The sequence below is a fragment of the Bombyx mori genome, chromosome 20 (genome assembly GCF_030269925.1).
Source record: "Bombyx mori chromosome 20, ASM3026992v2".
Taxonomy (NCBI): domain Eukaryota; kingdom Metazoa; phylum Arthropoda; class Insecta; order Lepidoptera; family Bombycidae; genus Bombyx; species Bombyx mori.
The window spans coordinates 603,872-859,753 of record NC_085126.1 but is presented as its reverse complement, the minus strand read 5'-3'; the positions used below and the strand labels follow the sequence as shown (position 1 = coordinate 859,753).

Genomic DNA, 255,882 nt, shown 5'->3' with positions numbered 1-255,882 from the left:
AATAAAAGCAAAACCTTAACTGTCCCCTTCACACTCATAAGCTAGACCGCGCGAGAGAGAGAGATGGGTAGACTGAGAAAAACACACTTTTCATTCCTAAGTTTTCTCGCTTACATTTTCATCGTCCTTATTTATGTGCGAAAAAAAATTGAAAGTCGCGGCGCGGCTGCGTCCTCCTTCGAGCTTTACTAAATAAATTCTTATTAAACTTTCGCCAAAGTATAGCTTTCAGGAGACGCCAGCTAAAAATAAATCTGGTAAAACAAGATTGGCTAGTTAAGATTGAGACGAGTCAACGGAATTGAAATGGTGTATTTTGGATTGAATACGCCTGTCAATTACATATCTATACTAATATATAAATCTACAGTGATTTTTACGGATGTTTTTTTTTTTTTTTTTTTATTGCCTTTGTAGGCAGACGAGCATACGGCCCACCTGATGGTAAGTGGTCACCGTCGCTCATGGACGTCAGCAATGCCAGGGGCAGAGCTAAGCCGCTGCCTAAAATGTTCCGTTATAACTACTGAACCGTGCATCCGATTGACTTGAAACTTGGTATCCATGTAGAAAATACATGTACTTAATGGATAGGCTAATATTAATATGAGTGTTGGACTCCCTGCACCAGTTGCGGGGGCGTTAATGATGAGAATCTTTGTGGTGGTGAAAAATAATTATGTAAATTTTAAATGCCCAGCGAAGCGGACGGGTACAGCTAGTAATATATAAATCTACAGTGGTTTTTACAGATGTTCCGTTATAACTACTGAACCGTGCATCCGATTGACTTGAAACTCGGTATCCATGTAGAAAATACATGTACTTAATGGATAGGCTAATATTTATATATGTGTGTTGGACTCCCTAATAATAATGACAATAAATAATAATGTTTATTTTAAATGCCCAGCGAAGCGGGTGAGTACGGCTAGTTACTACTAAAGTAGTGATTTTTTTAATATCTGAGATCACTGAGTGAGCTCACGGTTGCTTAGTTAATTCCATAGACATTGCAACATAAATATCGTCATCTACCTCCAGAGATAATGTCGAAGTTTCAATATAATTATTGGTGTACCACTTTCTAGAATATTGTAACTGTTAGTAGCTGTAATCTACATGACCCCTTTTTTACTGCTGATATGTGTGGACGAGCTCACAGCCCACCTAGTGTTAAGTGGTTACTGGAGCCCATAGAGATCTATAACGTAAATGCGCCACCCACCTTGAGATAAGTTCTAAGGTCTCAGTATAGTTACAACGGCTGCCCCACTCTTCAAACCGAAACGCATTACTGCTTCACGGCAGAAATAGGTGGGGTGGTGGTACCTACCCGTGCGGACTCACAAGAGGTCCTACCACCAGTGAAAATGGGCCCCTTTGATTATTTTTTTCGATAATACCTATATAATTTTAAGGAATGAGTACAGAGGATCTCAAAAGCTAATTATATGATGATTCCTATTAAATTAAAATATCTATATAAATTCTCGAAATTCAAGCTTCGAGATTCGAGAAACGAACAAAAAATTCCTTTGTGTAACAGAAGCTACGCGTCGTCAGAAGTTAAACAGATTTTTTTTGGTATCTCGTAACATCAGACGCGCCCTAGGCTGTCTGTATTTTTGTAGTGTAAAATAATTTCAGTGGGTTCACTTCTATTTTTTTATCTCTTAACTAACGATTAATTAACGTTGAAATGAGGTTTCCAGTCTTCGAAGACGACAATAATAGCGGCTTGTATATCCACGTATAGGGTTGGATTGTACTGGAATGTAATCTATACTGATTAATATTATAAAGCTGAAGAGTTTGTTTGTTTAAACGCGCTAATCTCAGGAATTACTGGCCCGATTAGAAAAATTCTTTCAGTGTTAGATAGCCCATTTATTGAGAAAGGCTATAGGCTATATAACATCACGCTAAGATCAATACAAGCGGAGCAAAAATAAAGAATGTTTCAAAATCGGGGTTTTTCCCTTTTGAGAGCTTCCGCTGCGTGCGCTGCAGAAACGGTTAAAGTTTCGCTAAAATAATGTATGACAGAATTGTTCCCCTTTGAAAGATCTAAAAAAAAGTCCGCAACAGCATATGTCTATATGTTGAGGTTGGCTCAATATAACGTTTTTATGCTAACCAAATTTGTTCTAAAATAAAGCATTATTTGTGAACTACTCCACGCGGACGAAGTCGCGGGCAAAAGCTAGTATTATTATAGGATGATGTAAATCACGGTGACCTCTAAGCATCGCTCTACCAGTATTAGGGATGCTTATATTTTTAAGAACTCTTCTTTACTTGAACTTGTAACTTAACTTACTAACACTGAAAGTTTATGACACTGTGTACATTAAAAAATTGTAACCACGCCTCGTGATTTCGTCGTAAAATTTATTGTACTTTCAATTGTACTTTCTGTACAAAGTTAAATTACGTTACTGGTTAAATTATGTTTGTTTTAATATCTATATATTAATACGTGAAGCAAAAACTTTGTATCCCTTTTTACGAAAATTGCGCGGACGGAGGAGTATGAAATTTCCCACACTTATAGAGAATATAGAGAAGTGCACGAGAAGTACAGTGCACAATGCTAATATTTTTTTTCAAATAATGCATAAAAGATACATTAAATCAGTAAAGAAAACATTACACACACTACATACTATGTATTTGATGCACACACGTATGCATACTATTTGTTGTCAAACTTTTGTTCTTGACGTCTGTTGTCAAATTGAGAATAGATTAAATATTGTTTGTCTTTGTTAATATTTTTTATAGTGTAGTCTTGGCGAAATTTGTATAAAATACAATCATAATAGTGTACAAACTTACAAATCCAATTAGTTATAGTCGAATTCGACTACTGCGGGACCTCTAGTTACATTAATAACGTTGATAGTATGTTCAAGTGCTAACACTTTATGTTATGTAAAATATTATTTTCATATACCCACTACGCAGCCGTATTTTATAGTATTACTATGAAAAAGAACTGTTACAGGTGGTACAGTTACTGGTGGTAGGACCTCTTGTGAGTCCGCACGGGTAGGTACCACCACCCTGCCTATTTCTGCCGTGAAGCAGTAATGCGTTTCGGTTTGAAGGGTCGGGCAGACGTTGTAACTCTACTGAGACCTTAGAACTTATATCTCAATGTGGGCGACGCATTTATGTTCATACAGTCAAACCTGGATAAGCGAGAGTTCAAGGGAGCACAATCTCATTCTCGCTTATAGAGGTTTCTCACTAACCCGAGTTTCTCGCTAATGCACTCTCTGAATTTCATTTCGCGATTTCCCGGATTCAAACGCATTCACTATTTTAAGTTTATCACTTAATGACAGTACTTTAATTTTCCGTTTTGATATGATGCAGAACAGAACTTTCCTTCGCAATTGATTAACGATAAACTGAGTAAGGCCGACAAACAGGACGATACACAGGCATACGTGTCCAGTCGAAAAGAATGCTATAAAATAACAACGTTATTTAGTTCCACGAAATCGAATAGGTTCAATATTGACGAGAAAAAAATACAAAAACAATGGTAGGAAGTTCCACGAAAGTTAAGAATGAGTCATAAAATAGCAGATGTTAAATTTGTAATTTGTTTTGTCATTTGTTCCTTCTAAATAATATAAATAAATAAAGCTCGACTGTCGCTTATAGAGGTACAGATAAGTAGCACTCTCACTTACGGAGGTCCATGAGGGAAAAACGACTCTCTCTTACACAGGTTTCTGTTTCTCGCTAATAGAGGTTTTGGGAGCTTAAAATGACGGGTCCTGGCTATTACTCTCACTTATAGAGTTTTCTCACTTATCCAGTTCTCGCTTATCCAGGTTTGACTGTATTACACTAGCGACCCGCCCTCGCTTCGCTTCGGAAACATTAAAACACACATGAAACCAAAAAAATAAAATTAAAAAAAATTTAAAAAAAAGTAGCCTATCTTCATCAGGGACAATGTCGGCTTCTAATGGAAAAAGAATTTTTCAAATCGGTCCAGTAGTTTCGGAGCCTATTCGAAACAAACAAACAAACAAATATTTCCTCTTTATAATATTAGTATAGACAACTTTGTAACTTTTCGGTATTTTGATTATTATTGTACGATACCACCCCATAATCGAGGAGGCTTCCTCGTAGAACCCGTCGCTTGCGACAAAAAGCTCGGTGAGTAAATTGACCCACAGACACAGCCCACTGAGTTTCTCGCCAGATCTTCGCAGTGGGCCGCGTTTCTGATCCAGTGGTAGATTCTGCGAAACACTGCTCTTGTTAAGTTTGAGCCCCGAAAACTCACCTACGCGTTAGGTTGAAGCTGAAATAGCCTCTCAAGGCTCTCAGCATAGGTATAAGAAAAAGAAAAAAGAGGTGGTTATTCGTGAGTTTGCATTAGGTGCTTTATATCTTTAAAAAGCTAATATTTTTTCCATCTCAATATTATACGTAATACGTACGTGTTGGGCATGTCTCCTCAGAATTCCGTGGACCGCGCACCGTACCAACATTTCGATCCTGAAAGAGCTCAACATCAAGGAGAGACTATCGTCAACAGTCCAAATACGAATCCTCAAGTTCTTCGGGCACATCACTCGTAATGAGGACTCCATTGAGCGGTTGGTGGTGCAAGGGAAAGTCGAGGGCAAAAGATTTCGCGGACGATCTCTAACACGATGGACCGACCTCATAAAATCTGTGACTCACTCTAAATAATTGCTCTCACTCTGCAAAACATCGTGCCACATGGCGTCGCATCGCGAGAGCATCGGTACCGCAGGATCCGACTGATGCATGACCACGACCACTCTGTCAAGAGTGTACGAATAGGAAGAAGAACTAAATATTCCCTCCTTAATTTCCGAGACGTTCGGTGTACCTGCCCTGTACTGCAGCCGCTTGCTTTGACAACGTGCATTCTACAATAAATAAGCAACAATAGTTCGCCGTCAGAGGAAATCGTTTTAATTTCGGATATCATCAAGAAGCACTTACGTTCGTTTTGTTGTTATTCATCTAAGCGATATTCGATTACGTTGATTGATGCGCAGCCACCGTACCGTGTGTAGTGCCTACAACGTTATGGAAACGGATTCAGGAATAGCATGCGGGTACCGGCTTGGCAATACCCCCTAGTAGTCCACGAGTGACCACGCATCCTGAGGCGGGCTGTATTTTCAACTGTCTACAACGGCAATACTTATAAAATAACCTAAGATAATCGTAACATTTTGGCGCGTACTGCTGTAGCGTAGGTTTGGTGTGGTTGAGCTCGATGTGGTTTAGTCGGTAGTTGGTTTTGCGAAGCGAGTGTCTTATGCGTCTTTTCAAAGCGAGGGATTGGGGGAGGTGGAGAAACTTGGCCCTCCTCCTTCCTCTCTGGAGGTGTCGAAGTCTGACATAGCCCGGTCCGTTACACCCCGCGACCGGGTATCCGTAAATGGATAACCCAAGCTCAACATTTTTTTACATGAATTTTTGGAGTTTACTCCTTTAGAATCGATTTACATATATAGGCCCGGGGTATGAAAATTATGGGGACCAAAATCGTACTAGCATGTCACACGAAATGCGTTATGCGCCTGATTGGCTCCTGATTGCGTGATGCGTGCGCGCGCCAATCAAAATCGTACTAGCATGTCACACGAAATGCGTTATGCGCCTGATTGGCTCCTGATTGCGTGATGCGTGCGCGCGCCAATCAGGAGCCAACGCGCGGCCGCGTTATCGCAGGTGACGCCGGGCTGCTGCGCCGGCAGTCCGCCACAAAGCCTCGTACTGATCGCGCGTTTCTCTCATTATTGTATTTTCATATATTTGTTAGTCGTTTGTTTTGTGTCTCGTTAATTTGTTAATAATCTGTAGTGTATCGTGTTGTCGTAATATAGAACTATTTCTCGTATTGTTTCGTTTAATTTTTTATATCCAGTAAACTCCAGTCGTGCGTCGGAGCGGACACACACACTTTTTTTTTTTTTTTTTCTTTTTTTATTGCTTAGACGGGTGGACGAGCTCGCAGCCTACCTAGTGTTAAGTGGCTACCGGAACCCATAGACATCTACAACGTAAATGCGCCACCCACCTTGAGATATAAGTTCTAAGATCTCAGTATAGTTACAACGGCTGCCCCATCCTTCACACACTCACAAGAGGTCCTACCATCAGTAATTACGCAAATTATAATTTTGCGGGTTTGATTTTTATTACACGATTTTATTCCTTCACCGTGGAAGTCAATCGTGAGAATTTTTATAGATACATATTTCATTAGAAAAATTGGTATCCGTCGGCGGGATTGGAACACCGGTGCATCGCTCAATACGAATGCACCGGACGTCTTATTCTTTAGGCCACGACGCGGTCAAGGAAAACTAATCATTCGTTCCTTGACCAAGACTAACTTATTAGAACAAACTCCTCAAAACCATTTGGATCTAAGCTAAACTAGTTTTGAAATTTAAATTTCAGTATAGTTCTAATGTTGAGAATTAGGAGGTGTACCCCCAAGCCGCCTTAGTCCGTTCCCTTTCCGCAGAAGGCCACTGACGCCGCATCAGCGTAAATATCGAAAGCTTTTTTATTTTATTTTCTATTAAAACGGACCATATTTTCACGCGGATGTTAAACGGTTTTGTGACAAATATGATTGAAAAAAAATGTGGTTGTTTTTTAGGGAGATTCTTTTGAAATCACAGAAAAATAACCTTTTATTCTTTACCGGTATAGATGAGCGGGGAGCTACCCAGATTTTGGGAAGACAAAGTCATGACAGATTAACGCTGAAGAACACAAATGCCCTGTCACTTGTCATGCTGGTATCAGAGGGAGAATTTTATGGGACATGAGGAAATTGCTAAGAGCTGACGATGTTAAAACAGTTGCCACAGCAACATAGAGGGACTGAGGATGTTAACCCGTGTCTTCTGATGAAAAACTACACACACAATTTTTTTATTGCCCTTCTAGGCAGACGACCCACCTGCTGGTGAGTGGTTACTGTCGCCCATGGACGTCAGCAGCCGAGGCCGAGTCAAGCCGCTGCCTACCTCTGAGTACTCTCCACAAGCCTTGTTTGAAGAATGAACACGGAAAATGAATGGAATGTTTGGAATGAGCTCCGTTCTACGGGAAACACCGTGGAGGGGAGCTCATTCCAAAGTTGGATGGTACGAAGCAAAAAAGATATCTGGAAACGCACTGTGGATGAGCGCAGTGGCTCCAGGTAGTATGGATGAACTCTACTCCGGTGGCGGGCGGTGCGATGTCGTGGCCTAAAGAATGAAACGTCCGGTGCATTCGTGTTGAGCGATACACCGGTGTTCGAATCCCGCAGGCGGGTACCAATGAAATACGTACTTAACAGTTAAGCAGTAATGCGTTTCGGATTGAAGGGTGGGACAGCCGCTGTAAATATACTGAGACCTTAGAGCTCATATGATAAGGTGGGTGGCGACATTTACGTCAAAGATTTCTATGATCTCTAGTAACCACTTAACAACAGGAGGGCTATGAGCTTGTCCCCATCTAAGCAATAAAAACAAACAAGAAAAAATCTCCTGTATTCTCTGGTACAGCCTATTTGCATTCTTCATAGCACTCATATCACAACCTTCTGACGATAGTAAGCCAGCAGGCTCGATTCCCATCAGTCTCAGACTGGAGTCGACCTTGACATACCACCGCTTTGGACTCCGACCTCACGGTACACTTCTTTCCACATCGTCGGCATCACAGTCGACGTATTCTTTCAAATTGAAAGTAAAACATTTCGATCTTTGATTTTTTTCGAACTACACAAGGATCCTATTGAGTCATCTGTTATAAACGTCAGTGTCATTCACTAATAGGCCGATGTGGTGATAAATAATAATTAAATATTTGAGATAGAGCTTTTATAAATTAAGCTGTAAATGCGCTAGTGCCACAAGCAAAGCCAGTAAAAAATATTATCTTAGCTCGAGAGACTTCTCAAAGAATACATGTGAGAGCTTTTGAAACAGGACACAGCATTGCGTATTTCACGGATCTAGGTCAAACTTTTTAAACCTAATAGGAATCCTGTTTGTCTAAATTCACGCCAGTCCAGAATGGGATAGATAGTGATTATAAAAATATATTTATATTTCACAATCACGTCTCAAGATACACCGGCATTCACCGTTGACATATTTATGAACCCCTGTAACCACTTAATATTGGGTGGCCGTGTTTTCATTCTGCCTATCTGGTGCTATAAAAAATAAGTTTTTTGTGAACAGAATTTTATATTGCTTCTTATAATATTGCTTCTTAAATACTTTAATTAATCTATATAGTATATAAATAAGCGAAGATAAAACATTTAAGTACAGTTTTCGATTCATAAATTCGATTTATCGATTCTCTTCTTCTTTGTTTCATAAGTAATTGGGAATTTTAGTGCTATCGATTATAAATCTAAAAATTAAATAAAAAAATCTGTTTCTTATTTTATTTCTAAATACAAAATATATTTCATTCACTCCTCTATTTGTTGACTAAGGTGAAAATGAAACTTAAATATTTTAACTATTGCCTTCCTTTTTCTTTTTGTTTAGTACCTTGCCGAGTTTCGGTATTATAAATAAAATAAAAATAACAATTACTTATTCGGACAAAATTTAAACAAATTATACCGTTTTCTCGTCTGTGTGTCAAGCGATTTTCTTTTTTCTTGTTGTTGTTTGGTAGTTACAGTGCTATTAATACATTTGGTTCTTCTAAACCTTTGGCTATCCCAATTTTGTCATTAGCCGAACCACTATCGCACCTTATAGTCGAACGTGGGTCTTACTGTTGTGACCACTACACCTCCAGTATCGTGGTAGAAATACCCAGAGCACTTATCCCCGTGACATTTTTGCATGGCGTCAATTGTTAAAAGAGCACCGGCTTGTCTCAAGTGCAACCACATTGTCTCATGACCTTAATTGAATATGCAATTTCGAAAAGGGCACATCTCTGAAAACGTAAAATGTTCAGGAAATGAAAAAAACTGATTATTTTCTAAAGCAGTGTAAAATTTAAAGTATTAACTTTTGAGATATATTTTAGTGTTAATTAGCAATTGAAAATTACTGTTTTTTTTTATTTATTGCCTAGATGTGTGGACGAGCTCACAGCCCACCTGGTGTTAAGTGGTTACTGGAACCCATAGACATCTACAACGTAAATGCGCCACACACCTTGAGGTATAAGTTCTAAGGTCTCAGTATAGTTACAACGGCTGCCCCACCCTTCAAACCGAAACGCATTACTGCTTCACGGCAGAAATAGGCAGGGCGGTGGTACCTACCCGAGCGGACTCACAAGAGGTCCTACCACCAGTAATTACGCAAATTATAATTTTGCGGGTTTGATTTTTATTACACGATGTTATTCCTTCACCGTGGAAGTCAATCGTGAACAATTGTTAAGTACGTATTTTATTAGAATTATTATAAAATGGGTTTAGGTAAGCCTCAAAACTACATGTATATGAAAAAACGTATTTGACAAAATATGCGACATGTGCCCTTTTCGAAATTGCATATTCAATTGGATTAGAATCATCCCTTATTCTTCAAACAGAAGCGAGTGATTGCTTGACAACAGAAGCTGACAGTGTAATACCATCAATCGATTGGCAAACGAGCGCCATTATTAAAACATAAATAAATGCTTCCCGTAAACAAGCTTTTATAGATTCATTCTCAAGGAAAATGTAGAGATAAGCTTTAAAGTTCTATACAAAATCTTCGATGAATTAAAAACCAATACAAGAGAAACAAAGCACTAATCCGCTTAGATGGAATCTATCTGCCGTCAAAAACTCCAAAATCCGGACGGCTAATTAAACCGGTTGCGATTGGAGGCGGACGAACCGGGTATCCGGGCGTTACACACCGCAGTAGCAAACGCGAACCGGTCAGGGGCGGACGCGTCGCCCCAGCGACCTCTAAAAACCTCCTTCCATTTTCAAAATCTAAATTAGATTATATTTTTTTTTTTTATAATTCAAACGATTCTACCAATCTATTTCTTTAATAAATTGTTTTTGGTTTTTTTTTAAATTCAATAAATGAATCTACAGGTGTCCACGCTCGGAAGAATTGTGCGTTACAAAATAATGGAATAGCTTCTTGTGAAAAATAAATCAACTTTAAAGATGTAATATATTTTTATTCTAAACAAAACAGATAGGATTTATTTAATTAATGATTTTGTACCAAATGTGGTTAGGTGACAACAAAAATAATGGAATTTTCTTTTGAAACGTAAAACATGTGCATAATTCAATGAAATTACAATATATAAAAAACAAAAATGCCAAAAAAATAAAAGAAAACGTAAGTAAATAAACGTCTTTAAAAAATAAAATAAATTATAATCAGATTTCTGACGTTCCAAATATATATTGTATCTGTTGTGAGCATTTTTTAACAACTTCTAAGATTTAGATAATAAACACGTGAAGTTTGGATAAACAGTATGCTCATCTTGTCTTTTTTTTATTGCTTAGACGGGTGGACGAGCTCACGTGCCACCTGATGTTAAGTAGTTACCGGAGCCCATAGACATCTACAATGTAAATGCCGCCACCCACCTTGAGATATCAGTTCTAAGGTCTCAGTATAGTTACAACGGCTGCCCCCATCCTTCAAACTGAAACGCATTACTGCTTCATGGCAGAAATAGGCAGGGTGGTGGTGGGAACTCATAAGAGGTCTACCACCAGTAATAGATTGTACTAATAGATTGATTGTAATATTGTCGTAAGACTTCACATATAAAGTTACATTTAAACTAATCTATATATCTACAATATCATCATGCAATTAAATAATTATTAAGTAATAACGTACATAATGAATCTACTGGTGGTAGGACCTCTTGTGAGTCCGCGCGGGTAGGTACCACCACCCTTTCTGCCGTGAAGCAGTAATGCGTTTCGGTTTGAAGGGTGGGGCAGCCGTTGTAACTATACTGAGATCTTAGAACTTATATCTCAAGGTGGGTGGCGCATTTACGTTGTAGATGTCTATGGGCTCCAGTAACCACAGGTGAGCTCATTGTCGTCTTTATATTTAAAGCGTTCTCTTCTAACCATCAATCAGATGGACAAGAATCATCTAAGAAAGAAGAGAAGAAACATTTATATAAAATTTTATATAGAAGAAAAAAAAAAATTATCAAAAACAATAAAAATAATCGTAAAACAAGTATTTCTTATAGAAAAATAGATAAATAATATACCTGTCGTCGAGTAAATTAACCCTCAGACACAACACACTGAGTTTCTCGCCGGATCTTCTCAGGGGGTCGCGTTTCCGATCCGGTGGTAGATTCTGGGAAGCACGGCTCTTGCTAGGGTTCGTGTTAGCAACGTCATCAGGTTTGAGCCCCGTGAGCTCACCTACTAGTTAAGGCTACGCTGATAGGCTCAAGGCTTTCAGCTTAGGCAGGAAAAAAAATGTAGTTTAGCTTCGCTTTTATGTTCAATCGTCCGTATTAGCATTCACTTCTATAATAAAGATTCACAATCGTTGTTATCTCTAAAGTTAAATTTTATCCTGTGTTATATACGACACGACAGCGACTCAGACCACGACCACAGACATTGATTGTGAATGAGAATCGACCCGAGTGTTAGAGACCAATGTTTCTAGTTTTACTAATTTATACTATATTCTAAGTATGTACACACGTAATTAGCCTTCATTCCCGCAAAGAACCAAAGGGAAACGGGGGTGACTGAAAATCAGCGCTGTTCGATTTATCAACCTTGAACAGCAATAGCTGAGCCACCTCCTTTTGCCTTTTTCTCTTTTTTTTCTTTTCTTTTATTTGTATTTCTTTTTATTTTTTGTGATGTGAAAGGCAATAAATGATTTTTATTATTATTATTATTATAATGAAAAACGTACCCAACAAATGTTCACGATTGACTTCCACGGTGAAGAAATAACATCTGTACTAATATATAACTCTACAGTGGTTTTTACGGATGTTTCGTTATAACTACTGAACATGCATCCGATTGACTTGAAACTTGGTATCCATGTAGAAAATACATGTACTTAATGGATAGGCTAATATTTATATGAGTGTTGGACTCCCTACACCAGCTGCCGGGGCGTTAATGATGAGAATCTTTGTGGGGGTGAGAAATAATAATGATAGTTATAAATGGCCAGCGAAGCGGACGGGTACAGGTACTAGTCGTGTAATAAAAATCAAATCCGCAAATCGTTGCTTCAAATATATGTTCAGATCATGCGTTACAGTTTGATGAATAAGACAGCAGTTTTGTCAATATAAATGTCACTTCTAACACATTGCTCTAGGTATGTGGCGTCGTTCAACTTATGATATCTATAGACCCCTGCTTATCGACATTTTTTTTTATTTTATTGCTTAGATGGGTGGACGAGTTCCCAGCCCACATAGTGTTAATTGATTACTGGAACCCATAGACATCTACAACGTAAATGCGCTACCCACCTTAAGATATAACTTCTACGGTCTCAGTATAGTTACAACGGCTGCCCCGCCCTTCAAGCCGAAACGCATTACTGCTTCACGGCGGAAATAGGCAGGGTTGTGGTACCTACCCGCGCGGACTCACAAGAGGTCCTATCACCAGTAAATTAACAACTTATCTAATGAAATATTACGTGCTAGTATAAGTGAACTACGCTAAAATATACGAAACTGTTTACTTCTGACGTAGAATAACAGCTTGTAATGTTATTTAAAACATAGTCTTGTCTGGAGCATTCTGTTTCAGTCCAATTCGGTTTGCGAATAGCTTCATTTTGCATTCAACAAACGATAGAGACGGTCCGTGTTGATTTAATTTAAATGAAATTATGAATTTGAAGAATTCTAGTTCCAGACATTAGTTTATTCGGGAATGGGTATACTTTTTTTTTTTAATTTAACTTTTTTTTTATTGCTTTTGTAGGCAGACGAGCATACGGCCCACCTGATGGTGAGTGGTTACCGTCGCCCATGGACCTCAGCAATGTCAGGGGCAGAGCCAAGCCGCTGCCTACCGCTTCATACTCTCCACAAGCCTCGTTTGAAAAAGGACATGTCATAGCGCTCGGGAAACACCGTGAAGCTGAAATAGCCTCTCAAGGCTATCAGCATAGGTAGGGAAAAAAAAAAAAAGAACTCGATGACCTATGTATGCAATAATTTTCTTCTATATTTCTAAGGCAGTCTGCAAACAAATATCAGTCAACTCTTTTCGTCCTTATTTATTCCAATGCAATTGAGCTATCAATCATTGTTTCTCAAGGTAGGAATCCACATTGTAATCCATTGGTATTAAACTTAAACTATACAGATCCAAATACTTACGTAACACGTGCATTGATGCGTAAAGTTTAGAATAAAACCATGAATACATTACAGGAGTTCGTAGTAGTTCCATAAAAGCACATAGTAAAGCTCGGGGAAGCTTTGTCAAAGTTAACGGTTTGCGTTGAATTTATGTGCGACATAATTTTCGAACTTCAAACGTCGTGCGTGGTCCAAGTCATGGGATATATGCGACAACAGAATGTAAAGGCAGCGTTTAAGTTTAAAATAAAAATGAATCTATTTCATTTATAGGAAGAGAATTCATAAAATTCATATGTATTCAACACTACTAAATTTGATCTAAACAAAAAAAAACTTAATTAAAACGACATAAGCTTGCCTCGATAGGCGTCCTTAGGGTATCGCCAACTCTCACCGCCCTCTTTGACGGATTCTAGCCACAGACGGAGATCGTTGGGTGAGAAAGAGTAAGGGAAGTAATTTGGTGCATAGAGCCGTAAATAGATGCTTAGGCCCGCGGTACGCTCCCTAAATCTGCGGAACGTCAAGACCCACATACGCCGCGCGTCCCCTAAATGCCGAATCCTCATTCACTGTCCGCGTCGAACCCATCGCTTGCGACGAAGGGCTCGACGCGCGAATTAACCCACAGACACAGCCCACTGAGTTTCTCGCCGGATCTTCTCAGTGGGTCGCGTTTCCGATCCGGTGGTAAATTCTGCGAAGCACTGCTCTTGCTAGGGTCAGTGTTAGCAACTCTCCGGTTGAGCCCCGTGGGCTCACCTACACGTGAAGGAGAAGCTGAAATAGCCTCTCCCAAGGTTATCAGCATAAGTAGGAAAAAGAATCCGGGGGATCAGACAAGACATGTTTCTCGAGACTGACTTTTCGGGATAGACAGAACTATATTTAATACAAATATTTGAAGACTATAATAATATTCTCCATGTCGACTGTTGGTCTAAACCTCCGCGCCGACTCTAGGTGACTGGGAGAAGTACAGGAGAATGATAATTCTGCATTTCGATTATACATAATTAATATCTACATTTCTTGGACCACACACCGTCACAACAAAGTCGCCGGTAAGCTCTACCGGTATTCAGGTAAGAGGCACTAAAGCCTACATTTAAACTGAAATTGTAAAATTTATTACACGTTCAATTCTAAACAAAACGCTTACGTTCATTCAGAAAAATTACGACTCTATTCCGATTGAACAATTAGAGAAATAATACAATTTAAAAAACTTTGTCAAAACAATACAAACAGAAAACGTCATCAGTGTAGTTGAAGACAATTAAACTTGCATTATTATTAATAACTAGTGGCCCAGCAGTAGTCGAAATTTGACTATAATGAATTGAAATTCTATGTTTGAACATCATTATGATTCTATTGTCAACTATAATCACAAATTCCGCCAAGACAACACTATAGAGAAAATAATATTAAAGACAAACAATATTGATCTATTCTCAATTTGACCACAAATTTTAAGCAATAACAAAAAATTGTCAATAAACAAGAGTATAAATGCGTGTGTGCGTGTGAAATACATGGTAGCGTGTGTAGTGTTTTTTTTATTTTATTTAATGTATTTTTTGTGCATAATTTAAAATAAAATAGCATTCTGCACTCCTTCTCTATATTCTCTAAAAGTTTGGGAAATTTCATACTCCTACGTCCGCGCAATTTTCGTAAGCAGTGGTACAAAGTTTTTGCTTCACGTATTAATAAATAGATTCTATCATCCAAAAGAGGATGCGTAAGGTCTTTTTCACGACCGAAACATGCAGTATGGACTTATGGTATCAATATTTTATTCGATTACAGCGAAACACAAACATAACTAAAACAATAAATCACTAGTCCAATTTAACGAAATATTAATACTTTAGAGTGGAAATATCGACTTGTTTGTTGGGAACTTTGAAACTAGAACAAGTTCTCGCGCTTCGTGAGACTTCCGCATTTCTAAATATATTTGGCAGTATAGTTAACTAAGTATTTTAATACGAAAGTACATTGTAACCACGCTACAAATGGAGGCAGCCAAATTTCTGCCTATTTTTGCCGGGAATCAGTACGTTTTAGCGTTAAGGGTGGGATGAACAGACGTCATCAAATGCAATACTATGATATCGTCATAACTTCTTAAAGGGGATGATGTACGTTGTGATATCTCCGATAAATCTATCTCTATGAGCCTAAATGCTAATTATAGCTACTGTTGCTTTAATCCTATTTTATGTTTTTCTTGTTTCTTTACAAAATTATTTCTGTGAAAATTAAGAATCTTATAATGCTAAGGCTCTCTACCAACATATGGGCCGGCTCATAACAAAACATAATAGCTTAGACGTTCACACGCACTTGTGGAAAATCTCATACAAATTAGTAGCCTGTATTAACGATAAACATTTGTGTAAAGTTGTCTCAACATTAAGATCGGAAGGCGTGACTGCTTCAGGGCTTAATTAGCTGAGATAATGGCATCCGCACGTGCTGACTCACGACACTTCCAATAATTGAGAAAAGACATGAAAATAATATAATATATGTCAGTCTCTGGTACCCATTACACAGGGAATCCTAGCTTGGGGCCGGTTATTTATTTAAATTATATAATATGCACGACTCGTGAATTCCGAAGAAAATATTGAAAATAAAATGTATTTGGATCGTCAGAAAATATTGCAAATAAAACATTTTTGTTTTTTTTTTTGCGAGTAAAGGCTCAGCCAGGGGTAGTGGGATTTGCTAACAACTGCCAACTAACTGAAAATAAAAAAAAAATAAAAAAAAACATGAACACTTTTTCAATTTTCGTGAATCGCTTAAATTATATTATCTTTTCGTTACAACAAAAAAAACATTCTGAAAGTCGTTTTAAATAGAACATGAAAATTTTACAATTACATATTTTACAATCAATTTACAATAATCAATCAATGTACCTTATAAATTGAAACTTCTATAAAAATACTAAAATTTTTTATTCCAACAGTACCAAACTAAAAAGTCAATTTAATACGAAACAAATTCAGTGCTGTGAATATTATTGTCGGTGCCTAAACATTTTGTGTCCATTTAAAAGTAGACGGATGATATAGTATTTAGTGTTGTGGTCGTTAGATTGTTTTTGAAATGAACACAGTACAGAGCACGGGGGGTCACGGAGGATCAATCAAGAAGGACCACAAACATGAAGTAAGTTTTTGATATTAGCAACTTTTCATTTTGGCTTAATAACATGTATCTATACTAATATTATAAAGAGGAAAGATTTGTTTTTTTGTTTGTATTGAATTGGCTCCGAAACTACGATTAAAAAAATTCTTTCACTGTTGGAAAGCGGTAGGCAGCGGCTTGGCTCTGCCCCTGGCAATGCTGAAGTCCATGGACAACGGTAACCACTCACCATCAGGTGGGCCGTATGCTCGTCTGCCTACAAGGGCAATTAAAAAAAAAAAGCTACGCTATCTCCGGGTGACATAGGCTATATCTATATATATAAAAATGAAACCCGTTTTCCGTTGTCACGACATAACATGAAAACGGCTTGACCGATTTGGCTAATTTTAGTCTTGAATTATTTGTGGAAGTCCAGAGAAGGTTTAAAAGGTATAAAAATATGAAAATTCTCGGAATTAAATAAAAATAACAATTTTGTTTTCCCTTTGACGTGTCCCCCGTCGGACGGATTCCTTTTGTTTGTTTTAAGTTTATTCTATATAAAAGTTTAGGTCTTTTATTTATCGATTGAGGCACTACGAAGTCTGCGGGTCAGTCAGCTAGTATATTATATTTTCAAAAAAATTTGGGAACCTTACTGAAACTCCAATAATGTGTAAACCCAATGTGTAAAAAAATTACCTAAAATATTCTTTACATCGCGTGCGCTACTACCCAAGCGAAGCCGGGGCGGGCCGCTAGTCTATTATATATTGCTTTAAAAATACCGAATTATAGGAATTCTTATTAAAAATCAGGATACAGTCTGTCGGGTCTGTCACTGGTGGTAGGACCTCTTGTGAATCCGCACGGGTAGGCACCACCACCCTGCCTATTTTCAGCCGTGAAGCAGTAATGCGTTTCGATTCAAGGAGTGGGGCAGCCGTTGTAACTATACTGAGACCTTCAAACTCATATGTCAAGGTGGGTGACAAATTTACGTTCTAGATGTCTAGTTGTTCGATGTAGATGTTCCAGTAACCACCACTTAACGCCAGGTGGGCTCTGAGCTCGTTCATCCACAATCATAGTTTGCTTAGAGTACAGCCAGCTCCGAGTTAATGGACAAACAGGACAGACAGTTTCTCTCGCCGGATTTTATACCTGTATCGCGATTCCGATCCGGTGGTAGATGGTCAGCGAAGTGCTGCTCTTGCTAGAGCAAATATTAGCGAATTCTCTTAGACTAAGCCCCGTGAGCCACCTACACATCCAGTGAAGCTAAAATACCAAGTCTACCGCCAATAAGTAGAGGAATAAAAAAATAGATTCCAATATCATAAATCTCCATAACCCTAAAAATATATTAACCTTACGAAACCTCTTTAGGTACCTACTAGCTTACAATAATATCTTTCACATGGAAGCCCGCTCTCCTAATTATCAGTAATGAAAATTAGCCGATAATTATGGGTCTAGGGACGCAGGCTTGTGTGCGCCAGCTGTTCTCGTTGAGAGGAGAGAGAGAGTCGATAAAAACAAATGTTTAATAATTATATTTTATTATATACGTGTCATAAAATTACACGAAATATTAATTTAAGAAAATAATATTTCAATCTTTTCGACAAAATATATTTCGAGAGGCAAAAGGTTATTTAGTATAAGCGAAATTTTGCAACTTTACAGGGGAGCTTTACATACTAATTACATTACATTACATTACATTACTAAATATCAGTACGACTTATCGTGTACGACACAACGATAAACGAAAATGAACATATTTTCAAACCTAAATAATTCATTGTATACTTAAACTTATCTGTGAGAAGGTATCTGTGTTTAATGGTATTGAGTGGCGTGGATCAATTACCTGCTTGGCCTGATATAGGTGTTTTATATTCGATATAACTCTTCGCATACTATTAGCGCAGCACACGGAATGATAATCTAGAGCAGGGGCTCCCAAACTAATCTTGTCTATCTCCTACTTTGAGAATAAATTATTTTTAGTGCCATTTTCACCTACTTAAATAACACTATAGCGAGAACTGAGTCGGTGACTAAGAGTCCTCCTAGATGAAATTATAAATCGCCTCCCAAGCCTCTACACAACGCCCCCGTTTGTTTTCTGGGTCTCTTACCGCCCCCCTTTAGGCCCGCAGCGTCCACAAAGGGGCATTATCGCTCACTTTGGGAAAGGTTGATCTTCAACGTCTAATTACAAAAAACTTACTTTTGTAAAACATTTGTGAGTTGCGATCATTTTGATGCTCGAAGATTTCAAACGGGTCTTCCATCAAAGCAATTGTGCTCTCCATCAAGTCTAAGAATAGCAACGGCTTTGGCCCCACCATGTCTGTGGACTCCGACATAAACTCAAGTGGACTAAAAGCTCGCGCGTCTACAAAGCACAAAAAGCTTAATCGATATACTATTCCACATCCCTAAGCCATATAAATAGTTTTATTGCATGTTAATGTTATAAATCTCCGACATCTTAGCTATTCCAAGTAAATCACTAATTAGCAAACCTTACAATTTCATTGCAATTTAATCTATGCAGGTAAATTTTGTTAATAAGGTCTCTCGTTAATTTTGTAACCTATAATATTAAGTTATAAATATGAAATAGTAAATTTGTATATAACCAACGCTCGTGCTATTAACAGTGTCAAAAGATTGCAATGAAGTATTATGATATATTTTTCCTGCCTCTGCTGATAGCCTTGAGAGGCAATTTCAGCGTAACCTTTACTAGTAGGTGAGCTCACGGGGCTCAAACCTGACGACGAACATAGCTAACACGAACCCTAGCAAGAGCCGTGCTTCGCAGAATCTACCATCGGATCGGAAAAGCGATAATAATAATAAAACAATTCTCACCGATTGAAGTCTTCATTGTTTTCGATTTTGAATCAACAGAACACTCATTACTTAATAAGACAGCTTATATACAAAAATGTCAGTGCCACAGTTTAAGCATAACACAGCAGGTAAACAAAATTTAAAAAAACAATCATAAATACAACAGTATCCAAGTGTGGGCTTTCATATTTTATAGGTAGTCTATTTGGTAGAGACTTACATAGTCTTCACAATAAATAAAAAAACAATGAATTTCGGGGGTCTTTTTCCTACCTAAGCTGATAGCCTTGAGAAGCTTTTTTAGCGTAACGTTAACTAGTAGGTAAGCTCACGGGGCTCAAAGCGGAGTGATGCTAACACTAACTCTAGCAAAAGCAGTGCTTCGCAGAATCTACCACCGGATCGGAAACGCGACCCACTGAGAAGATCCGGCGAGAAAATCAGTGGGCTGTGTCTGTGGGTTAATTTACTCGCCAAGCCCTTCGTTGCAAGCGACGGGTTCGACGAGAACGATGACCGGTGCTTGAGGTACATAAAAGCACCGTTAGTGGATCGGGAGGATCCGAAATGACGTGTTTTGGGCGATGTCGACTGCTTTCCATTCTGTCCGCAGGATCGGGAATGTAGTTACCGGCGGCCACGATGAGAGGGTTCTCGTGTCGTGCCGCTTTATCGAAATGGCGCATTAATGCCGACTGCAGATACTTACTGATGGACTCTAGGTCCAGGTCTTCATGCAAGCATATGAATTATTTAAAAACACTTTTACTGCAATTTAGTGTCGCGTTTATTATTTATGAACTTTTTTCAGTTGTTTAAATGGGCGGACGAGCGGATTAACCCAGAGACACAGCCCACTGAGTTTCTCGCCGGATCTTCTCAGTGGGTCGCGTTTCCGATCCGGTGGTAAATTCTGCGAAGCACTGCTCTTGCTAGGGTTAGTCTTGGCAACACTCCGGTTTGAGCCCCGTGAGCTCACCTACACACGTTAGGGCGAAGCTGAAATAGTCTCTCAAGATTATCAGCAAAGGTAGGAAAAAGAAAATTTTAATTGAAACCTTACGCTAAAAATACGGTTCGATTTAAAATGATACCACTGTCCACATCCCGTATGTATTAACGCTATGAATACTTAATATAATGTCAAACATACATTGATTTCGTTGTAATTAGAAACTACAGTATCGTCTTCAATTTACGTATATCACATTGTATATCATATTGTCAGATTTATTTTCAACCTACAAGGGGCAAATGCTTAAATAGACAAAAAATACGGGAATTTAGTTTTTTTACCCGGGACAAATAAAAAACAAAATTATATAGTGACATTATTTATTTATTTTTAACATATTTTTATATGTTTTAACATATTTATAAAAACCAATACAATTATAATCTTACGGTTCGAATACGGGACAGAGTCAGTCCCGCCGAGACATTTTAAACTAAGCCTATAAAATACGGGACGTCCCGGGAAATACGGGACGTCTGGCAACCCTAAATTCACATGTTACTCCCGCATGCCCCGTCGTAGGCAAATGTGGCTCTCGCACATTTCAGTCTGAAAAATAAAACATTACACCGACTTGAATACACAAAAATATAATATAGTTTGTTAAATTATACTGCGAAAGATTTTTTTTTTAAGAGATTTTATGACCTGGTAACTGAGACCTTTAAGTCATGTCTTATTTTAATGTATATTCTTAATTTTATGAAAAATGATATTATGGAGTGAAATGAAATGAAAATGATTAATTTGAGACCTTAATCAACTGGGATGAAATTAAATGAGATGATATGAGATGAAATCTAATCTCAGTAAAATGGTGGTCATTTACTAAAAAAAATTCAGTGGACTTTTTGGAGGATCCCGAGAAGTTACGTCCAGCGGCTTTGTTTCATTTTCCACATTTGTGCACTTTCACAGATATTATACAGTTAATAAACCACCATTATTACACATTTAAACCCGAAGAAACACTAAATAGACAAAATAAAACAAATCACACAACTTCACTCCTCGCGTTCCCGCCAAAAAGTCACTGCGAAAGACACGAATGAATACCATAGATAACATAAAACAAATATTATAAGTTGAACTCGTAAATTAATTGAAAGCACTGGAATCTCAGAATATTATGCCTCTAAAAATAAGATTGACAGGTTTTTTTTTTCGTAGAACGCAAACTTTTCATTGGTGCTTTAAGCAGACCGCAAAATTATAATAGAATACAGTAGTCACTTCTTAGCCATTCAAAGTATTTTACAAACATTTAAAATGTTTTTAGAGCAGGTTCAAACTAATCTCCAAATTCAGACATAGCGGCATGTAATATATTCAGTCATAGTTTGCTTGAGAAATAGGCACGAATCCTGTAAGCCTGCGAATTTTAATTACAGTGCTATATCACTATAGTTTTGCCGAAGCGAGAAACCACTACTCGCACTTTGTTGTAATTAATCCAGTGTGAACGCCTGATGCTAAATTGCAGGCAATCAGCTTAGTTCTTAATTGATCAAATTACGTTGCTCCAGTTTTCTATAAAGGGCCTTGGTTTGAACAAGCATACGAGAAACTTTTATAACAAAAAATGCAAAATAATTATCATTTCTTAGATTAATTAAAACAAAATGGATACTAACAACAAATGAATCTAATGAGTAGTTACAGAGGATTTTTATTAAATCGAAATAAAGTGAAAATTACGATCAATGTATCCAGAGTAGATAATAATGAAAAATACGGTGTATCCCGAGCGTTATGACATGTCCTTCTTCAAACGAGGTTTGTGGAGAGTGCTTAACGGTAGGCAGCGGCTTGGCTTTACGCCTGGCATTGTTGAAGTCCGTTGGGCGTTCGAAGTTGGGCGACGGTAACCACTCACCATAAGGTGCGCCGTATGCCTGTCTACCTACAAGGGCAATAAAGAAAAAAAATCTACCAGCGGATCGGAATCGCGACCCACTGAGAAGATCCGGCGAGAGACTCAATGGGCTGTGTCTATGGGTTAATTCGCTGGTCGGATTTTTTAATTGACAAGATCGACCAGGTCGGTGTCTGGTGCTTGAAGAGCCTAAAACCAAGTTAGTGATGGAGTGGTAGATCCTTGGTGAGGAAGTTGTTGATAGCTACGTTAAGAGAATGCATTAAATATACTAGATGATGACCGAGATTTGCTCGTTTTTTTTTTTTTGATAATGCCATCTTTTTGTGTCTTTAAAGCAGTCAGTTGCTCTCAATTAAGAAAAATAGTATTAATATTCGCCAATAGATGTCGGGAACAGTCATAAAGTTGATTATCGATAAAGTAGATTTTTTTTTTTTTATTATTGAAAGTTTACTGGTGGCCCGAAGGCCTTTCCAGTTTCACCAGGACAGGTGGGTGAGCAAAGGCTCAGCCAAGAGGGGCGGGATTTGCTAACAACTGCCCGAGCGCCTCCGAAGGAGACCTAACAACTCAAGAGCAATTGTTTCGCGAACGAATCTACTACCGGATCGGAATCGCGACCCGCTGAGAAGATCCGGCGAGAAACTCAGCGGGCTGATGCATGGGTTAGGTTGCACGTCGACCTCTTTGTCGAGTTCGACGAGTACGGTTACCGGGGTCCCTAAGCCTGCCCCTAGTATTAGAGCTGAAGGCATCTAATGCAAAGGTTATTGGATCTGATGGATCTGTAAGGACGTGTCTAGGGCGTCGACGGTGACTGGCTCCTGCATGATCAGGATTCGGGGAGTAGTCAGCGGCGGCAACGATAAGGCGATTGTCATGACGCATAGCCTTATCGAAGTATCGTTCCGACGCTGACTTCATATATTTCCGAATTGATTCGAGGCCCAGGTCGTCGTGTAGGTCAACGTTCCTCACGAACCACGGAGCCCCGACAGCTAACCTGCAAAAGCGGGATTGTAGGGATTGGAGGGTGTCTATGTGTGTGCGGGCCGCGTGAGCGAACACCACACTCGCGTAAGTCATGACGGGCCTTATGCAAGTTGTGTAAAGTGTCACCTTGTTCCGAAGGGACATTTTGCTCCGCTTACAGATCATGGGGTAGAGTCTACCGAGAATAAACGCGGCATGGTCACGGACTGATTTTATATGCGGGCGGAATGTCATCGATGCATCCAGGGTAACGCCCAGGTACTTGACCTTCCTAGCCCAGGGTATGGGTTGTCTAAAGAGAGCAATCGGGGGTGTGAGATTCCTCCTCCTAATCCGGGAGGAAATCCGTGTGGAGCTTCCCCTCTGAAATAGCACCGCAGTACTTTTCGCTGGATTGATGTCTATGCGCCATTTTCGGAACCACTGTCCTAGGGCTAGGGCTGCGCTCTGAAGCTTCTTCGCGATTAGGGACTTATTTCTACTAGAATAGTAAACAGTCGTGTCGTCGGCAGTTGATTATTGAAAACACGAAAGAAACAACATTTTCTGAAAATAAATCGTAGCGAAATCCCCTGTATACTAAATTTTATGAAAATCATTGGAGCCATTTCCGAGATTCAGAATATATATATATATATATATATATATATATACAAGAATTGCTCGTTTAAAGGTATAAGATTTATGAACACTGGATAAGTTAAAGCGTGTTAAAATAGTAAAGTCTAACTTACTGGCACCTGTTGCTGTAAGTCCTACCGTTGGTACCACAAACAGGCCTATAATCGGCAGTGCAAATACAGGTACTTTCAGCCCCCAAAGTGCAGCAGGCGACGAGGAGGAAAAGTAGAACTGAAATATATACAACTGACAATAAAATACTGCACTCAGATATTACATACATGCAAAGTCTCTAAACTAAGATTTTCTACTATTTATGCGTACCGCCAGCCCACATCGAGACCAGCGCCCCTAGCGGCAAACGTAGGCAAACGTTCCAACTCCACAACATAACGACACACACATCGATACTAAGCATTTTTAATTCGTTTCTAATTTAAATCAAAATTTATTTCAACTCAAATATCATCATTATGACGTTATCGAATGTCAAAGCATCTATCGACCCTATCACTCGATCTAAATACAAATAATTATGAACACCGAACAATTGCAGTTGTAAAATTATAAATATCCAACAAAAATTATTGCCGTCACGATTTATCGGAACCGACGCACCGACAACCTGGCGTGGCACAATAACAGAACGACCTACATCATCGCTTACAGGGCTTAGACTAAAACGTCGTCGTCGTGGCCCAAAGGATAAGACGTCCGGTGCATGCGTATGTACCGATGCACCGGTGTTCGAATCCCGCAGGCGAGTACCAATTTTTCTGATGAAATACGTACTTAACAAATGTTCACGATTGACTTCCATGGTGAAGGAATAACATCGTGTAATAAAAATCAAACCCGCAAAATTATAATTTGTGTAATTACTGGTGGTAGGACCTTTTGTGAGTCCGCACGGGTAGGTACCACCGCCCTGCCTATTTCTGTCGTGAAGCAGTAATGCGTTTCGGTTTGAAGGGTGGGGCAGCCGTTGTAACTATACTGAGACCTCAAAACTTATATCTCAAGGTGGGTGGCGCATTTACGTTGTAGATGTCTATGGGCTCCAGTAACCACTTAACACCAGGTGGGCTGTGAGTTCGTCCACCCATCTAAGCAATAAAAAAAATAAAAAAACTATTCTCACCGATTGAAGTCTTCATTGTTTTCGATTTTGAATCAACTGAACACTCATTACTTAATAAGACAGCTGCTGCTTATATACAAAAATGTCAGTGCCACAGTTTAAACTTAACACAGCAGGTAAAGAAAATAAAACAAAATTAATCATATATACGACAGTATCCAAGTGTGGGCTTTCATATTTTATAGGTAGTCTATTTGGTCGGGACTTACATAGTCTTCACAATAAATAAAAAAACAATGAATTTCGGGTTTTTTTTTCCTACCTAAGCTGATAGCCTTGAGAGGCTTTTTCAGCGTAACCTTAACTAGTAGGTGAGCTCACGGGGCTCAAAGCGGAGTGATGCTAACACTAACCCTAGCAAAAGCAGTGCTTCGCAGAATCTACCACCGGATCGGAAACGCGACCCACTGAGAAGATCCGGCGAGAAACTCAGTGGGCTGTGTCTCTATGGGTTAATTGACTCGTCGAGCCCTCCATCGGAAGCGACGGGTTCGACGAGGACGGTGACCGATGCTTGTGGTGCCTAAAAGCACCGTTAATGGATCGGGAGGATCCGTAATGACGTGTTTTGGGCGACGTCGACTGTTTACCATTCGGTCTACAGGATCGGGTATGAAGGTATGAAAAAAACAAAAGATTTTTTTGTCATTTTAAATGGCTCCAAAATCTTTTTTTTCCCACCAGAGTGGCTATGAACCGCAGTCCGATGGATGGCGCCACCATCAACGCACGCAAAAACTTAAATAAAACGTCTTAGTAATGTACGAGTACTGTTTTATTAATGCACTATGATTTTGAGGAAAATTATTGATCTAGTGAATTGCAATGTAGAATTACCCAAATATGTCGTTCCACTGGTTAGGTATATCTTGTATTTTTCAAAATGGCCGCCTATATATAGTTCGGATGACCGCATCTCTGCTACGTCGTTGTTTGCTACGTAATACCTATATAATAACATTACACGTGGAGTTTTAAATTTGAATCTTAATTATTAAATTCAGTGTTAATTTGAATTGTTTACTTTTTTTCCTACCTATTCTCTGGTAGCCTAAGAGGCTATTCCAGCTACGCGCGGACGGGTAGGTGGGCTCGCGGGCTCAACCTGAAAGAATTTGCTAACACTAGCCCTAGCAAGAGCAGCGCTTCGCAGAATCTACCACGGGATCGGAAACGCGACCCACCGACAAGATCCAGCGAGAAACTCAGTGGGCTGTGTCTGTGGGTTAATTCGCTCGTCGAGCCCTTCGTCGCAAGCGATGGGTTCGACGCGGACAGTGAGCGGTGCTTGTGGTACCTGAAAGCACCGTTATTGGATCGGGAGGATCCATAATGACGTGTTTTGGGCGACGTCGACTATTTACCATTCGGTCTACAAGATCGGGATGTATGTATGGCTCCGGCTCCGCTCGAGTCTTTAACAAAAATTTCAACGATATTTGACGTTGTTTTATTTTTTAAAATAAAAGAACACTTATTGAGGCATAATTACAATAGTTAGACATATGCTGTTTCGACACTTTTTGTAATTAATAATGTGTTCTACAAAGTCGTGGTACATTATTTTATTCTATCATCAATAGTTTTCGCAGGGCACACGATTTAAAGAATATTTTAAGAATTTTTTTTACACCTTGGGTTACATTATTGGAGTTTTAGCAAAGATCCCTAATTTTTTTCAAAACAGATTGAAGAACCTATGTCACTCGGGAATAGTGTAGCTTCCAAACAGTGAAAGATTTTTTTCAAATCGGTTCAGTAGTTTCGGAGTCTATTCAATAGAAACAAATCTTTCCTCTTTATAATATTAGTATAGATAAGTGTGGAAAATTTCATTCTCCTTCGTCCGCGTAATTTTCCGTAAAACGGGTACAAAGTTTTTGCTCCACCTATTAGTATATAGATACACACACAACTACATACGTTATTTCTATATATGAATAATATTAATTATGCTTTAATTCATGTCCTTACAATTATATAGGTCATTATTTTATATGCACATTTGCCTTGGGGAACGATTAAATTGTTTTAAGTATTATTAAATTAATAAGAGGTTGTTTATTCATTCATTTTATTAAAAAAATAAATATTATTATATATATATGAACCTTACGAAACCTCTTTAGGTACCTACTAGCTTACAATAATACATTCTACATGGAAGCCCGCTCTCCTAATTATCAGTAATGAAAATTAGTCGATAATTATGGGTCTAGGGACGCAGGCTTGTGTGCGCCAGCTGTTCTCGTTGAGAGGAGAGAGAGTCGAAAAAAACAAATGTTTCATAAATATATTTTATTATATACGTACGTGTCTTAAAATTACACGAAATATTAATTTGAGAAAATAACATTTCAATCTTTTCAAAAAATATATTTGGAGAGCGAAAGGTTATTTAGTATAAGCGAAATTTTTCAACTTTACAGGGGAACTTTACAGGAAGCCATTTAAAGATTAACTAAAATTTGAAAAAAATATCTTAACAAAAAAAATCGGTTGTCTGTAAAAGTCGGCTTACTGACGATAGTTGAACGTGACAACGTTATAAGAAAATACTGATGGAATGGTTTAATTTTTCAATTATCGCAATTATCGTTGCTATAACCAATTGACACCACATTCACTTTTCACTCAACTTCATACTTGACGAAAACATGTAAATGTATTATTGTATAGCAGCTGTCCACGCGGATGCATCGCTCACTCAAGTAGGAGAGAGACAGATGTCGGGCGCTGCCGAAAATAATACGCATAAAAAATACGGGAGTTTAGATTTTTACCCGGGACAAATAAAAACAAAATTATATAGTGACATTCTTTATTTATTTATTTTTTTATATTTCTCCGAGGAGCAAGTTAGTTTTAACATATTTATAAAAACCAAAACAATTGTAATCGAACAGTTCGAATACGGAACAGAGTCAGTCCCGCCGAGACATTTTAAACTAAGCCTAAAATACGGGACGTCCCGGGAAATACGAGACGTCTGGCAACCCTAAATTCGGATGCCACCGCAGCACGGCCCGTCGTAGGCAAATATGGCTTTCGCACATTTCAGTCTGAAAAATAAAACATTACACCGACTTGAATACATAAAAATATAATTTAGTTTGTTAAATACTGCGAAAGGCACGAACGAATACCATAGATAATATAAAACAAATATTACAACGTGAACTCGTAAATTAATTGAAAGCACTGGAATCTCAGAATATAATGCCTCTAAAAATAAGATTGACAGTTTTTTTTTTTTCGTAGAACGCAAACTTTTCATTGGTGCCTTAAGCAGACCGCAAAATTATAATAGAATACAGTAGTCACTTCTTAGCCATTCAAAGTATTTTACAAACATTTAAAATGTTTTTAGAGCAGGTTCAAACTAATCTCCAAATTCAGACATAGCGGCATGTAATATATTCAGTCATAGTTTGCTTGAGAAATAGGCACGAATCCTGTAAGCCTGCGAATTTTAATGACAGTGCTATATCACTATAGTTTTGCCGAAGCGAGAAACCACTACTCGCACTTTGTTGTAATTAATCAAGTGTGAACGCCTGATGCTAAATTGCAGGCAATCAGCCTGGTTCTTAATTGATCAAATTACGTTGCTCCAGTTTTCTATAAAGGGGCTTGGTTTGAACAAGCATACGAGAAACTTTTATAACATAAAATGCAAAATAATTATCATTTCTTAGATTAATTAAAACAAAATGGATACCAACAATAAATGAATCTAATGAGTAGTTACAGAGGATTTTTATTAAATTGAGATAAAGTGAAAATTACGATCAATGTATCCAGAGTAGATAATAATGAAAATATACGGTGTTTCCCGAGCGTTATGACATGTCCTTCTTCAAACGAGGTTTGTGGAGAGTGCTTAACGGTAGGCAGCGGCTTGGCTCTACGCCTGGCATTGTTGAAGTCCATGGGCGACGGTAACCACTCACCATCAGGTGAGCCGTATGGCCGTCTGCCTACAAGGGCAATAAAGAAAAAATATCTACCAGCGGATCGGAATCGCGACCCACTGAGAAGATCCGGCGAGAAACTCAGTGGGCTGTGTCTATGGGTTAATTCGTTGGTGGCATTCTTTAATTGACAAATTCGACCAGATCGGTGTCTGGTGCTTAAAGAGCCTAAAACCAAGATAGTGATGGAGTGGTAGATCCTTGGCGAGGAAGTTGTTGATAGCTACGTTAAGAGAATGCATTAAATATACTAGATGATGACCGAGCTTTGCTGGTTTTTTTTTTTTTGATAACGCCATCTTTTTGTGTCTTTAAAGCAGTTAGTTGCTCTCAATTAAGAAAAATAGTATTAATATTCGCCAATAGATGTCGGGAACAGTCATAAAGTTGATTATCGATAAAGTTGATTATTGAAAACACGAATAAAACAACATTTTCTGAAAATAAATCGTAGCGAAATCCCCTGTATACTAAATTTTATGAAAATCGTTGGAGCCGCTTCCGAGACTCAGATTATATATATATACAAGAATTGCTCGTTTAAAGGTATAAGATTTATGAACACAGGATAAGTTAAAGCGTGTTAAAATAGTAAAGTCTAACTTACTGGCACCTGTTGCTGTAAGTCCTACCGTTGGTACCACAAACAGGCCTATAATCGGCAGTGCAAATACAGGCACTTTCAACCCCCAAAGTGCAGCAGGCGACGAGGAGGAAAAGTAGAACTGAAATATATACAACTGACAATAAAATACTGCACTCAGATATTACATATAACTATACATGTAAAGTCTCGAAACTAAGATTTTCTACTATTTATGCAATATACAGAGAGTGCAATCTTAAGTCTTAAGCATGCTGTCAAATACTACACGCGGCGAGGAACACCTGTTTATGCCTGCTTTCTTGATCTGTCCAAGGCGTTTGATTTGGTTTCCTATAACCTTTTGTGGAAAAAGTTGGAAAATATTAAACTACCCACGGAAATAAATAACATTCTAAAGTTTTGGTATGGGAACCAGATCAACAATGTGCGATGGGCTGGGGCTTTGTCTCTTCCGTATAGGTTGGAGTGCGGGGTGAGACAAGGCGGGTTGAGTTCGCCTACGCTCTTCAACCTGTATATGAACGAGCTGATCGGCGAGCTCAGTAGGACCAGGATTGGTTGTTTCATAGACGGGGTGTGCGTAAACAACATCAGCTACGCAGACGATATGGTGCTGCTGAGCGCGTCTATCTGTGGCCTAAGGCAACTTGTTTCTTTGTGTGAGGGATACGCCAAACCACACGGTTTGGTGTACAACTGTAAAAAGTCGGAGATCATGGTCTTTGAGACCAGGGGTGGGACGCATGATAAAATACCTCCCGTAGTACTCAACGGAACGCCATTGACAAGAGTTTATAAATTTAAATATCTCGGCCATGTGTTGACCCCTGATCTCAAAGATGATGAAGATATTGAACGAGAGCGGAGAGCGTTGTCGGTTAGAGCAAACATGATAGCTCGCAGGTTTGCACGGTGTTCACTTAAAGTCAAGGTCACCCTCTTTAGGGCCTACTGTACTAACTTTTACACGTGCAGCTTGTGGGCTGGATACACTCAAAGATCGTACAATGCTCTCCGTGTTCAATACAATAACGCGTTTAGGATGCTGGTGGTGCTGCCCCGCTTTTGTAGCGCATCAGGGATGTTTGCAGACGCGTACATAGATTGTTTTTACGCTACCATGCGTAAGAGGTGTGCATCTCTGGTAAACAGAGTGAGGGCCAGCTCCAACAGCATCCTGAGCATGATCGCAAGCAGGCTGGACTGTATATACATGGGTCGCTGTGGTGCCATCTCCCATGGGATGTTACCACAGTAATTCATTGTGATGTAAATATAACTACTAACATAGGTATTATTAACAATTTATATGAGTCATGGATACTTGAAATAAAAACATTATTATTATTGAAGTGAAACTTCCTTATCGGCGTTGGAAAAAAATTTACCGTCACATTTTTCGGTTACGCGTCACATTTTTCCGTTACGCGCCATCTTTTTTGTATTCATGTCTATGATAATAAAATCCTTTTGTTTAAACTTTATCTAATTTAACTTTTTTGTATTCATGTCTATGATAATAAAATCCTTTTGTTTAAACTTTATCTAATTTAACTTTATTTAACCAATTTCTAGAAAGTTGCATGTAGATCATTTTTCGAAAAATAAGGCCATAAAGAAGTTTCACTTCTTACGTGTGTACACTAGTACACGCACACATTTTTTATTATTATGCGTACCGCCAGCCCACATCGAGACCAGCGCCTCTAGCGGCAAACGTTCCAACTGCATACAAATTTGAGTTAACTTTTACGCTGTCGAGGACGTCAACTCAGATTTGTATGGAATTGGAATGTTTGCCTACGTTTGCCGCTAGGGGCGCTGTTCCAACTCCATACAAATTTGAGTTAACGTCTTCGACAGCGGCGGTGTCATTGGGTCTTCGTGTCCCCTTGCGGAGGCACGGATCGGGCCTCGGGGCAATCCCCTCTGCCCGGGCTTGGACCCCCTGCCTGACGAAGCAGGGGTGATGAGGTTATGACAGCGTAAAAGTTTTCGGATTCAGGGAGGGCCGCTCGACCATTGACGCGGTGATGCGCGTGCGCGCCCTCTCTGATGAGGCTGTCAGCCGGGGCGGGGTTGCACTGGCGGTGTCCCTGGACATCGCCAATGCGTTCAACACCCTGCCCTGGTCGGTGATCGCGGGGGCGCTGCAGTATCACGGCGTCCCTGCGTATCTCCGTCGGCTGATCGGGTCCTACCTCGAGGATAGGTCGGTCGTGTGCACCGGGCACGGTGGGACGGTGCTCCGCTTCCCCGTCCAGCGCGGTGTTCCACAGGGGTCGGTCCTTGGCCCTCTCTTGTGGAACATCGGCTACGACTGGGTCTTGCGTGGCACCCTAAGCACTCCTCTCCCGGGTCTGAGCGTAGTTTGCTACGCGGACGACACTTTGGTCGTGGCCCGGGGGAGGGACTTGCGAGAGTCTGCCCGTCTTTCCTGCGCGGGGGTGTCCTTCGTCATCGGCAGGATCCGACGGTTGGGTCTGGAGGTGGCGCTTGATAAATCCCAGGCCCTGTTGTTTCACGGGGCCCGGAGAGCGCCGCCTCAGGGGGCCCACCTCGTGATCGGAGGCGTTCGCGTCGAGATCGAGGCAACCGGGTTGCGGTACCTCGGTCTCGTACTGGACGGTCGTTGGAGCTTCCGCGCTCACTTTGAAAGATTAGGTCCCCGACTGATGGCGGCTGCCGGCTCGCTGAGTCGGCTGTTGCCGAACGTCGGGGGGCCTGACGTGGTAGTGCGTCGCCTCTACACGGGGGTGGTGCGGTCGATGGCACTGTACGGGGCTCCCGTGTGGTGCCACGCCCTGACCCGTGACAACGTTGCGGCGTTGCGACGTCCGCAGCGCGCGATTGCGGTCAGGGCGGTTCGTGGATACCGCACCGTCTCGTTTGAGGCGGCGTGCGTGCTAGCTGGGACGCCTCCCTGGGACCTAGAAGCGGAGGCGCTCGCTGCGGATTACGCGTGGCGATGCGATCTCCGCTCCAGGGGGGAGCCGCGTCCCGGCGCGGCGGAAGTTCGAGCGCGGAAACTTCAATCTCGGCGTGCCGTGCTCGAGGCGTGGTCTCGCCGCCTGGCGGACCCCACCTACGGGCGACGGACTGTCGAGGCGATCCGCCCGGTCCTCTCGGACTGGGTGAATCGCGACCGAGGACGTCTCACCTTCCGAGCGACGCAGGTGCTCACGGGACACGGCTGTTTCGGTCGCTACCTGCACCTCGTCGCCCGGAGGGAGCCGACGCCGAAGTGTCACCACTGCAGTGGCTGCAACGAGGACACGGCGGAGCACACGCTCGCGTACTGCACCGCTTTCGCGGAGCAGCGCCGCGTCCTCGTTGCAAAAATAGGACCGGACTTGTCGCTTCCGACCGTCGTGGCTACGATGCTCGGCAGCGACGAGTCCTGGCAGGCGATGCTCGACTTCTGCGAGTCCACCATCTCGCAGAAGGAGGCGGCGGAACGGGAGAGGGAGAGCTCTTCTTCCCTCTCGGCGCCGTGCCGCCGCCGTCGAGCCGGGGTTCGGAGGAGGGCGTTTGTCCAGCTCCAGCCCCTATGAGGAGGCAGTCTCCTCCCGGTGATGGTCACGGGGCGACCTAAGGGGGTTGAGGCTGCGCCGCACGCTACCGTCACTCTAGCGCGCTGGCACCAGGAGGACGGGACGGCGCGTCGGCGGCTGCGGACTGCGATGCGGTCCGCATTTTCGTCGTCGCTGTCGTCGCCGAACATACTGTTGAAGAGCAACCCGGTCGGCGGTGTATCGCGTTCCGACCCGGCAGGCTGGTTCTGGCCCAGCGGGGTATCCCGGAACACCAGCGGCACCGCCCGGGCGGCCTGGTAGGGCCGCCGTACCGCGGAGACCGACGTCGTTGGTCGTCGACTATCGCCTCGACGACCCGTCGGTCGGGCGTCCTCGGGGTGGCGCCGCGTGTCTGGTTGTAGTGTTGACCGCGGGAACCCCCCTACTCTGAACGGGTTCTGACCCCGGACGGAGATCGGACGTCGGGTGTAAGAGTGCAGGGGAGTCGTTTAGTGGGTGGGCCCTAAAATCCTTGGGCCCGCGATCTGCTCTCAACACCTGCAGATCGTTGAGTCTCACATACCCCGCGCGCCCCCTAGGCGCGGGGACCTCGTAGGAGGTTCGGCCCCCGGCCCGAAAAAAAAAAAAAAAAAAAAAAAAAAAAAAAAAAAAAAAAAAAAAAAAAAAAAAAAAAAAAAAAAAAAAAAAAGCGTAAAAGTTAACTCAAATTTGTATGCAGTTGGAACAGCGCCCCTAGCGGCAAACGTAGGCAAACGTTCCAACTCCACAACAGAACGACGCACACATCGACACTAAGCATTTTTAATTCACTTTTAATTTAAATCAAAATTTATTTCAACTCAAATATCATCAAGATGACCTTATCGAATGACAAAGCATCTATCGACCCTATCAAAATTATAAATATCCAACAAAAATTGTCGTCACGATTTATCGGAACCGACGCACCGACAGCCTGGGGTGGCACAATAACAGAACGACCTTTATCATCGCTTACAAGACTTAGACTAAAACGTCGTCGTCGTGGCCCATAGGATAAGACGTCCGATGCATGCGTATGTACCGATGCACCGATGTTCGAATCCCGCAGGCGAGTACCAATTTTTCTAATGAAATACGTACTTAACAAATGTTCACGATTGACTTCCATGGTGAAGGAATAACATCGTGTAATAAAAATCAAACCCGCAAAATTATAATTTGCGTTATTACTGGCAGACGCGCGTTGTGCGGTACCGTAGGTTTCCTGGAGTCGGAGTGGTGGAGCTCGATGGGGTTTAATCGGTAGTCGGTTTTGCGGGGCGGGTCCTGCGCAGTAGACGCCGCGCAGCGCCTCGCGCGCCTTTCTCAAGGCGTAGTCTACCGGTAGGAATTGGAAGGAGAGGAGGACTTTGGTCTTCCTCTTCTCCCTCTTCTTCTCTGGAGGCGCCGGAGTCCGACATAACCCGGTCTATTACCCCTCTCGACCGGGTATCCGTAAATGGATTCCCCAGCGTTAAAAAAAAAAGGACCTTTTGTGAGCCCGCACGGGGTGGTACCTACCCTGCCTATTTCTGCCGTGAAGCCGTAATGCGTTTCGGTTTGAAGGGTGGGACAGCCGTTGTAACTATACTGAGACTTTAGAACTTATATCTCAAGGTGGGTGGCGCATTTACGTTGTAGATGTCTATGGGCTCCAGTAACCACTTAACACCAGGTGAGCTGTGAGTTCGTCCACCCATCTAAGCAATAAAAAAATAATAATAATAAAACAATTCTCACCGATTGAAGTCTTCATTGTTTTCGATTTTGAATGAACTGAACACTCATTACTTAATAAGACAGCTTATATACAAAAATGTCAGTGCCACAGTTTAAGCATAACACAGCAGGTAAAGAAAATAAAAAAAATCAAATATAAATACAACAGTATCCAAGTGTGGGCTTTTATATTTTACAGGTAGTCTATTTGGTAGAGATTTACATAGTCTTCACAATAAATAAAAAAACAATGAATTTCGGGTTTTTTTTCCTACCTAAGCTGATAGCCTTGACAGGCTTTTTCAGCGTAACCTTAACTAGTAGGTAAGCTCACGGGGCTCATAGCGGAGTGATGCTAACACTGACCCTAGCAAGAGCAGTGCTTCGCAGAATCTACCACCGGATCGGAAACGCGACCCACTGAGAAGATCCGGCGAGAAACTCAGTGGGCTGTGTCTCTATGGGTTAATACACTCGTCGAGCCCTCCATCGCAAGCGACGGGTTCGACGAGGACGGTGACCGGTGCTTGTGGTGCCTAAAAGCACCGTTAATGGATTGGGAGGATCCGTAATGACGTGTTTTGGGCGACGTCGACTGTTTACCATTCGGTCTACAGGATCGGGTATGAAGGTATGAAAAAAACAAAAGATTTTTTTGTCATTTTAAATGGCTCCAAAATCTTTTTTTTCCCACCAGAGTGGCTATGAACCGCAGTCCGATGGATGGCGCCACCATCTACGCACGCAAAAACTTAAATAAAACGTCTTAGTAATGTACGAGTACTGTTTTATTAATGCACTATGATTTTGAGGAAAATTATTGATCTAGTGAATTGCAATGTAGAATTACCCAAATATGTCGTTCCACTGGTTATATCTCGTATTTTTCAAAATGGCCGCCTAAAGTTTGGATGACCGCATCTCTGCTACGTCGTTGTTTGCTACGTAATACCTATATAGTGACACTACACGTGGAGTTTTAAATTTGAATCTTAATTATTAAATTCAGTGTTAATTTGAATTGTTTACTTTTTTTCCTACCTATTCTCTGGTAGCCTAAGGGGCTATTCCAGCTACGCGCGGACGGGTAGGTAAGCTCACGGGCTCAACCTGAGTGAATTTGCTAACACTAGCCCTAGCAAGAGCAGTGCTTCGCAGAGTCTATCATCGGATCGGAATCGCGACCCACCGACAAGATCCACCGAGAAACTCAGTGGGCTGTGTCTGTGGGTTAATTCGCTCGTCGAGCCCTTCGTTGGAAGCGATGGGTTCGACGCGGACAGTGAGCGGTGCTTGTGGTACCTGAAAGCACCGTTAATGGATCGGGAGGATCCGTAATGACGTGTTTTGGGCGACGTCGACTATTTACCATTCGGTCTACAAGATTGGGTATGTATGTACGGCTCCGCTCGGGTCTTTAACAAAAATTTCAACGATATTTGACGTTATTTTATTTTTTTAAATAAAAGAACACTTATTGCGGCATAATTACAATAGTTAGACATATGCTGTTTCGACACTTTTGGTAATTAATAATGTGTTCTAAAAAGTCGTGCTACATTATTTTATTCTATCATCAATCGTTTTCGCAGGGCACGCGATGTAAAGAATATTTTAAGAATTTTTTTTACACCTTGGGTTACATTATTGGAGTTTTCAGCAAAGATCCCTAATTTTTTTCAAAAAAGATTGAAGAGCCTATGTCACTCGGGAATAGTGTAGCTTCCAAACAGTGAAAGATTTTTTTCAAATCGGTTCAGTAGTTTCGGAGTCTATTCAATACAAACAAACAAACAAATCTTTTCTCTTTATAATATTAGTATAGATAAGTGTGGAAAATTTCATTCTCCTTCGTCCGCGTAATTTTTCGTAAAACGGGTACAAAGTTTTTGCTCCACGTATTAGTATATAGATACACACACAACTACATACGTTATTTCTATATATGAATAATATTAATTATGCTTTAATTCGTGTCCTTAGAATTATAAGTCATTATTTTATATGCACATTTGCCTTGGGGAACGATTAAATTGTTTTAAGTGTTATTAAATTAATAAGAGGTTGTTTATTCATACATTTTATTTAAAAAAATATATATTATTATATATATATGAACCTTACCAAACCTCTTTAGGTACCTACTAGCTTACAATAATATATTTTACAAGGAATACCGCTCTCCTAATTATCAGTAATGAAAATTAGCCGATAATTATGGGTCTAGGGACGCAGGCTTGTGTGCGCCAGCTGTTCTCGTTGAGAGGAGAGAGAGTCGATAAAAACAAATGTTTAATAAATATATTTTATTATATACGTACGTGTCTTAAAATTACACGAAATATTAATTTGAGAAAATAAAATTTCAATCTTTTCAAAAAATATATTTCGGGAGGCGAAAGGTAAAGTAGTATAAGCGAAATTTTGCAACTTTACAGAGGAACTTTACAGGAAGCCATTTAAAGATTAACTAAAATTTGAAAAAAATATCTTAACAAAAACAATCGGTTATCTGTAAAGTCGGTTTACTGACGATAGTTGAACGTGACAACGTCATAAGAAAATACTGATGGAATGGTTTCATTTTTCAATTATAGCAATTATCGTTGCTATAAACAATTGACACCACATTCACTTTTCACTGAACTTCATACTTGACGAAAGCATGTAAATGTATTATTGTATAGCAGCTGTCCACGCGGATGCATCGCTCACTCAAGTAGGAGAGAGACAGATGTCGAACGCTGCCGAACGCGGAGGCCGATTGTGCCTCTTTGTCGCTCGGTGCGCGCTCCGCTTGCACTTCAAGATTTAAATGGAACGCCTCAGAGCTAGGTAACGCCGCATGAGTCATGTTTTTTCATGCGTGCAGCCGGCTCCATCGAATTATAAGACGTTGTCACGTCAAAAACTTCTTCAGCTGTTTTAATGGAGTAAACTTATTGAAGTTCAATTAAAATCATCGAGCTGTTGAAACTAATACTAAATAAAACACATCTTTAATTACAAAGATAAATGTCGCGTATTAAGCGAAATGTCGCTTAAACCGAAAAATAGCTTTTCACCCGTCGATTTGTTTGAGCGACAGAGTCGTGGCGGGCTGTACAAAAACCTGGAGCTTTCATTTCCTTCCGCGCTTGCAAAAATGAAGTCACATATAAATACATTCACGCGATGCCTTATAATTAATGGTAATTTCTAAAAATAATTACTTTATTTTTAAATGTAATAACGACTTATCGTGCACGGCCCAACGATAAAGGAAAATGAACGTATTTTCACACTTAAATACTTATTTGTGTAATTAAACATATCTGTGAGAAGGTATCTTTTTTTTTTATTGCTTAGATAGGTGAACGAGCTCACAGCCCACCAAGGTCTCAATATAGTACAACGGCTGCCCTGCCCCTCAAACCGAAACGCATTACTGCTTCACGGCAGATATAGGCAGGATTGTGGTACCTACCCGTGCGGACTCGCAAGATACCCTACCACTAGTATCTGCTGTGCTTAGCAGTATTAGGTGGCGTGGATCAGTTACCTTGGTGGAGCGATATAGGGGCTTTATATTCGATTTAACTCTTCGCTTTGGCACTATTAGTTCTGTACGCGGGATTGTAATCTAGAGTTTCAACGTATATCTACAAAAAACTTATTTTTGTATATGTAAATGTGAGTATTCTGATGTGAAGACTTCGAACGAGCCCTCCTCCAACGCAATTGTGCTTTCAATCAAGTCTAAGAGTGGCATTTGCTTTGTCGCCGCCACGTCTGGACTCCGGTAGGCGATAAACTCAAGTGGACAACAAGTTTAATCGATATAGTATTCCACATCCCTAAACCATATAAATAGTTTTATTGCATGTTAATGTTATAAATCTCCGACATCTTAGCTATTCCAAGTAAATCAATAATTAGTAAACCTTACAATTTCATTGCAATTTAATCTTTGCAGGTAAATTTAGTTAATAAGGCCTCTCGTTAATTTTGTAATCTATAATATTAAGTTATAAATGTGTAATAGTAAATTTGTATATAAGCAACGCTCGTGCCATTGACAGTGTCAAAAGATTGCAATCAAGTCTTATGTAACGCGCGGGCGACACATATGAGTTATTTAAAATCACTTTTACTGCAATTTAGTGTCGCGTTTATTATTTATGAACTTTTTTCAGTTGCTTAAATGGGTGGACGAGCTCAGAGTCCACCTGGTGTTAAGCGGCTACCAGAGCCCATAGACATCTACGACTGCTTCACGACAGAAATAGGCGGGGTGGTGACACCACATTCACTTTTCACTAAACTTCATATTTGACGAAAACATGTAAATGTATTATTGTATAGCAGCTGTCCACGCGGATGCATCGCTCACTCAAGTAGGAGAGAGACAGATGTCGAGCGCTGCCGAAAATAATACGCATAAAAAATACGGGAGTTTAATTTTTTACCCGGGACAAATAAAAACAAAATTATATAGTGACATTCTTTATTTATTTATTTTTTTATATTTCTCCGAGGAGCAAGTTAGTTTTAACATATTTATAAAAACCAAAACAATTGTAATCGAACAGTTCGAATACGGAACAGAGTCAGTCCCGCCGAGACATTTTAAACTAAGCCTAAAATACGGGACGTCCCGGGAAATACGAGACGTCTGGCAGCCCTAAATTCGGATGCCACCGCAGCACGGCCCGTCGTAGGCAAATATGGCTTTCGCACATTTCAGTCTGAAAAATAAAACATTACACCGACTTGAATACATAAAAATATAATTTAGTTTATTAAATACTGCGAAAGGCACGAATGAATACCATACCTAGATAATATAAAACAAATATTATAAGGTGAACTCGTAAATTAATTGAAAGCACTGGAATCTCAGAATATTATGCCTCTAAAAATAAGATTGACAGGTTTTTTTTTTCGTAGAACGCAAACATTTGATTGGTGCCTTAAGCAGACCGCAAAATTATAATAGAATACAGTAGTCGCTTCTTAGCCATTCAAAGTATTTTACAAACATTTAAAATGTTTTTAGAGCAGGTTCAAACTAATCTCCAAATTCAGACATAGCGGTATGTAATATATTCAGTCATAGTTTGCTTGAGAAATAGGCACGAATCCTGTAAGCCTGCGAATTTTAATTACAGTGCTATATCACTATAGTTTTGCCGAAGCGAGAAACCACTACTCGCACTTTGTTGTAATTAATCAAGTGTGAACGCCTGATGCTAAATTGCAGGCAATCAGTTTGGTTCTTAATTGATCAAATTACGTTGCTCCAGTTTTCTATAAAGGGGCTTGGTTTGAACAAGCATACGAGAAACTTTTATAACATAACATTTTTTATTTATTTTTTTATTGCTTAGATGGGTGGACGAGCTCACAGCCCACCTGATGTTAAGTGGTTACTGGAGCCCATAGACATCTACAACGTAGACGCGCCACCCACCTTGAGATACAAGTTCTAAAGTCTCAGTATAGTTACAACGGCTGCCCCACCCTTCAAACCGAAACGCATTACTGCTTCACGGCAGAAATAAGCAGGGCGGTGGTACCTATCCGCGCGGACTCACAAGTGGTCCAACCACCAGTAACGAAACGCATTACTGCTTCACGGCAGAAATAAGCAGGGCGGTGGTACCTATCCGCGCGGACTCACAAGTGGTCCAACCACCAGTAACGAAACGCATTACTGCTTCACGGCAGAAATAAGCAGGGCGGTGGTACCTATCCGCGCGGACTCACAAGTGGTCCTACCACCAGTAACGAAAAGCATTACTGCTTCACGGCAGAAATAAGCAGGGCGATGGTACCTATCCGCACGGACTCACAAGTGGTCCTACCACCAGTAACGAAACGCATTACTGCTTCACGGCAGAAATAAGCAGGGCGGTGGTACCTATCCGCGCGGACTCACAAGTGGTCCTACCACCAGATGCAAAATGCAAAATAATTATCATTTCTTAGATTAATTAAAAGAAAATTGATACCAACAACAAATGAATCTAATGAGTAGTTACAGAGGATTTTTATTAAATTGAGATAAAGTGAAAATTACGATCAATGTATCCAGAGTAGATAATAATGAGAAATACGGTGTTTCCCGAGCGTTATGACATGTCCTTCTTCAAACGAGGTTTGTGGAGAGTGCTTAACGGTAGGCAGCGGCTTGGCTCTACCCCTGGCATTGTTGAAGTCTATGGGCGACGGTAACCACTCACCATCAGGTGCGCCGTATGCCTGTCTACCTACAAGGGCAATAAAGAAAAAAAATCTACCAGCGGATCGGAATCGCGACCCACTGAGAAGATCCGGCGAGAGACTCAATGGGCTGTGTCTATGGGTTAATTCGCTGGTCGGATTTTTTAATTGACAAGATCGACCAGGTCGGTGTCTGGTGCTTGAAGAGCCTAAAACCAAGATAGTGTTGGAGTGGTAGATCTTTGGTGAGGAAGTTGTTGATAGCTACGTTAAGAGAATGCATTAAATATACTAGATGATGACCGAGCTTTGCTCGTTTTTTTTTTTTTGATAACGCCATCTTGTTTCTTTAAAGCAGTTTGTTACTCTCAATTAAGAACAATAGTATTAATATTCGCCAATAGATGTCGGGAAAAGTCATAAAGTTGATTATTGAAAACACGAATAAAACAACATTTTCTGAAAATAAATCGTAGCGAAATCCCCTGTAGGTATACTAAATTTTATGAAAATCGTTGGAGCCGTTCCCGAGATTCAGATTATATATATATATATACAAGAATTGCTCGTTTAAAGGTATAAGATTTATGAACACAGGATAAGTTAAATCGTGTTAAAATAGTAAAGTCTTACTTACTGGCACCTGTTGCCGTAAGTAACACCGTTAGTACCACAAACAGGCTTATATTCGGTGGTGCAAATACAGGTACTTTCAGCCCCCAAAGTGCAGCAAGCGACGAGGAGGAAAATTAGAACTGAAATATATACAACTGACAATAAAATACTGCACGATTACTGCCGTCACGATTTATCGGGACCGATGCACCGACAACTTGGCGTGGCACAATAACAGAACGACCTATATCATCGCTTACAGGGCTTAGACTAAAACGTCGTCGTCGTGCCCCAAAGGATAAGACGTCCGGTGCATTCGTGTTGAAGCGATGCACCGGTGTTCGAATCCCGCAGGCGATTACCAATTTTTCTAATGAAATACGTACTTGACAAATGTTCACGATTGACTTCCACGGTGAAGGAATAACATTTTGTAATAAAAATCAAACCCGCAAAATTATAATTTGCGTAATTACTGGTGGTATGACCTCTTGTGAGTCCGCACGGGTAGGTACCACCGCCCTGCCTATTTCTGCCGTGAAGCAGTAATGCGTTTCGGTTTGAAGGGCGGAGCAGCCGTTGTAACTAAACTGAGACCTTAGAACTTATATCTCAAGGTGGGTGGCGCATTTACGTTATAGATGTCTATGGGCTCCAGTAACCACTTAACACCAGGTGGGCTGTGAGTTCGTCCACCCATCTAAGCAATAAAATAATAATAATAAAAAAACAATTCTCACCGATTGAAGTCTTCATTGTTTTCGATTTTGAATGAACTGAACACTCATTACTTAATAAGACAGCTGCTGCTTATATACAAAAATGTCAGTGCCACAGTTTAAGCATACCACAGCAGGTAAAAAAAATAAAAAAAATTAAACATAAATACGACAGTATCCAAGTGTGGGCTTTCGTATTTTATAGGTAGTCTATTTGGTAGAGACTTACATAGTCTTCACAATAAATAAAAAAACAATGAATTTCACAAACACAAAAATGATATCTTGCAGTTACCTAACAGACATTTGCAAAAATATTGCATATTTCCGCCGTGAAGCAGTAATGCGTTTCGGTTTGAAGGGTCGGGCAGCCGTCGGAACTATACTGAGACCTTAGAACCCATATCTCAAGGTGGGTGATGGCATTTACGTTGTATATGTCTATGGGCTCTTGTAACCACTTAACACCAGGTAGGCTGTGAGCTCGTCCAATGACCTAAGCAATAAATAAAAAAATCGGTTATCTGTAAAGTCGATTTACTGACGATAGTTGAACGTGACAACGTCATAAGAAAATACTGATGGAATGGTTTAATTTTTCAATTATCGCAATTATCGTTGCTATATACAATTGACACCACATTCACTTTTCACTGAACTTCATACTTGACGAAAACATGTAAATGTATTATTGTATAGCAGCTGTCCACGCGGATGCATCGCTCACTCAAGTAGGAGAGAGACAGATGTCGAACGCTGCCGAACGCGGAGGCCGATTGTGCCTCTTTGTCGCTCGGTGCGCGCTCTCGCTTGCACTTCAAGCCTTAAATGGAACGCCTCAGAGTGGGGTAACGCCGCATGAGTCATGTTTTTTCGTGCGTGCAGCCGGCTCCATCGAATTATAAGACGTTGTCACGTCAATAAAATAAAACTTAATTGGTTTTTTTTTTTTTTTTTTTTTTATGATTGAAGGATTACTGGTGGCCCGGAGGCCTTTCCAGTTTCACCAGGACAGGTGGGCGAGCAAAGGCTCAGCCAGGAGGGGTGGGATTTGCTAACAGCTACCCGAGCGCCTCCGAAGGAGACCTAACAGCTCAAGAGCAGCTGCTTCGCGAATGAATCTACTACCGGATCGGAATCGCGACCCGCTGAGAAGATCCGGCGAGAAACTCAGCGAGCTTATTCATGGGTTAGGTTGCACGGCGAACTCTTTGTCGAGTTCGACGAGTACGGTTACCGAGGTCCCTAAGCCTGCTCCTAGAGCTGAAGGCGTCTAGTGCGAAGGTTATTGGATCTGATGGATCCGTAAGGACGTGTCTAGGGCGTCGACGGTGACTGGCTCCTGCATGATCAGGATTCGGGGAGTAGTCAGCGGCGGCTACGATAAGGCGATTATCATGACGCATAGCCTTATCGAAGTACCGTTCCGACGCTGACTTCATGTATTTCTGTATAGATTCGAGGCCCAGGTCGTCGTGTAGGTCAACGTTCCTCACGAACCACGGAGCTCCGACGGCTAACCTGCAAAAGCGGGATTGTAGAGATTGAAGGGTGTCTATGTGCGTGCGGGCCGCGTGAGCGAACACCACACTCGCGTAAGTCATGACGGGCCTTATGCAAGTTTTGTAAAGTGTCACCTTGTTCCGAAGGGACATTTTACTCCGCTTACAAATCATGGGGTAGAGTCTACCGAGAATAAACGCGGCACGGTCACGGACTGATTTTATATGCGGACGGAATGTCATCGATGCATCCAGGGTAACGCCCAGGTACTTGACCTTCCTGGCCCAGGGTATGGATTGACTAAAGAGAGTAATCGGGGGTGTGAGATTCCTCCTCCTAATACGGGAGGAAATCCGTGTGGAGCTTCCCCTCTGAAAGAGCACCGCAGTACTTTTCGCTGGGTTGATGTCTATGCGCCATTTTCGGAACCACTGTCCTAGGGCTAGGGCTGCGCTCTGAAGCTTCTTCGCGATTAGGGACTTGTTTCTACTGGAATAGTAAACAGTCGTGTCGTCGGCGAATAAAGCTAAATGGGTCGGCGGCGACCGGGGAATATCGTTAACGAATAAGCTAAATAGGAGGGGTGAGAGGACAGAGCCTTGCGGGACTCCAGCTGTGAGAGGTCGTGGGGAGGAGCGGGTTCCCTCGACTCGATATCGAAAAGAGCGGTTCGACAAGAAGTCCCGTATGATGAGCACGAGACTATCCGGCACACCCATGTTGAATAGTTTGAAAATCAAACCGTTGTGCCAGACTTTGTCGAACGCTTTTGCGACGTCGAAGAAGAGAGCTCCCGTGTATAACGGTTTTGGTCGATTAAGCCCCACAAGAATGTGCTCCGTGAGGCGGTGCACCTGTTGAACGCATGAGTGATTTGTACGGAATCCGAATTGTTCATCGATGAGAATGCCCTTGGATGAGACGAAGTCTCTGAGGCGTTTGTAGAGCAGACGCTCATACAGTTTGCCTAGAGACATGAGGAGGCTAATCGGGCGGTAGCTCGTCGGATGATTTTTTGGTTTACCGGGTTTATGTATGCCGATAACGTCCGCTTCTTTCCACACCGCGGGAAAGATACAGTTCGCCATAGCGGCATTGAAAATAGATGCCAACATCACGATGAGTTGGACGGGTAGAAGTTTAATAACGCGGTTGGATATACCGTCGGAACCGGGAGCCTTGCGAGGACGTAGGTCTTCGATCAAGTCTTTAACTTCCATCGGGGTGACGGGTGGTAACACATCAGAGGGTGGCAAGGAGGCTCTGCGTTCTACCTCACTGTCTACTAATTCTACATGCACAGGGTCCACGGATTGAGTGCTGGGCGTGCACTGGGTTTGCAATGTATCGGCCAGCAGCTCTGCTTTTTCGTCATCATCGAACGCCGTGAGTCGGCCTGAGGGGCCTACGAGGGGGGGCATAGTTACTACCGTATCCGATTTGAGAGTACGAGCTAAGCGGTAGTAAGACCTTTGGGAGGGCGCGAGTCCTTCTAAGAAATCAGACCATCTGTCATCTCGGGCTTCGGCGATGCGAGACTTTACGTCGCGTTGTAGGGCACGCATTCGAATACGATTTTCCGCGGTAGGATACCTGTCGTAGGCGCGTATCGAGGCGTTCTTAGCTCTAAGGAGTTCCCTAATATCGTCGGACAATTTGAAGCGGTGAAGGAAGTCCTCCGCTACAACTTGTTTCGATGACCTATCTAATGTCGAGGTGATGTGTGACGTTAAGATGTCTATGGCTTCAGCGGTATCCTGGGGAGACGGGGTAGAGTCCGGGCTAAGCGGTAGCGATGGTGGATCAGATTCAGCCAGGCTGATGCCCAGCGTGTGCCAATCCACCACAGTCCTCGTGACGGGAACGGAATCGGGAGCGCGACCGAGCTTCATAACGACGGGACGGTGGTCTGAATCTAACTCTGAAACTACTTCGATCGAGTGTAAGCGCAGAGTTACGTTTTTTAATAACGCTATGTCGAGTATATCCGGGCGATGCGCGATATTTAGCGGGTAGTGAGTCGGGATTAGCGGAGCGACGATATCGAAGGCGAGATTATCGACTAACGCGTCAAGCCGCCTGCCATTCGGGGTTGTGGTGTGTGAGTTCCACCTAATGTGTTTACAATTTAGGTCGCCCGCCAGAATGACAGAGCTCCCCATGCCGAGCAGCGCCTCGATATCACTGCTTAGAACGATCTTATCCGGTGGAAGATAAACGGACGCGATAACGATCGGCGCGTGTCCCGTCAGTGAGATTCGGCACACTGATGCTTCGATATTAGCGAGCGCGGGAGGATCGAGTGGGACGCAATGCAGGGCTCTTCTATAGTAAATGACGGTACCACCACCACGAGCAGAGAGCCTGTCGTTCCTGACCATGTTATAGTTCGCGATTTTAGGGTCACGGCGCGCGGGCTTAAGTAGGGTCTCCTGCACTAAAAAGATATCAATTTGATGGTCACGCAAAAAGTCAGAAACCTGATCACGCTGATTTGCGAGACCGTAAGCGTTAAAAAATCCTATCGTTACGGATAGGGGCTTTATTCTACTTATATACGCCATTGATTACCGGCGGAATGAGGGGAGGACGTACGTATTTAATGACGCGTATACGTCGGCGTATTCTTGCACAACGGCGATAAAGTGTTGTGCAGTGGAGGCAGAGCGAATGGCGTCGCCCAAAGCGTTAACGCGCTCAAAGTTGATCGACTGAAAGAAGTCGATCGCTAAAGCGAGATTGTCGGACGCGGTCGGAGGGCAAGTCGCGGGAGAGGGACGAGTCGCGGGGGCGGGACGAATCGCGGAGGAGGGAGTTGTAGCCGTGTTCATGTACGGCAGCGGTTTCGCCCAGGCCGAGACACTGGGCACCGGCGCCGGAACGAACGCTGGCTTAGCCTGCGACACAGAGGGTGCCGAGGCTTTGATGTCTGGGCCGGAAGCTCGGAGGCGGTTTTGGCGGGCGACGCGGCGATTTATTTTCGGGGCTTGGGGGCATCCGCGGTAATTTGCGGGGTGACCCTGTGTTCGACACAGGACGCAGCTAGGCGGTTCTGTCGCGGTTTTTTGATCGCGAGTGCATAGGGCCGTGGCGTGATCGCCTAAGCACTTGACGCATCGGGGGCGCGCGTGACAGTTACGGGAAGAATGCCCGTATAATTGGCAGTTATGGCACTGGCTAGGTGTGCCTTTCTTGTGTGGGGTTTCGACTGCGATTCCGGAAAGGCTACAGACCGTTCGGATGTTGAATATTTGCTTACCCTCGGGGGTAGGCTGGAGGGCGACGAGAACCATATTATATGGCTCCCTTCCGCGGCCTGTGTGCATGCGGTGTACGGAGTTAACCGGTAGGCCTTGTTCGAGAAGGTCGGCCTTGACGAGCTCGGCATCCAACTCTTTAGGGATGCCACGTATAACGGCACGGAGTTCGCGCTCCTCCTGGAGCGTATATGTATGGAAACTTATACGCTCCTTACGGAGGTAAGAAGAGAGGGCCCTATGGTCGTCGGATGTTCGAACCTTAATTTGAATGCCGTTCGCGAGGTTACGGGCATTCGTAAAATTGATATTTTTGGCCTTAAGGGCCAGGGAAACTCGTTCCCAAGCTGCCTTCTCTTGAAGGATTACCGGGGGAGGGGTCTGGGCTTTATTTTGTGCCACCGGACGCGGCGACGGAGTGGCACGGGCTGGAGGCGCAACGGGAGTCTGAGGGCGGGGGCGCGACGCGTTCGCGGCTTTGCTAATTTTAGCGGCCGCGGGAGCTCGAGACTCCGCGGCACGCTTCTTACCCTTTTGCACCAGGGTGAATCCATCCGTCGATGAGGCGGGAGCGAGGTCGACCTCCATCTCCGAGTCAGAGTCGGAGGACGAGGAGGCGGGCGCAGGTGACCTACGAGTAGGTGTTTTGGACGGCGCGACGGAGGCCGCGGATGATCGCGCTGCTGGAACGGTGACCACGGCGGACGACGCAGCAGTTTTACTCGCCAGTATAGGCGACGCGGGAACGGCAGGCACGACGGAGGCTGCGGTGCTCGATGCAGAAGCTTTGCACGCAGGTACAGGCGACGCAGGAGCAGCGAGCTCGGTGGAGTCCACGAGAGGGCTCGCAGTGTGATCGGCCTTGAAGGCCTGAAACTCGGAAGTGAGCTTTGGGTAGCGAAGCCGGAGAAATTCCGCAAATACAGCGTCCATGATGTCTACGTGCCCAGGTGGGGCTACCCTGGGTCTTAGAAAACACTCGCCTTGCGGCGAGGCCCCAACTTCTCGGACCTGAGCGGTTCTATTGAACACAGGTGGCGATGCGGCACGATTACTGTAGGACAAAGAAAAATCACAACAAAACGGAAATAACAAAAAGAAACAAAACAATTAAACACTTCCAGGAAGACAGTTTGTCGGCAGATGTACCACGAACACAGAAATAACAAAAGGAAACAAAACAAATAAAAACTTCCAGGAAGAGCACTTAGTCGGCAGATGTACCACGAACACAGGCCGCGCGAACAATGGCCGGGCTAACAAAAGCCGGGCGAACAAAGGCCGGGCGATCGAGTGGTCGATGAGCACGTCCGCGCGTGACGGGTGCCTCTATCGGAATGACTTAATTGGTTTGGAAGGATCAAGATTGATCCAGGAACCCATGGACTAATCTTAAAGTTGATAGTAAATATATTTGCTGGTATAAAACTTACGCTAAATTATAACTACTATTTTATTTACTACCTATACACGTGCCAGGCATAGGGAAACTTTTTTTTCCTACCTAAGCTGATAGCCTTGAGAGGCTATTGTAGCGTAACCTTAACTAGGAGGTGAGCTCACGGGGCTCAAACCGGAGTGATACTAACACTGACCCTAGCAAGAGCAGTGCTTCGCAGAATCTACCACCGGATCGGAAACGCGACCCACCGACAAGATCCGGCGAGAAACTCAGTGGGCTGTGTCTGTGGGTTAATTCGCTCGTCGAGCCCTTCGTCGCAAGCGATGGGTTCGACGCGGACAGTGAGCGGTACTTGTGGTACCTGAAAGCACCGTTATTGGATCGGGAGGATCCGTAATGACGTGTTTTGGGCGACGTCGACTATTTACCATTCGGTCTACAAGATCGGGTATGTAGTTTCCAGCGGCCACGACAAGAGGGTTCTCATGTCGTGTCGCCTTTTCAAAGTGGCGCAATTATGCCAACTGTAGATACTTACTTACTTACTGATTAAGTCAAGCCTCAGGTCATTATGGAAATAGAAAATGCCCTACCACCTTCATCTACTTATTCTAACTAGTAGTCGCCCGGTAGTTGAAATTCGACTATAATTAATTGTAAATTGAAGTTTGAACATTATTATAGGTCTATTGTCAAAGGCTATCATAGACCTCTCCAATAACAAATTCCGCCAAGGCTACACTCTAGATAAATAATATTGAAGACAAGCAATGTTAATTTATTCTCAATTTGACCACAGATCTTAGCAATAAACAAAACAGTATTATGCGTGTGTGTGTGTCAAATATAGGTACACGGTAGTGTGTGTGTAATGTTTTTTCTATTAATTTAATGTATTTATTATGCATAATTAAAAATAAATATTAGCATTCTGCACTCCTTCTCTATATAAACGACTAGCAGCCCGCTCCGGCTCCGCTCGGGTCTTTAACAAAAATTTCAACGATATTTGACGTTGTTTTATTTTTTAAAATAAAAGAACACTTATTGCGGCATAATTACAATAGTTAGACATATGCTGTTTCGACACTTTTTGTAATTAATAATGTGTTCTATAAAGTCGTGGTACATTATTTTATTCTATCATCAATAGTTTTCGCAGGGCACGCGACGTAAAGAATATTTTAAGAATTTTTTTTACACCTTGGGTTACATTATTGGAGTTTTTGTAAAGATCCCTAATTTTTTTCAAAAAAGATTATAGCCTATGTCACTTGGGAATAGTGTAGCTTTCAAATTCAAATCGGTTCAGTAGTTTCGGAGCCTATTCAATACAAACAAACAAACAAATCTTTCCTCTTTATAATAATATTATTATAGTATATAAGTAGATAAGTGTGGAAAATTTCATTCTCCTTCGTCCGCGTAATTTTCCGTAAAACGGGTACAAAGTTTTTGCTCTACGTATTAGTGTATAGATACACACACAACTACATACCTTATTTCTATATATATAATATTAATTATGCTTTAATTCGTGTCCTTACAATTATATAGGTCATAATTTTATATGCACATCTGCCTTGGAGAACGATTAAATTATTTTAAGTGTTAATAAATTAATAAGAGGTTGTTTATTGACTCAAATACAGAGTAAACAAAGAGGAGGACAATGCAATGTCAAAAATATTTGTTATCGCTTTATTATTTATTGATACGATGCGCGATTGTTTAGATAAAGACATGTCCTGTAAAGACCGTAACGCCATTACGAATAGATGACAAAGCACCGTGCTTATCATCCGCCGCGCCGGGTTGTTTTTTTTTTTTTTTTTTATTGCCTTTGTAGGCAGACGGGCATACGGCCCACCTGATGGTGAGTGGTTACCGTCGCCCATGGACTTCAGCAATGCCAGGGGCAGAGCCAAGCCGCTGCCTACCGCTTAATACTCTCCACAAGCCTCGTTTGAAGAAGGACATGTCATAGCGCTCGGGAAACACCGTGGAGCTCATTCCATAGCCGGATGGTACGTGGCAAAAAAGATCTCTGGAAACGCACTGTGGATGACCGCAGTGGCTCCAGGCTTGTGTGGAGCGTGGTTATTTTGACACCTTGTTTATTATTTTTATGTTTATTACAGCCCTCTGGTGTAGTGGTAAGTGACATGGTCACTACACAAGGGGGTCGCGGGTTCGAATCCCGCCAAGGGAAGATATTTGTATGATAAATATAAATGTCTTTTCCTGAGTTATGGATGTATACTAAATATATGTATGTGTATAATAAAAATCTTACATTTATATCCGTTATCTGGTACCTGTAACACAAGTTCTTTACGAACTTATCACGGGACCAGTTAACGTGGCGTGATTGTTAGTAAATATTTATTTATTATTATTTATTATTAAATGTTTAATCTAAAATGAAAAACAAGCAAGCGTTTATAATGGAGGCTTATAAGGGAGGCCATTTTTTACTGGCGGTAGGACCTCGTTTGAGTCCGCGCGGGTAGGTACCACCGCCTTGCCTATTTCTGCCGTGAAGCAGTAACGCGTTTCGGTTTGAAGGGTGGGGCGGCCGCTGTAACTATACTTGAGATCTTAGAACTTATATCTCAAGGTGGGTGGCGCATTTACGTCGTAGATGTCAATGGGCTCCGGTAACCACTTAACACCAGGTGGGCTGTGAGCTCGTCCACCCATCTAAGCAATCAGAGTTCGATGTTCGCGAAGCAGCTGCTCTTGAGCTGTCAGGATTCCTTCAAATGCGCTCGGGCAGCTATTAGCAGACCCCATCCCTCCTGGCTGAGCACGTGCACGCCCACCAGTCCTGGTGAAACTAGAAAGCCTGTAATGCTACCTCCCTAAAATAAAATAAAAGAGCTCAAGAATCAGACAACAGACTCCGGACATTCAACATCTAAATATGTCGTAGTAATTCTAGTAGTCAGTAGTATAATCTATTTAAATAAAAATGAATTGCTTTTCGTTAGTCTCGCTAAAACTCGAGAACGGCTGGACCGATTTGGCTAATTTTGGTCTTAAATTATTTGTCGAAGTCCAGAGAAGGTTTAAAAGGTAGATAAATATGGAAATTCTCGGGTTTAATAAAGCTTAGGTCTTTTATTTATGAAAGTCTGCCGGGTCAGCTAGTTTATTAATATAATAATCAATAATAAAATATTTAGTAAGCAAAATCTCGTAAATATGATAATAAATTCGGTATATATATAATAGTTTTTTTTTTTTAAACACGAACACCCTCACCGCATAACAGTGTTGTTTTATATATAAAGCAGTGACAAACAGATTGGTGAAAAATGGCTTCGCTTTGACGGGCTTGTGCAGGAGAGAACCAACATCGGTGGCTAATTCGAAGGTAAAAATTGCCTCAGAAGGTAAAATTTTAATGATTTTTTTTTATTGCCCTTGTAGACAGACGAGCATACGGCCCACCAAATGGTGAGTGGTTACCGTCACTCGTGGACGTCAGCAATGCCAGGGGCAGAGCCAAGCCGCTGCCTACCGCTTAATACTCTCCACAAGCCTCGTTTGAAGAAGGACATGTCATAGCGCTCGGGAAACACCGTGGAGGGGAGCTCATTTCAAAACCGGATGGTACGTGGCAGAAAAGATCTCTGGAAACGCACTGTCGATGAACGCAGTGGCTCCAGGCAGTATGGATGACCTCTACTCCGGTTTCTTAAGACATGAACTTAGGTTTGCATGGGTCGCGAGCTTCAAATCAGAACGCATAATCTTTTAACATCGGAAATAGGCAGTGGTTGGATCAGCATCTTCTTTTGTATCACCTCCGTTGAGTATCTTTAGTTTTACGTTGCCTAAAATACAAACTCGTAACTCAACGTTAATTGCATTAAATACATTTTTAGATATCATTAAAGATTCCATTGGCTATCCGTGTAAAAAATCACTACCAAAGTTCACAGAACGAAGTGAACAGTTTGGTTACTTTTTACATAAAAGCATCGATGCGCGTCTCGTCGGCCGACAGAGCTTATGCTTACTTGGCATAATGCCCGGAATCATTTACATGTTTAGCCACTTAGCTGTTAAATTGACCGTACTAAAAGGCACAACTGTTTGGGTAAGACTTTTTTGTGTCTTTCATTAGCTTAAACAGGCATAAATTGTTGTAAGCAGGTTGCTTGATGCTTTTTTATCGCACTGAATGAGTAGTATGAGTCATGAGTTATATGGTGTTATGTGAAGATAGGCGGCATTTCCTGAGAGTTTTATAAAGGTTCTTTCTGAAAGAAGGTTTGAGGACAGACGTAATGATAAGCTTGGCTGTGCTCCTGGTGATACTGATTTGCAATCAACTGTGAATACCATCAAATGGGCTGTATGCTCATCTGCATGTGGAAGTCAATTAGATTATTTTGGGACTGTCCCACATTTCACAACGGAATGTGGTGACCTAGCGAGACAAATAGGCAGGGTGCAGCGTGCGCTCACAATACCGTGGTAGTGGCACATTACAGAAACATTGACAATATTCTAACTACCCATCAAACACGAACGATCGTGGCCTATAATTTTCTCACCTTTTTGTTTTGGAACTAAGTTCCTTATGGGACGATGCGGAGGGGTATTAACCGGGAAAAACGTCCGTAACGCTTGATTTTTATTATTTATGTATATTATATATTTATATATAATGGCTATACAGTGTCTAATGTATAGTCTACGTGATGACGGTTATTATTATTATTCATATAAGTAGTTGTTTCTTTGTATATTATTATTATATATTTTTTATAAATCTTAAAATAAGTTAAGATTGCGGTTTCAGGAATACCACAGTAAGTAACGGCTTATCCCAGTCCTTCAACTCTTCTAAGTTCATAGGGTAGTGTTTTGACCCTGCTCGGATTAGTATGGCCGTCATTTTAAATATTAAGTGTATTATTATCTATGGCCGTCGTCTTAAAATTAAATATTAAGTGACTTTTTGGCAGGAACGCGAGGAATGAAGTTGTGTGATTTGTTTTATTTTGTCTATTTAGTGTTTCCTAAGCTTAAATTAAATGTGTAATAACGGTGGTTTATTAACTGTTTAATATCTGTGAGAGTGCACAATTGTGGGAAAATGAAACAAAGCCGCTGGACGTAACTTGTCGGGATCCTCCAAAAAGTCCACTGAAATTTTTTTGTAAATAACCACCATTTTACTGAGATTATATTTCATCCCATATCATCTCATCTCATCTCATTTCATTTAATTTCATCACAGTTGATTAATGTCTCAAATTAATCATCTCCATTTCAATTCATTTCACTCCATATTATCATTTTCCATAAAAATAAGTATATAAATTAAAAAAAGACATGACTTAAAGGTCTTAGTTACCAGGTCATAAAATCCCTTTAAAAGAAATGAACAACCTTATACATCTGAGAATTTGACGTATAGTCTAACTGAAGCGTATTGTCAGCTTTTGTACGTTCGTTAAGCACTTAACCTCAGCGATGTGGGAAGCTCCGCTGGGAACAAAGCTCTAATTGTAAAGACTAGTGGTCCCGCCGTAGTCGAAATTCGACTATAATTAAATTCAAATATAAGTTTCAACATTATTATGGTTCTAGTTACAGATTTGACCAAAACCACACCATAGACAAATAATATTAAAGATAAGCAATATTACCTAACCTATTCTCAATTTGACCACAGACTTTAAGCAATAACAAAAGTTTGACAATAAACGAAGAGTATATAACTATATGCGTGTTTGTCAAATACCCCATGTATTTGTGTATTTTTTTTGTGGATTTAATGTATTAATAATGCATAATTTTAAAAAAATATTAGCATTGTGCACTCCTTCTCTATATTATCTATAAGTGTGTGAAATTTCATACTCCTCCGTCCGCCTATTTTTCGTAAAAAGGGATACAAAGTTTTTGCTTCACGTATTAATATATAGATTAATAACCACAATTCTATGTATATGTTCCTCTGCTATACAGCAAACGGAATAAATACATTTAGTGACTACATTTATTAATGTTTCGGGCCGTTAATTGTATTTTGTGTTAGCTTCAATAAAACTTTGTATAGAAAAAATGTATTTTAGTTCTCTTCTCTTTTTTATCCTACCTATGCTGATAAACTTGAGAGGATGTTTCAACTTCGCCTTAATGTGTAGGTGAGCTCAAGGGGCTCAAAAAAGAATTGTTGCTAAAACTGGCCCTAGCAAGAGCAGTGCTTCGCAGAATCTACCACCGGATCGGAAAAGCGACCCACTGAGAAGATCCGGCGAGAAACCCAGTGGGCTTAATTCACTTCAAGCACAATACAATACATGATAAGTACAACTACAATTTTTTGTGAAACTACCACGACTAGTGTTGCCACATGTTAATTTGTTGTCACACTAGAAACAGTTATATATAAAAAGTTATGTTTACGATTTCTTTAAACAATTAACACGGAACAGATGAAATGTAATATTTCTTATAAAATGGATAGAAGACCGTGTGCCAGTAGCTATCACACAGAACATAAGATGTTTGTCAGAAGATATCGAAGATCTCGTCAACGACATATTTCAAGATATGTTTGCATATAAACAAGCTCCGAACATTGGGGTTCATCCAATCCAGTAACTCTTCCGATTCACTCACGTTATACAGCTCTAGCAAAACAGTCCAGGTCATCGCAACGTAATAAAAAAAGTTAAAAAAATTCGGATTTAAGACGTGTTTACAGGAAAACGTCTGTCGGGTCCGCCCGCTGGTATTATAAGACTATATTTTAAATAAACTGTTCACCACTGTTTCCCATTCGTCAAATTTGTAATTTATGAATAGTTAAAGGCATCGCATTTTCCCGAATAAAGATTTGCTTGTGTCTATCTATGCTCTATAAAATAAGAATAGACCTAGGAATTGTTCTGAGGAATTGTTCGAGATGATACCGGCATCTCGTTTTTACCGTCGCACCGCCCGCCACCGGAATAGAGTTCATCCATACTACCTGGAGCCACTGCGGTCATCCACAGTGCGTTTCCAGAGATCTTTTTTGCCACGTACCATCCGGCTATGGAATGAGCTCCCCTCCACGGTGTTTCCCGTGCGCTATGACATGTCCTTCTTCAAGCGAGGCTTGTGGAGAGTATTAAGCAGTAGGCAGCGGCTTGGCTCTGCCCCTGGCATTGCTGAAGTCCATGGGCGACGGTAACCACTCACCATCAGGTGGGCCGTATGCTCGAAAGCCTACAAGGGCAATAAAAAAAAAAAAACAATTAATTTGCAAAATACGAACAAACAAATACATTACATTGTATTATTATTATAGCGGATATGCCCAGCGTTGGCCGGATCATGTCATTTTACCATGACGAAAAGTATCCTATGTGTTAACCGAAGCTATGAGCTAGCGCGAAATTTCATGTACATCCGGCCGGACATTTTGCGCGAATAAATAACAAACACACATTCATATTCATAATATTGGTCTATATTTGTATTTAAAGGGCTATTATTCTGTTTCAGGTAAGTTTGGATTATTAGGGCGGCTCGACAATTTCAGCAAGGGGTAAGTAACATAATAAGTTTCTGCAGAAAAACTTTGCCCGGTCGTATTTGTGACAGTATTTCATCTGTTTCAACCGACGCATTTACCGGTAAGTATATTATTATGGTGTGTAAGAAATCCTACAAAACCTTGCATTAATCTAGCGAATTTTTCAAGGTAATTTTGCTTTGTGCTAGCAAATATACACAGAAGTGTTTAGTGCGGAGCACATCTCTCCCATCACCCTCCCCCTCGGGACGCCGGATGTCAGTATGCCTAACGACGCGGTTAATAAAGCAATGGTTCTTCACTATTACTATGAAGCAATGATGCGTTGGAGTTCCGGTTCCGGTTGCTTAATGGTCAACACGTATCGAGTGATTGTCTTATAAAATAATTACAAAACAGTGCAATTAAGTGACATACGAGTACAAACAAGTGTTTATTTCACCTGAACATTCACAAGAAGTTCAAATATATAGAAGTAGTAGCGCGAAATCAGTTTCTTCGTCGTCAAATTTGATCGAAGTGTGCACAACTAAACAAGGAAGATCATCAACAAGTAAATTAGATCAGCCATATTTATTACAATAGTGCCAACCTATACACCGAATCATAGACTAAGAAGAATAGCCGAATGACAGCGAAATATTCAATAGTGTGGCAAGCATCAAAATTATAAATTCTATCATTTGCTGTTACCATTTGCACAAACCCAAATTACCCTAGAAAATGGATAAAAATATGGAAATATTATGGTCAAAATTAGAAGATAAGCTAAATCAACAAACTCTAATAATAACTAATACAGTCACAATAAATGTTACGGAGGTGTTAAATGAAAAATTGGAATCGCTTACTGAAGAAAATAAAAACCTCAAATTAAAAATTTCTGAATTAGAACAAAAGCTACAGTATTTGGATAAAGATAAACGAAAGAATAATTTAGTCTTTTTCGGTGTCGAAGAAAATGGAAAAAGAGAAATAGATCTTGTAGAATACATAAAGAAGATTATCGTAGAAGCAGGCACCCCTCTGGACTGTCAAGAAGTAAGTAATATTTATAGAATCGGTGCGTCATCCACTAAAAGCCGCCCGATAATAGTGACCTTTACGACTACATGGAAAAAGAATCTTATACTAAAAAACAAACCTAACCTTCCACAAGGCATCTACGTGAAAGAAGATTATTCAAAAAGCGTCCTTGAAACGAGGAAACAACTACAACCGAAAGTAGAAGAAGAGCGTAAAAAGGGAAACATCGCATATTTGAAGCACGACAAATTGGTAGTAAAGAAACCATACGAGGTCGGCCGAGAAAAAAGGAAAAGAGATCAGTCTGGTTCACCAAATTGGTCATCACAAAAGAAGTCGAACACAAACAAAATTCCAGGAAGAAACCCGCCTAATACCGGTTCAAAAGAAATAATCAAACCTAACATTTTAAATTATATAGCACGAGGAAGGTCATCTTCTTTATCTGAGATCCCAAAAAACCAGGAACTAACATAGGCACCCGGAACCAAACAAAAAGAAAAATAAGCTCCTTATATAAATCAACATTGAAGATAAACCCCCCAAGCCGGCTAGTCACCGTGGGGGAAGATGACTACTACCCTCCAAATAATCTGCCCAACTCAACACAAAAACTATTCAAAGAATCCCGCCATCGGACGCTAGTCCTTACACACCTTACACATCGTTACATATAATACACTTTCACTACGATCAGAAGAAAAATTGACAGAACTTGTGTTCGCATTAGATAATATAAACTGGTCTATCGTTGGTTTAAGTGAAGTGAGACGTATAGGAGAAAACATAGAAGACTTCGGTGAATTTACTTTTTACCACAACGGTTACACACCGGGCCAATACGGTGTAGGTTTCTTAGTGAAAAAAGAATTAAAAGAATGTATAGATGAATTCATAGGCATATCAGAGCGAATCATTTTATTAAATTTAAAGTTACCACCTTTAGACGAGATGTGGTCCATAGTGCAAATCTACTCCCCGACAGAGCAAGCGACCAGCACAGAAATCGACTCTTTCTATTTGCAGCTAACAGAAACAATAAAAACTTATTCATGCAGCAACCTCATAGTGATGGGAGACTTTAATGCGCGAACAGGATACAGAGTAGAGGGTGAAGATATAGTGCTGGGGCCATACAGTACAGGAAAAAGGACACGAAACGGCGAGAAATTGATTCATTTAGCATACGAGAATAATCTGAAAATATTGAACAGCTATTATAAAAATCGACCAAGGAATAGGTGGACGTGGACATCTCCAGACGGTCGTTACAAAAATGAGATAGATTACATTCTCTCGAATCGAAGTACAGCTTTTCAAGATTGTCGAGTTATAAATAATTTAAACTTTAACAGTAACCATAGACCTGTCAGAGCCAAGCTAAAACTAAACACCTCTAAGAAAAGACCTTTTAAAGCAAATCTAACAAACAAAACCACAAGCCTGAATGTCAGTGGACTTAAAGAAAAGCTAATAAACTTCATAGAAAACACAAAAGACCTACACATACAAGACACATACAACAAACTGCAAGAAATTATAAATGAAAAGGCCCCAGGAAAAGCTTCGGATACTAGAAAGAATAAAATATCATGGTTATCAGATAAAACAAAGCAGCTACTAGAAGATCGAGCTAACCTTTTCTCAACATCTAATAAAACTGTTATGTTTGTAATAAATGTTAGTGTGTCACTGGCCGTCTTGAGTATCACTTGTCCCCATACACGCTAACACAACATTGGCGACGAGGTACCCACACCAAAAAATAATAATAATGTCTTTCGGAAATTTAAGTAATTTCGATCATAACACGCAAACTTGGAAGACTTGGAGATGCAGACTCACACAGTGGTTCATCGCGAACGATATTAACGTGGTGAAAGATCCAGCAGGAGTCAAAAGACGGGCCATATTGCTTAGCACACTCAGCGAATCTACCTACAAACTGGCAGCTGATCTCGTGCTGCCTAAAGAAGTTCAAGAAGTATCATACGAAGATATAGTTAGTGCCTTGGACAACCATTTCACTCCAAAGTCAGTGGGATTTGGCGAGCGTCATCATTTTTATGCCGCCACACAACTACCCCAGGAGACACCATCACAGTGGGCTGCGAGGTTACGAGGTCTCACTTCTCAGTGTAACTTCAGCAATGTAGAAGAAACATTAAGAGATCGATTCATTATGGGTATGTTGCCGGGCGTGGAGAAAGAAAAAATGTACGTGCAGGAGCTGGCCGGGCTGACCTTCGCCAGGGCTGTGGAGCTGACCGAGAGCTTGCGCAGCGCCCGCGCGGCTGCTGCTGCAAGCGCTGCTGCCGAGACTGTCGTTACAGAGCTGTACAAAATAGGCAAACGTTCTCCGACTAGTGTACCTCAATGTGCAAAAGTAAAGTGTTCCGTGTGTGGTTATTCGAATCACAAAGCCGCGGAGTGTCGTTTTGCGAGTTACACTTGTAGGAAGTGCAACAAAAAAGGACATTTGCGTAGAATGTGCAAAAGAATCAATTATGTTGTAACGGAGGAGAACGATGAAGGTGACGGTGACGACGGTAAAATTTGTAACATTCGATCTTTGCGAGGTGAACCATTAATCGAAGCCGTGTGTGTCAATGGTATCAGAATGAACTTTGAGATTGATAGTGGGTCAGCTGTTACCGTTATGTCCGTAGATACATATAACGAACATTTTAAAAACATTCCCTTATTTAGCACAAATAAGAAGTTATTAAGTTACTCGGGTGACGTGTTAGGTTGCGCCGGTCGCGCTCAGGTGTTAGTGGAGTGGCGGGGTCGCACGCGCCAGCTCGACGTGTACGTGGTGCGCGATGGCGGACCGCCTTTACTGGGCCGCGACTTCATCGCACAATTTGAACTGCAGCTAGCGCCCGTATATAAATGTGCCACTACCCGTGACACGTTGAAATTAATACAGGAACAATATCCCGCCGTGTTCTCGGACAAGCTAGGTAAATTCAACAAATATAAAGTTAATTTGAAATTAAAAGAAAATGCTCATCCTATATTTTTTAAACCACGGCCGGTCGCATTTGCTCTGCGTGAAAAAGTAGAAAAAGAGATAAACCGTTTAGTGGGACTGGGAGTACTCCGACCAGTCGAGCATTCCGACTGCGCGTCACCAATAGTTCCGGTACTGAAACGTGACGGTTCGGTCCGTATCTGCGCGGACTACTCTGTCACTATAAACAAGCAGTTAGTTGTGGAACAGTATCCGTTGCCTACCGTAAACGAGTTGTTTTCTAAACTATACGGGGGCCAGAAGTTTACTAAATTAGATTTGTCTATGGCCTACGGACAGTTTTGTCTGGATGAAGAATCCCAAAAGTTAACTTGTATCAATACGCATAAAGGGATCTTCGCGTATACGCGTTTGGTGTTCGGGTTAGCTAGTGGGCCATCAATTTTCCAGCGAGCCATGGATACAGTGCTAGCGGGCCTGGACGGCACGCTGTGTTTATTGGACGATGTGCTCATAACGGGTCGCAATGACTCTGAACATCTTGAGAGACTGCATCAGGTCCTACAACGGTTGCAAGACGCAGGATTTGTTCTACAAAAGTCTAAATGTCAGTTCTTTCAAGATGAGATTAATTATTTAGGGTCTACCATTAATAAAGAGGGGCTAAGGAAATCACCCGATAAAGTGGAAGCAATATTAAAGGCCTCGGCGCCTACGAATGTTAGTCAACTACGATCTTTCTTAGGCTTAGTAAATTATTATAGGAATTTCGTACCGAATGCATCTTGTATTCTCGGACCATTATACGAACTTTTAAAAAAAGAAACAAAGTGGCGTTGGTCTAAGTTACATGATAAGGCGTTTAATGAAATAAAGAAAAGGTTAGCATCCGATAATGTATTGGCCCATTTTAATCCTAATGCAAATATAATTCTCACTGTAGACGCGTCGCCCAATGGATTAGGTGCTATTCTATCACAGGTGAGTTCCGATGGTCAGGAAAAACCTATCTCTTTCGCTTCGCGCACGCTCAACGACGCCGAGAAAAGGTACTCACAAATCCAAAAAGAAGCAACCGCGATTATATTTGGTGTTCGTCGATTTCATCAATATTTGTACGGTAGGTCAAATCCATTTATACTAAGGACGGACCACAAACCGCTGCTCTCGATATTTGGCCCACAACGAGGCATCCCAGAAGTCTCGGCAAACAGACTTCAAAGATATGCAATTTTTCTTAGTGGTTATAATTATGTAATCGAGTACGTGAAGAGTGCAGATAATAGTGCGGACTATCTGTCTCGTGCGAGTCTACCGGGCGGCGCGGGCGCGTGCGGTGGTCGAGGTGGGGGGACCAGGCGCGGAGCGGGAGCGGTCGATGTCGATGCATTCGACAGCGCCTCTTATGTTTGCTTCGTAGTGCAAGGCGCACTCCCGATATCGGTGACTGAATTACGCAACGCAACCAGCAATGATAGCATATTACGTGAAGTCATCAAACATATTCAAAACGGATGGCCTAAAAAAATTATTAACGCAGAAGTTAAGCCTTACTACTTATGTAGATTGCAACTGTCCGTTGAAAATGGTTGCGTTATGAGGGGTCATAAAGTGGTGATACCAGGGAGTTTGCGTCACCGTATTTTAACAGAGTTGCATACCTCACACATGGGCATAGTTAAAACAAAGGCTGAAGCTCGATCTCGATGTTGGTTTCCAGGCTTAGACGACGCCCTAGAAAATATGATTAGCTCATGTGAGGTGTGTATGCAGCTACGACCGACTCCGCCGCGCACTCCGGTGTGCCCGTGGGAATACCCCCCACAACCCTTTTACCGTGTACACTTAGACTTTCTAGGTCCGCTGAATGGTCGGATCTACCTCGTCCTAGTAGACGCGTACTCCAAGTGGCTTGAGGTGTACGAGATGGCTTCCACAACTACTAGTGCGGTCATTGAAAGAATGTATGAGTACATGTCCAGATACGGATTGCCTCATACGGTAGTTACGGATAACGGTACTAATTTTTGTTCTCAGGAGTTTCTTAATTTTTGTGCACTAAACGGTATATCTCATATTACTTCGCCGGCATACCATCCGGCAAGCAACGGACAAGCCGAAGCTTATGTGAAAATAGTAAAAAGGGGTATCAAAACTTGTTTGTTGAGTAGTACAAATGCTAGGGAAAACAAACTGCGACTATACAAATACGTTTTCGATTATAGAAACTCAGTTCACTCAACAACAGGAATGTCTCCGGCACAGTTAGTGTTTGGTCGCAAATTACGTTCACGTTTAGATTTAATGAACCCGCGTTCGCCACCGTCGCCTTCATCTGCTTCGTTGACTGATTATGTTTTATCTAAACAGTGTACGCAAAGTAAAACAAAAGGAGGGAAAGTCAGAAATTTTGAGCTAGGCCAAGTAATTATGTACAAGAAATATCTTGTTAATAATAAATATACGTGGTGTAAAGGTGTGATATTAAAGAGAATTGGTAAAAACGTATACATTGTAAAAGACTTTAAATCTTCAATACAACTCAAGAGGCACTCTGAACAGCTGTTTTCGTGCAAAACCAAATGTGGTGCCAGTCAAACCTGGGCGGATGACTTGAGCGGTTCTATTGCTCCAACTGTTGCTAGTCCGGCAACGGGGATGATGTCGTCGCCTTGTGATGATAGTAGCGGCATCGGACCTCACACACACGACGAAGAGAGTGCAACTGAGGAGAGAGAAGAGGAGAGCGGCCGCACTGGAATCTCTAGTGCATGTGACAACCAGCCGAATCGGGAGTCACCGGAACCGAGCCACGTAACTGTCACGCGAGGAGTGCGTCGACCCGCGCAGTCTGAAGACTCTGAAGAAGGGGATCTGTTCTTCGAGGCAGAGGAGGCGAGCTTGGAGCCCCAAAATATTAGGGAGCCCAGGTTTCCTAAACGTAACCGTCCTAGGGTTAATTATAGACAGTTTCATTAAATGTGTGGCTTGTAATTTTGTTTGTCTTAATAGTGTTAATGTGTCTTAATAGTTAATGTGTCTTGAACTGATAAGGGAGGAAATGTTATGTTTGTAATAAATGTTAGTGTGTCACTGGCCGTCTTGAGTATCACTTGTCCCCATACACGCTAACACAACAAAAACAAAAGATATAAGAAAGAAAATAACAGTAATTAGTAAACAAATAAACATCAATATGAGGAAAGAAAGACAAAAATTTAGGTTAGAAAAACTAGAAAAATGTATCCAGAAAACAGGCGGAGTAAGGAAAGCATTAAAAGAACTATCAGGAAAGCGAGACTGGATACCCAACATGAAAGACAGAAACGATAGAAACACGACCAGAAGATCAGAAATAATTACAACAGCAACAGACTTCTTTAAAAAATTATACTCAAGCCAAATCACTACACCAAAAATAGATTTATCTGGACAGGAAGAAGTACCACTAATAATGATGGCAGAGGTACAAAAAGCGATATCAACACAAAAGAAAGATAAAGCTTCTGGTTCTGATGGCATCACTAACGAATTCCTTATGGAAAACAAAGACACCATGGCACCGATATTAGTACACATATTCAATGAAATCCTAAAGAGCGAGCATATTCCGCATCAGTGGAGTACGTCGACAATAATATTACTACACAAGAAAGGGAACAAAAATGACATCAACAACTACAGGCCAATCAGCCTGATGTCTAATATTTATAAAGTTTTTGCTAAAGTGATCCTAGGTCGAATAAGTAAAAAGCTCGATGAAAACCAGCCTAGAGAACAAGCGGGATTCCGGAGTGGGTATTCAACATTAGACCACATACACGTAGTCAAGCAACTTTTCGAGAAAGGCAAGGAATTTAATATGAGCTTTTACTGCTGTTTCGTGGATTATTGCAAAGCTTTTGATTCGCTTGAACATCAAATGATTTGGCAAGCTCTTAAGATCCAGGGAATTGAAAATAAATATATCAGAATCATAAGCAATGTATACAACAGTAGCACAGCTAAAATAAAAACAGAAAGAGAAGGTGAAGAAATAAAAATTCAAAGAGGAGTTCGCCAAGGAGATCCTTTGTCACCGAAGTTGTTTACTGCGGTTCTGGAGAACGTTTTTCGTCAACTAAACTGGGAAACAAGAGGGCTATCAATAGATGGAGACAACTTAACCCATTTAAGATTTGCAGATGATATATTAATCTTTTCACCAACAAAAAATGAACTTCAAGCAATGCTTGGAGAATTAGTCGAGGAAAGTCGGAAGGTAGGACTGATTATGAACACTCAGAAGACTAAAGCTATGACTAACGATATAAAATACCCCATAACTATTAACAGCAACACTATTGAATATGTTGATGAATACGTTTACTTAGGCCAAATAATATCGCCGTCAGACCTCACTTCAAAAGAAATAGAAAGACGAATAGCCAATGCATGGAAAAGGTACTGGAATCTAAAAGAAGTGATGAAAAACAATGAAACAAGCATGACCATTAAAAGGAAACTCTTCAACACCTGCATCCTCCCTGTCCTTACATACGGATGTCAAACATGGGCCCTAACAAAGGCACATGCTCGAAAATTAGAAGTTTGTCAAAACGCTATAGAGAGGAGCATGACGGGGAAACGACTATCAGACAAAATAAGAACATCAACAATTAAAAAACAAACTCAATTAAAGGATGTCTCAGTTACAATAAGGAAACTTAAATGGAAGTGGACGGGGCATACTATAAGAGGACAGGAGAAATGGTGTAAAACTATAATGTACTGGTATCCGAGAGACAGAAAAAGAAACCGAGGTAGACCATTTAGGAGATGGGTGGACGACATTAAGGCAGTTGCGGGAAGCACATGGATCAGAACAGCTGAAAATAGAAGCTTATGGAGGCAGTTGGAGGAGGCCTATGTCTATAATAGACAAACAGACAATAACTAATAATAACATAGGTAAAAAAAAAAAAAAAGCTTCCAAAATTTTTTTTTAACTAATATTAATACCACTACTTAAAACATAGTAAAAAAAAAAAAAAAAAATTATTGTATATGTAAAAAAAAAAAAAAATGTAATTGTCTGAATAAAGGCTTTATTATTATTATTATTATTATTATAATGATGCGTTGATAAATCCCAATTTAATAGGTATACCCATTCTAATATAATTGAAGCTATGATTTCACGGACTGTATAGCTGTATGGCTGAGTCACAGATGCTCATCTGTGTGCTTAGTTCGAGTTTTTCTACTTTTCGATCGCGTAAAAGATAACTCAAATCTGTGTGGAGTTGGAAAGCTTATCTTCGTTTCCGCTAGGGGCGCTGTTCCCAAAAGTTTAAAAGCTCGCACTAAGCACACTGCTTCCAAATTATGATACCCTCTACTATGGGACTCCGGAGAGTGATATTTTTATATATAAACATAAATTGATACATCGCGCAAATATCTTCCAGCAGTCAGAGGCGCTAATGCATCACTTAGTCAACAGCACTAAATATAATAAGCAATACAAAACGTTTTCGCACTGAAAGTAAGGCAAGGCGCATTGTGTTCGATGGAATATAATTTCTATTAAATACATATTTTACCACGAATTCACGAACCGGGCATTGAAAGAATAACATCGTGTAATAAAAATCGAACCCGCAAAAAATATAGTTTGCGTAATTTTTTTTGTTTGTTGCTTACATGGTTGGACGAGCTCACAGCCCACCTGGTGTTAAGTGGTTACTAGAGCCCATAGACATCTACAACGTAAATGCGCCACCCACCTTGAGATATAAGTTCTAAGGTCTCAGTATAACTAGTCAGGTCAACTAGTATTGTCACACAGTAAAAACTTTTCTTTTAGAATGCTGGCCACAAAAAAATTTACTGAATTCGAATTTCGAATTGTTCGTGAAAATAAAAATGTATACTTTTTAGTATTTTACTCATTTTTAAATATGGAGTGGACGCTTAAAGAAGACCGTGTTGCAGTTATTGCGTTGCATCGTTGCGGTTACGCGCCAATTCAAATTTTTAACATACTGAAAAGTTTGAATATAACCAAAAGATTCGTTTATCGTACCATCAAACAATACAATGAAGACTCTAGTGTAGATGACAGGTCAAGAAGTGGTCGCCCTCGGTCTGTTAGGACTCCAGCAGTGATAAAAGCTGTGAAGGCGCGAATTCAAAGAAATCCCAAACGTAAGCAGAAACTGTTAGCCCTTCAGATGGGGTTAAGCAGAACCACGATGAAAAGGGTGTTAAATGAAGACTTAGGGCTTCGGGCATATCGAAGAAAAACAGGACATCGTTTGAATGCTCGTCTAATGGACCTGAGACTGAAGAGATGCCGCGCTTTGTTGAAGCGGTACGCGGGAAAAAATATCGGGAAATTCTTTTTTCGGATGAAAAATTTTTTACCGTAGAAGAGAGCTACAACAAACAAAATGATAAAGTGTACGCACACAGTAGTGAAGAAGCGAGCAACCGTATTCCGCGTGTCCAACGAGGTCATTTTCCATCCTCGCTCATGGTATGGTTGGGAGTGTCTTATTGGGGCTTAACAGAGGTACATTTTTGTGCGAAAGGTGTAAAAACGAATGCAGTTGTGTATCAAAATACAGTACTGACGAACCTTGTGGAACCTGTTTCTCATACCATGTTCAATAACAGGCACTGGGTATTCCAACAAGATTCGGCGCCAGCTCATAGAGCGAAGAGCACACAAGACTGGCTGGCGGCGCGTGAAATCGACTTCATCCGTCACGAAGACTGGACCTCCTCCAGTCCAGATTTGAATCCGTTAGATTACAAGATATGGCAACACTTGGAGGAAAAGGCGTGCTTAAAGCCTCATCCCAATTTGGAGTCACTCAAGACATCCTTGATTAAGGCAGCCGCCGATATTGACATGGACCTCGGTCGTGCTGCGATAGACGACTGGCCGCGCAGATTGAAGGCCTGTATTCAAAATCACGGAGGTCATTTTGAATAAACTTTAGTGTCATAAGAATCTATGTTTTGTTAAGTTCATTTTGGTATATGAATGCTTACATAATGAATAAACTTGTTTCAATTATTTTACATTAAACATGTGACAGAATTTATGACCTGACTAGGTAGTTACAACGGCTACCCCACCCTTCAAACCGAAACGCATTACGCTTCATGCCAGAAATAAGCAGGGCGGTGGTACCTACCCGTGCGGACTCACAAGAGGTCCTACCACCAGTGATTACGCAAATTAAAATTTTGCGGGTTTGATTTTTTTTAGACGATGTCATTCCTTCACCGTGGATGTCAATCGTGAACATTTGTTAAGTACGTATTTCATTAGAAAAATTGGTACCCGCCTGCGGGATTCGAACACCGGTGCATCGCAACAAAGAATACACCGGACGTCTTATCCTTTAGGCCACGACGACTTTAAATTATAGGATGTAGAATACCTTGGGAGCACGGGTAGGTACTATTCTATTTTATTGATTGGGTAGCCGTTATACCAATCCAACGACTTCTCGATTCTTAAATAGATTGACGAGCTCACGGCCTAAACGTAAAGGCCGCCACTCACTTTGAGGCAAGAGTTCTAAGGTCTCAGCTGTAACAGTACAACGGCTGCCCCACTCTTCAAAGTTCAAACCGAATCGTGGACCGTATCTTAAAAAGGGTGCTTTCACGTTTGTGCTGCTTATATGGTAAGCTCAAGAGCCTACTTAACACCAGGTGAGTCGTGCAGTCGTTTAAAAATCTCGTGTCGTAAAACAATTAACAGATTTACAAATCTGTATTCTACGATGTTTTTATTTTCAATATTTTTTCGTTAATATAAAATGCAAAGAACTTTCGCCGGAAACGGATATCCAATGTCGGAGCGACGTTTCTAGAACGGAAGGGAACGCGATCTGAAATGTATTCTACTTTATATAAATTTTAAAATAATGTTTATGATTTTAAATTGTGTTTTACATTGGTTTTTTTTTTGGTGAGAACGTTCAATGGATTTATAGTCTGTTTCATTTCAAAAACGATCTAACGACTACAACACTAAATACTATATCATCCGTCTACTTTTAAATGGACACAAAATGTTTAGGCACCGACAATAATATTTACAGCACTGAGTTTGTTTCGTATTAAATTGACTTTTTAGTTTGGTACTGTTGGAATAAATTTTTTTGTATTTTTACAGAAGTTTCAATTTAAAAGGTTGATTCATTGATTGTTGTATACATATTGTAAAATAATTTAAAAAATTTAATGTTCTATTTTTGTTTTTGGAAGACTTTTTACCGGTGGTAGGAACTCTTGTGAATCCGCGCTGGTAGGTACTACCGCCCTGCCTATTTCTGCCGTGAAGCAGTATTGCGTTTCGGTTTGAAGGCTTGCCGTTGTAACTATACTGAGACCTTGATCACTAAAAAATTTATAAAAAAGTGTGTTTGTATGTGTACAGTTCAAACAGAAATATTATTGGCAACTTCAACCTACCCTCGAATCGTTAAAAAAATTCAACCAAACCATTAAATACATCGTATAAACCTACATGAAATTAATTCAAAGGTCCATGTTAAAATACGGACGTTACTGTAAATTCCTTCGCTAATACATCATTCTTTATCAGTCCATCGCGGTGTTTTTGTAAGTCTCCATGTCGGAGCCGCCTTGAATACACGTTCCATGGTGAACCGCCATAATTCTTCAGGCTTATCTGAGCTGACGGCGTGTTACAGAAATACTGCACTACCCTACATCCATTTAAAATAATTCAACAAGGCCATTTCGGTCGAAACATGAAGCTAAATAAAATTAATTTCGACTATAATATAATCTTAATGAATATCAAAGTATGTTAATTATTGCAGTATTTTTCTGATAATATAAAATTTTTTCGGAGTATGAAATTTCCCACACTTATGGAGAATCTAGCGATGGAGTGCAGAATGTAATTTTTTTTTAAATTATGCATCAATAATACATTAAATCAATAAAAAACATACACACTACTATGTATTTGACACACACGATTATTGTCAAACTTTTGTTGCTCTGTTATCTATATATTAATACGTGAAGCAAAAACTTTGTATCCCTTTTTACGAAAATTGCGCGGACGGAGGAGTATGAAATTTTCTACACTTATAGAGAATATAGAGAAGAAGTGCACAATGCTAATATTTTTTTTAAATAATGCATAAAAGATACATTAAATCAATAAAGAAAATATTACACACACTACATACCATGTATTTGACGCACACACGCATGCATACTATTTATTGTCAAACTTTTGTTCTTGACATCTGTTGTCAAATTGAGAATAGATTAAATATTGTTTGTCTTTGTTAATATTTTTTATAGTGTAGTCTTGGCGAAATCTGTGATTATAGAAGTATAAAATACAATCATAATAGTGTGTAACTTACAATTCCAATTAATTATAGTCGAATTTCGACTACTGCGGGACCTCTAGTATTATTAAAAGGGCCTGATGAATCTAAAACAGTGCACGCGTTCAGGACCTCCGTGTGGCAGTCCCAGGTGCGTATGTGCAATTACTCATTTGTTGAATCGTAGACGTACATTGGGGACCTAGAATACCTTGCTGGGCAAGTTCCGTATCTATCCCCGACCGGGGATTAATTGTTTTGTTCAGACCCAGTATGTGTGTCGCGAAGATAATCGACTGAAACAGAACTTACTGAGTCGGGAACCAACGTCCCACATACAGAGAGAGAGAGAGAGAGAGGGAGGGAGAGAGCGAAAGAGCTGGTTTAGGAAACCCAGGGTGTAAGATAAAAACATGATGAATGATCGTGGATTTAAATACACTAACTCTTCATTGAAACAGCCCAATGGAATGAACAACAGCCAAGGGAGTGACAATATAAATGTATAACAAAGGGTGCCCTTATCGCTTAGAGCGATCTCTCTAGGGCAATGTGGACGGAAACAAATTAGCGATAAATAAAAAATTCACGACCTGCTTTAATACAAGACCCACTCGCCCGGAAGTCGCAAAACATAAATAAAAGTTATCGTTAAGTAAATTACAAGGAATTGTTCCAGAGCCTCGGGATGTATGAGGAGAATTCTTTGAGAACGTTTTTCATTAATTAAGATAATTAATTAATTTACACAGATAAAACAGATAGGCAAAAATAAATGTATCGGAATAACGTCTAATGAAACTCACTTTTGTATCGCAGTCGACAAGGTTCAGTTTGGTTTGATTTTTTCGCCCAGCAGCTAATCTTGGACCTTTGTACTTAGTTTTTGCTTTCCGGTCCAAATGCTTTTGTCTCAAGAAACCTAGCTTGATGGTCTTGTATGGGGTACGTTGATTTTGCAACACGCCAGCATTTTCATATTTAATTTCATTAACAACCTATTTTAGTCAACTGTTGGAGATGATAAGCCTCTTCAAGGCATGCCAGCCGTCGCACTTACAATCGGTGGGCAAAAAAGTAGTGGAATTACCTCGTAACATTGCAACGTGAGCAGACAACCAAGGGGGGGACTGCCGACCTAGTCAAAACTGGTGAGAAGTGGGTGTGAAAGGCATGAGACCGAAAAGAATGGAGTGCATATGAAGAGACCTATACTCGGAATTGAGTAGACACAGGTTGAAGAAGAGAAGGTATGCCACGCGACCTAGTTCTGGGCCATTCGTCTCTAAACGCCGTCTGCTATTATGCGTATATCGTCACTCTACCTAGTTACTGGGCATTCTACATTTACCAATTCGTGGTCTCCATTCCAGAACATTTAATTTTCATCAAAACCATGTCATCAGGTAATCATTATTGCATATTTTTAGCTTTATAAAGAATCCACTTCAAATGTATCCGATAGGGATGCTTTTTTATAATTGAGGGGTTACTGACGACCCGGAGGTCTTTTCAGTTTCACAAGGACAGGAGGGCGAGTAAGGGCTCAGCCCTAAGGGCCAGAGTAAGGGCGGGATTTTCTAACAGCTACTCGAGCGCCTCCAAGGGAGACCTAATAACTCAAGAGTAGCTGCTTCGCGAATGAATCTACTACCGGATCGGAATCACGACCCGCTAAGTAGATCCGGCGAGAAATGGGTTGATGTTTAAGTTAGGTTGCACGTCGAACTCTTTGCCGAGTTCGACGGGTACGGCTACCGGGGTCTCTACTCCTACTGTTAGAACGGAAGACGTCTAATGCAAAGGTTATTGGATCTGATGGATCCGTAAGGACGTGTCTAGGGCGATGTATGCATGATGATGATTCGGGGAGTAGTCAGCGGCGACAGCGAAAAGGCGATTATCTTGACGCATTGCCTTATCGAAGTAACGTTTGACGCGGACTTCATGTATTTTCGAATCTATTCGAGATTATAGGGATGTGGCGCGTATATGTATATACCCACAGCATGTTTCCGGTTAGAAAAATGCGGTGCGATGCGCAGGCCGTAGGGTTATGTTGGGTGCACGTGAAAATGGGAGAAGGAAGCCCGAATCAGAGAATACAGTACTCGTAACAAAAATATTCGTGCGTGCCCTGTCATTGGGTAAATATCTATTAAGGATGTATCCTCCCGCCACCGGAAGGTACGACCGATGTTAGATGGGAATGAAAATGAGGCACGCGAAATGGGAAAGCTCATAACCTTAAAAGTCCTCGGTGTTCCTGGACCTTGAACTTATATGAGGGGGTCTTAGAATCGGCTGCCATCCCAATACTTAAGCCCGGCTATAACTATATTAATAGCAACAAAATTCGCTGTAACTTAAGGCTTCAGAATGCACTCTCCCAATTAAGTACTTATGGTAGCTCCGGTCATCGTTCTCAACGAACCCGTCGCTTGCAACGAAGGCCTCGACGAGTAAATTAACCCACAGACACAGTCCACTGAGTTTCTCGCCGGATCTTCTCAGTGGGTCACGTTTCCAATCCGTTGGTAGATTCTGCGAAGCACGGCTCTTGCTAGGGTTCGTGTTAGCAACATCGTCAGGTTTAAGCCCCGTGAGCTCACCTACTAGTTAAGATTACGCTGATATGGTCTCTCTAAAAATCAGTATGGGGAGGAAAAAAATATGGTGGCTAAGAAATCTTACATGAATCAAATATAATTTCGGCACCCCGAATATGAATAAGGAGGTCGCAGTAACGTATCTCGTGAATATCCGGAGAGGCTTTTATCACATACGATCCTCCGACCTTCGCAAAATCACGAGGATTCATAATGAAAATTCTAACAAAAGCAACGGAATTTTCATCTGTTACACACTGTAATATTACCAGCGTTCGCATGAGGGTAAAGCCCATGTTTTAACATAATAATAACATTACTTTTCATGGAATGCTTCGGTGCTGTAAGCGCTCACGGTGATATTTTTATACATAATAACATACGAGCTCTATATTGACTATTGCCGAAACAAACAGGGAATTGTGGACGAATGAATCCAGGATTACTACACGGTATCTAGGCAGGATGGTCGGACCAATCTACGACACTCGTATTTAAGACAATTACTTTTTTTTAATGTAGATGATAAGTGGTTAAGGAAGCACATACATTTCTTGATGGAAATACCCCATCCATCCTGGGCATTTGGGGTCGAAATCTAGGTAATTCATATTACGATCTGCTGCCAGGAACTTTCAGTTAGCGACTGCAATATGCTGATGTACTGATACTACATAGGATATACAATAAAATAAGGAATTTATTGACAGTAGTCCATTGTGACGGATGCAGTGATGCAATAACAGTAACTACAGGAAGCCGAGTGGTGAGACAATGTCTCGATATAGATTATTACTAATTTTAATTTGATCCTCCAGCTCATAAGCATTTCGAAAATGATCTCTTTAGGCGCACGGTTGAGAATATAGCGGTTCCGGGTAGAGATGAACTTTGCTTCGGTGGTAACGGTATCACGGTAACAATTGTTTGGTGTTTGATACAGAGGATATTTGAATTGGTAATTTTGCCACTCTAGTCAAATTAAGAATACGAGGTCGTTGAGACCCCCGTATCAATGACAGAACGAACGCGAGGAGAATGTGAAAGGCGATATCTCGAAGAAAAAGATTTAATTTATGTACCATTCAAAGTAGAATTCTAATTTAATATAATCTTTAGAACAATAATTCAAAATGGAATCTCCGACCAATAATTCACAGCACTTGAAGTTAATCTGTACTATGCTTAAGGGTAATCTTAATTTATTGGCCAGTAATTCTAGCTAGTGGCTTTACAGTTCATTGAAATAAAATAGAAAATTGTTGGATCTCGTATTCATATGATTGATACAACTATTTAAATACACAAAATGAGTCGACTATTATCAAAGGCGGCAATCTGACTTTTGGACAATGATTGGTAAATCAGAAAAACGAATTATTGACTTTGTATTCCATTGGCAGTCACAAAACTCTTCGGAACGACATCTTAGATAAATAACAGGTTAACTATTAACCTTTATTTAATGCAGGTTTTGAACCGTATTCTTTGAAGGAGACGATTATATTCAAATAAATCTGTATTGACATATCAATAAAAATTTTTTGTCCAAATGTACAGATTGCCGCCTTTGATAATAGACGACTCAAATATAACCTTTTTTTATTGGTGATGGGTGGGATGGTGGATGGGTGAACGTGCTTACGGCCCACCTAGTGTTAAGTGGTTACAACGTAAATATGCCACCCACCTGTACCAGGTAAGAGGTATAGTATCCGCTATATCAGTCTTTTGGGATTTGATTAAGCAAGGTTTGGATTCCTTGGAAGGCTACGATTTTTTTCTAACTAAACCGATACTTAAGACTTGTTCAAGTTTTGTTTTTTCAAATGCGCACTATGGTACTTACTTTCTATTAATGTTTGGACCAGTATGCCTATACAGAAAAAATGTGATTCTGCGCGGGTTCAATGAGGTCATCATGTTTTAGCCGCATACAACCCATCTCTTATAAAGCAGCTGTTATTATTATTTATTGCTTAGATAGGTGGATGAGCTCATAGCCCACCTGGTGATAAGTGGTTACTGGAGCCGTAAGACATATATAACGTAAATGCGCCACCCACCTTGAAATATAAGTTCTAAGGTCTTAAGTATAGTTACAACGGCTGCCTCACCCTTCAAGCCGTAACGCATTACTGCTTCACGGCAGAGATAGGTAGGGTGGTGGTACCTTCCCCTGCGGACTCACTAGAGGTCCTACCACCAGTAATAACGCAAATTATAGATTTGCGAGTTTGATTTTTATTACACGATGTTATTCCTTCATCATGGAAGTCAATCGTGAACATTTGTTGAGTACGTATTTCATATAGAAAAATTGGTACCCGCCGTCGGGATTCGAACACCGGTGCATCGCTCAACACGAATGCACCGGACGTCTTATCCCTTAGCCCACGACGACTTCAAACTGCTTACAGCAGATGGGCTGTATGTTCCTCTACCCAAGCTAGTAAAAGGTGAAGTAAGAGATGCGCGTAGTACGACATCATCATTCCGATAGAGGCACCCGTCACGTGCGGACGTGCTCATCGACCACTCGATCGCCCGGTCTTTGTTCGCCCGGCTTTTGTTAGCCCGGCCATTGTTCGCGCGGCCTGTGTTCGTGGTACATCTGCCGACTAAGTGCTCTTCCTGGAAGTTTTTATTTGTTTTGTTTCCTTTTGTTGTTTCTGTGTTCGTGGTACATCTGCCGACAAACTGTTTTCCTGGAAGTGTTTAATTGTTCTGTTTCTTTTTGTTAATTCCGTTTTGTTGTGTTTTTTCTTTGTCCTGTAGTAATCGTGCCGCATCGCCACCTGTGTTCAATAGAACCGCTCAGGTCCGAGAAGTTGGGGCCTCGCCGCAAGGCGAGTGTTTTCAAGACCCGGGGCCGCCCCACCTGGGCACTCAGCGATCATGGACGCTGTATTCGCGGAATTCCTCCGACTTCGCCACCCACAGCTCGCCTCAGAGTTTCTGGCCTTCAAGGCCGATCACACCGCGAGCCCTCTCGTGGACTCCGCCGAGCTCGCTGCTCCTGCGTCGCCTGTACCTGCGTGCAAAGCTTCTGCATCGAGCACCGCAGCCTCCGTCGTGCCTGCCGTTCCCGCGTCGCCTATACTGGCGAGTAAAACTGCTGCGTCGTCCGCCGTGACCACCGTTCCAGCAGCGCGATCATCCGCAGCCTCCGTCGTGCCCTCCAAAACACCTGCTCGTAGGTCACCTGCGCCCGCCTCCTCGTCCTCCGACTCTGACTCGGAGATGGAGGTCGACCTCGCTCTCGCCTCATCGACGGATGGATTCACCCTGGTACAAAAGGGTAAGAAGCGTGCCGCGGAGTCTCGAGCTCCCGCGGCCGCTAAAATTAGCAAAGCCGCGAACGCGTCGCGCCCCCGCCCTCAGACTCCCGTTGCGCCTCCAGCCCGTGCCACTCCGTCGCCGCGTCCGGTGGCACAAAATAAAACCCAGACCCCTCCCCCGGTAATCCTCCAAGAGAAGGCAGCCTGGGATCGAGTTTCCCTGGCCCTTAAGGCCAAAAATATCAACTTCACGAATGCCCGTAACCTCGCGAACGGCATTCAAATTAAGGTTCGAACACCCGACGACCATAGGGCCCTCTCTTCTTACCTCCGTAAGGAGCGTATAAGTTTCCACACGTATACGCTCCAGGAGGAGCGCGAACTCCGTGCCGTCATACGTGGCATCCCTAAAGAGTTGGATGCCGAGCTAGTCAAGGCCGACCTTCTCGAACAAGGCCTACCGGTTAACTCCGTACACCGCATGCACACAGGTCGCGGAAGGGAGCCATATAACATGGTTCTCGTCGCCCTCCAGCCTACCCCCGAGGGTAAGCAAATATTCAACATCCGAACGGTCTGTAGCCTTTCCGGAATCGCCGTCGAAACCCCACACAAGAAAGGCACACCTAGCCAGTGCCATAACTGCCAATTATATGGGCATTCTTCCCGTAACTGTCACGCGCGCCCCCGATGCGTCAAGTGTTTAGGAGATCACGCCACGGCCCTCTGCACTCGCGATCAAAAAACCGCGACGGAACCGCCTAGCTGCGTCCTGTGTCGTACACAGGGTCACCCCGCAAATTACCGCGGATGCCCCCGAGCCCCGAAAATAAATCGCCGCGTCGCCCGCCAAAACCGCCTCCGAGCTTCCGGCCCAGACATCAAGGCCTCGGCACCCTCTGTTTCGCAGGCTAAGCCAGCGTTCGTTCCGGCGCCGGTGCCCAGTGTCTCGGCTTGGGCGAAACCGCTGCCGTACACGAACACGGTTACAACTCCCTCTTCCGCGACTCGTCCCTCTCCCGCGACTCGTCCCTCTCCCGCGACTTGCCCTCCGACCGCGTCCGACAATCTCGCTTTAGCGATCGACTTCTTTCAGTCGATCAACTTTGAGCGCGTTAACGCTTTGGGCGACGCCATTCGCGCTGCCTCCACTGCACAACACTTTATCGCCGTTGTGCAAGAATACGCCGACGTATACGCGTCATTAAATACGTACGTCCTCCCCTCACTCCGCCGGTAATCAATGGCGTATATAAGTAGAATAAAGCCCCTATCCGTAACGATAGGATTTTTTAACGCTTACGGTCTCGCAAATCAACGTGATCAGGTTTCTGACTTTTTGCGTGACCATCAAATTGATATCTTTTTAGTGCAGGAGACCCTACTTAAGCCCGCGCGCCGTGACCCTAAAATCGCGAACTATAACATGGTCAGGAACGACAGGCTCTCTGCTCGTGGTGGCGGTACCGTCATTTACTATAGAAGAGCCCTGCATTGCGTCCCGCTCGATCCTCCCGCGCTCGCTAATATCGAAGCATCAGTGTGCCGAATCTCACTGACGGGACACGCGCCGATCGTTATCACGTCCGTTTATCTTCCACCGGATAAGATCGTTCTAAGCAGTGATATCGAGGCGCTGCTCGGCATGGGGAGCTCTGTCATTCTGGCGGGCGACCTAAATTGTAAACACATCAGGTGGAACTCACACACCACAACTCCGAATGGCAGGCGGCTTGACGCGTTAGTCGATGATCTCGCCTTCGATATCGTCGCTCTGCTAACACCGACTCACTACCCGCTAAATATCGCGCATCGCCCGGATATACTCGACATAGCGTTATTAAAAAACGTAACTCTGAGCTTACACTCGATCGAAGTAGTTTCAGAGTTAGATTCAGACCACCGTCCCGTCGTTATGAAGCTCGGTCGCGCTCCCGACTCCGTTCCCGTCACGAGGACTGTGGTGGATTGGCACACGCTGGGCATCAGCCTGGCTGAATCTGATCCACCATCGCTCCCGTTTAACCCGGACTCTACCCCGTCTCCTCAGGATACCGCTGAAGCCATAGACATCTTAACGTCACACATCACCTCAACATTAGATAGATCATCGAAACAAGTTGTAGCGGAGGACTTCCTTCACCGCTTCAAATTGTCCGATGATATTAGGGAACTCCTTAGAGCTAAGAATGCCTCAATACGCGCCTACGACAGGTATCCTACCGCGGAAAATCGTATTCGAATGCGTGCCCTACAACGCGACGTAAAGTCTCGCATCGCCGAAGTCCGAGATGCCAGATGGTCTGATTTCTTAGAAGGACTCGCGCCATCCCAAAGGTCTTACTACCGCTTAGCTCGTACTCTCAAATCGGATACGGTAGTAACTATGCCCCCCCTCGTAGGCCCCTCAGGCCGACTCGCGGCGTTTGATGATGACGAAAAAGCAGAGTTGCTGGCCGATACATTGCAAACTCAGTGCACGCCCAGCACTCAATCCGTGGACCCTGTTCATGTAGAATTAATAGACAGTGAGGTAGAACGCAGAGTCTCCTTGCCACCCTCGGATGCGTTACCACCCGTCACCCCGATGGAAGTTAAAGACTTGATCAAAGACCTACGTCCTCGCAAGGCTCCCGGTTCCGACGGTATATCCAACCGCGTTATTAAACTTCTACCCGTCCAACTCATCGTGATGTTGGCATCTATTTTCAATGCCGCTATGGCGAACTGTATCTTTCCCGCGGTGTGGAAAGAAGCGGACGTTATCGGCATACATAAACCCGGTAAACCAAAAAATCATCCGACGAGCTACCGCCCGATTAGCCTCCTCATGTCTCTAGGCAAACTGTATGAGCGTCTGCTCTACAAACGCCTCAGAGACTTCGTCTCATCCAAGGGCATTCTCATCGATGAACAATTCGGATTCCGTACAAATCACTCATGCGTTCAACAGGTGCACCGCCTCACGGAGCACATTCTTGTGGGGCTTAATCGACCAAAACCGTTATACACGGGAGCTCTCTTCTTCGACGTCGCAAAAGCGTTCGACAAAGTCTGGCACAACGGTTTGATTTTCAAACTATTCAACATGGGCGTGCTGGATAGTCTCGTGCTCATCATACGGGACTTCTTGTCGAACCGCTCTTTTCGATATCGAGTCGAGGGAACCCGCTCCTCCCCACGACCTCTCACAGCTGGAGTCCCGCAAGGCTCTGTCCTTTCACCCCTCCTATTTAGCTTATTCGTTAACGATATTTCCCGGTCGCCGCCGACCCATTTAGCTTTATTCGCCGACGACACGACTGTTTACTATTCCAGTAGAAACAAGTCCCTAATCGCGAAGAAGCTTCAGAGCGCAGCCCTAGCCCTAGGACAGTGGTTCCGAAAATGGCACATAGACATCAACCCAGCGAAAAGTACTGCGGTGCTATTTCAGAGGGGAAGCTCCACACGGATTTCTTCCCGTATTAGGAGGAGGAATCTCACACCCCCGATTACTCTCTTTAGTCAATCCATACCCTGGGCCAGGAAGGTCAAGTACCTGGGCGTTACCCTGGATGCATCGATGACATTCCGCCCGCATATAAAATCAGTCCGTGACCGTGCCGCGTTTATTCTCGGTAGACTCTACCCCATAATCTGTAAGCGGAGTAAAATGTCCCTTCGGAACAAGGTGACACTTTACAAAACTTGCATAAGGCCCGTCATGACTTACGCGAGTGTGGTGTTCGCTCACGCGGCCCGCACACACATAGACACCCTTCAATCTCTACAATCCCGCTTTTGCAGGTTAGCCGTCGGAGCTCCGTGGTTCGTGAGGAACGTTGACCTACACGACGACCTGGGCCTCGAATCTATACAGAAATACATGAAGTCAGCGTCGGAACGATACTTTGATAAGGCTATGCGTCATGATAATCGCCTTATCGTAGCCGCCGCTGACTACTCCCCGAATCCTGATCATGCAGGAGTCAGTCACCGTCGACGCCCTAGACACGTCCTTACGGATCCATCAGATCCAATAACCTTTGCACTAGACGCCTTCAGCTCTAGGAGCAGGCTTAGGGACCTCGGTAACCGTACTCGTCGAACTCGACAAAGAGTTCGCCGTGCAACCTAACCCATGAATCAGCTCGCTGAGTTTCTCGCCGGATCTCTTGAGTTGTTAGGTCTCCTTCGGAGGCGCTCGGGCAGCTGTTAGCAAATCCCACCCCTCCTGGCTGAGCCTTTTCTCGCCCACCTGTCCTGGTGAAACTGGAAAGGCCTCCGGGCCACCAGTAATCCTTCAATCATAAAAAAAAAAAAAAAAAAAAGTACGACATCAAGTCGTCGTGGCCTAACGGATAAGCCGTCCGGTGCATTCGTATGTAGCGATGCACCGATGTTCGAATCCCGCAGGCGGGTGCCAATTTTTCTAATGAAATACGTACTTACTAAATGTTCACGATTGACTTCCACGGTGAAGGAATAACATCGTGTAATAAAAATCAAACCCGCAAAATTATAATTTGCGTAATTACTGGTGGTAGGACCTCTTGTGAGTCCGCGCGGGTAGGTACCACCGCCCCGCCCATTTCTGCCGTGAAGCAGTAATGCGTTTTGGTTTGAAGGGCGGGGCAGCCGCTGTAACTATACTGAGACCTTAGAACTTATATCTCTAGGTGTGTGGCGCATTTACGTTGTAGATGTCTATGGGCTCCAGTAACCACTTAACAACAGGTGGGATGTGAGCTCGTCCACAAATCTAAGCAAAAAAAAAGGTGTCGGTTTCGGACGCATCACATCAATCCAAGCTGGTAAGTTCCATTTCAACCGTAAATCACCTCGACACTCGACACTCGGGCTTCAGACGCGATCGCATCTTAATGACGCTACCCGGATATCCTCGGAGTCATCTACGAACACGTCAAGAACTGTAGCTATACAGCTAGATCAGCAGATACAGCTACACACTCGATCGTAAGAATGTTTTTCGTCAAATATTAGTTTACTAAAACGACTGTTTGCTTCCAAGTAAAGAACAGTTTTAAGGAGCATTACTAACATTAAATGAAGACTTTACTGTCTTTATCTTATCTGTTGTAGTAGGGGGATAACTTGTTGGCACAAAACGTTGAGAGTTTTCCGTGTAGGGCCACAAGAGAGCACTTATGAGCGGGGCTTAAAAACGGATGCGACGCGCTTTTGGATTAGGACACTAAAGACATGGAATTAGTAATATGATGGTATAATGAAAAAAGTATGTTATAAAACGTATTTCTTAAGATATCGTTATTAAGAAAATGGGGTCTAAGTGACAACTGTCGCGGCAGAAATGTAGCGTGATTGTAATAGCCCTTACCCATGCGGTAGAACCTCTTGTGAGAGTAAATACCCCCACCCTGCTGTGAAGCAATAATGCGTTTCGGTTTGAAGGGCAGGGCAGCCGTTGTAACTTATATCTCAAGGTGGGTGGCGCATTTACGTCGTAGATGTCTATGGGCTCCAGTAGTCACTTAACACCAGGTGAGCTGTGGATCGTCCACCCATCTAAGCAATAAAAAAAAAATCGGACTCACAAGAGTCACAAGACGAATTACTATACATGTCTATACACCAACACGCAATACACCCAAAATATGCTTTTTTTGATAGTCGATCACTGTCACCATAGCTTTTATTTATTTATTTATTTAAAAAAGTACTGCCACATGACAAACATTTAACATTGAAAATAACTTAAACTATTTAATTTACGGCCTAATGCATGTGACATTAATGGTGTCCATAACATTGGCAATTCATCGGCTCGAAGATGGAATACAAAAATAATAATAAAAGAATACCTAATCAAAACATACCTTGAAATTCAAATTCAACAAATAAACTTAGCTTAAACTAATAGATTTTAAGAAGACAATGTTGATCATAAGAAAACAATGTTGATTGATTTTATCATTAAACGCAATAAAACAATACTTCTGAAATCGAAGACGTCGGATTAACTCGCTGTTCTCAGGGCCAAAGCTAAGCTCTCTTGCGGAGGCGTGGAAAATGAATACGGTTACCATGACAACCAAAGTCTTGCCGTACGTAAAACACGAAAACTGATAATAGCGTATGTTTTAGACGAAATTAGATTTAAGTGTCTTTGAAACTTAGGAAGATCGATATCTCAATAGTTGCGAGGAAAAAGGGTGACAATCTCGAAAGACTTCTCATAACCGGCAAAGTGGAAGGAAAAAGGCCTAGGGGGTGTAGTCCCATGCGCAAAGTGCTCAGTAAAGGTCACGACCCTCAGAACTGAGGAATACGACGCACGGAGGAGGACTACGATTGTAACTAATGTTGATTATTTTTTTAAGATGTTTTATTAAATCGATTTTTTTTATTGCTTAGTTGGGTGGACGAACTGACAGCCCACCTATTGTTTAGTGGTTAATGGAGCCCATAGACGTCTACAACGTAAATGTGCCACCCACCTTGAGATATAAGTTCTAAGGTCTCAGTATAGTTATAACGGCCGTCCTACCCTTCAAATCGAAACGCATTACTGCTTCACGGCTGAAATAAGCAGGGCGGTGGTACCTACCCGTGCGGACTCACAAGAGATCCTGCCACTAGTAAACGAAAATTCCTTTCTACGATTTCAAAATCGATTATATAATTAATGACGATGCTTGCAGCTGAAAGTAAGTATTGTACTTTTTGACGAAGCTTGTTGCTGATAACTCTACTTCTGTAATCTGACGAAGCATGTTGCGGATAATAACATGTACTTTTAGGTTAAGAATATTGTGTTCTTTTTTTTTATTAATTTAGAGAGTGGCTTTATAGTTTAGTGTCATCAATGACACGGGCACAAATAAACAGATAATTCCTCTGCTTTCCAGTAACCACCGTTCACCGTAGAATCATCATATAAAACTCAACAAATACTTCATCCTTTAACATCTGTTTACGTAAGATATATTTCACTCCAGGGAGAGCTTGTTAACGATAAAAGTAGACGAGAACGTAAAAACTTTTATTTGCAAATAGCCTCTACTTCCGCCCCAATATCCAGAGAGCTTCCTCTGTGACCGCGGAGAGCTTTTAAGGCCATACCGGAAATTATCACGGACTTTTGACTGAAGTTAAGTGTGTCAAGTGTTCTTCTTGTATTGCTTTCTTACCGCTGCTGGGTGAATTTTATTTTTAACTATGTGACACAGGCCGGCAGATTTCGTAGTGCCTCAATCGATAAATCAAAAGACCTTTTTGTATAAAATAAACTTAAAACAAACAAAAGGAATTCGTCTGACGGGGGACATCAAAGGGAAAACAAAATTGTTATTTTTATTTATTTCCGAGCATCTACCTTTTAAGCCTTCTCTGTACTTCCACAAATAATTCAAGACCAAAATTAGCCAAATCGGTCCAGCCGTTCTCGAGTTTTAGCGAGACTAACGAACAGCAATTCAGATTTCTTGTTATATTTTGAGAGTTTCGGTGATGATCTAAAGTTAGCTGAGGGTTCAGATTGTATAGAGCTAGCCATAGTCAGTAGGATGTGAATACACTGAATTTTTTGCACAACGATCAAACCAGCGAGTACCTATGATTGCTTCTTGGTAAAAATGAATAGGATAGTATTCGCCTAGTGATCGAAGTCCGACCATAATCAGTGACACTTAAGACTTAGATTAGCTTTATATATTACATTTTGACTTTTATACAAACTTTTATTAGCTTGGTATGCATGTTTGTATGTATGTAAAGTAATAATTGAACAGCATTTCCATTGACTTCAAGACGCCCGATGAAATTGAAAATTTGCACACGCAATGAGGACCGATACGATAATTTTTCAACTGCTCTTTATTATCTCGAAAAGAGGTTATAATATGTTATACAGGTGACATGAATGGTATTTTGAATATTGAAACATTAGAAGCATTAAAACATTTTTGATTATTGAAATATAACAAAAACATAAAAACTGGTGAATATAAATCTTTATATGTTGTTTCTCTTTATAGAGCAACTCAGTTTTTGCTATAGCTTTACTGGGCTAAACTTTATTTTAATGTCAATAAAATAGTACATATTGTTAGGCACTGGGGTTCGGTATAAATAAATGTTCCACCAAAGTACAACTTAAAACTGTATTTGCACTTAGATCACTTAAAACACTCAACAAACACTTGAAAATTCTCAATTCGCTTTTTCCGCTTCGCTTCAGGTGATCCGTTTGCTGTTTCGCTTCGAGTAGTTCCGATTACTGACTGACTGCGTGCCATCTCTGCAACAGTTTTATAGTCGATACCACATCCCTCGAATTATCGAGAATATTCCACACATCTCTGGTATTGTGTTTCCGCTATCTGACAATAGATGGCGTTGTACTTCTTGAGGGATCTAGGTGCTACTATAACCTTCGATATTCGTTCGACTATTCGGCGATAGATGGCGTTACTCTTAGTGGCGCAACAATATCTTCATTGCCTTTCGACACAATGAACTTATGGTGGGTAGTCGTGCAAAGAGATTGCGCCGCACGAAACGGTGACAGCTCCTAGACGTCTTCACTCTTCCTAAGTCAGGCACCGAATATGTCGTGAGCGTTGATATCTCGACTCTGTTGAAGCACACCAACCGAACTGACCCGGTGTTTGACTAGTAGTTGCGGGTCACATTCACTAGATGGCGCGCTTTCGCTTCATTTCTCATGTCCGGATGTGACATGCATATATTGCTTTATTACATAGCAGGTACATTCTTCAGACCAGACGACTTGGCGTACTGCATGTGTCGTCCGCCCTCCGTGGTTAAAATAGAAAAAAAACCTTCACCCTTATTCCGAACCCCTCGCATGATTCAACTCTGAAAGTAAAATATCGTCGCCCCGGAATCCCATAGATCACAAAACGACACATCCATATGAAAATTTACATATTTCCAATAATTTCCGACCATACAATGTCGCGCTGAACTTCTAAAGCGTATTCTGAATAAAACTGTGACCCATTTAAATTTGAAGAGTGAAGACAAATGCCTCTCATTTAAATATTTAAATATGTTTCAAGATCTATTAAATTTATTCTGGAAGTGAGTGTTTGTTCTCCATGCATTTCCTTAAATGTGTTTTAGCAGTTTTTTTATTACGACAAATCTGATAGGATATGACTATTATTAGAGATATGGTCATCATGTTTATGTGCTACTAGAAATCATGCATTCGAAGTCGTCGTAGCCTAAGGGATAAGACGTCCGGTGCATTCGTGTTGAGCGATGCACCGCTGTTCGAATCCCGCTGGCGGGTACCAATTTTTCTAATGAAATACGTACTCAACAAATGTTCACGTTTGACTTCCACGGTGAAGGAATAACATCGTGTAATAAAAACGAAACCCGCAAAATTATAATTTGCGTAATTACTGGTGGTAGGACCTCTTGTGAGTCCGCACGGGTAGGAACCACCGCCCTGCCTATTTCTGCCGTGAAGCAGTAATGCGTTTCGGTTTGAAGGGTGGGGCTGCCGTTGTTGCTATACTTAAGACATTAGAACTTATATCTCAAGGTGGGTAGTGCATTTACGTCGCAGATGTCTATGGGCTCCAGTAACCACTTAACACCAGGTGGGCTTTGAGCTCGTCCACCCAAGTAGCAATAAAAAAAACCACAATAATTACACAAGTAAACTGAAACTTCGACCTCACATCTCAAGGTCAGCAAGGCCCCGGTGACCTCTTATTACCGGTTGGGTCGTAAGCCCGTTCACATATCAACACAATATACTACGCCATTTTAAACAGTTTAAAATGACAAAGCTTTTAAAATTATCCTAGTGAATTGCACAACCTGTTAGGCAGCGGATTGGCTTTAGGCAGTGGCTTGGCTCTGCCCCTGGTGTTGTCCATGGGCGACGGTGACCACTCACCATCAGGTAGGCCATATGCACGTCTGCTTACAAGGGCAATAAAAAAAAAAACAAAAAAATATGTACAATCAAACACAGCATTCCTTGAGCCGTATATAAATTGATTAATAAATCAAACGAACTCAAATTGTAACTAATTTATATTGTCTATTCTATTATATCAGTCCATAGACGTCAACTGCTGGTCATAGGCCTCCCCCAAGCCTCGCCACAAAGACCAATTCTGAGCTTCTTGCATCCAGCGGATCCCCGCGAACCTCAATGGGTCTTCGGTCCATTTTTTTTTATTGCCTACCTGTGTGGACGAGCTCACAGCCCACCTGGTGTTAAGTGGTTACTGGAGCCCATAGACATCTACAACGTAAATGCGCCACACACCTTGAGATATACATAGTTCTAAGGTCTCAGTATAGTCACAACGGCTGCCCCACCCTTCAAACCGAAACGCATTACTGCTTCACAGCAGAAATAGGCGGGGCGGTGGTACGTACCCGTGCGGACTCACAAGAGGTCCACCAGTAATTACGCAAATTATAATTTTGCGGGTTTGATTTTGTGGGAGGCATATCCACGCTACGTCTCCCTAATTCATAATAAAGGCCCAATATTGAAATGGGGCACACTCTTTTGTATCCATCAGGACTAAACTAAAAACACATTAGAATCAGCAACGGAAATAAGGAAACATCCGATGCCGAATGTTAAAATTTACAGGCTTCATAAAAATCGAGTACAGTCGCGCCGCCAAGTAAGTATCACGATAAACATAAGTTGTAAAATCCCGAAGGACTTGTAAATCTACTAAGGAACCGCATTGCGGTCGTGTTCTTTTGCTCGGTTATATAACACTTTTGTTCTTGTATGTACTTTTTGTCGCTGTTTTCGTGCGAAACACCTTTAAATTTTATTTCCTTGATTTACTGGTTGCATATAACAGCAGCCAGTGAGCCTGGCTACAACATCATACTGCTGGTAGGACCTCTTGTGAGTCCGCACCAGGTACCACCACCATGCCTATTTCTGCCGTGAAGCAGTAATGTGTTTCGGTTTGAAGGGTGGGGCAGCCGTTGTAACTATACTGAGACCTTAGAACTCTTATCTCAAGGTGGGTGGCGGCATTTACGTTGTACTTAATACCAGGTCGGCCTTGAGGTCGTCTACCCAACTAAGCAAAATAAATAAAAACATCGCAATAGGTAAACTACTTAATATGAACCGAATGTCACTGTCACTGGTGAGAACATTCAGCCTGTCAGTTGTCAAACATATAAAACGTCAATGTAAATACATGTTGCTTGTCTATGGTCGTTACTATTACGTAAGTGGCAACGTCGATTAAGTCAATTAAGGAGAGCTTTTTGCTGGAATAGTGAGAATCGAAATTGTCTGATTTTTTTTTTTGGACTGGGTAGGTTTCTAGAGCACGTATCTCGCTCCACAAGATTTTATATGAAAATATATCTTCTACGCAAAATTACCCATTAAGAAAAAAATTCCTTTGAGGACGCAAATTTAAAAGTCCTTTAAGTTTTAACTTGACTAACATAACCGTAGTTATAGTCTTTAGGCGTGGCGTTTATGGACTGATTAAAAAATATCAAAACTTTTATTAGCGTATTTAGAACTAGCACCGAAAAGAAAAAAATGTTACCAGAAAAAAGTTTCACCTTGAAATACATTAAACAGCTAATCTTATCAATTACAATAAATATGTCTGGATTTCTCGACAACTGAGAGTAATGTTCGCCGAATCCCAAAAATGTTTTTAAGCGATCGGAATATTTAAAAAAAAAGTTAGATTTGAATGGTACCTTTCTGTACTTTAATGGAGAATAAACCTGTTTTTTTTTTTTAAATAAAAGCTTTCACCGCCTTTTATCAACCATTACAGACGAAGAAGTCCTTGAATGTCTCAACAAAATTGCTTGATAAGATCGTGGTTATATATATACATGATACATGTTTTAGATCATGTTTTATTAGGTAACATGCAACAGTATATGTTATTATTTCCTTATCACAAATTTATGAAGAGGAAATCGATGGACTGAACCATTTTACGAAATTACGTGGCGACTTTGTATAAAATGATTTGGCGAAAGCTTTCAAACAAAATTAATCACAAATGAATTTTTTATTGCCCTTTTAGGCAGACTAGCATACGGCCCACCTGATGGTGAGTGGTTACCGTCGCCCGTTGATTTCAGCAAAGCCAGGGGCAGAGCCAAGCCGCTGCCTAGTCTATTTAAAAAAAACATTCTCAATTCCTTAATTAACTAAAAATTTCAGACTTCGACACATTATCTAAAGGTATATTGTATTTAGTAACATTTTGTCTCGTGTAATATCGTAAGCTGGCTGTTTCTAGGGCAGTATTAGTCATTCGTTGTTTAATGTTCGTTAATTAGGAAATTCGCTAGAGGGCTTAAATTCTAGAGTTACCTCTTGTTTCTTTATTGATTTTTGGTGTTCTGAGCCATTACCCCTTATCGAAATGGCACGAAACTTGGTAGAGAGTTTAAGCTCTAGAGTTATCTCTTGTTTCTGTATTGATTTTTGGTGTTCTGAGCCATTACCCTTAACGAACTGTGCCTTGATCCAGCTTAAGACACGAGTTCAAAGCCTGAATAACCCAACACCAGCAATTATTACGGACAAGAACCTTGCTCCTTCATCGTGAAAATTTGTTAACGCATGCAAAGAGATTTGTGGAATTGACATACAAAAATTACCTTCGGCATTAAGTATCCTAATATTTAATAAATAAACCTATTGGAATAATCCGAAAATATTTTATAACAAAATTGAATGATATTGAAAAAATCACGCCGGAAGTTATTTCGTCGGAAATTCTTTTGAGAAAACTTTTATGCGCTTTCAGCTTCAGCTTTTATATAAACAACATACAAAACTTTGCTTTACCCACTAACAATATTTCACGATCGACTCTAACAATATTACGATGATAATACAAAATTTGATTGATGTATAATAGTTATTGTTGTAGACGCTTGCACTTTAGTGATGACTACAACTGTAGACACGTCACGACACAACATAGACCCGTCAATGTGCCCGTCAAACTTTCCGAACCTGAGCAAGTTTTAGCATGCGACAGAAGATGACTTTATAACAATTCCTATTTATTTCTCTAGTTAATACTGTCTGACACGGATCCTCAATAATAGTACACCGCAATACAATATACATGCCTGCAGTGTATTTTTTAGAACTACTGGTGATCGAACGTCTTGTGTGTCCGCACGGGTAGGTACCACCACCCTGCTTATTTCGGCCGTGAAGCAGTAATGCGTTTCGGTTAGAAGGATATCTGAATTATATTTGAATTGTAGATATCTATAGGCTTCAGTTTAACACTAGTTGGGTCGTGAGTCCGTCCAACCATATCTATATCTATACTAATATTATCTATACTTCTATACTAATATTATAAAGAGGAAAGATTTGTTTGTTTATTTGTTTCGAATAGGCTCCGAAACTACTGGACCGATTTGAAAAATTCTTTTTCCATTAGAAGCCGACATTGTCCCTGATGAACATAGGCTACCTTTTTTTTTTTTTTTTTTTTTGTTGTTTTGGTTTCATGTGTGTTTTAATGTTTCCGAAGCGAAGCGAGGGCGGGTCGCTAGTAAGCAATAAAATAAGAAAAATAGTTTAAAAAAAATAATTTTAGTTAGATTTTCTATAAAAGCGTATTTTGTTAGTTTTTTTAAACTATTTTTCATTTTTTAGTTGAATTTCAATTTTATCAATATATTTTTTTAATACTAAATTGTCATCGGTTCTTAATAAGTATACCAAATTTCTAGTTAATCCGACGTTTTGAAGGGGTCAAAATCATGCTCAAAGATTCCGTTACTAACATACATACGTCTGAAGCTAATAAAAGCGTATTAAAAATAAAAAGAATTTTCTTGGATATACGGTTATCTCAAAGAGATCACTTTTGGCGATAAGACCTCCTGTTGTGCAGATCGCACTTACCTGTTGACTTATTTTCAATGTTAATTATATTTCTCTCTCGCTAACTCACCTAGCTAATTTCTGCTCTGAAACCTTAATTAAAATTGGCAGATCGCCTTGTTGTTCGTGCAGGCTCAGACCATTATATTTACATATGTCTGCAGGAAGGCGTGTGTCTTAGTTCAAACGGATAATCCTATTTCTCAAAGATAGCCACAATAAAAAATCTCACATCTCATTTTTATTCTACCTATTCGTTAGTAGCCTGAGAGGCTATATCATGGTTTGATTCTTGTAACCTTAATAGAACCACCCTAGTGACTGTTTTCAGACTTCGTTCCGGGCGCATCCCACTCAATAAACTTGCTCATTTAATGGGGAAGGCTCCTGATCCCAAATGTTCAGTTTGTGATCAATAGAAGATGCTTTTCACATTATGATGGAGTGGGCGCGGAGTGATGATTTGAGACAACAATTCTTTGCAAAATATACAGATTTTCGACAAGTTGGAGGTGTAAATTGCGTAAAAAAGTATCGGACGGGTAGGTGAGCTCACGGGCTCAACCTGAGAGAATTTGTTTAATAGTCCAATGCTTCATATAATTCGTATAAGAGCAGTACTTGGTATAATCTAACACTGTATTGGGACTAGGAGCAGGCTGAGGAACCCCGGTAACCGTACTCGTCGAACTCGACAAAGAGGTCGACGTGCAACCTAACCCATGCATCAGCCCGCTGAGTTTCTCGCCGGATCTTCTCAGTGGGTCGCGATTCCGATCCGGTAGTAGATTCATTGGCGAAGCAATTGCTCTTGAGTTGTTAGGTCTCCTTCGGAGGCGCTCAGGCAGTTGTTAGCAAATCCCACCCCTCCTGGCTGAGCCTTTGCTCGCTCACCTGTCCTGATAAAGCTGGAAAGGCCTCCGGGCCACCAGTAATCTTACAATCATAAAAAAAAAAAACTGTATTGGAATCGCAATGCGCTGAAAGATCCGCCAAGAAACTCAGTGGGTTTTGTTTATAGATTAGTTCGCTTGTCGAACTCTTGAAGGAGAACTGACCGGTGCTTGAGGAGCTTAAAAGCATCGAGAGTGGATCCGAGGGGCCCGACAAGACATATTTGGGGCGACGGCGACGTTGCATCACCCCGTCGCCTGAGTCAGATAAGTCACATTACAAACACGAAAATTGCTATTCACTTTCAAACTCCGCAAACCGGATATTAAATTGCTAGAAAAGTTGTATCTTCGCATCGAGCAATCCTATTTATTACCGAGCACGCTCCTAATAGAGCCACTGTTTGTTTTAATGGTTTGCATCGAGAATGTTCCCGAAGTGACATCTGTGACCGTTTTAAGGGCATAATTCTCGGGTTGTCGTCGCAATGCGGCAGCTAAATTTGTTAAAAACTGTATTAGATAAATTCGGATTTCGCTATGAATATGATTTTGAAGAAGACCGCAGTGGAGTATGTGAACTAAAGATTATATTATGTATTTATTTCGGGTACAATTTCATATATTTTTATAAACAACACAGTTATAGAATTTTGATTAAGAAAAGTCTTAATTTAATGTATTTTATAATAAATCAATATGAAAACTCATTTTTGTTTTTGTAAATGAGCAAGGAACCTCATGTCTCAATGTGTTTTTTTTTATTGCCCGTGTAGGGAGACGAGCATAGGGCCTACCTGATGGTGAACGGTTACCGTCGCCCAGGGACCTCTACAACGTAAATGCCGCCACCCACCTTGAGACATGAGTTGTAAGGTCTCATTTTTAAGAGTACAGTTTATATAAGAATAAAAGGTACATTTAAGAATCACAGCATGATTGACCTCAATTCACATGACTTCTTAAAATCACATTTCATTCACACAGTTCTCTACGATTACATAGTAACACCTTTTTTTTTTTTATTGCTTAGATGTGTGAACGAGCTCACAGCCCACCTGGTGTTAAGTGGTTACTGAAGCCCATAGACATCCACAACTTAAATGCGCCACCCACCTTGAGATACAAGTTCTAAGGTCTCAAGTATAGTTACAGCGGCTGCCCTACCCTTCAGACCGAAACGCATTACTGCTTCACGGCAGAAATAGGTAAGGCGGTGGTACGTACCCGCGCGGACTCAAGAGGTCCTACCACCAGTGATTACGCAAATTAAAATTTTGCGGGTTTCATTTTTATTACACGATGTTACTCCTTCACCGTGGAAGTCAATCGTGAACATTTAGAACCTAATAGATACATATATTATGTAGAAAAAGATGATTTAAAAAGCAATTGATAACAAACAACATAGTATCGTCGTAATTGAAGCACGTACTAAAAAGATATATCAACAACATTCAACAATCATAACCACGAAAAAAAAACATAAAAATATACCCTTGTCCAATATATACAAAATATCCTTTTCTAGCTCACAAATATTCTGACTACCGATTTTCAATTCAACAGATATCCCATTCCGAGCCATTACCGTAATCCTTCTGAGCAGTAATATTCTATGTTACCCGGTTCCATTACATTCCGGGGGCTAACCTTTTTATTGTGTCTTCCTCAAGGGACGGAAACGGATTATTTTCAAGTGGAATTTATTATTTGTTAGAGAAATTTAAGTTGGAGAAATTCCTTGATGTTTTCTTTTTTAATAATAAAAACCGGTTAATGTTTTCCGCAATCGATATCCAGTTTGTTCAATCTTATATGTCAAAGTATGTCTTTGCATTACAATAGCAATCCGCATAGCTTACCGCACAGAAATACAAGTCAGTCTTTATCTCTTTAAACTTACGCCTAGATATGAGTTCGCAATTTGAGCATCGGGTTAAGACATTAACCGTAAACTATTTTTGTGGTTTCTATTTTTATATCGGGTTTTAAGCTTCTATCGCGGGCCTTGAGCGCGGCGACTGAATCAAGAAATTCCGTAACGAAAATAACCTGACACCCCCACTACGCCTACTATGTAGCTCGCGTTCAACACATTCACACGTTGCGCTGGTGTAGTGTTTGTGAATAAGCGCACGGCGTGACGTCGCACTGCATGAGCATCATGAAAACTCTGCCCATCTCTCTCTCACGCGATCTAGCTTATGAGTGTGAAGGGGACAGTTAATGTTTTGCTTTTGATAATGTTTATAAATATAGCATGGTCTTATTTTAATTATTGTTTTAATATTAAATTATTATTGTCTTATTGTAATTGCATAAGTTGATAAAAAATGCTATGCAATAGCTTTACCGCGGCAGTCCCCGAGTGCCACACGTCTTTTTTTATTATCATTGTACATTATATCGGAAGTTTCCTATACTTTACAGTTTCCGTGGTCATTTAAGACTAAGGTGCTATTCGTCGACATTTGAATATATTGCTAACTATCATTTATTTTTATAGAAATAAATTGCATATCAAATTATCTTAATTACTACCAGTACTCGCGAAAAGTGAAGATAAAATTATATGTATTTTGTTTTTGGCAACTGGTTTGCGTACCATTTTATTTTTCTGTTTTAAGATATTTAAAAAATAAGTAGTGGTAGGACTTCTTGTGAGTCCGCGCGGGTAGGTTCTACCGCTCTGCCTATTTCTGCCGTGAAGCAGTAACGCGTTTCGATTTGGAAGGTGGGGCAGCCGTTGTAACTATACTTGAGACCTTAGAACTTATGTCTCAAGGTGGGTGGCGCATTTACGTTATAGATGTCTATGGGATCCAGTAACCACTTAACGCCAGGTGGGCTGTGAGCTCGTCCACACATTTAAGCAATAAAAAAATTAAAAAAAGAATACCTCCGGGTCTCAGGCTGACTTGGCAAATGACCGAGAGCAAATTTACAAAAAAATAATACGTCAATTTTCTGAAAACTAATCATAGTTCACCCTCGCGTCATTCCGTACGGTCGGATTAAAGCAAACAGATAGATAGAATAGTAATCGAAAAAGTTTAATGGGATCCTCCTCGTTGTACTGATTTGGTTAGCACGAGATCGTACTGGTAATGTACTAGTAATGTACAATAGATGAAGGTACTCCAGACACCTTATTATCATTATTACTTTGCTGTCTTTTTTATAACGCTTTTATTAGCTTCAGACGTATGTATGTAACGGAATCTTTGAACATGATTTTGACCCCCTTCAAAACGTCAGATTAATTAGAAATTTGGTATACTTATTAAGGACCGATGGCAATTCAATATTAAGAAAAATATATTAAAAAAATTTAAATTCAACTAAAAAATGAAAAATAATAATAATAATAGTTTAAAAAAACTAACAAAATACGCTTTTATATCCAATTAAAATAAAATAAAAATTGAATAAAAAATAGTCTAAGAAAAAATGATTTTATTGTAAAAAAGCGTGGGGTGTTTATCAGGATATTATCAAAATAACCCTTCTACTCATATCTGTTCATAAAATATTTATAACTACTGATACCATGCACCCAACGCTTTTTTTACAATAAAATTAATTTTTATTGCTTAGATAGATAGATGAGCTTACGGTCCACTTGGTGTTAAGTGTTTACTGGAGCCAATTAGCATCGACAACGTAAATACTGCCGCCCCTGACATGACATGAGTTCTAAAGTCAGTTTTTACAGTATAACGGCTGCCCCACCCTTCAAACCGAAACGCATTACTGCTTCACGACAGAAATAGGCAGGATGGTGGTACCTATCCATGCAGACTCACAAAACTCCCTACCACCAGTTTGATGGGTGGAAAGTTTAATTTGTCCCGAATGGACAAAAGGCAATTACAGCCATGCTGGAACTCTGATGTCGCCGATCATTAGACGCCAGAGATCTGTCCAGTTCGTGTGAGACTAGACTCAGAGGCCCAAACATTTATATTTATATTTATTGTATAGCTTCGCATCACTGTGGCCAGTCAGCAGTAACTGCAAACTACAATATGCCTTATCACCAGTAGATAAGAGCTAGAGTATTATTTGATTCAGCCAATCAGTGAAGGAATAACATCGTGTAATAAAAATGAAACCCGAAAAATTATAATTTGCGTAATTACTGGTGGTAGGACCTCTTGTGAGTCCGCACGGGCAGGTACCATCGCTCTGCCTATTTCGGCTGTGAAGCAGTAATGGGTTTCGGTTTGAAGGGTGGGGCAGCCGTTGTAACTATAATTGAGACCTTAGAACTTATATCTCAAGGTGGGTGGCGCATTTACGTTGTAGATGTCTATGGGCTCCAGTAGCCACTTAACACCAGGTGGGCTGTGAGCTCGTCCACCCATCAAAGCAATAAAAAAAATCAAAATTACAAACAACTAAAATTACTATTTATTATTTTTTATATTCCATTCTATTCAGTACATTACTTCTGCTTTGGTTGGATAACAAAAACAGTTTTCATATACATTACGGCGCTGTGGATGTGGCCAAGCGTGGAACTCATCTGAAACTTATACGCTCTAAGTCTCTGTTCTGTCATATAATAAAAACGGGTTGAGCAACAAAACAAGCGGAAAATAAACGACCTTAGAGAAAACAGTTTTTTTTTTTTGGAATGAAGTTCCTTATGGTTCGATGCGGAGGGGTGCCCTAACCGGGAAAAAACGTCCGTAACGTAAGATTTTTATTATTTTATGTATAGTCTTAGTATGATGGCTATACACTATACAGTGTCTAATGTATAGTCTACGTGATGACGGTCATTATTCTTATTCATATAAATAGCATCATCTCTAGTATTGTGTTTCCGCTATCTGACAATAGATGGCGTTGTACGTTTGACTATTCGGCGATAGATGGCGTTACTCTCACCCGCGTAACAATATTGTTGTAAATGTATGCTCCGATTATGTTAAATAGCTTCACTACGAGTATATCCTCTAATACGTTGAAAGGGAAGTGGTCAAAGATTGTCACTCTGTAGCTTTGCGTAATCTCGCATACACTAAGCTAGGGTGAAAAGGTTTGCACCTGATTGACTATTGCAAAATAACTTTTAGCTAAAGTTATAAATCCTCTATTTTAGTTATTCGATTATTTAGAGGAAGATTATTATTTCATCATTTCAATGCATTATATACAAATCAGAGACAACCCTAAATGTACTGTGAATATTAAATGCTTCGACACAAAGTAACGAAACCCGACAGCTAACAGGGACACATTCAAGAATGGCCTGGGTCGCTTTTGCATTGAATTATTTATCAACTCACGATCCACGGCCTTCATCTCCAGACATAATGTATCAAAGAAGTTAGCGTCCAACCAAAGATGCTGTATTAAGTGTGCACCATGAATAACGCCGGTCACCAATGTTTAGTCCCTATAAGATTCAAAGATTTCTGTTTCAGAAAGTGTTGGGAGGCCTCAACAGAGCGGTACTTCGTTTCTTGATAAATGCTTGCTTTACATAACGTAGGGGTGGACTCGCGTTGTAATACTAGTATAACACTATGCTCATCTTAGGGTTGCCAAATACCATTTAAAAATTAAATAAGCTAAGCCTTTATTGGTGTTTTACTTAATAATAACTAGCTTAATATTAACTTAAATTTAAATCCAACTTATAATTAAGTATTCCGTTCGACGCTTGACACTTGAAGACAGCTTGTCTCTCCTCCAGTAAAAATCTCCAAATTTTCTATTTTTGGCCACTCGACTCCAATATGGCCCACATTGCTATACTCCATATTTCATCTTCCCAACGTTTGGGCTGTCTTTTTTTATGTCTACAACCATCCCGTGGGTACCCTCTGTAATTATTTGAGACCACTTTTCGTATTTCTCTCTTAAGATATGCCCTGTCCATCTCCACTTCAGTGTTCTACTTATTTGAGACCATTTACCAAATACAATTTAGGTACTTTCGATTAATTAACACAGAGAAAACGGTTCGGTCTGTCGTTAATCCCAATCGCACGAATCGTTTGCAAGCTCTGTGTCTACAGAGGAACTTCATTCTCTGTGTGCTTTGCACTGTTTGTTTAATGAAAAGTGCTCTGAGGGATTATTCGATTATCTTAATTTTCGATGCATCACTTGCCTTGGGAATAGAGTGGAACGTTCTTGCTATGTGCCAATCCAATAGAATCAATCCTGCTTCAGAAACTCCACCGTGGTCCTGACACTCCTGATGTCCGTTACTATCGGTGCACGCTCACCATTAAGGTGGACCGTATAACATTAATATCAATAAAAACGGAAAAATAAATCTGCCTATCTTATAAGCTACAAAATTGACGTCGCCTGTTACAAGCTTCATTTAAAAAAAATACGTGTGGCACTCGGGGACTGCCGCGGTAATGCTATTACGTAGTATTTTTTTATCAACGCAATTATAATTAGACAAAAACAATTTAATATTGAAACAATAATAAAATAAGACCACGTTATATTTGTAAACATTAACAAAAGCAAAACATTAGCTGTCCCCTTCACACTCATAAGCTAGACCGCGCGAGAGAGAGATGGGCAGAATTTTCATGATGCGCATGCAGTGCGATGTCACGCCGCGCCCTTATTCACAAAGACTACACAAGCGTAACGTGTGAATGGATTAAACGCGAGCTACATGGGAGGCGGAGTGGGGGGTGTTAGGTTTTATTTTCGTTACGGAATTTCTTGATTCTGTCGCCGCGTTTAAAGCCCACAATAAAAACTATGCAATAGCTTAAAAATTACTAACATGGTTTTTTTTATTGTAAATCCGAAACGCTCCTTTACTGGCCTAATATTTTACAGCTATGCTATTAACAATAGATCGTCACTGGCACTAGGATGAAGAGCACGAGTACCGTGCGATGGCTAGTAAGATTATTTAGCGGACCCTCGGGTTTCGGTCAAAATACATTTTCTAGCATTATGTTGTTATCAGGTTTTCTCCTAAGATTTCTTTTTATTCATAGGAATTTATGATTTTTTTTCCTTCGACGACTTAACCTATGTTATGTCGCTGCCTCTGCACTTAGACATCGTGATAATAATATGTAGACACATGAGGCCTATGTTTCGATGGTATTGTATATACAGCGGCTGTCCCACCCTTCAGACCGAAATTACCACTGCTTTGTATAAGCAGGATGGTTGTACACATGACTGCTCTGAGGAATTGTTTCAGATGATCCCGTCATCGTATTTTTACTACCACACCGCCTTACCGCAGGTAAATTGTCTAATGTTTAATTAATCCTTGGGTTTCATTGATTCTATCAAGATTAACTCAACAAAGACACGTGACGTTTTTTTTTTACTTTATTTAAAAGAATTAAGTGCATAATAACGCAACATTCAAAAAAAAACTGTACGTGGAAATAGTAACACTTCTTATCGCGCGGACTCAGTAGGTACCACCACACTGCCTATTTCAGCCGTGAAGCAGTAATGCGTTTCGGTTTGAAGGATGGGGCAGCCGTTGTAACTATACTGAGACCTTAGAACTTATATCTCAAGGTGGGTGGTGCATTTACGGTTGTTGATATCTATGGGCTCCAGTAACCACTTAACACCAGGTGGGCTGTGAACTCGTCCACCCATCAAAACAATAAAAATAATAAAAAGTAATAACAACTTTTTGCACGAAATAACGAGATAAAGATGGCACAAACTTCAGTAATTTCAAATTACGTAACATAATGTTTTATGTTCTGACTCGATGAAAATAGTCGGTAAATTTTCAAACACAATTTCCTCAGCCAATTTATTTCAAGTTAAACGTGAAATATGAAACGTAAACTTTGTTAAGATTTTGATGAAGTGTAGTGTAAAGCCCGATAATAATTAAAATACATTACTCAACAGCTGAAATTATATTATTACCTACCTATAATCCTACCTACAAATAATCTTGGAAAAGTTCTGAACAGCGCCATCTACAGCACTTATTAGGAAACTAAAAAATATTGCCATCTACCGGAGTATTTAGTAACTGCATTTCAGAACTCAAACAAGTTTGTTGCTTTAACCGTCCATCGTTTTTTCAGTATACGCTAGATGGCGCTAAATAAAAAACGCTTCAAAATATTTATGGCGGTATTGGTTAAAACACGATTCAATCACCGCATAGAGACGTGCAGCTTTACGCAGTCCGTTTTAAAGTCAAATACAGATAGTGATCCTACTTTTTAAATTTTTTTATAGTTATATTTGAATTCAAATCCAGGCAGTAATCAATATTTTAACGATTTAGCAATCTGATGCTTTTTGTTTGTCAGTCAACGTTTAAAAAACTTCAAATGACCACAAGATGCCGCTGTTAAGAGGTAACTAGAGTTCCAAAGTGAATTTTGCCCTTAGAAATCCATGCTAAAGATTCAATTACACTCGAATCAATTCGGAAATACATGAAGTCAGCGTCGGAACGATACTTCGATAAGGCTATGCGTCATGATAATCGCCTTATCGTTGCCGCGCTGACTACTCCCCGAATCCTGATCATGCAGGAGCCAGTCACCGTCGACGCCCTAAACACGTCCTTACGGATCCATCAGATCCAATAACCTTTGCATTAGATGCCTTCAGCTCTAATACTAGGAGCAGGCTTAGGGACCCTGGTAACCGTACTCGTCGAACTCGACAAAGAGGTCGACGTGCAGCCTAACCCATGCAACAGCCCGGTGAGTTTCTCGCCGGATCTTCTCAGCGGGTCGCGATTCCGATCCGGTAGTAGATTCATTCGCGAAGCAATTGCTCTTGAGTTGTTAGGTCTCCTTCGGAGGCGCTCGGGCAGTTGTTAGCAAATCCCGCCCCTCTTGGCTGAGCCTTTGCTCGCCCACCTGTCCTGGTGAAACTGGAAAGGCCTTCGGGCCACCAGTAAACTTTCAATCATAAAAAATTCAATTGCATTCTAATCACTTAGCTATCCTTCGAACCGATACGCATAATTTCTTCACTGTCACTGATGATTAATTCCACATCAGCACAGTAAAAATTCCCTACCACATCACGATTTCATTTCAAAATCGATTATGAGCATCGGAATAATAATTTTAAGAACTTTAACTTAAGTTTTAATCGAAGTAGCCTAGAGTTCGTGCAACTTCATTTTTCCGTGAGTGCCGTAAAGGGTGAATCTTTGAGTATTATAGTCATGAGTTCCAGCTTAAAGAGCACGGGTCAGCCGCTTCTCAATACGTTTGAGATTTCATGTCTCAAGGTGGGTGATGACATTTACATTATACGTAACTATACCTGAGACCTTAGAACTTGTATCTCAAGGTGGGTGGCGCATTTACGTTGTGGATGTCTATGGGCTCCAGTAACCACTTAACACCAGGTATCGTCCACCCAACTAAGCAATAAAAAAAAAACGTGGGTTTCAATAAATACTCACCACCACGTGAGTCGATGACCCCGCCCATCCATTGTTATTACATTGCTCCGTACACATAGCATTATACATTGCTCCTTAAAATAGGTACTAAAATTTCAAATTGTGACTTTCTTCAGTGCTATCGTCATTTATTCGTTTTCTATAACAGTTTTGGTGTATCTATAGACGGTTTTTATTGGAAAGACACAGACACTGATAAGGCCTTCCTCGAGATATCACCATGACTTGCAAGCCGCAACCTTGCTTCCGGAGACGCGGTGTGACGTTTACAAAAATTACTGTAATCTTGAACGCAATTTACTACACATACATATGTCTTCCTTCTTGAGTCATTCCATTACTGAGTACTGTGAGTGAGACTCTCTTTAGTACGATTGCTCTCCATCAGCTGCGATCTTTGGCCTCGTGAAGGGCGTCGTGGAACTTCATGTCCAGAAAACATCGATTTGGATTATGACCCTCCTTTCGAGCAATATATCCAAAGAACTCCGATACTCTACGAATGCATATTGTGGAGAGTCTAGTTTTAACATTAAGCTCCTTTAGTATTGACACATCGTTGCGAAAAGCAGTCCGTGGAATCTGCAGCAATTTCCTCCAGCACATTTCGAAGGAGTTAATGCTTATGCTATACACATATAAACTTTGAAGAACCTATACGATGGCAAACTCTACTCTGAATGAACCTAAATTTTAACCACAAAATGGTGATCCGATTAAGTCGTAATTCTGTTAGCCGGGATCAAGGGCACCCGGGCTCTTATCCGAGTGGGTCTAAAACAAAAGTAATTAATATAATGCGTCCTTAGGGCCGTGTCGTGACGAGGAACGATGCGTGTCATTTCTTTTTGCCCAATTAAATCCCTAATCACTTTACAGCGGGCACGGCGGAGAGCTGCCCATGTTTCATTTAAATTTACCTCGGCGTGCTTAGTGCGAGTTTTTTAACATTCTCGATAGCGTAAAAGTTAACTCAAATTTGTATGGAGTTGGAACAGCGCCCCAGCGGCAAACGCAGGCAAACATTCCAACTCCATACAAATCTGAGTTAGCTTTTACGCTGTTGGGAACGTTAAAAAAAACTCGCACTATGCACACGGGCTTTATCCTAACGCGTATTTGTATTAAGTTGTGAACACACATTATCGCCTCTATTTTCTAGGTATAAAGCATTTCGGTTTAGCGTCTGAAGGACAAAACATTCGACTTACAATTGACATTATGACCTCATGTTGCAATGTGAGTAGCATGTTTTTTTTCAGTGATAGTATTAAATGTGGCGGATGACATAAGATAACTTTTGTATGAAAAAAATATTACATTTCCTACGAAACTACACTGACATTATTCCTTGACCACGCGGGCGACGACGCGGGTTACAGTTAGTAATAATACTAACAAATAATCTCATCTTTTGTTTTGTTCTGTTGATACTGGTAAGGATATTAGAGGGCAGTTATACAATTGTTGTATTGTCTCATAGGTCCTTGATGCGTGTACTAATTTTCAAATTAATTAGACGTCTTGAAGAAGGTGAAAATGACATTCAAAGATTCCGTTACAAACAAACAAACGTACATACCAAACTAATAAAAGTGTATTAAAAATAGATACGTCTTTTAGTCGTAAAATAAGAAAGGGGCTTAGAGCACTCTATTATAGAGAAGCATTACAAAGACCCGGATTTAACAACACACATTTCAGTAGAAAGTTTTATGTCTACACTCTAGTCAAGTTGCGGGCCACGCGGAGTACGTTTTAAAAAATAGAAATTATATTTTATGAACGTTTATTCCGTACCAAATCTGACTTAAGACTAACTTATTACTAATCTTAATCTAACGGGAAGGGCATCGGACCACCGGTCCAGCGGATGCCGTCGTCTGCGAATTCCACAATTCAGCAGTTGAGTTCGCCGAAGATCTGCCTTTGCAGACATGCGTCAGCAGAGGTGCCCGACTTAACTCCTCCCTCCTTAAGAACGGAGTTCTCTGTTTCAGGAGAACTACGTACTGAAATTTTACAGAATTTCAGACGGTACTTATATACTAAGGCACATAACATGAAAGTTATTAAAATTACATAAATGCAAAGAGTCCAAACGCTAACACTTTTCACATGGATAATTGCCTTTTCACTGTTTTCACAACCACTAACACTTTTCTTGAGGGCGAATGAGAGCATCTTCAGGTCTGTAAGATCGACGTCTTCCAGGTGCACTGGTTCTGCAGTTTTTATTTTACTCGTTGAATCAAGTAGGGGTAAATTGAGCATCGGTGATTTTGTGTATTCTATATTTTCCACATTGGTTTGGCGTATTTTCAGAGTTATATTTCGGACCTTAATTTCACAGGGGTCATCAAGGGTGAGTATATAGGTGCCTTGGATTTTCTGTCGGGATATTTCTTCAGGACAGGTTTTGGTGAGTAATGTCTCATCTCTAGCGTATAAAATCCATTGGTTTTGTTGTAGAATCTGAATTTTGATGTCTTCTATAATTACTGGAATTTGAATGCATGATTTCACGTTTTCTACGTACATCATTAGATCAGTTATGCAGGGGTCTTGTATGAATTGTAGCATCTCATCGTTGATGCAGATGAAGCTGGCCTCGTCGATTTCCTGGCATGGCTGGGCAAGCAGTCTGATCTTCAACCCTTTCGCTAAGAGGTAGGGATATTTTGGAAGGATAATTACTGTAGGATTTTGAGATACGGGCAATGGTATTAGTTTATAATAGATATAGGTTTCCTTTTCGATCAAAGGTATTTCCAAAACGTAGGTAATTTGGCTCTTCTTAAAATAAGCCTTAAGTGTTATCGTTTGCTCTATCTTAACTAAATTTTCTAAACTAGGGGTATGAACTAATTTATCTTTCTTATGAATATTTTCAAGTAAACTTAACAATTTGTTTGAATCAATAATGGATTGATGTAATATTCCTAATCTACTAAGTGCAAAACTAGTTTCTATTTCATTTAGCTTAACATGAATCGTCTGAAGGTTATGGTATATTTTATTGTATGCGGATATAATTTGAACTTCAAAGTGTTCAATACGTAAATTTTCAGTATAATTTTGCCACAATGTTGCAATTTCTTTATTCAATCTAATGAGGTTTCTATTTAAGGTAATGGTTGAATTGGATACAATTGCACCATTTCAGAGATTAACGTTAATTTTTTATCATTAGCGTCTTGATCTGATTTTATTTCACTAATTAATTTATCGTATTTTATGGCATCATCGTGATCCAGATTTCCTGTAATGATTTTAATTAATGATCCAATTGGGTTAATCAGTCCGCGTTTGATTTTAAAGGTAGGAGTGATTTGTTCGAATTTGCTTACTGTTAGATTTTGCATATATTCTACTTGTTCTCTTACATCTATAAAATTATAAGTAAAGTTCTTAATAAACTTAATACTAACTAAACTATTTAGTTCCCTGAAACATTGAATGTTAAGATCTAAGTCTTCCCTAATAGGTTTAAAGTCCAATACTCTTGCTATTATCCACTTGTCTTTGCTCAAAACAGCAGTGCCTTCCCTGACGGGTAAAACTCCGGGATTGTTATTTAATACCTGAAGTTGAAGGGCGTGGACTTGCGTCGTCATGATCGTCATCAGGAGGACGCGGAGGTGCCTGTGAAGGGCGTTTAATGTTTTTTAATGGAACTTTTGTACTACGTTCTTTTATTTGAACGGGAACTGTGTTTCTGACTATGTCATCTGTTACTATAGCTTTTTGGTAACGCGGCTTATCTTTGCTAATTCTTTTATTTGTGTTTTTGGAAAATATGGTGTCTCCTGGTTTAATATTAAATTCTGTTTCTCCTGCTCTTTTTTCGTTTCGTTTTTCCTTCATTTTTATTGTTTGTTCCGAAATATGTTTGTATAAAAATTTAGTTCTTTTTGCGTGTTCTTTTATTAATTGTTGTATATATTGCTTATTAAAGTCGGCATCAAAAGTATTTCTAGAGTCTGTGTGTCCTAGGAATATCTCGAATGGGGTGTAGCCAGTACTGGAGTGAATTGACTGATTATAGGCCATAATAGCATAGGTCATTATGGATGCTGCATCCGTGTATTTTTGTTCGTATTTAGCCAATCTATATATTTCTAGTATTGTGGAATGGAACCTTTCTATGAGTCCCATGGAGTTCGGGTTGTTAGGTGTACTGATGTGTAAATCTATTTTGTAAAATGATAAGAGTTCTTTTAGAAGTGCATTATTAAATTCCGTACCGGGATCCGAGCTAATTTTTTGGGGTATCCCATAAAATGAAAAGTATTTTATTAGGGCTCGTACTACTTCAGGAGTAGATCGGTTTGTAATTTCTAGTGCTTGTCCCAGTTTGCTGAAGGCGTCAATAATAGTAAGATAGTAATGTCCTTCGATAGTAAATAAGTCGATAAAAAGTTCTTCTAATGGTTTAGTCTGTGTCTGTGTTAATTGTAGTGTAGGTCTGAGGGGTTTCCTGTCGTATTTCATACGTTTACATACTTCACAAGAGTTTATGACACTTGAAACGGTTTGTTCCATTTTATGCCAAAAGTATGTGCGTTTAATATGTGTAAGTGTTTCTCTTATACCTCGGTGACATGTTTTACCTGTATGATATTTTTCAACGATTTCTTTTTGTTCTAATTCATTTTCAATAAAAACTACTCTTTTAGTGCATTCGAAAAATTGTACCATTTCCTTTTTGAATAAAAAGATTACTGCTTCTGTAAATTGTCTCCTATGTTGGTCATCTTCGAAATAAATGAAGTATTTAGTATTGTTCTTTATGTATTCCTTAAGAAACTGTTTAACGAGGTCAGGTCGATTAACTGGTAGGTGGACTTCTAAAATTCTTTGTTTTTCTCTAGACAAATTTTTAACTGAGAGTTTGTCGATAAGCCATGTATACACTAGAATTTGATTTGGTTTTGTGTCTATGGCTTCTTGTAAGATAGGAATACCTTTCGATTCTGTATCTTGTGCGGAATGAGCAGTTTCTGTGTTACTAGGTGAACCTTCGGATGCGGTCAGGGTGGAACTAGAGTATGGTATTGAGTAAGGTGAGCGACAATGGGCTGTTAAAGTTCTCTCAGAGTCTGTGTCGGAAATAGACATAGTTTCTAAATTTTCCTCGGGTTCTCTACGCAAATTTTCTATTTCTTTAATAATTTCTTTTACATGTTTATTTCTATTTATATCTTTGTCAACGTTTACTTTCAATGAGCTATTATCTTTGTCTAAGGCATTTATTTTAATACGCGATAAGGCGTCTGCGTTATTATTCAGTTTTCCACTTTTATGAATGATGTTAAAATCGTATTCTGATAGTCTAAGTCTCCAACGGGTCAGTCTACTGTTTGTCTCTTTAAGGGTATTAAGCCAAGTGAGGGGTTTATGATCAGTCACAATTGTAAATTTTCTACCATAAAGATAGGGTCGAAAATGTTTGACTGCCCAAACGATTGCAAGCAATTCTTTTTCAGTTACACTATACCGTGTTTCAGCATCATTTAAAGTTCGGCTGGCATACGCCACAGGTTTGTCATTTCCTACTGTTCCTTGTGATAATATTGCACCGAGAGCGAATTCTGAAGCGTCTGTTGTTAATATATATGGTCTTTCAGGGTCTGGATATTGTAAGATAGGGGCATTTACTAATAACTCTTTACATTTTTGGAAGGCGGCTATATATTTTTCGTCGTCTATTGGCATTGAACGTTTCTTTTTTAATCTAGCGGTCATAGGTTGTGTAATCTTTGCAAAGTCTTTTATGAAACGTCGATAATAACCAATTAGTCCTAAGAAACTTTTTATTTCGGTAGTAGTACGGGGTAGGGGGTAGTTTAAAACGGCTTTAATCTTATCATTATTAGGCTTAAGGCCATTGCTCGTGATTGTATGTCCTAAGTATAGAACTTCTTTCCTCAAAAATTCTGACTTGTCTAATTGTACCTTAAGGTTGGTTTTTCGAAGTCTGTCAAAAATGGTCCTTAATTTGTCTAAATGTTCTTGAAGGCTAGACGAATAGACGATAATATCATCTAAATATACTAGGCAGTGTATTCCTTGTAGTCCTCGCAGCACATTATCGATGGTTCTTTGAAAAGTAGCCGGAGCTGTCTTAAGTCCGAAGGGCATACGAGTAAACTCATAATGTCCTGCATTTGTGCTAAATGCGGTTTTTTGTCTGTCCTTTTCAGCGACTTCAATTTGATGGTAACCACTAGCTAAATCTAGGGTAGAGAAGTAACAGCTGCGTCCTAATTTGTCAAATAAGTCTGTAATATTTGGTAATGGGTATTTGTCATCGATGGTAATTTCATTAAGTTTACGGTAATCTATTACAAGTCTATATTTCTTTTCATTACTAGCGTCCATTTTTTTTGGTACTAGGTGCACGGGTGCACTCCAGGGTGAGTGAGAGTGAGTTACTATATTATTTTCTAACATTTTCTCAACTTGTCTATTTATTTCGTCGTTAATCACTTGGGGCTGTCTATATGGTCGTATAAAAATAGGGTCTTCGTTACGAGTGCGAATGTGGTGTTTAACATCGTTGGTAAAAGTCAAGGGTAGTTTTTCAGAATAAAATATATCTTTATATTCTGAGCAGAGTTTACGAATGTATGTTTTCTCCTCTTCATTCATGTGATCTAATCGTAATTTATTATTTAAATTTTCGGTTAATATACTGTCTACGTCTATGTTTGTCATGTCAATGTCAGTTATATTGTTAATTTCACATGTGTCACTATTGTATTCAGTTACGGTTACTGGTGTAAGGAAATTTAAAGTTACTTCGCGGTCTTTAATGTTTTGTATGACCGTCGTCGCGAAACCGTTTTCGCATCTTACTATTGCACTAGGCATTCTAACTCCATCACAAAATATTTTATAATTCATTATTGCTTGTCCGTTCCGTAGGTTTGTAGGTAACCTAACTCTTTGTTCACAACGCGGGGCTATTTTAATTGAACAACCGGGATTATATATTATAGGTATTTTAGTAGTATTTGTATGTAGTAATAAATTTTTCATATCAATTTTTGTATCTAGCTGTTTTAGTAGATCACTTCCTATTAGTCCGTCGTAACGTCCGTCTACGTCATATATATAAAATTTATGCATCTCGTCACTATTAAATGTTGGAAATAACGGTATATATATTACTTCGTCGTGCTTACTAGTTGCGTGTGTGCTAATTACTTCAAAGGGTTCATAGTACTTAAAATTTTCGAAATATTTAGTAACCAGCTTAGGGCTAATAAATGAGCGTGAACTTCCGGTATCTATCATAAATTTACCATTGATTTCGGGGATGTTAATATATGGTAATTTTAATGCGTTACAATTTAAGTTTATTATCTCGGGGGTTGGTTGTTGGTAATTATGTGAAAATTTTCTACTACGGGGTCGTATTCTTCGGTTTGATCAGTTTTTATTGCTTCAAACTCTTCCATTACTTCTGTATTACTATAATCATCGTATGAAGGGTTCTGAATTTCAGAATGGTTATAATTATTATCGTCATCGTTTAAGTTGTATAATTCGTTCATGCGTATTCCTAGTGGCTTAGCGGTACGCATACTAACATCAGTCGATCCGTTCCTAGGTTGTAACACCTGTGGGGGACGATATCCGAATTGTTGGGGTTTATAACCGAATTGAGGGTTATTCTGATTTAACTGGGGTCTGTAACCGAATTGAGGTTGATTTAAGTTTGGTTTGTAACCAAATTGATTTTGGTTCAAAGGTGGTCGATATCCAAAATGAGTTTGATTTTGAGGTCGATATCCGAATTGTTGCGTTTGTGGTAATTTTATTTGTTTGCTAGCGGGAATTCCAAATTTAAATTTATTTTGCTGTTGAGGTTGATTTGACATGGTTGCGACATTCTGTGGAATACCAAATTTATACTGAGGTTGTGTGTTACTAATGAAATGAGGTTTTATTACATTTTTATCTGAAAATTGAAAATTGTTGAACGGTTGAGGTCTAGGAGCCGTACACTGGGTATTTTGTTGTTTTAACATTTTATTGCGTGAACTATATTGGAACATAAAGTTAACTTCTTCTAATACTATACTTAGTGCTTTTTCTAACGAATCACATCCTTTTAATCTAACTATACGAAGAAGGTCCTCCGGTAGATTATATAAGAACACATTCATAGACATGTTGTCATATATTATAACTTTACTTTTACGAAGGCTATCATCCTGTATTAAATTTACTTTTGCAATCAAAGTACTTTTAATATGCTGTATTCTATTACAGAAATCAAGATACGATTCTCCGTTATTAATTTTTAAAGTTTCTAATTCTATTGCAATACATTCTTCCGAACGTGGATCTCCGAAATGTTGTTCTAGGGCTGTTTTTAATGAGTCCCATGTATCTAAGTCTTGTCTTTCACTAATAAGAGCTGCGGCTTTCCCACACAATCGGGATGTCACAACATGAAATATATATAAGTCCTGTTCTCTACTATCATCTACACGACACAATCGAATTACATATTCGCATTTTCTAATAAATAAATTTAATAACTTTTCGTCACCGTCGAATTTGGGGATGACGTTAGCAATTTCACGTGGTATCTGAGATATGTTGAACATGTTAATTTATTTTAATAATTAATTTGTTTAAATAAAATTGAAATAATTTTAATAAGTATGTCGTATAAAATTTTGTAATTCTTATAACTAAAAGTAAATTTCAATATTCTTTAATTTTATGTATTATATGTACTTTTATTAATTTTACACTTAATTTCTAGCTAAAAGAAAACTAAAAACACTTTTCGAATTTTGGAAATAGCGCTCTGTCTTCTAGAAAAACGTATAACTATTATACTAAGGAATGGAATGGAATGAAAATAGCGATTAGGGTCTACTCACAGACTGTCCATATCCTCGGGGTGAATCTCAAGCAGATGGTGGTGTCTTCCGGAGCTGTTGTGGTCGTGGTGTCTTGACGAATTTATTTTGTTCGAATTTCCGTTAAACGCGTAAAAACGTACGTCGCGATTACTTCAAGATTGAGTTCGCGATCGCGGAAATCCTACCGGCTGCGCCAGTCAAGTTGCGGGCCACGCGGAGTACGTTTTAAAAAATAGAAATTATATTTTATGAACGTTTATTCCGTACCAAATCTGACTTAAGACTAACTTATTACTAATCTTAATCTAACGGGAAGGGCATCGGACCACCGGTCCAGCGGATGCCGTCGTCTGCGAATTCCACAATTCAGCAGTTGAGTTCGCCGAAGATCTGCCTTTGCAGACATGCGTCAGCAGAGGTGCCCGACTTAACTCTCTATATTTTTAATGATGTTGATAAAAACACAAAAAGATACGGTGCAGTATCCTTTGAGCCAGTACCTCTGTGAACGATCGCATTAGATTTCATCCACTGCATCATGGTAGAAACAATTAACTTGTAAACATCGGAATACTAAGTTCCACTAGAATATGTAAATTCATGCATTATAGTTTTGTATTGTTTGAAAGAAAAACAATTTATAAATTATTGATGCTATCGGAAAAACAGTATATAATATATTCATTTTGATTAACCTTGTAATCATCATTTAATGTCACTTCCCATGATTTATTTAATGACAAATTCTGTAATTATTATAATTACATTTAAAATAATTAATTATTAAATAAATTAAAAGTTTGTATGGCTCCTAGACTATGTTCTCATAAGGCCCTATGAGGACTACCTTCGCTCAGATTCGCACTAAAGTAAATATGAAATCCAGTCCTGAGTGCGTCCCCGGATGAGGACTTTTCCTTTCGTTTCTACTAATTAGTATATGAGAAGCTTGGTCACGCACAGTGTGTTTTTATGGGGGGTAGGACGCCGTGAGTCCACACGGGTAGGTACCCCATCATGCCTATTTCTGCCGTGATGCAGTAATGCGTTTCGGTTTGAAGGGTGGGGCAGTCGTTGTAATAACCTTACAACTTATATCTCAAGGTGGACGGCGGCATTTACGTTATAGATGTCTATGGGTCCCGGTATTCACTTAACACCAGGTGGGCAGCGAGACCGTCCACCCATCTAAGCATTAAAAAAAATTTAAAAAGCCTCAATACACTTTGTTGTTATTTTTATTGCATACCTACACGGATGTTCGAGTTTCGTACCAAGTATCGATTATTTTTGATACTCATAAGCGGTCATAAAGTCGATTACACCCTGGTTCAGCACCTAGACGATGCCCCAAACGAAAACTTACGACTAAAAAAAGTAATGGTCACTGTTCTGTGGTCTAATGCCGGTATAATTCATCACAGCTTCTTACCAAATGGCGCCAGTATTACTGCGGATGTCAGTCACAACGATAAAGAAACTCGAGAATTTCCGGTCAACTTGGTTTAATAGCTCATCCTAGCTTCTCCAACACGACAACGCTAGACTTCATACTGCACAACAGACCAAACTTCAAAAGCTCGCGGTTGGAAGTTTGTGTCATTCACCGCACTGACCAGACCTTGCGCCGACATATCTCTATTTTTTCCAATGTTTAGGCAACTTCTTCAACTTCAATTCGATACCCGAGAGTACAAAATGCCTTTGAAGTGTTTGTTGGCTCCCGTACACTTGACTTCTTCAAGAAGGGCGTTGAAAAGTTACCAATGCGCTAGCAGAATTACATCGATACCATGTTTATATTTTGATTAATCTATATCTATATATATATAAAAATGAATTGCTGTTCGTTAGTCTCGCTAAAACTCGAGAACGGCTGGACCGATTTGGCTAATTTTGGTCTTGAATGATTTGTGGAAATTCAGAGAAGGTTTAAAAGGTAAATAAACATGAAAATGCTTGGAATTAAATAAAAATAACAATTTTGTTTTTCCTTTGATGTGTCGCCCGTCGGACGGATTCCTTTTGTTTGTTTTTAGGTTATTTTATACAAAAGTTTAGGTCTTTTATTTACCGATTGAGGCACTACGATGTCTGCTGGGTCAGCTAGTAGAAATAAAAAAAAAATGTATAAAGCATTGACCTTAGCTGTCTGTATATAATACAATTTCGTAAAGTCAATCAGCCCACTGAGTTTCTCGCAGGATCTTCTCAGTGGGTCGCGATTCCGATCCGGAGGTAGATTTAGCGAAGCACTGCTTTTGCCCATGAGCTCACCTACCCCCGTCCGGGCGTAGCTGGAATAGCCTCTTGGGATTAAGTATAGTAGATATAGTAGGTAGTAGTAGCCATTAGATAAGAGAAAAAAGTAAATCAGTACGAATATCTATCTTTAAATAAATGCAAAGCGGTTAAGTAATACATTCTCGTCTGTTTGTAAGCAGGTTGCCTTGTTTCGGCATTTATTTTTTAATGATATTTTTTTTTTAAAGTAATTTTATGATCTGGTAGCTAAGACCTTTAAGTCATGTCTTATTTTAATTTGTTTTCTTATTTTTATGAAAAATGATAATATGGAGTAAAATGAAATGAAAATGATTAATTTGATACGTTAATCAACTGGGATGAAATTAAATGAAATGAGATGATATGGAATGAAATATAATCTTAGTAAAATGGTGGTCATTTACAAAGATTTTTTCAGTGGACTTTTTGGAGGATCCCGAGAAGCTGCGTCCAGCGACTTTGTTTCATTTTCCCACATTTGTGCACTTTCACAGATATTAAACAGTTAATAAACCACCGTTAACCATTTAAACCTGAAGAAACACTAAATAGATAAAATAAAACAAATCACACAACTTCACTCCTCGCGTTCCCGCCAAAAAGTCTTTTTTATTGAATGTATATCAATGTTGCCTGTGTTGTGTTTATAAAAATCTTCAACTATCTTATAAATATGGTATATGAAAAACCGAGTAGAATGAAATGTTGAGCTAATTGAAATTGTAATCTATTAAAACTGAATTAAATAATACACAACACACTAATAAAACATAATTATATAACGTCTTAATAAAATAGTAGGAATTCACTGAGACTTCTGTAGAGTTTTTTTTTAAGAACCCGAGAAGAAGTATTTGCGACTTTGTTTTCCCACACTCGTGCACTTTGACAGATGCTAAACGTTATTAAGCCGCAATTAATACACGTTTGAACTCAAAGAAACAATAAAATTAACAAAATGAAATAATTCACACAGCTTTGCGCGCCTTAGAGGCTATTGACCTCCTACGTTGTTACCAGTAACAATTTTTTTTTTTTTTTATCAATTTAAATTATAAGACAAACCTCTACAACATCGGGTCTGTAGTATACGTCATGGTGTTATATTAAAACAGGGACTTTTTGGCGGGAACGCGAGAAGTGAAGTTGTGTGATTTGTTTTATTTTGTCTATTTAGTGTTTCTTCAGATTTAAATGTGTAATATTGGTGGTTTATTAGCTGTTTAATATCTGTGAAAGTGCACAAATGTGGGAAAATGAAACAAAGCCACTGGACGTAACTTCTCAGGATCCTCCAAAAAGTCCACTGAAAAAATCTCAGTAAATGACCATCATTTTACTGAGATTTTATTTTAATCCGATATCATCTCATTTCATTTAATTTCGTCCCAGTTGATTAATGTCTCAAATTAATCATCTTCATTTCATTTCACTCCATATTATCATTTTTCATAAAAATAAGAATATAAATTAAAATAAAACATGACTTAAAGGTCTTAGTTGCCAGGTCATAAAATCCCTTAAAAAATTTACTAAAACAGAAGTGCGCGGCCGTTTACAATTCTCGTTATTGTTTCCCGCGAATACGCCATAACACATTTTTAAAGTTATTGTTCACCGCATAATCTGTTACGATAATGTGTTTACATTGCATCGATTCCCGTACATTAGTCGAATATAAACGAATTGTTTAATCTGTGCTACGCGATGTTTTGTTGACGTCTGAACAATGAGAAGAAACAGCGGTTTTTATTCCCTTCCCAAATTCAAAGCAAAAAAGTTTTTAAGCTTTGAGCACGGCGAGATAATCAAGAAATTCCGTAACGAAAATAAAACCTAACACCCCCACTCCGCTTACCATGTAGCTCGCGTTCAACAAATTCACAAGTTGCGTTTGTGTAGTGTTTGCAAATAAACGCGCGGCGTGACGTCGCACTGCATACGCATCATGAAAAGTCTGCCCATCTCTCTCTCGCGCGGTCTAGCTTATGAGTGTGAAGAGGACAGTTAATGTTTTGCTATTTTTAATGTTTATTAACATAGCGTGGTCTAATTAAAGTTAAATTATTATTGTCTAATTATAATTGCGTAAGTTGATAAATAATGCAATGTAATAGCTTTACCGGGGCAGTCCCCGAGTGCCACACGTGTTTTTTTACACATTTTTTTTGTGTTTTTGACCAGTGGTATGAACAATGCCTAAGATATCAGTGGTGGTTAAGTAGTTATTGAAATCCGTAAATGTTAATGCTGCAATCACTTTAAGAGATGAGCTCGAAGTCTTAGCTGTACCGGCTGGCGGTACCTAACCCCGCAGCCCTGAACGGTTCCAATAATCATTGCTTAGCAGTAATCTAGTTTCGGCACATTGCTAATAATAATACTAAATAGTTTTATTTAAGCAGATAACGTTGAAATAAATGTGAAAGTTATACTGAAACGTGACAAAACACTGTTTGTTTAAACACTGCTCTTGCTAATAGTCATGACATTAATAATATATTGTTTCACGCTGGGTGTTCGGGATAAATAAAAATTCTACCGAATTACAACTTAATAATGTATTTATCACTCAGAACACTTAAAGCACTGTAAAATTCTCAATTCGCTTCTTCCGCTTCGCTTCAGGTGATCCGTTCGCAGCTTCGCTTCGAATAGTTCCGATAACTGACTGACTGCGTGCCATCTCTGGAACGCTTTTATAATCGATACCACATCCCTAGAATTATCGATAATATTCCACAAAAGTCGAGTATTGTGTGTTTCCGCTATGTGACAATAGATGGCGTTGTACTTCTCGAGCGTTCTACATGCTACTAGATCCTTCGATATTCGTTCGGCTATTCGGCAATAGATGGCGTTACTCTTACCGGCGTAACAATATAATGACATGTTATTAGTAAAAATGATGCGATGTTAGCCATCGAAAAATTCTGAGTAACAATAATACAAAGACGATTATCCGTCCGAAAATATCAACGAAAAATCAGCTTCACATTTACAGTACTAAATTTTCCAACTCTGTTTTTCGTGTACCTCCCATTTTTTTCGTCGTGAAAAATTGGCATTTGATTGATGCGAAAGTTCTCATTCTGAGAAAAGCGGAAAACTCTCGTGTGGTTAGAAGACGTCACTCAAACAAAAGCTCGCGCAAAGCTTTCGGAATTTTAGACATGTTAGCGGTGCTGCGCGAGTTGCTTACAAGCTTTGTGTTTACAGTGAACTTTGAAATAAAAATATTAAATTTTGACATGTTATTGTTGATATTTTTGGATGACATTAATTAAATCAATATTAAAATCATAGATTTTTAAAACATTTTGAAGCTATTACGAATGTAACATTTATATTTTATTTTACTTTTCGATATTAAATAAAGTCAAATCAAAATAATTTAACATAAAATCAACTTGAGAATGAGGCGCTCGCTCCTGGCCTTTTCATTTTTCATTATTATTATTATTATTTTTAATTGTGCTGCCCACCTGATGCTGAGTGGTTACCGTCGCCCATGGACTTCAGCAATGCCAGGAACAGAGCCAAGCCGATGCCTACCGTTAAATACTCTCCACAAGCCTCGTTTGAAGGACATATCATAGCGATCGGGAAACAGCGTAGAGGGGAGCTCATTCCAAAGCAAATACGTGGTAAAAAAGATCTCTGAAGATGCACTGTGGATGCTAGTAGTATTATCATCGTCACATATTAAAGTATTACTAGTGCTGATACTAAACCAGTACATGTAGCAGTACACTTAAGGCTAAGAATGTACACAACACTATTGGAGCCATTCAGTTTCAATCCAATTTGTTGCTCGGAAATACTGAAGTAAAGAATACCACCAGGTACTTTGATGTCACTAAGGCTGTATCACTAACAAGAGATATCAAATAAAAATGCTAATACTGTTATGTCAAGATAGTATCGAGAAAAGATCAATAAGACAAATGTTAGTTATTATTATTCCAAATTTACTTTATCACCTTCAAAGCGTGCTACTTCGGAAACGATACTCTTACGCCCACGAATAATCCAATCATCAAGACATTTTTTAACGCTCTTTCCGGAATTGAGTTTCCTTCTCGCCGCCAATTCTCCTTTATAGCTTCTGCCGAATGAAAACGGGTGCTACGAAGTGGTAATTTGAGTTTAGGAAAAGAAAAGAGTCGGTTGGAGAAATATCTAGTGAATAAGACGGTTGCTCGTTGGTATTCTTTGAGTTTTTAGTCAAAAAATTATTAACTTTTTTTTTCTCCTACCTATGCTGATAGCCTTGAGAGGCTATTTCAGCTTCACCCTAACGTTTGTAGGTGAGCTCACGGGGCTCAACCGGAGAGTTGCTAACACTGACCTTAGCAAGAGCAGTGCTTCGCAGAATCTACCACCGGATAGGAAACGCGACCCACTGAGAAGATCCGGCGAGAAACTCAGTGGGCTGTGTCTATGGGTTAGTTCGCTCGTCGAGCCCTTCGTCGCAAGCGACGGGTTCGATGAAGACGGTGACCGGTGCTTGTGGTGCCTAAAAGCACCGTTAATGGATCAGGTGGATCTGTAATGACGTGCTTTGGGCGACGTCGACGGTTTACCATTCGGTCTACTGGATCGGGTATGTAGTTTATTATTAACAATGGTGGTTTTGTTCGAAGGTGCATTATCGTGATGCAAAATCTAAGAATTTTCTTTCCACAAATCAAGCCTTGTTTTTTTTGTTTTATTGCTTAGATGGGTGGACGATCTCACAGCCCACCTGGTGTTAAGTGGTTACTGGAGCATATAGACATCTACGACGTAAATGCCCCACCCATCTTGAGATATAAGTTCTAAGGTCTCAGTATAGTTACAATTATATACCTTCGATTATTTTTTGCAATATGAAATTCGCAATACACTCTAAGATAATAATATGATGTATACCCCATACCAAACAGCAAAGTATTTAATCTAAATAGCATGAGCAACTCCAACTCCACGTCAAAATGAATAGCAGTTGTGCCAATCTAACAATAACAAAAAAAAATAACAAAAAAAGCGTTTGGAACCATAAACAAACTTTCCGTTCCATATTAATAAAAATAACTAAATGTATTTCTGAGTAACAAAACATTGTTTAGTAAAACTTGAATATGAAAATTGTATTAAATTTCTTTTAGAAAATAACTCAAAATATCTGAAAGTTGGATACAAAAAGCATTATTCACAGATTAAAGCCCAAGTCACGTCTTGCGATAAGTTACGCGTGGCTTTTAAAAAACCTTTAAATTCAAATATCTTCTCACCCAAGACAATACGTACGCTTTCCATGATTTACGGGTAAAATCGTACAAATCTAATTATTATAGGCATCTTAAGCACGTATATGGATGGAACGATTTTTTTAAACTAGAGATGCCGCAGTAGTCGAAATTCGACTATAATTAATTGGAATTGTAAGTTTGTACACTATTATAATTGTATTTTATACTTCTATAATCACAAATTTCGCCATGACTACACTATAAAAAATATTAACAAAGACAAAAAATATTTAATCTATTCTCAATTTGACAACAGACGTCAAGTACAAAAGTTTGACAATAAATAGTATGCATGCGTGTGTGCGTCAAATACATGGTATGTAGGGTGTGTAATGTTTTCTTTATTACTGCATCTTTTATGCATTATTTAAAAAAAAAATTAGCATTGTGCACTTCTTCTCTATATTCTCTATAAGTGTGGAAAATTTCATACTCCTCCGTCCGCGCAATTTTCGTAAAAAGGGATACAAAGTTTTTGCTTCACGTATTAGTATATAGATGTATGAGTTTTCTCTCAGTTCTGCTGGTATTAAAGGTTTTCCAGAGCCCATTGACGTCAAATATAAAAAAAACCACACGAGTCATGAGTTCTTATCGGTATAGTACAACGGCTACTCCATCTCTCAAACCGAAACTAATTACTGTTTCGCGGCAGAAGTTAGCAGGGATGTTGTACCTACCCATATTCCTAAATCACAATGTGTAAGATCGAGTATCTAACTCGCTAATTTTAAAATTTACGACGAGACTAATCTACTATTGAGAGAGCGAACCCTTATCATCTCGGGGTTTCCGTAAAACTCGACAGGCCAAAACTAATTCACTGACCAGTGGCACTTTTTGACTATTCCCCATCCCCCATACCCAACCTGGTAGGAACTGAAGTACCACAGGAGTACTTGTTTCTCAATGAAGGACAGGATCACGAATCCGGTGTAATCTAACCTATAGCATCTACCCGTTGAGTTTCTCGCCAGGTCTGGCCAGTGAGTCGCGATTCCGATCGCGATGCTAGATGCAGTCGCGAAGCAGGTGCTCTTGATCTATAAAGCCCCTTCAGAGATGCTCGGGTAGTTGTTGTCAAACCTCTCCATCCAACTAAGCCAGCTGACCTAGTGTACTAGGAAAATAGCCCCGTCCATCCTAAAAAAAAACTACATGGATGCAGGTGCGTTTCTTTTTTATTGCTTAAATGGGTGGACGAGCTGACAGCCCACCTGGTGTTAAGTGGTTACTGGAGCCCATAGACATCTACAACAGAAAGCTGAGCTAACACCTGCGCTAACGCGTTTGTATCGCCTCACTTGTTGCACTAACAGGGTTACGTCTTCATGGAAGACCGCCCACGTCCACCATATCCCCAAGAAGGGTGACCGGTCGGACCCGTCGAGCTATAGGCCTGTCGCGATAACTTCCTTGCTTTCCAAGGTGATGGAGCGAATAATAAATACACAATTTCTGAAGTATCTTGAAGATCGCCAGCTGATCAGTGACCGACAGTACGGTTTCCGTCACGGTCGCTCAGCCGGCGATCTTCTTGTATACCTTACTCACAGGTGGGCTGAAGCCTTGGAGAGCAAGGGCGAAGCTCTTGCTGTGAGCCTTGATACCGCGAAGGCCTTCGACAGGGTCTGGCATAGGGCACTTCTATCGAAGCTACCATCTTACGGAATCCCCGAGGGTCTCTGCAAGTGGATCGCTAGCTTTTTGGATGGGCGGAGCATCACGGTCGTTGTAGACGGTGACTGTTCTGATACCATGACCATTAACGCTGGCGTTCCACAAGGTTCGATGCTCTCCCCCACGCTTTTCATCCTGTATATCAATGACATGCTGTCTATTGATGGCATGCATTGCTATGCGGGTGACAGCACGGGGAATGTGCAATATATAGGCCATGAGAGTCTCTCTCGGAGCGTGGTGCAAGAGAGACGATCAAAACTTGTGTCTGAAGTGGAGAACTCTCCAGGTGATAGAATAATCAGAGTGACCAACCACTCGACTAAACATTGCACACGACCGTCACAACAAAGGGTAGTAAGTAAAACCTCTATTTGTCAAACCAGAACTCTAGTCCGTGATCTGTTTTTTCACCGGCTAGATTTTTATTGGCAAACTAGATCATTATAATATAATTCCCTATTGGTTGTCTGTGACAGCGGCCAGGCTTGGCTCCCCGGCGGCAGTATGGCGCCCACCTCGGCAGGCGACGAACGCGCGCGCTAAAACTAAACACAAAATAATACGTAAATAATAATATTATTATTAAAATAAAATTTTCGAATGATACAAAATAAGTCATTGAGTGTTGTTGTAAAAATGATAAAAACATGAGAAAACAGTGAATTCGTATTGATTTTTAGTTGTGGTAAACAGGAATAATCAATTTTTTTCCCTATTTTAATATTAATGTGGAGAGAAAATGTGTTGGGTTCATTGACATTTGTTTTCGGATTGAAGTGTCTTAAGGAATATACTATTTTAAATTTTTTGTTAATTCTTTCGTATTCAAAGTTCATTGTAAAAAGCTATATATTTATTTTGTTGTCAGTGCTAACTACGATATAGTTCGTCGAATAAATATTACTTACTAAGATTATAATGGTATTCTAAAGTTATAATTAAATACGTAAAATACCTGTATACCTGTGTAACTAACTATAAACGCTTTATCTTCGAGAATGTATTCCGATTTAAAAATTAACATATTTTAAAGCAAAATTATCATGTAAAATACAGAAAACTTATTTCTAAGTATTCATAGCCTTAAAATTTAATGGTGTTTCAAAATTCGGCTATAGTTTCTCTTTTTTTTTTATTATTGTAAATCAGATACTCATTTTTTTTTTATTATTGTAAATCAGATACTCATTTTTTTTTTATTATTGTAAATCAGATACTCATTTTTTTTTTATTATTGTAAATCAGATACTCATTTTTTTATTATTATTGTAAATCAGATACTCATTTTTTTTTTATTATTGTAAATCAGATACTCATAAACTGTCAGTTAAAAATGAAACGGGCTATTCTCTAGATAGTCTTAATGGACTAATGAACAAAGTTCAAATTCGTTCGTCTCTAGGCAGATTTACGGATCATCTGATGTTGAGGGATTACTTAAAGGTAGATAACACCACCCTGCCTATTTCTGCCGTGAAGCAGTAATGCGTTTCGGTCTGAAGGGTAGGGCAGCCGTTGTAACTATACTGAGATCTAAGAACTTATATCTCAAGGTAGGTGGCGGCATTTACGTTGCAGATGTCTATGGGCTCCGGTAACCACTTAGCATCAAGTCAGTAAACAATAAATAAAAATAAATCCAAGCTCTCAGATCTTACCGCCATAAATATAAACTAGGAGATTTAGATCTAAAAAGCGATGATACCACCACACCAGCACATTTCCTGATGAAGCAGTACAAGGGTCTGAAAAAGTCTCAACTAAAACTTGTTTCCTTTTGATTCACATTCGGATGGAGCTTTTTCATTTAAATTATAATACCGCCCTGCCTATTTCTGCCGTGAAGCAGTAATGCGTTTCGGTTTGAAGGGTGGGGCAGCCGTCGTAACTTTACTGAGATATTAGAACTTATATCAATTGTAATCCAGTAACCACTTAACATCAGGTGGGCTGTGAGCTCGTCGACCCATCTAAGCAATAAAAAAAAAAATAGTGAATTTTTTAACTACATCTAAAATCATAATTAAATGCAAGATCATTTGCGAAGCTTTCATATCGCTTTTTTTTAAGCTGCATCTCTGGGGGACCATCCATCTTGATGAATACGAAGACCGCCATCGCTTTGCATCTTTGTTTAGCAATTTCATTGAAGGCTACAACAGAACCACGTAAAAAGCTCAAGCAACGCCGATTAAAATAATAAATTACCATTCAGAGCTTATCAAGTGGATGACCCGAAAGGGAGTCCCTCCGTTTTGCAATAAAAGCTTCGATCAAAAGCTTTTTATACGGTCTCGCGGTGCCCATTCAATTTACAAGCTTTCACAGATTGCTTTCGAATAAATAAATAAATAAATGGATAATCTAAAACAATTAGTACAGGTTTAAGTTTTCGATTCGTTTTTAACGTAAATTATACATATCGACGCTTGAAAAGCAAACATGACTAAGCGACAATAACTGCTTTGTACATAAATGATAGGCAATAACCATATTCGATGCGCAAAAAATATATATTTCTAGGTCTATTGAAATCATTTCAATCCTACAGCTACTAGCTAGATTCTACTACAGCTAGATTCGTTAAAAAATTTTTTTTTCAGGTCCTTATTTCAACTTTAATTTAGTCTACTGTAAAATTCACGTATTGTCGCTTAGTCACGTTTGCCTTTCAAGCGTCGATATACATATACATATCATAATACATTGTTAATGTGGGTTCGTATATGTAAATTCGTTCACTTCTGAAACAGTCTAAAATACTCCAAGCAAATCGGAATCGTTAATACTACATCTATGAGGATGATCTAATGGCGTAAATAGTCAGACAAGTCCAAAGTTCATCTGAGGTAAAGTGGTTATAAGAGTCCATTAATACAATGCAGTGATGGCTACTACCCAAATTGTTTCCCGGTTGAAATAGATAAGTCGATGAAACTAGCCCACTGAGTTTCTCGCCGAATACTCTCAGTGGGTCGTGTTTCCGATCCGGTGGTAGATTCTGCGGAGCACTGCTTTCGCTAAGGACAGTGTTAGCAACACCTCCGGTTTGAGCCCCGTGAGCTCACCTACACGTCAGGGAGAAGCTGAAATAGTCTCTCAAGGCTATCAGCATAGGTAGGACGAAAAAAAGATGAAACTAACATGTGCAACAACACACAAAGACGAGTACTATTATATTTTTAATCGACTTCAAAAAAGGAGGAAGTTCTCAATTCGACTGTTTTTTATGTTTGTTACCTCATAACTTTTGACTGGGTGAATCGATTTTGATGATTCTTTTTTTATTAGAAAGCTGACGCTTTCTGTTTGGTCCCATTTCAATTTAGTCCAGTTCTGATAACGGCATCCATGAGAAAACCATATAAGTCTTAAATTTGCATTAAGCACGTGCGCGACAAATAGATGAATAACTCAATAACTCAATATCACGCCAACCGATTTCGATGATTATTGTTTTTAGTGTATATTCATTTGTTTTGAAATAATATATTTTTTGTCTATTTGAAGTCGGTTTTTGTTAAAGCATGTATATTTACAAACACGAGTACTATTATATTTTATTACACCGAGCTCACGGACGGACGGACGATGTTAAGAGGTCACCGGAGCCTATAGACGCCACAACGTGAATGAGGTCTAAGTCTCAATTGTATAACGCGTGTCTCTATCAAATCAAAACGAATCGCTCGTTGCTAGCTAAAATAGACGCGCTAAAATTAAATTTACCATTGCAGTTGTTGCAACTTGTTGTTATGACCACGAAATCTGTGAAAACTATATTATCGTTAGGGATAATATAGTGACAACATAATATGCGATATTAAATCGTAAAGCTGTTTTAATTGTCACTACAATTATGGTGACCATTATTTTTGTATCAAAAAACAGGATAATGAGCAAAAAAGACGAGGTCGGTTATTACATTACAAAACAATGACCATGTCCATTTCACAGCCCACCTGGTGTTAAATGGTTACTGGAGCCCATAGACATCTACAACATAAATGCCGCCACCCACCATGAGATATGAGTTCTAAGGTCTCAGTATAGTTACAACGGCTGCCCCGCCCTTCAAACCGAAACACATTACTGCTTCACGGCAGAAATAGGCTGGACGGTGGTACCTACCCGTGCGGACTCATAAGAGGTCCTACCAGTAAAAAATCTTCTCAGTAGTTCGCGATTCCGATCCGGTAGTAGCCAAGCACTACTACTCTTTATAGGGCTTTTTTTCTCAAGAGAAAATCACCGGATCCCCACCCGCGCGGCAGTTGGGGTAAGTGGGAGTTGAACCTCACTAAAAACTCCTCCCACTCACAGCCGGCGCCCTATCCCAGACCGGGCTGGAGCCCAGTCGGAACTATTAAGACGACGGGACAGGGTTAACTTTCTTGATAGGGCTAGTGTTAGTAATTCTCTCAAGTTGAGCCCGTGAGCTCTACTACCGGTCCGCGTGAAGTTGGAATAGCCCGTTAGACTACCATTAGGTAGGAGAAAAAAACTCCGATAGACAATTCATTAATTTTCCGCGTCCTCATCCACTCAGCCAGCTCAAAAAAACCTCAATTGAAATACCGACTCTTTCAAACTACACAGCCGGATTGCTTCGTAGCAAGAACGGATAGGGCAGCGTTACGATTCTTGACAGAGTAATTAATCTTGTAATTTAAAACATCGTTTTGTTTACTGAAATGCGCCAAAAGAAAACACTCTCCATCCGTCCGTTAATGTTTCATAAAAATGAGTTAATAGTCAAAAACTCTAAAGATTTATCGATAGACGTTCAAATATTATGTTCTTCAATCGCATATCTTCACGGCTACTTGTTCTGTAGGATGGTAGGTGGAATTACTAACAAAATTTGTGACGATGCGTGTTGTTGTAACTTGTATGTTCCATGGGGAATGCTCTGAGGAATTGTTTGAGATGATTCATCATCTCGTTTTCATCATCGGAGCAGAGTTCATCCATAGTGCGTATCCAGAGATCTTTTTTGCCACGTACCATCCTGCTTTGAAATGAGTTCCCCTCCACGGTGCTTCCCGAGCACTATGACATGTCCTTCTTCAAACGAGGCTTGTGAAGAGTACTTAACGGTAGGCAGCGACTTGGCTCTGTCCCTGGCACTGCTGAAGTCTATGAGCGACGGTAACCACTCACCATCACGTATACCGTATGCTCGTATGCCTGCAAAGGGTAATAAAAAAATATATGCAGGGTTGCAGGCAAGAGAGAAACATAGTTCCACAATTCACGAATTTACTGCCACTAAGCAGTCGTCCTTTACAGCTTTCATCTCCGATTAAGACCTGTAAGCTCACATAGCAAAAAGCGCGTAGCTGGCATAGCGTCTCGAAGCTACCACCGATAGGAAATAAAAAGTTGAAACTCGGATCCCACTCCAGACACCTGCCTTACGAGAGAGAATTACGTTGTGATGGGTAACCGTTTTATAGAAGATGGACCGTGAACTCTTCCGCCTACAAACCAGAGACTAGTATAAGGAATTCCATACACCCAAAGATTAGTATGTACACGCAAAACGACTTCAAACACCCGCTCGGACCGGTAGCAACGTTAATACATCTTCATCAGCTAAACTGTTCATTAATATCTCGCACTCGTTTTCTATACATTACATATATATTATGTACTAGCTGACCCGGCAGACTTCGTAGTGACTCAATCGATAAACAAAAGACCTAAACTTTTGTATAAAATAAACTTAAAACAAACAAAAGGAATACGTCGGACGGGGGACACATCAAAGGAAAAACAAAATTGTTATTTTTATTTAATTCCGAGCATTTTCATATTTATTTACCTTTTAAACCTTCTCTGGACTTTCACAAGACCAAAATTGGCCAAATCGGTCCAGCCGCTCTCGAGTTTTAGCGAGACTAACGAACAGCAATTCATTTTTATATATATAGATAGATAGATGTACGTCAATGAGTATCGCTTGAAATAAAATAACACTGGATTCGCCATTTCACGCTCATTTGCCTTCCGAGATTTCGTATTCCGAAGCACAATTAACAGCACTGAACTATGCGTTATACCGGAGCACGAAATAAATTAAAATTGAAAACAACAAAACTTTAGTTTGATGGTTTTAGTTCGAAGAAGAATATACAATAAAAAATATTACTTTATAGTCGCAGATCGTGAATAATTATAGGAGCCAGTGGGCGTATGGTGATTGTTTGACAGACATCAATTGTTACCCACACAACAAACACACACACACTGGTCTATGCAATAAATAGCCTCAGCACTCTGTATAATGTTTAACAGATACTTCATATTAATACGTAAATCAAATCTATCGTTAGTTTTTATACAGAACTAGAGATTCTCCGGCACGATCTGGTATATTTTTAGGTTTGAAATTAAGGAGAATTAACATTCAACCCCAATATCTTCAACAATAGCACTGACAATGACCTAGGTTTGCATTACAGTAGTCTTTTTTTCCTACCTACGCTGATAACCTTGAGAGGCTATATCAGCTTCGCCCTAACATATAGGCGAGCTCACGGGGCTCAAACCTGACGACGTTGCTAACACGAAGCCTAGCAAGAGCCGTGCTTCGCAGAATCTACCACTGGTTCGGAGCGCGACCCACTGAGAAGATCCTGCGAGAAACTCAGTGGGCTGTGTCTGTGGGTTAATTTACTCGTGGAGCCCTTCGTCGCAAGCGACGGGCTTGACGAGAACGGCGACCAGTGCTTGAGTTACCTAAAAGCACCGTTAATGGATCGGGAGGATCCGAAATGACGTGGGGAACAGTAGTCATTATTGCTTGTAATAAGTGGACTAAAAATTCACCCGTCACTGCGAGCCAAATAATTATTCTGTGACTACCTCGAGTTTTAAAGATGGACCAGGTCCGAATCCAGCATAAACTGGCATTTTCATGGAAATATATTCTTCATTTGCCGAGGATAACAAAATTCTCTCTCTGCTATTCAATAATAGCATGATGCATATCCTTTTGTCAATCATAAATGTAACATATAATTGTATTATTTAACTTATTTCTGTTCTTATTACAAACCAAAGTTACCAAACATTCCTGCTATTACAAAAACTCAATTCTTAATTAATATGAATAATCCAAAAACAAAAGAATAAAGTGAATCCTATAAAACAAATGTGAATCAAAATGGCGTCGTCGAAGGAGTGCGCCAAAGTGACATCTTCAATTGACAGTTTAAAATTATCGAGCAAAAATACGTCAAAGAGTTCGTCGAAGCATGCGTCCTCCGAATCGGTCCTGTCGAAAAAGGACAAGGAATGCCTCCAGATGCAGGAGTGCAAGAAGAAGCTTCTGGCAATGGAGCCTCAGATTATCGTGAGGGATGACAATGTGGTGTTGAGATCTCCTCCGCAGAAGAAGATCGTGATGCCGCCGACCATTAACGCTGAGGTGAGGCTTTATCTAAGAATGTTTTACTGGTGGTAGGACCTCTTGTGAGTCCGCACAACCACCCTGCCTATTTCTGCCCTGAAACAATGCGTTTCGGTTTGAAGGGTGGGGCAGCAGTTGTAACTATACTAAGACCTTAAAACTCATATCTTGAGATATGGGTGGCGGCATTTACGTTGTAGATGTCTATGGGCTCCGGTAACCACTTAACACCAGGTGAGCTGTGAGCTGGTCCACCCATCTAAGCAATAAATAAAAAGTGGTGAAATCCATTGAAACCCATGCACGAGCGCTTCTAAACTATTCCTCATACACTATTTCTATTTTTACATTAATTTACAATTAATTTTAATTATTGTACTATACAAGGATTTGTTCCAAAAAATTCATTAATTTCATTAACAAGGAGGCAACAGAGGTATAGGTACTCAAATCGAACGGTGATCCCGCATGTAATTCGTATTATTCTTTAGTATTAGTACATAATAATATTAGTAGGCTGAGGTTCGAGATAAATAAATGTTCCACAAAAGTACAACTAAAAACTGTGTTCAACACTTAGAACACTTAAAGCACTCAACAAACACTTTAAAACTCTCAGTTCGCTTCAGGTGATCCGTTCGCTGTTTCGCTTCGAGTAGTTCCGATTACTAACTAACTGCGTGCCATCTGTGCAATGCTTTTATAATCGAAACGAAATTCCTAGAATCTTCAAGAATATTCCACAAAAGCCGAGTACTGTGTTTCCGCTATCCGACAATAGATGGCGCTGTACTTCTCGAGCGTTCTAGGTGCTACTAGATCCTTCGATATTCGTTCGGCTATTCGGCGATAGATGGCGTTATTCTTACCGGCGTAACAGTATCCATGTATCCAAGCCGTAGAAAGCACTAATCGCGCGTTGACAAGCAAAAATTCTAACATTATGAAAATTATAAAAACAAAACTTTTTACTATAATTATATTATTTTATTAACCATCCATCATCATCAGCTCTTTTCGCAAATTTTTTAAAACTGATTAAATATCATATAAGTATATTCCATATAAGTGACAAATAGTATGTCAAAATTATCTGAAGTTTGTTTTCTAGCAAAACACTAAAGAAAGCTTACTCCCGTAAAAAAAGCTGCATTCATTTATTGTACAAGCTATGAACAATAACTGTGTCTTTTTTGTTTTTATGATAAACATCGTTCATATTTTTTTATTCGTTAAGATTTGAAAAATCGAGGACGTAAGTAACCAACCAAACTGGAACGTATGAACGAACTCACAATATGCCCTACGAGTAAACATCCTCAGACACGTGACGTTTCTCGTGCAAAGGAACCCCTTCGCACGTGACGCACACATCAAGCACCCTTCGCACAATTCGCTAAAACGTGACCGTACAACTAACTTTCGCTATTGAAAGGGAATTTAAGAAATCGGTACAACTTTCGGACGACTTTGATTGAATTTTTTTTTTCCTTTCCCATTCGCTGGTTTAGGGAGCTCACGGGCGCAACCTGAGAGAATTTGCTAAAACTAGCTAAACTAGAGTAGTGCTTCGCAGAATCTAGCACCGGATCGGAATCGCGACCCACTGAGAAGATCCGGCGAAACTCAGTGCGCAATTGAATTTGTACCGTATAAGAAATGGGCGCGATCCATACACACATTTTTAAGGCTTTATAGCTGTTTCTTGATGGTAAATAGTCACCGTTCGTCATGGACTTTAGCGATGCAAGGGGCAAAACGAAACCCCCCTTTAAAAGTTCGGAATGACCTGAGAGGGCAACGCCGCGCGACACGCTACGAAGTTCTACGGAGCTGTAGTTCTACGAAACTGCTATGGAAGAGCGATCGGTTGGCGGTGTAACGCATTTCGATTCTGCAGGCTCATACTAGTCCAGCTGGATATTCCAGGACGACAGCAGCACTGCCTGGGGCGGCATAATGGGCAGCTGCACTGAGACGTTTGAAAGAAGTCGACGTGGCCCAAAGAATAAGACGTCCGGTGCATTCGTATCTAGCGAGACCTTAGAACTTATAACTCAAGGCGGGTGGCGCATTTACATTGTGGATGTCTATGGGCTCCAGTAACCACTTAACACCAGTTGGGCTGTGGGCTCGTCCAACCATCTAAGCAATAAAAAAGAAAAAAAAAATCTTAATTATTACCACTACTCACAAAAGTGAAGAAAAAATTATACGTAATTTATTTTTCTATTTTAGGAGATTAAAAAAAAAGGTTCTCGACTTGGAGCATACATTTTGTATTATCGGTCGGTACCACCGAATATTAGGTGAGAAGTCTGTGAAAGAACCCCCAGTAATGAAAACTGAATGTACAACTTCTAGAAGATAAATTACATTCCCAGTCCCTTCAAATTTCTCAGCGCGATTCAATAATCAGATTTGTTGTAGCTCAGATATTCTGAGCGAAGAATGTATTTTCGCGAAGTGATTTATGAGCTGGAAAGCTTTTGAAAGTTCCGAAAGTCGCGCACTAAAGCTCTGTGCGACTGTAAAGTTTGCATCGACAGAAACGTTAATACATACTTATAATTTATACGTGCTTTATGAAGCTTGGGAATATTTGAAGATTGTATTGTATTTTGTTACTTTATTAGCGTAGATAAGATGTCCTCGCCCTAAGTGGTCCCCGAAACTCCAGTAAAATGCAATATTTCAACAGCGGCTGCAGCTCATCACAAGTATTTACTCAGCCGAGTGAAGCGAAATTAAAGCTTTTTTTTTTAATTTGTCAGCCCCCTTGAGTAATATGTATAGCAAATAAAATCTTCTTCTTCTTTTTTCACTCTTATCTTATTACGTAGGGTCAACGCATCATGTCCTCTTATGCCGCATATGGTTTCAGTATAGGTCCTATGACAGGCCACCTGTCTGACATCAACTCTCTTTGGATTATATCTCCAGTAGAATATCCATTGCAACGTCCCATAGGAAGAGTTTTTTTCTGTTTATTTTACTTCATTCAAAGCCATATAAATAAAGTGCAGCGGATAAAAATATTACATTTTATTCGCTTATAAATAAAACAAATTGGTTAAAAAAATAAACAGTGTCTTAATTCAGACCGAAGACAAAGCAATTGAACTGAGTATAGCCCATGTTTCCTCACGGCTGTATATTCGAATAGGAATCCGGTCCTGGAATGAACTTCTCTCCACGGGTTTCCCAAGTGCTATGACGCATCTTTCTTCGACCGAAGTACATAGTCGTAGGACAGCAGACAGCTGCCCAAGAATCAAGAGCTTAATTGCACAACTTACCACTCCGTATTTTCTACATGCGCGAAATAAACAAAGCGCTCGTGTTTTTTATTTAAAACATAACCTATTTAGGCTATTTAAAATAACTAGTGGTCCCGCGGTAGTCGAAATTCGACTATAATTAATTGAAATTATAAGTTCAAAGACTATTTATAATACTTCTATAAACACAATTTCCCCAAGACTACACTATAGAAAAGTATTAATAAAGACAAACAATATTTAATCTATTCTCAATTTGACCACAGACGTCAAGAACAAAAGTTTGACAATAAATAAATACTATGTATGAGTGTGTGCGTCAAATACATAGTAGTGTGTGTAATGTTCTCTTTATTGATTTAATGTATCTTTTATGCATTATTTAAAAAAAATATTAGCACTGTGCACTTCTTCTCTATATTCTCTATAAGTGTGGAAAATTTCATACTCCTCCGTCCGCGCAATTTTCGTAAAAAAGGGATACAAAGTTTTTGCTTCACGTATTAATATATAGATGTTTTCCTTCAAGAGCTCTTTTTATCTGAAAGCAAAGAAACTCCATGGTGAACTCTGAATCTCTGATCTAGAGTCACCTTCTCTGCTTAGCGATAATTTGGTCGTTTACTCATATATCTACTACACAATACCTTTAATTGAACATCCGATTATTACTGTCACAGCGGACACCGCTGGAACAATTTCCTATAATTATTTATTCATATTGCTCCATAAGAAATCGATAAAGGCCATTATGCTGTCTCGATTTGTCACGAGTTTAAATAAAGATAATTTGAGTTAAGTTTCTAGCAACTAAAATGGCCACCCCAAAGACCATTTTGCAACAAAAGTTATCGTTTTTTTTCCAGCATTATAACTTCTAATTTTTAAATGTTTTTTTCGATTTTAAAATTCTGAAACTTGAAATGGTCGGTCGCGTCTAATGAGGCGTTAGATAAAGAACAGTCAAGCACATTTCTCCTAAGGAAATACGTGTCTGTTACAAACGAATTCCACGATGAAGAACTAATATGGTGTTTTGTAATTTGTGTAATGTTTTAGATCAGCGGATCCTACACTGACATAAAAGAAGAATTATAATAAAAAAAAAGATAAATTTAATAAAGTTGCATAATTTTCGGTACTGGTACAATGGGCCTTGTATAGTACAAACTGGTACCGCCATCATGCCTATGGAAACCGCAAAAGAATCATGCGTTACGCTGAATTCAGTAAGACAGTTGTCTCTTTTTGGAGTGAATACTGCAATTTTAGAAATTCTCTCAGGTTGAGCCCGTAAGTTCACCTAGCAGTGCGCGCGTTTTTTTTTTTTTTTATTGCTTAGGTGGGTAGACGAGCTCACAGCCAACCTGGTGTTAAGTGGTTACTGGAGCCCATAGACATCTACCACGTAAATGCGCCACTCACCTTGAGATATAAGTTCTAAGGTCTCAGTATAATTACAATGGCTGCCCCACTCTTCAAACCGAAACGCATTACTGCTTCACGGCAGAAATAGGTAGGGTAGTGGTACCCACCCGCGCGGACTCACAAGAGGTCCTACCACCAATAAAAAATGATTACCAGAAAACAGTAGGTTTAGTAGGAAAGGTAGGTTAGGTAGGAAAAGAGATTACCAGTAAACAGTAGGTTCGTGAACTTATCTGTTGATCTTAGCTAATAAATAGACAGTTAAATTCACTTTACCAGTGGAACAAATAAAAAGATAAGACCCAAATCGCTTATCGATTTTGCCGTCGGTGCCGCGAAAAATATAGCCATTACCTTTAGGTATCTCACGGGTAATTTAAGTTTTCGCACCCAATTCTCCGATTCCTAAGGCTCGGTCACACTGTCAACTAAGAACTGAAAACTTTATTTTAATTATTATACGTGCGTCTCAAAGAAGGGGTCACAGGTATAAGAGTAAGCATAAGTATAAGCAATAAAAAAAAAAGAAAAAAAGAGTGGATGTATGCGTTCACAAGTGACCAGTGATACTGTTCATGATCGTCGCAACGCCACCATTGACAGCTGTAATAGTGGGGGGGGCAGCCATTGGACACATTCCTGATCCTGCGGACAGAATGGAAAGCAGTCGACGTCGCCCAAAACACATCATCTCGGATCCTCCCGATCCACTAACGGTGCTTTTAGGTACTTCAAGCACTGGTCACCGTTCTCGTCGAGCCCGTCGCTTGCGACGAAGGGCTTGACGAGTAAATTAACTCTCAGACACAGCCCACTGAGTTTCTCGCCGGATCTTCTCAGTGGGTCGCGTTTCCGATCCGGTGGTAGATTCTGCGAAGCACGGCTCTTGCTAGGGTTCGTGTTAGCAGCGTCCTCAGGTTTGAGCCCCGTGAGCTCACCTACTAGCCACGGTTATGCTGAAATAGCTTCTCAAGGCTATCAGCTTTGGTAGGAAAAAAAAAAGCGTTGAACATTAATAAATACATATATCAACACATCCTCTTAATTCAATAAAAACGATAATTTATAGTGAAAAGCATTGTATTTAATGCAAGTTGCTCCGATTTATAATAGAAGCCAAGTGAAGCTTAGTGCAAGGTCGAGAAAGGTCGTCTTACCAGGCTCTTATTCCACTGGAGGAATGTCAATGCGAACTCCAGGCTTGCTGACCGTAATGATCATAGTGACATCGACGCTCAACCACATGACCATGCTTCACTTGGTCTTTCCAGTTTTCTATCTTATTAAGTATTTATAACTTAACTTAACATCGGATGATAGAAAAGTCTTAGAACCGATTTTTTGATCGGTAGTCAAATACTGAACCACTGAGGAGCCACTGCGGTCACCCACAGTGCGTTTCCAGAGATCTTTTTTGCCGCGTACCATCCGGCTATGGAATGAGCTCCCTTCCACGGTGCTTCCTAAGCGCTATGACATGTCCTTCTTCATACGAGGCTTGTGGAGATTATTAAGGGGTGGGCAGCGGCTTTGCTCTGTCCCTAGCATTGCTGAAGTCCATGGGGAACGGTAGCTACTGACCATCAGGTGGGCCGTATGTTCGTCTGCCTACAAGGGCAATAAAAAAAAAAATCCTCACATTCCGGATGGACTTACCAAACATACTTGGATCTTCCGAAATGATTCGCCCAATCCCTGAAAATCGCTTTACCGAGGACAGCAGCGCATCGCTGTAGCTGCGACAGCTTCCGAAGACAATGGATAACTTAGAAATCGACCGTCCAACTTTGTAATCTGATTTTGCACTCAGATATCTACCGTGAGTTACTTCCTTTGTCGAACTCGGCTGTTAAATGAGCTGATTCATCAGATTAATTGTGCTATTTTCTTCATTTTCCAAACGAAACCCGCAATGATGTGATTGCGGTTGCCTAAGTTTTATAAAGCCATTTATCTCCTTCGTTCCGCTTTGTATGTCTCGTGTTTCTTTGCAGCGGTATTGTCACCGTTTGCAAATTGCCATTACTGTGTTTTGTTAACATCGAATGACAATTGACAATTCTACTGTACATCTGAGTAAGCGGCTACCGTAACTCATCCGCAATGGCAAGTTTTTTATTTATTTATTTTTTAATGCTAAGATGGGTGGACGAGGTCACAGCCCACCTTTAAGCGGTTACTGGAGCCCATAGACATCTACAACGTAAATGCGCCACCCACATTGAGATATAAGTTCTAAGGTCTCAAGTATAGTTACAACGGCTACCCCGCCCTTCAAACCGAAACGCATTACTGCTTTACGGCAGAAATAGGTGGGGTGGTGGTACCTACCCGCGCGGACTCACAAGTGGTCCTACCACCAGTAAGTGCACAATCAGGTCGTTTTCTGAAGAGTTTTGTAATAATTACTGTCATTCTATCGTTCTTACTGAAAACGTAGCTGTCCAAGGTCCCATTACACCGGACCCCTTAGTAATTACGTCAATTTGAACCCAAGCTCAGACGTATCACTCGACGCGAGTGCACCGGGCGCCTTGTCCATTTGATAATCCAATGGATTACGGTGCCTTCTAACCTCTTTTTCCACTGTTCGCCTTATCACCCCACCATTAAATTAAGCATAAAAATATTCGATACAAATCCTCAAAACTTTTTTGTATATTTTTTTGTAAAAAGTGGCGTGACCGTCCGTGTTTCCTTGTACAGATCTCATTACCGTTAGTGGAGAATTCGTTCCGAGTTTGCGGATGTCTTTAGGTCGCGCTATTGTCAAAAGTTTTGAATGGAACCTCCCCTTTGGGCATTTATTGCGGTGCAAAATTTTTTTCGTATATTTTGTTAAATATTACTCATCGAAAGCTAATTTAAGCACATACTACAAGTTGTCATACGAGACAGACCCTGTGTCTGACTATCATCATCATCATCATTTCAGCCTATCGCCGTCCACTGCTGAACATAGGCCTCTCCAATAGATTTCCAGTGCGACCGGTTCATTGCCACCTGCATCCAACGAGACCCAGCGCTTGATGTATGATTATGTGGTGTCATAAACTAGCCTAAAATAGTACCATGTTGTAAAACTACTTACAGGAAAAATCTGTCGCGGATTATCTCCCAATTAAATTAATCTTAAGCAAGCAATGAATGAAATGTAATCAAATCTTAGCTGTATATATTTTTTTTATTTTTGTTGTTAATGCACTGTCGATTGCACCTATCTATATAATTGAGATGACATCTGCCATGAACTTTTGTCAATTTGTCAATGTTTTGTATTGATTATCACTTTGTTGGTGCAACTTAATAAATAATAAATAAATAAAACGTATAAAGGATTGACGAAAGTTGGGCTGCAGCGTTTACTACCGCCAAACTGCTTTAATTGGATTCTGGATTTGACTTCCACGCTGAAGGAATAACATCGTGTAATAAAAATGAAACCCGCAAAAAAATAATTTGCGTAATTACTGGTGGTAGGACCTCTTGTGGGTCCGCGCGGGTAGGTACCACCACCTTGCCTATTTCTGCCGTGAAGCAGTAATGCGTTTCGGTTTGAAGAGTGGGGCAGCCGTTGTAACTATACTTGAGACCTTACAACTTATATCTCAAGGTGGGTGGCGCATTTACATTGTAGATGTCTATAGGCTCCAGTAAACACTTAACACCAGGTGGGCTGTGAGCTCGTCCACCTAGCTAAGCAATAAAAAATAAATTGGAAAAGCAAGTTTGTGGTACCTACCCTTATGGTCTCACAATACGCCTCATCACCTTGCAAACGAACGAATTTAACAGATATCACTTTATTACTCATAACGATCACGAACTACGATATATATTGAGCGTCTTATATCTTGTTCTTATTCCTTCGGTTACGAACACATTTCTGTTCCGTTCACTTCATAATACAAATTTTGGTTATTCCGGCCGAGATCCCCCCCCCCCGGCGCCGGCCCGGGAAATGCTTTTGTTAGCCGTTTCCCCCTTTCGTAAGCCTCGTCACCCCTTCCACCGGATACAAAATTCGCGTGTGTACGGGAGATTCGAAGAAATGGCGATTTCTGAATTATATTATACTAGCTGTACCTGCCCACTTCGCTGGGCATTTAAAATTAACATTATTACATATTAAGCTGTAAGTATTATATTATTTTTATATTATCATTAGCGCCCCCACAACGATTCTCATCATTAACGCAACTGGTGTAGCTAGTCTAAAACTCATATAAATATTAGCCTATCCATTAAGCACATGTATTTTCTACATGGATACCGAGTTTCAAGTCAATCGGATGCATAGTTCTGTAGTTATAACGGAATGTCCGTAAAAACCACTGTAGATTTATATGTACATTAGTATAGATTATCGTGCTCGATACTTGATTATACATATAGTAACTGTGTTTCTCTAACTTCGTTTATGAGAATTGAATGATCTTGAAAAAAAACTAGACCTTGTATAGAATATACATTAAAGACATTCTCTTTTTGCGTAGTAATCATTGAAAGATTATCGAAAGTAGCTGACTCGAACAGACATTTTACTATTCAAATTTCAATTGTACTTATTTCAATTCTCATTGTTTTCCGGAAGCTTTGCAAATTTTCTTATTTCCTCAAAACCCGTAAATGCCGTCAACCTCCTTAAGACATGAGGTGGATCTGTTAAGTGTATCATAGAACGACTGCCCTACCCTTGAAACCGTACGCGTGACGAACTTGCAGCTAACATACGATCATGCAGGAGCCAGTCACCGTCGTCGCCCTCGACACGTTTTTACGGATCCAATAACCCTTGCATTAGACGCCTTCCGCTCTAACACTAGGAGCAGGCTTAGGAACCTTGGTAACCGTACTCGTAGAACTCGACAAAGAGGTCGACGTGCAACCCAACCATGCATCAGCCCGCTGAGTTTCCCGGATCTTTCAGCGGGTCGCGATTGCGATCCGATAGTAGATTCATTCGCGAAACAGCTACTCTTGAGTTGTTAGGTCTCCCTTGGAGGCGCTCGGGCAGCTGTTAGCAAATCCCGCCCTTTCTGACTGAGCCCTTGCTCGCCCACCTGTCCTTGTGAAACTGGAAAGGCCTCAGGGCCACCAGTAAACACTAAAACATAAAAAAAAGTTGACATAAGCTGTATGATGCTCCCATCGATCTTACTCTTTGCCCCACCACTAATAAGAAAAAAAATACAAAATGTGTGCAATTCACACGTGGTAGAAGTGAAACCTTCCAAAATTAAAATACAATTATCCTAAACGTCTTAAGTATATGTAAAATTTTGTCATTAGTAAATAATTGTAAGGTAGCGCCCTCTGTGAATTGATATTTTAATTTCACGTATAATCCTAAATTAAAATTCACTACAAGAGCTTTCATACACACGTTAGTATTAAAAAATCTCACAGATGGCGCTGTATTAAAATAGTATGTATATTTCTGTCTCATTCTTTGCTGGCTTCATCCTACACATTTTTGTATTTGTGTCTCTTACCTGTCGTTTTTTCCGTTGCATCCGGTTTGAAATCACAACGATTCTAAAGAAGTTTTCACTTCAATAAAACGCATTTTCTTGTTGTATCTTTTTACCATAACACACCAAATCTTAACATGGAGCTATTTGTGTGATTACGTTCAGTTGTTTCACAATTCTTACTGGAACTCTTGTCATAATAAAGATGGAGATATTTTTTATATTTCAAAACCTTCAAGCGTAAATTTTATCCAAACGAAACAATGACGCAAATCAAGAGCTCAAAAGAATGTTAATTTACGTAAAAAATATATTAAAATCGACAAGTTTTTTCTAACTGTAGTTCGGGATACGTTTCAAAGTCTTCGAAATGAGGAAAGGAAATTCGTCTTCGTCAAGATAACAAGGAAATGTAAATTTCGCTAGGAAAAACAATGTTTGATCTCGAAACTAGATTCTGCGAGCTTCTGGTTGCGAATAGAATTAGAATAGCATGTACATAATTGTGGACAATAGTTGATCGCAGATAGATTATTATTGTCTCTATCTCCCTACCTGCTTCTGCCGTGACGCCCTCATGCTTTACAGACAGGAGGGCAGGATAAGCGTTACACAACACACTTGAGACTTCATCCGTATCTCAAAGTGAGTGACGACGCTTACATTCGGGTTTCTCTTGGCTCCGGTAACCTGGTGGGCTCTGAGTCCGTCCACTCATCAACATTTTTAATAATAGTTTAAAAAAATAACAAAATACACTTTTATAGAAAATCCAACTAAAATATAAAAAAAAGCGTGGGCTGCTTCTCAGGATATTATGAAATAGCCCTTTTACTCATATCTGTTCATTAAATATTTATAACTACTGATACCATGCACCCCACGCTTTTTTTACAATAAAATCATTTTTTCCTACACTATTTTTAATTCAAATTTATTAAAATTTATTTTCTTATTTTTTGATTGGATCTTCTACAAAAGCGTATTTTGTTAGTTTTTTTAAACTATTATTTATTTTTCCTTTTTTAGATGAATTTTCAATTTTTTCATAAATATTTTTTTCAATTTTTTTCAATATTGAATTGTCATCGGTTCTTAATAAGTATACCAGATTAACTATCGAAGGGGGTCAAAATCATGTTCAAAGATTCCGTTTCATCTGAAGCTAATAAAAGCGTATTAAAAAAATAGCATCAACGTATATTTTTCTATTAGGCCCCGATGACACCGCGTGGCACGGACATGTATCGGCATAGATTTACGACGCGCCTAACGCATTTTATGTCGGCATACGGCACTATTTTATTTTACGTAACACGTTTTTGATGTTTTATTTCTCCTTCGTTTTGTGTTTAGAATTTAATGGTAGTTTTTTTTTTGTAAATTACAGCACACTATCATGATATAATGCCTACAACGCGGTGTTGGAGTGAACGTCTGGGTTTCATATGAAAAGACGAAGGTTTGCAAGGATAGTTTTTGGAACGAAGTTCCTTATCGCGCGTTGTGAAAGGGGGCTAGACGGAAAAAATTCTTACGAAAAGTTGTCACGACACTTTTTGCTATAAATTCTTACGAAAAGTTGTCACGACACTTTTTAGATCCGTCATTCTGACCAATCAACGTGTAGGCGCTTATCGCGTGACATTGCTCGTATCCGATTGGTCCGCGTAATGAGTACAGTTTCTCGAGATAGCGTTTCAACAATAGTATTTTAGTTCATAGTATGGTTTTTTTTTCTTCATAATGCCGTAATTTATTATTATAACTTAAAAAAAATTACAATTCCTTCACTAATTAATCGAAAGGAACTTCGTTCCATCCGGGTGTCCCTTGACACCTCTGAAGTTTTATTCAAACGGCGATACACGTTTTGTGTCAGTGGTCATTGACTACGCAAGGAGAAAAAAATGAAAAAAAGGGACGACCACTACAATTGACATTGACACATATTAGGCGAGTGACAGCTGTCAGTTGGTATTGATATAAAGAAGCGTTTAGGAATTTAAATACAATTCTAACACGCGGTTCAAATAGCTTAAGGAGTTTTTTTTAACAAGAATCTGTCGAAATTTGAGTGTTGTATTTGAATCATATAGTAGCTCTTGCGCTACTTATCAAAACGCATTACTGCTTTGCAGCAGAAAGAGGTAGCATTGTATTCTTGGTAGCTGTTGTTGATGATACAATAAAATGGCCGTCAAAATGTTTGCAATAGTTAGTCAGAGTAGCTTTCGTATTAAAGCAATGTAGAGGATCGATTCCGTAAATATTTAAATAACGGTGCTTTTGCAACATTCGATTTAACGATACTATAATCAGCCCTATCTCCTACATCTCTGTCTCTATGGAAAACGCGTGAGTGATCGTCCAGTGGATCCGGAAATAAGCGCTAACAAACAAACAGACAGGATGAGAGAATAGAAATTGTAAAATTCGCTGATCTATATTCTAACACTCTCCTTTAGTAACACCTTTTCTATTTGTATTGTTTTTCTTCAATGTATCGAATGTATGTCTTAAATACAAACATTTTTAATGCCTATATGAGTGTACGAATTCATGGTCCACCTGGTGTTAAATGGTTGCCGGAGCCCATAGACAACCACAATGAAAATTCCCCAACCCACCTTGAGATATGGGTTCTAAGTCTCAGTTTTACAGTACAATGGCTGCCATACCATTCAACCCGAAACGCATACTGCTACACGGCAGAAATAGGCAGGGTAGTGGTATCGAAAAGAACGATAGTCATATATGTATATCATTCCGTGCTGCTTCTAAGTGCTTTCGTCAGCACTAGCCGTCAAGTGAGATCGTTTAACTATTTACTTGACTAAAAGTCACGCCAACTAGTAATCTAATGCTATTTTTCAGTGGTCCTTTTTTTTCAAAAGTCCAGTTTTTCCACGTAGACATTCAAAGGTCATATTGGAAGACCGTGGTCATTCACGCCAATAAATTTTATATTCAAGTTTATCGCTGGAAAGATCCTAACGTGTAGTAAGCCATTAGCTCACGATGGAACTAATGGCTTACTACACGTTACCCACTGGTCTTTAAATTTATTGTCTCAAGAGTTTCCGTGACCTTTAAGTAGTTGACATCTCTCTATCTTGGTGAAAGCTGTTTTTTGTCACTCTTAGAAATAAATTGTACTCCTCGGAATGTTTATGTTTATGTGCTATGTATACTGGTGGTAGGACCTCTTGTGAGGCCGTGTGGGTGGGTACCACCATCCCGCCTATTTCTGCCATGAAGCAGTAGTGCGTTTCGGTCTGAGGGGTGGGGCAGCCGTTGTAACTCTACTTGAGACTTTAGAACGTATATCTCAAGGTGGGTGGCGCATTTACGTTGTGGATGTCTATGGGCTCCAGTAACCACTTAACACCAGGTGGGCTGTAAGCTCCCCCACCCATCTAAGCAATAAAAAAAAAGAATTAAACAAAAAGTATTTTTTTTGTAGATCCCAACAGTTAGACAGTACAATTGAGATTTCGAACTTAAAAATCGCTGCTAATAAATCAGTGCGTTTCAGGTTAAGGTGTCTGGTAGTCTTCAGATGTTACCAACCTATTAGCACTCACTTGCAATTTTAAGTAAAAAACTTTCTCAAAAAATAATTATTCAAATCTTAATCTGAAATTTAATAAATGCTAATAAAATCCCAAATATCATGACACGTTTTGTTTTCCCTAGATTAAATCAAACGATAAGGAAATTTATTGTCAGCGGGTTAGGGAACAAATCGCATGTAGGTAAGCGCCTTTGTGTAAAGCAATAGATTGTATCTTCGATTTTCATGAGTATTTGTGTTTCGAAAAAGCTTAGCGATGTAATAGTGGACGATTCTAGAGTTACGATTGGGCCGGGTAATTTTTGATATTGCTATGCTAGTATTGATCCATAGTTTTAGTTCTAGCCAGAATATACCTTGGGAATATACAACACAATACCATAAGCTATATTCACCATCACGACAATCCATATTGACAAATCATGTCAAAGCCTCATTTGTATTATTGTCTGTAGTTCTAGTATATATGTAGCTATGTAGTAATAGCTGTCCCCTCCGTTCAAATGGGACTGCTTCGTGGTAGAAATTGCCAGAATGGTGGTTTTTTATTGGTTGTAGGACCTCTTGTGAGTCCGCACGGGTAGGTACCACCGCCCCGCCTATTTCTGCCGTGAAGCAGTAATGCATTTCGGTTTGAAGGGTGGGGCAGCCGTTGTGACTATATTTAGACCTTAGAACTATATCTCAAGGTGTGCGGCGCATCTTACGTCGTAGATGTCTATGGGCTCTAATAACCACTTAACACCAGGTGGGCTGTGAGCTCGTCCACACATCCAAGCAATAAATAAAAAAAACCTACCCGTGCCAGTACACGATACGCCAAGCTACGTACTATTCGTTTGATTTTTATTACACGATGCAACTCCAGACGATGATTTGATGATTGAATCTCCATGGTGTGGAATTACATTGCGCTAATATTTGTATAGTACGTAAATAATCTTCTGATACATCGGCTGTACGGGTAGTCGATAAAATTCTTGCGTTGCAGAAGTTGTCTTTGTGTTTGTCTATATCTATACTTCTATACTAATATTATAAAGAGGAAAGATTTGTTTGTTTGTTTCGAATAGGCTCCGAAACTACTGGACCGATTTGAAAAATTCTTTTTCCATTAGAAGCTGACATTGTCCCTGATGAACATAGGCTATTTTTTTATTTTTTTTTTATTTTTTTTTTGGTTTCATGTGGGTTTTAATGTTTCCGAAGCGAAGCGAGGGCGGGTCGCTAGTTTATCATATATTGAAGATCTGTCAAGGAAAAAAATGATCCCGTTTTCCTTTCATTACCAAATTTTGGTGCAGCATCTCAGAAATTTTTATCTCTTTTATTAACAAAAAGTCAAATCAAAATAATTTAACATAACTCAACCCACACAGTAGAACAGATCTTCCAACGCGCTTGAAGGAGGCACAGTCCCCAAGATACTGGCTACGTTGCCTCGTTGGACAGCCAGACTCACTCTCTGTGCAAAGTACCAGCCAGCCTTAGCATCATGTGTAACCTCCTTCAAGCGTTTGGAGATTTCTGTTAAAAATTTCTTTGCTTCAGGGCCCCAAGGGCCCATCGTCTCAGCGCATCTACTATCTGAAATGTTCCAGCATCCAATGTTCCATTTTCATAATACATAATAATATTATCCATCCGATAATACGACTTCTAAAATAAAATTCTCAACTCTTTGGCGACAAATACTAAAGTCAAGTTGAAATTAAGCAGTATGTACCTCGCTTAGAAATTATTTTAGTATGGACCGTTTTAAGCAACGAAGTGTAGACCGTAATGGACCCATGAAAGCCCTCACCGGAGCGTCGCTCGTAGCGTGTGGCTACGAAGCACGCGAGTCTTGACGAAAAATCTCATTAAAAACTACAATTTAGTGTAGTCTACTAAACAAATCCAATCTGTGTATTTTTTTTATCATCGTCTCAAATTAGCTAAGCAAATGAAGCTTAATATTCACCTGACGCTTATTAGATATTGCTTAGATGAGTGGACGAGCTCACAGCCCACCTGGTGTTACTGGAGCCTGGTGTTACTGGTGTTAAGTGGTTACTGGAGCCCATAGACATCTACAACGTAAATGCGCTACCCGCCTTGAGATATAAGTTCGATGGTCTCAGTATAGTTACAACGGCTGCCCCGCCTTTCAAACCGAAACGCATTACTGCTTCACGGCAGAAATTGGCGCAGGGTGGTGGTGCGGACTCACAAGAGGTCCTACCACACCAGTAATTACGTAAATTATAATTTTGCGGGTTTGATTTTTATTACACGATGTCATTCTTTCACCGTGGAACCGCTTGTTCCTGGCATTGCTGACATCCATGAGTCACGGTAAGTTCTCATCATCAGGTGAGCAGTACGCCCGTCTGCCGACAATAATAACTAAATAAGAAATCTAGAATAGGTGACTGCTTCGCGACTATTACCTTCTGATCGATACGGCTTTTGGTAACTGCTTAACAATGCAATAAAAGTATGGTACTAAATTATCACTAATATATTTACGACGATTCCTAGTTTGGCTTCACATAACCAACTAAAGCCAACAATTGAGGAGCCCCATTTTTGGTTTGGCAAGCGAATGCCATTCTAACAAAATCTCTCGTTTTGTGGCCCTAAATGAACTGCTTTGTAGTCAAGCAGCTCACAAAATGGACACTGATGAATATTAAGTTCATTCATTTTTCTGTTTCCTTTCAAGATTACAGAAGTCATGAGCCGGAGTAATGGAAATCCGAGCGTGTTAGGGAAATTCAGAATGGTATTTATAAATCCATTAAGACTTGAATCTTGCGTAACTTGAAATAAATGTGAAGTTGTATTGCTTTGAATTAATGTAGCATTCAAACTATTTTTGCGGATTAATTTTGTCGTTTTTATTTATTCCTAAATTAATTCCTTTTCGAATGATTTACAGTTTTCTTGGGCTCAGACGACTGACCCACGACCGACGACCTGAGTTAAAAATCGCAAGATTAAACTAGAATCTTCTTCATGGGACGGTGGGATGGATGTAATGTGCTCTGCGTCAACCCTGTCCCGCCGTTTCAATAGCCCCGACTGGGCTCCGGCCCGGTCCGAGGTAGGGCGCCGGTTGTGAGCGGCAGGAGTTTTTAGTGAGGTTCAACTCCCACATACCCCACCTGCCGCGCGGGTGGGGATCCGGCGATTTTCTCCTGTGGAAAAAAAAAAAGAATCTTCTTCAAGCCGTGTCCACCCAATGCTGAGTGTAAGCACCCCATTCTTTTCGTAATCGTAAACCGTAAAAGTTTATTTAATTACATCTCCTCGGGTAAAATGGAGAAAATATTATACTACAGCAACTTTATACATTAACAGTGCGTCACATAAATTAAGTTCGGTACAAAACTGGGCGGACGACGATGGCACTCACGTTAAATTAGCTTACTCACTAGAACTGTTGGGCGGCTTCAAATATTTGTAATTTATAATTTAAATTTTATTTATTTATTTTATTGCTTAGATGAGCAGACGAGCTCACGGCCCACCTGGTGTTAAGTGGTTACTGGAGCCCATAGACATCTATAACGTAAATGCGCCACCCACATTGAGATATAAGTTCTAAGGTCTCAGTATAGTTACAACGGCTGCCCCACCCGTCAAACCGAAACGCATTACTGCTTCACGGCAGAAATAGGCAGACCGGTGGTACCTACCCGCGCGGACTCACAAGAAGTCCTACCACCAGTAATTACGCAAATTATAATTTTACAGGTTTAATTTTTATCACACGATGCTATTCCTTCACCGTAGAAGTCAATCGTGAACATGTATTTCATTGTAAAGCAGTTCTCCTTTGGTTTTCGCGAGTCGCTGCAATAAATAAAACTATTTTCTATGAAAAAGATTTCTAAGAAAATAGAGAACAGCCAGCACAACATTCAAATGTCGACCACGAAAACTGTAAAGGATTTGAAAGTCGGAAATAATATAATGACAATAAAAATCAGGACATAAGACCGTAAAAGTAGTATTTAATTCGTTCTTTGCAAAGTATTGTTTTGGTACAAAATAAAGCTTACTTCCAACGTATCTCTGAGTTTTTCAGTCACTCAACCAGTATGCTTAATATTTACATTTCATCATCATCATCATCAACAGCCCACAGTCGTCCACTGCTGGACATAGGCCTCTCCCAATCTACACCACTGAGCCCGGTCTGCGGCTCTCCTCATCCACTTCTTGCCGGCCACCGTGCGGAGGTCATCGCACCACCTAACCTATTTACATTTAATTTCGCCAATTCCTTCGTCCCTATGCATTTTATTTCAGAGTAAAATGACGTGATTTAACACCTTACCTTACAAAAAGCATAATTCATTCAAAACACGCAAAAAAAAACATCAAACTCCAAGCAAACCAATGTTCAAAGATAAAGTAAAAACCTAAAATTAGACCTTAATACTTTTTATTACGGCGGAATGTTTACAGAAAATCCGTGCTATTTTATTTTTTTTGTTTTTCAAAAGGAAACCGTTTATTTGTTCGAACCGATTTTACAGCCAATAAAACAGTGATCAACGTCTTCGCGAAGCACCTGCGAACAACACGTATGGTTGTAATAGTGATGTGTGAACGGATACGTGAAAGCCGCCTTCACTGTGGATCACAAAAAAATCGGTTGTCTGTAAAGTCGGTTTACTGACGATAGTTGAACGTGACAACGTCATAAGAAAATACTGATGGAATAGTTTAATTTTTCAATTATCGCAATTATCGTTGCTATAAACAATTGACACCACATTCACTTTTCACTGAACTTCATACCATGACATGGGGTAAATTGGGATCCTGGGGTAAATTGGGACAAACCTGCGGAAGATTCTCAAAGTACCTGTAGCACGGAATCTACCTAATTTTGTTTATGTTAATATTTATCAATGTATAGAAGAAAAACCAAGTTAACTATGGAAGTACTAAATATGAGATAAGTTGGTCCCAAAAATTCGTCAAATTAAATTGAAAATAGTGGTTGAAAAGTGCGTTTTAAAACAGCTTACAGAACTTTTAAAAAAAGTAATATTATCGTTGTTTTTTCAATAAGATCACATTTTATATATGTTTTTAATACACCTGGAAATACCACAACAAACGGTAAGTTGCAATATTCTTATTTTAAATACAATATTTCGACAAAATAAAAAATGTATAATTTTTCCTTTCTTTTTGGGGAAAATTGGGACGTGTGTAGGATAATTTGGAACGAGACTGGAAAAATTAGGGACGAGAAAACACAAAATTGGAACGCCAAAAGACAAAATAGGGATGGATTGTTAGGGTTGTCACTGATATCTTATAATAGATTTTTTAGCCTATACTATCACTCAATTGCGTGATGTAAAGAAGGTTAATGTGTTTATCAGTTAGTTTATGTAAGTACTATAGGTAAAAGAAAAGTACAGTCAAAACCGTTTACTGCGACATCGTTTAGAACAACATGCCGGTTATAGTAACCTAGAACAAAGGTCCCGGCTGAATGCTATATGACCGCCTTATTAAAAACATTGCTTTATACGACATTGCTTATAACGACATACCTCATAAAACGACCACATTTAACAAATATTTCGGAGAATTAAATCTGTTAGAACGACCGGCTAAGCTGTATTGTAAACAATTTGAATAGGTATCCACATTTGTCTTCAATAGCTATTAAAATCAGGAAAGAAAACAATAGGATTTAGTTTAGTCTAGGGTCTTTTCTAAATCTTAGAAACAAAACACGTGCATGCGGTAAAGTCAAAGCCCGCTTCTTCATACCTCTTCAGCTAGTTTATTACTTATCTATACACAAGACGCACCAAAACTTTGTGGAGTTATTCGTGAAACTTTCAAAATGTCGCACAGAAAAAGAAAACAAATTAATATTGAAGAAAAATCGCGTATTATGTAAATATATTTTTCCAATAATTCCCTATCGATTTGTTTGTACTTGCACGATACACATTAAACATCACCGGTTGTTACGACTATCGGTTTTTACGACTGAATATGAGCAGTCCCTTCGATGTCGTTATAACAGATTTTGACTGTATATATATAATTACATTTTTTCGCGACATTTACCTTGTAATATCTGCCCGGTCGTATGTCCTTTATAGCAATAAAATAAAATTAAGAATTAAAAAGAACTCAAACTAATCAAAACTTTTGTTATTTCAGAATCTATTCACGCGTCGAATCATGATTTTTTTAACATTCACAACGCACATACAAATAAAAACAGGCCTCAGATTTTAAATGTAACATTAATTAAAAATCCGAGATATCTAGGTTCCAATTATGAGTGAGTGAATTAATTGAGTTTAGTTATTTAGCTTAGAAAGAATTTCTTTTATTTTTGTTATTATAGGCAGTAATCAGATAAATCTGCTTTTTTATCTTATTCACCTGATATCTTACTCTTGCTCAAAGATTATTTTGAAAATGTTGATTAAATGAAATTGTATTATTGCATTTCCAGTCCTTTTTCTATTTTTTATTCTATTTTATGATTTTGTTTCAGAGTTGTGACTTTTAAGGAAATTAAATAATAATTTTCTAAAATATAACATGCACATACTTTTTTTTATCATTGTATTGTTGATTATCATTCACGTCACATCGCTTCGGAATAGAAACCAGCTTAATTTACACTATGTTGTGTATTGTGCTTAAATTATGGATTGTATTCATCATTTCGGTCCATATAAATAATTGTATGGCACCTACCTACCTACCTATATATCGCAGTACCGCGAACTGACAACCCTTACAAATATCCCAATTTAACCCTTAACCGTGCCAATTTACCCCGAATGCGGGGTAAATTGGGATGGCCATTATTTTTCCGATTATTTCTTTAAATTGAATAATTAAAATAATGTAACGGTTTTTATCACCTAGGTACGTTCAAGACTCAACTTATTTCTTTGGTTGAGCAGTGACTATTTAATTGGATCTATGTTAAAATTCAATCTGAAGTTCGATTTTGTCCCTATTTACCCCATTTTACGGTACTTGACGAAAACATGCATATGTATTATTGTATAGCAGCTGTCCACGCGGATGCATCGCTCACTCAAGTAGGAGAGAGACAGATGTCGAACGCTGCCGAACGCGGAGGCCGATTGTGCCTCTTTGTCGCTCGTTGCGCGGTCTCGCTTGCACTTCAAGCCTTAAATGGAACGCCTCAGAGCGGGGTAACGCCGCATGAGTCATGTTTTTTCGTGCGTGCAGCCTACTCCATCCAATTATAAGACGTCGTCACGTCAAAAAAAACACGAGCTCTTATCAAAAATTTTACTTATTTAACTTTAGAATCTAACTGTAGAATCATTTTAGCGTAGCCCGTTTTATCGCAGACGAGGAAGCCTGTTTTTCGGGCAGGAAGTCGAACCTCATACACGACGTTTCCGCGCCTAAGGTAGGGTCTTGACGGTTCGCAGATGTTGGGAGTCCTACTAACTGTACTCATTTTTTTTGCAAAAAAATCACAATCAACTGAAAGCAGACACATTAGCATGACGTCATTTGGGGCCAAAATAAACGACGAGCTAACCATTAAGGAGTCAAGCATTATAAACGTACAATGGTCAATCAAATACGACATTATACAACAGATGAAATTGAAAAAGGTAATGCGACAAGAATTAGTGCTTGTTTCTTGGTTTAAAAAATTCACCATTAATATTTTACCGAAATACACGCTAAATGAGCTTTTTGCTATCATGAAAATCCTTAAGAAATATTTTTTATATTATAATAGTTTGTTATTCGAATTCAGTTGCCGCATACTTCCCTCTGCATTTCTTCTTCTCCTTCTGACTACGAAGTGATCTGTGTGATATACAGAAGCACGTTGCTTTCTCCTGTAATGTTGCTAGAACTATTCAGAGCTACCCAGCGAGGTAATATTTTCACATGAGCTCTCTTTCGGACAGGAGACGCACGCTCAATCTATTGTTTTTGTACAAAGCTAATGGAGGATACAATATTCTCGAACACTTATCTCTTTTGAACTTTAATGTACAGGTGACGTTAAAAAGGGCTTCGAAGTCGAGGGTGCCCAGGTAGATTTAATCTCAGTGATGTCGGACGTACCTAATAGCAGCTACAGCACAGGTTTTACGGTTGACGCCTCCGAGAATATCGTAGGTCAATGTTTTATGTAGGCCCAAAATTAACTGTCAACGACCCAAATCAGTCTCAGAGGCCTTCTCTACGTTAAAGCCATGGAAATTGCTTTCATTAATGTGTAAGCCTTTTACCGGGCACACTACCGAAGCCCCCCCCCCCCCACGGAAAACGAGCCACGTATAGGACTAATATTTGCCCTCAAACTTTCAAGCAATTCGACTAACTTACACCCGCAATTATACGTGCAAAATAAAAGAAACTTTGTAAAATAAACAAATGTATAATTTTATTCTTAATCGCAATATTAAATGCAGCAGCGTTTTTATAGCGTTATAAAACTGTTTTTAATCTTCCTCATTTTTTTTCTTCTTATCCTTTTTTTTTTATTGCTTTGATGGGTGGACGAGCTCATAGCCCACCTGGTGTTAAGTGGTTACTGGAGCCCATAGACATCTACAACGTAAATACGCCACCCACCTTGAGATATAAGTTCTGAGGTCTCAGTGTAGTTACAACGGCTATCCCACCCTTCAAACCGAAACGCATTACTGCTTCACGGCAGAAATAGGCAGGGCGGTGGTACCTACCCGTGCAGACTCACAAGAGGTCCTACCACCAGTGATTACGCAAATTATAATTTTGCGGGTTTGATTTTTCTTACACGATGTTATTCCGTGGTATTCACCGTGGAAGTCAATCGTGAACATTTGTTAAGTACGTATTTCATTAGAAAAATTGGTACCCGCCTGCGGAATTCGAACACCGGTGCATTGCAACAACGAATGCACCGGACGTCTTATCCTCTAGGCCGCGACGACTTCAAAATGAACGTAAATGCTTGTTGTAATTGTTTTTCTCGGTTTTACACCGATCGTTGATATAATTTAAAGTAGGTACTTTTGATACAGTCGTCCGTGAACTTAATAAAATATTTGAAGCGTCTAAAGTAATAAAACTAAAATAATTTACGCCAGACTAACCTTAAAAGTAGCTTTAATTATAAATTGGGTAAGTATTATATTTTATTTGAAAAATGAAAAGGTTAAAGCGTTATATAAACATGCTCGAAAAAGCACTTTTAAAACGTCATGTAACAATTAATTTAATCCGCCATTAAAGTTTGACATAACGGAACAAGATGGCTGCTCTTCCCGCCATTAGTCGCCAGTTGCTTATTTCCCACGAGAATACATTTACGTTTTCCAAATGTTTCTTCTTAATCATTTAAACATGTTTCCTGTTGAATCTTATGTTTTTTATGAAATATGTACTAAAATTAGGCAACGTGGTTGTAGCCAGCCAGTAAATGGTAAAAAATGTGCTTCTTATTATAATAACTAGCGACCCGCCCTCGCTTCGCTTCGGAAACATGAAATTTTATTATTGATTATTTACGACATCCGATTAGAAACCTCAAAAATAACAGTATTTCTCCACAATTTAATGGATGTTATTATACATATAAACCTTCCTCTTCAGTCACTCTATCTATTAAAACCGCATCAAAATCCGTTGCGTACTTATAAAGATTTAAGCATATATAGGGACAGACAGATTTAGGGACAGAGAAAGCGACTTTGTTTTATACTATGTAGTATGAGTATATCAGAGGAAGTGTGAAAGTGGCCCCGGTAAACAACAAATTAAGGTTAGCGTGGTATGGACATGTGATGCGTAGAGAGAAGATGCAAGTGACTAGGAGATGTATGGAAATGGTAGTGCAAGGTAGAGGGGGAAGAGGTCGACCGAAGAAGACATGGATGGAGTGTGTGAATGACGATATGAGAGAGAGAGAGGGGTGAGTGTTGAGATGACGACTGATAGAAGAGAATGGAAGAGAAAAATTAGCTGTGCCGATCCCACCTAGTGGGATAAGGTGGAGAAAAAGAAGAAGTGATTACTGTGGATTCTACTACTTTTGCTTTGTTGATTTATGCGTAAACCAGCCAACTACAATCGTATTTACTGCTCTTTTAAACCATATTGTGAGTCCACACGGGTAGCCCAAAATAAGCATGCGTTTCAATTTCAAAGGCAGGGTGACAGTTTTCCAAAACAATGTGAAACTTCGATCATAAAGACTCAAGCTTGGTATCGGTATTTGTGTTGTGAGCTCTGGGTGCTCCGGATCATTCGGGGATAGGTGGATCATGGACTCCATAAACAAGATGACGCCATGGATCAATTTTACCTGCATAGATAATAATAATTTTAACTAATTTCATCACAAACACGAACTTCGTTTTTGGTGAATTCTAAAACACAAAATACAAACTTAGCTCATAAAATACACACTGAACTTAAGTCGTACAATAAATCAATGCAACTCCTGAAGAACAAAACAAGTTAAAGTAAGTATTTCTTAATTTCATATTCTGCCTTCGAAACATTTACCAGTAAATCGAACATTCTCTTTATAAGCTCTTTATAAGTTAATTTTAATCTATCGCGGCTGTGTACATTATTCGCATTATTGTTTAACGGGTAATTAACCAGATTCCCCATAGACACAGCCCACTGAGTTTCTCGTCAGATCTTCTCAGTGGGTCGCGATTCCGATCCGGTGATAAATTCTACGAAGCTCTGCTCTTGCTAGGGCCAGTGTTAACAAATTCTCTCAGGTTGAGCCCGTGAGCTCGCCTACCCGTCCGGGCGTAGCTGGAATAGCCCGTAGCTGGAATAGGCTACCAGCGAATAGGTAGTGCAAAAAACCACGATTTTTTTGTTTTATTGAGTCCGTTGTGTATATACAGAAACAATTGAAATAGCCAAATATACATCACTAGCGACACGCCCTCGCTTCGCTTAGGGAACTGTAATTTATTATTGATAACAGTATTTCTCCACTATTTAATGAATGTTATTATACATATAAACCTTCCTCTTCAATCACTTTATCTATTAAAAAAACCGCATCAAATCCGTTGCGTAGTTTTAAAGCATACATAGGGATATAGGGACAGAGAAAGCGAGTTTGTTTTATACTATGTAGTGATACATCATACATGTATTATATTACACCACCATTACTTTTTTTATTTAATTTTTTTTATTACATATATGAGAGGACGAGCTCACAGCCCACCTTGTTTTAAGTGGTTACTGGAACCCATAGACATCTATAACGTAAATGCGCCACCCATCTTGAGATATAAGTCCTAAGGTCTCAAGTATAGTTACAACGGCTGCCCCGCCCTTCAAACCGAAACGCATTACTGCTTCACGGCTGAAATATGATTCTTAAAGTCGTTGGGATACCACAACAATGTTAAGTAATTCCTGAACAGGATCAGAGTCTCTAAACTTAAATGCATAATTGCTTTCAAGAACAAGCCAAGTAGGGGCAGTAACATACACCCAGACACCAGCACTCGAAATAAGAATTAGCGGGATAAGTACTAAGGGGTAGCGGGATAGGTACTAAGCTGTCAGAGAGCTTCTGCTATGGTACTGGTATATATCAAAACGTAAATCGATTTCGATCCCAGCCCACTGAGTTTCTCGCCGGATCTTCTCAGTGGGTCGCGTTTCCGATCCGGTGGTAGATTCTGCGAAGCACGGCTCTTGTTAGGGTTCGTGTTAGCAACGTCATCAGGTAGAGAGAGCCCCGTGAGCTCACCTACTAGTTAAGGTTACGCTGATATAACCTCTCAAGGCTCTCAGCTTAGGTAGGAAAAAAAAAACGATCTGAAATGGAATTGTCCTATTCATTCAGATATTCGAACAGCTCTGAGCTCATATTCTCGACAACTAGGTTTCCTTCTGATAAGACAGTTTCCGTATTACAGATCAATACCAATAATCTTATAGAATCTATAGTATCTATAATATAGCCATATAATATACAGTCATAACGCCGGCCCTGCATTAACTGATCAGTGACAGCATTGTCAGGTGATATATTTCCAGCACTAAGCCTTGGCGTATGGGCCGTGGAACGAGACATGTGGGGGAAAATATTAAGGAATTTCGAATAAGGAACTAAAGCACTCGTATGGTTGAACGTTCTGTCTTTTTTTTTTATTGCTTAGATGTGTGGACGAGCTCACAGCTCACCTGGTGTTAAGTGGTTACTGGAGCCTTGAAACCTCTCACCTTGAGATATAAGTTCTAAGGTCTCAGTACAGTTACAACGACTGCCCCGCCCTTCAAACCGAACGCATTACTGCTTCACGGCAGAAATAGGCGGGGTGGTGGTACCTACCCGTGCGGACTTACAAGAGGTCCTACCACTAGTAAAGTCTACAAAGATGGTGGCGTTATTTATTGTTTCATTAAATCTCAGGTGAGGCTTTTGCTCTTGATGGATAGACTCAAGCTCACGGCCCGGCAGATACTAATGACTACCGGAAACTATAAATATCAATGCCGCCACGAGGTCTGAGTTGTTTACTTTGAATGTTGACTTTTCCACCGGAACTCCTGACTGCAGAAATGGATGAGGTTATGACATTTACCCAAGCAAGTTCTCAATACGCTCTAACAGCAAATCGCTCTAACGCATTTCTGAGGGAATGTAATCCAAAACTGTATTTTACTAATGTTTAAAGGTATTTTAAGGCATCGGAGATCAGCTTTTTTCATAGAGTGATTGATCATTTGAAGTCGTCGTGGCCTAAGGGATAAGACGTCCGGTGCATTCGTGTTGAGCGATGCACTGGTGTTCGAATCCCAGGCGGGTACCAATTTTTCTAATGAATTACGTACTCAACAAAAGTTCACGACTGACTTCCACGGTGAAGGAATAACATCCTGTAATAAAAGTGAAACCCGCAAAATTATAATTTGCGTAATTACTGGTGGTAGGACCTCTTGTGAGTCCGCGCGGGTAGGTACCACCACCACCTTGCCTATGTCTGCCGTGAAGCAGTAATGCGTTTCAGTTTGAAGGGTGGGGCAGCCGTTGTAACTATACTGAGACCTTAGAACTCATATCTCAAGGTGGGTGGCGCATTTATTTTGTAGATATCCATGGCCTCCAGTAACCACTTAGCACGAGGTGGGCTGTGAGCTCTTCCACAGCAATAAAAAAATCATTTTATCATCAAATTTAAACACATTGTATTTGTGAGTTTTTTAATCGACTATAACTTTAAAATGGAGCCATTTTAATATATGGGTATCATTCCCGAGTCACACCGGCCAGTAAGGAATAATTTTCCGTTTTTATTGAGGCGCTGTCTCCAATCTTGGGACGGGGCACTATGTCTTATCTTTCGACTTGGAGTGCGACATTTACATCGTTTTATCTCTTATCTCCGGAAGCTGTGAGATAGTGTGGTAGCTGACGCGGACCATTACGACAGTATATGCAACATAGTATGTCAAGGATTAGGTATAACATAGACATGGATTTTGTACAACTTCTTTCCTGTTAAATTTATAATATTTATTAAAGACCTGATTAAATTTAGACTGTTTTATTGAATATGCGGATGAAAGAGCTTGTGGCCAACTTGTTTTAAATGGTTACCGGAGCCTATAGACCTCACTGGTGGTTGGACCTCTTGTGAGTCCGCACGGGTAGGTACCACGACCCTACCTATTCCTGCTGTGAAGCAGTAATGCGATTCGGTTTGAAGGGTGGGGCCTCCGTTGTAACTATACTGAAACCTTAGAACTCATATCTCAAGGTGAGTGGCGCATTTACGTCGTAGATGTCTATGGGCTGCAGTAACCACTTAACACCAGGTGGGCTGTGAGCTCGTACACCCTTATAAGCAATAAAAAAATATTAAAAATCCTTTCCTGTTAAATTTCTAATATTTATTAAAGTCCTGACAAGATTTAGACTGTTTTATTGAATATGCGGATCAAAGAGCACGTGGCCAACTTTTTTTAAGTGGTGACCGGAGCTTATAGACCTCACGTAGATACCGCCACCCACCTTGAGACATGCGGTCTAAGTCTCAATTATACACTAAAACGACTGTTCCACCCTTCCGTTTGAAGGTTCCACCCTTCAAACGGGAAGGCACCGCTGCTTCACGGCGGAAATGCGTAGCGCAGAGCCGGTGGTGGCGATGGTGGCGGTGGTGGCCATACGGGCTCCTAAGACACCCTACCACCGATTTTTGCATGTGACCTGACCTACTTCACATAATTTAATAATCAAATTTTATACAACTTATAAAATATGTTGAATTTGACCCTATGAATTACAGCGGACGATGTGAATGTCTGCTAGCTGTAGCATTTAACAAGAATTTCAAATTCTCATTTTATTAGTGTTAAAAATGTTACTGAGTTTAATTTATAAAAATGTAATACAAATTGCTGTGAAAAGTCAAATGAGCAAGCTGCTACAAGCCGTGCAAACGAGGTTTTTGGGGAGTACTAAATGGTAGGAAGCGCCTTGCTAGTACTCCTGGTATTGCTGATGACCATGAGCGATGGTAACCGTAATTAGTTGGAGTCAGGTGAGCCGCATACCCGTCTGCCTAGAGGGGCAATAAAAAAAAACTTTAACAAATCTTATTTTTTTCATAATACCGTCCACATTCTAACACACGACTACCCTAATACATAAAAATATTGTAACAATTACATAACACCCTTTCCGAATCGGTACACTTTTCCGGGGCATTTGCAAACCATCGTAAAACCGGTCCGCCGCGGCCGGTTCATAAATAGACCGGACACTGTCCGGTCGTAAATTCTAGTTTCATCGAATCATACCCGGACCACGATTTAGGAGCTTTCCGAACTTCATCCAAAGTTATTGAGTTGTTAAGTTATTGGTCTGAACGAGTCTTTGATTTAAGCTCGCTTTTATTAGCTTTGGCTGTCAAACCAGTAACTTACAAATGCAACCGTGTTTATTTTTTTTGTGTTTTTTTATTTATACAAACTGTGCCCCATGGATTCATTTGCTTTTAATCTCTATATATAAAATTGAAGTGCTGTTCATTAGTCTCGCTAAAACTCGAGAACGGCTGGACCGATTTGGCTAATTTTGGTTTTGAATTATATTTGTGGAAGTCCAGAGAAGGTTTAAAAGATATATAAATATGAAAATACTCGGAATTAAATAAAAATAACAATTTTGTTTTCTCTTTGATGTGTCCCCCGTCGGACGGATTCCTTTTGTTTGTTTTAAGTTTATTTTGTACAAAAGTTTAAGTCTTTTATTGGCACTACGAAGTCTGCCGGGTCAGCTAGTTTAGAATAAATTATATTGAACTACATACAGAGGCTCATTTTGCTTAGAAAATTTACTGATGTGACGCATGTGTCCGCACGATTAGCTATCACCAGCGTGGTTGTATCTGCTAAGCACTCATTAGCCCGGGATTAAATATATACAGCTGTTTTTAAGCACATAATTCAAATTAGAAAATATATTTTCATCGGATCGTTGTTGCGGGTTGAACTCAAACTCCAGTATGGGAAACACTTGTTTATTCCACACGCATACTAAAGTCTAAACAATATATTAATTAACATTTTCATGATTACTGATGGTAGTACCTCTTGTGAATCCGCGCGGGTAGGTACTACCACCCCGCCTATTTCTGCCGTGAAGCAGTAATGCGTTTCGGTTTGAAGGGTGGGGCAGCCGTTGTAACTATACTTGAAAACTTAGAACTTATATCTCAAGGTGGGTGCGCATTTACGTTGTAGATGTCTATGGGCTCCAGTAAACACTTAACACTTAACACCAGGTGAGCTGTGAGCTCGTCCACCCATCTAAGCAATAAAAAAAAAGAATACATTGACAATCAACCGGTTTCTATATCCTAAAAACCTTTAAAACTATAGAATGCAATTATCAGTGAGTTTCTATCTTTCAATCTGACAGCCCATTTTTTCTCTTCCTTAGAGATATGGCGCGTTGCTAGTGATGTGAAAATCGATTCACCACAGATGTTCATGGCTTTAGGAGTTGTAGTGTAGTGTATATATAGGTATATGTCGGAGGAGAAACGCTGAAGGAATGTTTTTAAAAAGTGTGACGTCACCATTGCTGACGTCACGGTCATTAAGTTCTTGACGATGACTCATGTTTGGGCTTCCGAAACAAAACTTCACGAGAACTTTGTGAGCTGCGTATATTTCACGAGAAGCATAACAACATTCCAGCGAGATCCGTACTGTACTACGGCTCGGACACGAATGAATCAGCGCTTTTTTTTTTTTTCCTACCTAAGCTGATAGCCTTGAGAGGCTATATCAGCGTAACCCTAACTTTTGTAGGTGAGCTCACGGGGCTCAAACCTGATGATGTTGCTAACACGAACCCCAGCAAGATCCGTGCTTCGCAGAATCTACCACCGGATCGGAAACGCGACCCACTGAGAAGATCCGGCGAGAAACTCAGTGGGCTGTGTCTGAGAGTTAATTTACTCGTCGAGCCCTTCGTCGCAAGCGACGGGCTCGACGAGAACGGTGACCGGTGCTTGAAGTACCTAGAAGCACCGTTAGTGGATCGGGAGGATCCGAGATGACGTGTTTTGGGCGACGTCGACTGCTTTCCATTCTGTCCGCAGGATCGGGAATGTAATTACCGGCGGCCACGATGAAAGGGTTGCGATCAGCGCTCGACAGCACTTCCGTATTTATAGGGCTCTGTACACGTCATTTTGACGTTTGTGTATCGTTGATATTCCGAACTATTGACCCGGATGCGACATATATATAGGCTTCAACAACTTAATACCAAGTGAGCCTAATGTCGCAGTAATACCTAAGATATAGTACACTGAGTCCGGCACTTACACTGAGTGCACGGTAACGAATAAACCCGGCTCAATCGAATGAGCCTCATTGTAATAATTGTTCAGTATTGCTCTGCACTGTGCGTGTTCGGAACAATGAAATGAAAAATCCATTAATTTGTTGTTGTTTTTTTCAATTTCAAATGTTTTGCTTATCGGTGATCAGCGTTGGGTGGTTACAGAACACATATATCTTCCAACGTCAATACTGCCACCGACCTTGACACATGAGGATGAAGGTTTAATTACATACATAATTACTACATCTGTGTTCTCCTGTTCTACGGAAGATAAAAGAGAATATCGGTGGTACCTACCCGGACGGGCTTACATTTATTGGAACGAAGTTCCTTACGGCAGATAGATAGAAACCGAACAGAACTATCTCTGTACCGGTACTATGCCCACTGAGTTTCTCAGTGGGTCGCGTTTCCGATCCGATGGTAGATTCTGCGAAGCACTGCTCTTGCTAGGGCCAGTGTTAGCACCACACCCGGTTTGAGCTCCGTGAGCTATACGGTCGGTGAACCTGGTATATCCCCTCGAGGCTACCAAGAAAGTTAGGCAAATAAAAATAGTAGGCTAACTATGTCTTGCAAAAGGATACATACCTATAAGTCTTAGACCAGTCCCGCTATATAATCTGTGACACTTTAAGTTACCGCGAAAATTATGATTTTTTTTATTGCCCGTGAAGGCAGACGAGCATACAGCCCAACTAATGGTGAGTAATTACCGTCGCCCATGCACTTTAGCAATCCCAGGGGCAGAGCCAAGCCGCTGCCTACCGTTAAGTACTCTCCACAAGCCTCGTTTGAAGAAGGATATGTCATAGCGCTCGGGAAACACCGTGGAGGGGAGTTCATTCCAAAGCCGGATGGTGCGTCGCAAAAAAGATCTCTGGAAGCGCACTGTGTATGAACGCAGCGGCTCCAGTTAGTATGGAAGGTCTAAAAAGCAACTGAATTAATTTAATAATTCAGCGTGTTCAAAAACGCAAAATCCGCACAGATTCATTCGAAGTCTCAACAATGTTGTATTCTTTTCTTTCTTCTTAGATGGGTGGACGAGCTCACAGCCCACCTGGTGTTAAGTGGTTACTGGAGCCCATAGACATCTACAACGTAAATGCGCCACCCACCTTGAGATATAAGTTCTAAGGTCTCAGGTATAGTTACAACGGCTGCCCCACCCTTCAAACCGAAACGCATTACTGCTTCACGGCAGAAATAGGCAGGGCGGTGGTACCTACCCACGCGGACTCTCAAGAGGTCTTACCACTAGTAATTACGCAAATTATAATTTTGCGGGTTTGAATTTTATTACACGATGTTATTCGCTTCACCGTGGAAGTCAATCGTGAACATTTGTTGGGTACGTATTTCAATAGAAAAATTGGTACCCGCCTGAGATTCGGACACCGGTGCATCGCTACATACGAATGCACCGTACGCCTTATCCTTTAGGCAACGACGAATTCAAACAACATTCACGTAACCTGTACATAGGTAAATAAATTTTACATCGATTCTCTCAGACACGAAACAATACAAAAATAATATACGAGTGTGTATTCCGTAAACCACGACACAAACAATGTCCGCTGCCAAACGAAACCAACATTCGTTTCATTTTGCAATAATAAAACAAGATTTACGATAATTTAATGGGAAATAAAACGTGTTAGTTTGATGTTTTCACAAATTTATTATTCTCTAGCTTTTGTATTCAATAATACGTTTGTTACAATTTCAAACAATGTTTATGTAAAAATGTATATGTTTTTAAATGTATTCTGATGATTTACTGGACGCTTCTAAGAGCGGGTTTTTGGTATTTTGATCTTGAGTTTTTTTTTTTTTGCGCAGGAGAAAATCGCCGGTATGTGGGAGTTGAACCTCACTAAAAACTCCTGCCGCTCACAGCCGGCGCCCTACCCCGGACCGGGTGGGAACCCAGTCGGAGCTATTGAGACGGCGGGACAGGGTTTACGCAGAGCATATTACATCCATCCCGCCGTCCCCCAGACGCCGGACCGGCGGCCGCCAGCGACACGACCGCCGGTTCCCTCGGTCGACGGGCCAAGAGCCCGCATTGATGGTACCGCGCTACACCTTCTCCCGGAGCGGTCGGGGGAACGCGGCTTACCGCGCTGCCCCACGCCTAGGCTCCTTCCCGCACAAAACGGGTGGAGCCCGAAGCTCTTAGGGGACCGGGTTACGGAAGAGAGCCCGGTCCCGACCCCCTGCTCGGCAGCGGCGGATTTCTGCATAGTGAGGAGAACTTTGCCTCACTCGCCCCGCCGCCTCCTTCTGCGAGATGGTGCACTCGCAGAAGTCGAGCATAGCCTTCCAGGACTCGTCACCGCCAAGCATCGACGCCACGACGCCAGGCAGCGACAAGTCAGGTCCTATCTTTGCGACCAGGACACGGCGCTGCACCTCCCAAGCGGGGCAGACAGCGAGCGTATGCTCCGCCGTGTCCAGGTCGTGTCCACAATGGTGGCACCTCGTCGTCGGATCTTGAGATATTAGGCCTATTTTGGGGGCGTTCTGCTAATCGCTAGCATACCCTACTCTATAGACATAGTCAATGAATTTCCCGTCCTGATTAGAATGTATAACCCCAGGCCGACTAATATTTACCTTATTTGTCATATTGCAAAAAAAGAAGGTCGCCTTGGTTAATTTAAAAGTAAGTACGATATTGTTAGCTGGCACTTCAGTGAATCGTATATTATATACATTTTTTATTGCCTACTTGGGTGGACCTGGTGTCAGGTTACCGGAGCCCATAGACATCTACAACGTAAACGCCGCCACCCACCCTTAGACATAAATTCTAAGTCTTATTTTCACAGTATAGCGGCGACCCCACCCTTCAAACCGAAATGCATTACTGCTTCACGGCAGAAATAGGCAGGGTGGAGGTACCTACCCGTGCGGCTCCTAATCAGACGAACTACTACAAGTAGTGCCCGCCATCATGACCTCACTAAAAGCAGTAGGACCAAATTCAAAAACTTAGCAATAGGACCAAACTAAAAAGCTTGCACAAATAAGGCACACAAGGCACGCGAGCTCAAAACTGTTTTGCCACAATCACCATAATCTGTTATGAGACGGAAAATCTATTCCGCAAAGCTTTTTCTGATTCGCCTCGAGCTTTATCGTTCTCGTTAAATTTTCTGTTCAAGCTCCGTCACAACTGACGATGTTTTTCTTTCATTTACCTAACACAAAACTAAATCTCCTACATAGTTTTCATGGTCAGAGCACTATCGATGAATAACAGATTAGGTTTGACCCTGGCACTGTCTGTGACAATAAGCAACGACAACTTACACTAATAGGTAACACTAGTTAGGGCAATAAAAACGTTGCCCTAACAGGAGATCAGTATACAGGCGACTTCTACATACACAATGATGTCTCTCCTCCCAGGGCACATTAACCGAACGGTAGCTAATGGGCCATCAACTCTGACGCTCATCAACACACTGGTGGTAGGACACCCTACCATTTTACTGGTGGTAGGACCTCTTGTTAGTCCGCGCGGGTAGGTACCACCACCCCGCCTATTTCTGTCGTGAAGCAGTAATGCGTTTCGGTTTGAAGGGTGGGGCAGCCGTTGTAACTATACTGAGATCTTAGAACTTATATCTCAAGGTGGGTGGCGCATTTACGTCGTAGATGTCTATGGGCTCCAGTAACCACTTAACACCAGGTGAGCTGTGAGCTCGTCCACCCATGTAAGCAATATAAAATAAAATAAATCTTTTAATTCGTAATCTCGATATGAAACAACACGACATTCTTGAAAATAGGTTTTTTTTAGCGTATCGCTAATTCGGCGGGAGATGAAATACCAAAATCGTGGTAAGAACTCGTCGAGCGCTGTTGTATTCATAACCGCGAAAGTTTAAAACAATTCAGTTTGCGTACTCAAGTATGTAGTATATATGTATAAGCTTTACACCCTGGATACATGAAAAGCACGCGTTATCGATCGAACCCGGGACTCGTTCTATTAATAACCTGACATCCCCCAGCCACCGAGCTGCCCACTCTCTGATTATCTTGTTGATAAACAAATTAAATTATTTGAATTCGATTTATTTGTTACGTTTTAAGTATTTTATGAGCTTATTAGCGACCGGCTCCGCGCAGTCAGTGGACAATTGGACATGGTTTATTGATGATCTTTATTTTTATAATATGTACTAGCGGCCCGCTCCGGCTCCGCTCGGGTCTTTAACAAAAATTTCAACGATATTTGACGTTGTTTTTTTTTTTTTATAAAAGAACACATATTGCGGCATAACTATAATAGGTAGACATATGCTGTCGCGACATTTGTTGTAAATAATAATGTGTTCTAGAAAATCGTAGTACCTACATTATTTTATTCTATCATCAATAGTTTTCGCAGGGCACACGATTTAAAGAATATTTTAGGTAATTTTTTTACAAATTGGGTTACATTATTGGAGTTTTAGTAAGGATCCCTAATTAAAAAAAAAATTAGCCTATGTCACTCGGGAATAGTGTAGCTTCCAAACAGTGAAAGAAAAATCGGTTGAGTAGTTTCGGAGCCTATTCAATACAAACAAACAAACAAATCTTTCCTCTTTATAATATTAGTATAGAAGTATAGATAAACGCTAAGAGCCACCTCGAATTACCACAAACCGTGAGCACTAGTTTTTTTTTCTACCTCTGCTGACAGTCTTGAGAGGCTATTTCAGTTTCTCCTTGACGTGTAGCTGAGCTCACGGAGCTCAAACCGGAAGCGTTGCTAACATTGGCCCTAGCAAACGCAGTGCTTCGCAGAATCTACCACCGGATCGGAAACGCGACCCACTGAAAAAATTTAGCGAGAAACCAAGTGGGCTTGAGCACTCGTGAGGGGACATGCTTATACGAAAATTTGAGTAATACATTAAATATACATAAAGTTCAATGTATTTATTTTATTTTACTTTTTTGGTAATCACTATTCTAAACTATGTGCTCATTTAATAATTATAGTTAGTTTATTGTATATCATCTATTTTCTTTTAATTATTCAACCGATACAGCTCGTACGTTATTTTTCGTGTCACCCTTTGTCGACTGGTACAGAATGCCTTAACCATTAAGCTCGCCAATAATAAATAAAAATCAAACCCGCAAAATTATAATTTGCGTAACTACTGGTGGTAGGACCTCTTGTGGGTCCTCGCGGATAGGTACCACCATACTGCCTATTTCTGCCGTGAAACAGTAATGCTTTTCGGTTTGAAGGGTGGGGCAGCCGTTGTAACTATACTGAGACCCTTAGAACTTATATCTCAAGGTGGGTGGCGCATTTACGTTGTAGATGTCTATGGGCTCCAGTAACCACTTAACACCAGGTGGGCTGTGAGCTCGTCCAACCAACTAAGCAATAAATAAATATATATATATATATATATATGAGCACGCTATATATATATATATATATAGCGTGCTCAATATGTAATAAACAAATTAATAAAATTGGGACGTTCTACGTTTAGCTATTGAAAATTAGGGTTTCCTCTTGTGTTATAGTTACAGAAACAGACTTAAGAGACAAGAACTAATGCTAACATCTGATAAACTCATGTCCAGAGATCTTACGACCCTAACATTTTTACATCTTTTAACGCATCGCTACAATGAAGCAGACTCTTCAGGGATAAATAAATTTATAAATCATCTGAACCGCGACGTTTTCCTACGTAACTTAAGAACAAAGAAACGTCCTTAATTTATTTATTCAAACACATAAATTTATTAGGTACTAGCGACCCGCCCTCGCTTCGCTTCGGATACATTAAATTTTACTATTGATAGCTGAGTCCTGCGATGTTACCCGCGGTTATTGTCGTATCGCGGGTGACGCCGCGGGGCGAAGCTAGTCTAAAAAAAGTAGCCTAAGTTACTCCTTATATCATCAGCTACCTGTCAGTGAAAATCCCGTTAAAATCGGTCCAGCCGTTTCAGAGATTAGCCGGAACAAACAGACAGACAGACATAAATTATAAAAAATGTCATTTTTGTGTATGTACTGTGGTATACAAACTTACGCATTTAGTAAAAAGTGGTTATTTTATTATTAGAAACAGACACTCCAATTTTATTTATATGTATAGATAAGTTCTCATAGTTGCAAGTTCAGAGCCCATGAAGCAGCGTTGTTTGCATGAGCTAAGTCTACATAGCAGCTTCGAGTCATGTCTCAGTATGTGCGACACTTCGGATAGTTGAAACTTTTATTTGATGTCTACCTACCTACCAGCCCATGGACGTCCACTGCTGGACATAGGCCTCCCCCAAGCCTCGCCACAAAGACCGGTCCTGCGCTGCCTGCATCGATGCCTACGGAGTTGTAATTTTTACTCATATTAAATCGGGGCTCAAGCAGTTGACGTCTCCAAAACGACAATGCAACTGAACAGTGTGCTTAGTGCGAGTTTTGTAACGTTCTCGATAGCGTAAAAGTTAACTCAAATTTGTATGGAAATGGAACGTTTTTTTTTTAATTGCTTAGATGGGTGGACGAGCTCACAGCCCACCTGGTTCAAGTGGTTACTGGAGCCCATAGACATCCACAACGTAAATGCGCCACCCTCCTTGAGATATAAGTTCTAAGGTCTCAAGTATAGTTACAACGGCTGCCCCACCCTTCAAACCGAAACGCATTACTGCTTTACGGCAGAAATAGGCAGGGTGGAGGTACCCACCCGCGCGGACTCACAAGAGGTCCAGTAATTACGCAAATTATAATTTTGCGGGTTTCATTTTTATTACACGATGTTATTCCTTCACCGTGGAAATCAATCGTGAACATTTGTTAAGTACGTATTTCATTAGAAAAATTGGTACCCGCCTGCGGGATTCGAACACCGGTGCATCGCTCAACACGAATGCACCGGACGTCTTATCCGTTAGGCCACGACGACTTCAACGTAGGCAAAATTTGCCGCTAGGGGCGCTGTTCTAGCTGTAAACAAATTTGAGTTAACTTTTACGCTATCGAGAACGTTAAAAAACTCGCACTAAGAACACTGAACTATAATCGCAGCGTTTATTATTACCAGCGTATAACACGTTCTGCGGGGTGGGGTGGCCGGCAGTCGTAATAAGATTTCTACCAAATTTCGCATTCTACGCGCGTCGTGACCAGGGCTGCCTAAAGACTTTTTTCAATTTTGGTAACACAACATATATACTATCATTGTACCTTTTTTTAACCATTTTTTTATTGCTTAGATATGTGAACGAGCTCACAGCTCACAGCCCATGGACATTTACAACGAAAATGGGCCACCCACCTAAAGATATAAGTTCTAAAGGTCTCAGTATAATTACAACGGCTGTCCCACCCTTCAAACCGAAACGCATTACTGCTTCAAGGCAGAAAGAAATAGGCAGGGTGGTGGTACCTACCCGTGCGGACTCACAAGAGGTCCTAGCACCAGAATTCGAATATTGTAAATTCATAAACATAGCGTCTGTAAATCACAGAAGATTGAAAAAATATATTTTTTTCAGTATGTAACAATAAACAGAACCATAAAATTACAGGTAACAAATTCCAACTATATGCATTACAACAATATGTATGTCATAACTTTTAATCGACCAGCTACTAACATTCTAATGATGTGAAGTTATATGAAAAAAATACGTTCAACATACAGAGTTGGGCTAATTGCTGGTGCTGTTTTAATATTACTATTTTTATTTTGTTTCATTTTTACGACTTTCGGATTACAACGAAAAACTTGTATTAATATTTTTTTTGTATTGCTTAGATGGGTGGACGAGCTCGCAGCCCACCTGATGTTAAGTGGTTATTGGAGCCCATAGACATCTACAACGTAAATGCGCCACCCACCTTGAGATATAAGTTGTAAGGTCTCAGTATAGTTACAACGGCTGCCCCACCCTTCAAACCGAAACGCATTACTGCTTCACGGCAGAAATAGGCAGGACGGTGGTACCTATCCGCGTGGACTCACAAGTGGCCCTACCTTCAGTACATTAATAACGTCGGCAACTGAGTTTCCAATTCGCTCGACAACTAATTGTAAAAAAGTGAGCTTGCCAACCCTACACGTCAACCCGAGAACGATATTAACAGAGACACATTGACGTTATATGTCAAAGTTAATGATATTGCAACTTGTTACTTATTTTTCCGCACAAAACCAGCCAAAGCCAATCATTATTTATAAGGCCTTTGCGATGATAGCAGAACTTCTATTAGAATTATTTCGTTACAAGCGCAACTAATAAATCAATCAGTCGGGGTATTTTGTGAAAAGTATTGGAGCTTTCTATAACAAATTAGTTGCCAGGTCTTGCATCTTAATTCCCTAGTACCTTGCTGATAATGAGAAAGTGAATCTCTGCCTTTACTTTGCTGAATGTGAATTTCTATCTCCATCTTCTTCTTTCCCGCGCTGTTAAATTTAAAAAAAACACCCCGAAACGAAAATACCGTATAATATTTTCAGTTCTTTGTATGGAAAGCCATGAATACAGCGTAGACCTCATCCCGGATTCCATCGGCTCTGAATGGAGCTTAACAAGGCGTCTGAACGAATTCAAAAGACCTCCTATAATATTCATGGAGACTTTATGAAAGGTAACAACGGCTGACTAGCTTAGTAGTTTTGCAAACCGATGGTCTCAATGCGCTGTGGATATTTCGAGGGAGCTAAGCAGATAATACACTTTCAGTCATCATAAGAGAGCAGAAATGCTTCCAAGTAACCTGGTGTGAAGTGTCTTAAGTGTGTGGGCCATGACATAACATGACATGACATCCAAAAGAGGCTTGTGGAGAATATTAAGCGGTAGGCAACGGCTTGGCTCTGCCCCTGGCATTGCTGAAGTCCATGGGCGACGGTAACCACTCACCATCAGGTGGGCCGTATGCTCGTCTGCCTACAAGGGCAATAAAAAAAAACACTGCGGTTAACTAAAATCTAGGGCCTTTTTTTTATAAATATTACTTAGGTAACAGACACAATTGAAAACCGCCATCTATCTTGAGACATGAGGTTTTAAGCTCTCAATCTTATTGTTACGCGGCTAAGAGTAACGTCATCTGTCGTCGAATAGTTATCTTAGTAACAGAAGTCGAGATAATTACTTCAGTGCGCCGCGTAGGACACCGGTGACCTACACGGCAGTCAAAGAGTAAATGTACGGATACCAGCTGGTAACCGGACCAAGATCCCGTGGTACAGTAGTCAAGGTAACTTAATCCTTCTGTTTCTGCCACCAAGTTTGATCCTCCGGTATGAAGAGTATGAGAACCGCTATTCATGTTGAGACTTTCTCCTGAACCTTCAATCGAAGCGGTGTCGTGGAAATTAAAGGACCCTAAACTAAACCACGATGTAGCTATTATATAATATACTAACTGACCCGGCAGACTTCGTAGTACCTCAATCGATAAGTAAAATACCGCTAAGTTTTTGTATAAAATAAATTTAAAACAAACAAAAGGCATCCGTCCGACGGGGGACACATCAAAGGAAAAAAAAAATTTTATTTGTATTTAATTCCGAGCATTTTCATATTTATCTACCTTTTAAACCTTCTCTGGACTTCCACAAACAATTCAAGACCAAAAATAGCCAAATCGGTGCAGACGTTTTCGAATTTTAGCAAGACTAACGAACAGCAATTCATTTTTATATTTAGAGATTTGACAACAAATTTCGCCAAGACTACACTATAAACAATATTAACAAAGACAAACAATATTTAATCTATTCTCAATTTGACAACGACGTCAAGAACAAAAGTTTGACAATAAATACCTATGGTATGCATGCGTGTGTGCTTCAAATACATGGTATGTAGTGTGTGTAATGTTTTCTTTATTGATTTAATGTATCATTTATGCATTATTTTAAAAAAATATTAGCATTGTGCACTTCTTTTCTATATTCTCTATAAGTGTGAGAAATTTCATACTCCTCCGTCCGCGCAATTTTCGTAAAAAGGGATACAAAGTTTTTGCTTCACGTATTAATATATAGATAGGACAATCGTAAATAAATCACCAAACAATCGAACGAAACCAAAGCCAATTTAAATTAAACCAGTCATAAAACCCAACCTCCGCTGTCATCACAACCCATTAAATAATTTAATAATGACTATAAACATGATTCAAAATGAGTCGACTGCATTTTCAATTAACGCAGAGCCCGTAGCCACTCAGTCAACGCCGCTAATTGAACTGTCAATGAATTGACAGCGATGCGGTCTCCTAATGACTTCCTTCGTACCTACATGTATTGTTGTATTGTTCTCAAATAAATTGCATTAATTTCTGTATAAAATGCAATTACTTTATTCGGTTCTATTAAAACTTACGTACGTATATGTATGTAAAGAAAACCTTGAAAACTCTTTAGTTTAAAAAAAATGTTTTCCAAGACTGATTCATTCACCTGTCTTCCTTTCCTTCCATTTTTTTATTGCTTAGATGGGTGGACGAGCTCACAGCCCACCTGGTGTTAAGTGGTTACTAAAGCACATAGACATCTACAACGTAAATGCGCCACTTACCTTGAGATATAAGTTCTAAGGTCTCAGTATAGTTACAACGTCTGCCCCTACCCTTCAAACCGAAACGCATTACTGCTTCACTGCAGAAATAGGCAGGGCGGTGTTGCCTACCCGTGCGGACTCACAAGAGGTCCTACCACCAGTAAAATAGGGAAATGAAGATAGTGGGTACGTTTTGCATACCTAGTATTAATAAGACTGTTATTAAAATATTAATTTAAAAAGAGATTGAAGGCTTTAAATGTTGTTTTCCTATTATATTACAGAAAACGCAATTAAGTATTTTATTTGCCATTCATTCTGGAGCATTCGATACCATTATAATATATGTATCCTCCTCCTTGAGTCGCATTCCTCATGTCTGAGGATCGTGACCATCTCCACCCATTATCCTTCTTTGGATGATGTTTCGCCATCTTCCTCTGTTCTCGGTGGTGTTTATGGCGTCGTAAACAGTGTATATCATATAGGGCAAAATTATGAGATGTTGCAAATTGTTGATTGTAGAAGCAGATAAGATCCCAACTGGACTATCAAAGAGTTTGGGTTTGGCCTCAGCTGCATTATCTGTATAATTGACTCTACAGCGGCTAGCTGATGCTGTAACTAAGTTCGTGGTTCTGGAATCCTGTCTGACAACAACAATGATTCAAGCCAGCGCATGCCAAATTATTTTATGAAAGATTGGGTTAGTTTGGGAAACGTTTACTGGTGGTAGGACGTCTTCTGAGTCCGCACGGGTAGGTACCACCGCCCTGCCTATTTTTACCGTGAAGCAGTAATGCGTTTCGATTTGAAAGGCCAGCTGTTGTACTGTTAAAAGTGAGACCTTAGAACTCATGTCTCAAGGTGGGTGGCGGCATTTACGTTGTAGATATCTATGGAATCCGGTAACTACTTAACAACAGGTGGGCCGTAAGTTCGTCCACCTATCTAAGTAATAAAAAAACACGATTTTGTTTTAGGCTAGATATTCACAAAGACGAAACGGTATTTATTAATAGATTAATTATTAATAATCATAGAATATTTTTGTTTTTAATAAGTTTAAAGCTGTTAACATAAATAGTGATTTTATTATGATTTTTTTAACGAGCCATTAGTTACTATAAATGTCTTAATTATCTATATATTAATACGTGAAGCAAAAACTTTGTATCCCTTTTTACGAGAATTGCGCGGACGGAGGAGTATGAAATTTTCCACACTTATAGAGAATATAGAGAAGAAGTGCACAATGCTAATATTTTTTTTAAATAATGCATAAAAGATACATTAAATCAATACAAAAAACATTACACACACTACATACCATGTATTTAACGCACACACGCATGCATACTCTTTATTTTCAATCGTTTGTTCTTGGCGTCTGTTGTCAAATTGAGAATAGATTAAATATTGTTTGTCTTTGTTAATATTTTTTATAGTGTAGTCTTGGCGAAATTTGCGATTATAGAAGTATAAAATACAATCGTAATAGTGTACAAACTCACAATTCCAATTAATTATAGTCGAATTTCGACTACTGCGGGACCTCTAGTCTTAATAATTTTCCCACGGCTAAAATTTCAAGTTTTAGGCTCAGCGTCTTTTCGTATTCGCTGTCAGGAAAAGTAATTATATATTAATAGTGGCCCGTCCATGATGACAGTCAAATAGATTCGTCCAATGAATGTTTAATTGACACGATTTCTCGAATTCTCTACGGAAATTTCTAATTCGCAGGCCTTGACCTTTGGCATTGCATTGATGAATCAATCAATATTATAGAACAAAATAATCATATGTGTTTATTATTAAACTAGCTGCCCACTCCGGCTCCATTCCGTTCCGTGACGTTGTTTTATTTTTTTAAATAAAAGAACACTTATTGCGGCATAACTATAATAGTTACAATATTTTATTCTATCATCAATAGTTTTCGCAAGGCACGCGATGTAAAGAATATTTTAGGTATTTTTTTTACACGTTGGGTTACATTATTGGAGTTTTAGTAAGGATTCCTAATTTTTTTCAAAAAATATTATGGCCTATGTCACTCGGGAATAGTGTAGCTTTCAAGCAGTGAAAGAATTTTTCAGATCGGTTCATTAGTTTCAGAGCCTATTCAATACAAACAAACAAACAAATCTTTCCTCTTTATAATATTAGTATAGATAAGTACAATTTTTGTCTAATACAAATTTATTTCGAGACAATTCTTAAAGTAAGTTTTCTATTTCAGGAATTGGCCGCCTCTACTCCGACTCAACGTAACTGGCGCGGCATCCTCATAGCTCTGCTTGTGATCGCCGCTGTCCTTGGTCTCATCGTCTTCAGTATAGTACTCCTAACGCCGGCAGGAGACGGGGGCAGGATTAAGGGGAGGCGTCCGACCCTACAAGATGTACTGGCTGAGCATTACAAGCCCTTTAATGGAACTTGGTTAACAGGTAAGCAAGTAAAATATCGCAAAGTAATATAAACAGAACGCGAGGTCGCAGACCTCTCGCGATGACCCAATTTTAATTATATAACAGGATTTTTTTTCATTGCCTAAATAGATAAATCTCGTGTTATTATAAATAATTAACGGAGCCCATATATGTATCTACATCACAAAGCCACCACCCACCTTGAGGTTGAAACTTCAATCATATTACGACTGTAAAACCTTTCAAATCACCCTCAGACACAGCCCACTGAGTTTCTCGCCGTATCTTCTCAGTGGGTCGCGTTTCCGATCCGGTGGTAGATTCTGCGAAGCACGGTTCTTGGTAGGGTTCGTGTTAGCAACGTCGTCAGGTTTGAGCCCCGTGAGCTCACCTACTAGTTAAGGTTACGCTGAAATAGCCTCTCAAGACTATCAGATTAGGTAGGAATTAAAAAAAAAAACTTTCAAATCAGAACACAACGCATCAAGAAAATCTTTTCTCCCATTGTGCGCATTATTATGCAATTTTTTTTTAGAAATTTGCAGTTTTGCTTTTTATTACACTACATGAATTGAAGACATGAGTGGATAAAGGGGATATGATAGAATTTGTCATTTTGAGAAAACGGGCAACAATCTTTTGTTACTTCAGCGGTAAGCAGTGGCTTGGCTCTGCCCCTGGCATTGCTGAAGTCCATAGGCGACGGTAACAACTCACCATCAGGTGGGTCGTCTGCCTACAAGGGCAATAAAAAAAAACTTGTACTTTTTCTTCGTACTCCTTCATCACATGCAAGTTCTAAAAATAGCGTTTAAGCCCAGTTTTAAGGTTTAAGGTCTAATATGGTCTATAGGCACATAACACTCAATGTAACTAAATAATTTCTGAAAGTGTGTACTAAGATTATTCGCTTTCAATGCTTATTGCATAAGAAATTGCCTGTAATAGATGACAGAACTCCGACAGTCAGAGAGGTCTTACGAGATTCAATTTCACCATGAAACGTACGGAACCCTGAAATTCAATACAGATAATAATATTCTCGTTTTAAGAGTTTTTTAAAAGGTGAATTATCAATTAACCTATCAATTTTCAAAGCTCTGATTCTATTTGTTCGAGACAAAAGGTATCAGACTACGAAACTATCCTAAAATTAAACGATTTCCAGTTACTAAACTAAGGACGACGTAAATAGAATTAAACGCACCATTATCAACTTAATTGTACTTAATGGAACTTAAAAGCGAAACCGTCGGTTCATTTTCCAGTCAACGATGACATTTTGTTGACAGCCAAATTAAGAAATCTTAGAGACGCAATGACATTCTGAATACGCTGTAGACGAGAGATTGAGAATTGAATAGCGGCCATTGTTAAGCAAACCTCACTCATAATGGGGCATGCGTTTTTTTAAGACAGGAGAAATTTATATAAGAATAATCGTTATACGAATAATCGTACGAGGATACGCTTATTTTTATTCTGCTGTTCAGTTTCTGAACGTCAAAAGCTCATGACACTTTCATCCGCCATGACACTTTTTCTCTTTCAAATCCAGCCACCAAGAGCAACGTAACAATTTTATATTCCTCTTATATTAAGTATTTAATTTATCATAGAGCAGGGGCTTCCAAACTTATTTTGTCTACTGCCCACTTTGAGACTAAATTCATTTTTAGCGCCCACATTTTTCATCTACTGAAAAATCACTATAGCGAGAGCTCAGTTAAGAGTAAGAGTCTTAAATGACATTACAATTCGCCTCCCAAGCCTCTAGACAATGCCCCCATTATTTTTCTGGGTCTCCTACCGCCCCCCTTTAGGCTTGCAGCGCCTACAAGTGGGCATTATCGCCCACTTTGGGAAAGACTGATATAAAGGTAAAATAAATATCTCAAAACAATAAATTGAGTCCACGCTCAATTACCACAACGCAATAGCTGCAGAAGACGATCTCAGGAATTAGTTACCGGAGATACCTAAGTAAGTGAAGCAGCCGTTGTAATTATATTTGAGACCTTAGAACTTATATCTCAAGGTGGGTGGCGCATTTACGTTGTAGATGTCTATTGGCTTCGGTAACCACTTCACACCAGGTGAACTGTGAGCTCGGCCACCCATCTATGCAATAAAAAAAAACTAAAAAAAACACGCATGCTTTCATTATTATTTTTTTGGTTTGCTTTTATTTAATGCGTGTTGAGATTGACTGCTGTTATAGGTAGTTTTCCAATTACACAGCATAATGCGACTCAGTGAAGCACAATGCCGAATTATGCTGAAGCTTAATTGGAACGTGAATTAGTTTTCAAATGCATCAGCAGAGTGCGCTAAGTTAGCACAGTTTTAATTAACATTGATTATTTCTAAGAAACCACGACGAAACGAAAGCCTTACAATTTTTTTCAACATTAAATAATACTAGAGGTCCCGCAGTAGTCGAAATTCGACTATAATTAATTGGAATTGTAATTTTGTACACTATTATGATTGTCTTTTATACTTCTATAATCACAAATTTCGCCAAGACTACACTATAAAAAATATTAATAAAGATAAACAATATTTAATCTATTCTCAATTTGACCACAGACGTCAAGAACAAAAGTTTGACAATAAATAAATAGTATGCATGCGTGTGTGCGTCAAATACATGGTATGTAGTGTGTGTAATGTTTTCTTTATTGATTTAATTATCTTTTATGTATCATTTAAAAAATATATTAGCATTGTGCACTTCTTCTCTATATTCTGTACAAGTGTGGAAAATTTCATACTCCTCCGTCCACGCAATTTTCGTAAAAAGGGATACAAAGTTTTTGCTTTACGTATTAATATATAGATTACTAACGATAATATAAACAAAATTTCGATCAATGCCAACTTAAAGAAAAAACACTTGTCAATTTTCTGTCACTGAGTCGGTATCGATTGCGAGTATCACGCGAGAGCAGTACTTTTGAGAGTGCTCGATTGTGCGGGGCGTTGCTGTAGTTGGAACATTCAACGTTGAGCATTATGCCGCATAATGCGCTCTAGTGCTGTCATTGGAAAACTAACAAAGTTACAGTTGATTTATGTTCTACTGTTTGTGTTACCAATCATTAAACAAAAAAATAAATATATGACTCTCAAAAAAACTATTTTTGAATCTCGTTTGAAGGAAACAAAGTTATAAATAATTTTTTAAAGGCGATTTGAGAAGACTTCTAGACTATAGGCAGTGAGTCAACTGGCATTACTTAAGTACATGAGCATCGATGAGCATTAATGATCCTTAAATAAGCCTACAAAGACTAGAAAGAAACATAAACAGTCGAAAAAAACGTTCAATATCATTATGTGTCTCTCGTCGTGTTTCGATAAAGCGTATATAAATAATATTGTTATTCTATTGTGGATTGTTTATTTTATATACCTACATCGAACTACCCACAGAGCTTCGAACGAACACAAGACAAATGTTTGTGGCCGCGTGACAAGGGTGCCTTGCTCAACACTAATCTGATTTTTTTCTGTGTACTTTCATCAAAAATTTATCAGATATTTTATCCAACTACGATAAATTCAAAGAGGGTTCACCAGTGTTTGCGCATATGAGTCGTCTATTATCAAAGGTGGCAATCTGTGCATTTGGACAAAAAAATGTTATTGATATGTCAATACAGATTGATTTGAATATAATCGTCTCCTTCAAAGAATACGGTTCAAAACCTGCATTAAATAAAGGTTAATACTTAATCTGTTATTTATCTAAGATGTCGTTCAGAAGAGTTTGGTGACTGCCAATGGAATACAAAGTCAATAATTCGTTTTTCTGATTTACCAATAATTGTCCAAAAGTCACATTGCCGGCTTTGATAATAGTCGACTCATATGAAGGACGGATCTGTTCTATTTAATGTTGCCTATGAACAAAGAGTCTCACTGTCCAAGTTTCTTTTTTTTATTGATTAGATGCGTGGACGATCTCACAGCCGACCTGGTGTTAAGTGGTTACTGGAGCCCATAGACATCTACAAAGTAGACATATTGTAGTAGGCGTATTGACCCCCAGTTGCATTTTTTGAGGTATATCTCTCTCTTTTTTATTGCCTTTGCACGCAGACGAGCTTACGGTCCACCTGATGGTAAGCGGTTACCGTCGCTCATTGACGTCAGCAATGCCAGGGGCAAAGCCAAGCCGCTGCCTACAGACGTAATTGTACCGAGAAGCAGTCATGCGCTCCGATTCCAAGAGTGGAAGAGTTATCTCTGTAGACCTGGGAACAGAACAGGAACTTATTGGTGGTAGGACCTATTGTGAGTCCGCGCGGGTAGGTTCCACCACCCTGCCTATTTTTGCCGTGAAGCAGTAATGCGTTTCGGTTTGAAAGGGGGGCAGCTGTTGTAACTATACTTGAGACCTTAAAACTGATATGTCAAGGTGGTTGGCGCATTTACGTCGTAGATGTCTATGGGCTCCAGTAACCACTTAACACCAGGTGGGCCGTGAGATCGTCCACCCACCTTAGAAATAATTTTTTTGTTTTTAAGATGTTGGCTTCACTTTCCAGTGACTATAGCTCGCGACTTTATGCTAGTCCACAATTCCCTAAACTTCAAAACCGTTATACGGAGTACGTCCAACATGATCATAAGTTTTGACATTTGAAGAAAAAGAAGAATAAACTACTGGTTTGAGTTTTTGATCAACTTAGTAATAGAGCATTGTATAAACGAGCTATTTTGGAAACAGCTTAGCGAATTCTTTATGTTATAAGTTTTTGTTAAAACTGTAATAGAATATGACTACAGTTTCGCCTACAGTCATGTTGTTCAGACCTAATTTAACTTGGACGGTTTAATCTCGCAATTTTTTACTGTCATTATCTTATTTTTTAATGTCCTTGTAGGCAGGCATTACTGGGGGTAGGACCTCTTGTTAGTCCGCGCGGGTAGGTACCACCGCCCTATCTATTTCTGCCGTGAAGCAGTAATGCGTTTCGGTCTGAAGGGTAGGGCAGCCGTTGTAACTATACTGAGACCTTAGAACTTATATCTCAAGGTGGATGGCACATTTACGTTGTAGATGTCTATGGGCTCCAGTAACCACTTAACACCAGGTGGGCTGTGAGCTCGTCCAACCATCTAAGAAAAAAAAGGCAGTCGAGCATACGGCCCACCTGATGGTGAGTAGTTACCGTCGCCCATGAACCTCAGCAATACCAGATGCAAAGCCAGCCTGCCTTCGGTCCGACGTTGCGAATATTTTACAGTTTTTGTGGTCATTAATGACTATTACGAGATTAAAGCCGTAAAAGTAGTTTTAATAATCTCCACGAATCGCGTCAAACCATGACAAATACTACTTACTACATTAGCATAGACAATAAACATTTAGAAAATAGAAACCATGTTAGGTCACATGCAGAATTCCGGGCATTTTCGAGAATAACCAATAAAAATTCCTTTTCATATTGCTTTATTGAAAATCGACATAGGTTCACTGGTTCGGAAAATTGTCCTGCACGTTACGGAAAAATCGTGTTGTCACGTTTGTTTGTCACGCGGTCCTCGTGCGGCGGACCGCAGGCTAGAAAGTGGCTACCTACAATTTTTTTTTATTTTCCTTGCTTAGATTGGTGGATGACCTCACAGCCCACCTAGTTGTTAAGTGGATACTGGAGCCCATAGAAATCTACAACGTAAATGCCGCCACCTACTTTATAAATAAATAATAATAAATAAATAAATAATAAATATTTACTAACAGTCACACCACGTTAACTGGTCCCGTGATAAGTTCGTAAAGAACTTGTGTTACAGGTACCAGATAACGGAAATAAATGTAAGATTTTTATTATACACATACACATATTTAATATACATCCATAACCCTGGAAAAGACATTTATATTTATCATACAAATATCTTCCCTTGGCGGGATTCGAACCCGCGACCCCCTTGTGTAGTGACCATGTCACTTACCACTACACCAGACGGCCGTTGACTTTGAGATATAAGTTCTAAGGTCTCAAGTATAGTTAGTTATACGGTCTCAAGTACAGTTAGTAAGTATAGTTACGAGCTCACAAGCTCCTTCACCCACTTTTTTTTTTATTGTTTAGATAGGTGGACGAACTCACAGCCCACCTGGTGTTAAGTGGTTACTGGAGCCCATGGACAACTACAACGTAAATGCGCCACCCACCTTGAGATATAAGTTCTAAGATCTCAGTATAGTTACAGTTACAACGGTTGCCCCACCCTTCAAATCGAAACGCATTACTGCTTCACGGCAGAAATAGGCAGGGTGGTGCAGACTCACAACAGGTCTTACCACCAGTAAAATATATCAATAAAAAAAAAAAACAGGAGCTATCTCGCTCGGTCATTTTGGCCAATAAAACTGGTGCATAATTGACCTACTACAATTGAACGAGGATTCAATAAAAAGTCTTCATCCCGGGTCTTTACCAGACCTTTGCTTCGCAGAGGAATATATGGCAGGCATTCATAAATAATGACCTCCAACTTCAGCCTCGCTTTCGATATAACATTTATTCCAATCCCTTTAATAATTCAGAAAGTATCTTCATCGTGTCTACTTTAAATTACGACCAATGATGCTAAATGTCAAGTACAGAGCACATAAAAGGTCATGCAATCAATGAACCAGACGTGACGTTTAATTTTTCTTCATAGCGTATTTTGGACTGTTCGACTCCTGAGACACACTTTTTTATTATTGCTTAGATGGGTGGACGAGCTCACAGTCCACCTGGTGTTAAGTGGTTACTAGAGCTGATAGACACCTACACCGTAAATGCGCTCCCACCGGAGATATAAGTTATAAGGTCTCAAGTACTGCTTCACGGCAGAAAGGTGGTGGTACCTACCCGCGCAGATTCACAAGAGGTCCTACCACCAGAAAAAAAGATTTCTAGACACCACACAACTTGAGAACGCTTTGTCTTTCTGTACCTGCCAAAATTACTACTGGGACGTCCAATCACAGATGAGAGTAATTAAAAGCAACTAATCCTCCATTATCTATCGGACATCCCATTTGTCAATCGATAGTAAGAAATAAATACCTACTAATATATTTCGATTCTGTTTTATTGCTTACTCTATGAGATCTACTTAGCTTTTATAGCCGGCAGTTAAACATAAAAATAAAATGACATTGGAGGGTGGCTTATTTAAATTAAACCTGACCTTTAATATGGTATTTTGGTTCAATTTTCAATGGTCTGGTTTCAGTTAACATACTTACTATATCTTTTTTTTTTTATTGCTTAGATGGGTGGACGAGCTCACAGCCCACCTGGTGTTAAGTGGTTACTGAAGCCCATAGACATCCACGACGTAAATGCGCCACCCACCTTGAGATATAAGTTTTAAGGTCTCAGTAGTTACAACGGCTGCCCCACCCTTCAAACCGAAACGCATTACTGCTTCACGGCAGAAATAGGCAGGGCGGTGGTACCCACCCGCGCGGACTCACAAGAGGTCCTACCACCAGTAATTACGCAAATTATAATTTAGCGGGTTTCATTTTTATTACACGATGTTATTCCTTCACCGTGGAAGTCAATCGTGAACATTTGTTGAGTACGTATTTCATTAGAAAAATTGGTACCCGCCTGCGGGATTCGAACACCGGTGCATCGCTCAACACGAATGCACCGGACGTCTTATCCGTTACGCTACGACGATCTTAATAGTATTGAGCGTATGATCTCATGGTAAAGCCACTCTTGGAATTCGTCAAACCCAAATGTGTCGTAAATTTGTAATGACATTCTTTAAGCCAATTACGGACTCACAAACACAGGATTTATATTTTTTTACTGATCTGCGTGGATGAGCTGACTGTTCACTTGATGTTAAGTGATTACAAAAGCCCATAGATATCAAGAATGTAAATGCGCTATCCACTTTGATATACGAGTTCTAAGGTCTCAAGTATAGTATGAGTCTCAAGTATAGTTACAACGGCTGCTCCACCCTTCAAACTGAAACGCATTACTGCTTCACGGCAAAATAGGCAGGGTGGTAGTACTTACCCGCGCGGACTCACAAAACGTCCTACCACCTGTAAAAGTGGGTGTGTGCCTATGAGCTAGTTCGCACAAGGTCTCAGTATAGTTACAACGGCTACCCCACCCTTCAAAACGAAACGCATTACTGCTTCACGGCAGAAAATAGGCGGGGTGGTGGTACCTACCCGTGCGGACTCACAAGAGGTCTTACCACCAGCGAAAAGATTCTGCGAAGCACTGTTCTTGCTAGGGCCAGTGTTAGCAACGCCTTCTGGTTTGAGCCCCTAGAACTCACTTACACGTTAGGGTTACGCTGATATAGCCTCTCAATGATATCAGCTCATGTAGGACAAAAAAAGACGTGTGGCACTCGGGGACTGCCGCGGTAAAGCTATGGCATAGCATTTTTTATCAACTTATGCAATTTTTAATCGACAATAATAATCTAATATTAAAACAACAATAAAATAAGATCCGGCGAGAAACTCAGTGGGCTAACTTTCAATGAATCTGCTACATTGTGAGCATTCCATTTTGACCGCGCACTCACTAGAGGGCGCTACATGGGATAGAGACACGCCTTTGGATGCTAGTTCTAACTCTCATTCGCCCAGAATCAACGGTTTAGCTAGTTTATTTTTATGCCACTCCAATTACTGAATGAGTAGTAGGAGTAGTAATAAAATTATCCGACTAAGCGATAGACAATGGCACGCCCAACGCATTGTAATGTGATATTATTTTCTATTTTACAATTCCGTTTGTCGCCGATAGATGGCGCTTGACGCAAAAGCTGAATCGCGCTATCATTGTGTTACCCACGAAATTATATCACATATTTTGACAGTACATAAATCGGTGTTTAGACTTCTTACTTTAAACACTACACAAGCGCAACGTGTGAATGTGTTGAACGCGAGCTACATAGTAGGCGTAGTGAGGGGTGGAAGGTTTTTTTCGTTACGGAATTTCACGATTCCGCCGCGCTCAAGGCCCGCGATGAAATCTATGCAATAGCTTAAAAAACGTACTACGATTCCGGCCGAATCGGAAACGGAAAAGTGAGTCTTAATTACTGTCACTATGGAAGGCAATGATAATGATGAAGATAATGGCGTCAGCAACGCTGAAGACATCATTTTATAAACACCATGAAACCAGCCCATCCGTCATATCTAATAGGCATATCCATAAAAACGAATGGTGGCTTTATTTACTCTTGAAATTACAGTTGCTGTTGGCATTTCAAGATTTTTCATCATAGTTTTATCGATGTAAGAAAAGTGACACACGAGCAATTTAAATAAATTGTTATATTGCATGTTTACGATAGTGATGTCTGGCGGAGAACGTTCAGGCTTTACTGGTGGACTGGGGTAATAAAAGAGTATACACTCTAACTCTTCTATTATTATTACCTACACAAGCCAGACATCTTAGAAGCGACTGAATTATAAATTTTATCGGGGAAATAAAACATTCCCGGGGACTCGGTCGTAAGTAAGGCTTATGTTGAATAATTTCGTTTATACTTTCGACTTTTACGTTATTAGAAATAGTTTCTTGTAGTAACGAAAATGTTATTTATCTAAACATATTATATTAGGACTAGAGGTCCCGCAGTAGTCGAAATTCGACTATAATTAGTTGGAATTGTAGGTTTGTACACTATTATGATTGTATTTTATACTTCTATAATCACAAATTTCGCCAAGACTACACTATAAAAATATTAACAAAGACAAAAAATAATTAATCTATTCTCAATTTGTCAATAGACGTCAAGAACAAAAGTTTGACAATAAATAGTATGCATGCGTGTGTACGTCAAATACATGGTATGTAGTGTGTGTAATGTTTTCTTTATTGATTTAATGTATCTTTTATGCATTATTTTAAAAAAAATATTAGCATTGTGCACTTCTTCTCTATATTCTCTATAAGTGTGGAAAATTTCGTACTCCTCCGTCCGCGCAATTTTCGTAAAAAGGGATACAAAGTTTTTGCTTCACGTATTAATATATAAATACGACCTTATTCACAGATTCCTGCTCTAAATAGGAGTGGTATGTTGGTAATTTTTGCTTCTTTCGATGATGTATCATCCGCATCCTACGTTAAGGACGGTCAATGAACAACACAATAGAGATTACCAAGCAGTAATGCGTTTCGATTTGAAGGGTAGGGCAGCCGTTGTAAATATACTGAGATCTTAGAACCTATATCTCAAGGTGAGTGGCGCATTTACGTTGTAGATGTCTATGGGCTCCAGTAACCACTTAACACCAGGTGGGCTGTGAGCTCGTCCACCCGTCTAAGCAATATAAAAAAGACATGATCACCCGTCCATGCAATATTCAAAAATAAAACTCATCTCCTCATCGTAGCTAATAAAAGTTGAGACGACATATTGAAAACTGTTTCCAAGGAATAAAAATTGAAGCGACAATTAGCGGATTTATAAATTGCTCAGCTAACTCGAATGTCACAGAGTGCTAATTGACTTGAGCGTCAAGTGACACTGCAGTTGAATTAAAGATACGATGAAAAGGGCTGCATTTCGTTCTGCGCCCAGATTTGTATAATATTTGGGGGTTAATCATTTCTAATTTAGTACTACGATCCAGTCAATTTATCAGCTGGTCTGTGAGCCGTTGAGATCGCAAACAGTAAAGCACACTTTTTTTCTTTTCTTTTTATTGCTTAGCTGGGTAGACGAGCTCAGAGCCCACCTGATGTTAAGTGGTTCCTGGAGCCCATAAACATTTACAACGTAAATGCGCCACCCACCTTGAGATATAAGTTCTAAGGTCTCAGTATAGTTACAACGGCTGTCAATCCCTTCAAACCGAAACGCATTATAGCTTCACGGCAGAAATAGGCGGAGTGGTGGTACCTATCCGCGCGGACTCACAAGAGGTCCTACCACCAGTAATTACGCAAATGCTATTCCACCATCAAATTTTATTACACCAGTAATGTTATTCCTTCACTTAGGAAGTCAATCGTGAACATTCGTCAAGTACGTATTTCATTAGAAAAATTGGTACCCGCTTGCGGGATTCGAACACCGGTGCATCGCTAGATAAGAATGCAACGGACGTCTTATCCTTTAGGCCACGACGACTTCATTCATTTCATTCTTTAATGGGCTTTAAAAGTTTCGAGAACTCAATATTAATAAGGCCATGAAAAAAAGTTTTATCATACATTAGATAGGCCTATACTGCGTCATAGCTCTTTTTTTACTTTGAACTCAGCAAGCGGCTGATATGTAGGCGTAGGCTTAATACGTGAAGAGGCATTCTGTTTTAATAGGACAACTTACATATATGTATATTGATATTTTTCCTACACTAACTGAAAATGAAGTTAGGGCACCCTCATGGGACAGGGATGTTTAGGCTTTTTTTGGCAATGGAATTACAGATGCGTATTATACCTCATTTCAAAGTTGAGTTGTTAAAAGGTACTCAGACCCTACACAATCCTCAAATCCGGCCCTGCTAAGCTACGATTTCACGTAGAGCTCCTACACTGAGACTCATTAAAACGCCAGTTGCTTTTTTAATTACAAAGCCGCGAGAGAGCGTCCGTATCTTTTGAAATCAGACTAAAATTAATTAACTATTCCTAATTAAGTTTAAATGATTTGAATTTGTCTTGCCTTTTGTGTTTGACTGTACATGTAATTATGTTACGGAATGATACGGAGAAGTTTGGATAAAGATGAACTTCCAAGGAAATTTATCTTTCTTTTGTTTTCAAAGTATTTTAGTTTTCGTGTTAAATCAAATTAATTCAAAAGGTACGGACACAAGTCATATATAAATTAATTTTAAGTTAGCATCTTAGAAGACGAGATATTGTATTATCTTATATAAATCTACAGTGGTTTTTACGGATGTTCCGTTATAACTACTGTACTATGCATCTGATTGACTTGAAACTTGGTATCCATGTAGAAAATACATGTACTTAATGGATACGCTAATATTTATATGAGTATTGGACTCCCTACACTAGTTGCGGGGGCGTTAATTATGAGAATGTTTGTGGGGGTGAAAAATAACAATGTTAATTTTAAATGCCCAGCGAAGCGGACGGGTTCAGCTAGTTTTTTTATAAAGACAGTTTGGTGGTGTTATAATCTTTCTCTTTTAAATAAGCTGCGATCAGGCAACGTTTTCGCAGTAAGACCTTTCTCCCTACCTGTGCGCTGCTAGCCTCAGAGGTTATTCCAGCTACGTGCGGGCAGGTTAGTCAACTCACGGCCTCAATCTGAGAGAATTTGCTAACATTAGCCCAGCAAGGGCAGTGCTACGCAGAATATACCGCCGAATCGGAATCGCGACCGAGAAGATCCGGCGAGAAACTCAGTGGGCTGTGTCTATTTGTAAGGAACACCAACCTTTTTTTTATTGCTTAGATGGGTGGACGAGCTCACAGCCCACCTGGTGTTTAGTGGTTACTGGAGCCCACACACATTTACATCGATGCTCGGCGACGACGAGTCATCGAAGCCAATGCTCAACTTCTCAAGGAGGCGGCGGGGCGCGTGGGAGACGCACAAGCCCGCCGCCGTCGAGCGGGAGCCAGGGAGGCGGATCTCGCCCAAGCCTTGGCCCTTTAAGTGTTTCGAGTCCACCTCACATGTCGGTCTGGGGACCGGCGAAGGGGGCCTGAGAAGACGACGTGCAAGCTGCTCTGCACGCGTTTTACGCAAGAACATCCGGGTGACAGAAAGCCGGCTATTCTCGATCCACGCTAGTTCTGACCCAGCGGGGTATTCCGTAGGATAACCCATTCTAACCAGCGCCATCTAGGCGGGCTCTGGATAGCCTGCCGACCGAGAGGGCTGGTCGGGTCGTGGTGCCAACGACCGCCGGTCCGGCGTCCCGAGGAGGAGAGGTGACGGGAGAGATGTGCTCCGCCCTAAGCGCTTCGCTTCCCCCTTTGTCTCTTCATGAGTTATGTCTCATGTGAGGTTTGGACGTTGGTTGTTGAGCGACAGGAGGTTTTAGTCGGTTCGACTCCGACATGCTCCGCCATCCACAGTGGAGAGCGGGAGTCCGGCGATTTCCTCCTGACCAAAAAAAAAAGCTTGATAGCTAAGATATAAGTAAACTCCCGGCTCGCCTGATATTGAGCGAGCTCCAGAACATAAGAGAGAGAGAGAGTATTCTTTATTGTACACCAAAAAACAAATAAACAGTGCAATACATTAAACACAAAAAAGTACAATTGGCGGTCTTATCGCTAAGAGCGATCTCTTCCAGACAACCATCAGGTGGACAAGAATCATTTGGAAACGAACTACGCGCAGTACTACGCACTACTACTACGCGGTGTACCATTCCAGTGAAAAACATATACATATAATATGTTTTTATTTATTTATTTTTTATTGCTCAGATGGGTGGACGAGCTCACAGCCCACCTGGTTTTAAGTGGTTACTGGAGCCCATAGACACCCACAACGTAAATACGCCACCCACCTTGAGATATAAGTTATAAGTCTCAGTATAGTTACAACGGCTTCCCCACCCTTCTAACCGAAACGCATTACTGCTTCACGGCAGAAATAGGCGGGGCGGTGGTACCTACCCGCGCGGACTCACAACAGGTCCTACCACCAGTAAACTAGAACGGCTTCGCGGCACGTATAGGCATGATGGCGATATCAACTCGTGCTGGCCTGTAAACTATCCTACCAATCCTAACGTCCTGACGAAGTGAATTAAGTTTATGAAGTGAACGGCAGCCACACTCAGCTGCTATGCCGTAACTTTCTCCCGTTTGCTAAATTAACTTGTGTATCCTAATGCCCTCGACCGCGGAACCCGGGAAAATTGCGGACCACCAACTTAAACTTCCCAAGTATCTCAATATTAAATATACTAATGCGTCCGGCAACAAGTTTAGTTATTTACGGAATTTTAGAGAATCACGTCAGATTTGTATTTTTTTTTTTGCTTAAATGGGTGGAATAGCTCACAGCCCACCTGGTGTTAGGTGGTTACTGAAGCCCATAGAAATCTACAACGTAAATGCGCCACCCACCTTGAGATATACGTTCAAGGTCTCAGTATCATCATCATCATCTTAGGCCTTACAGCCCAGGGTGGGCCTTAGCCTGGTCCAGTATGTCTCTCCAGACTGCTCTGTTCAGGGCTTGTCCTTCCAGTTCTTAACGCCGATATTTTTAAGGTCGCGCTCCACCCCATCCAACCATCGGAGTTTGGGTCTGCCACGACTTCTGCGGCCCTCTGATTTGCCATAGAGCAATTGTCTCGGCATTCTGGTACTCTCCATTCGAACCACATGTCCTGCCAAGGTCTCAGTATAGTTACTAATTAATTGCCAAGGTCTCAGTATAGTTACTAATTAAGTCACCAATTTATTTCTATTCGTGGTCGACAAAAGACGTTTTAAACGATGATTAAAATGATGACATTTTATTGATTTTTATTAAACTTAAATAACAAATCTTTCTAATCTATAAATTAAATCAGCTCAGTTAATATGTCAAGGTCTTCAGCAACTTCTGCATAATTGAAGTTTGCAATTGAATATGCAATTTCGAAAAGGGCACATGTCGCATATTTTGTCAAATACGTTTTTTCATATACATGTAGTTTTTGGGCTTACCTACACCCACAGTAATTTTCAATTGATAATTAACACTAAAATATATCTCAAAAGTTAATATCTTAAAATTTACACTGCTTTAGAAAATAATCAGTTTTTCTTTCATTTGCTGAACATTTTACATTTTCAGAGATGTGCCCTTTTCTAAACTGCGTATTCAATTAAACCTCGTTGAATTTAAAAGGTCACCGCTTAGTGCTCTCGCTTCGCACACGTGCCGGGATCCCCAAATAATTGGCCACGTGACCCAGTTGGACACTCCAATATCGGTTGTTTGCCATCATCTTGGCCCGCCTCCAACCAAGTTTAACCAATTGCTATGCCGTATTCAATCGAATTAGATGTGTATTATTGCCAAGAATAAACGCTTGGATAACATTAAGTTCAATCATTGTACTGGATTCCACTGCAGGTGACTTTGAATTACATGAGGTGAAGACTCAAGTTCATTGGTTTGCAAACCGGGTCAAAAACAGCGGTTAAAACAACTTAATAAAAACTTTTGATTCTTCTGTTTAAAACTTACCCACTTCTGTCCTATTTGCTAGCTAAGAGTCGGTAAGAACTATCTTCAGATACACGTCCTTATGGATTCATAAGATCCAATAACCTTTGCATTAGACGCCTTCAGCTCTAACACTAGGATCAGGCTTAGGAACCCCGGTAACCGCACTCGTCGAACTCGACAAAGAGGTCGACGTGCAACCTAACCCATGCATCAGCCCGCTGAGTTTTGCGCCGGATCTTCTCAGGGGGTCACGATTCCGATCCGGTAGTAGATTCATTCGCGAAGCAGCTGCTCTTGAGTTGTTAAGTCTCCTTCGGAGGCGCTCGGGCAGCTGTTAGCAAATCTCACGCCTCCTGGCTGAGCCTTTGCTCGCCCACCTGTCCTGGTGAAACTGGAAAGGCCTCCGGGCCACCAGTAATTCTTCAATCATAAAAAAAAGCTATCTTCAGAATAAGTTTAGAGCTTGCAAAAACTATTTTTGGAACCATTGAAGGAATTAAATATATTGATTTTTTAATAGGTTATTGTTAAAGGAATTGTGGAGTAATGACAACAAAAAAGGGTAATTATGTTCGTATTTTTTCTTTTTTTTTTAGAATAGGCGGTTGAACAACCTCATGACCCACCTAGTATTAAGTAGCTACCGGAAACTATAAATATCACTACTTGATTACCGCCAGCCTTAAGAGATGTGATCTGAAGGCTTCGTGACAGAAATAAACAGGATTCTAGTACTAGCCCGTCCGTGCTCACAGTACACACTACAACCATTAAGTTCTTCGTACATTAATGGGTCAATTCGTGAGGTAATATATGGAATATACATTGCGTAATTACTGGTGGTAAGACCTCTTGTGAGTCCGCATGGGTAGGTATCACCACCCTGCCTATTTCTGCCGTGAAGCAGTAATGCGTTTCGGTTTCAAGGGTGGGGCAGCCGTTGTAATTATACTGAGACCTTAGAACCTATATCTCAAGGTGGGTGGCGCATTGACGTTATAGATGTCTATGGGCTCCAGTAACCACTTAACACCAAGTGGGCTGTTAGCTCGTCCACCCATCTAAGCAATATAAAAAATATATATATATATATATATGTCGTGGATAACGACTTTTAGTTGTCGTGGATAACGACTTTAGTAATATTAAGACGGTGGTTTTGATTATTATTTTAAATGATGAAATGTTGTTTTGATAAATATCACAAAACGAAGGGTAGACTCCGTAACGCCACAGTATAAAATGGCGGTACGTGGACAGAGTCGTGGCAATTCCGTGTCAGACAGTAATTCCGTCCGTCTTAGTCAGTAAGTCTCTGTCAGTCAGTCAGTCGGTCAGTCGGTCTGTCGGTATGTGCAACGAAACTGTCAGTTTATCCTGTCATTGTGAAAGTTGTGTGTGTTGAGTTTCAATAATTATGATTGAAAAGTTTTATTGACTAAACTGAGTTCAATCGAATACGAGTGATGACGAAACTACCGCTTAGCCATCCCTGACGTGTGCTGACATCAGAAGTGAGATCAGGACTCTACTCTCACTGGCGTGACGTGTTTGAACATGTTCGAAGTACAGCAAAAAAACATGATGCAGATCAGAATACTAGTAGTGGTACGCCACAAGAGCGTGAATGCAGCATACGTAAGTCGTGTAATAACGTCTCTGTTACCTCGATGGAAGATCTGAGCCACGAAGAAATCGTCACATCTTACGTTCTGGCTCATGTTGCCCAGTTTGACTGTCGACTTCATCACATGGCATTTACTAGCGGAAATACAACACGTAACAAGCTATTGCAAGAAATTAAGGCAAGTGCAAATCTCAAGTGAAACTTCGATCGCAATAATGGATCTGTCATGACGAGTGGGTAGTTCCGACAAGAATTATTTTAAGCGGCTGACTTCTGCTAGAGTTACATGGCACTAGTGCAGTAAAACCAGGACATGAGACTGTGAATTGTCGCTGAAATTTTAGAATCTACTAGATTCAATACCAATAACATTACACGTTCGATGACTTCGGGCTCCAGCAAGCAAGCAAACAAGAAAGCAAGCAAGTTTCCGTGGGGAAGAAAAATGGACACATCTGAAGTCGTCGTGACCTGTAAGATAAGACGTCCGGTGCGTTCGTGTCTGGCGATGCGGCGGTGTTCGGGTCCCGCTGGCGGATGCAGGTTTTTCCGGTGAAGTGCGTGCTTGTGCGTGCTTGACAAGTGTTCGCGGTTGGCTTCCTCAGTGTGGGAGTAACATCGTGTAGGAGAGGTGGAACCCGTAAAATTGTAGTTTGCGTGGTGGCTGGTAAGATTTGTTGCGGTAAGAAGTTTCCATGGTGGTAAAATGTCTTGTGAGTCTGCACAGGTAGCCGGAGGTGAGACTTCCGCGGTCGCGGCCTACCCAGTCCGCGAGAACCGGGCAGATCGCCTCGACGGTACGGAGGCCGGCCGACGGGTCCGCCAAACGACGAGACCACGCCTCCAGCACGGACTGCCGAGATTGGAGCCCCCGCGCTCCGGCTGCACTTGCGCTAGGGCGCGCCGCCTCGTAGGAGACTGTGAGGTATCCTTGAATAACTTTGACTGCGATCGCGCGCTGCCGGCGTCGCAGCACGGCGTCGTTCTCGTGGGTAAGGACGTGGCACGAGAGGGGTGCTCCGTATAGTGCCATCGACCGCACGGGTACCATCACCCTGCCTATTTCTGCCGTGAAGCAGTGGTGTATTTCTGTGGGTGGTTCTGTTTGAAGGGTGGGACAGCGGTTATAACTATACTGAGACCTTATAACTTCTATCTCAAGGTGTGTGGTGCGTTTACGCTGTGGATGTCTATGGGTTCTAGTAACCACTTAACACAAGGTGGGCTGTGAGCTCGTCCACACATTAAATCGAAGAGCGTAATCAAACGAAATTAGATACGAAGTTTAAAGGGCCGTTTAAAGTAGTTGAAGTACTGGATGGTGACCGTTACACATTGAAAGCTTTAAATTCAAAACGTACTTACAAATACCCACATGATAGGCTAAGAAAAATGCCAGCATGACACATACCAGTCGAGGTTGATGTAAATGATGATGATGAAGAGCAAGCTTAAATTGTGGTGAAAACTCGAGTAAGGATAGTCTATCGGCCGTATTGTGTTCGACCGTACCAGTAGCTATTACGTAGTCGTAGCCCGGTAGAAATCGGTGTCTCTTGAGGCAACTCAAGTAGTCCGTGGGTGCGCGGTGCGCGTTTGGCTCTGGCGGAGGTCGGGGTCTGTAAAGACCATCGTGTGTAGTCAGCGGGTGATGCACACGGGCGATCCACGCTGTGGATGCGCATCATGAGGGCAATTGCGATTGCTAGTCGGCTGGAGAGCCGTGGCGTTAGATATTTTTACTCGGAAGTTTTCTTTGATCTGAGTTCCTGTAAGCTATGCCTGATTTGTACAGAGTAAATTTGAAGTTTGATGAACGACTGTGGTACGTGCTCTGGCTGCTGAATAGTGAACTTTGTATACCCTATAGTTTGATTTGGTTAAAATGGTATTAAAACAGTTTAAAGCTTTGATGACTTTAAATTTTCCGATAAGTCGTAAAGTGTAGTCAGGAGTGATCGAGCGGAACAAGTGTTCTCGTGGATGTTTTTGATTGTAGGTTAACCATCACACGAGGGCATGTATAGTCAGGAAGGTCGTGTCGCAATCAGCACGTGATTGCTGCAGCCAATACGAAATATGGAACGCAAGCGCCATCTGTCGGCGCTCGATGGGTCAACTATTCACCGGCCGAGCGGAGCGACGTGCCGGTAGCTGCGTAATATCGGTATTTTTGGTAAATAAGAACAATCTGGTGAGTCGTATTATTTTTATTTGTATTCTGGTGCCGAATGCTCTCTTGTCAAGAAATCTATTAGTAGTAGCTTCATAATTCAGCAATTTTATACGATGGTTCTCATAAAAGGTTTCTGTTGTTTTGACTCAAAACTGTACGGAACAAATCCTATGCGATGGTTTATTGCTTACCTATTGTATGTCATGTACTACCTGATAGTTGTTTTAATCGGTTCAGTGAGATTGAGCATTCAGCGAAATAGAACTCTTAAATCTAGTGTCCTTATTCGAAGCCCAGACTTGCGTTATTGATGACCAAGCTCGCGATGAGCTCATGGAATTGTTCTTGACAAGAAGTGCTAGAAGCCGTACATCTTTTGAAGTGAAAACTTCTTTAGAATCGTTGTGATATCAAACCGGATGCAACGAAAAAAAAAAAAAAACGACAGGTAAGAGACACAAATACAAAAATGTGTAGGATGAAGCCAGCAAAGAATGAGACAGAAATAAACAACATACTATTTAATACAGCGCCATCTGTGAGATTTTTTAATACTAACGTGTGTATGAAAGCTCTTGTAGTGAATTTTAATTTAGGATTAGACGTGAAATTAAAATATCAATTCACAGAGGGCGCTATCTTACAATTATTTACTAATGACAAAATTTTACATTTACTTAAGACGTTTAGGATAATTGTATTTTAATTTTGGAAGGTTTCACTTCTACCACGTGTGAATTGCACACATTTTGTTTTTTTTAAATTGTTCTACCATAAGAATGACAGAGGCGAGCCCCTTCGAATTCTTTATAGTTCGCATGCCATATCCCAAAAGGTTTTTACTTAAAATGATACTGAAAGTAAGAGATTAACTTTGACGAGACCAGAACATTGGAAATTTAGTAAAATTCGATGTTGAATTTTGTTGAAATGAAGACAGATTGCTTTAACTGGTAATAGAACCTATGATTACATAACGTTGCCTCTAAGTAGTGCTACTGACGAGACTGATCAGTGAGGTGAGAGTATCTCCATCGATTGGTACAGCGGAGACCTGGGTCTCAATGGAGACTATTGTTGTGTTGGTCTACTAATGACCTTGAGTCTATATTGTGAAGTGATGTGTATTGGTTTTATCATTTGTTTTAATGATAATATGGGTGGTAATGTCACTAGCTGCACCGGCAGCCAGGCCAGGAGCGTTCTATATGATTTTGTTGACACTAGTGATGTAGAAGATGTAGGATCAAATGACCACGATACAACTGACTAATTAAAGTAAGGATTTTGTTGTCCTATTTTGTGTGATTAGTAAAGAACAGTATTCAGTGTTATTTATGACTGGTAATTGAGCACCTCGCTCGATTTAGGTGATGTGTTCGTTTTATTGCCGGATGGAGGCATTGCGATGTGTTTTATGGTTGAAGTGGGTACTGGATGGAAGTTCCACTTGCGTGCCGGATGGAGGCATTAGTGTTTTGTGTTGAAGTTGGGTACCGGATGGAGGTCCCACTTATTTGCCGGATGGAGGCAATAAGTAGTCAAGAGCTACTCGATGGAGGTGGCACTTGAATTGGGTTATCGTCACTCGATATAGGTGGCATGAGTTACTCTCACTAGATGGAAGTAATTGTAACGATAGTTTGTGGTTGATACATAATACTGATGAAATACTGCTCAGATTGAGTTGTTTTGTAATAACTCGGGTTTCTAATGCTTATTGAGCGTTAATGAAATTTTTCAGTTGTATAGTGTATCACTAGTAGTTGGGTAATTAAGTTATCTACTCACACAGGTTAACATAGTCTGTTAAAGATCTTGTTGAAAGCTAACGTTATGGTTTGTAATGAAACGAATCCCAATCCTCAATCGTGAATGAATCAGGAGTGGCCGAAACGAAACCTGTTAGATATTGCAGAAGGTTGTTTTCCTTGCAGGAGCGTCACACAGGGACGTGTGACATGTCAGAATGGCCGTGTCGTGGATAACGACTTTTAGTTGTCGTGGATAACGACTTTAGTAATATTAAGACGGTGGTTTTGATTATTATTTTAAATGATGAAATGTTGTTTTGATAAATATCACAAAACGAAGGGTAGACTCCGTAACGCCACAGTATAAAATGGCGGTACGTGGACAGAGTCGTGGCAATTCCGTGTCAGACAGTAATTCCGTCCGTCTTAGTCAGTAAGTCTCTGTCAGTCAGTCAGTCGGTCAGTCGGTCTGTCGGTATGTGCAACGAAACTGTCAGTTTATCCTGTCATTGTGAAAGTTGTGTGTGTTGAGTTTCAATAATTATGATTGAAAAGTTTTATTGACTAAACTGAGTTCAATCGAATACGAGTGATGACGAAACTACCGCTTAGCCATCCCTGACGTGTGCTGACATATATATATTCGTAATCTCGATATGAAACAACACGACATTCTTGCATTCTTCCGCGGGAGATAAAATATCAAAATCGTGGTAAGAACTCGTCGAGCGCTGTTGTATTCATAGCTGCGAAAGTTTAAAATAATTCAGTTTGCATTCTCAAGTACCTATATATGTATAAGCTTTACACCCTGGATACATGAAAAGCACGCGTTATCCACCCATCTAAGCAATAAAAAAAATAAAAATACAAGGCAGTGTCCTATATAACTCATTTGAAGATTACTGTCAGCGTGTTTGTATCGATAACCCTTTGTGGAACGTCAGTCCGACATAACGGAGCGTGCGAGATCGTGAGCAATCCCGTTAGTGTAATGCGATAGTGTTGTATTGCAAACGAGCGCTTTTGTCTGCGTGGATGAACTCAGCCCACCTGGTGTTAAGTGGTTTCTGGAGCCCATATACAACTAAAACTACAACGTAAATGCGCCACCCTCCTTAAGATATAAGTTCTAAGATCTCAGTAAAGTTACAACGGCCGCCCCACCCCTCAAACCGAAAGGCATTACTGCTTCACGGCAGAAATAAGCAGGGTGGTGGTACCTACCCGCGCGAACTCACAAAAGGTCCTACCACCAGTTCAATTAAAAACAGACTAACGGACCCCATGCGGACATGCATTGTGTTTGGAAACGACGCTAAAAAAATAGCAGTAGCTTGCGGAAGAAGAATTTGGCTTAAAATAACAACAGACAAAAGAACTCTGACTTTCAAAAGTCAATTTTTGTATGCTATCAGTACGTACGTAGTACTCAGCTGTAGGCAGCGGCTTGACTGTGGCAATTAGATGTTGAGTGAGCCACTCGTTCGTTAATTATCTAATGAATATAAGATCTAATTCAAAGATTAATCAAAGTACAATGATTGCACCGCTTCACAAATCGATCCAGCGATTAGCATATCTATACTAATATTATAAATCTAAAGAGTTTGTTTGTTTGAACGCGCTAATCTCGGGAACTACTAATCCGATTAGAAAAATTATTTCAGTGTTAGATAGCCCATTTATCGAGGAAGGCTATATAACATCACGCTAAGACCAATACAAGCGGAGCACCAATAAAGAATGTTTCAAAATCGGGATTTTTTTTCCTTTTGTGAACTTCCGCTGCGTGCGCTGCAGCAACGGTGAAAGTTTCGCTAAAATAATGTATGACAGAATTGTTCCGTTTTAAAAGATCTAAAAAAAAGTCCGCGACAGCATATGTCTATATGTTAAGGTTGGCTAACTATAACGTTTTTTTATGCTAACCAAATTTGTTCTAAAATAAAGCATTATTTGTGAACTATTCCACGCGGACGAAGTCGCGGGCAAAAGCTAGTCTTACAGTACTTATTAATTCCCTTCAAAATTAAAATCAACGGAGCAACTATAAAAACGCTCTTGTTAAAAACGCAGCGCGTAGCACGCTCGTTCACACCGCCCAGGGCTTAAGGCACTCCCCTGCAATCCATTTACGTAAATACCGTCGCAGTCTTGACCTACATTCAAATGTTCACTTTTATCTCAATATAACAGAATACACAAGATTTGTCATTTATAAAAAAGAAGATGTGTGGTGTCGTGGGACACCGGATAATAAAAATATTAATTTTAAGTTCTATTCGAGGTATAAAGAAAATAATTATTCGGGTATACATTTTTTATCATGATTTTCTATTGACAAAAATAAAAAATTAAAACACTTTACAAAGTTATCAACTTTATTTTATTCACAATAATGTATAAAAAATATTTAATAAAAATATACTATTTTTTGTATGTTACTACAAAGTTAAGTCGTACACTGTGTTCATTACTAATAAAAATCTTACGTTACGGACGTTTTTTCCCAGTTAGGGTACCCCTCCGCATCGTCCCATAAGGAGCATCGTTCCAAAAAATATTGTTAATACCACCAGTAAACCATCAATCATAAAAAAATAAAGTGCACATGTTTCATCTGATTTTAAGGGGAATAACAGTTGCATCATGAATTTCGCCATCTTTCGACCTTGAAACCCACCCTTCGGAACATCCTGAAGACACCCAGTCATTAAAAAATGTTATCCTTAATTTCGTCTCTCAAGGTGTGCGGGTAAATTCACATTGAAATTGCTGTAAACTCCGCCCGGCACAAAGTGGGTCGCGTGCCCTTCTCTCCATATTCACACAAACAAAATGGAAGAACATTTCTTACCCCACGTACTCCGGCAATAGTCGTGAGTAACAACAGGGACGTGTAGCGAAGAGACTTCGTTTAACAGTTATTGCACCGTTCACGGGACAATTAAAGCTAACTGCTTACTTTAACTCGCTCGGATTGTTATAGACTTTTACGTCTTTTTATAGCTTAGTCTTAAATGAAATTGTCACCCGTGCCATCCAACCCACAGTGGAGATATTCTTTTTAATATTAGCCCTCGCCTACTTTACCTTTTAGCCTATTTTAGTTGCTCTGATAAATCTTAAAAAAAAAACGGTGCGCGTGCAACTTGGTGCACATTAATGAAGCGAAACTTCTTTTTCGATGTGTAGTATTGTGGTTTTCTTTATTTTTCATCCTTAAATCAGATTGCTCTTATAATTTTTTTACTGGTGGTAGGACCTCTTGTGAGTCCGCACGGGTAGGTACCGCCGCCCTGCCTATTTCTGCCGTGAAGCAGTAATGTGTTTCGGTTTGAAGGGTGGGGCAGCCGTTGTAACTATACTGAGATCTTAGAACTTGTATCTCAAGGTGGATGGCGCATTTACGTTGTAGATGTCTATGGGCTCCAGTAACACCAGGTGGGCTGTGAGCTCGTCCATCCATCTTTTTTTTTTATTGCCCTTATAGGCAGACGAGCATACAGCCCACCTGATGGTGAGTGGTTACCGTTGCCCATGGACTTCAGCAATGCCAGGGGCAGAGCCAAGCCGCTGCCTACCGCTAGGCAAAAAAAAAAAACTACAAAACATAGATTTAAGTTATTTAATTTTACATTATACATTATTTGTTCCGACTCAACGTGACTAAAGCCCAACCTAAATTGTTTATTTACGATTTATTTTTACATACTTTCACTCTTAATGTTTAAACTTTGCAATTATTTCGTTGTCTTTTTGTGTCGGGTAACAGATTTGCCCGTTTCGCACTAACTCTAAACCGTTTGATATAATTTTAAACTTTAATCGCGTCGCGAAAAAGTCCTACGCAGAAAACTGCGCAAATCTAAGCCAAGTTGCCTTGCTGATATATATAAACCATTGATACAACACGCTATCTGTCTTCCGTGTCGACGGCATATAATTTGGTCATTCAAAGGGTTTATTCACATGAAACCAAGATGTATATTTCTTTAGATTAAGCACCGAAGCGTCACATTGTGGATTCCATCGTTCGCTATTAGTAGTGCTATTCAAAACCCCCGAATGTCTTATTGTAATGCGGCAGTATCAAGCCGTGGAAGCTGACGGGTTCATTTCATACGCACAAGCTATGCTGTATGGATTTTCGTATCATAAGTTAGAAGTCGTCGTGGCCTAAAGGATAAGACGTCCGGTGCATTCCTATATAGCGATGCAACGGTGTTCGAATCCCGTAGGCGGGTACAAATTTTTCTAATGAAATACGTTCATAACAATTGTTTACGATTGACTTCCACGGTGAAGGAATAACATCTTGTAATAAAAATCAAACCCGCAAAATTATAATTTGCGTAATTACTGGTGGTAGGACCTCTTGTGAGTCCGCACGGGTGGGTACCACCGCTCCGCCTGTTTCTGTTAGCTCGTCCACTTATCTATGCAATAAAAATTAAAAAATGTATTAAATTTGCTAAATTGGCTAAAATTTGTCATTTTTACGTTCACCAAAAATCATCATTTGAAAATCATGGATCGTTTGTAAAAATTCGTAAAAGTAAAGATCCTCTGATCGTAGTGTAAATTCATTTTGACGCTTCGTAGGCCCGACCCGCGAAATGGCCTCCATCAATTCGAACAGAGGTTCGTTCGCCAACCCACTGTAAGTCACCTTCTAAGCGCACGCTTGGGAAACGTCCGCTTTTACACTGTTCAAATTATAATAGCTAGTGGTCCCGCAGTAATTACTTGAAATTATAATATATTATTATACTTCTTTAATCACAGATTTCGCCAAAACTACACTATAGATATCTTGTTCGACTACCGAAATTTTTTTTTATTGCTTTGATGGGTGGACGGGCTCACGGCCCACCGTAATATGCCGACGTAAATGCCGCCACCCACCTTCAGATATAAGTTCTAAGTCTCAATTTTTACAGTACAACGGCTGCCCCACCCTTCAAACCGAAACACATTACTGCTTCACGGCAAAAATAGGCAGGGTGGTGGTACCACATTGACACCACATTCACTTTTCACTGAACTTCATACTTGACGAAAACATATTATTGTATAGCAGCTGTCCACGCGGATGCATCGCTCACTCAAGTAGGAGAGAGACAGATGTCGAACGCTGCCGAACGCGGAGGCCGATTGTGCCTATTTGTCGCTCGTTACCCGCTCTCGCTTGCACTTCAAGTCTTAAATGGAACGCCTCAGAGCGAGGTAACGCCGCATGAGTCATGTTTTTTCGTGCATGCAGCCGGCTCCATCGAATTATAAGACGTTGTCACGTCAAAAAAAATCAAAATATATATATACAAAAGATCGTACCAAAATTGCACAGTAAAATCATAATTCACTATTAATATCGTACATAAAATAGATTCGCGCCGTCGTTCGTCCCGTCTTGTCCCATCATATTTGCCGTTAGATATTACACATCAGTGCAACAGACGGCTGTTCTAAAGGATCAAAACGTAATATCTATGTACTACGTCCGAACGGCTACCATTCAACAGGGTTGGTATATTAAAATATATTTTTAAAACTGCTAGTTAGACTTATAAACATTCGTTCTTTCATCGATATGATAGTAAATCTGACAAAGTAAAAGTAAAGTTAAAGTGAACAAGTTTAAATTTAATATTGAAACCTAGCTAAAAGGCGTTAAAGGTCAATTTGAAATCGGGATATCTGACAACCCTAGCGTCCTCGGTTTACGGACTGGCGGTGCTCACACAAGGATTAAGATATCAGTATAATGACTGAATATAAACGTCCCTTGGGGTTGGTATTTTGTTTTTAATAAAAACAAGCTGTTAGTGCAGGGTTTGTTTACACGCCAAACAAAATTTTATGTACTTTTTATGTCGTCTTATGATTAAATGTTGCTTCATAAATGTAGTTATGGCTAACACTAATAATAATTAATAAAGCCGCAGTTGACGCATTAACATGTACTCGTTTGAAGAGCGGGTGGTCGAGAATAAGTCAACCTATTTATCAATTTAAACTTCGTTATTAATGTTACTAGCTGACCCGGCAGACTTCGTAGTGCCTCAATCGATAAATAAAAGACCGACGGGGGACACATCAAAGGAAAAACAAAATTGCTATTTTTATTTAATTCCCAGCATTTTCATATTTATCTACCTTTTAAACCTTCTCTGGTCTTTCACAAATAATTCAAGACCGAAATTAGCCAAATCGGTTCAGCCGTTCTCAAGTTTTAGTGAGACTAACGAATAGCAATTCATTTTTATATATATAGCTAATTTGAATTTATTTTTAGTAATTCGTTTTGAATTCGATTTATTGTTGAGCAAATATATATATATATATATTTTTTTTATTACCCTTGTAGGCAGACGAGCATACGGCCCACCTGATGGTGAGTGGTTACCGTCGCCCATAGACTTCAGCAATGCTAGGGGCAGAGCCAAGCCGCTGCCTACCGCTTAATACTCTCCACAAGCCTCGTTTGAAGAAGGCTCATTCCATAGCCAGATGGTACCTGGCAAAAAAGATCTCTGGAAACGCACTGTGGATGACCGCAGTGGCTCCAGGTAGTATGGATGAACTCTACTCCGGTGGCGGTTTTATTCGATAATTAAACAATCTTCATGCCACAGAAAGTGCATTTAAAGAAATCTAGACAGGAGTTAGTACAATGCTGCTGTGATGATTTCCAAATTATGTCTGAAGATAATTAGTGGAATTTACTTTCCGGGTACCCGTAATTCGGGAACGACTTAACTGAGAGATATAAGATCGTTCATGCACCGTACCTTTGTATTTTAAAAAGCTATTTTTATCACTTTTAATTTAACCTAACGATAAAACACAAAAACTCCACTATAAATTCTAAATTAATGTTCAAAATATAAATCACAGAACTTCGACAGACTTAATTAGTTCCAAGTAAAACTTTATGCACGTTTTGAAAAACACTTGAATCCTTAAAGTTTACAGAGTTTTCCGGCTGCAACTCCTTCAATAATCAGCTAAATCAACACGAATACTTTCGTAGAACTTTGGAAAATTTTCCAATCTCAACTCGTAAGTTATTCGTAGCGATGCAACCGACAAATTAACATCCGGTGTGACCGCGCCACATCTGCCGTACCCCGGAAACGGGGCCATATTGCCTTGGCACATAAAATGGCGGACTTTGATACTCTGTAACAAAATGGCGGGGCGAGGCGCTGTTTATTATCTCATTAGGTTTATGTTTGAAGGTGTGGATGTAATTTTCGTTTTTTCGTAACTATTCATATAAGAGTCGTGGCTGAGTATTTAATATTAATATTAATCCCGAATGTAGAATGTATACATTTTCAAAAAAATTATTACACATTACTATAAAAAAGCACTGAGTCTATACAGCTACATTCCAGACTGTAATTCTTCGATCAATAATACTACTAGATTCACGATTAGCGCTTCAAAAACGGCCCGAAAAATAAGACCACAAATAAATTTGTGGTCTTATTTCAAATTAGTATGGTCCAATCATAGCCAACACTAAGACGTCAAAACGCTGCAATGCGCGTTCAAAAACTGAGTAAAAAACCACCGTAACACCAAGGTTTTGGAAGGAATATCTTTTTTTGGTAAATTTATATTATTAAGTGTTTTTCATAAAATAATAAACACAATTATATTGTAAATAAAACACAATTTACGAATATTGTAATTGTTTGGCCAATGTTTGCAACAAGGCACCAACTATTGTAACAAACATCACCAATTCTTGAACAGGGAATGCATAGAGTAGTTTTGTTATTTTATAATGTTACTAGCTGACCCGGCAAACGTTGTTTTGCCATATATAAGATTTCTAGGGAATTTCTAGTGTAGAAAAAAAAACCTCAGCCTGTGTCCGTGCCTAGGATCCTATCTTTATATTAACCAAGTCTTATAAAAATCCGTTCAGACGTTAAGGCGTGAATGAGGTAAACTTTGAAACCAAACTATTAAAAATCACTAACTTAATTAGTTTTCTGCCTACTGCCTACGCCTTAAGTACGATAGCATGAATATTAATAGCCCATATCCTTTTCTAGGTTACTATCTATCACCTAACTAAATTTCATCAAAATCCGTTCTGCCGTTTAGGCATGATAGAGCAAAACTCCCACCAAAAACCATAAAAAAATCACTAACTCAATTCAGTTTTCTGCCTACTTCCTACCCCCTAAGTACTATGACGTGATCATTTTGATCTTATATCCGTTTTTAGGTAACCATCTATTACCTTACTAAATTTCATCAAGATCTGTTCAGCCTTTTATACGTGAAAGAGCAAAAGTCCCAACAAAAACGACTAAAAATCACTAACTCAATTTAGTTATCTGCCTACTGCCTACCCCCTAAGAACGATGGCGTGATTATTTATAGCCTATGACCATTTCTAGGTTATCATCTATCACCATACCAAATTTCATCAAAATCCGTTCAGCCGTTTAGGCGTGAAAGAGGAACAGACAGACAGACAGAGTTACTTTCGCATTTATAATATTAGTATGGATTTTTGTTTGTAGATTTCCTAGTAGCCCCTTGTCGCTGTGCACAATGGATATATATTGTCGCGAAAGAAAGAGGAGAAGAAATATAGAACCCTTATAAAAATTCTAGAATTGTTCAATGGTGGTGGCAAATCAATGCAAAAAAGTATTAAAAAAACTTTATATGTATGTGTAAATATTTTAAGCGTATATGCTGAAAAGGATTTGTTTTCTGGGGGAAACGAACACAGCCATAAAATAAGCCTAAATTAAACTGATTATAGAAAAATTCATTGATATAAGATTACATTATATTTGTAAAAAAGAAACCGCTCATATAAAAATGACTTCTAAAAGACAGCTTTATAACAAACTGAATCTGTTTAAAGGTAATTAAACCTACATTATTGTTTTAATTACTTCTGTATAAAGAATACGTGGAAAACAAGTATCGTGTTTCCTTTCATAATTTTTTTACTTTATTTAATTTAATTTTTTACACCTATTTGTTGTAATAGCGGCAATGTAAAATATTATCTACTACTTTTTTGAATCGGTCAAAAATAGTTGCGACCATACAAAACAAACCTAAAACAAATATGTATATTCTGCAACTCTATGTCTTTCAATACTTACTGTGTTCTGAGCATTGAAATGTAATACCAAGAACTACATCTAGTTCCACAATACAATAAGCACGAAATTTTAAACAAATATTTTTAACCTTATAAATTAGGCTTTAAGTATCATTTTAGAATAAATATTTTTGTACTGATGTCTTTTTATGTTCAAGTGACATTTTAAATTTATTCCATAATATTCTTTTTCTGACGAAAGGACCTAAATACATATATTTTGCAATAGTGTCTACGCGAGACACTGCGGCCTTATTGTTTCTTTAATAAAACCAATTGCACTCTTGCTACTTGCTTTAATTATTATTATACAATGGTTTGGTTGTGATTGTTCGTCGATGAATCTTGGAATGTGACCTTTCTCGAAAAGGAAGGTCTTGTCAATAATGATTATTGGGAGGTATCTTCAGAATGTTGTTGCATGCTGTCAGCGCGCGGTGCCGGTAGTAGTAAATGTTTTGGCTAGCTTGCTGTGGCGAACGCGTCAGGCGCCGCGACATACTCCCCCCCGTTGAAAGAGTCTTCTTTCAACACTCCTAGGTTTCTTGGCCATTAAATAGAGGACATAGACGAATGAGTGACCGCCGTATGCTCCCCGTCGCAGTACGAATTTCCGCCACTCTGGTTATGCCATCAGGTCCTGGGAATGTCTGCGAAACCCTTCCAAGGCGCCAGCATAATGGTGGAGTGTTATCTTCTTTTATTAAAACAAGATCACCAATTTTGACATTTGCAGTTTCTTGGGTCCATCTTTGCCGTTGTTGTAATTCGGAGATATATTCTCTTTGCCACCTTGTCCAGAAATGTTGTCGCATTTGTTCAAGACGTTGATAGCGTTGCAGCTTGTTTGAGTTCAAATTTTGAACATCAGGGGATGGAAACGATGTTAGTGGTCGTCCAATGAGGAAGTGTCCTGGGGACAAAGGTAAAAGGTCGTCAGGACTGGAGGATAAAGGACCCAAGGGACGGCTGTTAAGTATTGCCTCCACTTGTGCAAATAAAGTTTGTAGTTCCTCAAAGGTTAGATGGCTATTGCCTATCACACGCTTGATGTGGTGTTTAGCGGATTTTATACCCGATTCCCAAAGACCACCGAAGTGAGGAGAGTAAGTGGGAATGAAATGAAATTTGATTCCTTCTTGAGCAGCAAAGTCAGAAAGAGAGGCATTGTTAGTTCTTAAATATGTACCTAGTTATTTAGCTGTTACGAAACCTAGGCGTTTGTTTAAAGGGTTTTTTAAATTAAAAATGAATCGCCTTACGTAGGCGAATGATCCTTGCAACATTGATAGTTTAGAGTAGTAATTACTATACTCGTCGTGAGCTCTCTTGCTTGCAAGAAGCAAAAAGAGTGGACTGATTACGTTCAACATACTTTGAAGAAATAACATGAATAGGTCCGGCTACCAGCCAGCCAAGTTTAGAGCTGATCAAGCTTGGAGCGTTTAATCCCAATGACTGTTGTTGAGTACCCACAATATCCCGAAATATGTTTGCTCCAAGAATGATGTCTATTCGTTTAGGCAAATTGAAACTAGGATCAGCTAGTTGTATATGATTAGGTAATTTGATATTTTGCATATTTATCGGAGCCTTTGGGAGCTCTCCTGTTAGTTCATTAAGCACCAAACAGGATAAAGTATTATAATTTTGTATGAATTATCGATTGATTTTATATTTGCCTTGCAGGCTTCAACTACTCTATTTGGTGAATTATTGCCTATTACAACTATATTTATAGCATCAGTTTTGATTCTATCAGGTTGAAGATCTTTGGTTGAAAGCAGTTACCGAATTTGAATCTTTGTTCTCATCAGATATTGAATCTTCAGGGTTATGCAATAGTGTGTTATGTCGTTTTTTACACTCTCTGCATGGTCCCAATTTACATTCGTGTTTTTGATGACCTTGCCTCAAGCAGTTTAAGCACAAATTGTATTTTTTAGCCAAACTTATTTTCTCGTTAACGTTTTTGGCCTTAAAAGTAGGGCAATTGTAAATTGTATGATCATCATGGCAAAGTATACAAGTGGGTTTGGTTTTATATAGTTGACCAGTTGTAGTAGCGTGTACATAATTTGTTTCATATTGTTTTTTATAAACTTGAGGAAGCCTATTGTTATTGCGAATACCCTGACTTCTTTGAGACGTAGCTTGTGGCGTACTAAAATTATTATTGTGTTTACTACGTTTCAAGGCTTCCAAAACATCAGCTCTGTCAATTAAGAACTTGTGAAACTGGTTCAGTTCTGGGACACTATCAAAAGTATTACGCAGTTCTTCCCATTTAATCAGAGTGACATTATCTAATTTGGATGAAAGTAAAAATATTAACAAGATATCCCACTTGTCTGTGGGTAGTCCCAAGCTAGAAAGTGCACGCAAGTTCTTCGTAACCCATGTTACGAAGAACTTGCGTGCACTTGACCATTCAACTAAAAATCTTAATGACCTTTCTGATTCGCGTGCTATCGGTTGTACATTGACTAAAGCAGACAAGTGGTAATTGATAAGAAGTCTTTTGTTATTGTACCGCTCACAAAGCAATGACCAGGCGTCTCTGTAATTAGAAGAAGATACTTCGAGATTGGAGATGATTCTAGCTGCGTCTCCTTCGAGATAGGAAATTAAGTAATGAAATTTATGAATATCGGTAATACGCGAATTATTATGTACTAATGTTTCAAAGGTATCACGGAACTCGAGCCAGCGGAAATAAGCTCCGTCAAATTTAGAAATCTGAATCTGTGGCAGCTTAACACCAGGGTCATCGTGGTGGTGATGGCATTGAGGCTCCGGTGGCGCGACGGACTTTCGGCGCGCCTCTAGTTGAATGTTTGTTTCTGATATCAAACTGTTTGCCGTAGCAATGCATGAAATGATGTCGCGCTCAATACCATCTCTCTCATCGATTTCCCTCTCTAGACTATCGTGATTGAGCACTTCAATATCTGATTGAAGGCTATCAAATTTTGTGGATAAATTTTCAAATCTGTTTAATCTTAGTGATAGCTCAGCTACCTCAATACTGGATAACGGTGATGATTCAAATAAAGCTAAATAATTTTTAAACTTTGTTATTTGACCTTTAATAGAACTACGCCTTAGAATCAGTTCTTTGTATTTACTCATGGATTTATCAGACCCAGTAGCCATTGTTGTATTTTTAAATTTAATTTACTTGAGTTCTTAGAATATCGTTAATTGTTTTAAAGAATGGAAAAGTTAGAAAATGATTTTTTAAATAATGAAAAAACGCTCGTTCTGACTTAGCTGCAACGGTTGTTTCATTCGGGTACCGACTCACTCTCCTCCATTCGATGGCAGTCTTCGCGGTCTCGGAGCACGGCTTATTACGTGCGGTGCTGTATGTTCGGAAGCGGCGCGATCGATCGCGGGGCGAGCCTGGAAACGTCGGCCAAACGAATGAGCAGAAAGAAATAATATATAATTACTAACGTGCTGTTTCGTAAACAGTGACAATTGAATTGGCTAATGTTAAACTTGTTTAATGAATTTTATGACCTTTATTGTATATGAATATATTTTAAAACAATAAATTCTAATGATTTAAGATTAAACAATGATTGAATAATTATAATGTGTAGGTAGATCGCAGAATGACGCGTAAAATTGTATAGAATTTTTACGAAATGCGTGGATAGGCAGCTTGTTAACCGAAAAAACGTTTTTGAAATGAAGGCTTGATTGTTTTACTGTATTTTAAAGCAATAGTAGCAAGATTGCATAACAATGAACTTGGTATCTTTGGTTGAACCCGTGGATGATTTACATAAAATTATGTTATTTATCCTTTGCACAAATGTACGAAACTTCTGATACACTGTGAAGGCAATAATTATGGATTTGATATTAAGGGATTGGGAATGTTGAAGGAAAGACACTTATCTTGTTTGATGAACGACAACGCGGTCGTGGCGAAGTCTTACTGCTGCTGCTTCGCTGCCGGATCCAGCGATTGTCCAGTACTGCGTTCCCTTTTCCTTCCTTTTAGATTGCTGATGCGACGCCGTTATCTTAATGATGACTTGGCACGTCGAATGAGGCGGAACGCGTGTCTGCTGCTGCTTCGCTGCCGGATCCAGCGATTGTCCAGTACTGCGTTCCTTTTTCCTTCCTTTTGGCGGAGATTGCTGATGCGACGCCGTTATCTTAATGATGACTTGGCACGTCGAATGTGGCGGAACGCGTGTCCTGTCACGGTCGCCAAAAAAAAAAAGTATGTCTTATTTGATGAACGACAACGCGGTCGTGGCGAAGTCTTACTGCTGCTGCTTCGCTGCCGGATCCAGCGATTGTCCAGTACTGCGTTCCTTTTTCCTTCCTTTTGGCGGAGATTGCTGATGCGACGCCGTTATCTTAATGATGACTTGGCACGTCGAATGAGGCGGAACGCGTGTCCTGTCACGGTCGCCAAAGAAAAAAAGTATGTCTACGCGAGACACTGCGGCCTTATTGTTTCTCTAATAAAACCAATTGCACTCTTGCTACTTGCTTTAATTATTATTATACAATGGTTTGGTTGTGATTGTTCGTCGATGAATCTTGGAATGTGACCTTTCTCGAAAAGGAAGGTCTTGTCAATAATGATTATTGGGAGGTATCTTCAGAATGTTGTTGCATGCTGTCAGCGCGCGGTGCCGGTAGTAGTAAATGTTTTGGCTAGCTTGCTGTGGCGAACGCGTCAGGCGCCGCGACAAATAGTAATTAAACTTTATGTTTAAGTATTAAGGTTTATAATAAACTGAAGTCGTTAACATTATTAAACTTTTTTCTAAGAAATGAAGATGTTTTCGTGTCTGCAAACGTGGCCACTGGAGCGTCTTATTTTTGTTCCTGATCTTGAATCTAGTACTATTATTGATCGAAGCTGTAATTATTAAAATCACTTGTTCATTCAGATTAAAATCAGTGTTGTCAGTATAAAGAAAAATAATTACATGAAATTCATAAATCGATCATTTTTTTAAATAACCGATATTTGATTTATTTCTTAATCTTTTTTTTTACGAGTACATATTATATTTTATTTTTTATGTTTTTGTTTTAGTTGTACATATTTAAATAACAATACAAGTTAAGTTTTTTTTTTATTGCTTAGATGGGTGGACGATCTCACAGACACCCTGGTGTTAAGTGGTTACTGGAGCCCACAAACATCTACAACGTAAATGCGCCACCCACCTTGAGATATAAGTTCTAAGGTCTCAAGTATAGTAACAAGTTGAAGTCCAATGGGTATGTCTTTGATGTTATTTTATGTGCTTAAAATCGATTAAAATCGATTGATTAATGATAATATTTAAAATGATTTATTTATATGTTTTTTTATATACTTAAAATGTTTACTTAATACGTAAAAGGTTTTGATGCTGGCAATATTTTTCTCGCAAAAATAAAATTCTTGTTTTTTTCAATAGAGTTACTTTTTTTAAACTACTTATTGTAAACTATAGTGGCGCTTATTTGGAAGAAAGTAAATGCATATTTATTTATGACAAAATTAATGCACTAAGTATTTTTTCTCTAATCTATTGTCCGCTTTGGGCCTGAAATGGGCCGTCCCCTTTATGCTATAGGTATTCATTCGACTAGGAAATCCAGTTGCTTAACCCGATTGCCAAGCATATTTATCAATTATACGGACCATAACTATTAATCGAAACCCTGCTTATGTAGTATGTACAACCACTAAGCACTACACCAAGTAAGCGTTCGCATAGCATCACATCAGTGCAATTGCAGCAATTAAAAAAGCAACAACTCCTGGCTATCATCATTAAGTTTTTGTAGGAATGCATCTCCTAAAATCTCAATTAGACCCCCATAAGTCTTGTCAGGACTACCCCATTCCACTGTGTAAGTAAGTGCACTACACACTGATGTTCATAACGTACAACAAAACATTCAAAATAATATATAATTAAATGTACTCTTGGCACATAAAAGGAATTTCTTGGTATGGTGCTCGAGATAAATAAAAAACTTCACCCGAGCATGAATTAAAACTCAATTTTATTATTAACTAGATGATGATAACCGAGCTTTGCCCGTTTTTTTTTGATAACGCCATCTTGCTGTGTCTTTAAAGCGGTTAGTTGCCCTCAATTAAAAAAAAAATAGTATTATTATTCGCCGATAGATGTCGGGAAGAGTTGATTATTAAAAACACGAATAAAACAACATTTTCTGAAAATAAATCGTAGCTAGATCGATTTATCGCCCCCGAAATCCCCTGTATACTAAATTTTATGAAAATCGTTGGAGCCGTTTCCGAGATTCAGATTATATATATACTAATATGCAAGAATTGCTCGTTTAAAGGTAAAAGATACAGTTAAAGTAGACTTCAGTATAACATTCGCTTCCTTCGCTTCGTTTTACGTGATCCGATCGCTCTTTCACTACGACTAGAATTGATTACTAACTCCTTCATGTCGCCTTTGCAACGCTTTTATAGTCGACACGACATGACTACAATTTTACAGAACAATTCCGATAGTACTAGTCGTTTAGATATCTGCTTTTGCCACTTGAAAACAGATGGCGTTACTCGTACAAGCATTACACTATTTATTCAAACAGGTCTCTAGATCGGACTACAGACAGGACAGAATCAAATTTCTTCAATAAGAATGTGGCGGGTAGCCATCATACAACGCAAGATAGGTAATTGACAGATGCCTGAATCTCGCTTACGACATTTTCAAGATAAAGCGCATATATACAAGTTCCGAACAACAACGTTGGGACCGTCGGTCTATCGAGCAATATCACCCGCTCGGTGGAAGATCTTCCCTCTGTCGTTAAGCTTCCCCAAAAGAAAAAGTCCACAAATCTTTTCACTGAGGGATGAACTTCCTTCATTGTCTGAAGCTATTGTCGCCTTAGGGATACCATAGACTGTCAACTGTAGTGTGGAATAAATTTGAAATTTTTCTCATGCTACTTCTTTCGATTTTGGTTCTAGATGATATTTTCGAAAATTGATCAAAGTTCTCTATAAATAGGGATACAAAATCGATTTATCACATACTTATATAACCAAACTGGGCACTCCTAAAACCCAATAAGACAAAGACGAACATATTTATTTGTTCATGTGTATATTCGTCGTTTTTTCTCATACTAGGTACAAATTTGATATCATAGATTACAATTTAAGTCTAAACCCTTTCTTACCCGTATGAGACGTTCAAAGCTTGCGGCCGTAAATTCTATCTACCCCTATAAAAGCTAACTTGTGTACTTTCGGTCCGGGTGATTGATCGAGGTAGGGCTCCCGATAGGACGCAATTTACTGTTTTAAAGCAGTTGTCTTACTGCAAACAATATACATAGGATACGTCTAATATTGATTTTGATATTTGCCTGCGTTAATTAACAGCTCGTACGTGATTAGTGTGCTTAATGCGAGTTTTTAAGCGTAAACGTTACCTGAAATTTGTATGCACCTAGAACAGCGCCCCTGGCGGCAAACGTAAGCAAAGGTTCCAACTGCATACAAATCTGAGTTAACTTTTACGCTATCGAGAACGTTAAAAAACTCGCACTAACTAGACAGATCCGTTCGTATTCTAGTATTTAATGGAAGCCAGTCGTTTCTGCAATATAAAGGAGTGGGTCACGTAAAGCTGCCCGTGGTATCTATAGACTATATCTAACATTTAACAGGATTACCTGTCTGTCAACTTTGTAGTTTGTTGCCAAAGAAATATTGTTACGCCGATAAGAGTAACGCCATCTATCGCCGAATAGTCGAACGAATATCGAAGGACCTAGAAGCGCCTAGAACGCTCAAGAAGTGCAATGCCATCTATTGGCAGATAGCGGAAACTACTACTAGAGATGTGTGGAATATTCCCGATAATTCTAGGGATGTCGTATCGACTATAAAAGCGTTGTAGAGATGGCATGCAGGCAGTCAGTAATCAGAACTACTCGAAGTGAAACAGCGAACGGATCACCTGAAGCGAAGCCAAAGAAGCAAATTGAGAGTTTTAAAGTGTTTGTTGAGTGTTTTAAGTGTTGTAAGTTCTGAATACAGTTTTTAGTTGTACTTTGGTGGAATTTTATTTATCCCGAACCCCAGCGCGTAACAATATCAATTTCATAATCATTGAAATTCTTATATCATCATGAACTTTCACCCTCTGTGGTTCTATTCTGTTCTCTATACGGATATTTTATTACACACACGATTAATTTTAAATCCCATTGAATAATCATAAGTTTGAACCGGTGCTCTAAATCACGACAGATCTTTTACTAAAACAAAACGTTTAAATTAGAATCCAATTTGTGTCCCTTCAGGAATTTTGCGAGTTGGTCATTAATTCTCGTTAACTAGCAATTTCGAATCTCTCTATTTTGGATTACAGCTAATATTTTGCATTTCTTCACACATTTATGTACGCAATTGCAAGTAGTTTGAAAATTCAATAGCCTCTTTGCAATTGAAAAATACAGCCACAGGTAGCTGAATCCAATGATTCTGATTTCAATCAGGCGCGGGCCCAGTTGGATGTCCTTGTTCTTGTTTATTATGTTATATATTCCCAATATTCATTACACAGGACTCTGGTCTGCGACCGTTAAATGTGAAATGTTAAGTTATTTTCCCATTAAAGTTCGTAGACCAAGTCACATTGATTACCTGCGCCACTTTGAGAAGGCGGCACGACATGAGAACCCTCTTGTCGTGGCCGCTGGAGATTACATACCCGATCCTGTAGACCGAATGGTAAATAGTGGACGTCGCCCAAAACACGTCATTACGGATCCTCCCGATCCATTAACGGTGCTTTTAGATACCTCAAGCACCGGTCACCGTCCTCGTCGAACCCGTCGCTTGCGACGAAGGGCTCGACGAGCGAATTAACCCTTAGACACAGTGAGTTTCTCGCCGGATCTTTTTCAGTGGGTCGCGTTTCCGATGCGGTGGTAGATTCTGCGAAGCACTGCTCTTACTAGGGTCAGTGTTAGCGATACTCCGATTTGAGCCCTGTGAGCTCACCTACATGTAAGGGCGAAGCATCGTGTTGTAAAAATCAAACCCGCAAAATTATAATTTGCGTAATTACTGATGGTAGGACCACTAATGAGTCCGCGCGGGTAGGTACCACCACACCGCCTATTTCTGCCATAAAGCAGTAATGCGTTTCGGTTTGAAGGGTGAGGTAGCCGTTGTAACTATACTGAGATCTTAGAACTTGTATCTCAAGGTGGGTGGCGCATTTACGTTGTAGATGTCCATGGACTCCAGTAACCGCTTAACACCAAGTGTGCTGTAAGCTCGTCCGCCCATCTATACAATAAAAGAAAACTGAAATAGCCTCTCAAAGCTATCAGCATAGGTAGGAAAAAAAAATATGATTATAATTTTCGTCAACTTGTTACAGATGAAGAATTAGTGTTCAGAGACAGATGGGGAGGCCTGACTCTGTTCAACGTGAAGAACCTGACCACGAGGCTCCTCATGACAAATTCTACTTTTGTAAGTATTTTAAAATCTCGTTTTTACCATCGCACCGCCCGCCACCGGAGCAGAGTTCATCCATACTACCTGGAGCCACTGCGGTCATCCACAGTGCGTTTCCAGAGGTATTTTTTGCCACGTACCATCCAGCTATGGAATGAGCTCCCCTCCACGGTGTTTCCCGAGCGCTATGACATGTCCTTCTTCAAACGAGGTTTGTGGAGAGTATTAAGCGGTAGGCAGCGGCTCGGCTCTGCCCCTGGCATTGCTGAAGGCCATGGGCGACGGTAACCACTCACCATCAGGTGGGCCGTGTGCTCGTCTGCCTACAAGGGCAATAAAAAAAACAGTATTAACAATGACAATATAACACGTCAATACTGTTAGACGGTCAAACACTATCCACAACACAAATCGAATAGTCTCACTTTGAGAAATAAATTAAAGTCTTGGAAAACCACAACTATGTTGAATTTCGTGGTGTGATTGCAACGCTACTAAATAGTGGATGAGAAACTGAATACATTGGAGGAAACCTATTTACAGCAGTGGACAAATATGACTTGATAAGCATCATTTGGTCCTTCGCGACTTTTGCATAAACAATCGATTATAACAAACAAAGTGTTCAGATTGTAGGGCCAATAAAATATTTATTTGAAAAAAAAATTGCACAATAACAGATACCCGAATAGCCAAGCCTGGTCTAATGTAGTGAAATCATTGTTGTTAATTTGATACACGCGCCCGGTGCCACTGGATTTATATTATTTTTTATTGCATAGACGGTTGGATGAGCTCACAGTACATCTGGTGTTAATTGGTCAACGGAGCCCATAGACATCTACAACGTACATGCCGCCACCTACCTTGAGATATAAGTTCTAAGGTCTCAAGTATAGTTACAACGGCTGCCCCACCCTTCAAACCGAAACGCATTACTGCTTCACGACAAAAATAGGCAGGGTGATGGTACGTACCCGTGCGGACTCACAAGAGGTCCTACCACGGGTAAGCTGGTTTGCGAGGTTTTTGGGAGAGCTCTAGGGAGGTTGTTCGAGAGATGATTTTTGTTATATTCGCAACGAGTGGTGCTCAAAGCACTCGAAGGGCGCTTAGTGTGACCCATTTAAGTGCTACAAATGCATGTGTATTGACTGCAACGCACGCTCACAACATTCAAAAGAAAGAATCCATAAGTTCGCGGTTTATCTTATTGTTTGATATCTATATATATAAAAGAAAGTCGTGTTAGTTACACTATTTATAACTCCAGAACGGCTGAACTGATTTGGCTGAAAATTGGTGGGGAGGTAGCTTAGAACCAGGAGAAGGACATATGATACTTTTTATCACGTTCCCATGGGACGTGACGTAAAACGTGGTATAACAAAACGCAACTGACAGCTAAGCGTAATGTAGTAGTCTATGGTTAATTATAGTAGAATTTTGAAGTTGACTGGTTGATGTGTTTGTTTCGAGTTTCTATTAGCTTATTGTGCCGAGATAAGTAATCATTAAGAAAACCAGGCCGCGACCAACACGAGCAAATCTTTCACGACGAAGCCGTAATGCGACTAATTATATTCGGATTCGAAATATTACGAGTGAAAGGACTGAAGAAGAACAAGAAATAAAAATATAATAATAACAACTAAAACACATGGCCAATAAAGAATCATTAAAATACTTGCTTTTTTAATTTACATTAATTATCCAAATAAAAAATTGACATTGATAAAATCAAAAGTCTGCTCATTTATTGCCTCTAAGGCGGAATAAAGTTCGCCGGGCTAGCTTAGTAAATATTAAAAGAAAAGAATTGATGGATCAATGAGAGCGATGGTGTTCAAAAGCTTCTATAACCACTACACTTTGGATTACTTGTCCTCGTGAAATTGGGAATACCTTCGGGCCATCAGTAATTCTTCCTTCCTAAAAAACTCTGAACTCTTCAACTCAGTATGTATCGCGTTTTAAAAAAAATTCATCCGTTCAAAATTGTCCTTTGTGATTATATCTAACCTGCTTACGGTATTGGGGTAAAATAGGAAAATACCTACAGTACCCGTCAACACAAAGGCTATTTATGTACTCGCATATATTTCTCGCCCCGCAGAGACAAATCAATACCCTACACGCACAGTGCAGGCTACATCAGTAGGTTCACGTACGTTAATATTATATATCGAGGAGTAAAAGACAATTTGGTTTAAGCAACATTTTTGCAAATTTACATCGGAGCCATTTTAGTTTAATATTTAAAAAAAATATCGTAACAAAAAAACTTTTTCAACTATGTATTTTAATTTATTAAGCTTAATTGAAGTTCAATTAAAAACATCCAATTGTTGATAATAATACCATTTTTTTTTGCTTAGGTGGCTAGACTAGCTCACAGCCCACCTTGTGCTAAGTGGTCACTGGAGCTCATAGACATCAACAACGTAAATGCGCCACCCACCTTGAGATATAAGTTCTAAGACCTCAGTATAGTTACGACCACCCCACCCTTCAAACCGAAACGCATTGCTGCTTCACGGTAGAAATAGGCAGGGTGGTGGCACCTACCCGTGCGACAAATTATAATTTTGCGGGTTTGATTTTTATTACACGATGTTATTCCTTCACCGTGGAAGTCAATTATGAACATTTTTTAAGTACATATTTCATTGGAAAATTTTGTACCCGCTTGCAGGATTCGAACACTGATGCACCGCTAGATACGAATGCACCTGACGTTTTACCCTTTAGGCCACGACGACTTTACAATTGAGTCGACTATTATCAAAGGCGGCAATCTGACTTTTGGACAATGATTGGTAAATCAGAAAAACGAATTATTGACTTTGTATTCCATTGGCAGTCACAAAACTCTTCGGAACGACATCTTAGATAAATAACAGGTTAACTATTAACCTTTATTTAATGCAGGTTTTGAACCGTATTCTTTGAAGGAGACGATTATATTCAAATAAATCTGTATTGACATATCAATAAAAAATTTTTGTCCAAATGTACAGATTGCCGCCTTTGATAATAGACGACTCAATTACTACAGAACATGTCATATGAAACTATGTACGTATGCAGTTGCTTTACCCTGTTTCAAAGCACGTCTACTGTTCTTCGCTATACTGTGGCGACCACTTACGCTCGTAATCTCCAATATTCAATGTAAACATACCACGGATAACCTTTCTTTTGTTGTTTTCTCCTTGAGCGATTAACTTTTGTGATTGTTTTCGAATATTCCTTGTATAATACATACTATAATACAATACATTGTTTAATGTTTTTGATGAAAAATCTATTTCGATTCCTTACCATTCTAGAGTCCTGAGTGTTAGCTCGTGATCTCTGTGAGCATCGGTAGCTATTCACTATTAGCTGGGACGTATGTTCTTCTGTACCTAAAACAGTAAAAGGGATGGATCAGTACTATTCTACTACTTATTCCTGCCATAAAGCGTTTCAACTTTAAAAGCTGGATTGCCTTTGTCGATACTCTATTGTGGATACAATTGAGAATATGGCTGATATTTATACATAACTAGCTAACCCGGCAGACTTTGTAGTGCCTTAATCGAAAAATAAAAGACCTAAACTTTTGTATAAAATAAACTTAAAACAAACAAAAGGAATCCGTCCGACGGGGGAGACATCAAAGGAAAAACAAAATTGTTATTTTTATTTAATTCCGAGCATTTTCATATTTATCTACTTTTTAAACCTTCTCTGGACTTGCACAAATAATTCAAGACCAAAATTAGCCAAATCGGTCCAGCCGTTTTCGAGTTTTAGACTAACGAACAGCAATTCATTTTCATGTACTTATATATATATATATATATGTACTTGTAGATAACCGGCGTTTGAGTCCATTGACTCGTTCACTTTAATAGATTAAAAATACCTTGTAAGGACTACGAGACGAAATGGACATGTCCATCTTCAATCGATTTTTAAAAAGATCCCTTAATAGCTTAACCGGGCTTAGAGGCTCATGAGTGCCAGGGTATTGCCACCGTGCATGAGCGACGATAACTATCTGCCACCACATTGACTGTATCTACGATAGATAGCAATAACAAATGTCGGAAATAAACAAACACTCGCTAATATCAGTAAGCCTCTCTTTTTCAAAGCGGTTAATTCATTTTAATACTGGATGATTTAAAAACCGCCGTCTTCGATAAAGTCATGAAATTAATCTCCCGGAGTGATTGTCGCGACCTTAATAATGCAGATGGACGGCGTTATTCAGTGTAGAAAACGTGACAAGAACGAATGAGCAAGTTTAACTCGCTACACTAGATATTTATTAAGGGATTTTTTAAGAATTTTTTTGTTCTGTCGCGAGATCTTTTCTCTCTTATTCTTTCTCTTTCTGATCTTCTACAGCTCGTTTAAGTGTATAACTAGATTATCCGGTCTACATTTAGGCAGGGCGAAACGATAATAGATCAAAAAGAATTATTACATAAACCTATCCCGCGTGTAATCTCGGGATTACTCCGCTGTCGAACAACTCTGGGATTACGGGATTTCCAATGAACTGACATGTTCCTGGACACTTCCGATCCTGAGAACTAAATGGAACATTCTCGGTTCTAAAGGGAAACCGTCTTCAAGCTCATGTCGATAAAATGTCGGGCTTAATGTTTCGATGAGATATCACACATTTTGAATTAAAGTGGCTTAACCCAAAAATTCTTACTTTTTGGTAAAGGCCAAAAATGGAATTGAAAATTGAAAATTTTTCAGTTTCAATTTTAATATTTTAAGTCTTAAAGCACACCTTAAAGTATGCGCTTGATTTAAAAAGAGAGAGAAAGAGTATTTTTTTCTTTTTCTGGACTAAAAGAAACTGTTTAATCTTACAAACTGTACATACACAAATATGTATTGCACATGTTTATAGCTCTATAAAACTCATTTTCATAAAATTTTTAGTTAAGCCACTTCAATTCTAAAGATGCTATATGTTGACTTGTCGAAGTATGGGATCGTTCCAAACTTTTTGTGTCTTACTAATAAGAAGCAAACTTACTTAAAGCAAACGACGGTATTGATTTAAATAATAAAACCGTTTAAAAACAAAACGATAAAGTTATCTATACTAATATTATAAAGAGGAAAGATTTGTTTGTTTGTTTGTTTCGAATAGGCTCCGAAACTACTGGACCGATTTGAAAAATTCTTTTTCCATTAGAAGCCGACATTGTCCCTGATGAACATAGGTTACTTTTTTTTTTTTTTTTTTTGGTTTCATGTGTGTTTTAATGTTTCCGAAGCGAAGCGAGGGCGGGGCGCTAGTTTAATATAATGCCAACATATTTCAAGGATCTGTTTGCTTTAATGTCGTTTTTACATGTGGACCCAATTTCATTCAACATCAACTTGTAAAACTAAGTACCTACATTTTTATTTACTGCTGCAGAGCCAATGGTTATTTCAGTTGAGCTCATGTTGAGCTATTTACATATTATGTAGTAGTACGTGGGGAACTTACAACCTTTTTTCCGAACTAAAAAAAATATGCTGTAGATTTTTGCAGAGAATTCTCCATTGACGTTTACAAAAGGTTCATATATCTATATCAGTTTTTGAAATCATTTTTAAGTATGTATCGGATACCAGCAGTGCATCTTCTGATAATTAAAGTTTTCTTTAAGTTATTTAATTGTCTTCTTTTTTCTTCTTCGTCGCTTACCTCTCATTACTGAAGGCTGCGTCCTTGAAACTTGACCGTGGCCTGTCTCGTGAGTTGTTCTCACCTCGTCCAGTCTTCAGTTTCTCGTAGGGCGGTTGTGACTGACAGGCCAGCTAGGGTGGTTATTTGATCACATCTGCGCTTAGGTGATCGCCCGCGTGGTCTCTTTCCTTCCAACTTGCCCATCACAATCGTTTTGTCAATTTGATCAAACTGTAGCTTTTATTTGTACCGTAATTTTTATTATAATACAAGAGATATTATCTTTCCTATCCAGTAGTCATCCAAGGTGGCCGGCAATCTGCACAAAACCCTGAATAATCTTATTAAGCTTTGTAAGCAAGCCGCCAATACTGACATTAGATATTATCATCATTGAACGCCATTTAAAATCTATTAAAAACTAACTGACCCGGCAGGCTTCGTAGTGCCTCAATCGATAAATAAAACACCTAAACTTTTGTATAAAATAAACTTAAAACAAACAAAAGGAATCCGTCCGACGGAGGACACATCAAAGGAAAAACAAAATTGTTATTTTTATTTAATTCCAAGCATTTTCATATTTATCTACCTTTTAAACCTTCTCTGGACTTTCACAAATAATTCACGACCAAAATTAGCCAAATCGGTCCAGCCGTTCTCGAGTTTTAGCGAGACTAACGAACATCAATTCTTTTTTTTTTTTTTTTAATTGCCCTTGTAGGCAGACGATCATACGGCCCACCTGATGGTGAGTGGTTACCGTCGCCCATGGACTTCAGCAATGCCAGGGGCAGAGCCAAGCCCCTGCCTACCGTTTAATACTCTATAGATATAGATATATATATATATATATATATATATATATATATATATATTTATCCCCCAAACAATTAGACGTCCTCTGAAGAAAAAAATGCATTTAAACTGGCGTCCACCTGCTTTTGGCGTCCGCATACCGGACGCCACTTTGATAGCCAGTGGGGTTTACGTCCCATTGGTCCTCGCTAGCCGTAGGACAAATATCGATAGAAGCCAAATTATCTCATAAATGGCTGCAATAATATATTAAACAGTTCGCGACGAAATCGTAACGCAGGTGTGGCACTGCTGTCGCGCGTATATTGACAGCCGCATATCTCGGGGAGTTCCTGACTAGGGATCCGCGTATTTGGCGTCCACAACTGCGACGTTGCCAGCTCGTTTGCAACATTGGATCACAATTATCACACGATATTTAATCAAAACAATATATTCGCCGTAGGTGGTATTCGCGTTGCGTATCATTAGGAGCCCGAGTTTATTTAAACTTTTAAAAAGTCAGAACAAAGAAAAACGCTCAAAGGAGCCGATTTTGCCGCTAAATATGTTCAGTAAATTCTTTAAATAAATGAGAAATCGGACACCCAATAGCTTTATACGGACGACCAATAGCTATATACGGACGCTCAATTGATATATACGGATGTCCAATTCAAATCTAGTGGGATAGTCAAGAGAAGTCGATTAAAAATATTTCTTCCAACTGCCAATAATTCCCATTTGTCCCGGGGAAATCTGTGAATAACACAAATGACAAATGGGAACAATCCAATATGGTGCAACACGATTGGCAACAGTATTTCCACCATACAGTAGCTTGTAGCCAAACAGTATTGCCTCACATACTGCCGTATTTTTATAATTAAAGTAGCCAGGTTACTGGGCGTCCGTATATAGCTATTAGGCGTCCGTATATAGCTACTAGGCGTCCATATAAAGCTATTAGGCGTCCGTATATAGCTATTAGGCGTCCGTATATAGCTATTAGGCGTCCGTATAAAGCTATTAGGCGTCCGTATATAGCTATTAGGCGTCCGTATATAGCTATTAGACGTTCGTATATTCTGGCCGTAAATACAATGTTACAATTAAAAATAACAAAAATATTACATTTGAATTTGGAATCTGTCATTTTTATATGATTTCTCATTTTGGCGCCAATACATTGTACAATATTTTGCGATATTAAAATGGAGTGGGGTGATAAAGAGAACCGAATCGCGGTGATTGCATTACACAAAGTACGTATGGAGCCAAAGGCAATTTTTAAAACTCTCTATACGCTTGGTATTAGTAAAATGTTTGTGTACCGGGCTATTAATAGGTGCAATGAGACCTCCTCTGCTTGTGACAGAAAAAAATTTGACCGTCCACGTAGTGTTCGTACGAAAAAGGTGGTCAAAGCAGTAAGGGAAAGAATTCGAAAAAATCCTGTCCGAAAACAAAATATTTTATCTCGGGAGATGAAGACAGCACCTAGAACCATGTCGCGTATTTTAAAAGATGACTTAGGACTTGCAGCCTGTAAGTCTCTTACTAGTCATTTCTTAACTGATAATTTAAAAGAGAATAGGGTAGTAAAATCGAAACAACTACTGAAGCGGTACGCAAAGGGAGGTCATAGAACATTTTGTTTACGGATGAGAAAACTTTTTACAATTGAGCAACATTTTAACAAACAAAATGACCGTATTTATGCTCAAAGCTCTAAGGAAGCTTCCCAATTAGTCGACAGAGTGCAACGTAGGCACTATCCGACTTCAGTGATGGTTTGGTGGGGTATTAGCTATGAAGGAGTGACTGAGCCATACTTTTGTGAAAAAGGTATCAAAACATTGGCATAAGTATTTTTTTTTTTATGATTGAAAGATTACTGGTGGCCCGGAGGCCTTTCCAGCTTCACCAGGACAGGTGGGCGAGCAAAGGCTCAGCCAGGAGGGGTGGGATTTGCTAACAACTGCTCGAGCGCCTCCGAAGGAGACCTAACAACTCCAGAGCAATTGCTTCGCGAATGAATCTACTACCGGATCGGAATCGCGACCCACTGAGAAGATCCGGCGAAAAACTCAGCGGGCTGATGCATGGGTTAGGTTGCACGTCGACCTCTTTGTCGAGTTCGACCAATACGGTTACCAGGGTTCCTCAGCCTACTCCTAGTGTTAGAGCTGAAGGTATCTAATGCAAGAGTTATTGGATCTGATGGATCCGTAAGGACGTGTCTAGGGCGACGACGGTGACTTGCTCCTGCGTGATCAGGATTCGGGGAGTAATCAGCGGCGGCAACGATAAGGCGATTATCATGACGCATAGCCTTATCGAAGTACCGTTCCGACGCTGACTTCATGTATTTCTGGATAGATTCGAGGCCTAAGTCGTCGTGTAGGTCAACGTTCCTCACAAACCACGGAGCTCCGACGGCTAACCTGCAAAAGCGGGATTGTAGAGATTGGAGGGTGTCTATATGTGTGCGGGCCGCGTGAGCAAACACCACACTCGCGTAAGTCATGACGGGCCTTATGCAAGTTTTGTAAACTGTCACCTTGTTCCGAAGGGACATTTTACTCCGCTTACAGATCATGGGGTAGAGTCTACCGAGAATAAACGCGGCACGGTCACGGACTGACTTTTTATGCGGGCAGAATGTCATCGATGCATCCAGGGTAACGCCTAGGTACTTGACCTTCCTGGCCCAGGGTATGGGTTGTCTAAAGAGAGTAATCGGGGGTGTGAGATTCCTCCTCCTAATCCGGGAGGAAATCCGTGTGGAGCTTACCCTCTGAAATAGCACCGCAGTACTTTTCGCTGGGTTGATGTCTATGCGCCATTTTCGGAACCACTGTCCTAGGGCTAGGGCTGCGCTCTGAAGCTTCTTCGCGATTAGTGACTTGTTTCTACTTGAGTAGTAAACGGTTGTGTCGTCAGCGAATAAGGCTAGCTGGGTCGGCGGCGACCGGGGAATATCATTGACAAATAAACTAAATAGGCGCGGAGAAAGAACGGAGCCTTGCGGGACTCTAGCCGTGAGTGGTCGCGGGGAGGAGCGGGTTCCCTCTACTCGATATCGAAAAGAGCGGTTAGACAAGAAGTCCCGTATGATGAGCACGAGACTGTCCGGTACGCCCATGTTGAAAAGTTTGAAAATCAAACCGTTGTGCCAGACTTTGTCGAACGCTTTTGCGACGTCGAAGAAGAGAGCTCCCGTGTAGATCGGTTTTGGTCGGTTAACTCCTACGAGAATGTGCTCCGTGAGGCGGTGCACCTGTTGTACGCATGAGTGATTTGCACGGAATCCGAATTGTTCATCGATGAGAATGCCCTTGGATGAGACGAAGTCTCTGAGGCGTTTGTAGAGCAGACGCTCATACAGTTTGCCTAGAGACATGAGGAGGCTAATCGGGCGGTAGCTCGTCGGATGATTTTTTGGTTTACCGGGTTTATGTATGCCGATAACGTCCGCTTCTTTCCACACCGCGGGAAAGATACAGTTCGCCATAGCGGCATTGAAAATAGATGCCAACATCACGATGAGTTGGACGGGTAGAAGTTTAATAACGCGGTTAGATATACCGTCGGAACTGGGAGCCTTGCGAGGACGTAGGTCTTTGATCAAGTCTTTAACTTCCATCGGGGTGACGGAGGCACAAGTGTATCAAGATACCATTCTTGAGAAGGTAGTGAAGCCCCTTAACAACACCATGTTCAATAATCAAGAATGGTCCTTCCAGCAAGACTCGGAGCCAGGTCATAAAGCTCAGTCTACGCAGTCTTGGTTGGAAATGAACGTTTCGGATTTCATCAGAGCTGAAGACTGGCCGTCGTCTAGTCCTGATCTTAATCCGCTGGATTATGATTTATGGTCAGTTTTAGAGAGTACGGCTTGCTCTAAGCACCATGATAATTTGGAGTCCCTAAAACAATCCGTAGGATTGGCAGTGTAAAATGTTCCCATGGAAAGAGTACGTGCTTCTATTGATAACTGGCCTCAACGTTTAAAGGACTGTATTGCAGTCAATGGAGACTACTTCGAATAAGCTTTTTATACTTTAAATTGTTATATATTTATGTGTTAAACAAACACACTGTAAAAGTAATAAATGTTATTTGCAATAGAATTTTTTTTATTTTTGATTATAGCAGTATTTATAGCCAGACAAAGTAGATATTGGGGTCCGTGTATAATGTTGGACGTCTATACAATATTGGTTCAGGCCATGGTAGGATACAATGCCGATTTTATCATACCTATATTTATATTAAACCCACAAATGAAGTTATTACATACCTACTTGTTTTAAAATTATGAAAAAATAGACTAGACAAACATGTACATAATTATTATATGCTTGTTATTCTAGCTACTACATACGATTTTTCATGTAAAAATCTCAGAGACAGGAGCTTCATTTTCTTTATCTTATTATAAACTATTTGTGTACTTAGCTTCATCAAAATCCATTGTTACTAATACGTGTAGATAGATAAATTATATAAAATTATCGGGCATCCGTATATGTATAGATTTGACGAAATTGGTATAAATGTACAGACAAGCGATTGTCAAAGAAAGGCACCCTGGTACAGAAGGGTAAGAAGCGTGCCGCGGAGTCTCGAGCTCCCGCGGCCGCTAAAATTAGCAAAGCCGTGAACGCGTCGCGCCCCCGCCCTCAGACTCCCGTTGCGCCCCCAGCCCGTGCCACTCCGTCGCCGCGTCCGGTGGCACAAAATAAAACCCAGACCCCTCCCCCGGTTATCCTTCAGGAGAAGGCAGCTTGGGATCGAGTTTGCCTGGCCCTTAAGGCCAAAAATATAAATTTCACGAATGCCCGTAACCTCGCGAACGGCATTCAAATTAAGGTTCAAACACCCGACGACCATAGGGCCCTCTCTTCTTACCTCCGTAAGGAGCGTATAAGTTTCCATACGTATACGCTCCAGGAGGAGCGCGAACTCCGCGTTGTAATACGCGGAATCCCTAAAGAGTTAGATGTAGAGCTCGTAAAAGCCGACCTGTTAGAACAAGGCCTACCAGTGAATTCTGTGCACCGTATGCACACCGGTCGCGGTAGGGAGCCATATAATATGGTTCTAGTCGCTCTCCAGCCTACCCCCGAGGGTAAGAAAATCTTTAACACACAGACCGTCTGTAGGCTCTCTGGTATCGCTGTCGAAGCCCCCCATAAAAAAGGCACTCCTAGCCAGTGCCATAACTGCCAATTGTACGGGCACTCTTCCCGTAACTGTCACGCGCGCCCCCGATGTGTTAAGTGTTTGGGCGATCACGCCACGGCCCTCTGCGCTCGCGACCAAAAAACCGCGACGGAACCGCCTAGCTGCGTCCTGTGTCGAACACAGGGTCACCCCGCGAATTACCGTGGTTGCCCCCGAGCCCCTAAAATAAATCGCCGCGTCGCCCGCCAAAACCGCCTCCGAGCTTCCGGCCCAGACATCAAAGCCTCGGCACCCTCTGCGTCGCAGGCTAAGCCAGCGTTCGTTCCGGCGGCGGTGCCCAGTGTCTCGGCCTGGGCAAAACCGCTGCCGTACACGAACACGGCTACAACTCCCTCCTCCGCGATTCGTCCCGCCCCCGCGACTCGTCCCTCTCCCGCGACTTGCCCTCCGACCGCGTCCGACAATCTCGCTTTAGCGATCGACTTCTTTCAGTCGATCAACTTTGAGCGCGTTAACGCTTTGGGCGACGCCATTCGCGCTGCCTCCACTGCACAACACTTTATCGCCGTTGTGCAGGAATACGCCGACGTATACGCGTCATTAAATACGTACGTCCTCCCCTCACTCCGCCGGTAATCAATGGCGTATATAAGTAGAATAAAGCCCCTATCCGTAACGATAGGATTTTTTAACGCTTACGGTCTCGCAAATCAACGTGATCAGGTTTCTGACTTTTTGCGTGACCACCAAATTGATATCTTTTTAGTGCAGGAGACCCTACTTAAGCCCGCGCGCCGTGACCCTAAAATCGCGAACTATAACATGGTCAGGAACGACAGGCTCTCTGCCCGTGGTGGTGGTACCGTCATTTACTATAGAAGAGCCCTGCATTGCGTCCCGCTCGATCCTCCCGCGCTCGCTAATATCGAAGCATCAGTGTGCCGAATCTCACTGACGGGACACGCGCCGATCGTTATCGCGTCCGTTTATCTTCCACCGGATAAGATCGTTCTAAGCAGTGATATCGAGGCGCTGCTCGGTATGGGGAGCTCTGTCATTCTGGCGGGCGACCTAAATTGTAAACACATCAGGTGGAACTCACACACCACAACCCCGAATGGCAGGCGGCTTGACGCGTTAGTCGATGATCTCGCCTTCGATATCGTCGCTCCGCTAACCCCGACTCACTACCCGCTAAATATCGCGCATCGCCCGGATATACTCGACATAGCGTTATTAAAAAACGTAACTCTGCGCTTACACTCGATCGAAGTAGTTTCAGAGTTAGATTCAGACCACCGTCCCGTCGTTATGAAGCTCGGTCGCGCTCCCGATTCCGTTCCCGTCACGAGAACTGTGGTGGATTGGCACACGCTGGGCATCAGCCTGGCTGAATCTGATCCACCATCGCTCCCGTTTAACCCGGACTCTATCCCGTCTCCTCAGGATACCGCTGAAGCCATAGACATCTTAACGTCACACATCACCTCGACATTAGATAGGTCATCGAAACAAGTTGTAGCGGAGGACTTCCTTCACCGCTTCAAATTGTCCGACGATATTAGGGAACTTCTTAGAGCTAAGAACGCCTCGATACGCGCCTACGACAGGTATCCTACCGCGGAAAATCGTATTCGAATGCGTGCCCTACAACGCGACGTAAAGTCTCGCATCGCCGAAGTCCGAGATGCCAGATGGTCTGATTTCTTAGAAGGACTCGCGCCCTCCCAAAGGTCTTACTACCGCTTAGCTCGTACACTCAAATCGGATACGGTAGTAACTATGCCCCCCCTCGTAGGCCCCTCAGGCCGACTCGCGGCGTTCGATGATGACGAAAAAGCAGAGCTGCTGGCCGATACATTGCAAACCCAGTGCACGCCCAGCACTCAATCCGTGGACCCTGTTCATGTAGAATTAGTAGACAGTGAGGTAGAACGCAGAGCCTCCTTGCCACCCTCTGATGCGTTACCACCCGTCACCCCGATGGAAGTTAAAGACTTGATCAAAGACCTACGTCCTCGCAAGGCTCCCGGTTCCGACGGTATATCCAACCGCGTTATTAAACTTCTACCCGTCCAACTCATCGTGATGTTGGCATCTATTTTCAATGCCGCTATGGCGAACTGTATCTTTCCCGCGGTGTGGAAAGAAGCGGACGTTATCGGCATACATAAACCCGGTAAACCAAAAAATGATCCGACGAGCTACCGCCCGATTAGCCTCCTCATGTCTCTAGGCAAACTGTATGAGCGTCTGCTCTACAAACGCCTCAGAGACTTCGTCTCATCCAAGGGCATTCTTATCGATGAACAATTCGGATTCCGTACAAATCACTCATGCGTTCAACAGGTGCACCGCCTCACGGAGCACATTCTTGTGGGGCTTAATCGACCAAAACCGTTATACACGGGAGCTCTCTTCTTCGACGTCGCAAAAGCGTTCGACAAAGTCTGGCACAATGGTTTGATTTTCAAACTATTCAACATGGGCGTGCCGGATAGTCTCGTGCTCATCATACGGGACTTCTTGTCGAACCGCTCTTTTCGATATCGAGTCGAGGGAACCCGCTCCTCCCCACGACCTCTCACAGCTGGAGTCCCGCAAGGCTCTGTCCTCTCACCCCTCCTATTTAGCTTATTCGTCAACGATATTCCCCGGTCGCCGCCGACCCATTTAGCTTTATTCGCCGACGACACGACTGTTTACTATTCTAGTAGAAATAAGTCCCTAATCGCGAAGAAGCTTCAGAGCGCAGCCCTAGCCCTAGGACAGTGGTTCCGAAAATGGCGCATAGACATCAACCCAGCGAAAAGTACTGCGGTGCTATTTCAGAGGGGAAGCTCCACACGGATTTCCTCCCGGATTAGGAGGAGGAATCTCACACCCCCGATTACTCTCTTTAGACAACCCATACCCTGGGCCAGGAAGGTCAAGTACCTGGGCGTTACCCTGGATGCATCGATGACATTCCGCCCGCATATAAAATCAGTCCGTGACCGTGCCGCGTTTATTCTCGGTAGACTCTACCCCATGATCTGTAAGCGGAGTAAAATGTCCCTTCGGAACAAGGTGACACTTTACAAAACTTGCATAAGGCCCGTCATGACTTACGCGAGTGTGGTGTTCGCTCACGCGGCCCGCACACACATAGACACCCTCCAATCCCTACAATCCCGCTTTTGCAGGTTAGCTGTCGGGGCTCCGTGGTTCGTGAGGAACGTTGACCTACACGACGACCTGGGCCTCGAATCAATTCGGAAATACATGAAGTCAGCGTCGGAACGATACTTCGATAAGGCTATGCGTCATGATAATCGCCTTATCGTTGCCGCCGCTGACTACTCCCCGAATCCTGATCATGCAGGAGCCAGTCACCGTCGACGCCCTAGACACGTCCTTACGGATCCATCAGATCCAATAACCTTTGCATTAGATGCCTTCAGCTCTAATACTAGGGGCAGGCTTAGGGACCCCGGTAACCGTACTCGTCGAACTCGACAAAGAGGTCGACGTGCAACCTAACCCATGCATCAGCCCGCTGAGTTTCTCGCCGGATCTTCTCAGCGGGTCGCGATTCCGATCCGGTAGTAGATTCATTCGCGAAACAATTGCTCTTGAGTTGTTAGGTCTCCTTCGGAGGCGCTCGGGCAGTTGTTAGCAAATCCCACCCCTCTTGGCTGAGCCTTTGCTCGCCCACCTGTCCTGGTGAAACTGGAAAGGCCTTCGGGCCACCAGTAAACTTTCAATCATAAAAAAAAAAAAAAAAAAAAAAAAAAAAAAAAAAAAAAAAAAAAAAAAAAAAAAAAAAAAAAAAAAAAAAAAAAAAAAAAAATGTCAAAGAAAGAGAAAGTAAACATAAAGCTGGCAACGTCGCACTTACAAATGTCGTTCATCCTATGAGGATGCTAAATAGTCGATACCATAGGTAAATCACGATCAATATATCCAGGACGCCTATAATTTATGACCATGGTTCGGGGTTCAAAAATGTTGCGGCACGAACGCAAGAAGAATATCGCGAAAAATAAAATTATCGGAAAATGACGTATCTCACGGAGCTGGAAATCGAAAAACTAAGCAATATTCATTAAGACATGTTAAAAAAAGCAATGGGAACTGGAGGACGTCGTAATGATGCACGACGTGCAGACGCCAAAAAGATTGTAGGATGTAAATATATATATATATATATATATATATATTGGCGTCTTTGCACACATAGTTGATCCAGCCCGATCCCTATTTACTATTTGATCCACCTTTGCACGCGAATAACGTTGTTCCGTTTCGACATATTTTGCCCAGAGTGGCAACGTTGCATTTTGTTTTGCGATGTTGCCAGATATATTCCATAAAAAAAGTATCTACTCTAGTTTTCACTTCGTCGAAAGCTTAGACAAATGTGAATCCGTAACGGCTATTTTTATTGTACTCACTCGTAAAATTTGGATCCGATATATGCCATAATTACAACACTGAAGTTGATCCAGTATAATATATATATTAGGACGAAACGGTTAACTTCTGATCCGCGATAGGGGTGGGCAGCGCGGGGCTGTGCGAGACGGTCAACAGCTTATTTTTCTTATTACCTACTTTTATTACAACATTGATTGACCTTGTTAGTTTTATTACAACATTGTGTTCTCACCCACTACTACAAAGACGATGTCATCTTATCTATATTTTTTATTAACTAGTCGAAGATTTATTTATTTATATTAAATACAAGACCCATGACGTCGTTCGCGCGGATTTGTTTCGACCCCGGATCGATTCCCGGACCGCCCAAAATTGAGTTTTTTACGAGATGAAATCTACCTAAGTCCTTATATCTACCTAGTAGTAAAATATTCTGAAAATCTATTGAACCGTTTTGAAGATTACTCTAATCTAAAGCTTTGGGGAGCGCCCTCGACAGTTTATTGGCTCCATCATCAGATCGAACCCAGACCTTTATTAGATTTTAGTGCTTTCAAATACTTTTTCCTCTGTTGATCCTGAAGTCTGTGCGGACCGTCTTAAAGACGCGGTGCTCCAGGGAATGGAATTGTTTATCCCCTCCTCTGAAGTGCCCGTTGGGGGTCGCAGCAGACCCTGGTATAACAATGCCAGCAGGGATGCTGCACACCTCAAGCGGTCCGCATATGTTGCATGGAATGATGCCAGGAGACGTCGGGATCCTAACATCTCGGAGGAAAGGCGGAAATATAACGCCGCTTCAAAGTCCTACAAGAAGGTTATTGCCAGGGCGAGGTCGGAGCACGTTGCTAGAATTGGCGAGCGACTGAAGAGCTATCCCTCTGGGAGCCGTGCTTTTTGGTCGCTCGCCAAAGCTGCAGAAGGAAACTTTTGCAGGGCTAGTGTCTCCCACCACTACGCAAGTCCGATGACAGTCTGGCCCATAGTGCGAAAGAGAAGGCTGACCTTCTGGTCAAAGTCTTTGCCTCGAACTCGACTGTGGACGACGGGGGTGCCACACCACCGAACATCCCCCAGTGTGATAGTTCCCTGCCGGAGATCTGCTTTACACAGTGTGCAGTCAGGCGGGAAATCCGACTCCTGGACGTCCATAAGTCAAGTGGGCCAGACGGCATCCCTGCAGTGGTTCTGAAAACGTGTGCCCCTGAGCTGACGCCTGCGCTAACGCGTTTGTATCGCCTCTCCTATTGCGCTAACAGGGTTCCGTCTTCATGGAAGACTGCCCACGTCCACCCTATCCCCAAGAAGGGTGACCGGTCGGACCTATCGAGCTATAGGCCTATCGCGATAACTTCCTTGCTTTCCAAGGTGATGGAGCGGATATTAAATATACAACTCCTGAAGTATCTTGAAGATTGCCAGCTGATCAGTGACCGACAGTACGGTTTCCGTCACGGTCGCTCAGCTGGCGATCTTCTTGTATACCTTACACACAAGTGGGCTGAAGCCTTGGAGAGCAAAGGCGAGGCTCTTGCTGTGAGCCTTGATATCGCGAAGGCCTTCGACAGGGTTTGGCATAGGGTACTTCTGTCGAAGCTACCATCTTACGGAATCCCCGAGGGTCTCTGCAAGTGGATCGCTAGCTTTTTGGATGGGCGGAGCATCACGGTCGTTGTAGACGGTGACTGTTCTGATACCATGACCATTAACGCTGGCGTTCCACATGGTTCGGTGCTCTCCCCCACGCTTTTCATCCTGTATATCAATGACATGCTGTCTATTGATGGCATGCATTGCTATGCAGATGACAGCACGGGGGATGCGCGATATATTGGCCATCAGAGTCTCTCTCGGAGCGTGGTGCAAGAGAGACGATCAAAACTTGTGTCTGAAGTGGAGAACTCTCTGGGGTGAGTCTCCGAATGGGGTGAATTGAACTTGGTTCAATTCAACCCGACAAAGACACAAGTTTGCGCGTTCACTGCGAAGAAGGACCCCTTTGTCATGGCGCCGCAATTCCAAGGAGTATCCCTGCAACCTTCCGAGAGTATCGGGATACTTGGGGTCGACATTTCGAGCGATGTCCAGTTTCGGAGTCATCTGGAAGGCAAAGCCAAGTTGACGTCCAAAATGCTGGGAGTCCTCAACAGAGCGAAGCGGTACTTCACGCCTGGACAAAGGCTTTTGCTTTATAAAGCACAAGTCTGGCCTCGCATGGAGTACTGCTCCTATCTCTGGGCCGGGGCTCCCAAATACCAGCTTCTTCCTTTTGACTCCATACAGAAGAGGGCCATTCGGATTGTCGATAATCCCATTCTCACGGATCGTTTGGAACCTCTGGGTCTGCGGAGGGACTTCGGATCCCTCTGTATTTTGTACCGTATGTTCCATGGGGTGTGCTCTGAGGAATTGTTCGAGATGATACCGGCATCTCGTTTTTACCATCGCACCGCCCGCCACCGGAGTAGAGTTCATCCATACTACCTGGAGCCACTGCGATCATCCACAGTGCGTTTCCAGAGATCTTTTTTGCCACGTACCATCCGGCTATGGAATGAGCTCCCCTCCACGGTGTTTCCCGAGCGCTATGACATGTCCTTATTCAAACGAGGCTTGTGGAGAGTATGAAGCGGTAGGCAGCGGCTTGGCTCTGCCCCTGGCATTGCTGAAGTCCATGGGCGACGGTAACCACTCACCATCAGGTGGGCCGTATGCTCGTCTGCCCACAAGGGCAATAAAAAAAAAAAATTAGAAACATGCTAGTCGCCCTTACGATTTTTGAAGGTTCGCCTCAATTTCTCTAGGATTTCATCATCAGACCCTGGTTTCCTTATCATGTGATCATCTTTGAGATATCTCCTTTCCAACAAAAAAAAACATTATTTAATTCTGTTCATGGACGACGAATTTATCCGCGAACACGCATAACAAAAACCGTCTCCGTCTCTAAGTCATGTCAGTTTTAAAACACAAAATTATTATATTATCACCAAAGATTTGGATTAACAATTAATAATAACAGAATGTGTTGCCGCTAACCAATTGTGTGGCACTTAATAAAATCCTGCGTTCTCATTGGTCCATTTGAATCGGATCAACACATGTCAAAATTCCAAAAAGGTGGATTTGTATAAAAATGGCATAATTATTATTCTTAAATGCGGCGACACTAGTTGATCCCTTTGGAGCCACATACGGATGGTGAACATATAAAGGATCAAATAATACTGCCCGGATCAACTAGTGAAAATGGATCAAACAAAAACTACTTGTACGGCACGTTTGATCAACTAAGTGTGGATTGGGATCTCTATATATATATATATGTAAATGAAGCTCTCTTGGCCCTTCATTATATTTAAATTTCCCGCGCATTAGCTTCGACCATCATAGATAATACTATTATGATTTACTGGTGGTAGGACCTCTTGTGAGTCCGCACGGGTAGGTACCACCACCCTGCCTATTTCTACCGTGAAGCAGTAATGCGTTTGGGTTTGAACGGTGGGGCAGCCGTTGTAACTCTACTGAGACCTTAGAACTTATATCTCAAGGTGACCACTTAACAGTAACCACTTAACACCAGGTGGGCTGTGAGCTAGTCCATCCATCCATTGCTTTGATAGCAATAAAAAAAAATATAGTCAAAGCGAATACGCGAGAATTTTAGATAATAATAAATGAAGGGCCAAGAGAGTTTCATGTAAATATATGTAAAGACACTATATTCCTTTATAGTATATTTTTACAGCGCTCTATAGCTCTTATGTAATCATATAGATGGCCCTGTCGATAATGGTGACATGCATTGATATTGAAGGGTTGACATCTGCCATGTTCGGGCTTATTGTTACTAAATCAAATTGGATAATCATTATAAGGAATTGAGAGTGGTGGACTTTGAATGTCGTTTCTTTGTTTTCAGGTGAGATACCTATTATAGGTTTGCAATGTGAATGTACTGTTTGTTACTGTTGTGTACGTTTTAAGTTATTAAAATAATAAAACCTTTGTTTTCAGAGCAACGCCATGTTTATTTCAACTTACAATTCCTCTTTATAATTCCTAGTAAATTAAATAGAAAAAGTGTTATATGTATATATATATAGCGACAGATCTATAGATTAGATATATACATCTTATATATTATATATATCTATATCTATTATATAGATACAGATTATACCTAGTCAGGTCATAAATTCTGTCACATGTTTAATGTTAAATAATTGAAACAAGTTTATTCATTATGTAACCATTCATATACCAAAATGAACTTAACAAATATAGATTCTTATGACACTAAAGCTTATTCAAAATGACCTCCGTGATTTTGAATACAGGCCTTCAATCTGCGCATCCAGTCGTCTATCGCAGAACGAACGAGGTCCATGTCAATATCGGCGGCTGCCTTAATCAAGGATGTCTTGAGTGACTCCAAATTGGGATGAGGCTTTGAGCACACCTTTTCCTCCAAGTGTTGCCATATCTTGTAATCTAATGGATTCAAATCTGGACTGGAGGAGGGCCAGTCTTCGTGCCGGATGAAGTCGATTTCACGCGCCGCCAGCCAGTCTTGTATGCTCTTCGCTCTATGAGCTGGCGCCGAATTTTGTTGGAATACCCAGTGCCTGTTATTGAACATGGTATGAGAAACAGGTTCCACAAGGTTCGTCAGGACTGTATTTTGATACACAACTGCATTCGTTTTTACACCTTTCTCACAAAAATGTACCTCTGTTAAGCCCCAATAAGAAACTCCCAACCATACCATTCCACCAACCAGCGAGGATGGAAAATGACCTCGTTGGACACGCGGAATACGGTTGCTTGCTTCTTCACTACTGTGTGCGTACACCTTATCATTTTGTTTGTTGTAGCTCTCTTCTACGGTAAAAAATTTTTCATCCGAAAAAAGAATTTCCCGATATTTTTTTCCCGCGTACCGCTTCAACAAAGCGCGGCATCTCTTCAGTCTCAGGTCCATTAGACGAGCATTCAAACGATGTCCTGTTTTTCTTCGATATGCCCGAAGCCCTAAGTCTTCATTTAACACCCTTTTCACCGTGGTTCTGCTTAACCCCATCTGAAGGGCCAACAGTTTCTGCTTACGTTTGGGATTTCTTTGAATTCGCGCCTTCACAGCTTTTATCACTGCTGGAGTCCTAACAGACCGAGGGCGACCACTTCTTGACCTGTCATCTACACTAGAGTCTTCATTGTATCGTTTGATGGTACGATAAACGAATCTTTTGGTTATATTCAAAATTTTCAATATGTAAAAAATTTGAATTGGCGCGTAACCGCAACGATGCAACGCAATAACTGCAACACGGTCTTCTTTAAGCGTCCACTCCATATTTAAAAAAAATGTGTGCGTGTACTAGTGTACACACGTAAGAAGTGAAACTTATTTATGGCCTTATTTTTCGAAAAATGATCTACATGCAACTTTCTAGAAATTGGTTAAATAAAGTTAAATTAGATAAAGTTTAAACAAAAGGATTTTATTATCATAGACATGAATACAAAAAAGTTAAATTAGATAAAGTTTAAACAAAAGGATTTTATTATCATAGACATGAATACAAAACAGATGGCGCGTAACGGAAAAATGTGACGCGTAACCGAAAAACGTGACGGTAAATTTTTTTCCAACGCCGATAAGGAAGTTTCACTTCAAAATGAGTAAAATTCTAAAAGTATACATTTTTATTTTCATGAACAATTCGAAATTCGAATTCAATAAACTTTTTTGTGGCCAGCATTCTAAAAGAAAAGTTTTTACTGTGTGACAATACTTATGACCTGACTAGTTATATATAGATAGATAGATAAACCACTCACTCTACATAGTTAACATTTGAAAACGTACATGATTAAAATAAAATTATTCGCCAACATGTAAACGCGCCTTAACATGATTTTCATTTTTCGACCGACCGGCTGCACGTGACACGGTCGCCGTATTTATGAGCACTCCAATTAAAACGTTCAAACGAAAGCAATTCTCGAACACATTTGTCGGTAATTAACGATGTGTGTAACTTCCTATAACAGATCTATCTTTTGCATGACGTAGTACGTAAAGTTGTCATATCGACGCTTGAAAGGCAAACTTGACTAAGCGACAATGCGTGAACTTTACAGTAGACTAATTTAAAGTTGAAATACCTGAAAACAAAATTTATTTTAACGAATCTAGCCGTAGTAGAATCTAGCTAGACCTAGAAATATGTATTTTTTGCGCATCGAATATGGTTATTGCCTATCATTTATGTACAAAGCAGTTATTGTCGCTTAGTCACGTTTGCCTTTCAAGCGTCGATATATATATATATATTTTTTTATTAGGATCACAATACACATTACAAGCTAAAGATACATAAAAAACACAAATAAAAAGAAACAAAATCTGGCTTGCAACATAGGTTATGTGCGCACGATATAGATCGGGTTTGAATAATGTTATGAATCAATATGAACTAGTGGTCGCCCGGTAGTCGAAATTCGACTATAATTAATTGAAATTATAGGTTTTTACTCTATTATGATTCTATTGTCAAAGACTTTTTACTGGTGGTAGGACCTCTTGTGAGTCCCCGCGGATGGGTAACACCACCCTGCCTATTTCTGCCGTGAAGCAGTAATGCGTTTCAGATTGAAGGGTGGGGCAGCCGTTGTAACTATACTTGAGACCTTAGAACTTATATCTCAGGGTGGGTGGCGCATTTACGTCGTAGATGTCTATGGGCTCCAGTAACCATTTAACACCAGGTGGGCTGTGAACAATTTTAGGTAACCTATTCTCAGTTCGACCACAGACTTTAAGCAATAACAAAAATTTGACGGTAAACAAAGAGTATATAACTATATAGGTGTGTGTGTCAAATACATGGTAGTGTGTGTAATGTTTTTTTTTATTGATTTAATGTTTTATTAATGCATGATTTAAAAAAATATTAGCATTCTGCACTCCTTCTCTATATTCTCTATAAGTGTGGGAAATTTCATACTCCTCCGTCCGCGCAATTCTCGTACAAAGGGGTACAAAGTTTTTGCTTCACGTATTAATATATAGATAAGGTTAGGTTACTGCACACTACAACAACACCTCTTCAAAGCCGAACGCATCATTGCTTCATGTTAAAAATAAACAATGTTTAAGTTGGACATGTTAAGGATGAAAATTAATCGGTACACTATTTTTCTATGATGAACTTTAAAATTGTCTCTTTAGAGAGAGTTAAACGCTGTGGACTTCAAGGTGTCTCAAGACTTGAAGTTCGTCTTGCTGATATCTGATGTGAGACCAGGCTGGAGGCATGGCCGTCTGGCGAGGTACCACGTCTATGACGTGATAAATAGGTAAGAACATTATGATTAGAGTTTTATCAGAATATCATCAAACTGACGAAGTCACTACAGGAAATCCAAATTTAATGAGTTTTAACTGAATGAGAGATGTTGTGCAGTTGACAGAATTGCACTAAACATGAGAAAATTCTCCTTACTTTGGTCGTATTGCTGAGATTCTAAATACTAAATTTAAAAAAAACCTTTCATTTGATTTTTATTTAATAGCACTCGCATAACTCATTGCCGAAAAACAAAACTAAACCAAGCCTAAACCAAACTAAACTAAACCTAAGCCTAAACTAAACCAAACAAAAAAAAATGTAATTTCCAGGAATAAAATCCCCATATCGCCAGTGGAAGACGATCGTTCAGCGCCGCTGCTGCAGCACGCAGAGTGGTCCCCGGTCGGCTCCAGCTTAGTATTTGTACACGACAACGACATTTACTACAAGCCAAGAGTTTTGAAAACCCTGATTTGCAGGATCACTAAAGACGGTAAGAAGTTTTTTCAATTTTTATTCGAACTTGATACTTGCTTATGCGGAACCTGTGCCTATGCTGATCAGCAGCTACCGCTAAGAGCTCCTCCAAACCTCGCTCAGAGTACTCGTTCATTCCATAGTTTGGAGCGCTCTGAGAAGTCGTTTCTGGTGCCATGGATTAACTTATCTCCTATAGCGGGAGGTGTATCAACTTATATCAACTACTCTGGAAATAAAAAAAGCTTTAAAAAATTAATACATTTTTACCAAAAAAATTTTATTGTAGTAATCAAATCCCGAACCTGGTATTGCAAAGTGAATTCCGACCTCATGTCTCTAGATTGTAGGGACGATTCATGGTGTGGTGTCTGCTGTGCCGTGATTCCAGCCGTGGTAACCATCTAACACCAGATGACATTGCTAAACTATGCCTCAAAATACATCTAGATCCGTGGTCGGCTACCGACAGCTCGCGAGCTAGCTGCATTAGGCTCTTTGACTCCTCAACTAGGGCTCTTCCACAAAGTGCTTACTTCAAGCACGAAATATTACTTATTATCTTACCTTGTAAGGGACAAGTCAACGTTTTTGAAAGGCCAGGCAATAAAATATATTATTACGCGCTGGGGTTCGGGATAAATAAAATTCCACGGAAATAAAACTTAAAAACTGTATTCAATTCAACACTTAGAACCCTTCACAAAAACTTTAAAATTCTCAGTTAGTTTGTTCCGCTTCGCTTCAGGTGATCCGTTCGTTGTTTCGCTTCGAGTAGTTCCGATTACTGACTGACTGCGTGCCATCCCTGCAACGTCTTTATAGTCGATACCACATTCCTAGAATTATCGAGAATATTCCACACATCTCTAGTATTGTTTTCCGCTGTCTGACAATAGATGGCGTTATACTTCTCGAGCGTTCTAGATGCTACTAGATCCTTCGATATTCTTTCGGCTATTCGGCGATAGATGGCGTTACTCTTACCGGCGTAACAATATGTTAAAAAAGTCTCTTTGAATAAAATTTCAACTGTGTATTATGTATCTACATTTGGCTCTTTTGAACGACAAGGTTGGCGACCACTGATCTAGACTGTACTACTTCTAAGAAGTAACTTTTTATTGAAATTCCCATCTGTAATCTGCTCACAAACTTCGTAAACAAATATGTAATTTCTGAAAGAACTCTCTCTTTTTTGCATTCAGGTGTCCCGGGAGTAATATTCAATGGAGTACCAGATTTCTTATACGAGACCGAAGTGTTGCGGTTAGACCGAGCATTATGGTTCAGTCCGGACGGTCAGACCCTCATGTTCGCGACGTACAACAACTCCCAGGTCCAAGAACACAAATACCCGTGGTATGGTCTGGACGACCCCGAACCGCCCGCTTATCCCATAATTAAATCGGTCAGGTATCCCAAGGTAAGTAAAGTTTGTTGAAATATATATAATATTAGGACCTACCATCTATTAAATGGTCCCTGAAGCTATGGACATAAAAACGCAAATTTGACCATCCTCCTTATGACATGAGACTGTTCCACCCTTCAAGCCACAACACATTACTTTGCACCAGATTTTCTTGCAGAGTCTCACGATCAGCCTTAACAATAATATTTATTAAAATAAGATTGTAAATATTTATTAAAATAAGATTGTATACTATGAGATGAAACTGACGCCACCATCCCAAGATTCTATTAAGATAAAGCTCTCATTCCAGGTGAACACCAACAACCCTGAAGTGACAATATACGTTGTCAGTTTAAAAACGCCGAAATATCTGTTCCCTCATGCGATCCAGTTTTCATCACAAGTGGACAAGAGTACGTGTTTAACTGGCTTAATGTTTTTTTTTCTTTTATTGCTTAGATGGGTGGACGAGCTCACAGCCCACCTGGTGTTAAGTGGTTACTAGAGCCCATAGACATCTACGACGTAAATGCGCTACCCACCTTGAGATATAAAGTCTAAGGTCGCAGTACAGTTACAACGACTGCTCCGCTCTTCAAACCGAAACGCATTACTGCTTTACGGCAGAAATAGGCGCGGTGGTGGTACCTATCCGCGCGGACTCATAAGAGGTACTACCACCAGTGAAAATGTTTGCGACCTTTATAAAAAAACCGTATCCCTTATAAGCCCTTATACTCCCAAACTTACTTTACAATACTTTAAAGCCCAACGTTTATTTTAACTGTAATTTTATATCTATCTTCAGCTTGGTACGTGCGCTGGACAGAGTGGATGTCGGAGAAGCAGATAGCAGTTCTGCTCCTCAACCGGGCTCAAAATGTTTCCATCATCAGCGTTTGCAGTGCAGCTCAATACAATTGTCAAGATGTAAGATTGGCATTCAGTGGAAATGTTTTAAGAAGCACTTTACAACTATCGTCTACGACAATAGATATGTAGTCGTCATGATAATCGCCTTATCGTTGCCGCCGCTGACTACTCCCCGAATCCTGATCACGCAGGAGCCATTAGACGCCTTCAGCTCTAACACTAGGATCAGACTTAGGGACCCCGGTAACCGTACTCGTCGAATTCGACAAAGAGGTCGACGTGCAACCTAACTGATGCATCAGCCCGCTGAATTTCTCGCCGGATCTTCTCAGCGGGTCGCGATTCCGATCCGGTAGTAGATTCATTCGCGAAGCAATTGCTCTTGAGTTGTTAGGTCTCCTTCGGACGCGCTCGAGCAGTTGTTAGCAAATCCCACCCCTCCCGACTAAGCCTCTGCTCGCCCACCTGTCCTGGTGAAACTGGAAAGGCCTCCGGGCCACCAGTAATCCTTCAATCTTAAAAAATAAAATAAAAAATAAGATATGTGGTGATGAATAATACCAGTGGTTTTCTGTACGATTCATGTTTCATTACACTGTCTAAAGTGGTGGGCTCAACAAACTTTTTCTACCGGGGTCCATAGACATCTACAACATCAAAGCCGCCACCCACCTTGAGACACGAGTTCTTAGTCTCAGTTCTTCAGTCAACCAGTTCTTGGCCTTACTACAATGGCTATCACAACCTTTGCAACCGAAACGCATTACTGCTTCATGACGAAAACAGGGCAATCTGATTTATGGTAAAAATATATCTATAGACTCAACGATTCTATATTACTATAAATGAAAGTCCATTGCAGATCTACCGCGACGAGACAGACGGCTCGCGCTGGTCAGGCCTCGGGGCTGAACCGGTGGAGGAAGACTGCGGGTGGTGCTTCGGACACGCCCTCGTCGGTTCTCGGTCGGGGATCTACACTACATCCCCCGTAGCAGACACAACTGGGATCTGGAGACATGCCGTCAAAGTGTCAATAGATGGAAGAACCCCTCTAACACAGGGCAGCTTTGAGATCACGCAGCTGCTAGGATGGGATGAGAAAAGGAAATTCTTGTACGTCACAAATGTGTTAATTAACTCGTTAGAACTAGCAGAATAGTTAGTGTATATTTAAACATTTATAAGTATACTTACTAGACTCTGGTTACTATACGACATCCTAGTTTGGGGTAAATTGCCAAGAGTAATTTTTCCTCAATCATTTATTATAAGGGGTTAAAGTATGAAATTGCTGATTTGTACCGAAAAACTGAAATTCGTATCCCTCATTACTATCTATACGTTGCTGCCATCTAATAGGAAGGTCATTTATGCCTATTCGATAGAACTTTGCTGATCTAGATTCTACAAACTGTGTGAAAGCATTTTGTACTGCCTCCTGGGAAGATTTTTTTTTATCGCGTAGTAAATTATTATTATAAACTGATTAGGTACTAAAAGTCTACCACAAAATGATTTAAACAACAACTCGCAGACGGTTCGGCAGAAAGCATCAATCATCAATGTATTCTTCATCAGCATCTTCAATCTGTAGGTACGTGGTGGGCACGGGGGTGGACAAGCCGGGGGAGAGACATTTGTACCGCGTCAGTGGGATCGAGCCGGGCGTGTGGACACCACCACCGGTCTGCCTCACCTGCTCAGTGTCACCAGCACCACCTACTACCACCGAAGCAGACCCGGACGATCTGGTGAGAGAGTTGTTTGACAAATATTCTTAATTTCATTGACAAGTCAACGAGCTCTCGGCCCATTTGGATATTAAATGACTACTGTAGCACATAAACCCATCACCAACGTTGAGAAATGAAGGTCGAAGTGTCAGAAATAGGCAGGATGGCTGTACCTACCTGTGTAGACCCACAAGAGGTCCTACCACCAGTAAAAACTTGTGAATGTTCGCCTTCAGGAATACGAGAACGGGACATCGTCCTTGCCGGCGTGGCCGTCCTCGACAGTACTCCCGCACGTTGCTGATGAGAACGACTCGCTGCCCGGCGAGTGTCTGTACAACAGGATCATGTTCAGCAAGAACTTCTCATATTACGTACAGGTATTGTTGTTTTTTTTCACCAGTCACCGTCCTCGCCGAGCCTCGAATGAAGGGCTCGACGAGTAAATTAACCCACAGTCAAAGCCCACTGAGTTTCTCGCCGGATCTTCTCAGTGGGTCGCGTTTCCGATCCGGTGGTAGATTCTGCGAAGCATGGCTCTTGCTAAGGCCAGCGTTAGCAACACTCCGGCTTGAGCCCCGCGAGCTCCTACATGCTAAGGTAACGCTGTTATAGCCTCTCAAGGCTATTAGCATAGGAAAAGAAATGTTGTTTTTCAAACAATAATTGGGGAAACGGGATTGGATTACTTGGGGAAGTTTATGTGCATGCAGGCCGCGTGGGCGAACACTACACTTGCATAGGCCATGACGGAACGTATGCAAGTTTTGTAGAGTGTCGTCACCTTATTACGAAGGGACAATTTACTTCGCTTGCAGATCATGAGGTAGAGTCGATCGAGTAAGAACGCGGCTCGGTCGCATTTTTTTTATTGCTTAGATGGGTAGACGAGCTCACAGCCCACCTGGTGTTAAGTGATTACTGGAGCCCATAGACATCTACAACGTAAATGAGCCACCCACCTTGAGATATGTTCTAAGGTCGTTACGTCTGCCCCACCCTTCAAGCCGAAACGTTTCACTGCTTCACGGCAGAAATAGGCGGGATGGTGGTACCTACCCGTGCGGACTCACAAGAGCTCCTACCGCCGGTAATGTTAACACGTTCGCTTCCAGGAGTGCCTGGGTCCCGGTCCTCCCGTGACGTTCCTGTGCACGCACTGGGGGGAGCGCCGCGCCGTGCTGTGGGACGGCTGGCCACTCAGACACAAGTTTGGACAACTGGCTCATCCGCAAGTCAAAGTGTTCAGGGTCGAGGTGAAAACATATTTATCATTTTATATTGTTAAATGCTGGGGTTCGGGATAAATAAAATTCTACCTGTACGGTTTCTGATGCAATGTAAAGGATATTAACTGTCCTTTATAAATAAAACAAGTTAGTTCCGATTTTACTCCGTATTTTGTCGCAAGTGTCTGACGTGTCGGTTGGGCTATGTACGACTGACTAATGCAAGCGATGTACAAACCGCATACGCTACTAAACCGTGTCCCTACACTACCAAAGTGCAAATTGGCACTTAGAACACTTAACAAGCACTTTAAAATTCTCAATTCACTTTGATTCACTTCAGATTTTTTTTTAATGCCGTATAGGCAGACGAGCATACGGCCCACCTGATGGTGAGTGGTTACCGTCGCTCATGGACGTCAGCAATGCCAGGGGCAGAGCCAAGCCACTGCCTACCATTTAAATGATCCGTCTGTTTTTCTTCGAGTAGTTCCGATTACTAACTGACTGCGTGCTATCTCTGCAACGCTTTTATAGTCGATACGACATCTCTACAATTATCGAGAACATTCTGGGCAAGTCGAGTAGCTTCGATGTATGTTTCTCCTATCTGACAATAGATAGCGTTGTACTTCTCGATTTTACTCGTACCTTCGATATTCGTCCGGCTATTCGGCGATAGATGGCGTTACTCTTACCGGCGTAACAATACTGATAAAGTAGCAGACCTGTGGTGTTTCCCGAACATCTCAGATACCTTTCCGAAGCATTGGCTAATTAATTAAAATTGTATTGGACAAGTCCAGTCTAACAGAAGACACAAAGTTTTTCTATTCCACTGTGGATGTTGATCTTCCTTGGTCAACTAAAGTTCAACTTCTAATTTAAAAAAAAAACTTCGATCAACAATAGTAACTAGATAAAGGGACACGTACAAAATCGAAGCAAAAACTGTCCGCGTGAATATACACATACATAGCTACGTTGGTTTACAACAAACGGAGAAAAAAGTTTTGAAACAGTTTTAAGTTCAAACTAATTACAACTATGCCACCTAGTAATAAAGTTCCAAATCTCCAAAACATTATCTAATACTTACGATCATTCGTCACAAAGCAATAAATTACTCCTGTCACTTACAAACGAAAAAGCATATGTTAAACAACCTTTAATGTTAAATAGACCTTATGACCCAACAAATAAAGTATTTTTTTCCGTTATAGCTTTGAGAACTAACATCGTTTTGTTTTATTTATTTTTGCTTGAAATTTCAATTTCTATTTACTACAGGAGGTAACGGAGTCGTGTTGAACACTAAAATAATTTATTATATGAATAAAAGTAAGTTTTTTTTTTATTGCTTATATGGATGGACGAGCTAACAGCCCACCTGGTGTTAAGTGGTTACTGGAGCCCATAGACATCTACAACGTAAATGCGCCACTCACCTCGAAATATAAGTTCTAAGATCTCAGTATAGTTACAACGGCTACCCCACCATTCGAACCGAAACGCATTACTGCTTCACGGCGGAAATAGGCGGGGTGGTGGTACCTACCCGTGCGGACTCCCAAGAGGTCCTACCACCAGTGAAAAAGGTGTTTAGTTGTTTACTTTTTATGTTTTGAGGATTTATGTTTGTTGGTTATACATTACTTATTATTTTATTAGCGTTACGTTTTGTGTAATAGATATTTTTATAGTATATTTTTATGATTTCGCGACTAGTACATATGATAAAACAACGTTTAAACGGTTTTAAGCGCGATATTTTTATTACAATGCTTCGGCCACGTTTCAGTAGCCGTGAACACGGAAGGCAAAGATGTCCAGTGTCAATGAGTGGAGTTCTTAGCTGGCTTATAAAAGTAATCTCTTCTTTCTCTGGCGACAATCGAGATCCATTCTGCACACGTGATTGGTAGGAAAGCTAAAATAAAAAAGGAAAGCTAAGTATCCAATGAGAATCCAACAAACAGACACAAAAGCAGAATTAATCAATTTTAACTAACCAATTTTGAAGTACTGCTAACAAATTTTTTAAAATTATTACTACACAAATCTACTCCGTGCATTTACTTTTCTGTTAAACAAAAATTTTGTCCAAGTGTTGGCGAGCCTTGGCCAACATTTGTAGCGGTGGTTAAAAATCGGTAATTTTGTTTAAAATTTAATATTATTTATTAGTTTAAAGCTTAAAATATAACGTATACTTCATGTACTTACCGAAAGTAAGATACTCCGGCCGTTAAATTGCTTTTTCGGGCATTTTTTGCAATTTTTGAATACACACTGCGGCATTGTGAGACGGGTTGACATTGGCTGTGTCTGGAGTGAACTAAACAAAATAACAGCTCACATTTCAAGTGCGCTGTTATTTAACGAGACGGATTTTTGCGCCGACCCGAAATCTAGTTACTATTGTTGATCGAAGAAAAAAATCATTCATATTTGAAGCCAATAATAATAACACTGAACGTTTTTCTATAAATATATTGTTTTAATCAGGTACAAGCAGAAAGGGAAGCCCGGGTCAGACTGCTACTGCCACCAGGGTTTAAGGAGACGGATGACCTGCCGTTACCGCTAGTGCTGCACGTGTAAGTACAGGGCTGAGACAATTTTTTTTTCACCTACCTAGCTAAGAGCCTTTAGAGGCTATTTCAGCGTAACCTTAACTAGTAGGTGAGCTCACGGGGCTCAAACAAGAGTGTTGCTAACACTGACCCCAGCAAGAGCAGTGCTTCGCAGAATCTACATCCGGATCGGAAACGCAACCCACTGAGAAGATCAGGCGAGAAACTCAGTGTGCTCAGTCAGAGGGCTAATTTACTACCTCTGAGGACGACCGGGCTGAGACAGGCGCCATCTTACAAATCATTCCAACGATGAGCAGAAGCAGAGCACGCCTTACTGACGCCAGGGTTCTGTGAGCCTGGATGGGTGGGTGCCGGGTGCCTACTTTTGTTAAAGCAGACATGCATGTGGGATGCAGGCTTCAGACAACTAATAAAAGTCTCGCGTTTACTACTTCCACGTTTTATTTCAATACTATAAATTAAAATTATAATAGTTTCGTCGTGCTCGTGCTTCGTGCTTCGTTCGTCGTCGTTCATCTATCTGTCATTCTGTCATCTCACACGTCATCCCCTTCCATTCTCGATATACCGCTGCGTTCACAAACATCAACTTGCATCCATCATATCATGCGTTCAAGAAAACATCCTTCCCACATGCATCTGTTTGAATGTTTGGCTACGTACTATGTGTGGTGACGTAACGTATGTGTATACAGAATCCATCACCGTGAATGTCGCCTTGAGATACGAAATCGAAAACTCAAATGTGATATGTAACGGTTGTCCCACACCTCAAGCTGTCTTCTCAGCGACAGGTGTAGGATAATTGTAGACGCGAGATAAGCAAACTACGAAAATATTTGAAAATTGGTCGTTGCAAATGAAGAACACAGACTGCGGGAAGAAACGATAAGAAGCGGCAGTTCTGCGTTAAAGGAAGGATGTACAATACCTTTACGTAGTCCTTACTGCAGACTCTTACCACTGCGCGATGAGAAACACCAACGATTTCACTTATTTACGTATTTAACATAACAAAGACACGAAGCGCGCGCGCGGTTGTTCAGCCATATTTCTTCGACTCGATGTCGCCACACGATCTCGCTCGCACGCGTCCGTAGGTAAAGTGCCGGAGAGGGATGGGACAGGATTTGCAAAACCAAATTAAAATGTTGCTATTTTTCGAAACCTAAAACTAACAGTTTTAAACCAGCGCAACCAATAATGATACACTTTTGTATAACAAGAAAGAAATTTAGTAAGAAAAGCTTCATAGAATGCAAAATGAGATAAAAAAAATAATAGTTTAAAAAAAACTAACAAAATAAACCAACCAAAAAATAGAAAATAAATTTTAATAAATTTCAATTAAAAATAGTGTAAGAAAAGTGATTTTATTGTAAAAAAAGCGTGGGGTGCATGGTATCAGTAGTTATAAATATTTTATGAACAGACGTGAGTAGAAGGTTTATTTTGATAATATCCTGAAAAGCATCCTACGCTTTTCTATTTTTTAGTTAGACTATAAAAGCGTATTTTGTTAGTTTTTTAAACTATTATTTGTTTTATATATTAGTATTATATTTATTTGTATATTTTAGTTGAATTTCAATTTTTCAAATTTATTTATTTTTCATTTTTTTTTAATATTGAGCTGTCATCGGTCCTTAATAAATATACCAAAAGTCGAGTTAATCCGACGTTTTGAAGGGGGTCAAAATCATGTTCAAAGATTCCGTTACAGACATACGTCTGAAGCTAATAAAAGCGTATTAAAAACAATCCTATCATCCAAAATCGTTTGCGATGCTCCAATAAATTGAAACATATATATATATAGGGTATTTATTTAATATGTCTCTAAAGTAGCCTAAATGTAACATATTATATTTAAGTATGTAGATGTAATAATGGATTTTATTCTCTGAATCCTGTATATTTTCTAGCAAAGTTCGTGTTACCTTTCGGCTTTCTCAAGCTGCTGTATTAATACAAATACCACTGTTTTGCAGGTCCGCTGAGCCCGGAGGTCAGCTGGTGACAGAGCGCTGGTCCCCGGGCTGGGGCTGGTACCTCGCAGCCACCAGGAACTTTATCGTCGCGCAGATCGACGCGCGCGGGTCCGGTGGACAGGTCAGATCCTTCTTGATATGCTCATTAACTACCCTTGCAAGTGCTTATTGAAAAACTTATTCTTGTGTCCGATGGGTGTGCACCTAACACCCATAATGAACTAATATTAGCTCCGCTATTGTAAACTATCTTGCATTCAAATGTCGAATAGGATGAGGTTATGGGTGTAAATAAAAGGGAAGACGTGATTTCAATGTATGTAATTTTACATGAAATACAAACCACTAAATCGTGGCTTGGAAGGAAGGTATGCAAATGAATTTTACTAATGAGAAGTAAGTCATAATTATTTCACAACTTTTAATTATGAACTCACAAGAATTACCTAGTTAAACATTTTTAAATGCAAACCGACATAGATTGTACTCACAATGTTTCCTTTCCGAGAGCTGGAGCAAAAGTGCCGGTGTGACGCAGGTCACTCCCTTTTTATACCATTTGTTCAACACCATAACATTTTGTTTTTACAAAATAATTATTAAGGTAATCGATGAAGTTTTACTTTGTTAAATTGATTTGATTTTATTACAATTGATTTTAAAATATTAGCACTAAAATAATCTATCAGCGAAAGTAATTCATGTCTTAGAATTGACCAATCACAATAAATGTGTCTACCACCATTTTAACAAAAATGGAAGTAGTTAAAGGAATTCGGCCTCGTAGTAATACAACGCCTAATTATTAACGACATTGACATTGCGACATTGTTCACAAATCAACAAATCGTCATTAAATAATTTAAACAATAATTTTATAATGAATAAACTTAAAATCAAGTTTCTAAAAATCGTTGCGGCGACACGGCCATACTGATGCGCGATGCGTGCTCTGCATCGCTTCTGGTATGTCCTGTAATAACCGAGGTCAAGAACTTCCACAGTTCACTTAACCATTGCGTAATGAGCTTTAATGATTTTATAATGAATAAGCTTAAAATCGAGTTTCTAAAAATCGTTGCGGCGACATATAATATCATTAATCAAAATTGAATTTTAATTATGAGGTGTGATTAGAATTCAATTTTGATTTGCAAAGTTTCGTAGGAGTCAATAGTGCTAAATTTTTTTATTGCATAAATGGGTGGACGTGCTCACAGCCCACCTGGTGTTAAATGGTTACCGGAGCCCATAGACATCTAAAACGTAAATTCCGCCACCCACCTTGAGACAGAGAGAGAGAGATAGAGAATACACTTTATTTCACACCAAAACACAATTTAAATTCAAAAATCAGTCAAACAGCAGATACATTAGTACAATAGGTGGTCTTATCGCTAAAAGCGATCTCTTCCAGACAACCGTTTAATTTACAGAAATTCCGGAAAATATAAAAAAATATAGCGGGTATGTTGCGGTGTACTAAAAACAATACATTATTATGGAAAATACATACATTGAGATATAAGTTCTAAAGTTTCAGTATAATTTCAAATTTTACAAGCACTGCCGATTCCCACAATAAATCCAACCAATTTAACCATAGTATTTAGGCACACGAACCACTAGGCAAAAGATGTGATATCAAATAGCATAATGATAACATTCCAGGGTGAGGAGCTGAGGACGGAGATATACCACAAACTGATGTCCATAGACGTGGAAGATCAAATTGCCGTCCTGTCGTGAGTATTGCCTTCTATTCATTTCTCGTCATCGTGCTATTGCCTTAAGCTAAAGAACGGAACTAATAACAAAGGGCTTAATGTGTGATGACCCCGGGTTGTGGTTTGGCTCCGAGGTCTGACCAGTTACTACGACTCAGCTTACGAAGGACGAACGACAGGACGTGGATTTGTAAATCAACATTTAACTGTAGTGGAAGAGTTAAGTTAGAAAATAAAAATGGATGCCACGCTAACACTTCGCTCTTGAAAATCGAAGATTTGGCCCAAAAAAACAGCTAACTTACTGGTTACTATGTCAAAAAGATCACTTCGAAGGACCATTATGCTATGTGTGAATAAAATATAGGCTTGTAAAATGAGCATTCGCGTTTATTCTAATTTTATTATAATTCAATTACAATTTGCCATGCACTGGCCTAAAAAGCAGAAACGGAAGAGAGGGTTGCCATGAGCAAAACTTAAATTAGCTAATTTAGTTATTACCTATGTGTTACCATCACAGTTTCACATTAAAATTCTAATGTTCATATTTTGATTGAACAATCTTGATTGGGTTGGTTAGTATTAAGAGTTGCAGCCCACGGGCCACTGTCCATAAGGCCATAACCACAAAACGCCGCCACCGACAGGAAATATCCTGTAATTTTCATACATTATACTTTATAGACTCGGCGCACACGGTGGGCGCCGGCGCCCGCCACGCGCTACTAATCGTCGTCGCTAGCTTCATCCATCCCTCTCTCCCTTACCTCAGTTAACCTGTTCAATCAGAACGCAACGCACGCATGTAGGCTGATGTTGATTGAAATAAATATGGATATAGAATTATTAGAGTCCATTATGATTTGCACGCGGCAGAGATGCGAATGTTGAGATGGATGTGTGGAGTGACAAGAATGGACAAGATATAGAATGAGTATATCAGAGGAAGTGTAAAAGTAGCCCCAGTAATCAATAAATTAAAGAGCGGACGGTTAGCGTAGTATGGACATGAGATGCGTAGAGAGAAGATGCATGTGACTAGGAGATGTATGGAAATGGTTGTGCAAGGTAGAGGGGGAAGAGGTCGACCAAATAAGACATGGATGGAGTGTGTGAATGACGATATGAGAGAGGAGTGAATGTTGAGATGGCGGCTGATAGAAGAGAATGAAAGAGAAAAATTAGCTGTGCTGACCCCACCTAGTGGAATAACGTGGAGAAAAAGAAGAGTCCATTATAATACGTGGTTGCCGCGCGCTTTAGCTACCTTTGCAGCCTTCTATAGCTTCTTGTGGCGGCGTTTGTGGCTGTCGCGTTTGGCCCGTGTGCGTTGACCCTAACTGATATCTTCTGAGACGCACTGTCACTTAATGTCGTGTAGGTATCTCCGCGACAACCTGAAGATGGTGGACGGTAGCCGAGTGGGGGTGTGGGGGCGCGGGTACGGCGGCGGTGCGGCGGCCGCGCTCGCCGCAGATGACGCCCGCAACGTGACGCGCTGCCTGGCCGCCGTGGCGCCACTGACCGACCTCAGACACCACAGTGAGTAGCACGCGACCACCCTCCCCACAGCATGACTATAGCTCGCTACACAGCATTACGGATCCTCCCGATCCATTAACGGTACTTTTAGGTACCTCAAGCACCGGACACCGTCCTCGTCGAACCCGCCCCTTGCAACGAGGGACTCGGCGAGTAAATAAACCCATAGACACAATCCACCGAGTTTCTCGCCGGATCTTCTCAGTGGGTCGCGTTTCTGATCCGGTGGTAGATTCTACGAAGTATCGCTCTTGCTAGGGCCAGTGTTAGCAACACTCCCGGTTTGAGCCCCATGAGCTACTCGCCCGGTTACGCTGACATAGCCTCTCAAGGATCAGAAGGTTCCGTAATGACGTTTGACGTTTAGGGCGACGTTGACTGTTTACCATTCGATCCACAGAATCGGGTATGTAATTTGCAAAGTGTAAAATGCAGTGTTTGCTTACTTAACACATTGAACGCTTTGCAGTCCACCGGTGGGCCTAGCGTACTTATACCATTCGGGCCAAGCAATTTGTAATTTTCATTCTAACATTTATAAATTGCGATAATTTGCACGGAAGATAAAAATTTGCGACTTTTACCGTCTCATTTTTAAGATATTTCAAAGGGCTACCTTGGTAAAAACTACAAGTTTCTATTGGATTTGAAAACCAAGGCGATCGGTTAAAGGACCACGCGGCTCACGTCCATACGCGTTTTGTTGACTCTCATGACCCGGATGATTCAGTAAGATTAGGCTCACCGGTGAGCACCGTGGTCAGAATGAAAATACTCGATTTTTCATAATAATATGGCGTTCAACGTGTTAAGTAGGTCAATTAACGCACTGTATTAGTCTTTTTTTTATTGCTTGGATGGGTGGACGAGCTCACAGCGTACCTGGTGTTAAGTGGTTACTGGAGCCCATATACATCTACAACGAAAATGCCGATACCCACCTTGAGATATAAGTTCTAAGGTCTCAAGTACAGTTGCGGCTGCCCCACCCTTCAAACCGAAAAGTCGCAAAGATCATAAAATATAACGCCCTCAAGATGCCATAGCCACAAGCTAGTGTTACCGTGGCTCAAGGTTTGGAGCTGGTTTTATGATAATTGCATATGTGCCCGTATAGAGTCGTACTGGGCGGAGCGTTACGGCGGGTACGGGTCGGGCTGGGCGGGCGCGCTGGGTGCGGGCGCGGTGTGGCGGCGCGCCGGGAACCTGCCGCCGCGCCGCGTGCTGCTCGCGCACGCCGCCGCCGACCTGGCCGCGCCGCCTCCACACGCGCTCGCCCTGGCGCGGGCGCTGGTGCGGGCCGGGGCACTCTACACGCACCAGGTACCACATCCCTCCAACTATCTACAATACCGAACGATTACATTACTTACAGTGTCCATGACTCTTAAGAGACGGATCAACAATAAAACATACTTAATACATACATACATTACATAATTTAACACTAGGAGCAGGCTTAGGGACCCTGGTAGCCGTATTCGTCGAACTCGATAAAGAGTTCGACGTGCAACCTAACCCATGCATCAGCCCTCTGAGTTTCTCGCTGGATCTTCTCAGCGGGTCGCTATTCCGATCCGGTAGTAGATTCATTCGCGAAGCAGCTTCTCTTGAGTTATTAGGTCTCCTTCGGGGGCGCTCGGACAGCTGTTAGCAAATCCCATCCCTTCTGGCTGAGCCTTTGCTCGCCCACTTGTCCTGGTGAAACTGGAAAGGCCTCCAGGCCACCAGAAATCCTTCAATACTAAAAAAAAAATAAGACATACGTTTTTAAATTATAATAGGACGTAGACGACACGACACGTCGCCTAGACACTCCGAGAAATATTAAATGTATTATCTATGGCTCCGAGAATGATACTGAATCAGCGATAGTATCGAGCATAGACCATAGAGACTATGACATAGAATATAGGTACTTGTATAACATAGACTATAAAAAATAGCATTTAATAAGTCACATCAGTAATCTATACTAATCTTTCCTCCCTCACATCTTGTATTTAACTTATGACCGGTAATTCCCAGATATATCCAGATGAGGGGCACAACTTCGAGCGCTCGTCCATCCACCTCCACAAGACCTTGGAGCAGTTCTTCGACGATTGTTTCGGGCCGGTCGAGGTCGCGGACTGGGACGCGACCGGAGTCGGAGGCCTATTCCCGTTCAGGGACTAAGTTATTAGCAAACAGCCAACCTTATTCCTGTGCATACCTCCCTTCCTCCTCATATGTTTTAAAACTGACGCCCAAGTGGAATTTTATTTCGTTTTGATTTTTCTTCACGCCGTTAAGATGTAAAAACCGCATACACTCCGTCTACTGATCAACAAACAATTCACTGTAATGATCACTGAATCAGAGCTTTAGCACTTTTCTAATTCGTAACTGTAAACTTTAAAACGTTACTTCTGTCTTCAAGAACTTTCCTATTGTTTATTGTTTTATTAGCTTGCGTTGGCAAATACTCAAACGACATTGTCACTGATGCATTACCGACATAATTTTTTTTTTTTTTGAAAAGAACCTGGAAACAAGAGTTAACTACTTAATATTCTCTCATCAATTATAAACAAAGGAGCTTGGATACTAGTTTGTTTTTGAGACCAGGACACGTGTCGTTAAAAATGTCGATGCCGTCAATTCATGCACATATTTGGTTATATTCACTACAAATGTTTAATAAAGGGAACTTTTGAATTTTATTCACTGGATAGAACAGTTAGTTCCAGGACCTAATATATCCAATGAATGGTGACATTACTAATCGCTTTCTCGTTGTAGACGTAAGCTAATAACAACAATTACAATGAAGCTGAGAAAGATTCAGAATTAACCAATCGGCAATATTGTAGTATGTAATCAGGTTATTTTATCGCCTGTCTTACACACACAACGCGGGTAATTAAGACAAGACCGGGCAGAGGTGAAATAAAATCGAATAATGACATTTAGATATTAACTGTCATGACGTAAGTACTTTGAAATATGCATTTAATAATAAATGTACTATCTTGCTATTTATCACAGTGAAATAATTTAAAAATCTAATTGTATTCACAAACAAGATGATACTCAAAGAGCAAATCAATCAAAGATGCTCTGGAAAAAGAGCACGGGGTCGCCGATACCTCGTTGATTTTCTTATGATTATTGTAAGGAAGAAAATATTTTAGCGGTACTTATCAACTTTATATATGTCGCTTTCAGTGTCATAAAAATTTAGCTTTAAAATTTATAATTCCTTCTTCGAGCTTTATCCTGAATTTACGTGTTTTTTTCTGGAAACGCCCAAATAATGAAGGCGCCAATTCATGCATTCGTCAATATGCACGCTAATGTATAGTTGTAACAGTCATTGTTGGCGGCACGAATTCTTTAAATAAATATAGATAGCTGTTGTCACCAGCCAGTGTGGAATGCAATCTAGTTCGGACACTGTTCTGATAAATAAAAATAATGCTGTACAATAAATAACAAATAGAAGAAATGTACATAGTTCTGTTGGTACCTTTTTTTTGTATTAGAGGACAGTGTTTTGGTACATCTGGTTCGTATTTATTTATATCCTAAACACCGAAGACAGGAGAAACTCCTAGCTCCAGTGCGGAACTTTGAACATATCAACTACGTTATTTGTATGTCATCGATTACGAACTCAATCATTATTCTATCGATTGCCTTGATTTTTTTGTAGAGCCAACACATCACTGTGCTCACTACCCACTTCCTGTATATCGACGCTTGAAAGGCGTGACTAAGCGATAATGCGTGAACTTTACAGTAGACTAATTTAAAGTTGAAATTAATTTAGAATAAAAAACTTAAAAAAAAAACTTTTTGAGACCTCGGGAGACCAGAAGGCCGGTACGTATTTTGCACAAAGAATTAGCATTGCTATCCAGCGTGGAAATGATGCCAGCCTTCTGGGAACTCTGCCAACCGGCGCGGCGGTGAGCTAACGCAGATTTTCTATTTATAAGTAGCTTTACCTAAATAATTATAATTTTTATTCATTTATTAGGTTGTTTGTATATTTAGAATATACCTGAGAAATACCTGAAAAAAAAATCTATTTTAACGAATCTAGCTGTAGGATTGAAATGATTTTAATAGACCTAGAAATATTTTTTTTTTCGCATCGAATATGGTTATTGCCTATCTATCATTTATGTACAAAGCAGTTATTGTCGCTTAGTCACGTTTGCCTTTCAAGCGTCGATATGTTCCTCAAACTTTTTATTTGAAGAACGAACAATAACAGTAACGCCACGAATAAATTACGCGGTCATCTTTCTAGACAAAAAAATATAAATTCAGGATACGGCTCACAATATTCCTCTTAGAATCCCACCTAAGTAATTTAGTTGGAATATTCTCTAGTCTCTTTCTAGTCGAGAAGTAAACGTAGGTACTAAATAATACTATTATGTTAATTTATATGTTTTTTTTGTGTATTAGCTAAGCAACGGGACATGAGAATTGTCTATGTGTATGCAAATAGCATATTTCAAATTCTTAAAAAGTATTCAATTATTAATTGCAGCATTTTGTCGCATTAACGGAACAAAGAGAGATAAATAAATTATTAAGCAAGAGCATGTTATCTTTAAATTTATCTTCGGTAATTATTACTTACCGTCTATCAGAACAGTTAATAAAAAAATATATTGCTATATACACACATGTAAGCAAAATTCGCGTTTCATTATTGCTTCTATAACTTTGCTTCTTGAGTTTATATTTGGAATAAGTATTGTTCCTAGAGACTATTTCATTTTTAAACATTAATATAAAACTTTAAAAAAAAATCTATGATCTTATCTCATAATAATATCAATTTATAAACTTAACAGTCAAACAGTTCAAAGGAGACTTTTTTTTTGTAATAAATAAGACAATAGTTACGAATAAAATTGGCTTTTGTAATTGCTATTTGAATACTTTGGGCTTATAACGGCGTTTTGTGGCGTTGCAAAACTGTGTTTTTTAAATCAACATAATCCCGCCATTTTTAAAAAAGTCACCTTTGTACTAATCGACTGGAACATCTAAATAGCGTCTTAAATAAAATAAAAATGCTATTCCTGAATTTTACTAAAAATAATAATTATTTAATATAATATTATAATAAATGTTCAAAAAAATCGGTGTTGAGACTAAAAAATATATAAATGTGATAGGTGTTTTTATTATAGAAATATTTAATTAATTATGGTATGGTACTTTACTATTTAGTTTTGATTTTTTTTCTTTAATGTTAAATCATGCATGAATATCGAAGATTTAAAGAAACTAAAGGTCACATACATTCTATAATAGAAAAAAAATATTCTGTAAAATAAAAAATAAAACAGGAACTGTCAAAGAAAGGTATCAAAAATCGTGTATAAAATATTGCCTAAAGGTGTATGTAACAAATAAGTGAACCTACACACGATTTTTTTCTAACTTTTAACTTGTCGAGTAGTTGACTAAAGAATACATTAGTGAGCTTTGTCCGAGTTTTTTAACTTCTTGATAGCGTAAAAGTTAACTCAAATTTGTATGGAGTTGGAACAACTTCACTACGTTTGCCGCTAGGGGCGCTTTTCATACCAACTCCATACAAATTTGAATTAACTTTTGTAAGGCTTAACTTTTGTAACAGAATTGTAAGGCTTTTCTCTTTCCGTAAGCATATAACATGGATCGCTACATAAATACATAAGCTGGTCGACTCAACTATCAACTTTTCCTTTTCTTAAATCACGTAAAACTAAAATTCAAACGACACAATACTCTATTCCAATTACGAAGTCCCCTTCAAATGGGATCATCTGTCAACAGAGGTTACTGTTAAAAAAAAAATTTTTTAATGTGTGCAATTCACACGTGGTAGAAGTAAAACCTTTCAAAATTAAAATACAATTATCCTAAACGTCTTAAGTATATGTAAAATTTTGTCATTAGTAAATAATTGTAAGGTAGCGCCCTCTGTGAATTGATATTTTAATTTCACGTATAATCCTAAATTAAAATTCACTACAAGAGCTTTCATACACACGTTAGTATTAAAAAATCTCACAGATGGCGCTGTATTAAATAGTATGTATATTTTTGTCTCATCCTTTGCTGGCTTCATCCTACACATTTTTGTATTTGTGTCTCTTACCTGTCGTTTTTTCCGTTGCATCCGGTTTGAAATCACAACGATTCTAAAGAAGTTTTCACTTAAAAAATTATTATTATTTCAAATAATGCAAAACGTGAACAGCTACGTTCTAATAATTGTCAAAAGGGACTTCGTAATTGGAATAGATTATACTTCATCCCTAAATACTATAATACTAAACATATAAGTTTTACTCTTGCAAACTACGCACGTGAAGAAATTGTTTACAGGGATTCTAAATTAATTTATTAACATTTAATTGAATAAAATAGGAAAGTACCTACCCTAATATTTGTGAATGTAACACGTTCATTTATAAGCTACTTATATAGTATTGAAAATTGTAGGCTTATTCCTACGTTGTGTCCAACAGTATTTTTGTAATGTGATTAATTAAACAATATTAAATAGGTTACAAGTTTTTCTCCATTTTAAATTAATAACAACCAATCGGTACTTTTATTGATGACTACACGTTAGGTTTCAGTCACAGATATCAAAATCAATAAAGAAGTTGTGTGGATGACTGTCAACTAATTTTTCTTTTGGTGTATAATTATACCGTAAATGTAACTCATAGTTGTTTATTTTTCGAAATAAAATTTGAAAAGAATTGAATTATCGAATCTACATCACAGATTAAAAAATAAAAGTTTATTGCAAAATATATCGGTGTTCTGAGATTGGTTATTCTTTTAAATAATTCTTACAAAAAAAACTTGTAACCTTTAAATATATTATTAATGTAGTTAAAGAAATATTATATAACATTATATTTTAATATAACGAAGTTACGACCATCATTTTAAATTATTGTTTATAAAACAATGTGTCAAATCATCATCAACTAATCATCATCATCAGGCCAGTCGTCCACCGCTGGACATAGGCATATCCTAAATTCATCAATGTGCCCGATCCTCGACTCTCCTCATTCTATTCTTATCTGGTGACCCACATTACATTTCCCTGCACGCGGCCTCCATTAACTCAAGAACCGGTCTGCTTCAACAACCATCGGTTTTAGAACATATATATCCAGCCCACTACCACTTCAGCTGATGCGTACTTCTTATCTTTTTAAGCTATTGCATAACTTTTATCGCGGGCTTTGAGCGCGGCGACCGAATCAAGAAATTCCGTAACGAATATAAAACCTAACGCGTTCAACACATTCACACGTTGCGCTTGTGTAGTGTTTGTGAATAAGCGCACGGCGTGACGTCGCACTGCATAGCATCATGAAAAGTCTGTCCATCTCTCTCTCGCGCGCCCTAGCTTATGAGTGTGAAAGGGAAAGTTAATGTTTTGCTTTTTTGTTAATGTTTATAAATATAGCGTGGTCTTATTTTTTATTGTTTTAATATTAAATTATTATTGTCTAATTATAATTGCATACCTAAGTTGATAAAAAAATGCTATGCAATAGCTTTACCGCGGCAGTCCCCGAGTGCCACACGTGTTTTTTTGTAATAAATTTACTCGCAATCGATTAATACGCCTATGTCTATCAAATTCCGCAGACAATTCGTCGCACGATTCCACTAGGAATAACAATGTATTATAAAAATTAAACCAGTAAAATGTATATAGCTGCGTAAAATTATTGATGGTAACGACTATTGTTAGCCTGCAGTCAATACTTAATAGCCTGTAGTTAACAATGAGCACTATCCTGCTTGCACCTGTCCCATCATGTCTATGGGCTCGGATAATCACTTCAATTCAGGAGGTCCATAAGCTCGTACGCCCACCGATGCAATAAAAAAAAATCAAATATACTCCAAAACTGAGTTATATATTTACAAACTTTATGTCATCAAATGTCAATGGAAATGCGTAGTTAGCTGCCGCCCTAGGATTGTCTAATTTATTTGACGGCCTGTGATTATTGTCTATTTAATATTATATTTATTCTCAAAATAATTGTAAATGATGGTCTTAAACTCCTTGTAAAACTATAAAAATGTCCCGAAGTGATGATTATCTACATTTAAAAAGTATTTAAATAGCTGTCGATATTATTAATGTAATAATGTGTTTATAAAAGCTCAGTGAATGTATGAATATTTACGTTGTGATGTTTTAAAAAGAGTATATTATGAATAAAAAGTATTGTTCCCAATTTTGTGGCTTTTATTTATGGCGTTTAATATTTAGTTCCGAGGAACCCTCAATTCTTTCACCCCCATAACTAGTGTTATAATAATATATAGATGGACAAGCTTACGGCCATCATGATGTTATGGTACTAAACATAACATATACACAGCTGTCTACTTTTAATAAATCGGACGCAAATCGCACACGTCCGAAGTCGTCGTGGCCCAAAGGATAAGACGTCCGGTGCATTCGTATCTAGCGATGCATCGGTGTTGGAATCCGGGCGGGTACCAATTTTTCTAATGAAATTCGTACTTAACAAATGTTCACGATTGACTTCCCGGTGAAGGAATAACGCAAAATTATATTTTAATTTGCACAATACTGGTGGTAGGACCTCTTGTGAGTCCGCACGGGGATGTACCATCGCCCTGCCTATTTCTGCCGTGAAGCAGTAATGCGTCTCGGTTTGAAGGGCGGGGCAGCCGTTGTAACTATACTGAGACCTTAGAACTTATATCTTAAGGTGGGTGACGCATTTACGTTGTAAATGTCTATGGGCACCATTAACCATTTAACACCAGGTGGACTGTGAGTTCGTCCACCCATCTAGCAATAAAAAAAAGACAAATATCTGTAAAATGAATGTTTTTTGCCAAAGTGGGAATCGAACTCACTACCATTGATACATTGATAAGAATTAAAGAGTCAATACGTCCTTCAGACCGGTAGGTATAAACTATGACTACTTCAAGACGTGTCTGGATTTTACTAACCGGTTACCAGGGAGACGAGCATCCCGCGGCAGAAATCACAGTGCTGACCCAAAGCAGATCTGACGTGAAGCACGGAAGATAAACAATGGAGAGCTTTATTACTAGCTACAAAGACCACTGAATGTAAATAATCACAACACGCACATATGTACAAAAACTAATTGTACAGTAACACTAGCGGGTAAAAACGTCAGGTGAGATGACGTGGGCGTCATATGATGTGGAACTGCGTTTAGTCGCTTGCGAGTACTTGCTTTTTTATGAATGAAGTATTACTGGTGGCCCGAAGGCCTTTCCAGTTTCATCTTTTTTTTTTCTTTTTTTTTTTTTTTCCTTCCTATGCTGATAGCCTTGAGAGCTTCGATCAACAATAGTAACTAGATTTCGGGTCGGTGCATAAAATCCGTCTCGTCAAATAACAGCGCACTTGAAATGTGAGCTCTTATTTTGTTTAGTTCACTTCAAACACAGCCAATGTCAACCCGTCTCACAATACCGCAGTGTGTATTCAAAAGTTGCAAAACTAAGGCCCGAAAAAGCAATTTAACGGCCGGAGTAGAGCTCTTATTTTGTTTAGTTCACTTCAAACACAGCCAATGTCAACCCGTCTCACAATACCGCAGTGTGTATTCAAAAGTTGCAAAACTAAGGCCCGAAAAAGCAATTTAACGGCCGGAGTATCTTACTTTCGGTAAGTACATGAAGTATAAACTACATTGTAAGCTTTAAACTTATAAATAATATTAAATTTTGAACAAAATTACCGATTTTTAACCACCGCTACAAATGTTGGCCAAGGCTCGGCCAACACATTTTTTTTTTTTTTTTTTTTTTTTTTTTTTTTTTTTTTTTTTTTTTTTTTTTTTTTTTTTTTTTTTTTTTTTTTTTTTTTTTTTTTCCACAGGAGAAAATCGCCGGATCCCCACCCGCACGGCAGGTGGGGTATGTGGGAGTCGAACCTCACTAAAAACTCCTGCCGCTCACAGCCGGCGCCCTACCCCGGACCGGGTGGGAACCCAGTCGGAGTTATTGAGACGGCGGGACAGGGTTTACGCAAAGCACATTACATCCATCCCGCCGTCCCCCAGACGCCGGACCGGCGGCCGCCAGCAACATGACCGCCGGTTCCCTCGGTCGACGGGCCAAGAGCCCGATTGATAGCGCCGCGCTACACCTTCCCCCGGAGCGGTCGGGGGAACGCGACCTACCACGCTGCCCCACGCCTAAGCTCCTCCACGCACAAAGCGGGTGGAGCCCGAAGCTCTTAGGGGGCCGGGTTACGGACGGGACCCCGGTCCCGACCCCCTGCTCGGCGGCGGCGGGTTTCTGCGTAGTGAGGAGAGCTTTGCCTCACTCGCCCCGCCGCCTCCTTCTGCGAGATGGTGCACTCGCAGAAGTCGAGCATAGCCTTCCAAGACTCGTCGCCGCCAAGCATCGACGCCACGACGCCAGGCAGCGACAAGTCTGGTCCTATCTTTGCGACAAGGACACGGCGCTGCACCTCCCAAGCGGGGCAGACAGCGAGCGTATGCTCCGCCGTGTCCAGGTCGTGTCCACAATGGTGGCACCTC

At 40.2% G+C, this 255,882-nt stretch overlaps 5 protein-coding genes across 5 annotated transcripts; 3 read left to right on the top strand and 2 right to left on the bottom strand.

Moving 5' to 3' along the window:
• Window positions 1-20,707: 20,707 nt before the first annotated feature.
• Window positions 20,708-35,047, bottom strand: LOC101741526 (four-domain proteases inhibitor). Its single transcript, XM_004926895.5, has 6 exons — window positions 34,917-35,047; window positions 29,620-29,737; window positions 28,054-28,100; window positions 25,039-25,104; window positions 24,011-24,128; window positions 20,708-20,953 (listed from the first exon to the last, which is right to left on the bottom strand). The coding sequence occupies exons 1-6, from the start codon at window positions 34,930-34,932 to the stop codon at window positions 20,896-20,898; spliced, it is 423 nt and encodes a 140-aa protein (XP_004926952.2). The 5' UTR covers window positions 34,933-35,047; the 3' UTR covers window positions 20,708-20,895.
• A 4,320-nt stretch (window positions 35,048-39,367) lies between these two features.
• Window positions 39,368-42,484, bottom strand: Spi2 (silk proteinase inhibitor). Its single transcript, NM_001043582.1, is given in 3 exon segments — window positions 39,368-39,622; window positions 41,737-41,854; window positions 42,455-42,484. Coding segments are annotated over 3 exon segments (198 nt in total). The 5' UTR covers window positions 42,471-42,484; the 3' UTR covers window positions 39,368-39,558.
• Window positions 42,485-56,867: 14,383 nt separating this feature from the next.
• On the top strand, window positions 56,868-57,647 carry LOC134200813 (uncharacterized). The gene has a single exon (XM_062674470.1). The coding sequence runs from the start codon at window positions 56,868-56,870 to the stop codon at window positions 57,645-57,647; it is 780 nt and encodes a 259-aa protein (XP_062530454.1).
• Window positions 57,648-58,944: 1,297 nt separating this feature from the next.
• On the top strand, window positions 58,945-62,498 carry LOC134200812 (uncharacterized protein K02A2.6-like). Its single transcript, XM_062674469.1, has 4 exons — window positions 58,945-60,136; window positions 60,260-61,128; window positions 61,921-62,148; window positions 62,373-62,498. Exons 1-4 carry the CDS (start codon window positions 58,945-58,947, stop codon window positions 62,496-62,498), a joined length of 2,415 nt encoding a protein of 804 aa, XP_062530453.1.
• Window positions 62,499-118,256: 55,758 nt separating this feature from the next.
• Window positions 118,257-253,557, top strand: LOC101742684 (inactive dipeptidyl peptidase 10). The gene is made up of 19 exons (XM_012691014.4): window positions 118,257-118,443; window positions 124,827-125,193; window positions 168,626-168,833; window positions 208,135-208,229; window positions 231,563-231,690; window positions 232,013-232,176; window positions 233,369-233,586; window positions 233,888-233,990; window positions 234,386-234,507; window positions 235,313-235,566; window positions 236,048-236,204; window positions 236,423-236,566; window positions 237,302-237,442; window positions 239,924-240,015; window positions 242,007-242,127; window positions 243,678-243,751; window positions 245,118-245,278; window positions 246,396-246,601; window positions 247,307-253,557. Exons 2-19 carry the CDS (start codon window positions 124,930-124,932, stop codon window positions 247,454-247,456), a joined length of 2,802 nt encoding a protein of 933 aa, XP_012546468.3. The 5' UTR covers window positions 118,257-118,443; window positions 124,827-124,929; the 3' UTR covers window positions 247,457-253,557.
• Window positions 253,558-255,882: the final 2,325 nt, after the last annotated feature.

Bases quoted from the DNA above. Each gene is read 5' to 3' on its own strand.
- LOC101741526 (XM_004926895.5), bottom strand. The intron at 25,105-28,053 runs GTGGCATCCGAA...GTATATAAGCAG, and splicing joins CTACGACGGGCCGTGCTGCG to CAGCTGTCTTATTAAGTAAT. The intron at 24,129-25,038 runs GTGAGAATAGTT...TATATATTTCAG, and splicing joins AACAATGAAGACTTCAATCG to TTCTACTTTTCCTCCTCGTC.
- LOC134200813 (XM_062674470.1), top strand. From the start codon at position 56,868: ATGGATAAAAATATGGAAATATTATGGTCAAAATTAGAAGATAAGCTA.
- LOC134200812 (XM_062674469.1), top strand. From the start codon at position 58,945: ATGTCTTTCGGAAATTTAAGTAATTTCGATCATAACACGCAAACTTGG. The intron at 60,137-60,259 runs GTAAATTCAACA...TAAACCGTTTAG, and splicing joins CGTGTTCTCGGACAAGCTAG to TGGGACTGGGAGTACTCCGA. The intron at 61,129-61,920 runs GTGAGTTCCGAT...GTGTGTATGCAG, and splicing joins TAGGTGCTATTCTATCACAG to CTACGACCGACTCCGCCGCG.
- LOC101742684 (XM_012691014.4), top strand. From the start codon at position 124,930: ATGGCGTCGTCGAAGGAGTGCGCCAAAGTGACATCTTCAATTGACAGT. The intron at 168,834-208,134 runs GTAAGCAAGTAA...AACTTGTTACAG, and splicing joins TAATGGAACTTGGTTAACAG to ATGAAGAATTAGTGTTCAGA. The intron at 246,602-247,306 runs GTACCACATCCC...GGTAATTCCCAG, and splicing joins GGGCACTCTACACGCACCAG to ATATATCCAGATGAGGGGCA.